We start from the raw sequence: 258,436 nt of genomic DNA, 5'->3' as shown, positions 1-258,436 counted from the left end.
ATCATTGGCATTATAGATGAGAGTAGCGAAGATGGCAGGATCCCGAAACAACAGTGGAAGTGGATCGAGGTCGCGCTCGCTACGGTGGCCGTCAAGGCTAAAAAAGACAACCCTGTTCCACCGCCATCTTACAACGATGCAGGGTGGTTCCAGGGCAATGTCAAGTTAATTGCTTGTGACGACGCCAGGTCGGTAAACCTCTATAGAGCCGCCGTAACGCTGATAGGGGAGATATCCGGGCGCGCGCCTCAAGGTAGTGGATGCGCGTGATATCCCCTCACGACCAAGGGCTAGAGCCTGGGTTTCTGTGCCGCCAACGGACCCAGCTGACATGCTGGAGCTGCTCCAGGAGTACAACCCGGGTCCAAGAACTGGAAGGTGGTCAACGCGGAGAAATCTGAACGGGCCACGATGCAGATAGTCCTGTTGCTCGACAGCGCTGAAAAAGCAGGACTTCAAAGTAAGCTACGGCTTCAAAAATATGAGCCTTAAGGTTTATAAGGCTGATGTCGAAGCCTTGGTCTCGCACGGAGATGGTTGAACTCCCCCCCCCCCCCCCCCCCCCCCTCCGATAAAGACGAGATTGAGGTAGACGAGGGCCAGGAAGGTGGTGGCTACGCTTCGTCAGGCTCGAGTGGAAGCTTGGCTCTCAGGAGGTTGTACTCTGAAGGTCAGCTTCTTGGGGATGGCGACTCGGATGCGACGCTCATGGAGGAGAGCGCAAACATTCTATGATCAGGGTTCTCCAAATTAACCTGCATCATTGCAAAGCAGCATCAGCTGCACTCCTACTGCACCTGTCATCAGGTGCGGTAGACATCGTACGTATAAGCTCTATAGCGCTCATGAAAAGGGTAAGCCTCGCACATGTATATTGGCTAAGTCTACTCTTAATGTTTTTCTTCTACCCAATTTTAGCGACGGGGATCTGAAAGCGGTTAGCGTCAAGGTGCTAGGGAGGAGCTTCAAGCTGGCTTCCTTCTACCTAGAACACGGTCACCAAAGCTCACTACCACCGGATAATTTCAAGGAGTTCGTGAGAGAAGGAAATCCACGAAATGATTTCATCCTACTCGGAGGCGATGCCAATGCTCACAATGCCCAGTGGAACAGCAGTGATACAAATGACCGAGGTGAGTTTATTTAACTATCTTTTAGGCACTTATCTAAGTATATGTAGTAGGGGTAATGACCCCACCTTCATTACGAGGAACCGCGAAGAGGTCCTTGACATAACCCTGGTCACAGACTCTTTCAGTGACCTGATCGTTTCACGGAGAGTTCTAAAGGAGCAGTCCTTTTCTGACCATAGATATATAAGCTTTTCTATATCGAAGGCGCACACAAGTTCTAAGTACATACAAAATAGTAGAAGAACGAACTGGGGCTACTATAAGAAGATAATAGGTAAAAAGCTATCTGAAGAGGTGCGAGCCCCAGAGAGCGAGGAGGAGCTGGACGTGCTTGCAAATAATTTCAGTCAAAAATGTAGGAATGCTTTAGATAGGGCTGGCCGACTAAAAAGGTTATGGAAACTCACAAACCACGGTGGTGGTCGTCCGATCTTGATAAGCTTAGGAAGTCATGTAGGGCGGCCTTTAATAAAGCCAAGCATGACGGACATGAATCCTAATGGGCTGCTTATAAAACGAAAATAAATATATACTAAAAAGCAATCCGAAATGAAAAGCGATCCTCCTGGGGGGATTTCTGCGGCAGGATTGAATCCACATCTGCGGCCTCCCGCTTAAGGAAGGTGCTATCGAAATCTCCAACTCAACTAAGTTACGTCCAAAAGCCGGATGGGCACTGGACGGACTCCAGCGCTGAAAGCATAAACTTGCTTATGGATACACACTTCCCAGCAAGCGCGGGCGTGTCTTCAAATATTGTTAGCGGAGGGTCACCTAATGATCAGCTAATAAGCGAAATCACAGATGATAAAAGGATTGATTGGGTTTTGCAGACCTTCAAGCCCTATAAATCGCCGTGGCCGTATGGAATTTTTCCGGCTCAGCTGCAGTATACTGCCAAACTTATAAGGCCCTGGATAAAAGGGATGTTTATAGGTTGTCTTAGGCTCAATTACGTAACAGCATCGTGGAGAGAAGTCAACGTGGTATTTATCCCCAAGGCAGGGAAAGCCTTCCACTCTAAACCACTCGAAAGACTCCTAGAGGACTACATCAGGAGGAGGATTGAGCCATCGCTTCTTTCGCAAGCTTAACATGCCTACACTAAGGGCAGGTCAACTGACACGGCCTTGCACTCACTGGTATCCGTTATCGAAAGGTCACTTGACCTCAAGGAATACACACTGGTGGCATTTCTAGATATAGCGGGTGCCTTCAACAACGTTCTCCCGGAGGCCATCATCTCGGCGCTGGCCGATTTGGGGGTTGACGCGTGCCTGGTGGAGTTTATATACAATCTGCTTACGCGTAGGCAGATTAAAACTGAGCTAGGTGAATGCATGATCCGCAGACTGGTCGGCAGAGGCACTCCGCAGGGCGGCGTTCTCTCCGCTACTTTGGGTGGTTACCGTCAACCAACTACTACGCCTCATGGAGGCAGAAGGTCACCAAGTGATCGCGTATGCAGATGACATCTGCGTCACCATGCGGAGGAAATTTCCGCAAACTCTTTGCAACCTAATGGAAGGGGCACTATCCAAAATTTCGCACTGGACCACAGCCACAGGTTTGGAAGTCAACCCGGATAAAACCGAGCTTGTCCTCTTCACTAGGAGGTACAAAGTACCAAATCTAACACCGCCAAGAAATGGGGGTACGTTTTTAGCGTTTAGCGATCAAGTAACGTATTTGGGAGTCATTCTGGATAGGAAGCTATTATGGAGTGACCATATAGTGGAGCGATCCAAGAAGGCAGCAGCAGCGCTGTTCACCTGCAAGAGGGCAATTGCCACCTCCTGGGGATTCTCCCCTAAGGTGGCCTACTGGATTTGCACAGCCATTGTGCGCCCGATTCATCTTTATGGTGTCTTGGTCTGGTGGCCTGCACTAGCTAAAAGTACCTATCTTAAAATGCTTCAAAAGGTGCAACGGAGTTCGGAGCTCTGCTTTACCGGGGCTCTCGGCTCCATCCCGTCTGAAGCACTCAACACAATGCTATACCTTCCACCTCTTGACCTGGTGGCGAAGGAAATAGCGGTCATCGCCGCTCTACGCATAGGGGAAACAGGTCTCTGCTCAAATGGATCTAGTGGACACGCAACAATCCTGAGCACGAGCGCCCCAGTCCCAATACTGGCACGCACTGACTACTGCACGCCAAAGAACGTCTTCGTTAAATACTATAGTATAAATATACCATCGCGACAAGACTGGAATACCAGACAACATACGGTACCGGGTGCCATCAACATATTCACGGATGGTTCTAAGCTTGACGGGAACGTGGGAGCAGGCCTCTTTTCATCGGATCTGGGTCTAGAGGTCTCTTTTCGCCTACCAGATCACTGTAGTGTTTACCAAGCGGAAATGCTGGAAATACACAGGGCTGTGAATCATCTCGGATCTATGCCTAAGGATGGTAAACGGGTGTTTATTTTCTCAGACAGACAGGCCACACTAAAGGCCCTGGACTCATTCGTCGACAACGCAAAGTCGGTCACTGAATGCCGCAGATCTCTTAACGAGATAGCTCAGCAATTCAGTATCAGCCTTATATGGGTACCTAGGCACAGAGATATTGAAGGCAACTGCAGAGCAGACGAGCTGGCCAGAAGAGGCACCACCGACCATATCCTTCCGGGAAATGATTCGGTAGGTATAGCCATGGCCACTTTCAGGCTTCTTGTGAATACAAGCACTATAAGAATTGCAAATGGACTATGGTCAGCCACATCATCGTGTGAGACATCCAGGCTAACCTGGCCCTCATATGACAAGGGACGAACAAGAGTGCTTCTGATTTTAAACAAATCAGTTCTATCATTCCTGATAAGGGTTCTAACAGGGCATTGTTTAATAGGCACGCATAGTGCTAGAATGGGGTTAACGACCTTCGACTATTGTCGCAGCTGCAGATGTATAGAAGAGGAGGAGAGTGTTCAGCACCTTCTCTGTCATTGTCCAGCGCTTAGTAGGCGTAGGTTGGCCATCCTTGGTAAACCTTTTCTACATGACCTTGCTGAGGTCTCTAGCTATGGAGTCAAGGCTCTAGCAAAATACATAAATTCCACGAAGTGGTTTGACCCGCTTTAGGCAGGGTAGGGGTTCTCTTTGAGACCGTATAGGGTATTACAATGGGCCCATCGGTGACCTAAGTAGTGAGCTGTTAACATAGTGTCCAGCTCAGTCCTCGCAACCTAACCTAACCTACCATATAATGTTGGTCGAGATGGTAATGCTATTCCCCCAAGTTCCCATCAACAATCCAAAAATAATCTCGATATAATCCTAAAACGATCTCGAAAAGTCCCCAAAAACAATATTTAAATAAACTGAAATGCACCATAATAAGTGGCAAAATAAGAACAAAAACAACTAGTTTCAAAATGGTTCTGAAATAGTTGCGAAAGGACCGCTAAAATAAGCTTGATAACAATACCGAGTTCTTCCCAAATAGACCCGATAAGATCCTCAAAAATCCCGAAATTGACCCAGGTAAGGCTTCTACGAAATATAGGCGTTATTGGTAGGTACACACGCCCACTATTTATATCTCAAATATTTCCCATAAATATAATTCTCGATTTTTCAGTACCCTATGAAGCTTTTCCTCTCAAATTTGACACTTACTACTGTCAATATAAAGTTTACTCAATCCGCATTAAAAAAAATATATATATATTTGGAAAAAATAACGTGATTCGGTTTATGGCCTCCCCTATTTTCTACTAACATATGAAACTACAACCCTAAAAATTTAAGGAAAAAATATCGTAAAAACGACTAAACAGTTGTTGATTTGACTTTTAATGACCTCCAAACTTCCCCGGAAGGATCCAGAAAGAATCCCCAAAGGTACTCCCAAGTGATGCCCGAATGATCTTCAAATGTCCCGGGAGGACCCCGAGAGTCCAGACTCATCCCGAAATGTCCCCGAGAGTCCCCAAAATCGTCTGAAATAACACCCTAATGATTTCGGGAAGACCCCAAGATCATCCCGAAGTGCCCGCAACTGACCACGTGAGACCCTCAATTGATCCCGAAATATCAGTCAATAGCATAATAGCTATCACATTTTCATGCTATGGCTCTTGTCTTGGATCAAGCGGCTTGCTATATAAACGCGCAAGTTATATTTTCATCCTCGCTGAGCGGATTGTGCGCTGGCCTTGGGACCCGCCACGTCAAACCACACATATAAGGCCTGATCGGCGACTTTAACGCCAGGGTGGGCACAGGTCAATGAACCCTCTCCTAATTGACGTAAGGTTGATCGACTACGCCGGTCCTCGAACATGGTTATATATGGCACGAGGTACTTGCATAAAAATATACATCAAGCTTTCTGGCTGTCTAATGGCCGAAATACACGTAATCAGATCGACCACGTTGTGATAAAGTGTGCGTCGAATGCCTCAAGTGTTTAAGATGTGCGCTCGATCCGAGGACCTAACATCGACTCGGATGATTATATCGTCGCAGCCAAATACGCGCCCGCCTCTACGCGGCTAAAACCAAGAAACAAAAACACAAGGAAAGCTATACGTTGAAAGGTGCAAACGCAACAGACTGCAAATGATTTCGTAACTCGACTCTCACACCTTCTCTCTGGGAGCACAAGTCAACCCGGCGGAAAGCAGGAACAGTGGGAGCATATCTCTAAAGCACTTCGTACCGCCGCCGAAGAGAAAATTGGTTACCGACGACCGAAAGAAAACACGCTCAGGGCTACGTTAAAAACGAGCGCAACGCGACCGCGAGTTGAAACGGATAGCGAGGCGTTCTTTACCCGACGAAATAAGCAGAGGCAGAAAGGCGTGAGTGCGAGGGGCTTGAGCTGCTAGCCACCAGGAATACGCCCGCAAATTTCCCAAAGCACCATCAGCTCAGTGAGAATTGGGAAGGACCTCTACGAGTCGTTCGAAACTAAACGAGGTTTCAGACATGGTGACCCCCAATCGTGCGATTTCTTTAATTCGATGCTGAAAAAAATTATACAAGCTGTAGAATCGCTATGGAACAATTATCTATAAAAGAATGAAATTACTGGGGTATGCTGAAGCTATTGCTATTGTGGCGAATATTAGCAGTTCTATACATCACTATGCTGTTAGTAAATAAATGCACAGCAACAGCAAAGTAAGCAACCACACATGTGCACTTGTAGTTAGCCGCTAAGAGCAGAAGTTGTTACTCACGCATACACACGCATATAACTAGAAGAGAAACGTAAATATCAGATACAAAAATAAGCACCTGCTCGCGAAAAGTCTAGACCTTAGGAGAAATGGGTGAACGAGGTGTCCGAGAGTATAAAAACAACGCAAGGTGAGGAATAAGGAATGAGTTTGATTCAAACAGGCTATTAGTGAAGTACGCGATAGTTGTAATTGTGAAGTACTACTCCCAAAGTTGTTGTAAATAAAGACAATTTTGCAATACTGAATATCGGAGTTATTTATTCGACAGTTCAGCGATTCGAACGTTAACAGGTCTGAACACCCGCGCGTTGAAAAAGAAGGGGAAAAAATGGGTTTGATGGTGCGTGAGGACAAAACGAAGTGCCTGCTGTCATCGAGCATACAGTCAGAGTGGAAATAGTAAAAGAACGTACAATAATAAAGCTATCACTTAATTAAGAGTATTTTGTGTAAAAATTGTACTACAGAAATGTGTTTTTCATACAGATGCCTTTAACTAAATCTTATGCATGATGAGTAAATTGCACGTATTTTTATGGAGAGCGGCAGATCGATCGACACTGGCGCCATCTGGCATGAAAAAGTAGCCAACTTCCAACTTTTGTTTCAAGCAAAGCATAAAAAGAAGTATGCGCAATTGCTTTGGCTAAGGGTGCTTTCACACTTTGCAAATGCAATTATTTTTACCACTCCTTGAACTAATTAAATATTTAATTCAATGAAATTAAACTATTTTTGAGTGCTAAACGACTTTCGACACTGTAAAGAAAATGAAACAACACCTTTTGGTCGTTTAAATTTTTTTGTTTTTATTTTTACAAGACAACTTTTTTTTCAAACTGTCTTGTAAAAATAAAAACAAAAAAATTTATACGACTTAAAGGTATTGTTTCATTTTCTTTACAGACTCGTTGGACCTTTGCTAACTTTTTTTTTCAAACTGTAATTTAACAACTGAATAGGACACAGAATATGTCAGCAAATATTTCTCTGTTACAGTGAGAGTGTTTATAATAGTAATTCGTGAAATTTTGTATATGAATGGGCAAAATATACTCCAATTACTAAATCCGAAGTTCCTTAATATTTGCAAACGCAACATATTGCGTGACTGTGGTGATGTTACTGGCGTGCAAAAGATTGCGTTAACGCATATTATGAAAAACTTCATTGCGGCTCGGCCATAAGTACTGCCCTCAGTCTCGAATTAATGCAGAACATGGCAACAGAAGTACGGAACAAAATTAAAATCATTTCTTTTCCGGTGAGAAACTCGTGGTCATTGCCAAAAATGCAAGACCGCATACATATGTATATGTAAAATATTCAAACTAAACGTGTGACAACTAAAATGCCCTCTTTAAAAAATATATATGGGATATTCCATTCCATTTCGACCAATTTTGAACCCGACCCCTTTAGAATTGGCTGAAAGTTTTTCTTCTTTTTCTAGCTTACGAAAGACGTTTTTCAGAAGTTTTTCAAATTTTTTCATCCGTTTGGGATCTTTTTTTTTTTTAATTTGTTTTTAAATGTACATTTCGGAAAAAATTCAAAAAGTTTTTAAAGTTTTTTTTTTGTAATTTTTCAGTTTTTCGAGATTTTTCGAATTTCGCCCTTTTTTTTTTTTTTCTCATAAAAAACTTCAATCAATTCTGCAATCATCCCCACTAATCCCGGAGAGGGCCGAGAATTTTTTTTTTTTTTATTTAATTGAAAAAAAAAAAATTAAAATTGTTTTTGTATTTTTTCCGAAAAGTACATTTAAAAACATATTTAAAAAAAATGATCCCAAACGGTAAATTTTTGAAAATGTTATAGCATTTTGAAAAAAACACCGTTTTCCAACTCAAAATAAGTTTTAAATATTTTGAAAAAAACCGTATATAACTTTTTCAAAAATTGAACGTTTGGGATCATTTTTTTTTAATATGTTTTTAAATGTACTTTTCGGAAAAAATACAAAAAAAATTTTAAAGTTTTTTTTTCAATTAAATAAAAAAAAAAAAAAAAATTCTTGGCCCACTTCGGGATTAGTGGGGATGATTGCAGAATTGATTAAAGTTTTTTATGAGAAAAAAAGGGCGAATTCGAAAAATCTCGAAAAACTGAAAAATTACAAAAAAAAAAAACTTTAAAAATTTTTTTGAATTTTTTCCGAAAAGTACATTTAAAAACAAATTTAAAAAAAAAAAGATACCAAACGGTCAATTTTTGAAAAAGTTATAGCATTTTGAAAACAAAAACGGTGTTTTTTTAAAAATTCGAAAAAAAAATTTGAAAAACTTCTGAAAAACGTCTTTCGTAAGCTAGAAAAAGAAGAAAAACTTTCAGCCAATTCTAAAGGGGTCGGGTTCAAAATTGGTCGAAATGGGATGGAATACCCCATATGCATGTGTCTATATTTTTATAGTATACAATTTTACGCTCGAATGTAGTGGTATGTGCCCAAATCTCGCCAGATGCATTCATGACTATAAATATGTTGCTTATTAGATAAATGCGGTCGCACGAGGCTTCGCCAAGCACCTCAATCAAAACAAGTAAGGAAGGCTAAGTTCGGGTGTAACCGAACATTACACACTCAGCTGAGAGCTTTTGAGACAAAATAAGGGAAAATAACTATGTAGGGAAATGAACCTAGGGTAACTCTGGAATGTGTTTGTATGACATGGGTATCAAATGAAAGGTGTTAATGAGTATTTTAAAAGGGAGTGGTTCTATAGGTGGACGCCTTTTCGAGATATCGCCATAAAGGTGGACCAGGGTGACCCAGAACATCACCTGTCGGGTACCGCTAATTTATTTGTATATGTTATTCCACGAACAGTATTCCTGCCAAAATTTCATGGGCTTTTGATTTCACCCTGCAGAACTTCTTCATTTTCTTCTACTTAATATTGTAGGTGTCATGCCCATTTTACAAAGCTTTTTCTAAAGTTATATTTTGCGTCAATAAACGAATTCAATTACAATCCAATTACCACGTTCCATCCTTTTTTTCATATTTGGTATAGAAGAATTCTGGAATTTTTTTCATTTTTCGTAATTTTCGATATCGAAAAAGTGGGCGTGGTCATAGTAAAATTTTAAAATTAAATTTTTGTTCGACTTATGGCATTAAAAGTATTCTAGACAAATTAAATGAAAAAGGGCGGAGCCACGCCCATTTTGAAATTTTCTTTTATTTTTGTATTTTGTTGCCCCATATCATTACTGGAGTTGAATGTTAACATAATTTACATATATACTGTAAAGATATTAAATTTTTTGTTAAAATTTGACTTAAAATTTTTCTTTTTAAAAAGTGGGTGTGTTCGTCATCCGATTTTGCTAATTTTTATTTAGCACACATATAGTAATAGGAGTAACGTTCCTGCCAAATTTCATCATGATATCTTCAACGACTGCCACATTACAGCTTGCAAAACTTTTAAATTACCTTCTTTTAAAAGTGGGCGGTGCCACGCCCATTGTCGAAATTTTACTAATTTTCTATTTTGCGTCATAAGGTCAACCCACCTACCAAGTTGCATCGCTTTAGCCGCTTTGGTAATCAATTATCGCACTTTCGGTTTTTCGAAATTTTCGATATCGAAAAAGTGGGCGTGGTTATAGTCCGATTTCGTTCATTTTAAATAGCGATCTGAGATGAGTGGCTTTTTGATGCAGTTAGGTGAGAAGTAAAATCATGTCGCGCACCTAAATCAGACAGCAAATTAACGAAGGGCAAGGAAAGGTCAGGAAAGGTTTGTGTATTTTTAATTGTGTGACAAGGTGTATTATGAATTTGTTATCGAAGTGTACAAAATTTGCCGTCACTTTTTTTGAAGTTATCGAATTTTTTACAAAAAGTTAAAGATATCCTATCGAAAATCATCGATTTTTTATCGAAGTTATCGGTACGTTATAAAATAGATATCCATCTATTATCGAAAAGTTATCGATGTTATCAACAAGTTATCGATACGCTATGTTGTAAAGTTATAGGTTTGTATCAAAATACTATCAATTTGTTGTCGTTTATAGGAGTGCTGCCAATGTGTTATCGGCGAGCCATCGATTTCTTATCGACGTTTTATCGGCTATGAAACATATACCGATAAAACTTCAATATAAAATCGATGACACTTCTGTAAAGCGTCGATAAAAAGCCGATAAAAAATAACTAAGAAGCCGATGACTGGACGATATCAAATTGATAACATGACGATAGTAATTCGCTATCGATAATAAAACAATTACTTGTCGGTATCCGTTTTAGCCGATACGAAACCGACGCAACAGCTGCGTCATAAAGCACATTATTTCATGTTGCACGAGACGAGGATACAAATAAAAAGATATACACATACATGCGTAGACCATATGTATTTCTCATCAACAGGAAAGTATGTATCTGTTTTGAATTGTAGATATTTTTATACTCAGCTGTGCCTAGCACACAGAGTAACGGTGTAAATAAATCATGATACATATGTATGTGCATATATCGTCGACTTAGAGAGCAAGGCGAAAAACTATCTACTTGAATTTTTCGTTGAAAGCAAATGAAGTGATCTCATCATAAAGTTACTTTACTTTTTGTGTAACCAATATTTGATGTTACTGTTATGCCAGGTTTAAGGGCCAATTAATGGTGACTTATAACCACATAACCATAACAAGATAAAACTGCTGATCGAACCTACCTTATGGAAATCAATGTAATCGATTAATGATGCCATACCATAACGCTATCGCCGTAGCCATACCATAGCCAACCAATTGGTTTTTGGTTTCTCGCCATATTCATAACCGAAAAATATATGAGTTGGTGAATTTAATAACTTGTTGTATATTTTATTCATTGTTTTGCATACGTTATGATTAAGAGACTTATTTTTTGTGGAATATGTTTGTAATTTTTTGCGTTTTCTTCATTTTTATGAAATTTTTACGATTCTTAGGTTAAGGCACCATTAATCGATCACATTGGAGATGGTTATGGATATGGGTATGGTTACGACTATGGCGTCAAGGTTTAGGAAGTTTGATTAGCCCTTTATGCATTACCTCCTGCTCCATCAAACTGCAACAAAGTCACTTTTTGGAAAAATGGTGCTTAGCAGGTCTGCACTTTAAGCCGACGATATGTTTCTTAACACGATTTGGGTAATTGGGGTGATTTCGCTTTTTAAAATTGAGGAAAATCATTTTTTAGTAGAATATATATTAGCAATAAGGAAATAAGGGTTCAGTTCTTCATTAAAAGCTTCAAATGTTGAAAATACTCACCGCCCACTTTTGAGTAATGCAATTTAACAAATATTATTAATCAAGGTTCAAGCCCCGTTTATTCTTTCATAAATGAATTCGGTGTATGGATCACTTTTATATTCGTGAGAAGTATCTCCAATTAAATTGTATTTTACTTCCTAAGTGCAATAAATCCGAAAAAAGTAGCTTTTTTTTTTAAATGGGCGCACAGCTGAGTATACTATGTTCGGTTACAAGCGAACTTAGATTTCTTTGCTTGTTTATGATGAGTTCAAACTCATACATATGTATGTACATGTATATTGTAGTTTTTTTTTATACTCAGCTGAGCAGAGCTCACAGAGTATATTAATTTTGTTCGCATAACGGTACCCCGTAATAATACTGTTTTCACACAGAAACTTAATGATCTCATTTCACCTTCTAATGAAATCGTAAATTTTTTGCTTTCACACAGAAGTAACTGCTCGATTAGTATGAAGGATGAAATGTCAAGCGAATAAAATGATAATGCTATATGACAGACAATCATGGCGGAACGATACAAGGTGGCAGCATGGTGACATACCTACATACATAAATAAGAATTCCATGTACTTTGTTTTTGTAAATTCGACGGACAAATGTCAAAATCGTACTGCGCCGGAAGTTGATGTATCAAATCAAATAAAAAAGGTTATAACCAGCTGTTCGATGCGGCCACCTTGTATCGTTCCGCCATGCAGACAATGACATTTACTTTGACAAATGACATTTTTAAGCACTGAACACACCAAAAACTAAGAAACTGAACGCTCCCAACATAGTTGCATTGTGCTTTTGATTGACTTCATTAGGCATTCGATTAGCTACTAATGAAATAATTATAGATTCGAATTTTGTAGGGAAGATTGAGCTCAATAAGCGTCTTAATGTACAAAACTGCCTTTATTATTCAATAAGCCGTCTGTGTGAAAACAGTATTACGGCATAAACTAATCAAGATAGATATAGATTTCGATATCGAAAATTTCGAAAAACCGAAAGTGCGATAATTCACTACCAAAGACGGATAAAGTGATGAAACTTGGTAGGTGGGTTGACCTTATGACGCAGAAAATAAAATTTTTAAAATTTTGGACAATGGGCGTTGCACCGCCCACTTTTAAAAGAAGGTAATTTAAAAGTTTTGCAAGCTGTAATTTGGCAGTCGTTGAAGATATCGTGATGAAATTTGGCAGGAACGTTACTCCTATAACTATATGTGTGCCAAATAAAACTTAGCAAAATCGGATGGCGAACACGCCCACTTAAAAAAAAAAAATTTTTAAGTCAAATTTTAACAAAAAATTGAATATCTTTACAGTATATAAGCAACAATATACAAAAATAAAAGAAAATTTCAAAATGGGCGTGGCTCTGGCCTTTTTCATTTAATTTGTCAAGAATACTTTTAATGCCATAAGTCGAACAAAAATTTACCAATCCATGTGAAATTTGGTAAGAGCATTGCTTCTATGATGATAACTGTTTTCTGTGAAAATGGGCGAAATTGGTTGAAGCCATGCCCAGTCTTTATACACAGTCGACCGGCTGTCCTTCCGCTCGGCCGTTAACACGATAACTTGAACAAAAATCGATATATCTTTACTAAACTTAGTTCACGTACTTATCTGAACTCACTTTATCTTGGCATTAAAAATGGACGATATCCGACTATGACCACGCCCACTTTTTCGATATCGAAAATTTCGAAAAATGAAAAAAAAAAATTGGATTGGTTGTTTGACGAAAAGTATACATAACTTTGGAAAACACTTTGTAAAATGAGTGTGACACTAGGGTGGTTACAAGGTATATGGTGAATTTAAATTTTTGTTCTATCTTTCGGGGCACCCTCCTAAAATATGCTAATAGATCAGAAAATGATTATTGCAAAGTTTCAGGCCAATCCGATAATGTTAAAAGGTGCCTCATTGGGGTCAAAGTTAGGAAAAACAGCGATTTTTCAGAAAAAATGTTAGTGCTTCGTCAGTAAAAGTGAAACCATTTATGCCAGGAACTTGACTCGTATACCATTGAATATTGTAATGTCCATAGACGTTTGCATGGAAATTAAAAATTAGGGATATCCACTATGACCTGATCTGATAAATGCTAAATACTGCTAAAAATATTATTAAGATCAAAGTCGATACAAATAAAATTACCTATCGAATGGTGTACAAGTCAAGTTCCTGGCATAAATGGTGTCACTTATACTGACGACACACTAAAAATTTTTCTGAAAAATCGCTGTTTTTCCTAACTTTGACCTCAATGAGGCACGTGTTAACATTATCGGATTGGCCTGAAACTTTGTATGTATCATTTTTATACTCAGTTGAGCACAGCTCACAAAGTATATTAACTTTGACTGGATAACGGTTGGTTGTACAGGTATAAAGGAATCGAGATAGATATAGACTTCCATATGTCAAAATCATCAGTATCGAAAAAAAATTTGATTGAGCCATGTTCGTCCGTCCGTCCACACGATAACTTGAGTAAATTTTGAGGTATCTTGATGAAATTTGGTATGTAGGTTGCTGGGCACTCATCTCAGATCGCTATTTAAAATGAACGAAATCGGACTATAACCACGCCCGCTTTTTCGATATCGAAAATTTCGAAAAATCGAAAAAGTGCGATAATTCATTACCAAAGACGGATAAAGCGATGAAACTTGGTAGGTGAGTTGAACTTATGACGCAGAATAGAAAATTAGTAAAATTGTGGACAATGAGCGCGGCACCGCCCACTTTTAAAAGAAGGTAATTTAGTTTTGCAAGTTGTAATTTGGCAGTCGTTGAAGATATCATGATGAATTTGGCAGGAGCATTACTCCTATTACTATATGTATGCCTAATTAAAATTAGCGAAATCGGAGAACGACCACGCCCACTTTAAAAAAAAAAAATTTTTTTAATTCAAATTTTAAAACAAAAGTTAATATCTTTACAGTATATAAGTAAATTATGTCAACATTCAACTCCAGTAATGATATGGTGCAACAAAATACAAAAATAAAAGAAAATTTCAAAATGGGCGTGGCTCCGCCCTTTTTCATTAAATTTGTCTTGGATACTTTTAATTCCATAAGTCGAACAAAAATTTACCAATCCTTGTGAAATTTGGTAGAGGCTTAGATTCTAGGACGATGACTGTTTTTTGTGAAAAAGGGCGAAATCGGCTGAAGCCACACCCAGTTTTTATACACAGTCGACCGTCTGTCCTTCCGTTCGGCCGTTAACACGATAACTTGAGCAAAAATCGATATATCTTTACTAAACTCAGTTCACGTACTTATCTGAACGCACTTTGTATTGGTGTAAAAAATGGCCGAAATCCGACTATGACCACGCCCACTTTTTCGATATCGAAAATTACGAAAAATGAAAAAATGCCATAATCATATACCAAATATGAAAAAAGGGATGAAACATGGTAATTGGTTAGTTTATTGACGCAAAATATAGCTTTAGAAAAAAACTTTGTAAAATGGGTGTGACACCTACCATATTAAGTAGAAGAAAATGAAAAAGTTCTGCAGGGCGAAATCAAAAGCCCTTGGAATCTTGGCAGGAATACTGTTCGTGGTATTACATATATAAATAAATTAGCGGTACCCGACAGATGATGTTCTGGGTCACCCTGGTCCACATTTTGGTCGATATCTCGAAAACGCCTTCACATTTACAACTACCACCACTCCCTTTTAAAACCCTCAAACACATTATAGAGTCACCCCTGGCCCACATTTATGGCGATATCTCGAAAAGGCGCCCACCCATAGAACTAAGGCCCACTCCCTTTTAAAATACTCATTAACACCTTTCATTTGATACCCATATCGCACAAACAAATTCTAGAGTCACCCCTGGTCCACCTTTATGGCGATATCTCCAAAAGGCGTCCACCTATAGAACTAAGGCCCACTCCCTTTTAAAATGGTCATTAACACCTTTCATTTGATACCCATATCGTACATACAAATTCTAGAGTCACCCCTGGTCAACCTTAATGGCGATATCTCGAAAAGGCGTCCACCCATAGAACTAAGGTCCACTCCCTTTTAAAATACTCATTAACACCTTTCATTTGATACCCATATCGTACAAACAAATTCTAGAGTCAGCCCTGGTCCACCTTTATGGCGGTATCCCTAAATGGCGGCCACCTATAGAACTATGGCCCACTCCCTCTTAAAATACTCTTTAATACCTCCCATTTGATACACATGTAATACAAACACATTCCAGGGTTACCCTAGGTTCATTTTCCGACATGGTGATTTTCCCTTATTTTGTCTCCATATCTCTCAACTGAGTATGTAATGTTCGGTTACACCCGAAACTTAGCCTTCCTTACTTGTCTAATCTATTGGCATATTTTATGGGGGTGCCCCAGCGGAAAATCTAAAATTGATTTCTGGTGGCCACCCTAGTGTGACACCTACCATATTAAATAGAAGAAAATTAAAAAGTTCTATAGGGCGAAACCAAAAGCCCTTGGAATCATGGCAGGAATACTGTTCGTGGTATTACATATATAAATAAATTAACGGTACCCGACGGATGATGTTCTGGGTCACGCTGGTCCACATTTTGGTCGATATCTCGAAAACGCCTTCACATATACGACTAGGGTCCACTCCCTTTTAAAACCCTCATTAATACCTTGAATTTGATACCCATGTCATACAAACACATTCCAGGGTTACCCTACGTTCATTTTCCTACATGGTGATTTTCCCTTATTTTGTCTCCATAGCTCTCAACTGAGTATGTAATGTTCGGTTACACCCGAACTTAACCTTCCTTCTTGTTTTGTAGCAAGCTTTGTAGAAACGCATCGACCAAGATGTGCGCCTACAAAGGCCGTTGGCGACTGGTGCATGTTGTTGTCGCCTCGAACTTGAACTTGATAAATGAAATTATCTTCCTATTTTCAGATTGCAAGTGTGCATATATGAATATGTAGTATGTATGTAATTGGTTTACACGCAAAAGATATTTGGTTGTTTTAATTAATATGTGCATCTGGGCCAGCAATCTATTATAGGTCTGTGGCATACGGTGGTGTATATCTAAATAAAGCATCTTTTTTACGAGTTGATTTTCTACTCGATTTATTTACATTTATTTGTGGTAGCTCATTTCGGGACTATCTCCGGTTTGCTTCTGGGCTTTTTTGGACGGATTCGGGACTTTTCAGATAATATTTTCGAGAACATTTCCGGATCATATGGGCGGGACGGTTTCGGAATAATTTCGAAACGAGCTTTGTGACCATTTGGAGCTAAATTAGTGATTATTCTCGGAATCATTTTCGGGTTATTTAGGGCTCATTTCTCTATTTCAGGACTATCAACGGATCAGTTTTGGACATTTTACTGTGATCATTTGGGCTATTTCGGGATCATATAGGGATAAGTTCGAGAAAACTATAAGGATTACTCTGGGGCTAGTTTGGTATTGCTTTCGGCATAATAACGGGACCGTTTCGGAACCATTTTAGTATTGTGTTCGGGATCATTTTGGGACTAGTATATCGAATTAAATGTAAGATTATTCCGTGATTGTTGTCGTTCGAGACTAATTTTGGAACACTTCGAGATTTAGAGATAATTACGGAATCCGCAATACTTTCAAAACCATTACAGAATTATATTCAAGATCATTTCGGAACCCGTTTCGGCATAATTTTTGGACTACTTCGATAATAACTTCGAAACTAATTCGGGATAACCTTGGAATTGTTTTCGGAACAGTTTCGAAACTAAGGTCAGTGTCACGCTCATTCACGGATGCAAGCGACTAATCATCACTATTTGTCACGCAGGGGGGAGGGGGGCCGAAAAGCAGCTAAATGAGTATTACGTAATATGTATGGCCCCTAAAGTCCACTGTATCAATATATATATTAATCATATTGTTTCGTAAATACTACATAGAGAACGACCGAACATCGATTCTTTAAAGCCGAGCCGAAACATTTTGTCAGAGGCCAAACAAAGCCCAGGGGATAAACCAAATTAGAACATTTATAAGGAAAAAAGCCAAAGAGATCAGGCTTATTGTAGTTGCCCAGAGAGGCAGCAACGACATGACCTATTGGTCCCGAGCCGTTCCTGCCAGTAGGCTCGCAGGAAATTAGTGGGCATCTATTAGTAGGAGAAAGGGAAAAGAGAGAAGAACACTGGCGCAATATTCCAGGCCTTAGACAATCTAAGTTACTGTTAGAGGTTACAACTCGATATAGGGCATTAATAGGCGTCTCGAAAGATAACCTAAGAATCCTAACGGCTATTCTTACAGGACACTGTAGACTGAACAGTCACATGCAAAAGGTGGGTATAAAATCGAACAACACATGCCTATTTTGTGATCGATCAGCGGAGACGGCGGACCACATCCTCCTGGAGTGTGACGCAATCCCAAGACGTACGGCTGAGTTTATGGGCTCACCATGGCCAGAGCATTCTCACATCAAATCCTCCAAGCCAGGTGAGCTGCTAGGGTTCATCAGAGATGTCGGCTTGAATGAGGTTCTGTGAAGTAGCTGAGGGCACAATAGACCAATGGTCGCAGTGCGATCCTCAATTAATTATCTATCTATTGTAGTTGTATGCTTAAGAGGTACTGTCTCTGAATCAAAAACTTGTGTCCTAACAAGGCCGAACCGAACAAGTCAATTTTGGTCGTTCTCGCCTACATACAGATAAAGGAAACCAAAGTATAGAAATACAATTATTTCTATCGCATGTTACCGGATAATAATCTGAGTATTGTGCAAATCTTCATTATATAGAAACAACATATTTACAGAAACCCAAAAATTTGAGTATTTATTATGTATATGTAATACATTTATCATTTATGTTTTGCAAATTACAATCGAATCAATTAATTTCAAAATATCAATTTATTCAAATACAAAGGAAATTGTGCACTCAAATTTTAAAAGAGATATGTTGTTATTCACATGGCTATATGCGATTACTTGATCCGCATACTGCATGTACGTCATAGAAATATGTGACCCAAAAAAATAAATTATGTTTAATAAATTATAATAGGAACATATTAAAACGCAAACAAATAAGAAAAACAAACGAATCTAATAGAAACGGAAATAATCCATTATAAAAAAAAAAAAACAGGTAAAAAGAGGGTAAGTATCACACACCCGTGCGACGAGGCCAGGACAAAAATATATTATATTCGTTGTTTTGAGGATATGCTCAAATCGTTCAAGCTCAAGCAAATTGGTTATCTTGGACCTACATTTCAACAATTCTGAACTATATTATATATATATCAATACGTTTGATAAAGTATTACTGAAGTTCTTAAGGTTTATCTGAGCGAAGCGATTTGAAAATGTGTCCAACAATTTAAATTTGCTCTGATCTCGCCAGATGAATGTGTTTATAAAAGGAAGAGAACATAAATTTAAAAGTATCAAATAAATATAAGCGCTTAAAGCAATTTTGTAAAGTACACAAACTTATTACGGTGTTATTTTCTCATTCATTTGCGCGATTCTTTGGGCATCGGAATTATTGAAGTGCACTTTCATGTTATGCTGAATATGGTCCATTATAGTTTTAAATGGAATCTTGCATGTGTGACAAATAATCGATTTGTTCGGTGTGCGATGTACGCCAGTATGTGCAGTTGATTTTTTTACTGATCTTGCCGAAGGTGGCGCCATTTCTGATGGCAGTAAACTATCAACTGCAGCAACTGCAGTTTTTGCTATCATCGTAATTTCGGCAAGTGCTGGAAACGACAATCACATATTTAAATAGATTTTAACAATATTATTGTTTTTATTTGAACTTACCCCTCTTATCGTTCATAGAATCTTGTGAGCTTACCGAAACACTACTCAAATCTGAAGATGAACGATGTTGCAATGCATTTACAGTAAGGCCTTGTTGATGTGGATTTGCCTTTGTCTGTGTAGAATATCCATGAAAAACTGCAGGCAACTGCGCCTTTTCAACGTGATCCATTTCATGAAATGTTAATTTGCGTTTTTCTTTCGGTGGTATTTTTGGACAATTTTGCAATAGGTGAATGTGTAATGCACGTACAAGTGCAAATTTCTTATCGCAATATTTACATTTATTTGCAACATTTGTTTGTGATACAGTTGATGCAGCAGTCGAAGAAGTTGCTAGTGTAGATTTCTTGACAAAGGCCGGTGGTCCATCACCTTCATGTGAACGTTTATGTGCATCTAACAAGGATTTAATACCGTATTTGCTACCACATACACTACACACAAATGATGTACTCGTTTTCGCACCTGCTACACTTTGGCGTATTTTTGAATTTAATGCTGGTAATATTCTGTTGACGCTTGCAGGCTTTTGCAATTCATTGACAGCTTTATCATTTGGGTATATAGATTTTCGATTTGATGGTATTGATTTACTTGATGCTATTGTTGTTGTCGTTTGTTTAACAGTAGTGTTTACAGGTTTTGTTATATTCGTAGCTTGGTTAGTTATAGTTGTCGTTGGTTTAGTTGTAGCTGTCGTTGTATTGGTTACAGTTTGGACCTTTGTTTCAATTGGTGGAGCAAGCCCGATTGCCGATTGTGGTGTTTTGCCAAGTGGCAACATGCTTTTACGATTGGATTTAGACGGTAAATTGTTTGCTCCTAAACTTTTCCAATTTTGCTGTCCAACAATTGCGCAGGAACGTCTAGCTATTTTACGTGCAGGACTATTTAATGTGGTTTTCACTAATACTGACATACGTTGGGTATATGCAAAAGGACGTTTCTCTGCCTGCGACAGTGCAGTAGAAGGTAACATTGAAGTTCGTCCTTTTGTGGCATACGATGTAGGTTTATGTTGATCGAATACAACTGCATTTTTTGTCTTGTCGATCACTACAGTAGTGGATTCGGCTATTTTTAAAACTTTGTTCATCAATTTTGGTATTTCTGTAGATATCTGTTTCTCGAGATTTGTTTTCATGATAAAATCATTAACTGACAAACGTTTATTTGTATTTGTAGCAATTCTCGATGGGCGATTGGTTAGGAGATCAGGCTCACAAATAGGTCTTTTAGGAATGGAAGTACGTTTATTTTTCACTATAGCGGAATCTTTATGTGACAAAATTAAAAAAATAAACGTTACTATTAGAATATAAATAAGTATTTTACTATTGCAGTTAGTTGGCTTTTCCTAAGTAACTTTCAAAACGTATTTTCCCTTCAAGCAGATTTTTAAGAGCAAAGAAGTTTTAAAAATTATAGGAGAATAGCGCACTAACAACATTTTATATGTATTAACTGAGATATGTCACCTTTTTTTACAGGGTTTTTTGCTGCTGCTGCCGCCAGATTGTCCTTAACTTTGGACGGTTCAGTATCAATGTAATTTTTATTTCCAACATCTTTTTTCTCTCTTATCGTAGACACTAAAAACAAAATATGTTTATTAATCTATAAATCCTAAAAAATAAAGTCGATAAATATCATTGTACGCCTATCACCTCACACAGAATGCTCCGATTTTAAAACGGGTTTTTGCATTTGAAAGCTTAGCTACGTGAGATTGACATTTTAAATATGATTTGATATGTTTGCTTAAAAATTTCAATCTACCTCTACCGATGAGATACATACATATCGTCGGCTTACTATGTAAACCTGCTTAATACCATCTTGGTCAAAAATGGCTTTTTGATGCAGTTAAGAGAACAGTAACATCATGTCGCGCACCTAAATCAGACAGCAAATTAACGCAGGGCAAGGAAGATTCAGGAAAGGTTTGTGTATTTTTAATTGTGTGACGAGGTACAGACGTGTTATGGATTTGTTATCGCAGTGTACTAAATTTGCCATCGCTTTTTCTATCGAAAATCATCCATTGTTTATCGAAGTTATCTGTACGTTATAAAATAGTTATTCAATAGATGTTCAATAGAAAGTTATCGATGTTATAAACAAGTTATCGATACGCTATGTTGTTAAGTTATAGGTTTGTATAAAAATTATCGATTTATTGTCGAAAAGATATCAATTTTTTATCGGAGTGCTGCCAATGTGTTATCGGCGAGCCATCCATTTCTTTTCGGCTATGAAACAGATACCGATAAAATCTCAATATCAAATCGATGACACTTCTGTAAAGCGTCGATAACAAGCCGATAAAAAATAAAAAAAGCCGATGACTAGACGATAACAAATCAATAACACGACGACGGGTTTTTGATTGATTTTATCACAAGTGGGCGGTGCCACGCCCATTTAAACAATTTTTTATCAGGAGTCTCAATATCAGTCAACATGTCAAATTTCAACATTCTACTACCAACTAAATAGTCAGGTTTTTTGTGTTTTCCAAAATGTTATATCGTTATGTGAAAATGTGATGTCAACTTTTACGAATTTTACAGGAGACGAAAAAAAATGAATAATTTTTGAAATAACCTTTTTTTTTCAAAACTGTGAATGATTATTGTGAAATATGCTAAGTCAACTTTTACGAATTTTACAGGAGACGAAAAAAAATAAATAATTTTTGAAATAACCTTTTTTTTCAAAACTGTGAATGAGGATACCTTAGTTGCAATACTTTTGAGTGTAGAAGCTTTGAAAAAGATAAATAAAAATCATGTATGCTAACCCAGCAGCTATTTTATGACAGCACAATTTCGGCACTCAAAACAAATTTTTTCTCCTGACTTAGCACTTTTTACTCAATATGTTTCCCCATCACTCCTTTTAATGATTGAAATATAACACTAAAACTATATATTTCACAAAAAATGCTATTTATTTGTCAAACTATTTCTAACGGTTCTAATGTGGACTCTTTTGCCGGATGGTGCGCAGACAATAATTTATTTTTAAATTCAAACAAATGCTGTGTTGTGTCTTATTCCATAAAGAAAACTGATACACACTTTATCTACAAACTAAATGCTAAATCTCTTAATAGTGATCAAGAGAGTAAAGACTTGGGTGTAATTTTTGACACCAAACTCTCTTTTTCTAGTCACATTGACTTCGTTGTTTCAAAATTTGTTGCAATGGTTGGGTTCAGTAGACGTAACACCAGTGACTTTAAGGACCCTATGACTTGAATATTCCTCAATATGGAATCCTTTCTATGAATCTAACTCCTATAAAATTGAGAAAGTTCAACAAATTTTTACAAAAATTGCTTTACATATGCTTCACTGGCCAGACGGCCTCCCATCATATACCAGCAGGCACAAACTGCTTGGTCTTCAGGCTTTGCATGACAGAAGAACTTTTATCTCACTCATGCTTGCCTATAATGTAATAAACTTTAGCACGAATTGCTCTGATTTATCTAATTTGTTCATTCCATATATTCCACTGCGTGGTCTTCGGCATAATAGATTATTTATCGAAATAACTCATAAATCGAATTATGCTATGAATGAACCTACATATAACTAGGACTATACATCTAGCAAATCGATTCAGTAGTGTTATTAATTTTAATATAAGTTTGAATTGTTTTCTATTTTTAACTAGTCTGTAAGAAAGCATGTAGTTATCGAAATGTAAGAATTAAAGTAGATTATGGTCAGCGCAAATCATTTATCAAAGACCAAAGGCATGACTCAATTGCGTGAATCCAATTTCAAGGGGCTGTGTTGCGCAGCCTTCTCAAGGGGTTGCCTGCGCAATATATAGTTTCTCCAACCCAATTGTCAACCTCACCTACCCGTGGAGAGTCCTGTTTCAATGACAGCCGAGGCTCTGGCGACCCCAATTCCTCTTGGAACTAGGGGGTGGGGAGGGCGGGATGGCATAGAAGGTTTAATGTGGTCATATAAATCGTTCCCGAGATGGTCGGGCTAGTACCTTAATAGTGCTTTGTTGCCGGAACGGACCGGATTTATATCCGGCAAGGACCATCACCATCGGTAACACTCCCCAAAGCCTTCGGGGAGTGTCTTCATCGTTAATACAACAACAACAACAACAAAACCTGTATTTTTAGACTGAATGAATTAAATAAATAAATAAAATGCGCGCACAAAGAAATGACTAGTAATTCAGATTGATATTATTGACAGGTTGACTCAGCAAATTCTTTTTAACATCTGACGACTTAGCACATTTACACATCATTGCCCACAGCACGTAAAAATGAAAAATTAAAATATTTTTTTTTGTGATCGATGTATTTTGAATTCAGTTTTAAAACTGCATTGAAATAAAATTTTTCAAAAAAGTGACACACATTTTCACATTAAGCTAACGATATATATAACGGTTGGTTGTACATGTATAAAGGAATCGAAATAGATTTAGACTTCCATATATCAAAATCATCAGTATCGAAAAACAAGTAAGGAAGGCTAAGTTCGGGTGTAACCGAACATTACATACTCAGTTGAGAGCTATGGAGACAAAATAAGGGAAAATCACCATGTAGGAAAATGAACCTAGGGTAACCCTGGAATGTGTTGTTTGTACGATATGGGTATCAAATGAAAGGTGTTAATGAATATTTTAAAAGGGCGTGGGCCTTAGTTCTATAGGTGGACGCCTTTTCGAGATATCACCATAAAGGTGGACCAGGGGTGACTCTAGAATTTGTTTGTACGATATGGGTATGAAAAGAAAGGTGTTAATGAATATCTTAAAAGGGCGTGGGCCTTAGTTCTATAGGTGGACGCCTTTTCGAGATATCACCATAAAGGTGGACCAGTGACTCTAGAATTTGTTTGTACGATATGGATATGAAAAGAAAGGTGTTAATGAGTTTTTTAAAAGGGCGTGGACCTTAGTTCTATAGGTGGACGCCTTTTCGAGATATCGCCATAAAGGTGGACTAGGGGTGACTCTAAAATTTGTTTGTACGATATGGGTATCAAATGAAAGGTGTTAATGAGTATTTTAAAAGGGAGTGGGCCTTAGTTCTATAGGTGGACGCCTTTTCGAGATATCGCCATAAAGGTGGGCCAGGGGTCACACTAGAATTTGTTTGTACGATATGGGTATCAAATGAAAGGTGTTAATGAGTATTTTAAAAGGAAGTGGGCCTTAGTTCTATAGGTGGACGCATTTTCGATATATCGCCATAAAGGTGGACCAGGGGTGACTCTAGAATTTGTTTGTACGACATGGGTATCAAATGAAAGGTGTTAATGAGTATTTTAAAAGGGAATGGGCCTTAGTTCTATAGGTGGACGCCTTTTCGATATATCGACACAAAGGTGGACCAGGGGTGACTCTAGAATTTGTTTGTACGATATGGGTATGAAAAGAAAGGTGTTAATGAATATTTTAAAAGGGCGTGGGCCTTAGTTCTATAGGTGGACGCCTTTTCGAGATATCACCATAAAGGTGGACCAGTGACTCTAGAATTTGTTTGTACGATATGGGTATGAAAAGAAAGGTGTTAATGAGTTTTTTAAAAGGGCGTGGGCCTTAGTTCTATAGGTGGACGCCTTTTCGAGATATCGCCATAAAGGTGGACCAGGGGTGACTCTAGAATTTGTTTGTACGATATGGGTATCAAATGAAAGGTGTTAATAAGTATTTTAAAAGGGAGTGGGCCTTAGTTCTATAGGTGGACGCCTTTTCGAGATACCGCCATAAAGGTGAGCCAGGGGTCACACTAGAATTTGTTTGTACGATATGGGTATCAAATGAAAGGTGTTAATGAGTATTTTAAAAGGAAGTGGGCCTTAGTTCTATAGGTGGACGCATTTTCGATATATCGCCATAAAGGTGGACCAGGGGTGACTCTAGAATTTGTTTGTACGACATGGGTATCAAATGAAAGGTGTTAATGAGTATTTTAAAAGGGAGTGGGCCTTAGTTCTATAGGTGGATGCCTTTTCGATATATCGCCATAAAGGTGGACCAGGGGTGACTCTATAATGTGTTTGTACAATATGGGCGTCAAATTAAAGGTATTAATAAGAATTTTAAAAGGGAGTTGTGGTAGTTGTATATGTGAAGGCGTTTTAGAGATTTCGACCAAAATGTGAACCAGGGTGATCCAGAACATCATGTCGGGTACCGCTAATTTATTTATATATGTAATACCACGAACAGTTCCTGCCATGATTCCAAGGGCTTTCGATTTCGCCCTCCATAACTTTTTCATTTTCTTCTACTTAATATGGTAGGTGTCACACCCATTTTACAAAGTTTTTTTCTAAAGTTATATTTTGCGTCAATAAACCAATGCAATTACCATGTTTCATCCCTTTTTTCGTATTTGGTATAGAATTATGGCATTTTTTTCATTTTTCGTAATTTTCGAAATCGAAAAAGTGGGCGTGGTCATAATCGGATTTCGGCCATTTTTTATACGAATACAAAGTGTGTTCAGATAATTACGTGAACTGAGTTTAGTAAAGATATATCGATTTTTGCTCAAGTTATCGTGTTAACGGCCGAGCGGAAGGACAGAGGATCTACTGTGTATAAAAACTGGGCGTGGCTTCAACCGATTTCGCCCTTTTTCACAGAAAACCGTTATCGTCCTAGAATCTAGGCGCCTACCAAATTCACAAGGATTGGTAAATATTTGTTCGACTTATGGCATTAAATGTATCCTAGACAAATCAAATGAAAAAAGGCGGAGCCACGCCCATTTTGAAATTTTCTTTTGTTTTTGTATTTTGTTGCACCATATCATTACTGGAGTTGAATGTTGACATAATTTACTTATATACTGTAAAGATATTAAATTTTTTGTAAAAAAGTTTTTTTTTAAAGTGGGCGTGGTCGTTCTCCGATTTTGCTAATTTTTATTAAGCATACATATAGTAATACAAGCAACGTTCCTGCCAAATTTCATCTTGATATCTTCAACGACTGCCAAATTACTTGCAAAACTTCTAAATTACCTTCTTTTAAAAGTGGGCGGTGCCACGCCCATTGTACAAAATTTTACTTATTTTCTATTCTGCGTCATAAGTTCAACCCACCTACCAACTTTCATCGCTTTATCCGTCTTTGGTAATGAATTATCGCACTTTTTCGATTTTTCGAAATTTTCGATAGCGAAAAAGTGGGCGTGGTTATAGTCCGATATCGTTCATTTTAAATAGCGATCTGAGATGAGTGCCCAGGAACCTATATACTAAATTTTGTCAAGATACCCCAAAATTTACTCAAGTTATCGTGTTAACGGACGGACGGACGGACGTACATGGCTCAATCAAATTTTTTTTCGATGATTTTGAATTCTAAACGAAAATTCCGTGCGAGTTTTCTCCCTTCTCCCATTCCTCGTATTCTAAATAAAAATTCCTTGTGAGTTTTTTCACTTCTCCCTTTCCTCCTATTCTGAACAATGTTCGAAAAAGCGGAAACCGGTTATGGGAGAAAAGTAGGTATTATGAATGTGAGGGAGAGGGAGATTTCTCTGCCATTTCATAGGAGTTTTTTTCACTTGTTAAATTAAAGGGAATGCATCAAAATAGTTAAAGGAAATTGGTTATTTTAAGAAAGAACACTTATTTGTACAAATTTGTGCTAAAAGATGTATTTATATTCTACCACAATATTCTCACTTCTAATACAACAACAACTACAACCACAAGATTCTTTATTTTAAGTTGAAAAGTATATCATAAGCAACGGTAGAGCTCTTGGTATACAAATTTGATGCAGCCATTCAGAAATTGCGCAAGGATTTTTTAATAAGGCTTAAATAGATTTTGGCATATGATGAAGGACGAATTCAACTCAACTTGGCCGCCAGAAAATTTCTTTGCTGAATGAAAGCAGGCAACTCCGGCAGATTTGTGTTATGCGACCGTCTTCTTCTTATGTTCCGCTGTTGATGTTGCTGTGGCACCAATTCATTACTCATTTCAGTGAATACCACATGAAATGCAATAAATACTGTGCAATGTTTATATTTTATTTCTTAATTTCCAACAAATTTGCAACAATAATTAAACTTTTCAATTTTTTAAACAAAATAAGAAATGTGCAACGAAATTTCAATTGACAAAACAGCTGACTTCGAAAATTCGAAATTCCTATTCCCCAATTATTGTTCTCCCTAGGAGAACAGAATTGGAGGAATTTTTCCGCGGGAATAAAAAAATCCGCGAGAACAAAATTCCGCGAGAATATTTAGAATTGGTCTGTATATCTATCTCGATTCCTTTATACCTGTAAAACCAACCGTTATCCAATCAAAGTTAATATACTCTGTGAGCTCTGCTCAATAAAAATTTGATTGAGCCATATCCGTCCCTCTGTCCGTTAACACGATGACTTGAGTAAATATTGAGATATCTTCATCAAATTTGGGACACGAGCTTATCTGGACACAATAGATTGGTACTGAAAATGAGCGAAATCGGATGATAACCACGCCCACTTTTTATATATATAACATTTTGGAAAACACAAACAACCTGATTATTTAGTAAATAATACACCTAGAATGTTGAAATTTGACATGTGAACCGCCCACTTGTGATAAAATCAATTTTACAAATATTATGAATCATAAATCAAAAATGGTTAAACCTATCGTAACAAAATTCGGCAGAGGGGTTTCATTTACTATAAAAAATGCTTCGAAAAAAAATTAACGAAATCGGTTAAGGACCACGCCCACTTTTATATAAAAGATTTTTAAAAAGGTCGTGGACGAATAAAATAAACTATATCTTTGCAAAAAAAAGCTTTATATCAATGGTATTTCATTTCGCAAGTGGATTTATAACAAGAAATAGGAATAACATCAAATTTAAAAAAATGGGCGTGGCACCGCCCCTTATATGAATAAGAAATTTTCTATGTTTCGGGAGCCATAACTCGGAGATTGACCGATCGTAATAAAATTGGGTACACAAATTTTCCCTATAGCAGGAAATATTTTTAGAAAAAAGTGACGAGATCGGTTAAAGACCACGCCCACTTTTATATAAAAGATTTTTAAAAAGGTCGTAGACGAAAATAATAAGCTATACCTTAGTGAAAAAGAGCTTTGAATCAATAGAATTTTACTTACTAAATTGAATTTTAACATTAAATTGGAAAACACTAAAATTTTTGAAAATGGGTGTGGCACCGCCCCTTTTATGAATAAGCAATTTTCTATGTTTCGTTAGTCATAACTGGAAGAAAAATTAACGGATCGTAATGAAATTGTATACACATATTTTCCTTATAGCAGAAAATATTTCTAGTAAAAATGGACGGGATCGGTTAAAGACCACGACAACTTAGATATAAAACAAATTTAAAAGGGTCGTAGACTAGAATAATAAGCTATAACTTTGCAAAAAATAGTTTTGAATCAATGATACATATATCATTTATCAAGTTTTATTGTAAGAGGAAATGGGGAGACATTTTTTTTTAAACGGGCGGTGCCACGTGTTATGTAGAAAAGTTGAAATATACAATGGAAGCTCACGCTGAGTATATAATGTTCGGTTACTATAGAAAATAATAATTTTCTATATAATTTTGAATAATTTATTTAAACTTTATTTTTAAAAGCTATTTTTGATGACTGAAAATATTTTAATTTTTTGATAATAAACAATAAACAATCTAATAATAAAAAAATTTAAATATAACAAAGTATATTTATTACAAGTACATAAATAACCCTACATCCCATTATAGTTTAATAAACTATATATTTTTAAAATTTTATTTATTATTTATTTAAATTTTTTCATATTAATATTGATATTTAAAATTTATAAATACACCGACACTAAAATTTTCTTTTTGAAATAATATTCAAAAATAAAGTAATTCAAAAAATAAAATACAATAATAAAGTATATTTAAATAAAGTATATAACTCTACATTTACTCCCCCTTCAGTGAAACGAACAATTTATTTTTTAATGTTAGTTTACAGAGTATATTAAGTACTATACGAATTTTGTGTTATAGTCTGAAAAGCATTTGAATTATGTGTTAATTACGTTAAAAGTTTATGTTAGTATTGATGTAAGTACCCAATCTTTTGATGATTTGATGTACTTGATAGCTTATTTTTAGTTGTTGTTGTTGTTTACTTATTGTATTAATATTTTATGTATACGTATTCATATTTGGTTGTGTTATTGCTATGTTGTTTGCGAAATATTGTTATTTATCATGATGAGATTGAAGAATCTAGAACTAGGTTGAGTAATAGTAGATGGATGAAATCCAGCGTAGAATCAGTCTTGCCAATAAATGCTACTTTGGACTAGGTAGGCAATTGAAAAGTAAAGTCCTCTCTCGGCGAACGACCATCATACTCTACAAGTCACTTATCGTACCCGTCCTGCTATATGGGGCAGAAGCATGGACCATGACAACAGCAGATGAAGCGGCTTTGGGAGTGTTCGAGAGAAAAGTTCTTCGAAAGATTTATGGACATCTACGCGTTGGCGATGGCGAGTACCGAAGAAGATTTAATGATGAGCTGTACGAGCTATACGCAGACATCAACATAGTCCAGCGAATTAAAACGCAGCGGCTGCGCTGGCTAGGCCATGTTATGCGAATGAAAGATGATGCTCCGGCCAAGAAAGTGTTTCTATCGGAACCCGCCTATGGAAGCAGAGGTAGAGGGCGGCCCCCACTGCGTTGGAAGGACCAGGTGGAAAACGATTTAAACTCCCTTGGTGTGACCAATTGGCGCCGGTTGGCGGAGCGAAGGAGCGACTGGCGCGCCTTGTTGGACGGCCATAACCGTTTAGACGGTTAAGCGCCAATTAAGTAAGTAAGTAAGTAATAGTAGATGGCAACTTTGTGTGCACAATTACTCAAAAATTAAAAACTTGTATTATGCAGAATATATGTTCAATATATAATTGTACTCTGCATAACGTATGTCCAAGTGGTTGATAAGGAATGAAAAGTTGATTCCTTTATTCGTTTGAGTGTGATATGAAATTGTCATTGATTCGTGTCATGTTAATGATTTTAATATTGGGTTTTCAATATGATTTTAATTTCAATATGAAAGAATTTATATTTGGGAAAATATGTCATTAAAAATTATTTTAAAAAATCTTTAGAGATTTTTTTAAAATTGTAGAAATTTGTTTGATTTTTAAAAATCAAAGTTATTTCTTTTTTTTTGTAGTGGGTTGTGTTATTTTCTAATTGAATATGAATTAATTTGCATTGCGGAGTTTGTATGTCTGTTGTTGTAAAATATTTTATATGTGTAGATGATATATATTCTTGAATATAAACTGGAGAAGAAGTGCGTAATCTAATATATATATATATCTAATCTAATATCTAATCTAATCTAATATATATTATAAATGGGAAAGTTTGGATGTTAAGATGTTTGGATGTTTGGATGTTTGTCCAGACGTTTGTCTTTGTGACTCAATAACGCAAGAACGGCTGGACCGATTTGTATGAAATTTTGCACACATATAGCCAATAGTCTAGAAGGATCTACTAGCTATATATTTTTCAAAAGGGGCGTGGTCCCCGCCCCCTAGGAACAGTTATAATTTAATAATTATATTTTTTCGTCTTTGCGACTGAATCACGCCAGAATGGCTACACGGATTTTGATGAAATTTGGGACACAGACAGTAGTCTACTAGCGAAATTTTTTTCGAACATGGAAAGAGGGGTGGGGGTCCCACGACCCCTTCGAGAAATTATTTTTAATAATTTTTACACATTATAACTTTACGTATACTGGCCTTCACCAATATCACAGACTCAAGGGGTCAAATAAGTCGAGGGCTTACAAAGTAAGCAGTGACACCCTCCGCCCGCCCCTTTATCTCCCCCTCTGGTGTAAAATCCATAAATTGTTATAACTCAATCTAAATTTTCTCCTAAATCAATAGTTTTTGGTATCTGGTACATACAGAACGAGATCTAGACAATTTTGGAGGAACGATCAGTGGTCCTCTCCTCTACTCTCGCCATCCGCCCTCCACCTATTGTTTTTATTAGCACGCTTTTATTAGCTTTACCTGTATGTTTCTATCTAACTTTTTATTCGCTCCAATGCGCCTGCTGCCTTATTAACATGGTTTTATAATTAGCTTCACCTTATTTGTAATCCCGTAAGGGTCATATCGAGACCCTTCCGGGATCATTTCTGGATGGTTTTCGGGATCGGTCCGGGATTACGCCGGGGTAATTTCGGGACTTTTTCGGGACTATTTCGGGATCATTTTGGGACCCTTCCGGGATCATTTCTGTATAGTTTACGGGATCCGTCCGGGATCCCGTCGGGGTTATTTTGGAACATTTTCGGGACTATTCCGGAATCATTTCGGGACTATTTCGCGATCATTTGGTGACCCTTCCGGCATCATTTCTGGATGGTTTTCGGGATCCGTGCGGGATCTCCTCGGGGTCATATGGGGACTTTTTCGGGATCATTTGGGGGCTCTTCCGGCATCATTTCTGGATGATTTTCGGGATCCGTCCGGGATATCGTCGGGGTCATTTGGGGACTTTTTCGGGATCATTTGGGGGCTCTTCCGGCATCATTTCTGGATGGTTTTCGGGATCCGTCCGGGATCTCGTCGGGGTCATTTGGGGACTTTTTCGGAATCATTTTGGGGCTCATCCGGCATCATTTCTGGATGGTTTTCGGGATCCGTCCGGGATCCCGTCGGGGTCATTTCGGGACTTTTTCGCGACTAATACGGGATCATTTGGGAACCCTTTCGGCATCATTTCTGGATGGTTTTCGGGATCCGTCCGGGATCCCGTCGGGGTCATTTCGGAACTTTTTCGCGACTAATACGGGATCATTTGGGAACCCTTTCGGCATCATTTCTGGATGGTTTTCGGGATCCGTCCGGGATCCCATTAGGGTAATTTCGGGACTATTAGGGGATCATTTGGGAACCTTTCCGGCATCATTTCTGGATAATTTTCGGGATCCGTCCGGGATGCCGACGAGGTCATTTCGGGACTATTTCGGGATCATTTGGGATACCTACCGGCATCATTTCTGGATGGTTTTTGGGATTCGTCCGGGATCCCGTCGTGGTCCTTTCGGGACTTTTTTTCGACTAATACGGGATCATTTGCGGACCCTTTCGGCATCATTTCTGGATAGTTGTCGGGATCCCGTCACGGTCATTTCGGGAGTATTAGGGGATCATTTGAGGACCTTTCCGGCATCATTCCTGTATTGTTTTCGGGATCCCGTCAGGGTCATTTTGGGACCATTTTGGGATCATTTGGGGACCCTTCCGAGATCATTTCTGGATCCGTCCGGGATGCCGTAGGAGCCATTTCTGGATTTTTTGTTACTTTTCCGGGATAGTTTTTGGACCCTTCCGGGATCATTTCTGGATCTGTGCGGGATCCCATCTGGGTCATTTCCGGACTATTTCGGGATCATTTTGGGATCCTTCCGGAATCATTTCTGTATGGTTTTCGCGATCCGTCGTTGATTCCCTCGGAGCCATTTCGGAACCTTTTCTGGAGTATGTCGGGGTCATTTGGGGACTTTTTCGGGATCATTTGGGGCTCTTCCGGCATCATTTCTGGATGGTTTTCGGGATCCGTGCGGGATCTCGTCGGGGTCATTTGGGGACTTTTTCGGGATCATTTGGGGGCTCTTCCGCCATCATTTCTGGATGGTTTTCGGGATCCGTCCGGGATATCGTCGGGGTCATTTGGGGACTTTTTCGGGATCATTTGGGGGCTCTTCCGGCATCATTTCTGGATGGTTTTCGGGATCCGTCCGGGATCCCATCAGGGTAATTTCGGGACTATTAGGGGATCATTTGTGGACCTTTCCGGCATCATTTCTGGATAATTTTCGGTATCCGTCCGGGATGCCGACGAGGTCATTTCGGGATTATTTCGGGATCATTTGGGATACCTACCGGCATCATTTCTGGATGGTTTTTGGGATTCGTCCGGGATCCCGTCGGGGTCATTTCGGGACTTTTTCTCGACTAATACGGGATCATTTGCGGACCCTTTCGGCATAATTTCTGGATAGTTGTCGGGATCAGTTCGGGATCTCGTCACGGTCATTTCGGAACTATTAGGGCATCATTTGAGGACCTTTCCGGCATCATTTCTGGATAGTTTTTGGAATCCTTTCGGGATCCCGTCAGGGTCATTTCGGGGCTTTTTCGGGATCATTTAAGGATGGCTTTCAGGATTCGTTCGGGAACGCGTCAGGGTAATTTCTGGACTTTTCCGAGACTATTTCGGGATCATTTTGGGACCTTCCCAAGATCATTTCTGGATGGATTTCGGGATTTGTCCGGGATGCCCTCAGGGTCATTTTGAGACTATTAGGTGAGCATTTGAGGACCGTTCCGTCATCACTTCTGGATGGTTTTCGGTATCCGTTCAGATTCCCGTCGGAATAATTGCGGGACTTTTTCGGGATCATTGGGGTCCCTTCCGACATCATTTCTGGATGGTTTTTGGGATTCGTCCGGCATCCCGTCGGGGTCATTTCGGGACTTTTTCTCGACTAATACGGGATCATTTGCGGGCCCTTTCGGTATCATTTCTGGATAGTTGTCGGGATCCGTTCGGGATCCCGTCAGGGTCTTTTCGGAACTATTAGGTGAGCATTTGAGGACCGTTCCGTCATCACTTCTGGATGGTTTTCGGTATCCGTTCAGATTCCCGTCGGAATAATTGCGGGACTTTTTCGGGATCATTGGGGTCCCTTCCGACATCATTTCTGGTTGGTTTTTGGGATTCGTCCGGCATCCCGTCGGGGTCATTTCGGGACTTTTTCTCGACTAATACGGGATCATTTGAGGACCTTTCCGGCATCATTTCTGGTTAGTTTTCGGGATCCTTTCCGGGTCCCATCAGGGTCATTTCGGGACTTTTTCGGCATCATTTAAGATTGGTTTTCAGGATTCGTCCGGGATCCGTCAGGGTAATTTCTGGACTTTTCCCAGACTATTTCGGGATAATTTTGGGACCCTCCCAAGATCATTTCTGGATGGATTTCGGGATCTGTCCGGGATGCCGTCAGGGTCATTTTGGGACTATTAGGTGATCATTTGAGGACCTTTTCGGCATCACTTCTGGATGGTTTTCGGTATCCGCTCAGGATCCCGTCGGAATTATTGCGGGACTTTTTCGGGATCATTTGGTGTCCCTTCCGGCATCATTTCTGGATGGTTTTTGGGATTCGTCCGGCATCCCGTCGGGTTCATTTCGGGACTTTTTCTCGACTAATACGGGATCATTTGCGGGCCCTTTCGGCATCATTTCTAGATAGTTGTCGGGATCCGTTCGGGATCCCGTCAGGGTCTTTTCGGAACTATTAGGTGATCATTTGAGGACATTTCCGGCATCATTTCTGGATAGTTTTCGGGATCCTTTCGGGGTCCAGTCAGGGTCATTTCGGGACTTTTTCGGGATCATTTAGAGATGGCTTTCAGGATTCGTCCGGGAACCCGTCAGGGTAATTTCTGAACTTTTCCGAGACTATTTCGGGATAATTTTGGGACCTTCCCAAGATTATTTCTGGATGGATTTTGGGATCAGTCCGGGATGCCGTCAGGGTCATTTTGGTATTAGGTGATCATTTGAGGACCTTTCCGGCATCACTTCTGGATGGTTTTCGGTATCCGATCAGGATCCCCTCGGAATCATTGCGGGACTTTTTCGGGATCATTTGGGGTCCCTCCCAAGATCATTTCTGGATGGATTTCGGGATCTTTCCGGGATCCCGTCAGGGTCATTTAGGGGTGCGTTCGAGATCCCGTCAGGGTCATTTCGGGACTTCTTCGGGACTATATCGGGATCATTTCTGGATGGTTTGTGGGATCCGTCCATGACCCCTTAAGGGTCATTTCGGGACTATTAGGTGATCATTTGAGGACCTTTCCGGCATCACTTCTGGATGATTTTCGGTATCCGTTCGGGATCCCGTCGGAATCAATGCGGGACTTTTACGGAATCATTTGGGATTCCTTCCGGCATCATTTCTGGATGGTTTTCGGGATTTGTCCGGGATCCCGTCGGGGTTATTTCGGGACCTTTTCGGGCTAATACGGGATCATTTGGGGATCCTCTAGGGGTCGTTTCGTGACTTTTTCTGTATTATTTCGGGATCATTTTGGGACCCTTTCGGCATAATTTCTTGATGGTTTGCCGGATCCATCAGGGTCATTTCGGGACCATTTTGGGATCATTTGGGGACCCTTCCGAGATCATTTCTGGATCCGTCCGGGATGCCGTAGGAGCCATTTCGGGATTTTTTGTTACTTTTCCGGGATAGTTTTTGCACCCTTCCGGGATCATTTCTGGATCTGTGCGGGATCCCATCTGGGTCAATTCCGGACTATTTCGGGATCATTTTGGAATCCTTCCGGAATCATTTCTGTATGGTTTTCGCGATCCATCGTGGATCCCCTCGGAGCCATTTCGGAACTTTTTCTGGAGTTAGTCGGGATAATTTAGGGACCCTTCCTGGATATTTTCTGGATGGTTTTTGAGATCCGCCCGGGAGCCCGTCAGGGTCATTTCGGAACCTTTTCGGGATCATTTTGGAACACCTTCATGGATCATTTCTGTGTGGTTCTCTACATACGTCTAGAATCGTGTCGCTCTCATTTCGGGTTTTTTTGGGACTATTCGGGGAACTTTTGGAGACCCTTTCGGGGCATTTCTGGATGGTTTTCGGGATCCGTCCGCGATAGCGTTGGGGTCATTTCGTAGCTTTTTCTGGATAATTTCGGGATCATTTGGGATCCTATCAGGTTATCAGCTCATTTAGTTCTTTTTTTTTACTCAATTACAAAAATAAAATGCATTAGACAGAAAACAAAATTGTAAACAGATAATAAGCAGGCTAACGCGAATAGCGCATATATTTAAAATTTTCCTTGCGGACGGGGCCGCGGGTAAAAGCTAGTATATATTAGATAAATGGCAAAGTTTGGATGTTTAGATGTTTGGATGTTTGGATGTTTGTCCAGACGTTTGTCTTTGTGACTCAATCACGCAAGAACGGCTGGACGGATTTGTATGAAATTTCGCATGCATATAGCCAATAGTCTAGAAGGATCTACTAGCTATATATTTTTCAAAAGGGGCGTGGTCTCCGCCCCCTAGGAACAGTTAAAATTTAATTATTATATTTTTTTGTCTTTGCGACTGAATCACGCCAGAACGGCTTCACGGATTTTGATGAAATTTGGGACAGAGATAATAGGCTACTGGCGAAATTTTTTTCGAACATGGAAAGGGGGAAGGGGGTCCCACGACCCCTTCGAATAATTACTTTTTAACAATTTTTACACATTATAACTTTACGTATACTGACCTTCACCAATATTACAAACTCAATGGGTGAAATAAGTCAAGGGCTTACAAAGTGAGCAGTGATACACCCCCCCCCCCCCCTCCTCTCACCTTCTGGAGCAAAATCTATAAATTGTTATAACTCAATGTAAATTTTGTCCTAAAATCAATAATTTTTGGTATCTGGCTCATACAGATCGAGATCTAAACAATTTTGGAAAAACGATCAGTGGTACTCTCCTCCTCCCGCCATCCGCCCTCCTTCAATTGTTTTTATTAGCACGCTTTTATTAGCTTTACCTGTATGTTTCTTTGTAACTCTTCATTCGCTCCAACGCGCCTGTTGCCTTATTGGTTTTATAATTATCTTCACCCTATATGTAATCCCGTTTGGGTCATATCGAGACCCTTCCGGGATCATTTCTGAATGGTTTTCGGGATCCGTCCGCGATCCCGCCGGGGTCATTTCAGGACTTTTTCGGGACTATTCCGGGATTATTTTGGGACCCTTCCGGGATCATTTGTGTATAGTTTTCGGGATCCGTCCGGGATTCCGTCGGGATTATTTTGGGACATTTTCGGTACTATTCCGGGATCATTTTGGGACTATTTCGCGATCATTTGGGGACCCTTCCTGCATCATTTCTGGACGGTTTTCGGGATCCGTCCGGGATCCCGCCGGGGTTATTTCAGAACTTTTTCTCGACTAAGACGGGATCATTTGGGGACCCTTTCGGCATCATTTCTGGATGGTTTTCGGGATCCGTCCGGGTCCCGTCGGGGTCATTTCTGGACTTTTTCTCAACTGATACGGGATCATTAGAGGACCCTTTCGGCATCATTTCTGGATGGTTTCCGGGTTCCGTTCGGATCCCGTCAGGGTCATTTCGGGGCCCTTTCTCGACTAATACGGGATCATTTGGGGGCCCTTTCGGCATCATTTCTCGATGGTTTTCGGGATCCGTCCGGGATCCCGTCGGGGTCATTTCGGGACTTTTTCTCGACTAATACGGGATCATTTGGGGACCTTTTCGGCATCATTTCTGTATGGTTTTCGGGATCCGTTCGGGATCCCTTCAGGGTCATTTTGGGACTTTTTCTCGACTAATACGAGTTCATTTGAGGTACCTTCCGGTATCATTTCTAGATGGGTTTCGGGATCCATCAGGGATCCCGTCGGAGTCATTTCTGGACTTTTTCTCGACTAATACGGGATCATTTGGGGTAGCTTCCGGCATCATTGCTAGATGGTTTTCGGGATCCGTCCAGGATCCCGTTGGGGTGATTTCGGGACTTTTTATCGACTAATACCAGATCATTTGGGGACCTTTTCGGCATCATTTCTGTATGGTTTGCGGGATCCGTTCGGGATCCCTTCAGGGTCATTTTGGGACTTTTTCTCGACTAATACGGGTTCATTTGAGGTACCTTCCGGCATCATTGCTAGATGGTTTTCGGGATCCATCCGGGATCCAATCAGGGTCATTTCGGGATCATTTGGGGTACCTTCCGGCTTCATTTCTAGACGGTTTTCTGGATCCGTCCGGGATCCCGTCGGGGTAATTTCGGGACTTTTTCTCGACTAATACGGGATCATTTGGGGTAGCTTCCGGCATCATTGCTAGATGGTTTCGGGATCCGTCCGGGATCCCGCCAGGGTCATTTCGGTACTATTTCGGGATCATTTGGGGTACCTTCCGGCTTCATTTCTAGATGGTTTTCTGGATCCGTCCGGGATTCCGTCGTGGTAATTTCGGGACTTTTTCTCGACTAATACAGGATCATTTGGGTACCCTTTCGACATCATATCTGGATGCTTTTCGGGATCCGTCCGGGAACCCGTCGGGGTCATTTCGGAACTTTTTCTCGACACCCATTTTACAAAGTTTTTTCTAAAGTTATATTTTGCGTCAATAAACCAATGCAATTACCATGTTTCATCCCTTTTTATAAGCTTTTATTTAGTTTCACTTTTGTTGTCTGTAATGGAATCTTGCAAGTTAAATTTGATACACTTCCCGGTGTCCGATTGAGCTGAAATTTTGCACACATGTATAACTCCGGTGACAATGCAATATTACTTTGTTAGAATTCGATAAATTAATCGATAACACAGTTATCGGTAAAGATTTGTATTTACTTTGGCATAACAGCCTAAGTCCCATACAAACCCGCCGGTACCTATCCGTGGATTGTGATATTTGGACGTGGTGAATCACGCGTGTCACGCGTGGTGAATTTCAACGCTTGCGATAAGCGGAGACACAACCCTCTGTTGTATTTCTGTGTATAACCAACATAGCTGAATTTTTAAGGCTGTTTAACTCTGTAATCTTTTCTGTAATTTATTTTGCTTTTGGAAAAATTACCTATTTGAAAAAAACTGGCAGAAAAATATTGGCATAACAGCTTAAGTTAAATCAAGAATGGAAAAACTTGGAAAATTTGAGCAGATGTGGCAATTACGCGTGCCCGTTGAACGAAATATTGACAATCTATTGATAATCGCTAGGAAATTAGCGACATTCCATCAACTTAGCAGCACTTTAGCAATACTACTGTTATTATTTGGCCGCTCAAACACACCCATATTAATTGTGCATTAAATTTAAAATATACAACTCAAAAATGACTCCGGTTGTTATGTCCGCAGCATTTATTTGGTGCAAATACAACATAATAATTTACACGGCCAAAGCCATAATAATTTGCACGGGTCATCAATTCTTTCTCTGATTCAAAAGCTGAACTACCAGCGCTACCGCCATCAGCTCAGTGTCATCATTGCCAGTAGCGCCAATAACACCAAACTCGTGCCTGACACACAAAAGTCGTTTCACTCAATAGCGCAAGTGAAATGTACTACGCACTAACTACTAAGTAACGTCAAATATTCGATTGGAGTCATTTCGTCAATGAGCTACCATTGAGCTGGCACCGCATTGGCGCTGGCGCCATACAATTTACATCACTAAAATTGCACGAATGTCCAGGCTCATGACTTTGTTAATCCAGATGGTGAAAACGAAGACTCAAAGGAATGCAACCTTGCAAACAACAGCCGCCATTTTCAAAGTGTAAAAATTCTGTGATACAACGTACGCTAACGCCGTTAGGCTGTTATCGGTAAGTGTTGCATACTTTTCTGCGCACTTGATTTTGTTTTACAGATTTTTGGCGATGGAATTTTAGCTAAGCGAAAGTAGAATTTTATTTTAAAACAGATTTAACCCACAGATGAGAGATCTGCAATAAGTAGTTGTAAACTGAACGCGGCATAGACAGAGTTAAGTTATTTAATACTGTTTGACATAATTTTATATGTGCTCTATGTCAAAAATGCTTCAACTAACTTAGTCACATTTTATTTCGATTATGAATATGCCCCAATATATTCGGATTATGATATAATAAAATTAAAGAAAAAAATAAAATTAAAGAAAAAAAACTTTTTTAAAAATAAGCTTTTATTATTGGCTAATAAAATTAACTAAAAAGTAAGTTGGTGCATTAAAAGAAATGGATAGAATGAGAAACGTTACAAATAACTAAGTAAAGATTACGTAACTAATTTAAACAATATTTTACCCTACTAAAAATTTAAAAAAATTCCTATTTAAATTAAATTTAAGAAAAAGGCTTTTCTAAGAACAAGCTTCTATTACTTGTTAATAAAACGAACTAAAAAGTAAAAAATAAAATTAAAGAAAAAAAAACTTTTTTAAAAATAAGCTTTTATTATTGGTTAATAAAATTAACTAAAAAGTAAACAATAAATTGACTAAAGAAATATAACACTTTATAAGTTCATTGTAAGCTTTAACGATAATTAGGCTTTTTCGTCTGCGACAAAAGAATTCTATATTGTACATAATTATATATTTTTAACATTAAAACTTTACACCTAAATTATTAAACCTTACAGTTTATATCACAGTCCTAATTGTTCTAATAAAAGCGTGTTACATTGCGATAGCAAGAAAAGGAGATCCTAAATGTTCTTAATTATACCATCAAAATTCAACACGTTTTTTATTAGAACAATGAGAACTGTGATATAAACTGTAAGGTTTAATAATTTAGGTGTAAAGTTTTAATGTTAAAAATATATAATTATGTACAATATAGAATTCTTTTGTCGCAGACGAAAAAGCCTAATTATCGTTAAAGCTTACAATGAACTTATAAAGTGTTATATTTCTTTAGAGTCAATTTATTGTTTACTTCTTAGTTAATTTTATTAACCAATAATAAAAGCTTATTTTTAAAAAAGTTTTTTTTCTTTAATTTTATTTCGTATTTGGTATAGAATTATGGCATTTTTTTCATTTTTCGTAATTTTCGAAATCGAAAAAGTGGGCGTGGTCATAGTCGGATTTCGGCCATTTTTTATACGAATACAAAGTGTGTTCAGATAATTACGTGAACTGAGTTTAGTAAAGATATATCGATTTTTGCTCAAGTTATCGTGTTAACGGCCGAGCGGAAGGACAGAGGATCTACTGTGTATAAAAACTGGGCGTGGCTTCAACCGATTTCGCTCTTTTTCACAGAAAACAGTTATCGTCCTAGAATCTAAGCGCCTACCAAATTTCACAAGGATTGGTAAATATTTGTTCGACTTATGGCATTAAATGTATCCTAGACAAATCAAATGAAAAAGGGCGGAGCCACGCCCAATTGAAATTTTCTTTTGTTTTTGTATTTTGTTGCACCATATCATTACTGGAGTTGAATGTTGACATAATTTACTTATATACTGTAAAGATATTAAATTTTTTGTAAACAAATTTTTTTTTAAAGTGGGCGTGGTCGTTCTGCGATTTTGCTAATTTTTATTAAGCATACATATAGTAATACAAGTAACGTTCCTGCCAAATTTCATCTTGATATCTTCACCGACTGCCAAATTACAGCTTGCAAAACTTCTAAATTACCTTCTTTTAAAAGTGGGCGGTGCCACGCCCATTGTCAAAATTTTACTTATTTTCTATTCTGCGTCATAAGTTCAACCCACCTACCAACTTTCATCGCTTTATCCGTCTTTGGTAATGAATTATCGCACTTTTTCGATTTTTCGAAATTTTCGATAGCGAAAAAGTGGGCGTGGTTATAGTCCGATATCGTTCATTTTAAATAGCGATCTGAGATGAGTGCCCAGGAACCTACATACCAAATTTTGTCAAGATACCTCAAAATTTACTCAAGTTATCGTGTTAACGGACGGACGGACGGACGGACGTACATGGCTCAATCAAATTTTTTTTCGATACTGATGATTTTGATATATGGAAGTCTATATCTATCTCGATTCCTTTATACCTGTACAACCAACCGTTATCCAATCAAAGTTAATATACTCTGTGAGCTCTGCTCAATAAAAATTTGATTGAGCCATGTCCGTCCCTCTGTCCGTTAACACGATGACTTGAGTAAATATTGAGATATCTTCATCAAGTTTGGTACACGAGCTTATCTGGACACAATAGATTGGTACTGAAAATGAGCGAAATCGGATGATAACCACGCCCACTTTTTATATATATAACATGTTGGAAAACACAAACAACCTGATTATTTAGTAAATAATACACCTAGAATGTTGAAATTTGACATGTGGACCGCCCACTTGTGATAAAATCAATTTTACAAATATTATTAATCATAAATCAAAAATGGTTAAAGCTATCGTAACAAAATTCGGCAGAGGGATTTCCTTTACCATAAAAAATGCCTCGAAAAAAAATTAACGAAATCGGTTAAGGACCACGCCCACTTTTATATAAAAGATTTTTAAAAAGGTCGTGGATGAATAAAATAAACTATATCTTTGCAAAAAAAAGCTTTATATCAATGGTATTTCATTTCCCAAGTGGATTTATAACAAGAAATAGGAATAACATCAAATTTAAAAAAATGGGCGTGGCACCGCCCCTTTTATGACTAAGAAATTTTCTATGTTTCGGGAGCCATAACTCGGAGAAAAATTGACCGATCGTAATAAAATTGGGAACACAAATTTTCCCTATAGTAGGAAATATTTTTAGAAAAAATTGACGAGATCGGTTAAAGACCACGCCCACTTTTATATAAAAGATTTTTAAAAGGGTCGTAGACGAAAATAATAAGCTATACCTTAGTGAAAAAGAGCTTTGAATCAATAGAATTTTACTTACTAAATTGAATTATAACATTAAATTGGAAAACACTAAAATTTTTGAAAATGGGTGTGGCACCGCCCCTTTTATGACTAAGCAATTTTCTATGTTTCGTTAGTCATAACTGGAAGAAAAATTAACGGATCGTAATGAAATTGTGTACACATATTTTACTTATAGCAGAAAATATTTCTAGTAAAAATGGACGGGATCGGTTAAAGACCACGACAACTTAGATATAAAACAAATTTAAAAGGGTCAAAGACTAGAATAATAAGCTATAACTTTGCAAAAAATAGTTTTGAATCAATGATATATCACTTATCAAGTTTTATTGTAAGAGGAAATGGGGAGACATTTTTTTTTTAAACGGGCGGTGCCATGTGTTATGTAGAAAAGTTGAAATATACAATGGAAGCTCACGCTGAGTATATAATGTTCGGTTACTATAGAAAATAATAATTTTCTATATAATTTTGAATAATTTATTTAAACTTTATTTTTAAAAGCTATTTTTGATGACTGAAAATATTTTAATTTTGTGATAATAAACAATAAACAATCTAATAATAAAAAAATTTAAATATAACAAAGTATATTTATTACAAGTACATAAATAACCCTACATCCCATTATAGTTTAATAAACTATATATTTTTAAAATTTTATTTATTATTTATTTAAATTTGTTCATATTAATATTGATATTTAAAATTTATAAATACACCGACACTAAAATTTTCTTTTTGAAATAATATTCAAAAATAAAGTAATTCAAAAAATAAAATACAATAATAAAGTATATTTAAATAAAGTATATAACTCTACATTTACTCCCCCTTCAGTGAAACGAACAATTTATTTTTTAATGTTAGTTTACAGAGTATATGAAGTACTGTACGAATTTTGTGTTATAGTTTGAAAAACATTTGAATTATGTGTTAATTACGTTAAAAGTTTATGTTAGTATTGATGTAAGTACCCAATCTTTTGATGATTTGATGTACTTGATAGCTTATTTTTAGTTGTTGTTATTGTTTACTTATTGTATTAATATTGTAACGAATGTTAGTAGCACTGAGCAATGCTATCGTCTCTAAGCCGATGCTAACCAGCGACACGTGAATGCACATCAATAATTCAATCATTATGTATCTACATAAACGAATAAATAATTGCGTCTACACATATGTACGTATACGAACATCGGAGCGGCAATGCACAAATACATGCATATATCTTATCTGAGTTGTCACAAGAGAGAGCAATAATTTGTGCATGTAGTTGTGGCTGGCGATTTTGTAACCGAAACTAACTAGTAACTTCTGGAAATAGAAGAGCCTAGATGTATGCAGCGTAAACTATAAAAGTGGCGCAGGCGAGTAAGAAGTAATTCAGTTTGATTTGAGTTGTCAAGCAGTTTGATTAAGACGATATCTAGCGAGCAATAGCAGTGTTATTTTGAATAGTAGAGTTCATTGAGCTATCAATCAGTGTGGTTATTAAGCAAGCTATTCGTTGCACAGTTTGTTATTGTGAAGTACTTTAATAAAGGCCATTTTACATTATTACAAATTGGAGTTATTTATTCAACAGTTTAGTGATTCGAACTTAGCAGAGGATTGCAAATAAGTGGATTTACAAGCAAATTCGTTACAATTGGTGTCAGAAGAGGAATTGTTGAATAAATTCCGAAGATTGGGAATACAACTTGGACATGGCAAAGTTCAGTGAATTGAAGATCCAGCAACTGAAAAAGGAGTTGGAGAACCGTGGATTAAATACAACCGGCAATAAGATCGAACTTCAAGCACGGCTACGAGAGGTAATGGAGTCGCAAGGAATTGATGTGGACGAGTTTGTCTTTTATCCTGATGGGGACGAAACAACAACAAAAATTGAAGAGAAAAACGAAACATCGCAGACAGTTACGAGCACAGACTTGAACATGATATTGGCTGCAATATCTGCACAAACATCGACAGTAGCATCAATGTCGTCGCAATTGGCATCCCAACTGGATGCGCAAGAGGCACGTATAACAGAAATGTCATCACAAATAGAAAGAAAACGTATATGTCATTACAATTGGAATCGCAGGAGACACGTATAACATCCAAGATGGAAGCACAGGAGACACGTATATCCGAAATGTCGTCGCAAATGTCATCTCAACTGGAAGAGCAGAAGACATATATGGCATCCCAGCTGGAATCACATGAGACACGTATTTCAGAAATGTCGACACAGATTACATCAAAGATGGAAACACAACTGAACGAGCAAGAGGCACGTATATCATCAAAACTCAAAGCGCGTATGGACGAGAAAATAACGCAGTTTGAAGAAAAATTCGAGGCAGAGGTGGATGCTTTGAGAGGTCGTATACAGGAATTGCAACTAATCCGCCCAGTTGTTTCAGCAAGCAATACGAAGGTAAAAACTCCAACTTTTGACGGCTCTGTTCCTTTCCAGGTGTTTAAGATTCAGTTTGAGAAGACCGCAGCAGTGAACAACTGGAGTGCGGAAGATAAAGTTGCTGCACTATTCGTGGCATTGAAAGGATCTGCTGCTGAAATCCTACAGACTATTCCCGAGGGAGAGCGGAACAACTACGAAACATTGATGAACGCTCTAGAGAGGCGATACGGAAGCGAACACAGGAAGCAGATACACCAAATAGAGTTGCAAAACCGCTACCAAAAAGCTAATGAGACTTTGCAGGAGCTTGCGTCAGATGTCAAAAGGCTTGCACATTTGGCGAATGCCGACGCACCCGTGGAATACACCGAAAGAGTAAAAATTCAGAGCTTTATAAATGGCATACGGGACGTCGAAACGAAGCGAGCCACATACGCAAACCCAAAGCCAACATTTGCAGAGACGGTATCACATGCATTGACTCAGGAAACCGCCTCACTATTGAGTAAACCAGCATACAAAGCTCATCGTGTGGAAGTAGAAAGGCCAGAGTGGGTAGACACAATTTTGGAAGCACTGAAGGGACCTCAACAGAAGAATGCCAGACTTATTAAATGTTTTAAGTGCGGCAACCCAGGTCACATTGCACGTCATTGCGATCTTGGTCCTAATAGTTCCAACAATGTGGGTGGCCGTAAACGCAAAGCTGGCGGAAATGAGCAAGAGCGTGTCGAATGTAAAGAACGAAAACTTGCCCCGGCTATTGAATGTCCCGTGATATCTGTGTCGCAAATGGGAAGGAAATCAAGCAGTCTTACCGTCAGAGGGAATGTGGATGGTAAAGAACGTGTACTGACTGTAGATACGGGCGCATCTCATTCCTTGATCCGATCTGACTTGGTCAACAGGAGAGTAAAACCGTTACCTGGAGCAAAGTTGCGTACGGTCACTGGCGAGTATAACCAAGTTCAGGGAGAAGTGATATGTGAAGTATTGATTGGGAAGGTCATGGTTCTACACAAATTTGTTGTGGCGGAGATTGTTGATGAAGTTATATTGGGAGTGGATTTCTTGGTTGACCATGACATCAAGATCGATATGCAGAGAAGGGTGATGCGTTATGAGAACCAAGATGTGCCACTTAACTTTAGTTTGGAAAAAGGGTTCAGCAGTAATCGGGTACTGGTGGAGAAGACTCGACGAAGGCCACGAAATTCAAAGGTAAAGGTTGATGGAACAAATGGGCCAAACAAATCAAAGCCGAAGGTACCTGTGAGCGAAACACTGGCATTGAAAAGCCCTAACGGACGTACTAAAACGAAGAAAGAATGCAAGGATGGTTTCAAGCCAAGGCACACTACTGTTGTGAAGCGTCGGAACGATACTGATTATGCAAAGCAAATCCGTCCAGCGCAAGCTCTGCGAAGTAGTTCTTCCTTGGCCGAGCAACAGAGTGCGAGGGAACGATCCAGAATAATGAGTAGTAAGATGAAACACAGGTACGACAAGGAAAATATACCGCAAGGTTTCCGGGAGGGAAATTTGGTACTGTTATACAACCCTCACCGGCGGAAAGGTGTTCCATCCAAATGTCGGTGCAGTTGGGAAGGCCCGTACAAGGTTGTGAAGAAGATAAGTGATATCATCTACCGCATACAAGCAATTGGGAAATCACGAAATAGAAGAGTGGTACATTTGGCGATGCTAGCAGCGTTTAGATTGAGAGATTTGTCTGATCGGGACGATCAGACTTACACCCCTATTATGAACTCGTACGATACACGATAAACGCTTGCAATCTGTTCTACCGTATTATGAAATAAATTCTAGCGTGTGAAACTCGATCGTTAGCGTTTATCGTTTATCGTGGTATTGCCATACGCTAACTATCGCATACGCTGTTCAATTTTCTACGCTAGCTATCGCTGATAAATTTTTCCACGATACGTTGGGAACTATTTAAATAAAAGTAAATATACAATTATTACATAATCCAAAATAATCCAACTACAGCCTCATTCCCAACACTCTGTTGCAACACCCTGGGCAAGAAGCCTTAAAGTGGCACAAACCTTCAAAATATTTGGGATGGATGGCCTATTTTTACGGGCGCGCAAACTGCCTTCTATTTCTGTTAAGACATAATCTGACATCAATTTTGTTTATTAAACTTTTTTTACTTTTAGTATGTCAAGTACTTACAGTGTAGAGTTCATTTCAAGAAGATTGGAATGATCTCTGAATTTTCTTCTTTCGGTGGAATCTATGCAAGTTCCGTCAATTTGTTCATTTGAGTTTATATAAAAGGTAACAGAGGTTGCATAAAACATTTTATTATAATAGCTTTTAAAAACTTTTGCCACTTTTACGTACAAGACAAATGAATTGTTAGTATTTACGTTTTGTTTTGCTATCTGTTTCGTATAGATTCACAAAAATTTGTAAACAAAACTCTGCTGTCATTCACAATAGTACATCTATCGGGCGTGTGGAAATCGCAATATGAAAGCTGATTTTTTACAATACGCTAGGAAGCGTTTATCGTCTATCGTATGAAAATTCATAATAGGGGTGTTAGGTGGAGGGCAGTGTAACGAATGTTAGTAGCACTGAGCAATGCTATCGTCTCTAAGCCGATGCTAACCAGCGACGTGAATGCACATCAATAATTCAATCATTATGTATCTACATAAACGAATAAATAATTGCGTCTACACATATGTACGTATACGAACATCGGAGCGGCAATGCACAAATACATGCATATATCTTATCTGAGTTGTCACAAGAGAGAGCAATAATTTGTGCATGTAGTTGTGGCTGGCGATTTTGTAGCCGAAACTAACTAGTAACTTCTGGAAATAGAAGAGCCTAGATGTATGCAGCGTAAACTATAAAAGTGGCGCAGGCGAGTAAGAAGTAATTCAGTTTGATTTGAGTTGTCAAGCAGTTTGATTAAGACGATATCTAGCGAGCAATAGCAGTGTTATTTTGAATAGTAGAGTTCATTGAGCTATCAATCAGTGTGGTTATTAAGCAAGCTATTCGTTGCACAGTTTGTTATTGTGAAGTACTTTAATAAAGGCCATTTTACATTATTACAAATTGGAGTTATTTATTCAACAGTTTAGTGATTCGAACTTAGCAGAGGATTGCAAATAAGAGGATTTACAAGCAAATTCGTTACAATATTTTATGTATATGTATTAATATTTGGTTGTGTTATTGCTATGTTGTTTGCGAAATATTGTTATTTATCATGATGAGATTGAAGAATCTAGAACTAGGTTGAGTAATAGTAGATGGCAACTTTGTGTGCACAATTACTCAAAAATTAAAAACGTGTATTATGCAGAATATATGTTCAATATATAATTGTACTCTGCATAACGTATGTCCAAGTGATTGATAAGGAATGAAAAGTTGATTCCTTTATTCGTTTGAGGGTGATATGAAATTGTCATTGATTCGTGTTATGTTAATGATTTTAATATTGGGTTTTCAATATGATTTTAATTTCAATATGAAAGAATTTATATTTGGGAAAATATGTCATTAAAAATTATTTTAAGAAATCTTTAGAGATTTTTTTAAAATTGTAGAAATTTGTTTGATTTTTAAAAATCAAAGTTATTTCTTTTTTTTGTAGTGGGTTGTGTTATTTTCTAATTGAATATGAATTAATTTGCATTGCGGAGTTTGTATGTCTGTTGTTGTAAAATATTTTATATGTGTAGATGATATATATTCTTGAATATAAACTGGAGAAGAAGTGCGTAATCTAATATATATATATCTAATCTAATATCTAATCTAATCTAATATCTAATCTAATATATATTATAAATGGGAAAGTTTGGATGTTAAGATGTTTGGATGTTTGGATGTTTGGATGTTTGGATGTTTGGATGTTTGTCCAGACGTTTGTCTTTGTGACTCAATAACGCAAGAACGGCTGGACCGATTTGTATGAAATTTTGCACACATATAGCCAATAGTCTAGAAGGATCTACTAGCTATATATTTTTCAAAAGGGGCGTGGTCCCCGCCCCCTAGGAACAGTTATAATTTAATTATTATATTTTTTCGTCTTTGCGACTGAATCACGCCAGAATGGCTACACGGATTTAGATGGAATTTGGGACACAGACAGTAGTCTACTAGCGAAATTTTTTTCGAACATGGAAAGAGGGGTGGGGGTCCCACAACCCCTTCGAGAAATTATTTTTCATAATTTTTACACATTATAACTTTACGTATACTGGCCTTCACTAATATCACAGACTCAAAGGGTCAAATAAGTCGAGGGCTTACAAAGTAAGCAGTGACACCCTCCGCCCGCCCCCCTTTATCAACCCTCTGGTGTAAAATCCATAAATTGTTATAACTCAATCTAAATTTTCTCCTAAATCAATAGTTTTTGGTATCTGGTACATACAGAACGAGATCTAGACAATTTTGGAGGAACGATCAGTGGTCCTCTCCTCTACTCCCGCCATCCGCCCTCCATCAATTGTTTTTATTAGCACGCTTTTATTAGCTTTACCTGTATGTTTCTATCTAACTTTTTATTCGCTCCAATGCGCCTGCTGCCTTATTAACATGGTTTTATAATTAGCTTCACCTTATTTGTAATCCCGTAAGGGTCATAAGGAGACCCTTCCGGGATCATTTCCGGATGGTTTTCGGGATCGGTCCGGGATTACGCCGGGGTAATTTCGGGACTTTTTCGGGACTATTTCGGGATAATTTTGGGACCCTTCCGGGATCATTTCTGTATAGTTTACGGGATCCGTCCGGGATCCCGTCGGGGTTATTTTGGAACATTTTCGGGACTATTCCGGAATCATTTCGGGACTATTTCGCGATCATTTGGGGACCCTTCCGGCATCATTTCTGGATGGTTTTCGGGATCCGTGCGGGATCTCGTCGGGGTCATATGGGGAATTTTTCGGGATCATTTGGGGGCTCTTCCGGCATCATTTCTGGATGATTTTCGGGATCCGTCCGGGATATCGTCGGGTTCATTTGGGGACTTTTTCGGGATCATTTGGGGGCTCTTCCGGCATCATTTCTGGATGGTTTTCGGGATCCGTCCGAGATCTCGTCGCGGTCATTTGGGGACTTTTTCGGGATCATTTTGGGGCTCATCCGGCATCATTTCTGGATGGTTTTCGGGATCCGTCCGGGATCCCGTCGGGGTCATTTCGGGACTTTTTCGCGACTAATACGGGATCATTTGGGAACCCTTTCGGCATCATTTCTGGATGGTTTTCGGGATCCGTCCGGGATCCCGTCGGGGTCATTTCGGGACTTTTTCGCGACTAATACGGGATCATTTGGGAACCCTTTCGGCATAATTTCTGGATGGTTTTCGGGATCCGTTCGGGATCCCATTAGGGTAATTTCGGGACTATTAGGGGATCATTTGGGAACCATTCCGGCATCATTTCTGGATAATTTTCGGGATCCGTCCGGGATGCCGACGAGGTCATTTCGGGACTATTTCGGGATCATTTGGGATACCTACCGGCATCATTTCTGGATGGTTTTTGGGATTCGTCCGGGATCCCGTCGTGGTCCTTTCGGGACTTTTTTTCGACTAATACGGGATCATTTGCGGACCCTTTCGGCATCATTTCTGGATAGTTGTCGGGATCCCGTCACGGTCATTTCGGGACTATTGGTGGATCATTTGAGGACCTTTCCGGCATCATTTCTGTATTGTTTTCGGAATCCTTTCGGGATCCCGTCAGGGTCATTTTGGGACTTTTTCGGGGCTAATACGGGATCATTTGGGGATCCTCTAGGGGTCGTTTCGTGACTTTTTCTGTTTTATTTCGGGATCATTTGCGGACCCTTCAGGCATAATTTCTTGATGGTTTTCCGGATCCATCAGGGTCATTTCGGGACCATGTTGGGATCATTTGGGGACCCTTCCGAGATCATTTCTGGATCCGTCCGGGATGCCGTAGGAGCCATTTCGGGATTTTTTGTTACTTTTCCGGGATAGTTTTTGGACCCTTCCGGGATCATTTCTGGATCTGTGCGGGATCCCATCTGGGTCATTTCCGGACTATTTCGGGATCATTTTGGGATCCTTCCGGAATCATTTCTGTATGGTTTTCGCGATCCGTCGTTGATTCCCTCGGAGCCATTTCGGAACCTTTTCTGTAGTATGTCGGGGTCATTTGGGGACTTTTTCGGGATCATTTGGGGCTCTTCCGGTATCATTTCTGGATGGTTTTCGGGATCCGTGCGGGATCTCGTCGGGGTCATTTGGGGACTTTTTCGGGATCATTTGGGGGCTCTTCCGGCATCATTTCTGGATGGTTTTCGGAATCCGTCAGGGATATCGTCGGGGTCATTTGGGGACTTTTTCGGGATAATTTGGGGGCTCTTCCGGCATCATTTCTGGATGGTTTTCGGGATCCGTCCGGGATCCCATCAGGGTAATTTCGGGACTATTAGGGGATCATTTGTGGACCTTTCCGGCATCATTTCTGGATAATTTTCGGTATCCGCCCGGGATGCCGACGAGGTCATTTCGGGATTATTTCGGGATCATTTAGGATACCTACCGGCATCAATTGTGGATGGTTTTTGGGATTCGACCGGGATCCCGTCGGGGTCATTTCGGGACTTTTTCTCGACTAATACGGGATCATTTGCGGACCCTTTCGGCATAATTTCTGGATAGTTGTCGGGATCCGTTCGGGATCCCGTCACGGTCATTTCGGAACTATTAGGGGATCATTTGAGGACCTTTCCGGCATCATTTCTGGATAGTTTGTGGAATCCTTTCGGGATCCCGTCAGGGTCATTTCGGGGCTTTTTCGGGATCATTTAAGGATGGCTTTCAGAATTCGTCCGGGATCCCGTCAGGGTAATTTCTGGACTTTTCCGAGACTATTTCGGGATCATTTTGGGACCTTCCCAAGATCATTTCTGGATGGATTTCGGGATTTGTCCGGGATACCCTCAGGGTCATTTTGAGACTATTAGGTGAGCATTTGAGGACCGTTCCGGCATCACTTCTGGATGGTTTTCGGTATCCGTTCAGATTCCCGTCGGAATAATTGCGGGAATTTTTCGGGATCATTGGGGTCCCTTCCGACATCATTTCTGGATGGTTTTTGGGATTCGTCCGGCATCCCGTCGGGGTCATTTCGGGACTTTTTCTCTACTAATACGGGATCATTTGCGGGCCCTTTCGGTATCCCGTCGGGATCCCGTTCGGGATCCCGTCAGGGTCTTTTCGGAACTATTGGGAGATCATTTGAGGACCTTTCCGGCATCATTTCTGGTTAGTTTTCGGGATCCTTTCCGGGTCCCATCAGGGTCATTTCGGGACTTTTTCGGCATCATTTAAGATTGGTTTTCAGGATTCGTCCGCGATCCGTCAGGGTAATTTCTGGACTTTTCCCAGACTATTTCGGGATAATTTTGGGACCCCCCCAAGATCATTTCTGGATGGATTTCGGGATCTGTCGGAGATGCCGTCAGGGTCATTTTGGGACTATTAGGTGATCATTTGAGGACCTTTTCGGCATCACTTCTGGATGGTTTTCGGTATCCGCTCAGGATCCCGTCGGAATTATTGCGGGACTTTTTCGGGATCATTTGGTGTCCCTTCCGGCATCATTTCTGGATGGTTTTTGGGATTCGTCCGGCATCCCGTCGGGTTAATTTCGGGACTTTTTCTCGACTAATACGTGATCATTTGCGGGCCCTTTCGGCATCATTTCTAGATAGTTGTCGGGATCCGTTCGGGATCCCGTCAGGGTCTTTTCGGAACTATTAGGTGATCATTTGAGGACATTTCCGGCATCCTTTCTGGATAGTTTTCGGGATCCTTTCGGGGTCCAGTCAGGGTCATTTCGGGACTTTTTCGGGATCATTTAGAGATGGCTTTCAGGATTCGTCCGGGAACCCGTCAGGGTAATTTCTGAACTTTTCCGAGACTATTTCGGGATAATTTTGGGACCTTCCCAAGATCATTTCTGGATGGATTTTGGGATCAGTCCGAGATGCCGTCAGGGTCATTTTGGTATTAGGTGATCATTTGAGGACCTTTCCGGCATCACTTCTGGATGGTTTTCGGTATCCGATCAGGATCCCCTCGGAATCATTGCGGGACTTTTTCGGGATCATTTGGGGTCCCTCCCAAGATCATTTCTGGATGGTTTATGGGATCCGTCCATGACCCCTTAAGGGTCATTTCGGGACTATTAGGTGATCATTTGAGGATCTTTCCGGCATCACTTCTGGATGATTTTCGGTATCCGTTCGGGATCCCGTCGGAATCAATGCGGGACTTTTACGGAATCATTTGGGATTCCTTCCGGCATCATTTCTGGATGGTTTTCGGGATTTGTCCGGCATTCCGTCGGGGTTATTTCGGGACCTTTTCGGGGCTAATACGGGATCATTTGGGGATCCTCTAGGGGTCGTTTCGTGACTTTTTCTGTATTATTTCGGGATCATTTTGGGACCCTTTCGGCATAATTTCTTGATGGTTTGCCGGATCCATCAGGGTCACTTCGGGACCATTTTGGGATCATTTGGGGACCCTTCCGAGATCATTTCTGGATCCGTCCGGGATGCCGTAGGAGCCATTTCGGGATTTTTTTTACTTTTCCGGGATAGTTTTTGCACCCTTCCGGGATCATTTCTGGATCTGTGCGGGATCCCATCTGGGTCAATTCCGGACTATTTCGGGATCATTTTGAAATCCTTCCGGAATCATTTCTGTATGGTTTTAGCGATCCATCGTGGATCCCCTCGGAGCCATTTCGGAACTTTTTCTGGAGTTAGTCGGGATAATTTAGGGACCCTTCCTGGATATTTTCTGGATGGTTTTTGAGATCCGCCCGGGAGCCCGTCAGGGTCATTTCGGAACCTTTTCGGGATCATTTTGGAATACCTTCAGGGATCATTTCTGTGTGGTTCTCTACATACGTCTAGAATCGTGTCGCTCTCATTTCGGGTTTTTTTGGAACTATTCGGGGAACTTTTGGAGACCCTTTCGGGGCATTTCTGGATGGTTTTCGGGATCCGTCCGCGATAGCGTTGGGGTCATTTCGTAGCTTTTTCTGGATAATTTCGGGATCATTTGGGATCCTATCAGGTTATCAGCTCATTTAGTTCTTTTTTTTACTCAATTACAAAAATAAAATGCATTAGACAGAAAACAAAATTTTAAACAGATAATAAGCAGGCTAACGCGAATAGCCCATATATTTAAAATTTTCCTTGCGGACGGGGCCGCGGGTAAAGGCTAGTATATATTATAAATGGCAAAGTTTGGATGTTAAGATGTTTGGATGTTTGGATGTTTGGATGTTTGTCCAGACGTTTGTCTTTGTGACTCAATCACGCAAGAACGGCTGGACGGATTTGTATGAAATTTGGCATACATATAGCCAATAGTCTAGAAGGATCTACTAGCTATATATTTTTCAAAAGGGGCGTGGTCTCCGCCCCCTAGGAACAGTTATAATTTAATTATTATATTTTTTTGTCTTTGCGACTGAATCACGCCAGAACGGCTTCACGGATTTTGATGAAATTTGGGAGATAGATAATAGGCTACTGGCGAAATTTTTTTCGAACATGGAAAGGGGGAAGGGGGTCCCACGACCCCTTCGAATAATTACTTTTTAACAATTTTTACACATTATAACTTTACGTATACTGACCTTCACCAATATTACAAACTCAATGGGTGAAATAAGTCGAGGGCTTACAAAGTGAGCAGTGACACACCCCCCCCCCCCCCCCCCTTTCCTCTCTCGTACAAAATCTATAAATTGTTATAACTCAATGTAAATTTTGTCCTAAAATCAATAATTTTTGGTATCTGGCTCATACAGATCGAGATCTAAACAATTTTGGAAAAACGATCAGTGGTACTCTCCTCCTCCCGCCATCCGCCCTCCTTCAATTGCTTTTATTAGCACGCTTTTATTAGCTTTACCTGTATGTTTCTTTGTAACTCTTCATTCGCTCCAACGCGCCTGTTGCCTTATTAACATGGTTTTATAATTATCTTCACCCTATTTGTAATCCCGCTTGGGTCATCTCGAGACCCTTCAGGGATCATTTCTGGATGGTTTTCGGGATCCGTCCGCGATCCCGCCGGGGTCATTTCTGGACTTTTTCGGGACTATTCCGGGATTATTTTGGGACCCTTCCGGGATCATTTGTGTATAGTTTTCGGGATCCGTCCGGGATTCCGTCGGGATTATTTTGGGACATTTTCGGGACTATTCCGGGATCATTTCGGGACTATTTCGCGATCATTTGGGGACCCTTCCGGCATCATTTCTGGACGGTTTTCGGGATCCGTCCGGGATCCCGTCGGGGTCATTTCGGAACTTTTTCTCGACTAAGACGGGATCATTTGGGGAGCCTTTCGGCATCATTTCTGGATGGTTTTCGGGATCCGTCCGGGTCCCGTCGGGGTCATTTCTGGACTTTTTCTCGACTGATACGGGATCATTTGAGGACCCTTTCGGCATCATTTCTGGATGGTTTCCGAGTTCCGTCCGGATCCCGTCAGGGTCATTTCGGGGCCCTTTCTCGACTAATACGGGATCATTTGGGGACCCTTTCGGCATCATTTCTAAATGGTTTTCGGGATCCGTCCGGGATCCCGCCGGGGTCATTTCTGGACTTTTTCGGGACTATTCCGGGATTATTTTGGGACCCTTCCGGGATCATTTGTGTATAGTTTTCGGGATCCGTTCGGGATCCCTTCAGGGTCATTTTGGGACTTTTTCTCGACTAATACGGGTTCCTTTGAAGTACCTTGCGGCATCATTTCTAGATGGTTTTCGGGATTCATCAGGGATCCCGTCGGGGTCATTTCGGGACTATTTCGGGATCATTTGGGGTACCTTCCGGCATCATTTCTAGATGGTTTTCGGGATCCGTCCGGGATCCCGTCGGGGTCATTTCGGGACTTTTTCTCGACTAATACGGGATCATTTGGGGACTCTTTCGGCATTATTTCTGGATGGTTTTCGGGATCCGTCCGGGATCCCGTCTTGGTCATTTCGGGACTTTTTCTCGACTAATACGGGATCATTTGGGGACGCTTTCGGCATCATTTCTGGATGGTTTTCGGGATCCCGTCGGGGTCATTTCGGGATCATTTGGGGTACCTTCTGGCATCATTTCTAGATGGTTTTCGGGATCCGTCCGGGATCCCGTCGGGGTCATTTCTGGACATTTTCGGGACTATTCCGGGATCATTTCGGGACTATTTCGCGATCATTTGGGGACCCTTCCGGCATCATTTCTGGATGGTTTTCGGGATCCGTCCGCGATCCCGCCGGGGTCATTGCTGGACTTTTTCGGGACTATTCCGGGATTATTTTGGGACCCTTCCGGGATCATTTGTGTATAGTTTTCGGGATCCGTTCGGGATCCCTTCAGGGTCATTTTGGGACTTTTTCTCGACTAATACGGGTTCCTTTGAGGTACCTTGCGGCATCATTTCTAGATGGTTTTCGGGATCCTTCAGGGATCCCGTCGGGGTCATTTTTGGACTTTTTCTCGACTAATACGGGATCATTTGGGGTAGCTTCCGGCATCATTGCTAGATGGTTTTAGGGATCCGTCCGGTATCCCGTCTTGGTCATTTCGGGACTTTTTCTCGACTTATACGGGATCATTTGGGGACCCTTTCGGCATCATTTCTCGATGGTTTTCGGGATCCGTCCGGAACCCGCTGGGGTCAGTTCGGGACTTTTTCTCGACTAATACGGGATCATTTGGGGACGCTTTCGGCATCATTTCTGGATGGTTTTCGGGATCCGTCCGGGATCCCGTCGGGGTCATTTCGGGACTATTTCGGGATCATTTGGGGTACCTTCCGGCATCATTTCTAGATGGTTTTCGGGATCCGTCCGGGATCCCGTCGGGGTCATTTCGGGACTTTTTCTCGGCTAATACGGGATCATTTGGGGACGCTTTCGGCATCATTTCTGGATGGTTTTCGGGATCCGTCCGGGATCCCGTCTTGGTCATTTCGGGACTTTTTCTCGACTTATACGGGATCATTTGGGGACCTTTTCGGCATCATTTCTGTATGGTTTTCGGGATCCGTTCGGGATCCCTTCAGGGTAATTTTGGGACTTTTTCTCGACTAATACGGGTTCATTTGAGGTACCTTCCGGCATCATTGCTAGATGGTTTTCGGGATCCGTCCAGGATCCAATCAGGGTCATTTCGGGACTATTTTGGGATCATTTGGGTTACCTTCCGGCACCATTTCTATATGATTTTGAGGATCCGTCCGGGATCCCGTCGGGGTTATTTCGGGATTTTTTCTCGACTAATACGGGATCATTTGGCGACCCTTTCGGCATCATATCTGGATGCTTTTCGGGATCCGTCCGGGAACCCGTTGGGGTCATTTCGGGACTTTTTCTCGACTAATACGGGATCATTTGGGGACGCTTTCGGCATCATTTCTGGATGGTTTTCGGGATCCGTCCGGGATCCCGTCTTGGTCATTTCGGGACTTTTTCTCGACTTATACGGGATCATTTGGGGACCCTTTCGGCATCATATCTGGATGCTTTTCGGGATCCGTCCGGGAACCAGTCGGGTTCATTTCGGGACTTTTTCTCGACTAATACGGGATCATTTGGGGACGCTTTCGGCATCATTTCTGTATGGTGTTCGGGATCCGTCCGGGATCCCGTCGGGGTCATTTCGAGACTATTTCGGGATCCTTTGGGGTACCTTCCGGCATCATTTCTAGATGGTTTTCGGGATCCGTCCGGGATCCCGTCAGGTTCATTACGGAACTATTTCGGGATCCTTTGGGGTACCTTCCGGCATCATTTCTATATGATTTTGAGGATCCGTCCGGCATCCCGTCGGGGTTATTTCGGGAATTTTTATCGACTGGTATCGGATCATTAGGGGACCCTTTCGGCATAATTTCTGGATGGTTTTCGGGATCCGTCCGGGATCCCTTCTGGGTCATTTCGGAACTTTTTTGGGACTATTTGGGGATCATTTGGGGTATTTTCCGGCATCATTTCTGTATGGTATTCGGAATAATTTGGGGTCCCTTCCGGCATAATTTCTGGATGGTTTTCGGTCATTTCGGGACTATTAGGGGATCTTTTGAGGACATTCCGGCATCATTTCTGGATAGTTTTTGGGATCCGTGAGGGATCCCGTCGGAGCAATTTCTGGACTTTTCAGATATTGTTTCGGGATTATTTTGGGTTTCCAAGATCATTTCTGGATGGATTTCGAGATCTGTCCGGGATCCCGTCAGGGTCATTTAGGAGTCCGTTCGAGATCCCGTCAGGGTCATTTCGGGACTATTAGGGGATCATTTGAGGACCTTTCCGGCATCATTTCTGGATAGTTTTCGGAATCCGTCTGGGATCCCGTCGGGGTCATTTCAGGACTTTTTCGGGACTAATACGGGATCATTTTGGGACCCTTCCGGAATCATTTCTGTATGGTTTTCGCGATCCGTCGTGGATCCCCTAAGGACCCTTCCTAGATATTTTCTGGATGGTGGCATCATTTCTTTGTGGTTCTCTGGATAAGTCTAGAATCGTGTCGTTGTCATTTCGGGTTTTTTGGGACTATTCCGGGAACTTTTGGAGACCCTTCAGTGGCATTTCTAAATGGTTTTCGGGATCTGTCCGCGATAGCGTCGGGGTCATTTCGTGGATTTTTCTGGATAATTTCGGGATCATTTGGGGATCCTGTCAGGTTATCAGCTCATTTAGTTCTTTTTTTACTCAATTACAAAAATAAAATGTATTGGACAGAAACATCTTTTTAAACAGATAACTTGATAAGCAGGCTAACGTGAATATCCCATATATTTAATTTTCTCCTTGCGGACGGGGCCGCGGGTAAAGGCTAGTATATTATAAATGGCAAAGTTTGGATGTTAAGATGTTTGGATGTTTGGATGTTTGGATGTTTGGATGTTTGTCCAGACGTTTGTCTTTGTGACTCAATCACGCAAGAACGGCTGGACGGATTTGTATGAAATTTGGCATACATATAGCCAATAGTCTAGAAGGATCTACTAGCTATATATTTTTCAAAAGGGGCGTGGTCTCCGCCCCCTAGGAACAGTTATAATTTAATTATTATATTTTTTTGTCTTTGCGACTGAATCACGCCAGAACGGCTTCACGGATTTTGATGAAATTTGGGAGATAGATAATAGGCTACTGGCGAAATTTTTTTCGAACATGGAAAGGGGGAAGGGGGTCCCACGACCCCTTCGAATAATTACTTTTTAACAATTTTTACACATTATAACTTTACGTATACTGACCTTCACCAATATTACAAACTCAATGGGTGAAATAAGTCGAGGGCTTACAAAGTGAGCAGTGACACACCCCCCCCCCCCCCCTTTCCTATCTCGTACAAAATCTATAAATTGTTATAACTCAATGTAAATTTTGTCCTAAAATCAATAATTTTTGGTATCTGGCTCATACAGATCGAGATCTAAACAATTTTGGAAAAACGATCAGTGGTACTCTCCTCCTCCCGCCATCCGCCCTCCTTCAATTGCTTTTATTAGCACGCTTTTATTAGCTTTACCTGTATGTTTCTTTGTAACTCTTCATTCGCTCCAACGCGCCTGTTGCCTTATTAACATGGTTTTATAATTATCTTCACCCTATTTGTAATCCCGCTTGGGTCATCTCGAGACCCTTCAGGGATCATTTCTGAATGGTTTTCGGGATCCGTCCGGGATCCCGCCGGGGTCATTTCTGGACTTTTTCGGGACTATTCCGGGATTATTTTGGGACCCTTCCGGGATCATTTGTGTATAGTTTTCGGGATCCGTTCGGGATCCCTTCAGGGTCATTTTGGGACTTTTTCTCGACTAATACGGGTTTCTTTGAAGTACCTTGCGGCATCATTTCTAGATGGTTTTCGGGATTCATCAGGGATCCCGTCGGGGTCATTTCGGGACTATTTCGGGATCATTTGGGGTACCTTCCGGCATCATTTCTAGATGGTTTTCGGGATCCGTCCGGGATCCCGTCGGGGTCATTTCGGGACTTTTTCTCGACTAATACGGGATCATTTGGGGACGCTTTCGGCATCATTTCTGGATGGTTTTCGGGATCCGTCCGGGATCCCGTCTTGGTCATTTCGGGACTTATTCTCGACTAATACGGGATCATTTGGGGACGCTTTCGGCATCATTTCTGGATGGTTTTCGGGATCCGTCCGGGATCCCGTCGGGGTCATTTCGGGACTATTTCGGGATCATTTGGGGTACCTTCCGGCATCATTTCTAGATGGTTTTCGGGATCCGTCCGGGATCCAGTCGGGGTCATTTCTGGACATTTTCGGGACTATTCCGGGATCATTTCGGGACTATTTCGCGATCATTTGGGGACCCTTCCGGCATCATTTCTGGATGGTTTTCGGGATCCGTCCGCGATCCCGCCGGGGTCATTTCTGGACTTTTTCGGGACTATTCCGGGATTATTTTGGGACCCTTCCGGGATCATTTGTGTATAGTTTTCGGGATCCGTTCGGGATCCCTTCAGGGTCATTTTGGGACTTTTTCTCGACTAATACGGGTTCCTTTGAGGTACCTTGCGGCATCATTTCTAGATGGTTTTCGGGATCCTTCAGGGATCCCGTCGGGGTCATTTTTGGACTTTTTCTCGACTAATACGGGATCATTTGGGGTAGCTTCCGGCATCATTGCTAGATGGTTTTAGGGATCCGTCCGGTATCCCGTCTTGGTCATTTCGGGACTTTTTCTCGACTTATACGGGATCATTTGGGGACCCTTTCGGCATCATTTCTCGATGGTTTTCGGGATCCGTCCGGAACCCGTCGGGGTCAGTTCGGGACTTTTTCTCGACTAATACGGGATCATTTGGGGACGCTTTCGGCATCATTTCTGGATGGTTTCCGGGATCCGTCCGGGATCCCGTCGGGGTCATTTCGGGACTATTTCGGGATCATTTGGGGTACCTTCCGGCATCATTTCTAGATGGTTTTCGGGATCCGTCCGGGATCCCATCGGGGTCATTTCGGGACTTTTTCTCGACTAATACGGGATCATTTGCGGGCCCTTTCGACATCATTTCTAGATAGTTGTCGGGATCCGTTCGGGATCCCGTCAGGGTCTTTTCGGAACTATTAGGAGATCATTTGAGGACATTTCCGGCATCATTTCTGGAAAGTTTTCGGGATCCTTTCGGGGTCCAGTCAGGGTCATTTCGGGACTTTTTCGGGATAATTTAGAGATGGTTTTCAGGATCCGGTCGGGGTCATTTAGGGGTGCGTTCGAGATCCCGTCAGGGTCATTTCGGGACTTCTTCGGGACTATATCGGGATCATTTCTGGATGGTTTATGGGATCCGTCCATGACCCCTTAAGGGTAATTTCGGGACTATTAGGTGATCATTTGAGGACCTTTCTGGCATCACTTCTGGATGATTTTCGGTATCCGTTCGGGATCCCGTCGGAATCAATGCGGGACTTTTTCGGAATCATTTGGGATTTCTTCCGGCATCATTTCTGGATGGTTTTCGGGATTTGTCCGGGATCCCGTCGGGGTTATTTCGGGACCTTTTCGGGGCTAATACGGGATCATTTGGGGATCCTGTAGGGGTCGTTTCGTGACTTTTTCTGTATTATTTCGGGATCATTTTGGGACCCTTTCGGCATAATTTCTTGATGGTTTGACGGATCGATCAGGGTCATTTCGGGACCATTTTGGGAACATTTGGGGAACTTTCGAGATCATTTCTGGATCCGTCCGGGATGCCGTAGGAGCCATTTCCGGATTTTTTGTTACTTTTCCGGGATAGTTTTTGCACCCTTACGGGATCATTTCTGGATCTGTGCAGGATCCCATCTGGGTCATTTCCGGACTATTTCGGGACCATTTTGGGATCCTTCCGGAATCATTTCTGTATGGTTTTCGCGATCCGTCGTGGATCCCTGGGAGCCATTTCGGAACTTTTTCTGGAGTATGTCGGGATAATTTAGGGACCCTTCCTGGATATTTTCTGGATGGTTTTTGAGATCCGCCCGGGAGCCCGTCAGGGTCATTTCGGAACCTTTTCGGCATCATTTTGGAACACCTTCAGGGATCATTTCTGTGTGGTTCTCTGGATACGTCTAGAATCGTGTCGCTGTCATTTCGGGTTTTTTTGGGATTATTCGGGGAACTTTTGGAGACCCTTTCGGGGCATTTCTGGATGGTTTTCGGGATCCGTCCGCGATAGCGTGGGGGTAATTTCATAGCTTTTTCTGGATAATTTCGGGATCATTTGGGATCCTATCAGGTTATCAGCTCATTTAGTTATTTTTTTTACTCAATTACAAAAATAAAATGCATTAGACAGAAAACAAAATTTTAAACAGATAATAAGCAGGCTAACGCGAATAGCCCATATATTTAAATTTCTCCTTGCGGACGGGGCCGCGGGTAAAGGCTAGTATCTAATATATATTATAAATGGCAAAGTTTGGATGTGAAGATGTTTGGATGTTTGGATGTTTAGATGTTTGGATGTTTGGATGTTTGGATGTTTGGATGTTTGGATGTTTGGATGTTTGTCCAGACGTTTGTCTTTGTGACTCAATCACGCAAGAACTGCTGGACCGATTTGGATGAAATTTTGCACACATATAGCCAATAGTCTAGAAGGATCTACTAGCTATATATTTTTCAAAAGGGGCGTGGCCTCCGCCCCCTAGGAACAGTTATAATTTAATTATTATATTTTTTCGTCTTTGCGACTAAATCACGCCAGAATGGCTACACGGATTTTGATGAAATTTGGGACACAGACAGTAGTCTACTAGCGAAATTTTGTTCGAACATGGAAAGAGGGGTGGGGGCCCACGACCCCTTCGAGAAATTATTTTTCAAAAATTTTTACACATTATAACTTTACGTATACTGGCCTTCACCAATATCACAGACTCAAGGGGTCAAATAAGTCGAGGGCTTACAAAGTAAGCAGTGACACCCTCCGCCCGCCCTCTTTATCTCCCCCTCTGGTGTAAAATCTATAAATTGTTATAACTCAATATAAATTTTCTCCTAAATCAATAGTTTTTGATATCTGGTACATACAGAACGAGATCTAGACAATTTTGGAGGAACGATCAGTGGTCCTCTCCTCTTCTCCCGCCATCCGCCCTCCATCAATTGTTTTTATTAGCACGCTTTTATTAGCTTTACCTGTATGTTTCTATGTAACTTTTTATTCGCTCCAATGCGCCTGCTGCCTTATTAACATGGTTTTATAATTAGCTTCACCTTATTTGTAATCCCGTAAGGGTCATATCGAGACCCTTCCGGGATGATTTCTGTATGGTTTTCGGGATCGGTCCGGGATTACGCCGGGGTAATTTCGGGACTTTTTCGGGACTATTTAGGGATCATTTTGGGACCCTTCCGGGATCATTTCTGTATAGTTTTCGGGATCCGTCCGGGATCCCGTCGGGGTTATTTTGGGACATTTTCGGGACTATTCCGGAATCATTTCGGGACTATTTCGCGATCATTTGGGGACCCTTCCGGCATCATTTCTGGATGGTTTTCGGGATCCGTCGGGGATCCCGTCGGTGTACTTTCGGGATCATTTGCGTAACTTCGAGAGATAAATTCTTGATGGTTTCCGGGATCATTACGGGACTTTTTCAGGTTTATTTTGGGTCCCTTTAGGCATCATTTCTGGATGGTCCTCGGGATTCGTCCGGCATCCCGTCGGGGTCATTTCGGGACTTTTTCGCGACTAATACGGGATCATTCGGCATCATTTCTGGATGGTTTTCGGGATCCGTCCGGGATCTCGTCGGGGTCATTTGGGGACTTTTTCGGGATCATTTGGGGGCTCTTCCGGCACCATTTCTGGATGGTTTTCGGGATCCGTCCGGGATCTCGTCGGGGTCATTTGGGGACTTTTTCGGGATCATTTGGGGGCTCTTCCGGCATCATTTCTGGATGGTTTTCGGAATCCGTCCAGGATCTCGTCGGGTCATTTGGGGACTTTTTCGGGATCATTTGGGGCTCTTCCGGCATCATTTCTGGATGGTTTTCGGGATCCGTCCGGGATCTCGCCGGGGTCATTTGGGGACTTTTTCGTGATCATTTTGGGGCTCTTCCGGCATCATTTCTGGATGGTTTTCGGGATCCGTCCGGGATCTCGTCGGGGTCATTTGGGGACTTTTTCGGGATCATTTGGGGGCTCTTCCGGCATCATTTCTGGATGGTTTTCGGGATCCGTCCAGGATCTCGTCGGGTCATTTGGGGACTTTTTCGGGATCATTTGGGGGCTCTTCCGGCATCATTTCTGGATGGTTTTCGGGATCCGTCCGGGATCTCGCCGGGGTCATTTGGGGACTTTTTCGGGATCATTTGGGGGCTCTTCCGGCACCATTTCTGGATGGTTTTCGGGATCCGTTCGGGATCTCGTCGGGGTCATTTGGGGACTTTTTCGGGATCATTTGGGTGCTCTTCCGGCATCATTTCTGGATGGTTTTCGGGATCCGTCCAGGATCTCGTCGGGTCATTTGGGGACTTTTTCGGGCTCATTTGGGGGCTCTTCCGGCATCATTTCTGGATGGTTTTCGGGATCCGTCCGGGATCTCGCCTTGGTCATTTGGGCTCGCCTTGGTCATTTGGGGACTTTTTTCGGGATCATTTTGGGGCTCCTCCGGCATCATTTCTGGATGGTTTTCGGGATCCGTACGGGATCCCGTCGGGGTCATTTCGGGGACTTTTTCGCGACTAATACGGGATCATTTGGGAACCCTTTCGGCATCATTCTGGATGTTTTCGGGATACGTCCGGGATCCCGTCGGGGTCATTTCGGGACTTTTTCGCGACTAATACGGGATCATTTGGGAACCCTTTCGGCATCATTTCTGATGGTTTTCGTGATCCGTCCGGATCCCATCAGGGTAATTTCGGGACTATTAGGGGATCATTTGGGAACCTTTCGGCATCATTTCTGGATAATTTTTCGGATCCGTCCGGATCCCGACGAGGTCATTTCGGGACTATTTCGGGGCTAATACGGGATCATTTGAGGATCCTCTAAGGGTCGTTCGTGACTTTTTCTGTTTTATTTCGGGATCATTTGGGGACCCTTCCGGCATAATTTCTTGATGGTTTGCCGGATGTTGTTGTTGTTGTTGGTTGTTGAAGAGATTACAAGGTTTGCCGGATCCATCAGGGTCATTTCGGGACATTTTGGATCATTTGGGGACTCTTCCGAGATCATTTCTGGATCCGTCCGGGATGCCGTAGGAGCCATTTCGATTTTTTGTTACTTTTCCGGGATAGTTTTTGGATCCTTCCGGAATCATTTCTGTATGGTTTTCGCGATCCGTCGTTGATTCCCTCGGAGCCATTTCGGAACTTTTCTGGAGTATGTCGGGGTCATTTGGGGACCTTTTCGGGATCATTTGGGGACTCTTCCGGCATCATTTCTGTATTATTTTCGGATCCTTCCGGGATCCCGTCGGGGTCATTTCGGGACTTTTTCTCGACTAATACGGGATCATTTGGGGACCTTTCGACATCATTTCTGGATAGTTTTCGGTATCCGTCAGGGATCCGGACGGGGTCATTTCGGGACTATTTCGGGATCATTTGGGGTACCTACCGGCATAATTTCTGGATGATTTTCGGTATCCGTCCGGGATCTCGTCGGGGTCATTTGGGGACCTTTTCGGGACATTTTGGGTCTTCCGGCATCATTTCTGGGTGGCTTTCGGATCCGTCAGGATGCCGTCGGGGTCATTTCGGGACTTTTTCGCGACTAATACGGGATCATTTGGAACCCTTTCGGGTTCATTTCTGGATGGTTTTCGGGATCCGTCCGGGATCCCATCAGGGTAATTTCGGGACTATTAGGGGATCATTTGTGGACCTTTCCGGCATCATTTCTGGATAATTTTCATTATCCGTCCGGGATTCCAACGAGGTCATTTCGGGATTATTTTGGGATTCATTTGGGATACCTACCGGCATCATTTCTGGATGGTTATTGAGATTCGTCCGGGATCCCGTCGGGTTATTTCGGAACTTTTTCTCGACTAATACGAGATCATTTTGCGGGACCCTTTCGGCATCATTTCTGGATAGTTGTCGAGATCCCGTCACGGTCATTTCGGGACTATTAGGGGATCATTTGAGGACCTTTCCGGCATCATTTCTGGATAGTTTTTGGAATCCTTTCGGGATCCCGTCAGGGTCATTTCGGGGCTTTTTCGGGATCATTTAAGGATGGATTTCGGGATTTGTCCGGGATGCGTTAGGGTCATTTTGGGACTATTAAGTGAGCATTTGAAGACCTTTCCGGCATCAATTCCTAATGGTTTTCGGTATCCGTTCAGGATCCCGTCGGAATAATTGCGGGACTTTTTCGGGATCATTGTGGTCCCTTCCGTCATCATTTCTGGATGGTTTTTGGGATTCGTCCGGCATCCCGTCTGGGTCATTTCGGGACTTTTTCTCAACTAATACGGGATCATTGCGGGCCCTTTCGGTATCATTTCTGGATAGTTGTCGGGATCCGTTCGGGATCCCGTCAGGGTATTTTCGGAACTATTGGGAGATCAATTTGAGGACCTTTCCGGCATCATTTCTGGTTAGTTTTCGGGATCCTTTCGGGTCCCATCAGGGTCATTTCGGGACTTTTTCGACATCATTTAAGACTGGTTTTCAGGATTCGTCTGGGATCCCGTCAGGGTAATTTCTGGACTTTTCCGAGACTATTTCGGGATAGTTTTGGGACCCTGCCAAGATCATTTCTAGATGGATTTCGGGATCTGTCCAGGATGCCGTCAGGGTAATTTTGGGACTATTAGGTGATCATTTGAGGACCTTTCCGGCATCACTCTGGATGGTTTTCGGTATCATTTCTGGATGGTTTTTGGTATTCGTCCGCATCCCGTCGGGGTCATTTCGGGACTTTTTCTCGACTAATACGGGATCATTTGCGGGCTCTTTCGGCATCATTTCTAGATAGTTGTCGGGATCCGTTCGGGATCCCATCAGGGTCTTTTCGGGAACTATTAGGAGATCATTTGAGGACCTTTCCGGCATCATTTCTGGATAGTTTTCGGGATCTTTTCGGGGTCCAGTCAGGGTCATTCGGGACTTTTTCGGGAATCATTTAGAGATGGCTTTCAGGATTCGTCCGGGAACCCGTCAGGGTAATTTCTGAACTTTTCCGAGACTATTTCGGGATAATTTTGGGACCTTCCCAAGATCATTTATGGATGGATTTCGGGATTTGTCCGGGATCTCGTCGGGGTTATTCGGGAGCTTTTCGGGGCTAATACGTGATCATTTGGGGATCCTTCCGGAATCATTTCTGTATGGTTTTCGAGATCCGTCGTGGATCCCTCGGAGTCATTTCGGAACTTTTTCTGGAGTATGTCGGATAATTTAGGGACCCTTCCTGGATATTTTCTGGATGGTTTTTGAGATCCGCCCGTGAGCCCGTCAGGGTCATTCGGAACGTTTCGGGATCATTTTGGAACACCTTCAGGGATCATTTCTGTGTCGTTCTCTGTATACGTCTAGAATCGTGTCGCTGTCATTTGAGTTTTTTTTGGACTATTCGGGGAACTTTTGGAGACCCTTTCGGGCATTTCTGGATGGTTTTCGGGATCCGTCCGCGATAGCGTGGGGGTCATTTCGTTGCTTTTCTGGATAATTTCGGGATCATTTGGGATCCTATCAGGTTATCAGCTCATTTAGTTCTTTTTTTTACTCAATTACAAAAATAAAATGCATTAGGACAGAAACAAAATTTTAAACAGATAATAAGCAGGTTAACGCGAATAGCCCATATATTTAAAATTTCTCCTTGCGGACGGGGCCGCGGGTAAAGGCTAGTATATTATAAATGGGAAAGTTTTGGATGTTAAGATGTTTGGATGTTTGTCCAGACGTTTGTCTTGTGACTCAATAACGCAAGAACGGCTGGACCCATTTGGATGAAATTTTGCACACATATAGCCAATAGTCTAGAAGGATCTACTAGCTATATATTTTTCAAAAGGGGCGTGGTCTCCGCCCCCTAGGAACAGTTATAATTTAATTATTATATTTTTTCGTCTTTGCGACCGAATCACGCCAGAATGGCTACACGGATTTTGATGAAATTTGGGACACAGACAGTAGTCTACTAGCGAAATTTTTTTCGAACATGGAAAGAGGGGTGAGGTCCCACGACCCCCTTCGAGAAATTATTTTTCATAATTTTTACACATTATAACTTTACGTATACTGGCCTTCACCAATATCACAGACTCAAGGGGTCAAATAAGTCGAGGGCTTACAAAGTAGCAGTGACATCCTCCGCCCGCCCTCCCTTTATATCCCCCTCTGGTGTAAAATCCATAAATTGTTATAACTCAATCTAAATTTTTCTCCTAAATCAATAGTTTTTGGTATCTGGTACATACAGAACGAGATCTAGACAATTTTGGAGGAACGATCAGTGGTCCTCTCCTCTACTCCCGCCATCCGCCCTCCATCAATTGTTTTTATTAGCACGCTTTTATTATCTTTACCTGTAGTTTCTATCTAACTTTTTATTTCTGGACAAACATCCAAACATCCAAACATCCAAACATCTTAACATCCAAACTTTGCCATTTATAATATATATTAGACTAGCCTTTACCCGCGGCCCCCGTCCGCAAGGAGAAAATTAAATATATGGGATATTCACGTTAGCCTGCTTATCAAGTTATCTGTTTAAAAAGATGTTTCTGTCCAATACATTTTATTTTTGTAATTGAGTAAAAAAAGAACTAAATGAGCTGATAACCTGACAGGATCCCCAAATAATCCCGAAATTATCCAGAAAAATCCACGAAATGACCCCGACGCTATCGCGACAGATCCCGAAAACCATTTAGAAATGCACGGAAGGGTCTCCAAAAGTTCCCGGAATAGTCCCAAAAAACCCGAAATGACAACGACACGATTCTAGACTTATCCAGAGAAACACAAAGAAATGATGCCACCATCCAGAAAATATCTAGGAAGGGTCCCTTAGGGGATCCACGACGGATCGCGAAAACCATACAGAAATGTTTCCGGAAGGGTCCCAAAATGATCCCGTATTAGTCCCGAAAAAGTCCTGAAATGACCCCGACGGGATCCCAGACGGATTCCGAAAACTATCCAGAAATGATGCCGGAAAGGTCCTCAAATGATCCCCTAATAGTCCCGAAATGACCCTGACGGGATCTCGAACGGCTGACGGGATCCCGGACAGATCTCGAAATCCATCCAGAAATGATCTTGGAAACCCAAAATAATCCCGAAACAATATCTGAAAAGTCCAGAAATTACTCCGACGGGATCCCTCACGGATCCCAAAAACTATCCAGAAATGATGCCGGAATGTCCTCAAAATATCCCCTAATAGTCCCGAAATGACCGAAAACCATCCAGAAATTATGCCGGAAGGGACCCCAAATTATCCCGAATACCATACAGAAATGATGCCGGAAAATACCCCAAATGATCCCCAAATAGTCCCAAAAAAGTTCCGAAATGACCCGGAAGGGATCCCGGACGGATCCCGAAAACCATCCAGAAATTATGCCGAAAGGGTCCCCTAATGATCCGATACCAGTCGATAAAAATTCCCGAAATAACCCCGACGGGATGCCGGACGGATCCTCAAAATCATATAGAAATGATGCCGGAAGGTACCCCAAAGGATCCCGAAATAGTTCCGTAATGAACCTGACGGGATCCCGGACGGATCCCGAAAACCATCTAGAAATGATGCCGGAAGGTACCCCAAATGATCCCGAAATAGTCTCGAAATGACCCCGACGGGATCCCGGACGGATCCCGAACACCATACAGAAATGATGCCGAAAGCGTCCCCAAATGATCCCGTATTAGCCGAGAAAAAGTCCCGAAATGACCCCGACGGGATCCCGGACGGATCCCGAAAACCATCTAGAAATGATGCCGGAAGGTACCTCAATGAACCCGTATTAGTCGAGAAAAAGTCCCAAAATTACCCTGAAGGGATCCCGAACGGATCCCGAAAACCATACAGAAATGATGCCGAAAAGGTCCCCAAATGATCCCGTATAAGTCGAGAAAAAGTCCCGAAATGACCAAGACGGGATCCCGGACGGATCCCGAAAACCATCCAGAAATGATGCCGAAAGCGTCCCCAAATGATTCCGTATTAGTCGAGAAAAAGTCCCGAACTGACCCCGGCGGGTTCCGGACGGATCCCGAAAACCATCGAGAAATGATGCCGAAAGGGTCCCCAAATGATCCCGTATAAGTCGAGAAAAAGTCCCGAAATGACCAAGACGGGATACCGGACGGATCCCTAAAACCATCTAGCAATGATGCCGGAAGCTACCCCAAATGATCCCGTATTAGTCGAGAAAAAGTCCAAAAATGACCCCGACGGGATCCCTGAAGGATCCCGAAAACCATCTAGAAATGATGCCGCAAGGTACCTCAAAGGAACCCGTATTAGTCGAGAAAAAGTCCCAAAATGACCCTGAAGGGATCCCGAACGGATCCCGAAAACTATACACAAATGATCCTGGAAGGGTCCCAAAATAATCCCGGAATAGTCCCGAAAAAGTCCAGAAATGACCCCGGCGGGATCGCGGACGGATCCCGAAAACCATCCAGAAATGATGCCAGAAGGGTCCCCAAATGATCGCGAAATAGTCCCGAAATGATCCCGGAATAGTCCCGAAAATGTCCAGAAATAACCCCGACGGGATCCCGAAAACCATCTAGAAATGATGCCGGAAGGTACCCCAAATGATCCCGAAATAGTCCCGAAATGACCCCGACGGGATCCCGGACGGATCCCGAAAACCATCCAGAAATGATGCCGAAAGCGTCCCCAAATGATCCCGTATTAGTCGAGAAAAAGTCCCGAAATGACCAAGACGGGATCCCGGACGGATCCCGAAAACCATCCAGAAATGATGCCGAAAGCGTCCCCAAATGATCCCGTATTAGTCGAGAAAAAGTCCCGAAATGACCCCGACGGGATCCCGGACGGATCCCGACAACCATCTAGAAATGATGCCGGAAGGTACCCCAAATGATCCCGAAATAGTCCCGAAATGACCCCGACGGGATCCCTGATGAATCCCGAAAACCATCTAGAAATGATGCCGCAAGGTACTTCAAAGGAACCCGTATTAGTCGAGAAAAAGTCCCAAAATGACCCTGAAGGGATCCCGAACGGATCCCGAAAACTATACACAAATGATCCCGGAAGGGTCCCAAAATAATCCCGGAATAGTCCCGAAAAAAGTCCAGAAATGACCCCGGCGGGATCCCGGACGGATCCCGAAAACCATTTAGAAATGATGCCGAAAGGGTCCCCAAATGATCCCGTATTAGTCGAGAAAGGGCCCCGAAATGACCCTGACGGGATCCGGACGGAACTCGGAAACCATCTAGAAATGATGCCGAAAGGGTCCTCAAATGATCCCGTATCAGTCGAGAAAAAGTCCAGAAATGACCCCGACGGGACCCGGACGGATCCCGAAAACCATCCAGAAATGATGCCGAAAGGCTCCCCAAATGATCCCGTCTTAGTCGAGAAAAAAGTTCCGAAATGACCCCGACGGGATCCCGGACGGATCCCGAAAACCGTCCAGAAATGATGCCGGAAGGGTCCCCAAATGATCGCGAAATAGTCCCGAAATGATCCCGGAATAGTCCCGAAAATGTCCCAAAATAATCCCGACGGAATCCCGGACGGATCCCGAAAAACTATACACAAATGATCCCGGAAGGGTCCCAAAATAATCCCGGAATAGTCCCGAAAAAGTCCAGAAATGACCCCGGCGGGATCGCGGACGGATCCCGAAAACCATCCAGAAATGATCCCTGAAGGGTCTCGAGATGACCCAAGCGGGATTACAAATAGGGTGAAGATAATTATAAAACCATGTTAATAAGGCAACAGGCGCGTTGGAGCGAATGAAGAGTTACAAAGAAACATACAGGTAAAGCTAATAAAAGCGTGCTAATAAAAGCAATTGAAGGAGGGCGGATGGCGGGAGGAGGAGAGTACCACTGATCGTTTTTCCAAAATTGTTTAGATCTCGATCTGTATGAGCCAGATACCAAAAATTATTGATTTTAGGACAAAATTTACATTGAGTTATAACAATTCATAGATTTTGTACGAGATGGGAAAGGGGGGGGGGGGGGGGGGGGGGGGGGGGGGGGGTGTGTCACTGCTCACTTTGTAAGCCCTCGACTTATTTCACCCATTGAGTTTGTAATATTGGTGAAGGTCAGTATACGTAAAGTTATAATGTGTAAAAATTGTTAAAAAGTAATTATTCGAAGGGGTCGTGGGACCCCCTTCCCCCTTTCCATGTTCGAAAAAAATTTCGCCAGTAGCCTATTATCTATCTCCCAAATTTCATCAAAATCCGTGAAGCCGTTCTGGCGTGATTCAGTCGCAAAGACAAAAAAATATAATAATTAAATTATAACTGTTCCTAGGGGGCGGAGACCACGCCCCTTTTGAAAAATATATAGCTAGTAGATCCTTCTAGACTATTGGCTATATGTATGCCAAATTTCATACAAATCCGTCCAGCCGTTCTTGCGTGATTGAGTCACAAAGACAAACGTCTGGACAAACATCCAAACATCCAAACATCCAAACATCCAAACATCTTAACATCCAAACTTTGCCATTTATAATATATATTAGATATTAGATATATATATATATATTAGATTAGATTAGATTTGGTATAAATGAAATTGCCGATGATGTCGATGATAAAGAATTGAAAAGATGTTGTTTTTCGATAGAGGCACACGCACGTTCACGTAATGTTCATAGAATACGCGTATTATGGATTTAATCGGATTGCCGTCGATTAACTAAATGTGCCAAGGAGGTCATTGACAATGGTAGATTAGTTATTGAATTATTTGTAAAATCAAGTTTTATTAGATTTTTTAACAGCGAAATTTCATCCGGGATTTTCGTAATTTTGTTATCGCGTAAATCGAGAAATATATGTATAGGTCAGAAGGATCGTTGGTAGGATCGCCAGATATAGAAAATAATAATTTTCTATATAATTTTGAATAATTTATTTGAACTTTATTTTTAAAAGATATTTTTGATGACTGAAAATATTTTTTTGATAATAAACAATAAACAATCTAATAATAAAAAAATTAAAATATAACAAAGTATATTTATTACAAGTACATAAATAACCCCACAGTTACACCCGAACTTAGACACCGTTACTTGTTATTTTTATTTTTTTAAACGATTCATCAATTCGCCGTTTTAGGCCACTCGCATAAATCTTCGCTACCGTATCTACACAACAATCAGGGCTGTCATGGAATCCAAGTCGGTTTTGCGTTTTGTCGGAATTACAAACCAATATTGATTTAAATTGGTGTCATAAAACCGTATTGGTTTTGCTCTTTTCGAATGTAAATAAAAGCGATGTTCGAATCAGCTGTTTTGCGATGCACCGGCGATTTTGATGCTAATTGTTTTGGCAAAATTTTATAAAATAGTTGTTTTGTGCATTTAATCAGAAATAAACTAATTCATTGATATCAAAATGGCATCAGCAGTTGTAGCATTTATATTATTGGAAGAAGTTGCGAGAGGTCAAAAGGAAAATTTTGCGAGATCGCAGCAATCCATTTAAGTTGCCAGAGACAGCGTAATTAAAAATATTTCTTATAGTGAGTTTCTAAATATGTATAGTGCATTTGCAGTTACATTGCATACTATCGCATAAACAAAGAGGCTATCCGAATGGTATTGGACACCATTGAAGGACGCTTAACTGGCTCGAAAGTTCTGCCACGGCTGCAACTAGCAGCTACCAGCTACGTTACGATTTTTAGCTGAATGATCCCAACAAAGATCAGTTGGCAGGGATTCTAGCATGAGTGTAGGTAGGAGCATGGTGTCAACGATTTTAGATGATGTGCTTCGTGAAGCCCTTCGCAATATCTGGATGTTTCTCCACAAATTCAGTCAAAATACTGTTTTGCATTGAATTTTTATGTTTTGCCCTATTATGAATGAAAATATATGTAAATTTACTTTTATTCTTATAAAATAAACCTTTATTTACTTACATTTTTAGAAAATACTCAACTGCAAGAGAAATACAACTAGGAAAAAATGAAATCCAACAGCATTTAACTGATTGGATTGTTTCCGATAGCAAAATCGATATTATCGGATTCTGTGACACCTAAAACCGACACTAATTCCAATTCGAACATTAAACCGATAACATCGGATTTCGTGACACCAAAGTAATTATTTTGTCGTTTTTAAATCCGATTCCGACAACAATTGGATTCCATGACAGCCCTGAATACCTTCTTTTCTCCCATAACCGGTTTCCGCTTTTTCGAACATTGTTCAGAATAGGAGGAAAGAGAGAAGTGAAAAAAACTCACAAGGAATTTTTATTTAGAATACGAGGAATGGGAGAAGGGAAAAAACTCGCACGGAATTTTGGTTTAGAATTGGGCTGTTGGAAAAAATTGGTTTTGAAAAAAAAATTTAATTCATTTTATTACAGTAACAAAATTTTGTTTACATATTGTCACGGATATTAACATCACTAAGTTATACCATCAATAAGGCGATGCTAAGGCCACGATAAGCAGTATTTACGTCAATAATCAAATCATGTATACACATATATAAGGCAGCCGAAAGATGTCACACACAGATGCATTTACTTATACGCCTATGTATGCGCGAGAGACTGTAAACTACAAACATTCACATAAATAATTCAATCATTATGTATCTACATAAACGAATAAATAATTGCATCTACACATATGTACGTATACGAGCAGCAGAGCGGCAATGCACAAACACATGCATATATCTTATCTGAGTTGTCACAAGAGAGAGCAATAATTTTTGCACGTAGTTGTGGCTGGCGATTTTGTAGCCGAACTAACTTGTAACTTCTGGAAATCGAAGAGCCTAGAAGTATGCAGCGTAAACTATAAAAGCGGGGCAGGCGAGTAAGAAGTAATTCAGTTTGAGTTGAGCAATCAATGAGTTATTGATTAAGCACGCGATCTGGCGGCCAATAGTAGAGTTTAATTTGAGTTATCAATCAGTTTGGTTATTAAGCCAGCGAGTAGCAAAGTATAAGTGTTATTGTGAAGTACATTAATAAAGGCCATTTTTCCATTATTCAATATTGGAGTTATTTATTCAACAGTTTAGTGGTTCGAACTGAGCAGAGGATTGCAAATAAGAGGATTTGCAGAAAATTCGTTACAATTGGTGTCAGAAGAGGAATTGTTGAATAAATTCTAGAGGACAACAAGGACATGGCAAAGTTAAGTGAATTGAAGATCCCGCAACTGAAGAAGGAGTTGGAGAGCCGTGGATTGAATACAAGCGGCGTTAAACTCGAACTTCAGGCACGGCTACGAGAGGCAATGGAAGCAGAAGGAATTGATGTGGAAGAGCATGTCTTTCATCTTGATGGCGAGGAGACAACAAAAATTGATGAGAAGAACGGAAGTCCGAGTCCAGTTGCAAGAGGCGATAATAATGCGATATTGGCTTTGTTATCACAGATATCGGCAAAAATGGAAACCCAGGAAACACGCATAGCAGAAATGTCATCACAAATATCCACAAATATGGCACCCAACTAGAATCCCAGGAGAACCGTATAACATCCAAGATGGAAAAACAGAAGACACGTATTGCAGAAATGTCATCTGAAATAACAGCGAAGATTGAAGCACAAGAGGCACGAATATCCGAAATGTCGGCACAAATTTCAGCACAGATATCATCGCAGATCTCTGCTCAACTGGAAGAGCAATAAGAACGTATTTCCTCGAAGTTGGAGGCGCAAGATACAAAAATTTTACAGTTTGAAGAAAAAATCGAGGCCGAGGTGGATGCTTTGAGAGGACGTATCGAGCAGTTGCAACTAAATCGCCCAGCAGTTTCAACGAGTAATCCAAAGGTAAAAACACCATCCTTTGACGGTTCTGTTCCTTTCCAGGTCTTTAAGCTACAATTTGAGAAGACCGCAACAGTGAACAATTGGAATGCTGAAGATAAAGTTGCTGCATTGTTCGTAGCTTTAAAAGGACCAGCTGCGGAAATCTTACAGACCATCCCAGAGTACGAGCGGAACCACTACGAAACATTGATGAGCGCTTTAGAGAGACGTTACGGAAGCGAGCATAGGAAACAGATATTCGAAATTGAGTTGCAAAACCGCTACCAAAAAGCAAATGAGACATTGCAGGAGTTTGCTTCAGATATTGAAAGATTGGCTCATCTTGCAAATGCGGACGCACCCGTGGAATACACTGAAAGGGTAAAAATCCAGAGCTTCATAAATGGCATACGAGATGTGGAAACGAAGCGGGCTACATATGCGAATCCAAAACTAACGTTTGCTGAAACGGTATCGCATGCACTGACTCAGGAAACAGCCTCACTTTTGAGTAAGCCAGCGTACAAAGCTCATCGAGTGGAAATGGAAAAGCCAGACTGGGTAGACGCAATTTTGGAAGCATTGAAGGGTATGCAGCAGAAGAATAATGATGCAGTCAAATGCTTTAAGTGTGGAAAGCCAGGGCATATTGCGCGTTATTGCAACACCAACCCTAACAGTTCCAACAATGTGGGTGGTCGTAAACGCAGAGCAGAAGGAGATGAGCAAATTTCCGAGACAAATCAATCGTTAACCTAAAGCGAGTCAGCAGCAAGGGGCGACAGCTGACTCTCTCAATTGAATGCCCCATAATCTCTATCTCACAAATTGGAAGAAGGTCGAGCAATCTTACTGTCGGAGGACATGTGGATGGAAAGGAACGTTTACTGACTGTAGATACGGGTGCATCTCATTCCATCATTCGAGCGGATTTAGTCAACAAGAAGATAAGACCATTGCATGGAGCAATATTGCGTACAGCCACTGGAGAAGACACCCAGGTAATTGGAGAAGTAGAATGTGAAGTAGCAATTGGGAACGACACGGTACTACACAATTTTATAGTGGCAGGTATTGTTGATGAAATCATAATTGGAGTGGACTTCTTAATCAACCAAGGCATCAAAATCGATATGCAAAGCAAGACGATGCGATATAAGAACATGGATGTGCCACTTAATTTCGGCTACGAGAGAGGTTACAGCAGTAAACGAGTGCTGGTGGAAGAGAGTCACCAAATACCACCAAAATCAGAAGCAGTCATCTGGGCAAAGGTTGATGGAGATTGTGGGACAAACAAATTGTGGGTTGTCGAAGCAGCAAACAAATCAGCACTAAACATACTTGTAGGAAAAACCCTGGCTATGACAAAACAAGATGGACGTATTCCAGTAAGAGTACTCAACGAGTTCAAGTCACCACTCAAACTGACTAAAGGAGCTATTTTGGGAAGATGCCAAGAGGCTGAAGTAGTTATTAACTGTGAACAGCTCCAGGAACACGTTTCAGCTAGTAATACTGATCTTTCAAATGACATCACGGCATGGATGCAGGGGCTAGAGGAAGCATATCAGAGTAAGGCAAAACAACTGCTCCTAAAGTACGCGAACATATTTGACCAGGATGATTCTAAACCAGGCCGCACCAACGTTGTGAAACATCAAATTGACACTGGAGATGCGAGGCCGATCCGTCAAGCTCCACGTAGTGTTCCACTGGCGAAGCGGGAAGTTGTGAGTCAAATCATTCAAGAAATGAGCGACAGCGGCGTCATCGAACCATCAGCTAGTCCATGGAGCTCACCGGTAGTACTTGTAAAAAAGAAGGATGGAAAAATGAGGTTTTGCGTGGACTACCGGAAGTTGAATGACGTAACGAAAAAGGATAGCTACCCATTGCCAAGAATTGACGACACTCTGGACTCGCTATCTGGTACGAAATGGTTTTCCACGCTGGACTTGAAAAGCGGCTACTGGCAAGTGGAGGTGAAGGAGGAAGATAAAGAGAAAACAGCCTTCAGTGTCGGTGATGGTCTTTGGCAATTTACAGTGATGCCTTTTGGACTTTGTAATGCACCAGCTACTTTTGAGAGACTCATGGACCAGGTACTGAAAGGACTACATTGGAAAACATGCTTGGTGTACCTGGACGACATCATCGTATTGGGCAAGAACTTTGATGAACATCTTAAGAATTTGGAGGAAGTTTTCCAGAGAATAGCTGGCGCTGGTCTGAAGTTAAGTCCCAAAAAGTGTGCGCTGTTTAAAAAGGAAGTCAATTATTTGGGTCACAAGGTAACGACAGAGGGCATCTGCACTGCGAACGAAAAAATAGAGGCTGTAAAGGATTGGCCAAGACTACAGAACCTACATGAATTGCGAAGTTTTCTTGAGCTGTGCACATATTACCGCCGATTTGTACCAAATTTTGCTAGCGTAGCCCATAGCCTCCATGAGCTTACAAGAAAAAACAAAGCTTTTGAATGGAAGAAGGAGCAAGAAGTGGCTTTTCAAACATTGAAGGAGCGTTTGTGCACTGCCCCAATGTTAGCATATCCAATTCCAGGAGTAACATTTATTCTAGATACAGATGCGAGTGGATATGCTATAGGAGGCGTTTTATCACAACTGGTCGATGGACAGGAGAAGGTAGTTGCATATTACAGCCGTTCGATTGGAAAACCAGAGAGGAACTACTGTGTTACGCGGAGAGAGCTGTTGGCATTGGTAGAGTGCATTAAACATTTTCATAAATACCTCTACGGCCAGCGATTCCGTGTCAGGACAGATCACGCAGCGTTGAAATGGCTTCTGCAGTTCCGTAATCCGGAAGGACAATTGGCACGGTGGATCGAGCGACTACAAAGCTACGACTTTTCCATTGAGCATCGAAAAGGTAGTACCCATGGAAATGCTGATGCAATGTCACGAAGACCATGTAGTCTGGAATGCAAGCACTGCTCAAAGGCCGAGGCTAAAGAAGACATTATAGATGTCCGGCTAATGACTATAACGTGTACGGATGAATGGGACAAGGAACAACTAAGAAAGTGTCAACTAGAAGATACAGATCTGTCACATGTTATGCAAGGGCTCAAACGAAACGAAAGACCAAGTAGAGAGGAGATGTCAGCAGAGAGTCCCATTGCGAAGTCATATTGGGCACAGTGGAACAGTTTAGAATTGATATCCGGTTGCTTGCATCGAGTATGGGAGAGTGAGGATGGTCAATGCAAGAAGAAACTCATAGTTGTTCCCAGGAAGAGGATTCCTGACGTGCTCAGCGAGCTGCACAATGGTCCAAGTGGAGGTCATCTTGGAATCACGAAGACACTCGAAAAAATTAAGCAGAGATTCTATTGGGTTGGTTGCCGTCAGTCGGTCACCGAGTGGATTGCCAACTGCGAGGTATGCAACAGAGCGAAAGGGCCCAAAACCCGAAGTCATGGCCAGATGAAGCAGTATATTTCAGGTGCACCATTTGAAAGGATCGCCATGGATGTCGCAGGTCCATTTCATACTAGCAACCGCGGAAACAAATACGTACTGGTGGTTATGGATTATTTCAGTAAATGGCCAGAGGTATACCCAATCCCAAACCAAGAAGCAGAAACAGTAGCAGAAGTGGTTAAACACGAATGGGTTGCAAGGTATGGTGTACCAATGGAGTTACATTCTGACCAAGGCAGGAATTTTGAATCAGCTGTGTTCCAAGAAATGTGCAAGAAGTTGGGCATTCGAAAAACACGGACAACTGCATTGCATCCTCAGTCCGATGGTATGGTGGAACGCTTCAATAGAACATTGGAGGAGCATTTAAGGAAAGTTGTAGACAAGTACCATAAGGACTGGGATACACACATATCATTATTCTTGATGGCCTACCGATCGGCAGTACATGATACAACGGGCCAAACTCCCGCAAAGGTAATTTTTGGCAATGACCTTCGACTGCCAGCTGATTTGAAGTATGGGATAGATGCCGATGCGGAGAGGAATGTCAAGAAATCCACTGGTGTTTTGGAAGAAGAGCTGAGAGAGATACACGAACTGGTAAGACAACGAGCAAAGATTATGAGTGACAAGATGAAAGCGAGGTACGATAAAGCAATTAATTCGGAAGGGTTTCAGGAAGGAGATTTGGTGCTACTATACAACCCACAACGAAAAAAAGGTTTGTCCCCGAAATTGCAGTGTAACTGGGAAGGCCCATACAAAGTTGTAAAACGGATCAACGATGTAGTGTACCGCATACAAACCACTAACAAACCACGAACCAAAATGACAGTGGTTCATTTGGAGAGATTAGCACCGTTTAGATCGAGAGATTTGTCCGACCGGGACGATCAGACTTAGGTGGAGGGCAGTGTCACGGATATTAACATCACTAAGTTATACCATCACTAAGGCGATGCCAAGGCCACGATAAGCAGTATTTACGTCAATAATCAAATCATGTATACACATATACATATAAGGCAGCCGAAAGATGTCACACACAGATGCATTTACTTATACGCCTATGTATGCGCGAGAGACTGTAAACTACAAACATTCACATAAATAATTCAATCATTATGTATCTACATAAACGAATAAATAATTGCATCTACACATATGTACGTATACGAGCAGCAGAGCGGCAATGCACAAACACATGCATATATCTTATCTGAGTTGTCACAAGAGAGAGCAATAATTTGTGCACGTAGTTGTGGCTGGCGATTTTGTAGCCGAACTAGTAACTTCTGGAAATCGAAGAGCCTAGAAGTATGCAGCGTAAACTATAAAAGCGGGGCAGGCGAGTAAGGTCAGTTTGAGTTGAGCAATTTAGTTATTGATTAAGCACGCGATCTGGCGGCCAATAGCAGAGTTTAATTTGAGTTATCAATCAGTTTGGTTATTAAGCCAGCGAGTAGCAAAGTATAAGTGTTATTGTGAAGTACATTAATAAAGGCCATTTTTCCATTATTCAATATTGGAGTTATTTATTCAACAGTTTAGTGGTTCGAACTGAGCAGAGGATTGCAAATAAGAGGATTTGCAGAAAATTCGTTACAATATTATTTTTATAAAGTAGTTATACAAATGAACCCAATAAACTTGTTTGTGGTGATTCCCAAAACATTCTAAACACATGAATGGCCCTTGGACAATCCGGGCAATACGTGTATACTATTTTAGCCTTCTTTATGGCGATCTCCCTTCCTCCCATTTGTTTCATTCTGGAATAACATAAAGTAGATGTTCGACGTACTTTTGTAATACTTGCACTTAGTTTGATTTTTAAAATATGAATATTGCCTGATTGTGGCTTCATATGTTTTTCTCGCATCTGCAAATTTAGAAGTGATGAACAGACCAATTCTAAATATTCTCGCGGAATTTTGTTCTCGCGGATTTTTTATTCCCACGGAAAAATTCCTCCAATTCTTTTCTCCTAGGGAGAAGAATAATTGGGGAATAGGAATTTCGAATTTTCGAAGTTAGCTGTTTTGTCAATTGAAATTTCGTTGCGCATTTCTTATTTTGTTTAAAAAATGGTAAAGTTTAATTATTGTTGGCAATTTGTTTGAAATTAAGAAATAAGGTATAAACAATGCATATTATTGCATTTCATGTGGTATTCACTGAAATGAGTAATGAATTGGTGCCACAGCAACATCAACAGAGGAGCATAAGAAGAAGACCGGCGGGATAACACAAATCCGCCCCGGAGTTGCCTGCATTCATTCTGCAAAGCAATTTTCTGGCGGCCAAGTCGAGTTGAGTTCGCCTTTCGCCATATGCCTAAATCTATTTAAGCCTTCTTAACAAATCCTTGCGCAATTTCTGGATGGCTGCATCAAATATGCGAAGAGCTCTTCCGTTGCTTATGATATATTTTTCGACTTAAAATAAAGAATATTGTTGTTGTTGTTGTATTAACAGTGAGAATATAGTGGTAGAATGTAATTACATATTTTAACATAAATTTGTACAAATAAGTGTTCTTTCTTAAAATAACCATTTTCCTTTAACTATTTTGATACATTCCCTTTAATTTAAATAGTGAAAAAGCTCCTATGAAATGGCAGAGAAATCTCCCTCACATTCATAATTAGCCCAATTCTAGACGAAAATTCCGTGCGAGTTTTTTCCCTTCTCCCATTCCTCGTATTCTAAATAAAAATTCCTTGTGAGTTTTTTCACCTCTCCCTTTCCTCCTATTCTGAACAATGTTCGAAAAAGCGGAAACCCACAATATTCTTTATTTTAAGTCGAAAAGTATATCATAAGCAACGGTAGAGCTCTTGGTATACATATTTGATGCAGCCATCCAGAAATTGCGCAAGGATTTTTTAATAAGGCTTAAATAGATTTTGGCATATGACGAAGGACGAATTCAGCTCAACTTGGCCGCCAGAAAATTGCTTTGCTGAATGAAAGCAGGCAACTCCGGCAGATTTGTGTTATGCGGCCGTCTTCTTCTTATGTTCCGCTGTTGATGTTGCTGTGGCACCAATTCATTACTCATTTCAGTGAATACCACATGAAATGCAATAAATACTGTGCATTGTTTATATTTTATTTCTTAATTTCCAACAAATTTGCAACAGTAATTAAACTTCTCAATTTTTTAAACAAAAACAGATCAGTTGGCAACCCTGGTGTGTGAAATAAAGTAATTTGTGCTCCTCTTTAAATTTTCAAATTCATTGATTATTGTGAGTCTTAATTCTTACAACCTGTGTCTAAACATTTATCTGTGGAAAATAAGATATTCTGTCCAGGTGATCTCCAATTCAACTTTACTAACTTGGCAGTATATTGCGATTGGTGCTCCTGTTTGTTGTTGTCAGTCAACTTGTTTTTTTGACACCTCCTTCATCAACTATGTATCTTCCCGCCAAAAGTTTTATAGTCACTGAAGTTTGTGCTTCAAGCTTTATTTTGTGGTTTGCGTCTGTGCCAATGCCAAAACAAGAATTCTGTTAAATTCCTCTGCCACGCACCAGAATTCTGTTAAATTCCTCTGCCATGCACCAGAATTCTGTTAAATTCCTCGGCCACGCACCAGAATTCTGTTCATTCCTCTGCCAAACACAAGAATTCTGTTATTCCTCTGGAAAACCATACAAGTTTGAATGGCACTGTAAACCAGAAAAATCAAACTGCAAATCTGTTAAATTCCTCTGCCACGCACCAGAATTCTGTTAAATTCCTCTGCCATGCACCAGAATTCTGTTAAATTCCTCTGCCACGCACCAGAATTCTGTTAAATTCCTCTGCCAAACACAAGAATTCTGCTATTCCCCAATGAATGTTATTGTCAATACTAGAAAATTAATAGAACCGAGAGAAGAATCCGATAATGAAAGCTTTTTTTATTTATTTCATATTTCTTTGGCAACGCATTAGTACAATGCAATATTGTATAGTATAGTACAACAAAAGTAATAATTACATAAAGATCATTTAAAAATATACTATATAAAGCGAAAAACATATACAAAAGAATAAAAAAGTAGATGAAGTAAACAATTTCGTATTTATTCACTGTTGAATAAAGATAACGATTTTACTTGCAATTCCCCTTATTTGCAATCTTCTGCAGTTCGAATCACTAAACTGATGAATAAATAACTCCAATACTTAATAATGCAAAATGGCCTTTATTAAAGTACTTCACAATAACACTCAAACTTTGCAACCAAACTGGATTGATAGCTCAAATGAAACTCCTCTTCGCCTCCCTCTACTGTCCCGCCTTTTATACTTTTTGATTTCTCATTGCATACTTGGTTGCGTCATAATAATCTAAGCTGCGCTTAGCAGCCACCCAGTTCTTCGAGCATTATTTTTGGCCCGTTTTTTTTCGAACACCATGGATCAAGTCTCAATGGTAAGCGTCGTTGTGACGACCTTAATAACGAGGATGATAGCGCCAAAAAGGTGCAACGGATCAGCGGCTTCTCTCCTAGTTTAATGCAAAGCATGGATCAGCGATTTGCTAAGTTCAAAGATCTGATTGCTAAGCAAATTTTGGACTCGGAAAAAAGGCTCATTGAATTCGTATGCAAAAAACTAGAAGACAAATTTGTGGTGCTGAAGAAAGGAGTTACTCAGCTGGAGAGCGTGTTCGAGCGCGTTGGTTATCTCGAAGAGGATGTAAAAACACTCAAAAACAAGTAAGGAAGGTTAAGTTCGGTGACCCTAGAATTTGTTTGTACAATATGGGTATCAAAAGAAAGGTGTTAATGAGTATTTTAAAAGGGAGTAATCCTTAGTTCCATAGGTGGACGCCGTTTCGAGATATCGCCATAAAGGTGGACCAGGGGTGACCCTAGAATTTGTTTGTACAATATGGGCATCAAACGAAAGGTGTTAATGAGTATTTTAAAAGGGAGTGGGCCTTAGTTCTATAGGTGGACGCCGTTTCGAAATATCGCCACAAAGGTGGACCAGGGGTGACTCTAGAATGTGTTTGTACGATATGGGTATCAAATTAAAGGTATTAATGAGGGTTTTAAAAGGGAGTGGTGGTTGTTGTATAGGTGGTCGCATTTTCGAGATATCGCCATAAAGGTGGACCAGGGGTGACCCTAGAATTTGTTTGTACAATATGGGTATCAAAAGAAAGGTGTTAATGAGTATTTTTAAAAGGGAGTGGGCCTTCGTTCTATAGGTGTTCGTCTTTTCGAGATATCGCCATAAAGGTGGACCAGGGCTGACTTTAGAATATGTTTGTACGATATGGGTATCAAATGAAAGGTGTTAATGAGTATTTTAAAAGGGCGTGGGCTTAGTTCTATAGGTGGACGCCTTTTCGAGATATCGCCATAAAGGTGGACCAGGGGTGACTCTAGAATGAGTTTGTACGATATGGGTATCAAATTAAAGGCATTAATGACAGTTTTAAAAGGGAGTGGTGGTAGTTGTATATGTGAAGACGTTTTCCAGATATCGACCAAAATGTGGACCAGGGTGACCCAGAACATTATCTGTTGGATACCGCTAATTTATTTATATATGTAATACCTGCCAAGATTTTAAGGGTTTTTTATTTCGCCCTGCAGAACTTTTTCATTTTCTTCTACATAATATGGTAGGTGTCACAACCATTTTATAAAGTTTTTTCTAAAGTTATATTTCGCGTCAATAAAACAATCCAATTACCTTACCATCTTTCATCCCTTTTTTCGTATTTGGTATAGAATTATGGCATTTTTTTCATTTTTCGTAATTTTCGATATCGAAAAAGTGGGGGTGGCCATAGTCGGATTTCGTTCATTTTTCATACCAAGATAAAGTGAGTTCAAGTAAGCACGTGAACTAAGTTCATTAAAGATATGCCGATTTTTGCTCAAGTTACCGTGTTAACGGCCATGCGGAAGGACAGACGGACGACTGTGTATAAAAACTGGGCGTGGCATCAACCGATTCCGCCCATTTTCACAGAAAACAGTTAACGTCATAAAATCTATGCCCCTACCAAATTTCAAAAGGATTGGTTAATTTTTGTTCGACTTATGGCGTTAAAAGTATCCTAGACAAATTAAATGAAAAAGGGCGGAGCCACGCCCATTTTGAAATTTTCTTTTATTTTTGTATTTTGTTGCACCACATCATTACTGGAGTTGAATGTTGACATAATTTACTTATATACTGTAAAGATATTACATTTTTTGTTAAAATTTTACTTTTACATATAGTAATAGGAGTAACGTTCCTGCCAAATTTCATCATGATATCTTCAACGACTGCCAAATTACAGCTTGCAAACGTTTTAAATTACCTTCTTTTAAAAGTGGGCGGTGCCACGCCCATTGTCCAAAATTTTACTAATTTTCTATTCTGCGTCATAAGTTCAACTCATCTACCAAGTTTCGTCGCTTTATCTGTCTTTTGTTATGAATTATCGCACTTTTTCGGTTTTTCGAAATTTTCGACATCGAAAAAGTGGGCGTGGTTATAGTCCGATATCGTTCATTTTAAATAGCGATCTGAGATGAGTGCTCAGGAACCTACATACCAAATTTCATCAAGATACCTCAAAATTTACTCAAGTTATCGTGTTAACGGACGGACGGACGGACGGACATGGCTCAATCAAATTTTTTTGCGATCGTGATTATTTTGATATATGGAAGTCTATATCTATTTCGATTCCTTTATATATGTACAACCAACCGTTATCCAATCAAACTTAATATACTCTGTGAGCTCTGCTCAACTGAGTATAACGACGCGTCAAAGCAAGAGAGCCATATTGCCGCAAGTGAAGTCCGTGTACACGGAATTCCCTTTAAGGAAGGAGAAAACTTAACAAGTGTCTTTCATCACCTCTGTTCCACTCTTGGATTGCTACCAATTCCTATAATGAGCATTTTGCGGCTACGGAAACTAGACAACAGCGTGACAGATCCGGCCGTAATAATCAAATTTCAGTCGCCGACAGACAGAAACAAATTGCTAAAAAGTATAGGCACCTTTAGGCGCCAAAACAATCCAAACATCAAGGGTCTGCAATTAGTTCATGTGGGCATAAATTCAAATGCTCCGATTTATGTAAATGCTTCGCTGTCCAGGCAAAACTATGCGATCTTCAAGGCAGCGATCCGTTTAAAGAAGAAAAGGAAGGTAGTAGCGGGTTTTTCTAAGAAGGGTCTGGTACATATCAGACGAACAGCCAACGCCAGCCCTGAAGCAATACATAGCTTGGATTTTCTAGAGCGTCTTGAGAATACCGGCGAAGAAAGCGCAAGATCCTTTCGAGTTGATGATGCGCCAACGAATAATGATCAATAAATTAATTTCTATGTATGGTATATTACTTAAGTTCTTGAGTCTCTTCGTTTCCGTTTTTATCTCTCCCTATCAAACTTGTAAACAATCATTTATGTTGCCTTTATTGTTACGCATCGCAGAGCATTCTTTATATCCCATAGATAGTGATGTTCCTAGACTATAGATTGTCTAGTTCCAAAGACTGCTTACATACACTGTTGCGCGTATTCAGCAAACGTACTAAAGGGCTCAAAGTCATCCATCTCAATGCGCAAAGCCTATATAAAAAGCATTGGGGTACCCGGATGATTTGGGTTTGCGACCTGGCAACATGGCGCGATGAAACCCGTCGAGGGGTTGCCGTCACGGAGACCAGAACATCTAGGAAAGTGGCACCACCCAAGGCAGGAGCTGCATTGAGCGGATGTCGCAAACCTATTCTGTGCTGGCAGACGGTGCAAACGGAGGTAGGGACTAATAGTCTGTTTCCCTGACCTGCACGATTGCTGCCAGAAAAGAGGGGGGAGGGGGAGGGGGGGGGGGGGGGGGGAGAAGAAGACGGGGGCAGGGGCTGATGCTCAGCATTGCTACCAGCTCTACTACGAAGGTAGTAGTTATGAGTGGTATCAGCTGTTTGAGTTGTTGGCGCCGTGGGGCGCGAGCAGCAGCGGGTACTTGTTGTGGCTTGCTGAGCAGCGAGGCTGCTGGAAGGTAGTGGAGGGGCGCTTAGGCGTAGACTACGGGACGCCCTTGGGCGTGAGCAGCAAGGAGCCACAAAAGATTTATAAAAGTTACGTGGACGTCGGGTTTTGGGATCAATCCCAGAACAACCTGTCCGATGCAACCATCCCTTGCACGAGACACACTGAACAGAGTATGACCGTCCTAAAAAGATTCTTTTCTGGCAAATGCAGCAAAACCATTTCTCAGGACCGGGGTCAGGAGACGGACCCGGATTGGGTTCGATACCTTCCCGGAGTAAGAGAATATGTAGCAGTCCTGCTGCAAGGAGCTGCTGGGAGGATGACAATTTGTGGGAGGGACGAAACAAATTAAATGGGGTCACACTGAAATGACAGTCCTTGCTCGGGAAAAATCCCGAGTCGCTCCGGTACATAGAACCGACTGCCTAGGGAAGCAAATTTTCTCCAGTCGTCTAGATCTGTTCTCCTTACCCACTTCAGACATCGTATGCTAATATCTGATCGCCAGTTCTTCATTACTTCCATACGTCTTTGGAACTCGCTCCCTTCTAGACTTAGGCTTATAAGCAATGCTCTGCTCTTCAATAAAGAATTAACAAGTTTCTATAATAGCCTAGACAATTTAAATACTAATTTCTTCTAAGCAAATGTACTCTATCATTCGTTCATTTTATTTATTTACTCTTTATTAAATATAATATTTATTGTAACCTTTTCTTAGCCATAGTCTTTAAGTTTCAAGTTTAAATTGTTCCTATTTTATGCCTTTTACCGACTAGCACTATAAAATAATTTTTGTCAAATTGTTGTGCTGGGATGAATTGCCTAATAAATACAAATACATATACAAAATAAGAAATGTGCAACGAAACGTCTTGGAGTAGGGCAGGATTGAGAACACGTCCTTCCAACCTCCCAATGATATGACTCCAAGACACGCCCGTTGGGACCACCAGTTCCCGTGCTGATCGGAATCTCATGCATTCCGACACCCCAAACGTTAGAAATCTTATTATTATTAAAATGTATTTAAAAATTTGTAATAACCTAAGTTTTAGGCTTAAAACGCCGTAATAATAAATAAATAATAATAATAATAAAAAATTTCAATTGACAAAACAGCTGACTTCGAAAATTCGAAATTCCTATTCCCCAATTATTGTTCTCCCTAGGAGAACAGAATTGGAGGAATTTTTTCGCGGGAATAAAAAAATCCGCGAGAACAAAATTCCGCGAGAATATTTAGAATTGGTCTGAATACCTACTTTTCTCCCATAACCGGTTTCCGCTTTTTCGAACATTGTTCAGAATAGGAGGAAAGGGAGAAGTGAAAAAACTCACAAGGAAATTTTATGTAGAATGCGAGGAATGGGAGAAGGGAAAAAACTCGCACGGAATTTTCGTTTAGAATTGGGCTGGAAGTAATTTGTTCTCTAAACCACCGTATTTTTGCATCATTTTTTTTCGTAGATTTCTTGTACACTACAAAAGCATTTACTACTGATAATCCACGCAGATATTCTATACCCAGTTTGCGGTACCACTTTACGACCTTCAAAGTAGAGCTTGTATGACATGTATTTTTATGTTTAGCCAATGTTTTTGTCGTGCATATATGTCCGCCATAGCCCTGAAATAAAAAAAGTCGGTAGGCGCCACGTCGAACATATGTGTGTGACAAACTAATTAGTTACAAACTGCCTTTTCTAAGCAGAAAATATTACCAGCACTACCCGAAATTCCAATTTTGATGTCTCTGATAAGATTCAAAAACAAAATGCTGTGGGCCCAGCATCTTATTTGCTGAAAGTCCCTAGGCAGTCAATGTGTTAAAGCTCTCAGCAACAGCTTCCATTTGATATCCCTATTACACACACATTCTAGGCGTATCCGGGTCCAGGTTTTGGCATATATCTTGAGACCCTAGTCACCCAGCGGTATAAAAATTACTCTGTACTAAAGCACTCATCAACAGCTTCAATTTGATAACCATAATGTAAAAACACATCCTAGTGTTACCGTGATCCACGTTTTGGCCTATATCTCGAGACCTTTCAGAAATAGGTATGAAAACTACCCTGTACTAAAGCACTCATCAACAGCTTTCATTTATTATCCATATTGTATAAACACTTTCTAGGGATAACCGGGTCCACGTTTTGGCCTCAATCTCGAGGCCCTAGTCACCAATAGGTATGAAAACTACCCTGTACTAAAGCACTCATCAACAGCTTTCATTTGTTATCCATATTCTATAAACACATTAGAGGGGTACCCGCGTCCACGCTTTCGCTTATATCTCGAGACCTTAGTTACCCGCTGGTACGAAAGCGACTTTGTTTTATACTATGTAGTGGTGTACATCCATACATACCTATAAACGTACGCCCGAAGTTAAATAACGCAGCAAATGCTACATATGTACGTATGTATGTGTCGCATCATGCCTCTCTCAAAAGCAATTAGCGCGCACAGTTCACAGCGAACAACCACACAAACACATTTTCAGGTAAAAATGTTACTTTTGTTTAAACAATTTGGCTGATATAAGAAATGAATCCAGTATTTTTTTTGATGCATATCGAAGATAAATATTTCAAAGTTTTACTGAAAACTAGAATTTTTTTAAATCCATCCATTCTTTTATGAGTTATAGCTGTGTAAACAAAAATTTTATGATTTTTTACTATATTTTGGTAATTTGCCACGCTCCTATAATATATATCTTGAAATTATATTAACTGTTAATTAAATTGGCGGCCACCGTGGTGTGATGGTAGCGTGCTCCGCCTACCACACCGTATGCCCTGGGTTCACACCCCGGGCAAAGCAACACCAAAATTTTAGAAATAAGGTTTTTTAATTAGAAGAAAATTTTTCTAAGCGGGGTCGCCCCTCGGCAGTGTTTGGCAAGCGCTCCGGGTGTATTTCTGCCATGAAAAGCTCTCAGTGAAAACTCACCTGCCTTCCAGATGCCGTTCGGAGTTGGCACAAAACATGTAGGTCCCGTCCGGCCAATTTGTAGGGAAAAGCAAGAGGAGCACGACGCAAATTGGAATAGAAGCTCGGCCTTAGATCTCTTTGGAGGTTATCGCGCCTTACATTTTTTATTTTATAAGATTTATAGATAGTAGATACTAGTAAGTGAAATTGAATAAAAAAAGTTAAAAAAGGAAAGCGAGCAGATAATTGAAGTGCTATTTAAATGGCATGAAGAGAAAGCTTCCTCATCCGTACCTCAAACCAACGCTGAGCTCAACCTTTAAGTACGGTTTTAATTTATTATAATAGAAAAAGCCTTTGAAATATGTCCATTCTTAATACATAAGATTATAACCAAATAAACGTATTCGATATAATGAAACAATGAAAATTTCGCTGATTTTAAATAATTGAACTTGATTGCGCATCACTTCAAAATTCTCATTAGAAATTGACGTTAGAATTCGATTAGAATTCTAATCCTTTTCTCGATATCGAGAACGTAGCCCCTTTTTTGTCGAGAATGCTATAATTCGCGACAGTTTCGCAAATCGCCATCTAACCTTCTACCTTAGAGAAATTCATTAGAATTCGATTCGTCTTCTAATCGTTTTCTAACCTAAATGTTTGTTGGGAAACTGGTACAGCTCAAGTAACAGTTGAATCGATTGAATCGTGTGCTTTAATTTCTATAATCTTGTTGTAGCTGTTACCTCACTCATTACTCCAAATGCAATTAAAAATGTTATGAGACAACCAACTCATGCTTCAATTGAAAAAATCAGTTTCGTTGCCACTGAACTCTAGTTAACATTTTTTGTCGAGTGAATAGATCGTTTGCCCTACTGAGTCAATACTAACCATCGGCAATAACACCAAATCACAGTGTTTGCATGAAAAAGAGAATTTATGTTTGCAGAAATTTTAATACCCACCGTACTAATTTGTTCGATTTCTTTTAATAATTAAAATGTGATGAATTCTTTCAGCGATTAAAATAAGACTCGAAAATGACGCCCTCTTGAATTTACAAATTGAATTATGGAAAATACATGACAAAATTAACAAGAAAAAGGAATTATAAGGGGCTCGTCAAGACGAGTCACGCGTAACATACCACCGATCTATGAAAGTCTTTTATGATCGAAAAGTGCACGCATCTATGACTATTTTAACCGCGCAGGGGAATTTATAAATATTCAAAATAATATAAAATGGTATGTGGGTTAATCTATATCTGTGTTATTTTACCTTTATTTTCTGAAACTTTTATAATTGCTCCTGCATTTTCACTGCAAATTTGTTTTTCGTCATTAACAAAGTTTTTGTTCCCAGCATCTTTTTGGTTTGTGTTACTGAAATCTTAAAAGAAAAGTTAACAATTGAAAATAAAATATTAACACTAATATTTGTTAGCATTACCTTCGTTTTCTGTAATTGTGCAAAGCACCTTTCCATTGTGTTTAGATATAGAACTAACACCGTTCTCGGAATTCAGATTTGCTATTTTCTTATGGTTGATAATAACAGGTGCTTTAATAAGAAAGAAGAATTATAAATCCAAGTCTCAGAAGCAATAATGAAGAATGAAGTCAGTGGATATTTGCTCATGATGATTCCGTACTTGTACGGTTTGGGATGGAGCGGAAAATTTGCATGTGCAAATATACACATAATAATTAAAAACCATAAATTTTGGTGATCTTACCCTGGAATAGTGCTTCGGTAATCCTTTTGTTTTCAACATTTTTAAATTTTTCAATGGATGGTGTTTCTTCAACATTATTTTCATTTACAATGATAGAGTCTGTAAATAATTTTAACAGAAATAACATGTTTAAACCTTTGTATTAAGTATTAAGCATTAATTTACCTTTATTTTGTTTGAAACTTCCCAGGACATTTCCATCTTGTTTAGTTGTAAGTTGTATCTCACTTTCAGCGCTAGTATTTCCAACACCTTTGTAATTCATAGAATTCCCGCTTATTTCTAAATTCTTTTCTTGTATTACTCTTAATGGTGGAACTTGTTTACCAAATGCCAGAGCTACCTCAGTTAGAGGTAATGCATTTTCTTTGTCTTTATCTTCCATATCCAAGAAAGCACGCCTCAGATCTACACACCGCTCAGCACTAGAACCACGAACGACTTCTACGCTGCGCAACAGCTGTTCCTTTGTTGGTGTTGAGCTAACTACATTAAATTTCTGGAGCACTCTGGATGGCAGAGCACTCGGTTGCTGTTGAGTGGACTTTCCATTCGTCGAGTCAAGGTAATCAACGTGAGAATCTAATGCTTCTAAAGTACTGTCTTGATTTAGGCCTTGTGAGTTTTCAGGTGTTACATCTTCATAGTCCATATTAGAAACCATTAAGTGTTCATTTGTTGATGTTTCCATCGTTTTGTATTCCACACTAGACATACTCGAATCGAATGATAAGTACATGGATGCACCGGTGTTGTTGGCGTCATATTGCGCTTGCCTGGATGCATCCATTATGGCGGCTGCAATTGTTTTCGTAATGTGAATGTTTTGAGCCTCACTACACTATAAGACCGGACCACGATTCTTTATTTCTTCAATTCTCTTCGTTTTTGTGAAATTCTTTTTATTTTTTGTTCAAATTCAAAGCCCGGTACGAATGCACACAATAAATTTTCTATTAGCTCTTGTCAAAACGTTACTTTTTGAAAGCCGTTTATGTGTCAAACATTTCCAAAGTTCCTTTGCTGAATATTTTTGAAGGGTTGCTATTAAGAACCTAACCACACCACGATTGGTGTGGTAGCTTTGAAGTGGTCACTTTTTTACTCCACATTTATGAAATCGTCCTTTCTTAGCGTTTTATAATAGCTGTGTTTTTTTTACATCTATAAACGTTTACGCTTAAACTGTATATGGATCGCTAAGCGTTAAACTTTATCTACTCTTCTTTGCTGCGCAGAAAATTAGTACTCCGAAATTTCAATACGCGTTATACTCAGATGCAACTGAAATATGTGTCTATGTTTCACCTCTACACTAATTCTATGTATTTTTCTTTTTTTTTTGGTTTTAGGAATTGAATCATTCAATTCCAAAAGATGGCAAGAGGACCCTTAATTTGCCCCTTAAGTCAAACGTATAAGGGTAATATACTTGCAACATTTAGACGTGCCTAAGCAACTAACACATGTCACAAAATAAAAACCCGTAGCACAAAGATGTTTTCTTGTAAATGTTAAGTTTTAATATATGGCTTGTTGCCATGTGCTTTTTCAAGATTTGTAATTCCTCGTGAAATATATTTTTGTGTCAGTATTACTGTGTTTGCTCTGTTCATGAATTTTTGTATACATTTATATAGTAGCTTTAAGTTACAGCTTACTATTTTCTCTCCCATCCAGCTATTGCAATATGTAGTGATTCTTTATTATATTTATAGATTGTAAACAATCTATTACAAAGAATTACGTCAATTATGATTTCACCATGTGAATAATCCATGTGTATGTCACCATGATTACAATGTGTATAGCATCTCTTATTTGTGGTTACTCATTTACTCATATATCCAAAAATTATGTTGAAATAGATTTATATTTAGTCAAGTTTTGTAGCTCCTTTATGTCATGCCACCATATGTGTTAATTAATTCAATTAGTTCCAAATGCGATGATTTGTTTTATTTATGTAAATTTCTAATGTTCATTTCCTACAATAAAAAACATGCCAAGTGGTACCCCAACATGCTCAAGCCATTAGCAGTAGACATCCTCCAATTGTTATAGAAATATTAATGTGACAAATTGTTGTGCTAAATCATCCAGCTAGTGCAATTTCTGGTAACATGTTTATTTATGTAGATTTTTAAAAATGGAAGCCTTAAAGTCCTCCCGATATTGGTGTCTTGTTTTCCCATTTAATATTTTTTCCATGTGTGTGTCTATTCCAATCTTTTTTGCCAATATTTACATAATTTTTAGGTTAATTAATCTTAGTAAGAACGTTTTCGTCGTATTAGGTTTATATAGTGTAGCAATTTTATGTAAACAATGAATATATGTACATGACCGTACATTTAAGTATGTATTAGGTGAATTTCTATCCAGTTACATATATTTCCCGTTAGACTTCTGTGATATTATGTATTATTTTATCAAAAACTGTATAAAGGTATATAAAATGATAATTTTATGTAAGTTTAATTTCACACCATTGCTTTAAATTTATATTTTTAACGCTGTATTCTTTTTTTTTTTTAAATTAATAAGTCCATTTAATTAGACAACAAATTTATTTTAATTGAACTAAAACCAAAATTTTTAAGCTACAGGAAAACTTATATCTTTACAAAACATTTTGTACTGTACTACATTTAAACGATAATGTAAGTATTATACCGACATTTTAAAAAGAACGATCCTGTTACTTCGACGAACTGTTGCAGAGTTGTAATTCTATGTATTACCCCTACAAATTGTTTGTGTCCACTATTCACCGGAACCGATTCAGCTATAAAGGGCGAATTAATGGTGACTTATAACCATAAAGCCATAACCAGATAAAACAGCTGATCGAACCTACTTATGGAAAGGAATGTAATCGATTAATGGTGCCATACCATAACGCTAACGCCATAGACAATCAATTGGTTTTTGGTTTCTCGCCATATCCATAACCTAAAAATATTTGAGTTGGTGAATTTAATAACTTTTTTTAGATTTTCTTCATTGTTTTGGATACGTTATGACTAAGATACTTGTTTTTTGTGGAATATGTTTGTAATTTTTTGCGTTTTCATCATTTTTATGAAATTTTCACGATTTTTAGGTTAACGCGCCATTAATCGATCACATTGAGATGGTTATGGATATGGGTATGGTTACGACTATGGCGTTAGGGTTAAGGAAGTTTAATACAACAGAGGTTTAGCTAGTTGTCGCTAGATGGGTATCCTAAGCATTATCTTAGTGAAGCTAAGCTCTTTTTTACGGGCAAACGTAGACGTATATACATGTAAAAAAAACACGGCTGATGTGTAAATTTGGGCTTACAGCTGATTTTAGTAAGCCGTCTCTATTCACTAAAGGCCACGGCACATATAATTTTTCATATAGATGCGTTTAACACAAGCTTGTGTTATTCCAGGAACTTCAAACTTGGCAGTTGAAGTTTATTTCGCCTTGCCCATTCACATACAAAGTTTCGCGAAGCACGGTTAGAAACATTCTCCTATACAGCAAAAATGCCTACTAATATATTTTGTGTCGTATGCATTTGTTATATTGCAGTTTTTAATTACGAAAAATGTTAGAAAAGTTACCGAGTGGAAAAACAATTTCACTTGCAAATTGTGCCAGCACCCTTAACCAAACAAATGTCAAATTCTTGTTGTTGTTGTAGCGATAAGGGCACTCCCCGAAGGCCTTGGCGAGTGTCATAGATGTTGATGGTCCTTTCCCGGATACAGATCCGGAACGTTCCGGTACTAGGTTAGGTTAAAGTGGCAGCCTCCGCTGTCCGAGCGAAAGAAAGTTTAGAACCCAGTGAGGCTAAACCAGCGCGTTTGCCTGATAAAACGCAAGATGTTGTTTGTGTTTGTAGATTCAAGCTCAGCAAGGCACGCAAAGGAGTGTCTGTGGAGGCATTGGTACCTGGTTTTTGACAGTGCGGGACAGTGGCACATATAGTTCTCTATCTGCTCCTCGTCCCTATAGCTGCGGCAGAAATCGTTTGTCTGTAGGCCCATATAGGCACCATGAGTGCCCATGAGACAGTGACCTGTGAGAAGGCCCACTAGTGGGCTTATAGAGTTACGGTATAACAATATCACCGACTGCGATCTCTTTTCATCCAGCTTAGGCCAGATTTGCTTGGATATACTACATGTAGGTTCTTTGGCTCATCTGGCGTTTGCTTGATCCGTGAAAAGAGATCGTAGGCAGTGTTTAGAGGAGGGCTGGCCGAACCAGCGGAGGTTATTGTTTGCAGGTTGGTGCCTTCCCTAGCTAGTTCATCCGCGGCGCAGTTTCCTGAGATGTCACAATGACCAGGAACCCATGTTATGCTTAGGTTGCAATGTTCAGCTAGTTTGTTGAGGGTTTCTTTGCACTTCAATGCTACTTAAGAGTTGGCTACTTTTCCATGTCAGATGGCGCCAGTGTCGCTCAATCTACCGTTCTTCATAAAAATACGTGCAATGTACTCATAATGCATAAAATTGAGTAAAACTAATCTATATGAAAAACTGCTTATGTTATGGGGCTTTAAAAGAACAATTTGGGGTGAAAATCTATTTTGACACAATTTGCTGTTCTTTAACCTGTCTCGTGTCTCTAATCTCACAAAAGCGATCACTAATTTGCAAAAAACACTTTAAGAAATATTTTATATTTTCTAAAATTTAAAATAAGCAAAAAAAAGGGTAATAGTCTAGTTGAGGGGTCGACTACTAATACGGAAAATAAATATTTTAACGCGTTCAAAAGATATTAACGAAAAACCGAAAAAAATCCCGCGGGTACCTCCGAAACCGGGGGTCGGCTACCGCCACGGTGATGCACAATTTTTTTTGGGGGTAAAAACACAACAACAACCACATGGAAATCGCTAACTTCAACTGCAAATATCTCCGGACAGAGATAAAATTTTTCTTTTCCGCCATCGGATTATTGTTCTCGAGATTAATACGCGTCGTTTGACACCTCTCTCGATATTTTTGGTAGCGTATTAGCAGTCGACCCCTCAACTAGACTATTACCAAAAAAAGGATTAGATCTATTTAAAAAAAATAGAATTTTTGATCCACTGAGATTTGTACCTACGCACTTTGGGATTTTCCAAACATAAATAAGGCTAATTACAATCAATACGGTGCCAACAGACCGCAAGCAGAATAAAGCAAAACTTGGCAAAAACCGTACCCAAGCCGCAAACATAGAAAGCTTTCAAATTTTAATATTTAAAAAGGGGACTCACCCTAAAGTAAAAGAATGACTGGAATAATTGTTTTCCATGCTGCCATCTCTCGGTCAAAATTCTGTCAAAAATTCACCACAAGTTTCCAACACTTTGCAGTACGCGGTCATGCTTGCTTTCTTTTGGATTCTTGAAGTGAAGTAGCCAGCATGGGTTTCGCAAATCTTTGGTATTCTCATCCACGTAAATACGGCCAAGGCTCAAGATGCTGGTAATTATTTTGTAATATCTGTAAGAACCATAATCAAAAGTGCAAGGATTTCATCAAATTGGCTGGAATTTTAAGTATACATGTTTGAGGTTATGTGACCAGGTGACGATTTTGCCATGAATGCGCTCATGGCGATTTGCCTTCAGTACATTGAAAAAGCAGAGGGATTTGATGAAATTCGCACAAATTATATGCCCCCGGTTGAGTACGGAAGTTGCGTAAAATTTATTTGGGATTTCCTTAATTGAGGGTGGCGAAAGAAATATGCTTGCTAAACGATCTTTCTGCTTATTTGTTCCAATGCAAAAGTAGAATTGGTACAGTAAGCAACATTGCCACACACTAATATGTTTGCTTTTTAATATATTCCTTTGCTTTGATTTTGCAGCCGTTCATGTTCCAACCGTCATGGTTTGATCCGCAAATATGGTCTGAATATTTGCCGTCAGTGCTTCAGAGAATATGCCAATGATATTGGTTTCAAGAAGGTAGACTCAATTAAACCAAATGATTCTAAATTTATACTAATTTCCTCTTTATCTTTATTAACAGCTTGATTAAATTGAGATAAATCTCATTAGATGTACTCAACTCGTATTCGAGAAGTGTCATCAAAACCTTTTCACATATTAATTCAAGCAGCTTGTTAAGGCACCATAGGTAGGCAAACTACGTGAATTAATATGTGGGCAACAGCAACAGCAACAACAACACCATCATCTGAAAGTTTGAATAGGAGGTATTGAAGTAAAGGAACCCAATTGTTTGTAAGGGGCAGCCGCTTATGTTCAAATAAAGATAACTGATAAGTGAAATATCTTATTGAAGCTTTCCGATGAAAATAAACTATAACAAGATTTAAAATTCGTTAGTTTTTATATTGAAATCTGGGTAATTCTATACGACAGCATGACTGCTAATACGCGTCCAGAAAAATCGAAAGAGGTGTCAAAAGACGCGTATTAATCTCGACAGCAATAATCCGTGGTAATAGTGTAGTTGAGGGGTCGACTGCTAATACGCTACAAAAAATATCGAGAGAGGTGTCAAACGACGCGTATTAATCTCGAGAACAATAATCCGATGGCGGAAAAGAAAAATTTTATCTCTGTTCTGCAGTTAAAGTTGGCGATTTCCATGTGGTTGTTGTTGTACCCCCAAAAAAAATTGTGCATCACCGTGGCGGTAGCCCAGGAGCCGTGGATCAGTGGCAATAGGATCTGTGGCGGAAATGGAGGCGGCCTCGCGTTTATCATACACCACTCTGTGCAATATTATATATTTGATCCTGGCATCGACCGCAGGGACAATGTCTTAGGACGTCAAGGCCTATCTGTCCGGTCAGGCGATGCAAACCTAGAAATCAACAACATCTACATCCCTCCTGCCACCTGTTGCCCCAGTGGATACCGCCCTAATATCAGAGCCTTACTCACTGGCAACAATCGCATTATCTTAGGCGATTTCAATGCCCATCACGATCTATGGCACTCAAACTTGCGCGCGGACAGTAGGGGTGAGACGTTGGCGGATCAAATAAAAGAAACGACGTTCTTCACAATAAACGGAGACGCCCCCACACGTATGGTAGGAAGCTGTCAAAGTTCGCCAGATATCTCAATCGTGAGCGCAGAACTCGTAAACTGCGTCTACTGGCAGCCGATGGTAACATTGGCATCCGACCACCTGCCTATACTTATTTCGCTCGAGCGTACCGCCGACTTCATCGTCACCGAAAAACGCACTATCATAAACTTCAAAAAAGGAAAGTGGGAAGAATATAAATCTTTTACAGACATCCGATTTGCTGCCCTCCCTATCCCGACTGATGCCCACCAAGGGGGGCGTGCCTTCCGTAAGGTCATTGAATCCGCCTCGACACGTTTCATTCCCACCGGGAGAATTCCCGAAATCCGGCCCCACTTCCCGGCGGAGGCCGCAAACTTAGCGAGAGAACGTGACCTTATAAGATAGCTTGATCCAGGCGACCCCCAAATAAGGTATATAAACCAACGCATCAGATAGCTTGTGGACGAACACAAGCGTGCGAAATGAGAGGAGCACCTAAGAGGTTGTAACCTCTCTACTGGTGTGGGTAAACTTTGGTCCACCGTAAAGTCCCTATCGAATCCGACTAAGCACAAAGACAAAGTTTCCACCGCCTTTGCCGACAAAGTGCTGTCGGATGCGAAAAAATGCGCGAGCGCTTTCTGCCGACAATATATAATGCATCCTACGGTCGACAAAGATAGACGGAGAGCCAATAGACACGCACATAAACACAAATTCAGCGCGTCACCAATCACCATCACCGCTAAAGAGGTTGAGGACGCCATTGGTCGCGATAAACCATCCAAAGCAGTGGGCCCAGGCGGCATAGCCATGCCGATGCTCAAAAGCCTAGGGAAAGAGTGTTTCAAATATTTAGCGCATGTCTTCAATCTGTCTCTTTCCACCTTTGTCATACCCGAGAAATGGAAAATGGCCAAGGTGGTCCCGCTACTAAAGCCTGGGAAACCAGCTAACATAGGAGAGTCGTATCGTCCGATATCTCTCCTATCGCCAGTAGCAAAGACGCTTGAAACCATTTTGCTCCCTTATTTCGAAGCAAATTTGCAGCTAGCCTCTCATCAGCATGGCTTCAGAAAACTCCATAGCACTACCACCGCGCTAAATGCCATTGGCACCCAGATAAAATGCGGTTTAAATCAATACCCCCACCATAGAACAATACTCGTAGCGCTAGACCTATCAAAAGCTTTTTATACGGTCAACCATGGCTCGTTACTGCAAGACCTGGAAGGGTCTACCCTTCCCCATGTCTTAAAAGGTGGACCGCAAATTATCTGGGTGGTCGGCAGGCATCGGTGCAATTTAGAAACGAAACATCAAAACCAAGGAGAATTAAACAAGGGGTGCCACAGGGTGGTGTCCTATCCCCACTTTTGTTTTATTTCTACATATCTAAGCTACCTTCACCACCGGAAGGAGTCACAATCGTTTCCTACGCCGATGACTGCACAATAATGGCCACAGGCCCAGGCCCAAAGATCGATGCGCTATGCGATAAAATAAACGGCTACCTCCCTGATCTCTCCAGTTTTTTCGCTTCGCGAAACCTGGCATTATCACCGACTAAATCTTCCGCGACCTTATTTACAACATGGACGTCCCAAATGTCGACCATTTTGAACATCCACGTCGATGGCACTACGCTACCGACTGTCCTACACCCCAAAATCTTGGGTGTGACGTTTGATCAGGATCTACATTTTGGTGAGCACGCAGCCGCAATTGTTCCGAGAATTCAGAGCCGTAACAAAATCCTCAAATCCCTTGCTGGCAGTACTTGGGGAAAAGATAAAGAAACGCTCATGACTACATAAAAAGCAATTAGCCAGCCGATTAAGTGCTACGCGTCACCCATATGGTCGCCAAGCCTAAAAATCATCCACTGGAAGAAACTACAGGCCTGCCAAAATACTGCTCTCAAAATCGCCACGGGCTGTCTTCTTATGTCCCCAGAACACCATCTGCATAATGAGGCGAGAATACTCCCCATCAGGGAGAGAATTGAGATGCTGACCAAACAGTTCCTGTTGAATACCCAGAAACCTGGGAATCCCAACAGACATCTGATTGATGAACCAGCACCGCCTAGGGACTTAAGGAGTCATCTCCGTAAGCATTTTGAGGAAATACGGCACCTGAGAACCCAGCCGTATGAAGTGAAAAAACACAAGCAGGTCCTTGGTGAACTCCATAAACAGGCGTCGGACCTTTATGCCGGGAATTGCCCGGTGAATCCAGTACTTAACGAAAATTATCCAAAACTCGCGGAAGAGGAACGCATACTCCCCATGGAAACGCGTGTCACTCTTGCTCAACTTCGTTCTGGATACTGTAACAGGTTAAACTCTTACCTATCCAGAATCCACCCCGACATACAAAATGTATGCCCCGCTTATTGAAGATGATTATGAAATAGCAACTGAATTAAACCGTTACTTTAATGAGAGCATAATCGGAATCAGAGATAGCATTGAGATCTTCGAAGCAGGTGGAAATCAAATGGAGATAAGCAGAAGCGTGTTTAAATTGAAGGAAATAGATGTTGAAGAAATTATGAGAGTTACAACGAAATTAAAAAACAAGTACGGAGGAAAAAAATTAGTAACGGAAGGTGTATTAAAAGACAGCATGGAGTACTTAGGATATACCTACACATGTGTAATTAATGAAAGTTTCCAATTTGGTGTATTTCCAGACTGCTGGAAGACCTCAGTAATTGTACCTGTGGAAAAAGTAAAGGGAACAATTAAACCAGAGGAGATACGACCCAATACCTTACCTAGCGATGAGAAAATAATAGACACTGTAGTTAAGAGCCAATTGCTGGATTACTTAAATAAAAACGAAATTATTATAAAGGAGCAGTCGGGGTTTAGATCAAAACACTCGTGTGAAACTGCACTTAACCTGGTAATTGCAGAATGGAAAGAAAGTAGAACGAAGAAACAATTTACAATTTCAGTTTTCCTCGACCTAAAAAGAGCTTTCGAAACAGTAGACAGAGATATTCTTATAAGAAAACTGTATAAAATTGGCATAAGAAACATAGCGCTTAACTGGTTCAAAAGTTACCTTAGTGGAAGAAAGCAGAAAACTGTAATAAGAAATAAGATTTCCCCCGAAGTGGACATTGAAATAGGATTGCCACAGGAATCGGTGCTTGCAGCAATTCTTTTTATAATTTACATAAATGATATTAAAAACTGTATCAAATACTGCAAAATAAGATTATTCGCTGATGATGCACTTTTGACTATAAGCGGTAACACAATTGATGAGGCAGCCTCAAAAATACAATCGGACCTACAGGCAATATATAAGTGGTTGTGCCAAAATATGCTTAAAATAAACAGAAAAGACAAAATGGATGATAATGGGGTCTAGAGTGACTCAAGATGATGTATCGCTAAAAATAGCAAATACCCCTATAGAAAGAGTAACCCGAATAAAATACCTGGGAATAATTATAGATGACAAATTAAAATTTGATGAACATCTTAAATACATCGAAGGGAAAATTTCCAAAAAAATAGGGTTCATGTTTCGATCATGCAGGCATATTAGTATGCAATACAAAATAATGGTCTATAAATCCATTATCGAGCCGCATTTTATTTACTGTCCTACAATCCTATTCGCATTAGCTGATTCGCAAAAATCCAGGCTACAAATTAAACAAAACAAAGTTATGCGTTTCATATTAAGAAAACGGTATGATACCCCAATTAAGGATTTACTAGACAGCTTAAACTGCTTAGTGTAAAACAGAACATCACTTACTACACATTGAAGTTTATACACAACATAAAGTTGGGAAACTTGCCGAAATTACCTAAGTGAACGTGTCAGACTAAACAGAGAGGTCCATAGCTATCAAACAAGACACAATAACAACTTTTACTTGCCGGTAGTGAGATCTGAATTCGATAAAAAAAGTATATACTACGAAGGAATTAGAGAATATAATGATCTGCCAAATGATATTAAAAACTGTAATAATACCAAAAAATTCAGAAAGTTATTATACAGCTACTGTAAAGCGCTACCTGTAAAGTAGTTAAATTTATTTAGTAAATAATTCTATAGATTATTATATAGTTGAAGTCAAAGAAATTCAATGAATTGAAACAAATATGTAAACATTAAAAATACTTTGTACCTTATTAAATTATATAGATCTTCAAGATCGTAAATAAATAAATAAATTATACCACGATGGTTTGCAATGTGTCCCCACATGACACCAACCATCTCTTCAATTGTAATGTGGAACCAACGCCTCTAACACCCCTTTCCTTATGGTCCACCCCTGTTGAAACGGCAAGTTTCCTTGGACTCCCGTTAGAGGATATTGATGACAATTTGTGATCGGTCGCGGCTATTAGGTGGGGCGAGCATTGCTACAACAACAACAACAACACCATATCCTTCCGGGAAATGATTCGGTAGTTATACCCATGGCCACTTTCAGGCTTCGTGTGAACACAAGCACTATAAGAATTGGAAATGGACTATGGTCAGCCATATCATCGTGTGAGACATTAGGCTAACCTGGCCCTCATATGTCAAGGGGCGCACAAGAGCTCTTCTGATTTTAAACAAATCGGTTCTATCGTCCCTGATAAGGGTTCTAACAGGGCATTGTTTAAAAGGCACGCATGGTGCTAGAATGGGAGTTAACGACCTTCCACTATTGTCGCAGCTGCAGATGTACAGAAGAGGACGAGTGTTCAGCACCTTCTATGTCATTGTCCAGCGCTTAGTAGACGTAGGATGGCCATCCTTGGTAAACCTTTTCTACATGACCTTCCTGAGGTCTCTAGCTATGGAGTCAAGGCTCTAGCAAAATACATAAATTCCACGAAGTGGTTTGACCCGCTTTATGCAGAGTGGGGGTCCTCTTTGAGACCGTATAGGGTATTGCAATGGGCCCATCGGTGGCCTAAGTAGTGAGCTGTTACCATAGTGTCCAGCTCAGCCCTCGCAACCTAACCTAACCTATTCCAAAGGAAAGTTCTCCGAAAGATATATGGTTCAGTGCATGTAGCCAGCGATGTATATTTTTTTTTTTTAGCTTATTTATTTCATATTGTCTTTTAACATAGGCTAGGTTTGGTTGAACTGACAGGTTCGTGGGGACGTTATTTAGACTGAATGAGTCCATAGTGTTACTGGAAGCTTTTTTAAAGTCAAAAGCCCCTATACAAAAAAGAGGACATATGTTATGAGCTATCTGTCAAAAAAACTGAAACTAAATTTAAAACCTATTTTATTTTGACTATGATTATTTATTTATTATGTGCCACAGAATTTTTATTTATACGCAGAAGGACATCGCCGTGGCGGTAGCCACGGTTATACCACACACCCGGACTTGGCATGGCGTAGCCCAGGGTTATTTTTTATAAGCGCGGCCGAAGGCCGCCTATGCAGAAATGTGTTCTACGCAGAATTATCGTTGGAATCAACATACAAATCTCTATAAAGTCCAATTTTTTATTTTTTTTTGACAAATGTATGTATTCTGCACTTGTTCCAATTAAGTACATTAATTTCAAATTATTCAAAGAATTACAAAACAAAATACATTGATAGTGTATGTTTGTTTGCATTTATGTCGACGTGTCACCACCTTATAATCTTCTACCAAGTTAAAAAGATATTGTTGTGGAGCTGGCAACCCTATTCACCACCTTCATTTGTTTTCGTTTGTTTAAATCATGGTACAATTACCAGGTAAAAGCATCAGAGTTGCATTTTACATGTTTTTTCATTCGAAGGTGGTCATAAAATGTCAAACTTTGTTTATGTTTACATTTTTCGTTTATTTACTTTTGATGTGAAAATTTCTTAATACGCAGTGGTTTTTAAATGTTTTGCAAATTTTTGTAAAGAAAGAAAACAGAATTTACTTGTGTTTTGTGCATATTTAAATATGGGAAAGTGTTGTTTGTGCAATATTAGAAGGGAGAAAGCGGGTGTGAAGCTTTTCACAGTCCCGCAAGATTCAAGGAAGAGAAAAAATTGGGAAAAGGCTTGTGGCGTTAAGTTTCCGCAAAACGGCTTCATTTGCTCGCTCCATTTTCAAGCCTCTGACCTAATTGTGGGAGCGCAAAGAGTAAATTTGATGCCCAACTCCACTCCGTCGCTATATTTACCGGCTTTTATGTAAGTATTCAGTTTCCCGATTCGTGCAAGATAAAAAATGAAATATAATTTTATTTATGACTTAGGAGTACTAATCAAGAGTTTGTTAAAAACGAAAGTTGTCTCGTCGTCCCCAACCGTAATTCCTACGGTGATCTACCAAAATTTCGGACAATACTTTCGCCGCTACAAAGTGAACCTTTCATCTCTAATATGAAAGAAAAGTAAGATAATATATGCAAGTTATTTGATAAAGTCCCTTCTACATGTTTGGTTTTTTTTGTTTAAGTGACACGTTTGGAGCGAAAAGCCAATACTTGGCACGGAAAAACTGCAGCACACAAACGGATATACATGATGTTCAACAAATAAGCTGTGAAACCCAGACGCAGTAAGTTCCCGTAGTTTATTCACTTTACATTTTAGTCTTTCTAATACCTCATATAAATTTAATTTATTTAGTGAAATATTACTCCAGTGTGCAATGGAATCAGAAATTACCCGCTTGAGGGTGGAAAATCTTAAGCTACGTGAGGAGAATGAAAAATTGAAAGGAAATATTGCCAACACGGCCATCGTAATGTCTGCCGTGGAGTCTGTTTTTACAGAAGGACAGATGCAGAAGATGTTGCTACGTGGTAAGTGTTTTCCGTTACCTTGTATTGTATATATACTAATTGGCATGCGTAGAACTTAGGAGTAAAGTACCATAGCTTTTATTTGTGCATAGAACTTGGGATTGGGCTTAAAACCATTTATGTATTCAACATTACAAATTAAAACAAAATAGTTCCCACCCAGTATTTATTGAAAGTTTTGATCAAAAAATATTTAAATATCATACCCCAAGATGATTAAAAACGTTCAAATTTAAAAGCATTTTCTGTTCGAAAATTAACGTATCGTCTAGAGAAAAATGTACCATAAATGTGGTTATTCTTGAATAATCATTTATGATTCCTATTTCGAAACGCTTTTTATTCATATTTGATATCATTGTAAAATTGAGCTTTAATAATTTTAGAGTAATATTTGACTGCTTTTCACAGTCATTTTCTGATCATATTCGTGAATATATTTCAATCGTTTTGGTTGAGATTTTTGAATCATTTTGGAATGCCATTATAATGCATTTATTCTTCATATCTCATTCAAAATAGGATACTACATAATAATCTTATTTCATCAGGGGAAGAAAGCATGCAAAAGTGAGCTATTCGAACCACAGCTAACTCGCAAACAAACTTGACCGATATACACCTGCGACTGCGGGATGTTGAAGCCGTATCCAGGTATGTCAAGATAGTTTCACTTAACTGGGGTTCAAATAGCTCACAACCTATGTATTGTCCAATCATTATGTATTTTCTGGGAAGCTGAAGGAGAGAAATGGTTGGGGAAATCTTCGTTCACAAGCAGCATTACATTATTTTTGTCTTGAATAATGAATATCTTCTGCATAAATAATACAATTTTTATATATTTTTTTAGCTTCATGAAAAAATATGTGTATGCGAAAAAAAAGATTTTTAATGAAAAGTAAAATTTCAACAAGTATAAAATTCATTATTCAGTCAACATACATATTCATACAAGATTCAGAAAGCAGAATGAAAAATTATTATAAATTTTTGATCACCTAAAGTAAACACATTTGATTCAAATATGATTCCAAAATGTGATTGAAAAACTATATATACGAAAAACGGCCCTTATCAGGGCTACCACTAACCACCAAAGAGAAAAAATTGCGAATCAATTATACCTACGCAAAACGGCCCTTATCAGGGCCACCAAGAGAAAAATTTGATAGACAATTATGTTTTACATATTACTAGCAGACCCGGCAGACGTTTTTCTGCCCTAAATTTGGCCTATCTGCATACATTTTAATAAGCTTTTTCCGTCTAACTCTGCCCTACCCCTCTACACTTTTTCCTAATCTTTTTATTCACTCCTCCCTCCGTCTTTTTCGCTTTATCTCCATCTTCGACTCATTCTACCTCTTTCTCAGTCTCCTCTCTTTTCTCTTTTCTCAAGTTTTTCTCCTTCTTCTTCATCTCTTATTGCCAGTCCCAGAGGGTGGTATGTATTTTGTTCCAGTTCCATTCCGAGTCTCAGTCCCAGTCCCACTCCGAGTCTCAGTCTCAGTCCCAGTCCTAGTCCTAATCCCAGTCCCAGTCCGTCTCTGGTATACTTCCCGGAAAAAAGCATCGTAAATACTAATATAGGCAAATTTATATACGAAATTTCAGGCAAATAGAATAGAACGTATGTAAATAGGTATGTGGGTATTATTAATTCTTGTCTTTATTTCGGCTTCGCATGCATATTTATCAGTTCTGCTAGGTTGATGCGACTCCGAATATAACATTGAACTTTAGAGCTCTCAGCAACAGCTTTCATTTGATATCCATAATACACACACATTTTAGGGGTACCCGGGTCCACGTTTTGGCCTATATCTCGAAAGCCTAGTCACCCAGGGGTATGAAAATTATCCTGTACTATAGCACTCATCAACAGCTTTCATTTGATATCCATATTGTATAAACACATTCTAGGGGTACCCGGGTCCACGTTTTGTTCTCAAGACCCTAGGCACGTAGCGAAAAAAAGGTAGACGTTGGCCGATTCTCAGACCTACCCAATACGATCACAAAATTCCATGAGAATCGGTTCAGCCGTTTCGGAGGAGTTAAGCCTCTAAAACCGTAACAGAAGAATTTTATATATTAGATAAATTTACTTTTGAATTATTTATATCCTTATTATTATATTATTAAAATTATGGTTATTTTCAGGGCAATACATAGAAAAAAGGGAATGACAAGAAACCAAAACCGGAGTATAACCGATACGGAAACACTCAAAACCGAACTTTTGCCATAGCAGGTAACGATACCAGATCCGGCCTAAAACCTAAATTGATACAAAAGCCTCCTGGTTGTTAGAGCAAAGACGAATTTAATTTGTTGTGAAAATTTCATATTTCGCAGTTTTTTCAAACACTTTACGAATTAATACATTAAAAATTCTTTCTGTGAAATGAAATTGTGATATTTTAAATTTATTGTGAAATCAAAAAGTATGTAAACATATTAATAACAAATATCAATCTAATGTTTACACTCAGAAAAACAGTTTGTGAGGAAGCTTCGAATTAATTACACAAACAAAAAATAATTGAAAGAAAAACATGCCCTACTACATAGTAAGCTTGCATTTTCATTAATTTTCATACTAGGTACAATTTCATGTTTTCCATCGCATCAGCAATTTTATGGCTTTACACCAGCATTATAATTCCTTTCGTCATGAGCGGTAGGCGTTTCAGTAGTGTTGTCCTCAATTTGCTTTTCCAAATTTGTCATTTCACTGCTTGTATTAGTTGCATTTGGAACTTCTTCAGCCATCTTCACGTTAACCAAAGAACGTTTGGTAGTAGTGCAGTTTGGGGGCCCCACCCTAAAGTTGGGCCAAGATTTTTGAGTGCGGTATCAAAAGACGCGTATTAATCTCGAGAACAATAATCCGAAGGCGGAAAAGAGCCCAGCGGGTCAGGGGGTTAGAATATACCCGCGGTAGGTATGCCTGTCGTAAGAGGCGACTAAAATACCGGATTTGCCTGAAGGTTTAATGTGGCCATATAAATCGTTCCCGAGATGGTCGGGCCAGCACCTTAATGATGCTGTGTTACCGGAGCGTACCGGATCTGTAAACGGCAAAGGACCATCACATCGATCACTCCCTAAACCTTCGGGGAGCAACCGTATCGCTACAACAACAACAACAAGGCGGAAAAGAAAAATTGTATCTCTGTCCGGAGATATTTGCAGTTGAAGTTGGCGATTTGCATATGGTTGTTGTTCTGTTGTACCCACAAAAAAAATTGTGCATCACCGTGGCGGTTTTTCGTTATTATCTTTTGAACGGGTAAAAAAAGTTAACTTCCGCTTTCAGGGTATTGATCTAGACGTGAATACGCGTCTTTTGATACCTCACTCAAAAAAAAGGACAAATTTTAGGGTGGGGCCTCTAAACTGCACAATTACCTAACGTTTTTTATTATCTTTTTTCCACTATCTTCCTCAACGCGATTTCGCAACCTTTTTAGGGGTTTTCTTTTACGTTCATGAACTGATTTTGTCTTACTGACGTCCGTTATAGTGGAATGCTCCTGTAAAACCAAAATGAATATTATCTTTTTTTATTATTTATGCAATTTTGTGTTACAACTCACTTTAAAAGGTCTTTCTTCTTTTGTTTTGCCACCAATTTCACCAGCGCATTTAACAGCACCACATAAACAAACTTTTATCTCATTACCCAACAGATCATCCCAATGATAATTGAAGGTAAGCTCTGTGTCCTACAAAATAAATTTTAAACAATAACTTTTAACACTCTTAATATATATTTGAAGCTAGAGATAAGCGCTCTTACCGCTGGTATATCTTTTATAGCAAAAAGTCCAATGCGATTTAATCCATTTACGGACTACTTTTGTGTCTCACAATTTCGCACAAGTAATTTCTCAATAGGACTTATAAACTTTTTACTTGCTACAGCTAATGTAGTCGGTGAAGGCGATACTGCCTGGTTACGTGTACGTCTCGTAGTCGTTGCATCAGTCAAAAGCTCACTATCGCTACCGCCTATATCTGGACTTGTAGTATATATAAGCAATTCGCGGCGCCGTGTACTTCTTTTTTGAAGTCCCCCATCACTTTCGCTACCGTTATATGCAGAACCAGTTCCTGTTGGCGGTGTTGTAAATCCAATATATTTTGGGCTTAAATCCGAATACAATTCGGCCAGTAGGTCACGTTTTCCTTAAAAACCAAAACAAATATCAGAAAGATAACTACAAATTGTTAAGGCAAATAGCCTACATGCAGCACCAAATCAGTACAGGTACATTACCACTACGTATACCACGCTCTTGTCCAGATCCACTCTGTATATAAAGTGCCCAAACACCCTTTGTACCATATAATTTATGGCCAAATATTGACATTAAATCAATGTTAATTGTATTAATTGGAATTTTGCCAACTGCGTGTGCTGCGTCGGTGTGAAAGAATATATTTCGTGAGCGGCAAATATTCATCTATGGGCACAAAACCAACATTTACCAGCATTGTAAATTTTACCAAGTAGCGCAACTAACAGCTGATCGGTGAAAATTCGCACAATCACACGAACAGTTCTCGACTCAGTTTCAAAACAAAACTTTAGATTATTTAACTCAAATTTTAAAGTGGGATAATCTTTACGAGTTTATGTACATAGAATATATAAGGCGTTTTCGTTGTTATTAAAACAGTAGTTTTATTTTTATTAAAGCTTTTATCAATTTTTTTTTTTAATTTTGAAAAAACTCCGAACACCATTCCTTCATTTTATGACATTCGACTGCCTAGTCCACTGCCTTCCACTCTATTCGCAACATAACCTCTGTTTAAGTTGCCAAACTATATAGTAAACAATGTTTACCAGTTAATTTTCTGTTTTAGTTTTCGGTTTGTTGACAAAAATTACAAATGACATTTCTTCTTCCATCACTTTTGACAACAAAAATTGAAAGACCGATTGACAGTTTATGTTCCAGCGGCAACAACAAAATACACGGGAGGGTTGCATTTTTGCTAATGCTTCTACCTGGTAATTGTACCATGGTTTAAATGCAACAACGAAAAAAGCGACAATAGTACCGACGGGTTTTCCGCGAATAACTTTTAAACGAGATAAAAAATGTAGTTTCTGCTTTCGGATTCTGAATCTTGAAGCAAATACGCGTCTTTTGATATCGCTATCGACATGTGCGACCCAAATTTTAAGTGCAGGACTTAAGTTGAAATTTAATTAAATTTGGAAATTAAAAGGTTTATATTTCATAAACTAAGAGTTTCCTAGAGTTGCGGATGATAATTCTGTGATTTTTAGGACCCCCTCTACCCCTACAAATCAGCAAAAGTTTGAAAATCGTGGCACCTTATACTAAATATTCCCCCATAAAATTTCCCTGCAAAAATTGTTGGATTACGTGGTCCATTTTCTTCATGTTGGAGTACTCTAACCATTGTAAATTTAACCAAGTAGTCCAACTAACAGCTGATCGGTGAAAATTCGCACATTCACACGCACAGTTCTCGACTCAGTTTCAAAAAAAAACTTTAGATTATTTAATTCAAACTTTAAAGTGAGATAATCATTGCCAATTAATGTATACAGAAGATCTATGGCGTTTTTGTTGTTATTAAAACAATAGTTTTATTTATATTAAAGCTTTTAACATTTTTTTTTTAACTTTGAAAAAACTCCGAACACCATTCCTTCATTATATGACATTCGACTGCCTAGTCCACTGCCTTCCACTCTATTCGCAACATAACCTCTACTTAAGCTGCCAAACTATATAGTAAACAATGACTCTAACAATACTCCTTTGCAATGCGCTTGCGGACCACCATCAGCCGATCATTGCTCGTTTTTTAACGACAGTGATCACGACACGATGACGATCGAACAGAGTTGCCAAAAGTAAAATATTGCATGCAAATAACTAATAATAAAATTTTACTTTGGCACCTCTGATAAAATGCAACAGCGCACTGGTTTTATGTATACATATTATATTAGTTTCTTTATTCACGCAAATGTTAAATAACATAAGAATATTCGTAGTATAAAATATAAAAGTTGTATTGCCCCTCTTCATTTACTTTCATTTTAAATTAAATTCACTTCGATAATTCTTTCCGACACAATTCCTCTTTAGTACTTTGGCATATGATCCTCTGTGGGTGCTCCATGGAGTACTACAGTAAAAGTACTTTGGAAAGTACTCTTACGTATGTACTCTATGGAATACTCACAAACAAAGCGAGAGTGGGATGACCTACTCCTCTCCTAGGACATCGCAGTGTTAATTGGAGCACATTTTTTGTATGAATACAGATTAGATTTGGAGCAGTCCTACACTCCCAAAGGAGTATTCCTTACAGTATTTATAGAGTACTCGCGTGTTTGAAGGGTTAGCAGGTTCTGTATTTGTAAGAAAATTTTGCCAATGTGTTGGTTTCATTTTAAGTTTGCCATCTGTTTGACAATCCCATCGACCATGCAATGAAATAAATAAAATCAGCTGATGAGATGAGCCCATGATACAAAAAAGAAGGTAGTTCCACTCAAAATTTTTTCTAGGTTTTTGGAGATTTTTGAAGTTTCATAATGTTTGCCCTACAAGACGGAGGTAACTAGTTCACCCACACATTCAAAGCTTTTTTCGCTCTCCACTAACACATCGACGTTTCTTGCTGTCATCGAAATGACAGCGTCATCTTAATACGAAAATTTATTAATTATTCCGGGAAACATTTTAAAACGATGAAAAACTATAATTGTAATTAAACTAAAAAACTAAAAAAGTGCTTGTGCTACGGGCTTTTAGGTGTGACGTGTGTTAGCTGTTTAGGCACTTCTAAATTAACCTGGCGCATTAACTAGAGGCAGCCAAGTCCTCTTGCCACCAATTGGAATTGGAAGATTCGATTTCCAAAACCAAAAAAGGTAACGTTTTCAAGACAGTGCACAACCTAAACAAAGGTGGTATCAAAAGACGCGTGTCGAGATCCGTTTTTGGAATCTGAAAGTTGTATAGAATCGACGGGATGGCCTAGAAGGTTTCAGGTGGTCATACTAAATCGCTCCCGGGGAGTGTCCTTATCGCTACAACCAAAGCAACATTATTTACTCTCTGCTTTTCATTCATACGTATGTGTATTTTTAAATAATAAAAAAAATGTTATATTATTCTAATATATATCATCTCTGCCGGGATGCGATTCAGCTCAGGATATGACAAAACAACAAGAAACCTACAATTAAATGCAGATTCACGTGTCATTTGCCAAGGATTTACCGGTAAACAAGGTACTTTCCACAACCAACATGCTTTGGAATACGGTACAAAATTGGTTGGATGTATTTTCCCAAAAAAGGGTGGAACTACGCATCTTGGTTTGCCAGTATTTGCTTCGGTAATTTATATTGATTTGTATTGATTAAAAATTGCAATAGTAGATAATGTAATGTGAATTAAAATTGAATAGGTAGCCGAAGCAAAAAATGCAACTGATCCGCATGCAACTGTTGTTTATGTGCCGCTACCGGGAGGGAGCTGCTGCTGCTATCACAGCAGTATTACAAGCACGACATTTCTTTGATTGGTTGCATATTCGAAATTGTGCCCTAACATGATATGGTTCGCGTTTAGCACGCTATGTTAAAGCAAAATAAATCTCGTCTAGTCAGGCCCGATTGTCCAGGATCATCGCACCAGAAAGGGTAAGTAAATTGCCTACCATATTAAAAATATAAACAACATGTATGAATTTGTTAGTGATAATTTGTCATGCTTTTGTTGATAATCAATTGAAGAAGGCAAATATCAAAGAGTTCGAAGTTCATGTAACTACCAATTGATTTCTTTAAATAGCGCTTGGAGAACAAAACCTATATGTATGTATGCATACATTTATTTTGAAAGTGGCATAAGTCATTTCATGTCGTTTAGGTTCAGTGGTAATTTGTTTGTATCTCTCCTCGCCTCCAGTTTTTTCGAGTCCAATATCCAAAAGATGCAATTCTTATTATTATTTTATAATTGTAGAACCATCTATATATGCATTCGTTCAAAAATAACAATGCATTTAAGACCATGAGTTGGAAATGACTTATGCCACTTTCAAAATAAACGGCTCAATTAATTATGATCAGTAGATTTATAGGATTTTTTTTATTTTCCCTGCGTCGCCGTTGCCATTACATTGCGTTAAGAGAGGACATCAACACCTTACCCACAACCAGTTAAAATTTTAGTAAATTTTGCTCTTTTCATTACTGATTCAAAACGTGGGAAGTTATATATGTAGCATTCCATGGAGAAAGGTAAATTTTAGCAGACTTTCGCATTGTGGTCATTATTAATATTCAATCCCTAGAAGGTTCAATGTAGTCATATCAATAGGTCCGGAGATGGTTGGGTTAGTACCTCAATGGTGCTTGTTACCGGAACGTAGATAGATAATTTATTGAGGATTGCACAGTGACTTGCACATCTCCTTCACAGCACCTCATCGTAGCCGACTTCTTTGATGAACCCTAGCAGAGTTCTTGGCTTGAGGGATTAAATGTGGGAATGCACTGGCCATGGTGAGCCCATAAACTTAGCCCTACGTTTTGAGATTGCTTCGTATTCCTGGAGGATATGGTCCGCCGTCTGCTGATCGATCACAAAATCGGCATATGTTACATGTTGGGAGTACTATAGTGCTGAAAATCTTTTAACTTTGCTACGAACATGCGATTTCAGCTTTATGTCAATTTCCGGAGTAGAAACTAAAACTAAAGCCCTGAACGAAGTTTTAACTGAGGCTATGCAAGCACTGACTTATATAAAGAGGACCCAAATACAGATAAGAAATAAGTGGTACGACCGAGAATTAACAAACCTGCATAAAAGAAAAATAGAATCTTATAAAACTGCTCGAAATACTGGATTTTGGGACGAATATAACGTCATTAAGAAAATATATAAAAGAACCATAATTTATAAAAAAAGATATACATGAAAGATAGAGTAAGTCATAACAATGGCGATATGAAACGTATGTGGAAGTGTCTAAAAGACCTCGTCGAGCTTAATGATGTTAAAAAACATATCACTAAAATTGTAATTAACGGTGAATGCCTGGAAAACGAATATGATATAGCTAATGCCCTAAATAACTTTTTTATACAAAGTATTGTTGAAATTAATGATAGCATCGAAGAAATTGTAAATGGGGATGAAATAAGCGCAAATCATAGTAATCCATTTGAAACATTTAAATTTACTGACATTGTAGTGGACGATATTATTATTATCACAAAATCACTTAAAAACAAATATGGCGGCGACAAGCTTTTATCGGAGGGTGTCGTTAAAGATGCCATGACATATACTGCTAATTTCTACAAAGACATAATTAACGAATCCTTAAACAGCGGTATTGTACCTAGTTACTGGAAAATTTCAACAATAATACCTGTTGAAAAAGTAAAAAATACAATGAAACCTGAGGAACTACGTCCTATTAACACGTTACCTACAGATGAAAAAATTATGGAGACAGTGGTGAAGGATCAACTTGTGGCATACTTAGAGAAGCACAATGTGATTATCCCAGAACAATCGGGATTCAGGAAAAGCCATTCTTGTGAAACAGCGTTGAATATGGTAATTGCAGATTGGAAAGAAGACATGGCGGACAAAAAATGTACGGTGTCTGTCTTCTTGGATTTAAAACGGGCTTTTGAAACTGTTGATAGATTTGAGCTATTGGACGTTATGTTTAAAATTGGTATAAGAGGAAAGGCGTTGGAATGGTTCCGGAGTTATTTGGGTGACAGAAAACAGAGAACGATAATTGCAAAGGAGGTTTCATCAGTGGTGGATGTTAACATTGGTTTACCACAAGGCTCGGTCTTGGCGCCAATATTGTTTACATTGTATATCAATGATATCAAAAGATGCTTAAAATATTGTAAAATACGTCTATTTGCGGATGATGCATTGCTTATCATAAGTGAAAAATATGCAGAATGTGCCATGCTGAAAGTACAAGAAGACCTGGACTCGCTATACAAATGGTTATGCCTTAGAAAACTGAAATTATATGTCGAAAAAACTAAGTTCATGATATTTTGTAAAAACACTAATATCATAAGTAACAATTGTTTAAATAATATTACGCTGAAGGTAAAAAATATGGAAATCCAAAGAGTAGACAAGATTAAGTATTTAGGAGTTTTGATTGATGATAATCTAAATTTTGGAGAGCATGTAACTTATCTGGAAAGGAAAATTGCACAGAAAATAGGCTTAATGTATAGAACATGTAAACATATCAGTCAAAGTCATAAAATATTGGTATATCGTTCAATTATTGAACCACACCTTATACTATTCTGCTATTAAGTAATGATATGTATATTAAGAAACTTCAAATACAGCAAAACAAGGCAATGCGATTTATTTTACAATGTCCTCCAAGAACGCCAAAAATTGTAATGCTCAATATATTAAACTGGCTTAGTATTAAACAGTCAGTTAGTTATTTCACATTGAAATTTATACACCAACTTAGGTTAGGAATGTTACCGAATTACCTGAGTAGTAAAATACATTATAATCATGAAATCCACAATTATGGAACTAGAAATTGCAATAATATAAGACTGCCTAGAATAAGAACTGAGTTCGCCAAAAGGTCTCTTGAATATTTAGGGTATAAAATGTATAATGAGTTACCTTCTGATTTGAAAGACTGTGAAAATATTAGTAAGTTCAAAGAAAAATTGTTTTTATATTTTACGTCACTAAATGTGACATAAGTATTTATGTTTAATCTCTTATTTTAACCTAAACTAGGTCTTAAAGACCGTAATAATAAATAAACAAAAAAAATAAAAATAAAATAGATAGTATGCCCACATTCTGCATACGGCTGCTCAGTCTATAATGCCCTGTAAGAAAGCTCTTTGGATTCTTCGGTTATCTTTCGATAGGTCTCTTATTGCCCTGTAGCGACTTGTGCTATAACTTCCTAACAGTAACTCAGATTGTCTCAAACCTGGCGTATTGCTCCAGTGTTCTTCTCACCCCCCCCCCCCCCCCCCCCCCCAACTGACAGGAACGGCTCGGGATCGATGGGTCATGCAGTTCCTGCCTCTCTTTCCGGGTTGTCCGCCTGCTCTTGTTGTAGCAGTGCTTCGCCCCATCCAATAGGTGCGACAGATCACAAATTGTCATCATGCGTTTCATTCATATAAAAAGCGAACTGACAGAAGGTAACCGGTACGGGTAACCGATAGGCCAGTTACCCGTGTTGTTGTTGTTGCATATGTTTTGGTTAGCGATAACGAAAACATACCTAATGAAGTAACTTAAAAATGTAAATAACATCGCGCGAGAAGGAACGTCGAAAACACAATAGGTAAGAGCGAGAAAGCGAGCCACACGTACACTATTTTGAGAGAGCGCATGCGTTACATTTTTCACGACAGCAATGTAAAAGTCATCAAGACGATAATTGGTGACCAAGTTATTGGTAACGATTAAGTAATCGATAGGTAACGGGTACCTGGCTTGTAGGGTGTTGTTTTGCCAGAAGCGTTGCCATACCATTACTGTTTAGGGCGAAATTGTGGGTTTTCTAGATGAAATTTCCTTTAGGATGAAAACGAAATGACCATCTGAGACAATAATAATATGCTTTATCACGATTTATGTGCATATATATCGATTGAGAATACAGTAAAACATGCAATTTTATTGAAAAATAGTAGATAATGACTCATACGTTGGTTAATGACTCATATCTATATGGCAGCTTGACCCCTAGACAGAAAAAAAATACACGATAAATCCTGTTCTAGCATGGCCCTATTATCGTGCCCCCACAGTGGATATTTCTCAAGGCATGTTGAGAAAAAGTGTTCCTCCAAAGTCTGCACATCTATGTGAAGGCTAAAAGGGCACAGAATGTGTAGAGGGGGGGCTGCCCCCAGGTGACCCCTGGTACAACGGGCAAAAACACTCTCATAACTAGTGGCTAACCTGCAGAGCTACAGGGTAATGTCCTCCCTAAAAAATGGTTTAACAATTCCTTCCTAAAGCGCAGCGCTTGAATTATGAAATAAATGAAAAAATTAAAAATGTGGACTTGTAGCCAATTTGTCAAGAAATTGCGGTCTCGGTTTATAAGGACTTCCTTTGAGCAAGCAATTGACAAATTGTTCTGAGCAAACGTACGTACACTTAAGAAGGCCATATTTCCTTGCTTTGCATACTTCGATCCAAGTTTTTTCCACCAAAACAATTTTCGGGAGCTCGAAAAACTTATTAAAAACCTTTTATAGGCTGATATTTCGTATTAAAATATTTCGAAGGCATGGGGCTCATTTTTTTTTCTTTTTTATTTAAAATAACTATGAAAGTAATTTAGTCGTATTCGTTCATACGAAATCCATCAAAATTAGAAAAATTCGCAACATTTTTTCAATCTGGTAGCTTGTTTTTAGTGAAATTGCCATTGTCCCCGCAAAATTCAAGTGGTTAACGTCACACGAAATCATGGTTCAACTATATACAGGTTGGCTCATCTGTAAAGCAACAAAATATGTCTGTTCAAATTGTCAAAATCTGTGTATTGGTGTTGGTGCGAATGGTATGGAATGGAAACATAAAACTTAGCAGTTTTTGTATGTGTAAGTAAAATGTTGCCAATGTGTTGGTTTCATTTTGAGTTTGCCATCTCCTTTTGACAATCCCTTCGACCATGCAATGACATAAATAAAATCAGCTGATGAGATGAGCCAACCTGTACATAATTGAACCATGCACGAAATGGAACTACCTCCATTTTTTGTATCATGATTGAGCCATGATTTATATTTGTAGGTATGTCACCATGCTGCCACCTTGTATCATTCCGCCATGGGTGATACCAACCGGCATCAGTTATAGCTTCGACAAAAAGTTTCTAGTTAAATGGTAGTTAATGTTGATGATTTCAGTCATTTAATCCTTGATTAATGTGATAAGTTGCGAGCAATCCAGAAGGAAAAAAATTATGCTGGCAGCACTGTTTCGTTGACCCGCTGTTTTACAACAGCTGTTACAACCGCAAACATCATTTGCTCTATTTTGTTTACATTTCAAAATTAAAAAATTTACAATTACAAAATAGCGGCAGGAAGATGGATACAGATATGGACGAGATTTTTATAAATTTTTGCGAGTTGCATAGATTATATAAATCATATAAAAACTTGAAAAGTCGTAGGGAGAAAGTAGTACCGAAAAAAAAATTAAATCGGCCCACATTTGGCATGGGTGCAGATCAAATGTTTCAACATACAAGGATGACGCACCCCACTTTCAACAAGTTACTGCAATTAGTTAGCAGACCGTTGCGTAAACCAAAACAGAAAATTTATCCAGAGGAAAGACTCTCAGTAACCTTGCAGTAAATATAGATACATAATTTATCAATATTTTATGAACTCCTAAACTTTTGTTGTATAACTATCACATTTTTTAGATATTTAGCACAAGGCTCATCCATGCAAACTATTGCAGCAAAGTATAATTTTGAAAAGAAAACAGTACGGCTAATTGTGCTGGAAACATGCGAAGTAATTTGGCGTATACTCTCAACAAAATATGTTGCCCAGCCAACAGAAAAAGATTACCAATCCATTGCTAATGATTTTATGGATATGTGGAATATTCCGAATTGTGTAGGTGCAATTGATGGAAAACGTATTGCTATTAAGTTTCCATCCGATCCAGATGAAATGATAAGAAAACAGTTCTTTAGCATTTATTTGATAGCCGCATGTGATGCTAAACATATTTTCACTGCTGTCAGTGTTGGGGAATATAGTAATCTCAGTGATGGTGGTTAGGAAAACTAAACAATCATAAGCCTACAAATGTAGTAATGAAAAATGTCTATTTAAATTTATTTTTCAGATGCTTTTCAACATTCCTCATTTGGGCAAGCCTTTATACAAAATACACTGCCATTGCCACCGCCTGTGCCACTGTCCAATGCAACGTCGAAACCGTTTCCTCATTATTTTGTAGGCAATTCTGCGTTTCCGTTGAGAAAAATTTTAATGCGCCCATATCACGGTGAAGAAATTACAAAAACCAAACAAATTTATAATTATCGTCTTTCACATGCACACAAAGCTATAGAAAATAGCTTAGGCGTGTTGATTGCCCGTTGGAGGGTATTGAATACAGAGATTGAAGGTAATCCTAAAAATTGTGAAACAATCGTATTGGCTTGTATTGCTTTACACAATTTTATAATGAGGAACGATCCGTATGGTTTGTATTGTCCAAAGAATTATGTTGACCGTGTGGAAAAGGGTAAAATCATTACTATTGGTAATTGGAGGCGTGAGTTAAATAATACACGGTCACTACCTTCTGTGCGTTCAGTAGTATGTAGAGATGCATTTCAGCTGAGAGAAACCCTGGCTAATTACTTTATAAATGAAGGAGCACTGCCATATCAGGATAAATGGATGATATAAGAAAACACTTGCAAAAAGTTTTTAAAATAGATATATTTATGTTGCATTTATACTCAATCCTACCCACTCAGCATTTATATGATTAAATTTTCTCTACATATAAATATAATTTGATTACTCTTTCTGACTAAATAATGAATTGTCATAAAATTGAACAAAAGAAATATTCAAATATGAATACTTTTGATGATCAAAAACTGAAAAGCATTTTTCGATCACTTTATGCAATCATTTTTGAAGTCCTTTGATGATTTTTTTTTATTTTTTTTTTTCGATGATTAAATTTTAATATTTCATAAAAACCAACAAAAAGAGTAATCAAATATGCTTACCTTTGATGATCAAAAACTGAATATAGTTTTTGAATCACATTTTGGAATCATATTTGAATGAAATGTGTTTACTTTAGGTGATCAAAAATTTATAATCATTTTTAATTCAGCTTTCTGAATCTTTTCTGACTATGTTTGTTGACTGAATAATGAATTTTATACTTGCTAAAATTTTACTTTTCATTGAAAATCTTATTTTTTTCACATACACATAAATCACGAAGTTCGGAAAAATATGTATATAAAAATTCTATTATTAAGATATTCTATATAATATATGCAAATGCTGCTCGTGACCGAAGATTTCCCCAGCCATTTATCCACCTTCGGCTTCCCAGAAAATACATAATAGTTAGGCAATACAATGGTTGTGAGCTATTTGAATCCCAGCTAAGTGAAACTCTCTTGACATATTTATGTACTTGGATATGGCTTCAACATCCCGTACCGTATCGTATTTTAAGATATTGACGATCATACCTGATGCTGGATGTTGTAGTCGCAGGTGTATATCGGTCAAGTCTGTTTGCGAATGACCTGTGGTTCAAATAGCTCACTTCCGCATGCTTTCTTCCCCTGATGATATAAGATTATTATCAGTATCTTATTTTGAATGAGATATGAAGAATAAATGCATGATAATCGCATTCAAAAATCTCAGCCAAAACGATTGAGATATGTGCACGAATATGATAAGAAAATGACTGTGAAAAGCAGTCAAATATTACTCTAAAACAATTAAAGCTCAATTTTACAATGATATCAAATATGAATAAAAAACGGTGCGAAATAGGAATCATAAATCATTATTCAAGAATAATCACATTTAAGGAACATTTTTCTCCCGACGATACCTTAATTTTCAGACAGAAAATGCTTTTAAATTTGAACGTTTTTAATCATCTTGGGTATGATATTTAAAATTTTTTTTATCAAAATTTTCAAAAAATGCTGGCTGGGTACCCCTATTTTTAATACTCATGGTTGAATATTTTACATATTTATCTATTTTTTATATGACGAAGTTATAGCGTTACATAATTATACATTAAGTTCGAAATAAGAAAATAGAAATAATAAATAATGATATAAAATGCTAATGCATTTGAGTAAGACCAGAATCTAAATATCCTTTCGAATCAGTGAATACCACATTTGATCTTTTTTATTCATTATCATCATTAGGCTGCGCTGAATCGTTTGATGGTTTTGCCCCTTGTGTACCAGGTCACAAGTCACAGTCATCCCTGCTTCGCAAAACTGGCAACAATTGAGACCGCTAAGGAAGACGTAAGTCTTCCTTCATATGTTCCTCCCAATTCAGTACAAGTCTCTCCCTTCATGATTGAAGCTCACAGCACATCATTAAACGAAAAGGATCAAGTCCTTTGTCTCCAATACTCTAACCTGTAGGATGAGAGAGCTATAGAGCTTATTTGCACTGATTAGGCCTAGTTCAATTATGCTTCCTTTTGAACAAGGTCCGATCAACGCATCCTCCGAATTCACCACACACGCAATCCATACGTTGGTGTTGTTGTTGTAGAGATAAGGTTACTCCCCGAAGGCTTTGGGAGTGTTATCGATGTGATGGTCCTTTGCTGGATACAGATCCGGTACGCTCCGGTAACACAGCACCATTAAGGTGCTAGCCCGACCATCTCGGGAACGATGTATATGGCCACATTAAACCTTCAGGCCACCCCTCCCTCTCCACCCCCAAGTTCCATGAGGAGCTTGGGGTCGCCAGGGCCTCGCCTGTTAGTGAAACAGGATTCGCCACGGATAGGGGAGGTTGACAATTGGGTTCGGAGAAGCTATATATTTCGCTGGCAACCTGAAAGGGTTGCGCTACACAGCCCCTTGAATCTGGTATTTTAGTCGCCTCTTACGACAGGCATACCTACCGCGGGTATATTCTGACCCCCTAACCCGCTGGGGTTCCTTTCTCTTTGGCATCGTTGGGACCTGCGCCTTACCCACCACCCCGAATAGTGCGCTCGCACCTTGCCTTTTGAAGTTTGAAAAAACTGTATAGCCTTCTCAAGATGGCGCTATTATTGCACCGTATTACCTTAACGTTATTGTACCATTCAGTTTTATTTGAATTATTGCACCTTATTACCTTAACGTTATTGTACTATTCCGTTTTATCGGAACATGGAAGCGGCTCATTCGGTTCGTGCATTCCTACAGATCTTCACCTTTTGTTAAGCATACAAAAGTATTTCTTCGAACATACATCCTCTCAGGGACAAACGGCTTCACATCGCGACTAAATTTTGGTCTTCCGAGAGTGCCGTAATCTTGGTACTATCTCCCATTGGCTCTTTCGGACTGGGTCTTTTCGGACTATTAAAAACAGGTCGACCTCCTTCAGTTGAATGCTGCCTCTTCATTCCATTTAATTCTTCTCATTACCGATGCAGTATCGGGGCTCCCTCGCGACAAAGCCCTTATCAGCGAACTGTCTTCAGCTCTTTAGAGCTCCAAGGCGCTGCAGAATTCTTGTTCTATAAGTGGGTTCTGTTACTCTGCCTGTTTCGTGCCTTTCTTCACCCTTCTGGGTTCGGATTCTACCATAGTGCGCTCGTACCTTACAGGTTGAAGTTTGTAAAAACTTCCTAGTCATATGAAGGCGGCGTTATTACCTTAACTTTATTGTACCATTCAGCAGAAACTATGGCTGGAATCGGTTTAATCAGTTCGTCCCAGCATTACCTCCTTTTGGCTTCTCTGAAAGAGCCGCAGTCTTGATGCTACTTCCCCTTGGCGGCGACTGGTCCTTATCCGCCTCTTAATAAAGGGTTGACCTCCTTCATTTGAATGACGTCTCTATATTTCGTTTCCTTTTCCTCATAAGCGAGGTTTTCTCACGGCAAAACTCTTTTCAGCAAACTTTCTCGGCTTCTCACTGTAGCCTGTCGCTCTATCACCAAGCTCATTGACTTACCGCTAACCGCTGTCGACGTCTGACTCATCGCTTTTACCGATATAATTTTCCCCAGCATCCGACCCTACTATCACTCTACCCGCATCTCCATTTCGTTAAAAACTTCTGATGTAGTTATGTTGATCTATGATATGCGAGCTTAGCAATCTATTATTATATATGGGAAAGAAAAACCGCCAATAGGCAAGCTCCGCTTAACACCGATGGTGAGGAGTTCTTGGCAGTCGGTTCTATGTACCGGAGCGACTCGGGATTTTTCCCGACCAAGGACTGTCATTTCAGTGTGACCCCATCTAATTTGTTTCGTCCCTCCCACAAATTGTCATCCTCCCAGCAGCTCTTTGCAGCAGGATTGCTCCATATTCTCTTACTCCGGGAAGGCATCGAATCCAATCCGGGTCCGTCTCCTGACCCCGGTCCTGAGAAATGGTTTTGCTGCATCTGCCGGAAAAGAATCTTTTTAGGACGGTCATACTCTGTTCAGTGTGTCTCGTGGTTGCATCGGACAGGTTGTTCTGGGCTTGATCCCAAAACCCAACGTCCACGTAGGTAGGTTGAACTGGCCGGTCCATGAGGACCTCACATAGACTGATTGAGTCCGTAGTGTTACCAGAAGTTTGTTTTAACGACCAAACTGAAAAACCCTATCAAAAACCAGGACCTATGTTATAAAATAACTCCGTCCTCTTGGCAAATACTAGAAGCTTCCTAGGACTTAAGCCACTTGCTGCTTCTAGATCTGACAGCTGTATCACTCCTAATAGCTGGAGTCTTAGCCTGGCAAGTGCAGGGCACGAGCACAGAATGTGCTCGATCGTTTCCTCCTCCAACCCGCACTTCCTACACCTGCTATCACTGACCAAGCCTAATTTAAAGGCATGTGACGCCAGAAGGCAGTGTCCAGTCAGAATACCCGTCATGAGTCTACAGTCCTCTCTTTTTAATGATAGAAGCAACTGTGTTAGTCTAAGGTTGTAAGACCTACACATAATCTTCGACACTTTACAGCCCCGCGCTTGAACCCACGCCTTTTCTGCTTGGTGGATCATGTGCACCTCTCGCCTTCGCTTAATCTCGCCCAATCTAATTGGGACGTCTACGGAGCAAGCTTCAAGGGATGCGCCCTTTTTAGCTAATTCATCCGCTTTTTCATTCCCATCTATTCCCATATGCCCTGGGACCCAATATAGATGTATGCTTCTCCCTGTCCCGATTCTCTCCAGAGACTGCTTACACTCTAACACGCATTTAGATGCTGTGCTATGCGAGATTATTGCCTTAATTGCTGCTTGACTGTCAATATAAAAGTTAACACGGTTGCAGCTTAAGCTATTCTCTTCCAGGGTTTCTACTGCTTTGGTTACGGCTAATATTTCCGCTTGGAAAACGCTACAGTAATCCGGCAGCCTGTAGGATCTGCTTAATTCCGGATCAGCGCAGTATACCGCAGACCCTACTCCTTCCACTATTTTGGAACCATCGGTGTACACATGTATCGCCTCGTCCGCCATTTGCGCACCCTTGCGCCAACCGTCCACCTCTATTGTGGCCTTGAGATCTCCCTCAAAGTGCAGGTAGGGAATCATGTAGTCTGTTCGTCTTGTGACTGAGGACGCTATACTACTATGGCCATATGATCGGCGCTCAAGCTGCCCCGAAGCATCGAGCCTGGTTGCGGTCGTTAACGCTTTGTTCTTTGCTACCAGGTCTACAGGTGGAATGTGCAGAATGGCATACAGTGCAGCCTTCCGGGTTGTTTTCAGGGCTCCCGTAATGCAAAGCATCGATAGTCTACATACCCCCTCTAATTTTTTGAGGTATGTTGTTTTTTGTGTGGCTTTCCACCAAACAAGAACTCCATAGTATAGAATAGGGCTTACAATCGCTGTAAAAACCCAATGAGAAAGAGAGGGCGATAGGCCCCACGTACACCCCAGCATTCTTTTACATGCATAGAGTGCCGTTGAGGCCTTCTTGACCCTCTCCTCCACGTTGAGCTTCCATGACGTCCACGTAACTTTTATAAATCTTTTGTGGCTCCTTGCTGTTTGTTGTTGTTGTTGTAGCAATTCTCGCCCCACCTAATAGCCGCGACCGATTACAAATTGTCATCAATATCCTCTAACGGGAGTCCAAGGAAACTTGCCGTTTCAACAGGGGTGGACCATAAGGAAAGGGGTGTTAGAGGCGTTGGTTCCACATTGCAATTAAAGAGATGGTTGGTGTCATGTGGGGACACATTGCAAGCGGGGCATACATTTTGTATGTCGGGGTTGATTCTGGATAGGTAAGAGTTTAACCTCCTTGCTGTTCACGCCCAAGGGCGTCCCGTAGTTGCTCCCTTATTTCCAAGCAAATTTGCAGCTAGCCCCTCATCAGCATGACTTCAGAAAACTCCATAGCACTACCACCGCGCTAAATGCCATTAGCACCCAGATAAATTGCGGTTTAAATCAATACCCCCACCATAGAACAGTACTCGTAGCGCTAGACCTATCAAAAGCTTTTGATACGGTCAACCATGGCTCGTTACTGCAAGACCTGGAAGGGTCTACCCTTCCCCCATGTCTAAAAAGGTGGACCGCAAATTATCTGGGTGGTCGGCAGGCATCGGTGCAATTTAGAAACGAAACATCAAAACCAAGGAGAATTAAACGAGGGGTGCCACAGGGTGGTGTCCTATCCCCACTTTTGTTTAATTTCTACATATCTAAGCTACCTTCACCACCGGAAGGAGTCGCAATCGTTTCCTACGCCGATGACTGCACAATAATGGCCACAGGCCCAGGCCCAAAGATCGAAGCGCTATGCAATAAAATAAACGGCTACCTCCCTGATCTCTCCAGTTTTTTCGCCTCGCGAAACCTGGCATTATCACCGACTAAATCTTCCGCGACCTTATTTACAACATGGACGTCCCAAATGTCGACCATTTTGAACATCCACGTCGATGGCACTACGCTACCGACTGTCCTTGGGTGTGACGTTTGATCAGGATCTACATTTTGGTGAGCACGCAGCCGCAATTGTTCCGAGAATTCAGAGCCGTAACAAAATCCTCAAATCCTTCGCTGGCAGTACTTGGGGAAAAGATAAAGAAACGCTCATGACTACATACAAAGCAATTAGCCAGCCGATTACGTTCTACGCGTCACCCATATGGTCGCCAAGCCTAAAAATCACCCACTGGAAGAAACTACAGGCCTGCCAAAATACTGCTCTCAGAATCGCCACGGGCTATCTTCTTATGTCCCCAGAACACCATCTGCATAATGAGGCGAGAATATGAGATGCTGACCAAACAGTTCCTGTTGAATACCCAGAAACCTGGGCATCCCAACAGACATCTGATTGATGAACCAGCACCGCCTAGGGGCTTAATGAGTCATCTCCGTAAGCATTTTGAGGAAATACGGCACCTGAGAACCCAGCCGTATGAAGTGAAAAAACACAGGCAGGTCCTTGGTGAACTCCATAAACAGGTGTCGGACCTTTATGCCGGGAATTGCCCGGTGAATCCAGTACTTAACGAAAATTATCCAAAACTCGCGGAAGAGGAACGCATACTCCCCAGGGAAACGCGTGTCACTCTTGCTCAACTTCGTTCTGGATACTGTAACAGGTTAAACTCTAACCTATCCAGAATCAACCCCGACATACAAAATGTATGCTCCGCTTGCAATGTGTCCCCACATGACACCAACCATCTCTTCAATTGTAATGTGGAACCAACGCCTCTAACACCCCTTTCCTTATGGTCCACCCCTGTTTCCTTGGATTCCCGTTAGAGGATATTGATGACAATTTGTGATTGATCGCGGCTATTAGGTGGGGCGAGCATTGCTACAACAACAACAACAACACTTTCCAATTAGACCACTCACATATTGGGACACTTTAGAGTTCGGATAAGCACTTGCAATAATGCAGGCATGCTTAACGAACGAAACGATATCATTTCGTTACGATAATCAACGCTAATAAACGAAACGAAGTCACTTCGTTTCGTTTATTAACGTTAAGATCGTCAAATTAACGTTAATTTGTCGTTCTTAACGTTAATAAACGAAACGAAATGACTTCGTTTCGTTTATTAACGTTGATTATCGTAACGAAATGATATCGTTTCGTTCGTTAAACATGCCTGCAATAATGACGAGCCCCCAATGGCATTTAGTGTTGTGAAAATTTTGTCCCATACTGGCTGACCTACCCTAATACTGATCAAAACCGGTCCGCGCAAACATTGACATTTAGCTATTGCAATTTTTATTATTATTATTTTTTTAATTTATTATAAACAAAATAAAACCAGTTTTCAAAACCAAACGTATTTATCACAATTTACCATTCTTCCTTCCGCACCATTGATGTACCGGTGAAATGCTTTGAGTACTCAGCGGCTCACTTGGAAGGTGTTCGGCGAATAGCCCATGCACCGGCTTCATGGCGATTTTCCATAAGCCAAACAATTTTTGTAGTTAGTTAAATCAAATTTAGTTTATAGTTTCAGTTGCAAAAGAGCCGCGTTAACGGAAAAACGAATGTTGCGCATGCGCAGTTGAACTAGAAGGGTTGTTAAAATGTTCGATATATAAATGGCTATGTTTATGTATGTACATATATTACAGTTTTAAATAATTTTAATAGTGTTTGAAGGTGTTTAAAGATTTTTTTTTTACAAATAATCAAAATTTAAATAAAAGTGTATGGATGTATGTGTGAACTTGTTAAAGGTTCAACAGGATATAGGAAGTGAATGCAAAGTGCAGATTAATTGATACTTTTTTAAACGTTTATGTGTGATATTTAACCGTTAAGTTACTACTTTTTTTATACCCAGCTGTGATGGAACTGAGTTATCTTCACCAAATTTGGTACACGACTCTTTTTACACTCAGCAGATTGGTATCGAAAATGTTCAAAATCGGATAATAAGCACGCCCTGTTGTTGGATATCGAAAACTTCAAAAAATGGAAGAAATGTGATAATTCGTAAATTATAGCGTAAAAAAAGGTAAAATTTTTCGATGTCCAAAAATTTGAAAAACAGGATAATTCATTAACGTATGTTGTTCGACTTATGAAACTCGGCTAATGAATAAACCTGTTGAAAAAGTTGAGCAGCTACTCAAATTATTCCAAATTGGAAATTTCGAAAAATGGAAAAAATCGGGAATTCATTAAAAAATACCTATAGACTAATGAAAATAGGTAAATGGATTGACTTTTTGACGTCAGCTACAAAGTGAATTAAATTTTTCGATGTCGAAAATTTTGAAAATTAAAAAAAAATTTGATAATTTATTTACGAAAGCAGATAAACTGATGAAACTCGGCTAATGAATAAATTAAGAAAATATTCGATATCGATATTGAAAAGGAATAGCTCAGTGAAACTTTGCTAATTGATTTATCTTATGACGCAAGTTAAGAAATTATTAAAATTTTGCGATATCAAGACTTTGAAAAAGGAAATAGTAGCATAATTCATTAATTGAATATAATAGAGTAATGGAACTTGGTTAATGAATTAACATTTTGGCGAAGATACAAATTGAAAACGATATCGTAAATTTCGAAAAATTGGGTAATTCATTTAGGAATGTTGATAAGCTGCTCAAGCTTGGCTAATGACTCAAGTAAAAAAAAAAATTGTAAAATTTGATGAGATTGAAAATTTTTTAAAATGAAAAAAATTGGATACTTAGTTTACGAATACTGCCGGAATAACGAAACTGGGCTAATATATTGGCTTTATGATGCAAGTCGTAATGTTATTGGATATCGATATCAAAATTTTTCTATGTATGTATCGAAAAATGAAAAAAAAAAAACAATCGAATGCTGTTAACTGATCAAACTTGGCTCATAACTGAAGTAAAATTGTTAGTAAAACTTTTCGATTTAAAAAATTTCGAAAAATTTTATATAGAATATAAATTTTTTTCGAAATTTGCGAATACTGCTAGAATATGGAAACTTGGCTGACTGATAAAACTTTGCGAATTCACTTCTATTATAATGTATGTAAGCTGAAATGTTTGGGAAATTATTCGATATCGAAATTTTGAAAAATGGAAATGTGATATAAGTTATGATTGCTGAAGCCAAAAAAAAATTGGTTTTCGACATCAAAAATGTGAAAAATGAAACAAAAAAATGGACAATTAACGAGTGCTGATTAACTGATGAAACTTAGTATTTTCCGAGTGATATGAAAACTGGGAAACTTTACTTTTTTCCAGCGGAATAAAAAAAAAAAAATAACTTCTAAATTATTAAAAAACTAATTTTATAATAAAATTTGTATGTAACTGATTATTTAATTAACAAACTGCAGTGTTTTTATTGAAAATCTACATCTGGGTATATAAATGATCGGTTACATCCGAGCATAGATTTCCTTGCTTGTTTATTATTTTTTTTTATTAATGATCTGTGGCCAATTGCATTTGAGGTCGATGTGACCTTTATAGTTGGGCTTTCAGGCTCCAGATACGAATGTGAAGAAAATCAGAGAAAAAACAGTTAAAAATAAAAGAAATACAAAAAACATTTTTTTAAATACTCACATACGGCTGACATAAACAAAAAACAATTGCAACAAAAATAACCAAACTACTGTTTTACCAACAATCACACCGCAGCGAATGAAAAAATGAAAGTAGTGCAAGCGTTGCAGCCACATTGGCTCTCTTACATCTATTTCATAGCCATTGTTGTTAATGGTGTTGTTGTTGATTATGCAAGCGCGTTGCAAGAGCAAGAGCAACCGCCAAAACAACTCCAGCACACGGAAGTGAACTATACCGAGAGTGAATCGCCAAGACTTGGTGCGGAGATTGTTGTCTATCCTGTTGCAAAATTGAATAACAATCATAGCAAAAGCAACAACAACAGTACTGTCGACCATGCGACGCCTCAACAACAACAGCGGCACCTTGTCGAAAACAAAAAACAACAGCAACAAGAGGAAGACCTGAAACCGCAACAGCAACAATATGAAAAACTACTCCAGCAACAACAAGAACACCTACTGCAACAGCAGCAACAACAAGGGCGACAGCATGAGCCACAAACACATTTACAGCAACCCCAAATCCCAGTAGTTGTCCAAGCAATCGACTCATCGAATATTCGATCATCCATGAGGGTCGCCAGACGTCTTGATGCACCCCCAGCTTCAAGCGCGCAACTTGTTGTTCCACAACAATATGACGCGCCGCTGGTAAAGAAGAACAGCGCTATCAATATATCTACAACAAACACGTCCTCCACGGATTTTCCAGCAGCGATTCCCACAGTATTTCCACAACAAAGACGGCGCTCGGCAAGCTCACGATCAAACACAGGCGATAGCAGAAAATCAGCTGTTGGAACAACAGCAACACAACCAACCCGTCAACGTTCCCATTCTTTTGGTTCAAAAGCGCAACAAAGTGCACTACAGCAAACACCAGCTCGCACACAAAATTCGAATTCAACAAATGCGATCAAATCACAAAGGCGGCGTGATGACGAACGACGGGGGAAAGCTCAGTTGCAGCAATCAGAGTCGCCAGCAATTGGTACAAACTCCAGTACGCGACGGAATATGAATAAATCGCGACAAGATATAAGTTCCACAAATAAATCGGTCAGTGCAACAGTGAAGACAAAGCCGCAAAATGCCGCAGTGACGTTCACTTCGACATCGACGCCATCGACATCAACGACAGGTAAGTCTTAGATCTGTGTAAGTTTATTGTTGACTTAATTGGCTTCCCACATGAATTAAGAGCTGAGAAAGTGCATACAATTTATGTGGAATTTGAATTTTGAAAATATGATGGTAGATTATTTTATTGCAATGCTTGTCTGAACAATGAGCAATTACCTACTACAATTACCTGTACAGGGTTCAGTTGTTTCAAATTATATATATGTACATATGAAAAACGAGGTTCGATCAATAAGACTCGGTTCTTCTCTTTGAGTAATAGAGTAAAGCGGATCACTATAATATATATTACACATTTGACTCCAGCAGACCGAATGATGTAGACAATTTTCATTATTTTTCCTTAAAAGTGGCGTGGTACTTCCACTCCACTTCTCCACTTTTTCAATATGTAATACTAATAATAAACCCTTAATAATGAAAAGTCCCTAAAATAATCCCGAAACAGCCCCCAAATAGTCCTGAAGTAATCTAGAAATAGTTCCTGAACGATTCCGAGCACGATCCTGGAGTAATTTAGAGATAGTTCCGAAATTATTCCGAGCATAGTCACAGGCTGGCCCAAATAGTCCAAGTTTGACCCATAAATCATTCCGAAATAGTCCCGAAATGGTCCTTAAATAGCCATTCATATAAGTAGTAAAGATTTTCATACAACTAGAAAGTTTCAAATAAGAACAAAATTTTATAAATGTAAAAATAAACTATCAAAACTATTGAAAAACACCAACCCATATAAAAAAATTATAAAAGTTCATACATCCTGTTTAGCTGTTTGGCGGAAAAAAACACAGAAATACTTTTAGTTTCATATAAGTAGTAAATAGTTTCATACAAGTACAAAGTTGCAGACAAGTTCAAGAATAAAATTTCATACAAGTATCAAATTAATTTCAAAGGCCAAGTTTTTGAAAAAAAACCATCAACTGGAATAAAATCACAGCAACCTTTTCAGGGGTACAAAACGGTATTCAAGTCCAAGCTAAGAAGGCGATGTACAATCTAGTGGCAGAATGCCAACTCATTGCATTGGAATGCCCCCCATAGTATATATTGAGGCGGGTCAATTTAAAAATCGCTCATTGCTATGTGAAAATCGTATTCTAGGGATCAAAATAAGAAACTTTGCCGAAGGAACCATACCTCTAAAACGAATTCTGATGTCGCCCCTTTGGGTCGAACTTTTGGGTAGGGGCAATTTCAATTCTACCTGCTGTGTCTTGTGGTGGCTTAAAAAAAACAACACAAGCAATTTTACGAACTGCAATTGTCTCACAGTGATACCTTCATTTTTTAAAACGGTTGAATAAAAAACCCACACAACTATGTTTACGACATGCAAATGCATCACAGTGATGCCTTGGTTTTAAAAGGGGGTTGTAAAAACGCTAATTTCTAATAATTTTTTTAAATTTATTTTCTATTACTAAGTTAAATTAATTTTTTCATTTACATATGTTCTGACTAAATAAATTTCTAAAGAGAAAAATGAACTTCAAAAAGAAAAAACATAGGCATTTCAAAGTGGGATTTTTCAAAATTTGCCCCTACGACCCAAAGGGGGGACATCAGAATTCGTTTTAGAGGTATGGTTCCTTCGGCAAAGTTTCTTATTTTGATCCCTAGAATATGATTTTCACAGAGCAATGGGCGATTTTTTTGCCTCCCCACAAATCGACCCGGCCTAGTATATATGTTTATGTAAGTGATATAATTGTAAATCGTCAACAAGTCCTTGAAGAATGGATCCAAAAATGACGAGTTTCTTATCTTTTGTATGCCTGCAACCTTCAACAGGTTTTTGGTTTTGCAAAACGGTCACAATCCCAGAAAAGTGTTCTATGAGTTGTTACGAGTTACTGTGGGCTGGTTTTATTTCAAAATGTTTAAATTTTTTAAATTTCCATGAGTTCGTCACGAGATGGTAACGAGACAAAAGCGATTTGATATACCTCAAAGAAACTGGCCTACACTTTTACCCCATCTACATGGAATCTTTTCAATATGCCTACAAAGTGGTTATGTTCATTCCTAACGCAGGGATACTTAAATCACTCGAAAGACAAGGGCTACACGCCAATAACCCTCTCCTCGATGTATATTGGAACGACTTTCCGTCATCCCTTGTCAAATTAGGTTTGCAGACAAACCAGAAAAAAATGTCACTCGACCCCAAAACCAAGTTTGACAAGGTATGACGGAAAATCGTTCCAATATACATCAATTATCCACCCTGGCGGAAAATTAACAAACAAAAAAGCAACAAGAATCAAGCTTCTACTTCTTTATCCTTAAAACACTGGAGAGACTTATTGACCTAAGAGACAACGCAAACTTCTGCAAGAAGAACGCAGCTCAGCACGCATACCGGAAAGGTAAATAAGTTGAAACCGCCCTTTCCGACGTAGTCATCGTCAACCACTGAACGGCCAAATATACACTTTGGCAGCCTACCTCGACATTGAGGGTGCCTTCAACAACTTTCAAATGGCGGTCTTCTGCAGTGCACTTTTTACGTCATGGAAAACAAGACATACGACATGGAAAAGTTACATGGATCCATTCTATGCTCAGATGTAGATCTAGCTCAGCGGAAAGAACGAGGGTGGCAATTTCACGGAAACAGCACTTTGTGGCATTTCACGATAGGCAGAGCAAAACGGGCTGGGGATGAATACAACGAAAGCGTCCTATCCATAAGAAAAACTGCAACTTACCGAAGCTAAAGGCGCAACGATAAATCTATTTTCTGAAGCCAAATGGCATGATTCTCGTCTTCAAATAAGCTGAAAGAGAAACGTTGAAGTAAGCTTCAAAAAATCTCTACTATTACTACATATGCAATCAACATAGGAATCCGAAGGTGTAAGGCTAGCATGTCTGGGAATGTCAAGCGTAGTATGCAGCAGACTTCAGCGACGTAAATAAACGTAAAACTTCACTTGACGTCTCTACAAGTGTTCGTGAAGGGCTTGGAAGCGAACGGAGCCCTACGACTAAGAGAATTCAGCATGTGAACTTCCACCAAAGCCGGGAACGTGCCGATATTATATGACATGGCAAGTGGACGATTAAGCGGAATTATAAATAACCTAACGTTCGTCACCGACCATATCACGAAGGTCATTGACTGCCAGGTTCAGAATGTAAGCAATGGGAAGAAGGCCTGTAGAGTGGTAGCGACATTACAATATATACAGACAGCTCAAAAATGGAAAGAGGAACCGGAGCCGGAATATACTCAAAGCATCTGCAGGTAAATTAATCGTACCGACTTCCTGACCTATGCAGTGTCTTGCAGGCAAAGGTCTATGTTATAGAGAGCAGTCAGACGGCGCTAGGAGAGTGCGGTCCCAGACACCAATGTAAGAATCGGTGTGGACAGCCAGGCAACGTTGTTGTTATTGTTGTTGTTTTTGTAGCAGTGCTTCGCCCCATCCAATAGGTGGGACCAATCACAAATTTTTATCAATGTCCTGTAACGGGAGTCCAAGGAAACTTGCTGTTTCAACAGGGGTGGACCATAATGAGAGGGGTGTTAGAGGCGTTGGTTCCACAATACAGTTGAAGAGACGGTTGGTGTCATGTGGGGACACATTGCAAGCAGGAAATACATTGTGTATGTCGGGGTTGATTCTGGATAGGTAAGAGTTTAACCTATTACAGCACCCAGATCGAAGTTGAACCAGAGTGACACGTGTTTCCTTAGGGAGAGTGCGTTCCTCCTCTGCTAGTTATGCGTATTGTTCTTTAAGTACTGGATTCGCCGGGCAATTCCTGGCAATCTAAAAGCATTAGAATCCACTGTGATAAAGTCCGATATGGTGCGGAGGTGTCGAGCTTTGCTTGCGTCCATATGGCATATCAATGTCCCTCAGTATGACCAGGAAAGGTTCCGAAATGGACATAAGGGAGGCGGAGAGCTGCCATACCAATTGCAAGCTTAATTTGACGTTATTAACAGCAAAACATCAGTTTTCTCATAACTGGTTCCTTGAAAATACAAAGCAAAAAAGAATTAAAGGGGTTACGCCTACATTAGAGAACATTACTTAACATTGTGCGAAAATAAATCTCATACTGCAAGACAAATTGGCAACAGCGCCCACTTACGTATTAGGTAATTGTGCAAAAATCTTTAACCGCCATACTCGTGCTATGCTTAGAAGACATTCGCAGCGCAGCGCAGCTAAAAATCTGTGTTTATGACTGCAATTAAGTAAGGTGCAGCTACTAGTTGAGGCTGGATATTAAGCTACGGCAGGGCCGGATCTACCATATACGCGGACTACGAGACCGCCTAGGGCAACAAGTTCTTGATAAACACTTGTACTAAAAATCCTTTTTACAAAAAAAAAAAAAAGATATTTTGTAGGGACCCTATATTTAGTTTCATTAAAAAAAATTAATTTTCACCTTAGTTATATTTTGCAACACAACTTGTCTGGTCTCATGCCCAAATTAGTATTTTGTTGACGATACCAATGTCGGTTGCGATTCGCAAGCGTAGCTTTTCGAAACTGAAATTAATCAAAACGTACTTCCGTTCGGCCATGACTCAAGAAAGGCTTGTCGGTTTAGAATTGCTATCAATAGAGCAGAAAATTGCGGAAAAAGTAGATTTAAGTAAAATTATATCAACTTTCTCTGAGTTTAAGGCGGGGAAAATGAAGTTTTAGTAAACTCTAAGATAATTAAAAATACTTTTGTGTGTTATATTTTCGTTATTTTGTTGAAAAAAATATACATATTTAATATGCAAAAGAAATTTTTTTCTTTTATTGACACTAAGTTTGAATTAAATATTTCTGATCTCCAATTTCTTTCTATAAATACGGGAGAAAGGGGCCGCAAATAATAACTCGCCTAGGGCCCCAAATTCTCTTGACCCGGCCCTGAGCTACGGGCTATACGTATTTAGTATGTGAGTAGTGACAAGTTATTGAGTGTGCTAAGCAGCGTTCTTAAATAACTCTAAACAAGTGGAAAAGCTCTCATAACAAGAATTATATTGAAAGAGTTATAAATTTAAGTCAGCAAATAACGCTTTATTTTTTATAAAATACTAGCATACCCGGCAGACGTTGTTCTGCCCTAAATTTGTTCTATCTGCATACATTTTAATAAGCTTTTTCCGTCTAACTCTGCCCTCACCCTCTTCACTTTTTCCTAATCCCCTTATGCACTCCACCCTCCGTCTTTTTCGCTTCATCTATTTCTATCTTCGTCTCATTTTATCTCTTTCTCAGTCTCCTTCTTTCTTTTCTCTTCTCTCCAGTTCTTCTCATTCTTCTTCATCCCTTATTGCCGGTCCCAGAGGTGGAGGGATGTATTTTGTTCCAATCCCATTCCGAGTCCTGGTCCCAGCCCCACTCCGAGTCTCAGTCCCAGTCCTAGTCCCAATCCCAGTCCCAGTCCGTCACTGGTCTACTTCCTGAAAAAAAAGGATCGTAAATACTAATATAGGCAAATTTATAAACCAAATTTCAGGCAACTCAAATAGGACATATGTAAATAGGTATGTGGGTATTATTAATTCATATCTTAATTTTGGCTTCGCATGCATATTTATCAGTTTTGCTAGGTTGATGCGACTAAATCGAATATCACAATAAAAATCACTTTAAAGCTCTCAGAAAAAACTTTCATTTGATACACATATTACACACATATTCTAGGGGTATCCGGGCCCACGTTTTGGCCTATATCTCGTGACCCTAGTCACCCAGTGGAATGAAAATTACCCTCCACTAAATCACTCATTAACAGCTTTCATTTGTTATCCATAGTCTATAAACACATCTAGGGGTACCCGGGTCCACGTTTTGGCCTACATATATCTATGTGCAAACCACCGCGTGAGGTATACGAAACTTATGTGAAAGTTTGAACAAAATCGACCGGCTCATCTCTTCAAACACCGGCTACCAACTAACACACATTTTAGGCTTTCTTTTTATATATAGGATTTTTCGGTTTCTTACATTGTGAAATGTTTACTTCTGCAAAATAATAAAACTTCCTCGAAATAATGATCGCTACATACGCCCAATGTGATTCTTAAAACAATCCCGAAATATTCCAGATAACAATACAAACATATTTAGGAAAACATATTGAAATAGTCTCCAGAAAATGCCGTAATATTATTAAAATTATAATCCCGAAATTATCCATAGATGATCCGAAAGAGCCAATATTTTCCCCGAAAACAATTTATACATAATGTATACAAGCTCTTTGATGGAGCGGGCACATCAGGAGTTACATACATGCCGGATTGAGCGCCAACGCGGAGAGGACCAATATGGTCTTGTTTACTCGGAGGCACAATGTCCCGAATCGGATTAGGCCTCTAAGCTAGAAGGGGTTATCCTATAAAAGGCGCGATATATCCCCGAAGAGATTAAGGCTATGCTTCTCCTACGACTAGCGTCGTGCTCCGTTTTAATTTTTTCTACAAATTAGCGGGACGGGACCCACTTGTTTTACGCCGGCTCCGATGGGCGTCTACTAGAAAGATAAGTTTTCGCTGCGAAACTTTTCAGGCAGAAAAACACTCAGAGTGTTTGCCATATCACTGCCGAGGGGCGAACCCTCTTAGAAAAACTTTCTTCTAATTGAAAAAACTTATTTCTTAAATTTTGATGTTGCTTTGTCCGGGTATTTTAACCCAGCATATTTGGTTTGGAAGGCGGTGCATGCTACCACCACACCACGGCCGTCGCCTCCTGTAGAAGAAATCTTGAACAAAATATCTAGGAATCATTCTAGACACTAAGTTTTCGTGGTAGCTCAACGTAGAGAAGAGAATGAAGCAGGTCTCGCCGGCACTTTATGCTTGTAAGAGAATCCTGGGTTGTATGTATGGTCTATCGCTCTTTCTCGCTTATGATATTTACAGCGATTGTAAAGCCTATCCCGTACTATGGAGTAATATTTTGGTGTACGGTCTTCATAAAAAATTAGAGGAGGTATGCAGGCTATTATTGCTAAGCATAACGCGAGCACAGAAAGCAACACCGACGGCTGCGCTGTATGCCATTCTGCACATTCCACCTGTAGACTTGGTGTCGAAGAACATAGTGTGAACAACTGCAACGAGACTCAATGCCTCAGTGCAGCTGGGCGCAGACCATACGGCCATATTAGTATAACGTCACCAAATATTAGACAAACGGACTACCTATTTTCCTACCTGCACTTCGATCGGGGTTTAAGAGCCACACAAGAGGTGGAAGGTTGGCGCAAGGACGCTCAAATTGCAAACATGTACACCGATGGTTCCAAAGTAAAGGAAAGAGTAGAGTCTGCGGTACACTGCGTTGATCCGGAAATGAACACATCCTGCAAGCTGCCAAATCACTGTAGTGATGTTCGGGCGCAATTAGTTGCCGTGACTAAAGCTGTAGAAACACTAGATGAAAATACTTAGCTTATACTACAGCCGCGTAAATTTTTACATTGGCAGCTAAGCAGAAACTGAGGCAATAATATCTCATAGCACAACATCTAAAAGTGTGTTCAAGGGTAAGCAATCCCTGCAAAGAATGGGGGTAAGGAGAAATATACATCTACATTGGGTCGCTGGTATATGGGAATAGATGGAATTGAAAAAGCTACCTAAAGAGCGTTCATCCCTTGAAGTTTTTACCATGACAATCAGATTGAGGGAGATTAAAAGAAGGTAGGAGTTGCATATAATCAACCAAGCAGGAAAGGCGTGGAACCAAGCGTGGCGCTGCAAAGTGCGAAGATCATGTGTTAGAACCTTAGACTAACAAAGATATTCTTATCATTGAAAAGAGGGGACTGTAGACTCATCATGGATATTCTGACTGCATACTAACTTTTGACGTCACATGCTTTTAAATTAGGCCTTGTCAGCTATAGCAGATGTACGGGTTGGAGGAGAAAACGATCGAGTACGTTTTGTGCTAGTGACCTTATGAATCTTCTCCAAATAATTACCAAATGACCCTGAAAGAATTTCGGAAGTTATTTCTAAATAGACCCAAAAGATCCAAAAATAGTAGTAACAAGTAAGAGAGTCTAAGTACGGGTGAAACCGAACATTACATACCCAGCTGTACACTTGAAATGCTGTTGTTGTTTGTTTTGTGTGCTTAATAGTGTTACAAGGCTGCGCAAAAATACATATACATACATATGGTTCTGTTCTGAACTAAATTTTCTTCGAGTTATGGCTCCCGAAACATAGAAAATTGCTTAGTCGTAAAAGGGGCGTTGACAGGTTTTCCTATTTATTGTTATAAATCCACTTGGGAAATGAAATACCATTTATATAAAGCTCTTTTTTGCAAAGATGTAGCTTATTTTATCCATCCACGACCCTTTGAAAAATTTTTATATGAAAGTGGGCGTGATCCTTAACCGATTTCGTTAATTTTTCTTCAAAGCATTCCTTATAGTAAAGGCAACCTCTCTGCCGAATTTTGTTACGATAGGTTTAACGATTTTTGATCTATGAATAATAATATTTGTAAAATTGATTTTTTCACAAGTGGGCGGTGCCACGCCCATTTAAATTTTATTTTTTTTTATTTTTGTCAGGAGCCTCAGTATCAGTCCACACGTCAAATTTCAACATTCTAGGTGTATTATTTACTAAATTATCAAGTTTTTTGTGTTTTCCAAAATTTTATATACATATATAAAAAGTGGGCGTGGTTATCATCCGATTTCGCTAATTTTCAATACCAATCTATTCTGGGTTTAGATAAGATAGTATTCCAAATTTGGTGAAGATATCTCAATATTTACTCAAGTTATCGTGCTAACGGACTAGAGGTTTACGCCGATCACTTTATCGGCGGCGGCGGCGTAGGCTCTAGTATATACCGGCGTACGCTGGTGTTCTTGCTTTAAAAACCTTGATTTTTCTATTTAAAAAAATAATATTTAGGAAAGGTTTTGTTTGTATGTATTTAAGGAAATCAACGTTTTGGCCATTTCGGAAAGATCCGAAATCTACGCCTACTGACCCTCAACCATATGCCAGCACAGAAACTATAGGACTGCGACTTCGAACTCATACGTAACTTCGTCGAAGTCACTTTCCAAGAAGCTCTAGGTGTAGCTGCCAAGATTTTCTAACGGATGTTTTTGTCGCGTTATGCTGCCGAGCTACACCAGAGAAACACCTTGAAACGCTAGGGAGTGACTATTCGGCCAAGGATGCCGCCCTCGAAATCATAACAGTCTAAGTGGATGTCATTGCGTAATGGGTGAAAATGGTATAATCCTCGGCGCATCTAAATAATTAAAATTTTACAAGGACCCTGGATAAAATTTTTAATATGTAGACCAAAGTTTGCAGACGTTTGTGTTCACAACATTGATTTCAATAGTCTTCGTTAAATCAAAACGATATTTTAGAATGAGAGTCGACCGATTTTAAGTTGAAAATGTTTACTGCTGTTTTCCGGCCTTATGATATAAGAGCTCATTATGGATGACCGCGTAGCTCCAGTTTTCAGACTAGTTCGACTGTCCACTACTTTAGAGTAGTAGCACACACAGTCATTCTTGGAAAAGCTTTTGCTTCACCACTTTGAGTGTTCTTGCCTCACCTGGTAAATATATGTGCCTACGTGTAGGTGATATTTAAACTTCGTTGATAGGCTATAATCAATGTGATTCACTCCAAGGGACTAGTTAGGAAATGTCAAACCGGGAGACTTGGGTGTTGAAGGATGAAGTGTGAAAATCAAAATTAACATTTCAGACGTTATTGTATAGTTTCGCAAATAAACAATAGATGTTTGAATATAAGCTCAAGTGATTTTTCAAACTCTTCTCATATGTACATATATCCTCAACTTAAGTATGAGGTAAGAATCATTTCCAACGAGTGTTTATGCCCCTAGAAACTATTAAGGGATTTTGCATCTCTGATTTCGCTTATTCTTTCAGCCAATCGCAATATACATTTTTTTTTTAAATCGGCATCGTTTTTGGGTAATTTGTTTTTTGACCAACTTGAGGACAATTTGAAAACATGTTCGCCTTGGGTAGTTTTATTTGAATTCATTGCTCATTATTATTTTTTTAAATATGCTAAGTGAGCATATAAATTTATTATATAACTTTTCTTTTAGTGTTTTGTTTTAATAACTTGGTGAATTGGGTGATGCGAAGTCCGTGTTAAAGTGACATCGAAAGCGTTTGTTTTTTTAAATAACTTTTGAACAGTTAGAAAGAGTTAAATTTCGCAATTAGTTTCTTATAACTGGCAGTGATGCGCATCCGTTGATACCACTTTCGAACATATCCGACCAATTTTCGACATGAACAATAAATAGCCTATACAGTCTTAACTTACTTACTTAATTGGCGCTTAACCGTCTAAACGGTTATGGCCGTCCAACAAGGCGCGCCAGTCGCTCCTTCAATCCGCCAACCGACACCAATTGGTCACACCAAGGGAGTTTAAATCGTTTTCCACCTGGTCCTTCCAACGGAGTGGTGGCCGCCCTCTACCTCTGCTTTCGTAGGTGGGTTCCGATAGAAACACTTTCTTGGCCGGAGCATCATCTTTCATTCGCATAACACGGCCTAGCCAGCGCAGCCGCTGCGTTTTAATTCGCTGGACTATGTTGATGTCTGCGTATAGCTCGTACAGCTCATGATTCAATCTTCTTCGGTACTCACCATCGCCAACGCATAGAGGTCCATAAATCTTTCGAAGAACTTTTCTCTCGCACACTCCCAAAGCCGCTTCTTCTGCTATTGTCATGGTCCATGCTTCTGCCCCATATAGCAGGACGGGTACGATAAGTGACTTGTAGAGTATGATTTTCGTTCGCCGAGAGAGGACTTTACGTTTCAATTGCCTACCTAGTCCAAGGTAGCATTTATTGGCAAGATTGATTCTTTGCTGGATTTCAGTGCTGATGTTGTTGCTAATGTTGATGCTGGTTCCCAAAACAGTCTTAAACGAGTAGAGAATATAGTAACGCGCCGGACGCCGCCGCCGCCGCGCCGATATTTTTTTCATTCGGCGGCGGCGTTTATCGGCGGCGCATATCTCTATAAGGGACATATGGACGGACGGACGGACATGGCTCAATCAAATTTTTTTTCGATATTGATGATTTTGGATATATTGAAATCTATATCTATCTCTATTCCTTTATACCTGTACAACCAACCGTTATCCAATCAAAGTTATAATATCCTGCGTACAAGTACAGTTGAGTATAAAAAAGTACCGAAAACAAACCTGGAAATGCCCGGAGTTGGTTCTAAAAACACTACTCAAATAGGCTTAAGAGAACCATCTACTTTTCTAAAATCGCTTAGACCTTTATTTTCATTAAAAGATTCGGAGTTACAGCGATTTATAAAACCGTGCAGGGGAAAGAAAGGGAGGGAGTGGACGGACGCTTCTTTCACTTTTCCAGAATTGCTTAGACTTGATCTATGCGAGACAGATACCAAATAAAATGGGCCTACGACAAAGAGTCTTAAAGTTATATTATTTGATGGTGCTGTTTCAAAGGGGGGAGGTAGGGAGCAATGATCTATTTTCCGAAATTGTTAGTCCCGTTTTATATGACTTAAAGGCTTAATATCATTGGTCAAGGTTGTTAAAATGTAACTATTTACAGGGACGTCGGACCCCTGTTTAAAAAAAAAATGTATGTCATACGAATCGGTTCAGCCGTTCTGGCGTAATTGATTCACAAAAACCGTTTAATAAATAACTCTTCTTAATCAGTCTGGGTGAGAAGCATTCAATTGCTATAATTAAAGTTTTTTCTCGCTGAAGATTAACTTAAAATTATTAAAAAGAAAATTTTCTCATCATAAGAACCCGAAATGTTTTTCTTCGCTTAATTCTTAGTTTGGGGCCCTGCTGCTAAACGAACGTCATTGCAAAGATACACGCACACTAGCGAATGACACTGACCTAGCTCAAAATGCTAAAATTGGTCTGAAAGATTTAATTTGACGCTATTGATGCAATTTTTTTCTGTTCTTTTTTTTTTTACAGCGTTGCTCTTATTTTTTTTTTGAAACAAAACAAACATGATTTACGCAGCATTTGAATTTTTTCTAGCACACTTATGAATGCATGTGTGGATGTAGACAAACTTTTAGTTTTTTTGGATTATATAAGATCAACGCTGACCATAAGCGTTAAGAGCTGTACGATTTAGCGATAAAGAGACGAATGTAGCTTAAATATAAAATATCATTAAACGCGTTATTATACATCTACATTAGACGGATGTAGATAACAAAGTTAATTTTTTTTTCCAAAAGGTCCAAAAATTGCTATCCATTGCGACATGGGTACCCAGGAAGAAAAAAAAAACTAACCACAAGCTAACTATAAGTTGGTTTCCAATAAACTAATGCGCACTATTATCTGCTTATTTTCTTAGAAAAAAGCTTACTACTTTTTTATAGCAATAGCCAAAAAAAAAAAAAAATTCATACGTTGCCATTTTCTCACTACTTGTCAACTAACTAGTAGTAAAATAAGTTTAGCTGTTATAATAAAATATTCGCTCTCTGCGATGCATTCAAATTCAACTAAAGGCCATCAAAAGATAGCACATATTAACAATGTGATTTCCTTATGCCTACTATAAAAACTTTAAATTTTTAGTTCAAACAATTAGTTTCAAGCAACGGTAATTCGAATCGCATTTATTTTGATGTGCAAACTTTCGAAAAAGATGGTTCGTGTTTTTATGAAAAGTGAAGAATATTCACTTCATTATTTTCTACAATAAATTATTTTAAAATTTCTGCTACATAAGTATTTACAGGGATGCCAAAAAGTAGATCGAACCATTTTGACTGTTAGTAACTGTAATCCACAAATGTATTATCTGGTGCTGCGTGTTCAGTCTCAAACGTTTGAATGCAATGTTTATTCCATTATTATTTGCCATGGTTACTGTTTTAGTTTGATTTATTTCTATTTTCTACTGTAGCTATACCGACTTGTCATATTTGATATTTCTATGTAAACCGATATGTTAACTCGTTCAATTTTCATTACAACGACACTGCACTAGATTTATAAACCAAAAAAAGTAAGGAAGGCTAAGTTCGGGTGTAACCGAACATTACATACTCAGCTGAGAGCTTTGGAAACAAAATAAGCAAAATGAACCTAGGGTAACCCTGGAATGTGTTTGTATGACATGGGTTTCAAATGGAAGGTATTAAAGAGTATTTTAAAAGGGAATGCAATTTCAGGATATTGCCATAAAGGTGGACCAGGGGTGAATATGTGTACGTACGATATGGGTATCAAATGAAAGGTGTTAATGATTAATTAAAACGTAGTGGGCCTTACTTCTATAGGTGGACGCCTTTTCGAGATATCGCAATAAGGGTGGACCAAGGGTGACTCTAGAATGTGTTTGTACGATATGGGTATCAAATTAAATGTATTAATGAGGGTTTTAAAAGGGAGTGGCCCTTAGTTGTATATGTGGAGGCGAGATATAGACCAAAATGTGGACCATGGTGACCCAGAACATCATCTGTGGGGCACCGCTAATTTATTTATATATGTAATACCACGAACAGTATTCCTGCCAAGATTCTAAGGGCTTTTGATTTCGCCCTGCAGAAATTTTTCATTTTCTTCTACTTAATATAGTGGGTGTCACACCCATTTTACAAAGTTTCTTCTAAAGTTATATTTTGCTTCAATTAACCAATCCAATTACCATGTTTGATCTCTTTTTTCATATTTGGTACAGAATTATGGCATTTTTTTAATTTTTCGTAATTTTCGATATCGAAAAAACTGGCGTCGTCATAGTCGGATTTCAGCCATTTTTTATACCAAGATAAAGTGAGCTCAGATAAGTACGTGAACTAAGTTTAGTAAAGATATATCGATTTTTGCTCAAGTTATCGTGTTAACGGCCGAGCGGAAGGACAGACGGTCGACTGTGTATAAAAACTGGGCGTGGCTTCAACCGATTTCGCCCATTTTCACAGGAAACAGTTATCGTCGTAGAAGCTATGCACCTACCAAATTTCACAAGGATTGGTAAATTTTTGTTCGACTTATGGCCTTAAAGGTATTCTAGACGAATTAAATGAAAAAGGGCTGAGCCACGCCCATTTTGAAATTTTCTTTTATTTTTGGTATTTTGTTGCACCATATCATTACTGGAGTTGAATGTTGACATAATTTACTTATATACTGTAAAGATACTAAATTTTTTGTTAAAATTTGACTTAAAAAAAAATTTTTTTTAAAGTGGGCGTGTTCGTCATCCGATTTTGCTAATTTTTATTCAGCACACATATATTAATAGGAGTAACGTGCCTGCCAAATTTTATCATGTTATCTTCAACGACTGCGAAATTACAGCTTTCAAAACTTTTAAATAACCTTCTTTTAAAAGTGGGCGGTGCCACGCCCATTGTCCAAAATTTAACTAATTTTCTATCTTGCGTCATAAGGTCAACGCACCTACCAAGTTTCATCGCTTTATCCGTCTTTGGTAATGAATTATCGCACTTTTTCGGTTTTTCGAAATATTCGATATCGAAAAAGTGGGCGTGGTTGTAGTCCGATTTCGTTCATTTTAAATAGCGATCTGAGATGAGCGCCCAGGAACCTACATACGAAATTTCATCAAGATACCTCAAAATTTACTCAAGTTATCGTGTTTACGGACGGACGGACGGACGGACATGGCTAAATGAATTTCTTTTCGCCCAGATCATTTTGATATATAGAAGTCTATATCTATCTCGATTAGTTTATGCCGTTACGGATTACCGTTATGCGAACAAAGTTAATATACTCTGTGAGCTCTGCTCAGCTGAGTATCATGAAAGGTGTTTTGTAGGCAATTGTGCAGGCGCATGAGTCCCAATTAATTATTATCTCCAGGATTGCAACATGTTCCATGTTTTTTTTAAATATATTCCTCATTTTTTTAAACCAAACAGAACGTGAAGTTGCCTATTTTCGTTATCGAAATTCGCTTTTGTTTTCATCAATGCAATCGTCAATGGATAGACAGTTTTTGTTTTTATTATTTATTCGTAAAAATATGTTGGTATGTGGTCTTGTTGCGAAAAGTGAGTGGATAAAACAGCTTCGAAAAGTGTTGATAATTGTTTGTAGAAATTTATTGCAGCTTTGGAACATAATTGGTGGAAAATATTAATGGATTTGTATTTTATATGTAAGCATTACACTGGTCGACACAGGTTCTGTTGCATGTGATTTTTTCCTAGCAGCTCTATTTCCGAAATATGTATTTAATAATTATTATAAATTTTTTTTTTTATAAAAATACTTTTTTTAATAAATAAACTTTATTCTTATCAACTACAGTGAGTTAATTTTTTTTAAAGCTATTGGCGCATAGTCATAGTCAAAATAAAATAGGTTTTTAATTTAGTTGCAGCTTTTTGACATAATTTTCTATGAGCTATCTGCCAAAAAAGCTGCAACTTAATTTAAAACCTATTTTATTTGGACTATGACTATGCGCCATTTTCTTTTATGAGTTGATTCAGGAAAACTAATCGGCATGCTCCAGCAGTGATCAGCTAACACATGCGCGTTCTAGTGTCCTGTTCACTAGTTCCATAATGACACAGTTCACAATAGCACATTTCCTTCAGCTCTCAAATAAAATAAAATAAAATAAAATAAAATAAAATAAAATTAAAAAATAAATGTAAGGCGCGATAACCTCCGAAGAGATCTAAGGCCGAGCTTCTCTTCCAATTTGCGTCGTGCTCCTCTTGATTCTTCCCTACAAATTGGCCGGACGGGACCTACATGTTTTATGCCGACTCCGAACGGCATCTGCAAGGCAGATGAGTTTTCACTGAGAGCTTTTCATGGCAGAAATACAATCGGAGCGCTTGCCAGACACTGCCGAGGGGCGACCCCGCTTAGAAAAGTTTTCTTCTAATTGAAAAATCTTATTTCTAAAATTTTGATGTTGCTTTGCCCGGGAGTTGAACCCAGGGCATACGGTGTGATAGGCGGAGCATGCTACCATCACACCACGGTGGCCGCCAACACAAATAAAATAAGTAAACAAAAAATATGCGCAAATTCCATTGCAGAACCCTTAGCTCATCTCTTTCAAAATTGCTTGAACAGCGGAATTTTTTTGGACTTGTGGAAATTATGCTCCAAAAATTCCATATTTAAGTCTGGTAATCGCAATGACCAATTGGCGCCGGTTGGCGGAGCGAAGGAGTGACTGGCGCGTCTTGTTGGACGGCCATAACCGTTTAGACGGTTAAGCGCCAATTAAGTAAGTAAGTAAGTAAGTAATCGCAATGACATTTGCAACTACAGACCGATTCACAGTGTTTCGTGTAGAACAAGCTAGCTGGACCAAAACAAAGTTCTTATTCCAAGAAAGGTGTAATGAGAAATGAAAGAAAACAAACAAAATAACGGGATTTTTGCTTTTTTTTGATATTTTTGCTCATATATATTGAGTAATTGAAGTAAGAAGGCAGGAGAGGCCGTAAAATGCATTGATTAATTTGCAAAATTCTTGTTGAATATTAAGCTTCATATTTCTTTTAAGTGAACACTTTTATATACTTTTTTTGATGGATTCTAAGCTCTAAGGTAAGTAAATTTTTTTAATAGTAATTATTTCGCAATTAGAGTATTTTAAATATATTTAACATTCCGTTATTAAGAAGAAACGGTATTTTTTCTCAATATTTTTAACTTTAGGGACAAAAAAGTTACATACATCCGCGGACATCCGGGCTAAATTTTACATATGTTATAGTCGCAAGTATTCTCTAATAGTCGAAAGAAAAAACCATTGCGAATTCTTTGCACATCTATTTTTAATTTTTTTTTGTAGATTTATTTATCTCTACATATAATTTAGGATGTATGTACGTACCAGCTCCGACGAGATATTTGAACCTTTAAAGCTGATCTACAAACGGCAAAACTAATTCCCAGGTACAGGGAACAAACACGTAGCCATAAAACACACAAAAATAAACGCGCAAGGTCAACAAGGGCACACCAAAAGCAAAAAGGCGAAGATCACTGACTTCAACTTGCCACAACCTACCGCACCAGTCACCAAGGCATAAAAACAGGTACATACAAAGCAATCCTAATGCAGGTATAACCACACAGGAACGCTACACAAAACAACCCCATTTGGTAGCATCTGCGCCAATACCTGAATGTAATATAAATACTGCAAAACTTGGATTGATAGTAGATAAACCAAAACCAGGTTTCGGCAATACTAATGACGGCAACACTGCTCGTAGTTTTTTGAAAATTCTGAGGCTGGTGCTGAGATTACGGGACTGGATGTTACGCTCATTAAAAGATTCGACACACTCCTTCGCGTATTAGCATCTGGGTACAATATAAATATCCAAAGATTTGAAAAATTTGCGGTCGGGACTAAAAAACTATACATAGATCTCTATCCATGGTTTAATATACCTGTTACAGTTCATAAAATATTAGTGCATAGTACTGATATTATAAAATCAGCAATTTTACCTATTGGTCAACTTTCTGAGGAAGCACAGGAAGCCCGTAACAAAGATTTGAGACGATTCAGGGATGATAACATACAAAAGCAGTCGCGTGAAGCCACGAATAGAGATCTTATGAATATGTTGCTTATAACATCGGATCCTTTAGTTAACAGTTTTAGGGAGATACCTAAGAAAAAATTTAAAAGTCTGACTTCAGAAGTCTTAAACTTACTGTCCCCCGATAATGTTGAGGAGTCAATAAATACCCAAGTTGTTTCAAGCTTTCACAGTAGTGTTGCTGATGCTCATGACAATTCCACAAGTGACTCATCGAATGAAAGTGATGATAGCGAATAATAACATAATTATAAAAGATAACCTACTCTATAACTTTTTGTTGGATCAGGTTTTATTTAATTTAAATCTATTGTTTTTGTACTTTGTATGATACTTTACTTTTAAGTTTTTTTAATAAGTAATTTTCACATAATTAATTTTATTATTTACATTGTTATTATTATTATTGTAATTCACTTTTACATTCCTGACTGGTACTATAAAATAATTTTGTAAAAATTGTAGTGCCAGGATAAATACTCAAATAAATACAAAATATGTATGTACATATGTACAGTCACTCACATAAATAAGTAGACACCCTTTTTGCACAATTCTTACAATTTTCGCTTTCCCAAATTTATTTTAACTAATTCCCATAAGAAAATTTGTCACGATGTATAACAAAAACTAAATTATATTTAAACAAGTAAGGAAGGCTAAGTTCGGGTGTAACCGAACATTACATACTCAGTTGAGAGCTATGGAGACAAAATAAGGAAAATCACCATGTAGGAAAATGAACCTAGGGTAACCCTGGAATGTGGTTGTATGACATGGGTATCAAATGAAAGGTGGTAATGAGTATTTTAAAAGGGAATGGGCTTTAGTTCTATAGGTGAACGCCTTTTCGAGAAATCGCCATAAAGGTGGACCAGGGGTGACTCTAGAATATGTTTGTACGATATGGGTATCAAATGAAAGCTGTTAATGAGTATTTTGAAAAGGAGTGATCCTTAGTTCCATAGGTGAACGCCGTTTCGAGATATCGCCATAAAGGTGGACCAGGGGTGTCTCTAGAATGTGTTTGTACGATATGGGAATCAAATGAAAGGTGTTACTGAGCATTTTGTGAGGGAGTGGACATTAGGTCTATAGGTGGACGCCTTTTCGAGATATCGCCATTAGGGTGGGCCAGGGGTGACTCTAGAATGTTTGTATGATATGAGTATCAAACGAAAGGTGTTACTGAGAATTTTAAGAGGGGGTGGGCATTAGGTCTATAGGTGGACGCCTTTTCGAGATATCGCCATTAGGGTGGGCCAGGGGTGACTCTAGAATGTGATTGTACGATATGGATATCAAATTAAAGGTATTAATGAGGGTTTTAAAAGCGAGTGGCCCTTAGATGTATATGTGAAGGCGTTCTCGCAATATCGACCAAAATGTGGACCAGGTGATCCAGAAAATCATCTGTCGGGTACTGCTAATTTATTTATATATGCAATACCACTAACAGTATTCCTGCCAAGATTCCAAGGGCTGTTGATTTCGCCTTGTAGAACTTTTTCATTTTCTTCTACTGTATGGTAGGTGTCACACCCATTTTACAAAGTTTTTTCCAAAGTTATATTTTGCGTCAATAAACCAATCCAGTTACCATGTTTCATCCCTTTTTTCGTATTTGGTATAGAATTATGGCACTTTTTTCATAATTTTCGATATCGATAAAGTGGGCGTGGTTATGGTCGGATTTCGGCCATTTTTTATACCAAGATAAAGTGAGTTCAGATAAGTACGTGGGCTAAGTTTAGTAAAGATATATCCGTTTTTGCTCAAGTTATTGTGTTAACGGCCGATCGGAAGGACAGACGGTGGACTGTGTATAAAAACTGAGCGTGGCTTCCACCGATTTCGCCCATTTTCACAGAGAACAGATACCGTCATAGAATCTATGCCCCTACCAAATTTGAGAAAGATTGGTAAATTTTTGTTCGACTTATGGCATTAAAAGTATTCTAGACAAACTAAATGAAAATGGGCGGAGCCACGCCCATTTTGAAATTTTCTTTTATTGTTGTATTTTGTTGCATCCTATCATTACTGGAGTTGAATTTTGACTTAATTTACTTATATACAGTAAAGATATTAAATTTTTTGTTAAAATTTGAATTAAAAAAATTTTTTTTTAAAAAGTGCGCGTGTTCTTCATCCAATTTTGCAAATTTTTATTTAGCACATATATAGTAATAGTAGTAACGTTCCTGCCAAATTTCATCATGATATCTTCAACGACTGCCAAATTACAGCTTGAAAAACTTTTAAATTACCTTCTTGTAAAAGTGGGCGGTGCCACGCCCATTGTCCAAAATCTTACTAATTTTCTATTCTGCGTCATAACGTCAATCCATCATCAAGTTTCATCGCTTTAACCGCCTTTGGCAATGAATTATCGCATTTTTTCGGTTTTTCGAAATTTTCGATATCGAAAAAGTGGGCGTGGTTAGAGTCCGATATCGTTCATTTTAAATAGCGATCTGAGAGGAGTGCCCAGGAATCTACATACCAAATTTCATCACGATACCTCAAAATTTACTCAAGTTATCGTGTTAAAAGGCAGACGGACGGACGGACGGACGGACATGGCTCAATCAAATTTGTTTGCGATACTGATGATTTTGATATATGGAAGTCTATATCTATCTCGATTCCTTTATACCTGTACAACCAACCGTTATCCAATCAAAGTTAATATACTCTGTGAGCTCTGCTCAACTGAGTATAAAAATGCTTGAAAAATTCGACGAATTTTCATAAAAAGTTTTAATTTTTTTTCCGAATTTTTAGAATTTTTTAGAGTATTGAGATTTGTAGTCCATTCAATTTAAGTACAATAAAGTAATATTCTCAAGTCCTTTAAATTTTTTTGGATCTATGTCACTTATTCACATGAGTTACTGTATAAGAAATAAGCAAATGTATACATATGAAGTAAAATTTTGTAAAAAAATAAAAAAAAGAACATATGGCTGAAAAAAATGACGTAGTTGTAATAAATGACTGCATATGAAACGGAAAATCTCATAAAATAATTTTATCCAGCTAGCTTGTTCTACACGAAACACTGTGCGATTGTTAAACAGAGTACTCTGCCAAAAATGTTCGACCACGTACTTCAACGTTAATTGTTCGATTACGTAGGCAAGGCTACAGTGGAGTGCCAGCGTGGATTTTTTCCAGGTAGGTCTACTTCCACAAATTTAGCTTAATTAATAATCAAATTGTGGGTGCTTTAGAGAACTCTGAACAATTCGACGTCATATACACTGACTTCTCGAAAGCATCTGACAAGGTTGATCATACTATTTTAGTACGCAAGTTAGCCAAGTATGCAATCAATGGAAACTTGTTGAAATTCTTCACGCGTTTTCTATCGGACAGAAAGCTTTATGTGGCAATTGGAGCCGACAAGTCATCTCTACATATTAACGCCTGGTCAGGTATTCCGCAGGGTACCCATTGTGGCCCTCTATTATTCTTAATTTTCATAAATGATTTGCCCCAGCAATTCAAATTCGCAAAATGTTTGATGTTTGCGGACGATGTGAAACTATTTCTGACGATCCGTAATAGCTCAGACTGCACTAACTTGCAATCTGGTCTGAACTCTTTTGCCGGTTGGTGCGCAGACAATAATTTATTATACTCAGTTGAGCAGAGCTCACAGAGTATATTAACTTTGATTGGATAACGGTTGGTTGTACAGGTATAAAGGAATCGAGATAGATATAGACTTCCATATATCAAAATCATCAGTATCGAAAAAAAATTCGATTGAGCCATGTCCGTCCGTCCGTCCGTCTGTCCGTTAACACGATAACTTGAGTAAATTTTGAGGTATCTTGATGAAATTTGGTATGTAGGTTCCTGGGCACTCATCTCAGATCGCTATTTAAAATGAACGATATCGGACTATAACCACGCCCACTTTTTCGATATCGAAAATTTCGAAAAATCGAAAAAGTGCGATAATTCATTACCAAATACGGATTAAGCGATGAAACTTGGTACATGAGTTGAACTTATGACGCAGAATAGAAAACTAGTAAAATTATGGACAACGGGCATGGCACCGCCCACTTTTAAAAGAAGGTAATTTAGAAGTTTTGCAAGCTGTAATTTGGCAGTCGTTGAAGATATCATGATGAAATTTGGCAGGAACGTTACTCTTATTACTATATGTCTGCTTAATAAAAATTTGCAAAGTCGGAGAACGACCACGCCCACTTTTTAAAAAAATTTTTTTTTAAATTCAAATTTTAAAAGAAAAGTTAATCAGACCAATTCTAAATTTTCTCGCGGAATTTTGTTCTCACGGATTTTTTTATTCCCGCGGAAAAATTCCTCCAATTCTTTTCTCCTAGGGAGAAGAATAATTGGGGAATAGGAATTTCGAATTTTCGAAGTCAGCTGTTTTGTCAATTGAAATTTCGTTGTGCATTTCTTATTTTGTTTAAAAAATTGAAAAGTTTAATTATTGTTGCCAATTTGTTTGAAATTAAGAAATAAGGTATAAACAATGCACATTATTGCATTTCATGTGGTATTCACTGAAATGAGTAATGAATTGGTGCCACAGCAACATCAACAGAGGAGCATAAGAAGAAGACCGGCGGGATAACACAAATCCGCCGGAGTTGCCTGCATTCATTCTGCAAAGCAATTTTCTGGCGGCCAAGTCGAGTTGAGTTCGCCTTTCGCCATATGCCAAATTGTGATTGTTGTTGTTGTTGTATTAACAGTGAGAATATTGTGGTAGAACGTAAATACATATTTTAGCACAAATTTGTACAAATAAGTGTTCTTTCTTAAAATAACCAATTTCCTTTAACTATTTTGATGCATTCCCTTTAATTTAACTAGTGAAAAAACTTCTATGAAATGGCAAAGAATTCTCCCTCTCCCTCACATTCATAATACCTACTTTACTCCCATAACCGGTTTCCGCTTTTTCGAACATTGTTCAGAATAGGAGGAAAGGGAGAAGTGAAAAAATTCACAAGGAATTTTTATTTAGAATACGAGGAATGGGAGAAGGGAAAAAACTCGCACGGAATTTTCGTTTAGAATTGGGCTGAAAATCTTTACAGTATATAAGTAAATTATGTCAACATTAAACCACAGTAATGATATGTTGCAACAAAATACAAAAGTAAAAGAAAATTTCAAAATGGGCGTTGCTCCGCCCTTTTTCATTTAATTTGTCTAGGATACTTTTAATGCCATAAGTCGAACAAAAATTTACCAATCCTTGTGAAATTTGGTAGAGGCTTAGACTCTAGGACGATAACTGTTTTCTGTGAAAAAGGGCGAAATCGGTTGAAGCCGCGCCCAGTTTTTATACACAGTCGACCGTCTGTCCTTCCGCTCGGCCGTTAACACGATAACTTGAGCAAAAATCGATATATCTTTACTAAACTCAGTTCACGTACTTATCTGAACTCACTTTGTATTGGTGTAAAAAATGGCCGAAATCCGACTATGACCACGCCCACTTTTTTGATATCGAAAATTACGTAAAATGAAAAAAATGCCATAATTATATACCAAATACGAAAAAAGGGATGAAACATGGTAATTGTATTCGCCTATTGACGCAAAATATAACTTTAGAAAAAAACTTGGTAAAATGGATGTGACACCTACCATATTAAGTAGAAGAAAATGAAAAAGTTTTGCAGGGCGAAATCAAAAGCCCTTGGAATCTTGGAAGGAATACTGTTCGTGGTATTACATATATATATAAATTAGCGGTACCCGACAGATGGTGTTCTGGATCATTCTGGTCCACATTTTGGTCGATATCTCGAAAACGCCTTCACATATACAACTAAGGGCCACTCCCTTTTAAAACCCTCATTAATACCTTTAATTTGATACCAATATCGTACAAACACATTCTAGAGTCACCACTGGTCCACGTTTATGGTGATATCTCGAAAAGGCATCCACCTATAGAACTAAGGCCCACTCCCTTTTAAAATACTCATTAACACCTTTCATTTGATACCCATATCGTACAAACAAATTATAGAGTCACCCCTGGTCCACCTTTATGGCGATATCTTGAAAAGGCGTCCACCTATAGAACTAAGGCCCACGCCCTTTTATAATACTAATTAACGCCTTTCATTTGGTACCCATATCGTACAAACAAATTCTAGAGTCACCCCTGGTCCACCTTTATGGCGATATCTCGAAAAGGCGTCCACCTATAGAACTAAGGCCCACGCTCTTTTAAAATACTCATTAACACCTTTCATTTGATACCCATATTGTACAAACGCGTTCTAGAGTCACCCCTGGTCCACGTTTATGGCGATATCCCGAAAAGGCGTCCACCCATAGAACCAAGGCCCACTCCCTTTTAAAACACTTATTAACACCTTTCGTTTGATACCCATATCGTACAAAAGCATTCTAGAGTCAACCCTGGTCCACTTTTATAACGATATTCCGAAAAGGCGTCCACCTATAGAACTAAGGTCCACTCCCTTTTAAAATACTCATTAACACCTTTCATTTGATACCCATATAGTACAAACAATTTCTAGAGTCCCCCCTGGTCCATCTTTATGGCGATATCTCGAAAAGGCGTCCATCTATAGAACTTAGGCCCACGCTCTTTTAAAACCCTCATTAATACCTTTCATTTGATACCCATATCGTACAAACAAATTCTAGAGTCAGGCCTGGTCCACCTTTATATAAAATAAATAAAAATAACTTAAAAATAAATAATAAATATGAGTGAAAATAAGTTTGAATATCTTTCTGCAGCAGCTGTTGCAGGGTAAGCGAACATTTTCATTTCTAGGTAAGTGAACATTTTGGTTTCTTTGGTCATAGGCTTTCTTACGAAGATAGGGAAGCATATTATCGGAATTTGATTGATGCTGACACTGAGGCGGACGATGAAATGTTTGAGGATGACGATGGTGAAATCGATGTACATATCAGACCAAATTTAGACTCAGATATGGAAGTTGAATAGTATGAAGTAGAGATAAATGATGATACAGATAGCGATGAGGATGATGCCTATAATGAAGAACCATTATCTGCTTCTAATAATGACGGTTTTTTCTCTTCTAAAGATGGTACGAAGTGGTACAAGCACCCTCCTCGAAATAACCGCCAAACAGCTTATAATATAATAAGAGATACATCCCTTATGGGGCCTAGTCCCATTACAAAAAGCCTTTCAAAAATTGATATATTCAAACTTATATTTAGTGAACCTATAAAGGACCTTATATTCAGATATTCCAACAAAAAGGCTGAGTATGTATACGCCCAATGGAACGAGGTAAATTCTGAAAAGCCATCGCGATCATGGAAACCCATAACGGATGACGAACTACTAGCCTTTGTTGGAATTTTGCTTTTCACTGGTTGCCATATTTCGAGTAAAGAACCAGTAACTGAACTCTGAAAAAAAAAAAACGCTTACCCTCTATATCGCGCGACAATGTCTCGCAATAGGTTTACAGAAATATTACGATTCATCCGTTTTGACTGGCATACTTCTAGACTATCTCGTCAAGAAACTGACAAAGCTGCAGCTATAAGGGACGTTTTTGAGATGGTTAACTCAAATTTGGGCACTTACTACCGACCACACGAATCTATTACTGTTAATGAACAATTAATTGCATATCGAGGACGAACTAGATTCACCCAGTACATGCCATCTAAGCCTGCTAAGTACGGAATCAAAATCTGGTGGGCTTGTGATTCTTATAGCTACTACCCACTTCGGGGACAATTGTATACAGGAAAAGAAGGTAATGTGCGGGAAAAAACCAAAGCGAGCGAGTTGTGAAAGACTTGGTAGCTCCATACAAAGGATCCGGGAGAAATATCACAATAGACAACTTTTTTACTACACTTTCATTGGCTAACGAACTAAGAATTTGGAAATTGTCTATGGTGGGTACAGTAAAAAAATATAAAACATATATTCCAAACGAATTCAAGCCGTCTCGAAATCGGGAGGAGCATTCCAGCTTGTTTGGATTTAACGAAACTACTACAATGTGCTTATATGTCCCAGCCAAGAATAAAGCTGTAGTTATGCTCTCAACTATGCACGCAGATGGAGGTATTACTGGGCCAAAAAATAAGCCTGATATAATTATGTTCTACAACAAAACCAAGGGCGGAGTTGACACGATGGACAGAATGGTATCGCAGTATTCCACAAAGAGAGGAACGTTTCGCTGGCTTTTGGCAATATTTTTTAATATTCTCGATGTAGCAGCTCTTGCTGCATATATAATATACGAAGAGAACCAATCCAATCGTGTGAACCGAATTAAAAGAAGGCGTTTCCTAGAGGATTTAGGTGAGGAGCTCTGCAGACCACATATATTGTTGAGATCTACAAATCGAAATATTACTGGAAGGTTCCATATAAAATCTGCAATAGAATGCATTTTAGGTACTTTTTATAGATATTGCTTCGAAAAGTATCTCTAGTGTTTATTTTTGTAGGAGTCCCAGCCTCCGAACCCCACGATGATGAGCAGTTTGAGCCAAATGAAGCCCTGGAAAGGGATGCAACTGGATGAATAAAGGTCAAAGGCAAATGTTACAAATGCCTTGTCGAAAAGAAAAAGAGAAACACTCGCAAAATCTGTATAAAGTGCAAAAAACCCATTTGCGTATAGCATAGTGTAAGTCAAACGAAATGTGAAAACTGTCACGCGGGCCCTTCAACAAATCGTTCCGTACGGAAATAGTGTACATATTTTTTTAGTTTAAGTTCAATGCAGTAAAGAAACATATTCCTGTGCAAATATTTCAATTATATTCATGAATAAATCGTTTGCAACAACAGTATATATCTTCATGTATATGGTGGTCACCAGGGTGGGTATCGGTAAACGACGTATATAAAATGAAAAAAGTTCAAAAAAATACATATTCCGAATTGTAAAGTCAATTTAATTTTCGATTTTCTGAAAGAACTCAAAATTTTGATCAGTGAGTAAAAAGCATTTTTAGATTGAGTCAATGGTTGTCGAATAATCAATTAATGAAATTCCAAAAGGTCACCCGGGTGGGTATTGGTAAACCTAAGGTTAAAAAAAAACTTTGAAATTTTATTTGCGGTAAAAAACTTTCAGCTTATGAAAAAGTATTTAGCTTTATGAAAAAGTAAAGTTTTGCATTATAAAAAGGGTCTGGATGGACTAAGCCACTATGGATAGTGTCTGGCAATGCGGATAGTGCTTTCTTATATCGCATTCCAGTAACATCGCCACAATGAACGGAGATGTTGCGTTTGTAAATATAAAGAAATATAAAGGAATTTCAGACTTGGAAATTGAAGTATATTTTCTCACTAAACAAGAAAAATACTTGCTAACATATTTTGTATTCTATGTATTTGTTAAATTGCAGCTTTGAATTGTGAAACATTTTAGAAAAGTGCCAACAAGTGGGACAAATAATAATAATAATTCACTTGCAAAGTGTGAAAGCACTCTTAGCCAAATCAAATGTCAAATTCTTCTTCTAATGCTTTGCTTGCAACAAAAGTTGGAAGGTGGCTACTTTTTCATGACAGATGGCACTAGTGTCGCTTAATCAGCCGCTCTCCATAAAAATACGTGCAATCTACTCATAATACATAAGATCGTGTTAAACGCATCAATATGAAAAACTGCTTATGTGACGGGGCTTTTACTGTGAACAAGGCGGTGATTGTTAGTTTCCACATAATTATACATTGCAACATTTTTAACAACGTACTCTGCCGCTATGTATAGAGTTGGGATTCTACCGGGTATTTTTATTATTTATTAAATAAAAAAAATTTCGTTTTGATTTTAAACAAACAACCCAGCAAACAGTCTTATACAGGTCTCTTTGAGATATCATGTATGAGCCTTATTGGCGTCATATACTGCTAATTTTTAGTCTTTTAATGACATTACTTCAGGGCATTTAGGAAGAATTTTTGACATATATCCGAAGCGAAAATTATAAGGGAGAAAATTGTTGTGATAAAACTCCCATGAGGATAAGATAAAAAAGAAATAAGTATTAGTTGAATTATTTATTTATTTAGAATAAATTGTCGCAGAAAAATTTCTGAATTTTTATTCCGGAGCTGCCTAGTTTACCGATTTTAATATTTTTCGTTTGTTCATAATTTCATCAAATTGGAGTCATAAAAGGCTCTAAGGTGATAGCATTTTTGAAGCTGATATTTTTCAGACCCATATTGAACTCCAGAACTGTAAGATAATGTTTATAGGGTACACATATTTACGCAAACAAAGCTATCCCTCAAACATGCTCACGGCGCTCAAAATTTAAGAATCCGAAACGAATCCAAAATAAGTGGGCAATGTAGGAATCAGAAAAGTGTCGAAACGCGTAGGAGGGTAAAAGAAAATTATATTTTTTCCTTTTATTTAACGGCCTAAAAGCTCCTAACCTAGCATGCAAAAATTATCATTTATCAACTATATATGTTCATCACAGCGAGTTTGGAGCAAATTTTGAAACTTTGTTACGACAATTTTTCATTTTAATACAAAATGAATTACATTTGTATATTATAGTTACCCTTGCGATTCTTTTTTTGTATAAGCATCGACGTTTTTTCGCTCATGGACGCTTCTTGACATCTTTAATGTGACCGCAAAGCTGCCACGCTCTGTCCTGGTGTGTCGAACCATATATGACCCCAATAAGCGCTGACGATGCCTAATAAATAGGCCATATAGGTCTCACATAATCAGAGTTTATTAGAGTTAAAAATGACGTCGGAGAGTTCCAGTAGAGTATAATATGAGCTGTTTAGACGCCTTTTAAGACTTACTTATGACTTATAGGAAATACATTGGTTACGGCATCCCAAATGAGCACATACCGACTGTAAACGTTCCAATTTAGATATTCTTCCGACACTTGTTTGACTTAAAATGTTTACTGGGTAAACTTAAGTTTTTGCAACGGATGTATTATTGGCTAAATATTTTTGAAAAACGCTGGATTACAGATTAAAATTAAATCAACCGATAGCGTAATGGCTAACTAGCCACCAATATAGGACAAATTGGGTACATTTTGGATTGAATTTGTGTGTTTGTTTCCCATATTTTCCAAAAGATTATTTTTACCCTTCTTTTGGGTAAATATTTGGGTATTTACCCATTTTTACCATATATACCCAATTTACCGGGTATTTACCATTTGGGCATTTCCCATCTCTAGCTATGTAATGGCCGCTATATAGCGACACCGCCTTCGAGGAAACCAAGCCTTACAATGGAATGCATAGACAGCTGGCATTTAAAACCCATTCTAGGAAACGGTTTGAAAGAGCATGCATGTTCCATACCTATTCATCTGTGGTTTTTCTTTTCATTTGTCAAGATCAAGACCAAATAGTCATTTGTGATTATGATAAAATCTAGATTAGCATGAAATGTAATTTTCCTAACTTTGTATACTTACACAGCTTGGTTCTTTGTCGATGTTTATAATTTCCTATATTTTTTGTTTGATAAGTGAAAATATTCGAATAATCTTTTATAATGGAAGTTTTTACTTAAATCAATTAAGATACACAGATAACCATAAAACCTGTTTAAAACTCTTTTGAAAATTATCTACCTATTTATTTATATATGAATTCATTCGACTTCTATATTCACTCACGTCTAGTTTAAAGAATTAAATTTAACATAACAATACATTTATTTATAGTCTTTAATGGCCTAGAAGACATACTAATAATTACTAACTATTCAAAGAGAATCAAGTCCAAAGACTAATATCCATAAATACAAGAACTTAAGAACTGTATATTTGCATATTATATAAATACTACTTAAATGTGATATATCTAATTGATAGTATTTATGCATAACAACCGCAGTTCCAAAATAATTGTTGATGCGTACCATTCAATTTTGCATAAACACAGTGCAAATATTATGGTTTTGAACATGACTTTTGTTCTGTCAATGAAGAATGCAATAAAATTTACTTTTCCAATTATGATGTCTTATACTTTTGTAAATCATAATGTACTTAAACTTAATTATAGACAAATAGGAATAAACCATGTGAGCGTATGTGTACATTAGGGTGGTTCATAAAAATAAAATAAAAAATTTAAAATTATTTCGAACTATTCTTTTGGCCGCAGTAGTCATATATTTTCAGGTATAATCAACTAATCAACAGTATTATTAAAATTAGTTTTTTTGCAATTTACGTTTTATTAGAAATAATGGTGAACTACAAACGATATCTGCTAAGGCAGATCCATTTTTGTCGAGCAACTTTTTATAGCAGAAATAAACTCAGAGGTTTTGCTAAAACATTTCCTAAAGTGTTTTTTGTGTTAGCGTCTGTTTAGGACCTATGTAATTTGCCTATCCGTCAGAAAAATACACGGATACGACTATTCATAGCCTCACGAAATGGAAAAGTATTTAGAGTCTAGAAATAAAGCCCTCAGCGTCGTTATTATTAACATTTTTAGGGAGTTTCGATAACATGGCACATCAAGCCGTGGAAATCCCGTATTGCAACTACGTAATGCAATATCCCCTATGCTAAGAATCTCATACAATTTCGAGGTGTCCATTGTAGACAGAACACTTTGGGAACAGGGAATTTATATACTGACCCTGACTCAGAGGTCTGGTTCTCGGATGGATAAAAATTTGATGACGGAAAAACGCTAGATGGTATTTATGGGCTGAACATCAAGAAATCGTTACCAATGGGATTCTACAGGCAAAAATCTGTGCAATAGAAATATGCAGCAGAGAATGCCTACGGAGAGGCTTATCCGCGAGTAAAACTTCTCAGATGTAGTGTATGAATGCATTGGTGTCCTAAATGATCTGGGAGTCAAAAACAATGTTTTGTTCCCGGGTGTCCAAAGTAACTGGGAATCAAAGTAGGTAAGACAATATTGGGTTGACTGCGCAGGACAAAGACTGGTCAAATTCTCTGTTAATGCGTCGCTCTGGCAAGGCAGATACTATCCCATCTAAGTGACGTGAATCTTAGTCCCCTCGTGATACGGAGTAAAAAGCCTACCCCTTCAGGCTACCTAAAATACTTAAATACAATACTGAAAGATCAAGCGCCATAAATTAATAATAATACTAATATCGATGTTTGTTCTTCGAATGGGAACTTCACTTTTCAGTAGTCTACTAAGTTCAAAATAGCACTTGATGGCACGGCAACAACGTCCATAAAAAATATAAAAAACAGCCTTCGCGGAGTTACTAAAAATAAAATAGTTCCACCTTAAAGTATTGTGACGAATACTAGCAACACTACGGGGTAATATCATCTCTAAGCCGATACTAAGCAGTGACTCCTATGCACATCAACAAATCAATCATTATGTCTACCCATATGTCCATACGAGCAGCGGAGAAGAGATGCACAAACACATGCATATATCTTATCTGAGATGGTCCCAAAAGAAGGCAATTATCGGTGGAAGTGTCACTCAAATATATACGCGCATATGAGAGGCTATACACGTGCATCTGTAGTTATAATTTTATAGCAGTAACTAAGTAAATTCTGGAAGCGCCTAGAAGTATGCGAACGAGAAATCATAGAGTATAAAAGGCAGCAACAGTAGAGGCACGACAATCAGTTTGATTTAAGACGCTATCTGGCGAGCAATATAAGTGTTATTTTGAAAGTAGTCTAATAAAGCCCATTTTGCATTATTGAATAGTGGAGTTATTTATTCAACAGTTTAGTGATTCGAACGTTAGCAGAAGGTTGCAAATAAGAGGAATTGCACTAAATTCGTTACAATTGGTGTCAGAAGAGGAATTGTTGAATAAATTCCGAAGATTTTGAATACAACATGGACATGACAAAGTTGAGTGATTTAAGGATCCAGCAATTGAAAAAGGAGTTGGAGAACCGTGGGTTGAGTACAACCGGCAATAAGATCGAACTTCAAGCACGGCTATGAGACGCTATGGAGACGGAAGTAATTAATGTTGAACAGCACGTCTTTGATATTGATATCGACGAGACAACAACAAAAATTTAAGAGAAAATCGAAACATGCAGACAGTTACCAGCACAGACTTGAACATGATGTTGGCTGCAATATCTGCACAAACTTCGACAGTAACATCAATGCCGTCGCAAATATCATCCCAACTGGAATCACAGGAGGTACGCATTTCAGAAATGGCGTCGCAAGTGTCATCTGAACTGGAAGAACAAAAGACTAATATAACATCACAATTGGAAGAACAGAAGATATATTTGGCATCTCAACTGGAAGCGCAAATGTCGGCACGAATTTCAGCGCAGATATCATCTTAGATCTCTATACAGCTTGAAGAGCAGGAAGTTCGTATATCATCAAAGCTGGAAGCACAGGATACAAAAATCGCCCAATTTCAGGCAGAAGTTGAGGATTTAAAAGGACGTATGGAGCAGTTGCAACTAAATCGCCCAGCAGTTTCTGCGAGTAATCCAAAGGTAAAAACACTATCCTTTGACGGTTCTGTTCCTTTCCAGGTCTTTAGGTTAAAGTTTGAGAAGACCGCAACAGTGAACAACTGGAATGCTGAAGATAAAGTTGCTGCATTGTTCGCAGCTTTGAAAGGACCAGCTGCGGAAATCTTACAGACCATCCCAGAGTACGAGCGGAACAACTACGAAACATTGATGAGCGCTCTAGAGAGACGTTACGGAAGCGAGCATAGGAAACAGATCTACCAAATAGAATTGCAAAACCGCTACCAAAAATCCAACGAGACTATGCAGGAGTTTGCTTCAGACATTGAAAGATTGGCTCATCTTGCAAATGCGAACGCACCTGTGGAATACGCTGAAAGGGTAAAGATTCAGAGTTTTATAAATGGCATACGGGGCGTCGAAACAAAGCGAGCTACATACGCAAGCCCAAAGCAAACATTTGCTGAAACAGTATCCCATGCACTAACTCAGGAAACTGCCTCACTTTTGAGTAAGCCAGCGTACAAAGCTCATTGCGTGGAAGAGGAAAGGCCAGACTGGGTAGGCACAATTTTAGAAGCATTAAAAGGAACGCAGTAGAAAAACGATGGTGCCGTCAAATGCTTTAAGTGTGGAAAGCCAGGGCACATTGCACGTTTTTGCAGTACCAATCCCAATAGTTCCAACAATGTGGGTGGCCGTAAACGCAGAGCTGAAGGAGATGAGGAAATCTCCAAATCTACTCAGTCGTTAAACTAAAGCGAGTCAGCCGCAAGGGGCGACAGCTGGCTCCCTCAATTGAATGCTCCATAATCTCTATCTCGCAATTTGGAAGAAGGTCAAACAATCTTACTGTCGGAGGACATGTGGATGGAAAGGAACGTTTACTGATTGTAGATACGGGTCCATCTCATTCCATCATTCGAGCGGATTTAGTCAACAAGAAGATAAGACCATTGCATGGAGCAAGATTGCGTACAGCAACTGGAGAAGAAAGCACGGTTCTAGGAGAAGTAGCATGTGAAGTCGCAATTGGGAACGTCACGGTAGTACACAATTTTATAGTGGCAGAGATTGTTGATGAAATCATAATTGGAGTGGACTTCTTAATCGACCAGGGCATCAAGATCGACATGCAAAGCAAGACGATGCGATATAAGAACATGGATGTACCACTTAGTTTCGGCTACGAGAGAGTCTACAGCAGTAAACGAGTGCTGGTGGAAGAGAGTCAGCAAATACTACCAAAATCAGAAGTAGTCATCTGGGCAAAGGTTGATGGAGATTGCGGGACAAACAAATTGTGGGTTGTCGAAGTAGCAAACAAATAAGCACCGAACATACTTGTAGGAAAAACCCTGGCTACGACAAAACAAGATGGACGTATTCCGGTAAGAGTACTCAATGAGTTCAAGCCACCACTCAAACTGACCAAAGGAGCTATTTTGGGAAGATGCCAAGAGGCTGAAGTAGTTATTAACTGTGAACAGCTCCAGGAACATGTTTCATTTAGTAATATTGATCTTTCAAATGACATCATGGCATGGACGGAGGGGCTAGAGGAAGATTATCAGAGTAAGGCAAAGCAACTGCTCCTAAAGTACGCAAACATATATGACCAGGATGGTTCCAAACCAGGCCGCACCAATGTTGTGAAACATCAAATTAACACTGGAGACGAAAGGCCGATACGTCAAACTCCTCGTAGTGTTCCACTGGCGAAACGGGAAGTTGTGAGTCAAATCGTACAAGAAATGAGCGACAGCGGCATCATCGAACCATCAGCTCGTCCATGGAGCTCACCTGCGGTACTTGTGAAGAAGAAGGATGGGAGAATGAGATTTTGCTCGGACTACCGCAAGTTGAACGACGTCACGAAAAAGGATAGCTACCATTGCCAAGAATTGACGACACTCTGGAATCGCTCTCTGGTACGAAATGGTTTTCCACACTGGACTTGAAAAATGGCTACTGGCAAGTGGAGGTGAAGGAGGAAGACAAAGAGAAAACAGCCTTCAGCGTCGGAGATGGTCTTTGGCAATTTGCAGTAATGCCCTTTGGATTATGTAATGCACCAGCTACTTTCGAGAGACTCATGGATCAGGTATTGAAAGGACTACATTGGAAAACATGCTTGGTGTACCTGGATGACATCATCGTATTGGGTAAGAACTTTGATCAACATCTTAAAAACTTGGAAGTTTTCCAGAGAATAGCTGGTGCTGGTCTGAAGCTAAGTCCCAAAAAGTGTGCGCTGTTTAAAAAGGAAGTAAATTATTTGGGTCACAAGGTAACGACAGAGCAGGCATCTGCACTGCGAACGAAAAGATAGAGGCAGTAAAGGATTGGCCAAGACCACAGAACCTACATGAATTAAGAAGTTGCCTTGGGCTAGCACATATTACCGCCGATTTGTACCAAATTTTGCTAGCGTAGCCCAAAGCCTCCACGAGCTTACAAGAAAAAATAAAGCTTTCGAATGGAAGAAGGAGCAAGAAGTGGCTTTCCAAACATTGAAAGAGCGTTTGTGCACTGCCCCATTGTTGGCATATCCGAGTCCAGGAGCAACATTTATTCTAGATACAGATGCGAGTGGATATGCTATAGGAGGCGTTTTATCACAACTGGTCGATGGACAGGATAAGGTAGTTGCATATTACAGCCGTTCGATTGGAAAACCAGAGAGGAACTATTGCGTTACACGGAGAGAACTGTTGGCATTGGTAGAGTGCATTAAACATTTTCACAAATACCTCTACAGCCAGCGATTCCGCGTCAGGACCGATCACGCAACATTGAAATGGCTTCTGTAGTTCCGTAATCCGGAAGGACAATTGGCACGGTGGATCGAGCGACTACAAAGCTATGGCTTTTCCATTGAGCATCGAAAAGGTAGTACACATGGAAATGCCGATGCAATGTCACGAAGACCATGTAGTTTGGAATGCAAGTACTGTTCAAAGGCCGAGGCTAAAGAAGACATTATAGATGTCAGGCTAATGACTATAACATGTATGGGACAAGGAACAACTAAGGAAGTGTCAGCTAGAAGATATTGATCTGTCACATGTTATGCAATGGCTCGAACGAAACGAAAGACAAAATAGAGAGTAGATGTCAGCAGAGAGTCCCATTGCGAAATCATATTGGGCACAGTGGAACAGTTTAGAGTTGATATCCGGTTGCTTGCATCGAGTATGGGAGAGTGAGGATGATCAAAGTAAGAGGATACTGATAGTTGTTTCAAGGAAAAGGATTCCCGACGTTCTCAGTGAACTACATAACGGTCTAAGTGGAGGTCATCGTGGAATCACGAAGACGCTCGAGAAAATTAAGCAGAGATTCTACTGGGTTGGTTGCCGTCAGTCGGTCACCGAGTGGATTACCAATTGCGAGGTTTGCAACAGATCGGAAGGCCCCCAAAACACGAAGTCATGGCCAGATGAAGCAGTATATTTCAGGTGCACCATTTGAAAGGATCGCGATGGATGTCGCAGGTCTATTTCCTACTAGCAACCGCGGAAACAAATACATACTGGTGGTTATGGATTATTTCAGTAAATGGCCAGAGGTATACACAATCCTACACCAAGAAGCGGAAACAGTAGCAGAAGTGGTTACAAACGATTGGGTGCAAGGTATGGTGCACCAATGGGGTTACATTCTGACCAAGGCAGGAATTTTGAATCAGCTGTGTTCCAAGAAATGCGAAAGAAGTTGGGCATTCGAAAAACACGGACAACTGCATTGCATCCTCAGTCCGATGTCATGGTGAAACGTTTCAATTGGAGGAGCATTTAAGGAAAGTAGTAGACAAGTACCATAAGGAGTGGGATACACAAATATCATTATTCTTGATGGCTTACCGATCGGCAGTGCATGAGACAACGGGCCAAACTCATTCAGAGGTAATTTTTGGCAACGACCTTCGACTGCCAGCTGATTTGAAGTTTGGGATAGATGTCGAGGCGGAGAGAAATGTCAAGAAATCCACTGGTGTCTTGGAAGAAGAGCTGAGAGAGATACACGATCTTGTAAGCAAAGATTATGAGTGACAAGATGAAAGCCAGATACGATAAAGCAATTAATTCGGAAGGTTTTCAGGAAGGAGATTTGGTGCTGTTATACAACCCACAACGGAAAAATGGTTTGTCCCCGAAATTGCAGTGTAACTGGGAAGGCCCATACAAAGTTGTAAAACGAATCAACGATGTAGTTTACCGCATACAAACCATTGGTAAACCACGAACCAAAATGAAGGTGGTTCATCTGGAAAGGCTGGCGGCGATATCTGGCGAGCAATATAAGTGTTATTTTGAAAGTAGTCTAATAAAGGCCATTTTGCATTATTGAATAGTGGAGTTATTTATTCAACAATTAAGTGATTCGAACGTTAGCAGAAGGTTGCAAATAAAAAGAATTGCACTAAATTCGTTACAGTATTTTGCTGCTGAAGAACAACAAATCCCTCACACATAAATACAAATATATGGGTTACAATACTTACTTAAAAATCTTTCCTGATATAGCCAAACAACAACAAAAGCACAAAATTTACAAAACAAAATAAAACAAGTAAGGAAGGCTAAGTTCGGGTGTAACCGAACATTACATACTCAGCTGAGAGCTATGGAGACAAAATAAGGGGAAATCAATATAGTGTTAACTACTTTGTACTCTTTACTTTAATTTTTAAAATAATTTTAATTGAGTTTTCGTGTTAACTTAAAATTTTGAATAACTTCAAAAAAAGAAAATTCTAATTAGTTAGAAAATATCTAAACTCAAAAATAAACAAAAATAAATTTTTAAAAATAAAAAAAAAAAAACAGTGGAATTTGCAGTGTTTTCTGTTCCAACGACAGTGACTATACATGCTTGCCACTAACGGAATACGGAATAAATTTTAAAATCACTAATGTACTACGAAAAACTGAACATGATTTAAGACATTTACAAGATATTTTAAGTTATTATTTATGTACAATAAACCTTATTAACAACAACATCATAAAAGAAATAAATAAAAATATTAAATCCAAATACAGATTAAGACAAATTAATTAATAATAATCCGAAAATGGAACCCAAATTTTACCAGATTTATGAACAAAAATTGAAAATAATCAAAAGCAATTAACTTTTCTACATTCACTTATTCGTATGTGTATGTATACACATTTATTTATTTATGTAATATTCTGTGCGTACGACATTTATTCCACGCACATATCATCGAAACGAAAATTTATAAAAGTTGACCAAGTATTTTCTCTTATAACAAAGAGATTTTTGTGTGAACTTTGTGTATAATAAATTATTTAATTGAGTATACACTACGTCAACTTTTCAGCGCACAAATCATATTGTATGCCATTTTTTGGAATCATTCGTAACCTGTCCTCTTCACTAATTACAAAGCCATTTCATAACAAAGCCATTGCATAACAAAACCATTGCATAAACATCAACAACGATGTATGTAATGATTATCACGTCAAAAAAACGCAATTAATTCGCTTAAAATCTTTACAATCATCAATCAACTATTTATTAATTTTAATATTTTTTTATTAAATTTAATTTTATGTAAGTACAATTTTTATTTTAATATTAAATTAAAAATTTTGCAAATATAATATAAATTAAAATTTTATAATTTTAAACCTTTTAGATTTTCAAATTTATTTTAAAATTATTTTTATATTTTAACAATTTTATATAAATTATTTAAATCTACTTTTTTTTTATATAAAAATAAATATTTTATTTAAATTGTTAACTCCCTTTCCAAAAAAATTCTTAAATATTTTCTAATTTTCAAATTTTTCATTTAATTTTTTTTTTTTTTCATATGGTTCTACGTTCACCAATACGAACCCGTAATATATCAACCATACAAATAACATCATGACTCACAATACAACTCAAAATTCTAACATTAATACAACACAAAACAACATCTCTAAAACAACACAAAATACTTCAACACAAGATAACTTTACAAATTTTCCTTCTACTAAATCTATTAAATTACCACAATTTTGGCAAGATTGTCCTGATGCCTGGTTTTTGCTTGTTGAAGGACAATTTGAAATTAACAATATCAATGATGACAATTTAAAATTTCAAAATGTTCTAATTACTCTTCAACGAGATACTATATCTAAAATTTTAGATGTTATTAACCCTCCTCCTCTTTTTAATAAATATGATACAATCAAAAAAGTTCTATGTGAAAGATTTTCTCTTAGCGAAGAAAAACGATTAGAACAATTATTTTCAAAAACTGAACTTGGTGATCGTTCACCATCTGAATTATTCAGATTTATGAAATCACTTATAGGTTCTGACTCCATAGTTAGTCAAGAATTACTCTTTAAATTGTGGATTCGTAAATTACCACAAGAAATACAAATTCATTTGACTTCCAATAATAATCAAAACAGAGATGAAATTATTATTTTAGCTGACAAACTTTTTGATTTAATCAATAAACCTCATTCTTCCAAATCTCCTGTAGTCTCAAGTATAAATAATAATATTTTAGAACAATGCGTTAAAAATTTAACTGAATTAACTACGACTATTTATCAAAATTTAAATAAAATTTCTAATGATATTAATCAATTACAAATCCGTTCAAGATCTAAAGATAGAAATAGATCTAAATCTCGAAATTTTTCAGAATCAAGAAATTTTTCAAACAATCGTAATTTTAATTCACAAACAACTATTTGTTGGTATCACAAAAAATTTAAGAATAACGCTCTCAAATGTATACCCACATGCAATTTTAATCAAAATCATAATTCAAATTCCGAACAAAATTTAAACTGAAACGATCCATTATGACGGTGACGGATAATGGAACTATTATTAAACCTACTCGTCGCCTATTCATATTTGATAAATTCAATAAACTTAATTTTCTTATCGATACAGGTGCAGTTGTATCAGTTATTCCTTTTTCTAAATTTAAAATTTATAAAAGAAATTCGGATCTTACTTTGACTGCAGCAAACGGTTCTTCAATTGAAACTTTCGGTACAAAACTACTTAAAATTGATTTAGGTTTAAGAAGAGATTTTGAATTTCCATTCATTATTGCGAATATTGATACACCAATTTTAGGAGCAAACTTTTTAGAAAAATTCGGAATTATTGTCAATATTAAAAATAAAGAAATAATGGATTCTACTACAAAAATTAAAGTTACTGGATCTTCTGGATTTTCTGATATTTTCTCACTCAAAATTCCTATTGTCGAAAATAAGTTTTCAAAATTACTTAATGAATTTCCATCTATTACCTGTGAACCAGATTATACTAAAAAAGTTAAACACCATACGGTTCACAGGATAGAAACAAAAGGTATTTTGCCATTTTCGAAACCAAGACGTCTTGATCCAATCAAACTTAAAATTGCTAAAGCTGAATTTGAATTTTTAGTTAAAACGGGTATATGCAGACCCTCAAATTCTCCTATTGCATCTCCACTTCATCTCGTTCCTAAAAAAGAACCAAATGATTGGAGACCTTGCGGAGACTATCGAAGACTTAATTTTATTACTACACCAGATCGGTATCCCTTACCACATATTCACGATTTAACAATTGATTTAAAAAACAAACAATATTTTTCCAAAATTGATCTTGTACGTGCTTACCACCAAATTCCAATGGCAGAAGAAGACATTCATAAAACTGCAATAACTACCCCTTTTGGAATGTTTGAATTCGTAAGAATGCCTTTCGGTTTACGAAACAGTGCTCAAACTTTATTAATGAAGTATTTTCTGATTTCGATTTTGTATTTACATACATTGATGACATTCTTATTGCCAGTGATAATGAAGATCAACATATAAATCATTTAAAATCAGTTTTCAAAAGACTTAAGAATATAATTTAAATATCAAACCTTCAAAATGTACTCTCGGTGTAAATAAATTAAATTTTTTAAGTTACGAAATTTCAGGCGAAGGTATTAAACCATCTTTAGATAGAATTGAAATCATAACAAATTTTGAAAAACCAATTTCTATAAATAAATTACAAAAATTTTTAGGTATGATAAATTACTATCACAGATATATTAAAATGTTAGCAACAGAACTTAGTCCTCTGCATGAAATATTAACACATGCAATTAAAAACAAACTCAAACAATTAAATTGGACAAATGAAACCACAACAGCTTTCGAAAATGTTAAAAAACTTTTTGCTAAAAATACTTTACTTACACATTTCGACAAAAATGGTACTTTATCATTAGCAGTAGATGCATCAAATGTTGCTATTGGAGCAGTTCTTCAACAAACTAGCAATAATATACTAGAACCCTTAGCTTATTTTTCAAGAAAACTAACTACAACAGAAACTAAATATTCAACATTTGATCGTGAACTTTTGGCAATTTATAATTCAATTAAACATTTTAAACATTTTCTTGAAGGTAGAACTTTTACAATTTATACTGATCATAAACCTTTAATTCATGTTCTAAATTCTAAAGTAGATAGATCTCCTCGTCAACTACGTCATCTTGAATATATTGCTCAATTTACAAATGATATTCAATATATACGTGGAAAAGACAACATAGTTGCCGACACACTTTCCCGTATTCCAGAAATAAATGCAATTTCAACTCAAGATATAAATTTAGAAACTTTATATAAAGAACAGCAAACTGATACATTTTTACAAAAAACCATTTCTGATCCAAATTCTAAAATAATTTAAAAGAAATTCATATTCCAATTATTAATTTAAACATATGGTGTGATGTTTCTCTACAACCTTTTCGACCTTATGTTCCACATTCTATGAGAAGAATTATATTTGACAAAATTCACTCATTATCTCATCCAAGTATAAGAACAACTAGAAAATTAATTCAAAATAAATATTATTGGCCTAACATGCGTAAAGAGATTAACGATTGGACTTCATCTTGCATCAATTGTCAAAAATCCAAAATTTCAAGACATACTAAATCTCCTATCCAAAAAATTCAAATACCATCAGACCGTTTTGAACATATTCATATGGATATTGTTGGACCTCTTCCAGTTTCAAATGGAAATTGTTATATTTTAACAATTATTGACAGATTTTCACGTTGGCCTGAAGCTTATCCACTTAAAGATATTTCAACAAATACTATAGTAAAAACTTTTATTCAAAATTATATACCACGATTTGGTATACCATTGAATATTACAGTAGATCAAGGTTCACAATTCACCTCAAAATTTTTTACGGAATTAACTAAACTTTTAGGTTCTCATAAAATTCATACATCTCCTTACCATCCCCAAGCAAATGGCATGATAGAGAGATTTCATCGAACTTTAAAAGCAGCAATTATAGCATCAAACGACTCGGTTCATTGGTCTGACATTTTACCATTCATTCTACTTGGTTTACGAACTTCTATTAAAGAAGATTTAAAATGTTCATCTGCTGAACTTGTTTATGGCCAAACACTTAGAATACCTGGTGAATTAATTATTTCAAATAGTAATAAAGAACATGATTTTTCTAATGACGCTCTTCATAAAATAAGAGAATATTTTTCGCTTGTTCGTTCTAAAGTGTTTCATCATAATAAAGAAAATTTTTTCGTTCCTAAACAATTAGAAAATTGTGAGTATGTTTTTGTTAAAGTTCTTCGTAAATCTAATTTAGAATCACCTTATGAAGGACCTTTTAAAGTTATCTCTAAGAAGAATAAAACATTTACAATTCAATACAAAAATACTATTAAAAATATTTCAATTGATTTACTTAAACCAGCAAACATACTTATTAACACTAATTTAAATACAAATACATCAAACAACAAAAAACAAAAAAAGGTTACTTTTAATATTAATTAATAATTTGTTTGTTTCAAATTTTCTTGGAGGGGGAGTAAATATAGTGTTAACTACTTTGTACTCTTTACTTTAATTTTTAAAATAATTTTAATTGAGTTTTCGTGTTAACTTAAAATTTTGAATAACTTCAAAAAAAGAAAATTCTAATTAGTTAGAAAATATCTAAACTCAAAAATAAACAAAAATAAATTTTTAAAAATAAAATAAATATTTGGTTTATTACCAAATATAATCACCATGTAGGAAAATTAACATAAGGTAACCCTGGCATGTGTTTGTATGACATGTGTATCAAATGGAAGGTATTAAAGAGTATTTTAAGAGGGAGTGGGCCATAGTTCTATAGGTGGACGCCATTTAGGGATATCGCCATAAAGGTAGACCAGGGCTGACTCTAGAATTTATTTGTAAGATATGGGTATCAAATGAAAGGTGTTAATGAGTATTTTAAAAGGGCGTGGGATTAGTTCTATAGGTGGACGCCTTTTCGAGATATCGCCATAAAGGTGGACCAGGGGTGACTCTATAATGTGTTTGTACGAAATGGGTATTAAGTTAAAGGTATTAATGAGGGTTTTAAAAGGGAGTGGTGGTAGTTGTATATGGGAAGGCGTTTTCGATTTATCGACCAAAATGTGGACCAGGGTGACTCAGAACATCATCTGTCGGGTACCGATAATTTATTTATATGTGTAATACCACGAATAGTATTCCTGCCCAGATTCCAAGGGATTTTGATTTCGCCCTGCAGAAATTTTTCATTTTCTTCTACTTAATATGGTAGGTGTCACACCCACTTTACAAAGTTTTTTTCTAAAGTTATATTTTGCGTCAATAAGCCAATCGAATTACCACGTGTCATCCCTTTTTTCGTATTTGATATAAAATTATGGCATTTTTTCATTTTTCGTAATTTTCGATATCGAAAAAGTGGGCGTGGTCATAGTCGGATTTCGGCCATTTTTTATAACAATACAAAGTGAGTTTAGATAAGTACGTGTACTTAGTTTAGTAAAGATATATCGATTTTTGCTCAAGTTATCGTGTTAACGGTCGAGCGGAAGGACAAACGGTTGACTGTGTACAAAAACTGGGCGTGGCTTCAACCGATTTCCCCCTTTTCCACAGAAAACAATTATCGTCCTAGAATCTAAGCCCCTACCAAATTTCACAAGGATTGGTAAATTTTTGTTCGACTTATGGCATTAAAAGTATCCTAGACAAATTAAATGAAAAAGGGCGGAGCCACGCCCATTTTGAAATTTTCTTTTATTTTTGTATTTTGTTGCACCATATGATTACTGGAGTTGAATGTTGACATAATTTACTTATATACTGTAAAGATATTAAATTTTTTGTTAAAATTTGACTTACAATTTTTTTTTTTAAGTCGTTCTCCGATTTTGCTAATTTTTTTTAAGCATACATATAGTAATAGGAGTAACGTTCCTGCCAAATTTCATCATGATATCTTCAACGACTGCCAAATTACAGCTAGCAAAACTTTTAAATTACCATTTTTTAAAAGTGGGCGGTGTCACGCCCATTGTCCAAAATTTTACTAATTTTCTATTCTGCGTCATAAGTTCAACTCAGCTACCAAGCTTCATCGCTTTATCCGTCTTTGGTAATGAATTATCGCACTTTTTCGGTTTTTCGAAATTTTCGATATCGAAAAAGTGGGCGTGGTTATAGTCCGATATCGTTCATTTTAAATAGCGATCTGTAATGAGTGCCCAGGAACCTACATACCATATTTCATCAAGATACCGCAAAATTTACTCAAGTTATCGTGTTAACGGACGGACGGACGGACATGTCCCAATCAAAATTTTTTTCGATAATGATTATTCTGATATATGGAAGTCTATATCTATCTTAATTCCTTTATACCTGTACAACCAATCGTTATCCAATCAAAGTTAATATACTCTGTGAGCTCTGCTCAACTGAATATAAAATGAAAATCGATTTGTTTGTTGTTAGGAGCCAAACGGAGCTAAATTTGTTGTGTGTCATAAGAGATCAAACCTATCTAATACTTTCTCTTCATTTCATTGCAGTTCGCCCCCAGGAAAGCTTCAACTTCATACCAAGCAACCCGTTCAGTTTCTTCTCACCTTCACTTTGGGCTCTCTCAAGACCACCGAAGCCAGCGTCTACTAAAAAACCACCAAAAAAATATACACCAACACCAGGTGCAGCAACAACGACACCGGCTAAGATAAAGAAAAGTAGTAATCGAAAAAACAAAGTAACTACAACTACAACAACAACACCAAAAACAAAACCAACAACATCAAAACCGACAACAACAAGGACAACGCCAATAATACCTAAACACACATCATCAACAACAACAACACAAACACCCAACAAGGTAACCACTGAGGGTCCATTCCGTATTGCTTTGCCAACTTTTAATTTTTTTGGCGCTCAAGCGCCGAAATCAGCTGAATCCGGAAGTGAGAAAGATAAACGTAATACGGCAGTACAAAATCTACGCAGCCAATATGATTGTCCACGCGAAAATGAGGTACGTTTTCAACTTTTTCCCAAAATATGTAAAACTGATGGAGATTGCACCGTTTGGAATCGTAATGAGCTATGCTGTGAAATATTTGGTGCCAAAAGTTGCGTTTCTGGTGTGATCAAACCACTCGAAGAGACATCACACTCACGTGAGTAGTAACAAGAAAACGTATATAATTTTCAGCTTATCTGCAATTATTAAATTCTATTTGATTTCAGCTATTTTGGGATTGATACCACGAAAATGTCCGACGCGCCCATTAGCCGAGCTGTGGTGGCAAGTTGAGCAGTGTGAAACGGACTCGGATTGTTGGCCTCGAGTTTGCTGTCCGGATGGAAATAAACGTTACTGTAGAACTTCTCAACCAGAATTGGAGACCGTGCCAGTGCCGGTTAAACGTTCCTTCAATTATCGTGAGTCTTATGTTTCGCTAGTAAAATAATACACAAGGTGCCGTAAAAAAAAGCACACCAGTTTCTTCCGTTGGATCCGAATCAGATTAGACACTTGAAGTCTACGCTAGCCCATCGTTAAGAATGATACTCTTTAAGAAGACAGGCATACTCCTTGGGCTTAGAGTATGGAATGATTGGGTTGCATAAGTTAAATAGACCATTTAAAGTGGCCATAAGACCAATTGATATTATGGCCATTTGAGGTGATCATAACTTCAATTGATTTTTTGGGTGTTACCCCACCAAGTTAAATTATACATATTTGGATTCTAGTGCAGTATTATTTCTCACGGGCGCTGTGTAAAGTGTCCCTTGGCTCTTGGAACATAATTTGAGCCTCGTAACTCCAAGAACACGCGTATTTTTGGTGCAGATAACTCCCACTTCACTCACCCTTAAATGATGTGTAAGGGATGCATATTGCACATAAATAAGCCGAAGCTGGTAAGCCGAGAGTCAATATCTTGGATGTTTATCGCATCACCGGGGGGTTAAACAGTTTTCCCGATGATATTTATGCCGAAGTGTTTGTTGTACGTAAGTTTCGAGTAAGCCATCAGCTGCTGGCTTTCAAGCTTTTTAGTAGTACTTGCAATACCTGGAGCATTTAAATGGACCTATACCCACGGAAGAGTTTCGTCTTTACCACCGTTTCATGATTTTGGAAAGACCACTTAAGAACTCACCTAGCTAAAAGAAAGTGCCTTGTTATAAGTACCCCACAAGACTTTTGTGAATTACCGCCGGACCCCATTATAATCCCTAGTTCTCTCCGCCTCGCTTCATCTGGATCTGTCTTGCATTCTTCTTATTGTAGCGATAGACACTGCCTAAAGGTTTTGGGGAGTATTATCGACAATGATGGTCCTTTGCCGCATATAAAAAAATAAATCAAATACAAGGTGCGATACCTCCGAAGGGACTTAGATCGAGTTTCTATTCTAATATGCAACGTGCTCCTTTTAATTTTTTCTACGAATTGGTGAAATGAGACCTGTATGTTTTACGCCGACTCCGAACTGCATCTGCAAGGCAAATGAATTTTCACTGAGGAGCTTTTCATAGCAGAAATGCACTGGAGTGTTTTTAAAATCACTGCCAAAGGGCGACCCCGCTTAGGAAACATTTTTTTCTAATTGAAAAAACTTGTTTCTAAATTTTTTGATGCTGCTTATCCCGGGACTTGAAATCAGAATCTTCTGTGTTTTAGCCGGAGTACGCTACCACCGCACCACGATCACCGCCGTTCCGAAAATTAGCGTCATAAAGGTATTAGCCCGACCATATCGGGAACTATATGATGTGGCCATATCAAGCATTCTGGGTCTGGTGGATTTTAGCCACCTCCTATGACAGGCATGCCCACCGCGGGAATGTCTTAAGCTTCCTAGCTCGGCCGAAGTGAGAAGGTGGGTGATTGATAATAGCAAGTGGCGCCACCGATACATGATGAGTCATGTAAGGCGAGGTCGGTCAGTCCCAGTTTGCTGAGATTATACTGAAGAAATACTTTAATCTGTTTTTTTATTAACACACAGACTCTTGGTCGTCCTGCACCAACAGATTGTATCCATCCCCGACTGGGATTAAGGGGTTCACAAGCGCAATTCACATCTTCCGCAATACAATTGTCAACCTCACCCACGCGGGACGGATCCTGTTACAAATATGAAAGTATCATACACATATTTAGCAGGTGAAGCTCTGGCGACCCCAAGTTCCTCATGGTCATATTAAATGGTTCCCGAGATGGTCGGGCTAGTTTATTGGTGCTCTTTACCGGAACGTACCGTATCTATATCGGGGAAAGAGCCATTAACATCGATAACCCTCCCCAAAATCTGGTACAATTGCGGCTGCATGCTCACCACAATGTAGATCCTGATCAAACGTCACACCCAAGATTTTGGGGTGTAAGACAGTTGGTAGCGTAGTGCCATTGACGTTCAAAATGGTCGACATCTGGGACGTCCATGTTATAAATAAGGTCGCCGATGATTTAGTCGGTGATAATGTCAGGTTTCGCGAGGCGAAAGAACTGAAGAGATTAGGTAGGTAGCTGTTTATTTTGTTGCAAAGCTCATCGATCTGTGGGCCTGTGGCCATTATTCTGCAGTCATCGGCGTAGGAAACGATAGTGACTCCTTCTGGTGGCGAAGGTAGCTTTGATATTTAGAAATTAATCAAAAGTGGGGATAGGACACCACCCTGTGGCACTCCTTGTTTAATTCTTCTTGGTTTGGATGTTGCGTTCCGAAATTGCACCGTTGCCTGCCGACCACCCAGATAATTTGCGGTCCACCTTTTAAGACTTGAGGGAAGGGTAGATCCTTCCAGGTCTTGCAGTAACTTGCCATGGTTGACCGTATCAAAAGCTTTTGATAGGTCTAGCGCTACGAGTACTGTTCTATGCTGGGGGTTTTGATTTAAACCGCAATTTATCTGGGTGCTAATGGCATTTAGCGCGGTGGTTGTGCTATGTAGTTCTCTAAGGCCATGCTGATGATAGGCTAGTAGCAAATTTGCTTTAAATTAGGGAGGTATCGAGTATGTGGCCAAAGTATCGAGGTATCGATGACTTGAGTCAAATGAGACCTCCTGTATTTTTGCCCAGGTCTGAAGCCACACTGATAAGGTCCAATCATTTCGTTGACTTTGGCGTCCAGTCTTTCTCGTCAAGAAAATTAGATTTCAATAAAATTTTATTTTACGTTCACCATAATCCAATGGTTTTATAAAATGGCATCTCACGAACGTTCGCAAGTCCCTCGTAAAGCTCGTAAGCCGTGTAAGCCTAGCAAACTCATTTGAAAAGTCGTTTCCTTTGCAAGGTTTTCATGGTAATGAGGCAATCGCGAGTTTGATAGTGCAAATATCTCAGTGTAATTATCGTAACAGTTAAAAAATTTATAATAAAAAACACTTTTTAATAATTATTATTTTTTTATACTCAGTTGAGCAGAGCTCACAGAGTATATTAAGTTTGATTGGATAACGGTTGGTTGTACATATATAAAGGAATCGAGATAGATATAGACTTCCATATATCAAAATAATCAGGATCGAAAAAAAATTTGATTGAGCCATGTCCGTCCGTCCGTCCGTCCGTCCGTCCGTCCGTCCGTTAACACGATAACTTGAGTAAATTTTGAGGTATCTTGATGAAATTTGGTACGTAGGTTCCCGAGCACTCATCTCAGATCGCTATTTAAAATGAACGATATCGGACTATAACCACGCCCACTTTTTCGATATCGAAAATTTCGAAAAACCGAAAAAATGCGATAATTCATTGCCAAAGGCGGTTAAAGCGATGAAACTTGGTAGATGGGTTGACGTGATGACGCAGAATAGAAAACTAGTAAGATTTTGGACAATGGGCGTGGCACCGCCCACTTTTACAAGAAGGTAATTTAAAAGTTTTGCAAGCTGTAATTTGGCAGTCGTTGAAGATATCATGATGAAATTTGGCAGGAACGTTACTACTATTACTATATATGTGCTAAATAAAAATTAGCAAAATTGGATGAAGAACACGCCCACTTTTTAAAAAAATTTTTTTTTAAATTCAAATTTTAACAAAAAAGTTAATATCTTTACTGTATATAAGTAAATTAAGTCAAAATTCAACTCCAGTAATGATATGATGCAACAAAATCCAAAAATAAAAGAAAATTTCAAAATGGGCGTGGCTCCGCCCATTTTCATTTAGTTTGTCTAGAATACTTTTAATGCCATAAGTCGAACAAAAATTTACCAATCCTTCTCAAATTTGGTAGGAGCATAGATTCTGTGACGGTAACTGTTGTCTGTGAAAATGGGCGAAATCGGTGGAAGCCACGCCCAGTTTTTATACACAGTCCACCGTCTGTCCTTCCGCTCGGCCGTTAACACAATAACTTGAGCAAAAACCGATATATCTTTACTAAACTTAGCCCACGTACTTATCTGAACTCACTTTATCTTGGTATAAAAAATGGCCGAAATCCGACCATAACCACGCCCACTTTATCGATATCGAAAATTACGAAAAATGAAAAAAATGCCATAATTCTATACCAACTACGAAAAAAGGGATGAAACATGGTAACTGGATTGGTTTATTGACGCAAAATATAACTTTGGAAAAAACTTTGTAAAATGGGTGTGACACCTACCATATTAAGTAGAAGAAAATGAAAAAGTTCTACAAGGCGAAATCAACAGCCCTTGGAATCTTGGCAGGAATACTGTTAAAGGTATTGCATATATAAATAAATTAGCAGTACCCGACAGATGATTTTCTGTATCACCTGGTCCACATTTTGGTCGATATCGCGAGAACGCCTTCACATATACATCTAAGGGCCACTCGCTTTTAAAACCCTCATTAATACTTTTAATTTGATATCCATATCGTACAAACACATTCTAGAATCACCCTGGCCCACCCTAATGGCGATATCTCGAAAAGGCGTCCACCTATAGACCTAATGCCCACTCCCTCTTAAAATGCTCAGTAACACCTTTCGTTTGATACCCATATCGTACAAACATTCTAGAGTCACCCCTGGCCCACCCTAATGGCGATATCTCGAAAAGGCGACCACCTATATACCTAATGTCAACTCCCTCTTAAAATGCTCAGTAGCACCTTTCGTTTGATACCCATATCGTACAAACATTCTAGAGTCACCCCTGGCCCACCCTAATGGCGATATCTCGAAAAGGCGTCCACCTATAGACCTAATGCCCACTCCCTCTTAAAATGCTCAGTAACACCTTTCGTATGATACCCATATCGTACAAACATTCTAGAGTCACCCCTGGCCCACCCTAATGGCGATATCTCGAAAAGGCGTGCACATATAGACCTAATGCCCACTCCCTCTTAAAATGCTCAGTAACACCTTTCGTTTGATATCCATATCGTACAAACATTGTAGAGTCACCCTTGGTCCACCTTTATGGCGATATCTCGAAAAGGCGTCCACCTATAGAACTAAGGATTACTCCCTTTTAAAATACTCATTACCACCTTTCATTTGATACCCATATCGTACAAACACATTCTAGAGTCACCCTGGCCCACCCTAATGGCGATATCTCGAAAAGGCGTCCACCTATAGGCCTAATGCCCACTCCCTCTTAAAATGCTCAGTAACACCTTTCGTTTGATACCCATATCGTACAAACATTCTAGAGTCACCCCTGGCCCACCCTAATGGCGATATCTCGAAAAGGCGTCCACCTATAGACCTAATGCCCACTCCCTCTTAAAATGCTCAGTAACACCTTTCGTTTGATATCCATATCGTACAAACATTCTAGAGTCACCCTTGGTCCACGTTTATGGCGATATCTCGAAAAGGCGTCCACCTATAGAACTAAGGATTACTCCCTTTTAAAATACTCATTACCACCTTTCATTTGATACCCATATCGTACAAAAACATTCTAGAGTCACCCCTTTCCCACCCTAATGGCGATATCTCGAAAAGGCGTCCACCTATAGACCTAATGCCCACTCCCTCTTAAAATGCTCAGTAACACCTTTCGTTTGATACCCATATCGTACAAACATTCTAGAGTCACCCCTGGCTCACCCTAATGGCGATATCTCGAAAAGGCGTCCACCTATAGACCTAATGCCCACTCCATCTTAAAATGATCAGTAACACCTTTCGTTTGATACCCATATCGTACAAACACATTCTAGAGTCACCCCTGGCCCACCCTAATGACGATACCTCGAAAAGGCGTCCACCTATAGACCTCATGCCCACTTCCTCTTAAAATGCTCAGTAGCACCTTTCGTTTGATACCCATATCGTACAAACATTCTAGAGTCACCATTGGTCCACCTTTATGGCGATATCTCGAAAAGGCGTCCACCTATAGAACTAAGGATTACTCCCTTTTAAAATACTCATTACCATCTTTCATTTGATACCCATATCATACAAACACATTCTAGAGTCACCCCTGGCCCACCCTAATGGCGACATTTCGAAAAGGCGTGCACCTATAGACCTAATGCCCACTCCCTCTTAAAATGCTCAGTAACACCTTTCATTTGATTCCCATATCGTACAACTAGAGACACCCCTGGTCCACCTTTATGGCGATATCTCGAAACGGCGTCCACCTATGGAACTAAGGATCACTGCTTTTCAAAATATTCATTAACAGCTTTCATTTGATACCCATATCGTACAAACATATTCTAGAGTCACCCCTGGTCCACCTTTATGGCGATTTCTCGAAAAGGCGTTCACCTATAGAACTAAAGCCCATTCCCTTTTAAAGTACTCATTATCACCTTTCATTTGATACCCATATCGTACACACACATTCTAGAGTCAGCCCTGGTCCACCTTTATGGCGATATCCCTAAATGGCGTCCATCCATAGAACTATGGCCTACTCTCTCTTAAAATACTTTTTAATACCTTCCATTTGATACACATGTCATACAACCACATTCCAGGGTTACCCTAGGTTCATTTTCCTACATGGTGATTTTCCTTATTTTGTCTCCATAGCTCTCAACTGAGTATGTAATGTTCGGTTACACCCGAACTTAGCCTTCCTTACTTGTTTTTTTTGGGTTTATCATTTCTTATTCTTACGTTTACTTCCAGTATCAGAATATCTTGAATGCACACCAGCACCGCCGCCTATATTCGATTTACATCCGAAAACATGCGAATCCACGTTGGATTGCTTCCCGAATGTTTGCTGCCAGGAGGCGGGTCTGCGTCATTGCCGCCCACCTAAAAAGTCTTTACTCACATGGATGGCAAATATTTTGAATGTTGATTTTGTTAAAAGGCTTGCACAAAATATTGTTATTAAGTGATTTCAAAATTTGCTTAATATTTCTTTTAAGTGTTTTGTTATTTATTTACCTTTGCTCAATACTTAACTATTAATTGGTATTTGTTTTTTTTACATATATTTTTAATGTTTTTAATCAAGTGATATGTATATACATACAAATAAACATATAGTGATTACAATGTAATATTTGTAATGTAATATGTATGGCTGATATTACAGTCTTTACATCGAAAGAAAAAAGCTGGTGAAATCAACCGAGTTACGGATGAATTCAAGATAAATCTCTGTAAATTTTTATCCATCGCAAATGGCTGTTGAGTGAACTTCGCACAAATTGTTGATTCTGAATTGACCGTTTCAATAGTCAGATTGAGAAAGAAATGTTCATCATACATAGTTCTGTCACCTTAACAGTTGTTACCGTCACTCCAAGACCAACTTGCAGAACGACAAGTTAATTTTACAACTCAGAGTAAACCTGAAATGAGCGGTTAAACTCGTACATTTTTGGAAATTTTTTTCAAATAACTCTGTGCTAAAAAATAACCTGCCGCTCTGCAAGTAGGCCTAAGAATAACAATTAGAACTGTTTGAATAACTGTAAAGGCTCTTGATATGACAGAGATTTCTATGATACCATCGTCATAAGAACAAACTAGTGAGTATGGTGAGTGTAAGCTTCTCTACATAATATTGACAGTTAGGTTAGGTTGAACTGGTCGGTAAATAAAGACCTCACATAGACTGAATGTGTCCATAGTGTTACCAGAATTTGTTTGACGACCAAACGGAAGAACCCCTATCACGTAACAGGACTTATGTTATAGAATAACTTCCTCCTCTTGGCAAATACTAGAAGTTTTCTAAGACCTAGCTTAATTGCTGCCTCGAGATCTGGCGACTCTGCCGCCCCTAATAACTGGAGCCTTGACCTGGCGAGCGCATGACACGAACACAGTTCGACAGTCATTCGCTGTTGAAACTACCAACGAATTCAGTTCTTTTAACAGAAAAAAGAGTTAAATTGACTGAAATCTATTATGTCTACAGAATATCGTTAACTTGAGAACAATATTTTCGTTTCTATTGAAATGACTAAACAAATTTGGTTTCTTAACAAAAACCTCGGTTATCTGAGAGAATGAAAAACCCGATTTGTTGAATTTAGTGCCGTAATTTCTTTCGGTGTATAACATTGATTTGAGTTGAAATGGAAACCGCATAAAAAAGTTACGTTAATTAATACTTGAACAAGTAATCACAGGCTTAGAGTCGGGCACACAGACTTCATCCGTTTGTGAAACCCAATATTTTTGCAAATTGAACTAATTTAACCAATTTTGAAACTTCATAGTAACATACAAAATAATTCGAGTTCCTTGCATAATACTTATTTTTAGAGCAGAGGATTTAGCAATAACATTCCTATACAAACATCTGATGGTCCTTACTGTATTCAGAATACGATTTATTATAATGTTGTTAGAATATTGGTAACTTCTCAAGTTTAAGCTAGCAATAAGCATACAATACATACAATATAAATGAAAATGACGGTAATTCCTATGCTTATGACTCAAGAAAGCCTGGACCGGTTTCGATGATTCGCAATAATTCCGTCTAGAAAAAGCGAATACATAAGAAAATTCTTGAAAAATTCCAAAACAAGATTACAAAGAAAATCTATTTCCCTTACTTTTGTATGTAGCGATTTTATGACGTCAGAAAAAGCAATTGTTATATAAAATTTTGGCAGTACGGGCCACGCCCCCAGGCAATGTCAATGTAATTTTGTTTAAATTTCGTATCTGTTTGGCCAAACTATTGATATTTGAGTATATATATATACTAGACTGGGTCGATTTATTAACTGATATCGCGCCATCGATTTTTCGATAGGATTTGGGCTCAGGAAAAAAAGTTCCACTGCGCATACCCAAAAAAATAATTTTCGAGCCTGCGAAAAAAAAAGGCGAAAGGATCAATTTTTCGACGAAAACACTCCCCAAAACCCAAAAAATATTTTTTTTTCAAAAAACTGTTATCGGCAACGTTTTTACAACAGTTTTTTGAAAAAAAAAAAATATTTTTTGGGTTTTCGATGGCGCGATATCGGTTAACTTTCGTCCATACAAATCGACCCAGGTTAATATATACTCTATTATTGAATTTTGGATAACTTTGGATTTTTGGTCGAGGTGCTCTTCCAATTTGCGTCGTGCTCCTTTTAATTTTTCCTATAAATTGGAGGGACGGGACCTTCATTTTTTACTCCGACTCCGGTATAAAGATTACAGATTTGAGCAAATCGTGGTGGGAGTGGTAGAGGGAGTGGCAGCGGGATGGGGTTGGGTGTATATACTCTACATTGTAATCTGTAGAATGTTGGAAAAGCGGGCAGTAACACGCCCCCACTAGAAAAAATAACATTAATAAGGCAAGCAAGAAAATATTTAGACAAATACCACTGGAAATACAAGCAGATTTAGTTTTGGCCACTGGAAGCATACTTGAAACGTTCAAAGCATGAGGAAACCGAATTGAAAGAATGACGTAAAAATTGGTCATCTCCAACCGAATCCTGTTTAAAATCTTAGCTACATCTCGCTCAGAAAGTGTCTTGAACTCAAACAGCTGACGAGCGGCGTCAATAGGGTATAGGGAAATCGTAAAACAGGTGGGGCACAATGAGAGTTGGCACAGCTGATAGAGACATAGATAAGGACATTGTGATTCAGGAAAAAACCTGGGTTGTTACTTGCTAGGCAGAATGGGATAAAATATTCTTACGAAGAATTTACGATTTTCAAGCTTAACTGTTAAAGTTGCACTTTTGAGTGTACATCATGCTTCATTTCCTTATGACATTCTGGATTACTCTGTTAAATCGGAATATGAATATGTCCTACGCTCATGCGTTCTTACCGGTACATGAACACTGAAAGCATTTGAATCATTTGTGCTTATATCATGTTCCTTCACCCGGGTAAATTTCTGTAGGGATGTTAACGACGACTTGGTAACCGAAGTAAAGAGCGTGCTCAAGCTATGGTGAAAACATTTCACCTCATTGTAGGAAAGCGAGAGAGATGACGACACCGATACTTCAATCCTTAACCACATACATCGACAAAGTGACCTCGAATCGTGTGATTTCTATAGACCGATGCTAGATAATTTGATTATTCATATCCAAACCGCTATTGTACAATATATTATAAGGGAGTACAAATAGAGGCGTTCCCCAGCGGGTTAGGGGGTCAGAAAATACCATATTCAAGGGGCTGTGTAGCGCAACTCTTCGGGTTGCCAGCGCAATATATAGCTTCTCCAAACCCAATTGTCAACCTCACCTATCCGCGGCGAATCCTGTTTCACTAACAAACGAGGCTCTGGCGACCCCAAGCTCCTCATGGAACTTGGGGGTGGGGAGGGATGGATGGCCCGAAGGTTTAATGTGGCCATATAAATCGTTCCCGAGATGGTCGGGCTAGCACTTTACTGGTGCTGTGTTACCGGAGCGTACCGTATCTGTATCCGGCAAAGGACCATCACATTGATAACACTCCCCAAAGCCTTCGGTGAGTAACCTTATCGCTAAAACAACAACAACTACAGTGGCGTATGCTTTGGTCTTCTCTAGACGACATGCACTGTATCCTCGTCAATGGAAGCTGATTGCAGCTAAGTCGCGAAAACTTTCAAAAATGGGCATTGTGGCAAAAACAAAGTTTAAAATAAATAAAAAACAAGTAAGGAAGGCTAAGTTCGGGTGTAACCGAACATTACATACTCAGTGGAGAGCTGTGGAGACAAAGTAAGGGAAATCACCATATTGTAAAAGGAACCTAGGGTAACCCTGGAATGTGTTTGTATGACATGTGTATCAAATGGAAGGTATTAAAGAGTATTTTAAGAGGAAGTAGGCCACAGATCTATAGATGGACGCCATTTAGGGATATCGCCATAAAGGTGGACCAGGCCTGACTCGAGAATTTGTTTGTACGATATGGGTATCAAATGAAATGTGTTAATGATAATTTTAAAAGGGAGTGGGCCTAAGTTCTATAGGTGGACGTCTTTTCGAGATATCGCCATAAAGGTGAACCAGAGGTGACTCTAGAATTTATTTTGTACGATATGGGTATCAAATGAAAGGTATTAGTGAGTATTTTAAAAGAGCGTGGGTCTAAGTTCTATAGATGTACGCCTTTTCGAGATATCGCCATAAAGATGGACCAGGGGTGACTCTAGAATTTGTTTGTACGGTATGAGTATCAAATGAAAGGTGTTAATGAGTATTTTAAGAGGGCGTGGGCCTTAGTTCTATATGTGGACGCCTTTTCGAGATATCGCCATAAACGTGGACCAGGGGTGACTATAGAATTTGTTGGTACTATATGGGTATCAAATGAAAGGTGTTAATGAGTATTTTAAAAGGGAGTGGGCCTAAGTTCTATAGGTGGACGCATTTCGGAATATCGTTATAAAAGTGGACCTGGGTTGACTCTAGAATGCGTTTGTACAATATGGGTGTCAAACGAAAAGTGTAATAAGTGTTTTAAAAGGGAGTGGGCCTTTGTTCTATGGGTGGACGCCTTTTCGGGATATCGCCATAAACGTGGACCAGGGGTGACTCTAGAATGCGTTTGTACAATATGGGTATAAATGAAAGGTGCTAATGAGTATTTTAAAAGGGTGTGGGCCTTAGTTCTATAGGTTGACGCCTTTTCGAGATATCGCCATAAAGGTGGACCAGGGGTTACTCTAGAATTTGTTTGTACGATATGGGTATCAAATGAAAGGTGTTAATGAGCATTTTAAAAGGGCGTGGGTCTTAGTTCTATAGGTGGACGCCTTTTCGAGATATCTCCATAAAGGTAGACCGGGGTGACTCTAGATTTTGTTTGTACGATATGGGTATCAAATGAAAGGTGTTAATGAGTATTTTAAAAGGGTGTGGGCCTTAGTTCTATAGGTGGACACCGTTTCGAGATATTGCCATAAAGGTGGACCAGGGGTGAATCTAGAATTTGTTTGTACGATATGGGTATCAAATGAAAGGTGTTAATGAGTATTTTAAAAGGGCCTGGGCCTTAGTTCTATAGGTGGACGCCTTTTCGAGATATCGACATAAAGGTGGACCAGGGGTGACTCTAGAATTTGTTTATACGATATGGGTATCAAATGAAAGGTGTTAATGAGTATTTTAAAAGGAAGTGGGCCTTAGTTCTATAGGTGGATGCCTTTTCGAGATATCGCCATAAAGGTGGGCCAGGGGTGACTCTAGAATGTTTTTGTACGATATGGGTATCAAATGAAAGGTGTTAATGAGTATTTTAAAAAGGCGTGGGCCTTAGTTCTATAGGTGGACGCCTTTTCGAGATATCGACATGAAGGTGGACCAGGGGTGACTCTAGAATTTGTTTGTACGATATGGGTATCAAATGAAAGGTGTTAATGAGTATTTTAAAAAGGAGTTGGCCTTAGTTCTATATGTGGACGCCTTTTCGAGATATCGCCATAAACGTGGACCAGGGGTGACTCTAGAATGTGTTTGTACGATATGGGTATCAAATTAAAGGTATTAATGAGGGTTTTAAAAGGGAGTGGCCCTTAGTTGTATATATGAAGGCGTTTTCGAGATATCTACCTAAATGTGGACCAGGGTGATCCAGAACATCATCTGTCGGGTACCGCTAATTTATTTATATATGTAATACCACGTACAGTATTCCTTCCAAGATTCCAAGGGCTTTTGATTTCGCCCTGCAAAACTTTTTCATTTTCTTCTACTTAATATGGTAGGTGTCACACCCATTTTACCAAGTTTTTTTCTAAAGTTATATTTTGCGTCAATAGACCAATAAAATTACCATGTTTCATTGCTTTTTTTGTATTTGGTATATAATTATGGCATTTTTTTCATTTTTCGTAATTTTCGATATCGAAAAAGTGGGCGTGGTTATTGTCCGATATCGTCCATTTTAAATAGCGATCTGAGATGAGTGCCCAGGAACCTACATACCAAATTTCATTAAGATACCTCAAAATTTACTCAAGTTATCGTGTTAACGGACAGACGGACGGACGGACGGACATGGCTCAATCGAATTTTTTTTCGATACTGATAATTTTGATATATGGAAGTCTATATCTATCTCGATTCCTTTATACCTGTACAACCAACCGTTATTCAATCAAAGTTAATATACTCTGTGAGCTCTGCTCAACTGAGTATAATAATTTATAATCGACTGCAATTATAGAACAAAGAGGATTTTCTTCAAAAATACACTTACGGTTCAGCAGCTGTGATGAGTGCGTTCCGCTATAAAGATTTGAAAACATCTTTTTTGTTTATATTAAATATTTATTAAATATTGATTCTACATAATAACTAAAGAATGTCGTTAGTATCATTTTAATATTTAATAATTTGTAATTTTCTTATACGCAGGGATTCGAAATAATGTATCTATAGGATACAAACATTAATTACTCCACTATGTTATTTGATATGGATTCGATAGTTTGTTTATATTTTTGGCCCCAGAGCCTAGATAATTAGAACAGTTGTCCAAAGGGTTGATTCATCCTTTTATTTGTCGCAGCAGCCTTTGTCACATTGACAAGTTCCACCGCCGGAACCGCAACCACAATTTCCTTGGCCTTGTGTGCCACATTTGCAACCTGAATAACGAAAATATTTTTAGTTTATAATTTATTTAATAATTTGGGAAAAATTTAAACAACGTGACATCAGGACGGACAAGGCGACAGCTGTTTCGATTATACCTTGTAAATCTCTTCAAAGCCTTTTCTCCCGGGAGTGGGAGTCGAACTCGCACTCCTACGATAGTTGAAATGGTTATAAACGCATTCAGCTACGTCATGCCTTAGTTGTTGTAAAGTTTTTCCCAATTGCCTTCTTTTTTTGCATATTTTAATCTTTTACACATTGCATGCTTCGTATGCAATTATGTGTTAAAGCTGTGCTTGGTACTTTGGTTTTGTTGCTGTTTTTGTTCTATTTATAGAACTACAACGAATTAACCAATTTTGTCTGTTTGTATGATTTTAATAATTGGGGATTACCCATATTGCTTTTTTTTTAAATGTATGAAAACATTTATTTGAAGCAATTTTTTAATTTTATAATTTATTTAATAATTTGGGAAAAATTTAAACAACGTGACATCAGGACGGACAAGGCGACAGCTGTTTCGATTATACCTTGTAAATCTCTTCAAAGCCTTTTCTCCCGGGAGTGTTTAGTTTAATTCTTGAGTCAGCGAAAACATTTGGTAAAAATAATTTGGTACTTCTTCTATACAAATTTTTATTTAATTTTCTACGCGGAATAAAATTTAATTTTTTAAAGAACAAGTTCTATTTAAAAAAATGAGCACTCGAGCAATGGATGAAACTGTATGGTTAATTTAATATCCAGTTTACATTCCAAAACACGATATCGATATAAGTTTCGAGGAACGAAACCAGAACACGTCAGAAAATTTAAACCGTTTCGGTTTCGCTCCTTAGTTTTCTGCCCAGTTATAAACTTCCTTTTAAAACAATTGTGCAACAAAACTTACCAGTTCCACAAGGGCACGGCATTTCTCTCAGATTATTTTTGTTGTTATTTGGAATTCTACTGCTAAAAATTTGCAATGCACAATTTCTTTCTGCCGTGCGTGATCTAATGCCAAAACTCACTGATCATCAAAATTTGATTGAGTTGTGCTTTTATATTTAGCCTCTCTCATAACTACATAACTACCTGAATCCCATCTCGTCAGTAACAATTTCTCGTTCTTGTGACTCTGTAGTGCTGTGTGCAACAGTGTAGGATTAATTCTCTATGTTTGTTTTTATGTGCAAATATGTAGACCGATTGACTTTCTTTCTTGTTGTAGGTTTGTGATGTCGCTATTAATTGAAATAAGTTTGAGTACAAACCAGTATTTTCTCTAATTTAAGGCCAGAGCTTCTCAAATAATTCTTTCAGAACATCTGCGTCACAAAATAACAAGGCAACAATGTGAAGAGCCATTAAAAACCTCAAATGAAACAGTTTGGAATGTATTTTAAATAGACGTTTCACCGTATCCAGTAGCAGAAGAAAGGGCGAGGAACTTGGTTTCATGTGGAGCTTGTTTGTTAAAAACGAGATACAAAGACCCTTCTAAAAATATGTTTACCAGATTTACATTAGATACGATACACGATATTTAGAGAATTTGTATTCTTTATGTCATAAAACCTATACATAGGGACGTCGTTTTTCAAATTTGTATACATGACGAAAACAATCCTTTCCTCCTCATAGCTCCAAACTTTTTGTTTGCAGTTGGGTTTTTAGAAAAACGTTTAATTTTTCGATTTTCCGGCATCTCTTGTCAAATTCGGTTTCCAGACAAAATTTTTCGTTATAGCTTGATCAATATAAGGCAAAAGCTTGACTCCCTTGATAAGTGTTAACCGACTAGTTTGTGAAGCACTGCTTGACTTACGACAAACTCTCTTATACATAAGGTGTATCCGTAAGACCGTATGATCGTTGCCATTGTGATCAGAAAATTGTAGATCCATCTCTACATCTGTCCATAGCTATAGCCAATACATTTATATAAGTATGTATCATCAATATTACTAAATTTATTTTCAACTTATAAAAAGATATGTTTGTATGTACTTCCGGTGCAGTGAAATAACGCCCATGAGCTTTATTTTCCTTAAGAAATTAGATTTTCAGGAACTTAATATGAAGCGGCGGCGGCGTGGTGTGGTGGTAGCATGCTCCGCCTACCACACCGAGGATCCTGGATTCACGCCCCGGGAAAAGCAACATCAAAATTTTACAAATAAGTTTTTTCATTTATTCAAGGTTCGATTCGAGCTCAAGACCAGAACAATAACAACAATTATCATTAGAAAAAAATTATTGTTCTGGCCTTGAGCTCGAATCGAACTTTGAATCATTTATCAATAGTCCGATAAAAACAAGAACAATTGTTTTTTCAATTAGAAAAAAGCTTTTTTAAGCCGGGTCGCTCCCCGAAAGTGATTTAGCAAGCACTTTGAGTTTATTTTTGCCATTTGGAAAAATTAAAAAGGAGCACGAAGCAAATTAGAAGAATCTCAGCCTAAAATCTCTCCCGAAGCTATCGCGCCTTGCAAGTATTTATTTTATTTTTTCATATCAACACTTTCATGTATAAAATGTATTAAAGAAAAAAGTATATAACTCTAAGAAAATAGCAAAAACAGAAAAAAAAATTTATCAATTAAAATTAAAAAATATTAAATTGAATTAATTAATGTAAAATCAACTTTATTTTATTATTCAGATGTATTTATAGCATTACCTTATTCAATTTAATTTCGTTCTATTCCTTTTTATTTATTTATTTTTTTTTCTTTTATATTATTTCATTTTACTCTATTTTTATACTCAGCGTGCTTTGCACACAGAGTATATTAACTTTGATTGGATAACGGTTGGTTGTACAGGTATAAAGGAATCGAGATAGATATATACTTCCATATATCAAAATTATCAGTATCGAAAAGAAATTTGATTGAGCCATGTCCGTCCGCCCGTTAGCACGATAACTTGAGTAAATATTGAGATATCTTCACCAAATTTGGTACACTATCTTATCTAAACCCAGAATAGATTGGTATTGAAAATTAGCGAAATCGGATGATAACCACGCCCACTTTTTATATATGTATATATAATTTTGGAAAACACAAAAAACTTGATAATTTAGTAAATAATACACCTAGAATGTTGAAATTTGACATGTGCACTGATATTGAGACTCCTGATAAAAATTTCGAAAATTTTTTTAAAACGGGCGTGGCACCGCCCACTTGTGATAAAATCAATTTTACAAATATTATTAATCATAAATCAAAAATCGTTAAACCTATCGTAACAAAATTCGGCAGAGACGTTGCCTTTACTATATGGAATGGTTTGAAGAAAAATCAACGAAATCGGCTAAGGACCACGCCCACTTTTATATAAAAGATTTTTAAAAGGGTCGTGAACGAATAAAATAAGCTATATCTTTGAAAAAAAGAGCTTTATATCAATGGTGTTTCACTTCCCAACTGGATTTATAACAAAAAATAGGAAAAGCATCAAATTAAAAAAAATGGGCGTGGCACCGGCCCTTTTATGACTAAGCAATTTTCTATGTTTCAGAAGCCTAACTCGAAGAAAAATTAACGGATCGTAATAAAATTGGGTACACAAATTTTCCCTATAGCAGGAAATATTTCTAGAAAAAATGGACGAGATCGGTTAAAGACCACACCCACTTTTATATAAAAGATTTTTAAAAGGGTCGTGACGAAAATAATAAGCTATATCTTAGCGAAAAAGAGCTTTGTATCAATAGAATTTTACTTTCTAAATTGAATTATAACATTAAATTTGAAAACCAAAAATTTTTGAAAATGGGAGTGGCACCACCCCTTTTACGACTAAGCAATTTTCTATGTTTCGGGAGCCATAACTCCAAGAAAAATTAACATATCTTAATGAAATTGTGTACACATATTTTCCTATAGCAGAAAATATTTCTAGTAAAAATGGACGGGATCGGTTAAAGGCCACGGCAACTTAGATATAAAACAAGTTTAAAAGGGTCGTAGACTAGAATAATAAGCTATAACTTAGCAAAAAATAGTTTTGATTTAATGATATTTCACTTATCAAGTTTTATTGTAAGAGGAAATGTGGAGACATTTTTTTTTTTAAACGGGCGATGCCACGTGTTATGTAGAAAAGTAATTTATCTGAAATTAAATGTACAATTGAAGCTCACGCTGAGTATATAATGTTCGGTTACACCCGAACTTCTTTTATTTTTTTGTTGTTATTTTGGTTTATTAAATATAATTTAATTTATGTATGTTTGTTTAATGGTGCGTTCAGTTTATACTTATATTTAAGAATTCATGAGCTTAACACCGGCTTATAATAATTGAATTTCATATTGCGATGGACCCATTTCGAAAACCGCCAACGTAATCATCATCAGGCAATTTTGTAATGTTATCAAAGGTTTCACCGGGATTCGAACCGTGAATCACATGGTGAAACTGCAGTAGCCTTTAACCACTAGGCCATCCTGCTTTGTTTTCATGCTTAATTCAGTTTTTCTCATTTCTACACTAACAACACAATTGAGGCATTTTATCTCTATATTAATTTGTGTGCCATGTAGATTTGTTTTTGTAAAGTTGTCGTTGCGAATGAGAAGCTTTGTAAACTCGGGCTCAGTTGTACATATTTATGTATGTTTGTTTAATGGTGTGACTTTCTATGTTAGCTTGCGCCAATTTCTCCCAAATTGCTAAATAAATTAAAATTAAAAGTGCCTTAAAAATGGTTTCATACATTAAAAAGGAAAGCGGGAAATGCCTGCTTGATTGATAATAATTTAATTTAATTTGGTTTGGTTTAAATGAATTGAATTGAAATTAATTTAATTTAAGTTTACTTAATTTTATTTTATTTCTTTTTATTTTATTTTATTTTATTAATTTAATTTCTTTTTTCAATGGGCAAGAAAAACAATTTTTCCGGGCAACAACACCTGAATCTACATATATTTATTTGAGTTTTTTGGCGACGTGTAATACTTTGTTAACTCAGCCTGATGTGGCAAATTATATTAAGTGTATGAATCGAAAAAAAAAATACCCCGGTCTCTCACATGCATTTCATGTAAAAAAGTACTTGTAGGGGTTTTTTTTTTAAGTGGGATGAAACCAAAACCTCTGGCCACACTGACCATATCATTGATTTATGTCCCACTATCACTCATTTATAAACAAAGTTCGTTAAGTCATAAAAGCTTAAGAGAAAGATTAACAATAGCAATACAATGGAGCACAACAATGGCGTATATAGATATATGTATATGAATACACATTAGGGTGTTCGATTAGTTGACCTATCCAGCAAAATTGGGTTTTGAGTAAAACTTGCAATATTTTTTGGAAATTTTCAGTTTAACATTATCTTCAACACCCGGGGTTTGACCAGACGGCCTATAAATCGATTTGCATACCAATCGAGCTATTAAGGGTATATTGGAATTTCTATAATATATACAGGGTGTACATAAATGTATGACTACCCATAAACAAGTGATGGCCGGATGTAAGTATATTCTATAAAACGAAAGAAAAGAGGGTCGGTAAACTGTCCATGGTTTTAAAAATTTTAAAAATTCTCTACCTTTAGTTTATACATGTTGGCGGTAGAAACGAGATTTATAGCTTTGCACCACCATAACTTAAGAGAGAGCAGCAAAATTAACACATAAATTGAGCATGTCGCTCTGCAGCCAAGATTTAATTGAAATTTTATTTTTATACATTTTTTATTAGAGATCAACAAAGTTTATTTCTTTTAATTTGTATATACATATTTACACAGTCAAAAGATTAGTTAACATACACAATCCACTTCCATTTACTTATAAATAAGTTATGCCATTTAAAAAATTTATTCATTATTAAATAATTAAGTTCAGTTTTTAGTTGGTGTTGTTTTATTTGTCGTCTTTTTTAGTACCACATTTGCAAGAGCAACCGCAAGCACAGCAACCGTTTTGATGTTGGGTGGCACATTTGCAGCCTACAGTTTGGGAGAATCATAAAGTTATTGTTTAGGATTTGGATACACACACCTAGATCAAAATAGTGATCAACTCAAAAATTCACTATGTTTTGGAAAGCCAAAAAAATAATTAATTTCATATGCGCCAATGCAATTTTTAGTATTTACCAAGTCCTCCCTGGGTAGTAAGGTTAGAACTATAAATTGAATATTACAGGACCAACTTAAAACATTTTCAAGGTTACTTTGGGATTATTTTAGGTATCGCTTTTGGACAACTTCAGGATCATTTCGAGGTTGTTTCGAAACGATTTCGGAAGAGTTACCGGATCATTTCAGGTTTGTGTGGGACTATTTTCGGAACTATATCGAGACTAAAACAATTTGGAACGATTTCAGGATAATTTTGAAATTATAAAATTATTTCGGTGCAATTCTGGGAAAATTTTTGATTATTTTTTGATTCGAGACTATTTCAAGACGAGCTTGAAACAGTTTCAAGATTACTTCGGGTTTATTTTGGGTTTCATTCCACCCTGAACTTGCTTAAGTGCCAATATAGTATAATTTTTTTTTTTATTTTGAAACGATTCTGATGCTTTTCTGAAATATCTAAAATAAACCCGAAGCGATCTTCAACTCGTTGCAAATTGGCCCCGAAATATTCTCGAAATTATTCCGGAAACAGACTCAAAATGGTTAAATGGTTTCGAAATAGTAACGAAATGACCAAGAAGTTCTCGTGGAATACCAAAAGTAGTCCCGAAGTGATGATCCTGTAACAGTCGTAAAATAGTTTCAAAAAAGTGTCGAAATTACTTCAAAAATATTCCCGAAGTGAACCCGAAATGATGCCAAAGCTTTCCCAAAACAGTCTGGAAATATGTAGTCTCAAAATGATTCAGAGGTTGTTCTGAATTGATACTTAAAATAATTATGAAATGATCCTGAAGCTGTCTCAAAGTGATACATAAAATAAACCCGAATGTATACGGAAATCGTTCCAAACTGGCCTCGAAATAGTCTCAAAGGGATTCTGAAACTAATTCAGAAGTGATTCCGAAATTTCACCGAAATAGTTTCGAAATAATTCTTAAAATAATCCTGAAGGGTTCCGGAAGTCATCCCGATATGTTTACGGAACAGTCCCAAAATGGTCCAAGAACATATGCACGATATCATTCCATCCCCTTCAAAATTCAATCCGTTACGCATGGGCAAATATTATTTGACATGCACACGCATCCCCCCTTTACTAAATGTCATGATGATTCCATCTCTAATTGAATGAATTGATATGTCCACTTTTGATGGGAAAACAACGATAAATCTCTGTTTCATAGTATAATTCGATATGTCCTACTTAGTTCTAAACAATATAAAAGACAAGTCCAATTTTTACTGCCCCTTTTTTCTTTGACCGCACTTTTACGGATATGTTTATAAGATTTGCTGTTATTCACTCTTAATATTAATACCGTTCTCACCGCAGACCAATCAAATAAAATCTATAACTGAAGTTAAGTCATATTTAACTTTTTCTTCTGAAATCGGCTTTTAAAGTTACTCATACGCCCCGTAGCGTTACAAATTATTTAAAATAGTTCTATGTAGCTTTTCTATTATACAGTTAAATAGCATATTTAATTGTAATACATATGTACATACCAACAATTTACCAAATGAAGTAGCAGTTCTCCCCTTAATTTCTGACAGTTATTTTTCCCCAAGGTTTTTTAAAAATTGTTTGCAAAGCAAAATTTTCATATACGATTATAAAGCACCTGAAAATGATTGCTTTCGGGAAAATTTCTATAGCTATGTAATTATCCATACAGTCGCACATGGATATGTACATGGATCTTAAGACGTCTACTCTTTGAAAATTTATCAAAACATCGTTTTTATCAATTGAGTCTACTTTTTATACCAGAATTCATACAAAAATTCAACTTCTACGCTTACCACTTCCACAAGGGCAATTCATGTTTGAAATTAAAACTTGAAAGTATTTTTTGGTGAATACTGCTTTTGATTTATTTGAAGCTTTGCTACGTATGACTAGCACATTTGATTCAATGCCAAATACTAAAATAAAGTTGCAAAGCCCTTGTTAAAGAATAACAAGAACAAGACAAAGCATAATTGTGTATAGTAAAATAGTAAACGATTTGTTTATTTGATTGCTTTTTTTTTGAAGAATTGTTTACGAGTGCATTTATAAACGCAATTGCTTATCTGAAATCAAAGCAGTGAATCAAAACACTTTGAATCACACCAATGCACAGTGGTCGGTCTTATATGGAGTTGGTGGCCAAAAATACTTCCGGTAGAGATATCAAGGTGAAACATCGGTCACAGCTTTACAAATATGTGATAATTATTTTTTCATAATATTGGTGCGGGTGACACCTTTATACCGACCCACCACCACCCACTTTCACCGCATGCATACAAAAAGTAAGTAGATGTGGGGGCAAAAGTGGTAAGATGTGTCTATCGCAAATACAATGTTTAATAGGATTAAATAAATAAATTAAAGTTATTAAAAGATCTTGCATACATAACAATAAAAAAAACCAAAAACACACACAAAATTTTACATTTGCATATCGTCGACTGGATAAAATAATGTCGTATGTTACATCTGAGTACATATGACATACGACAATAATTTATCAGATTGACGCTATGAGAAAACTGTCGCAAAACATAGTTAGTGGCAGAAAATGGCAGCTGATATTAACACTTTAGAATCTTAAAAGTATGGCTAATAATAGGATATAAGTCCCAATGTGAGGACCGGTGAGGAACCCAACTAAAACTTTAGCTGAATTTGAAATATTTGTGTAAAAAACACTAATAAAGGCACTGGTGAAATTTTAAATAACAAAAAAGAACACAACAATCTAAAGACACTAAAAATGTTTCGAAATGAAGTAAATACCTTTGGCTTCAATATTCATTTTTACTTATTTCAATACAATGATACTTTATGTATTTTTAAATAACTTAAACTTGCACTTTATTTTTAACATGCTCACAATGCAAACACCAACTAATACCATAACCTCACTTTTGAAGCTATTCTTAAAGAGTACAGTTCGAATACAACAAAAACAAATATACCTTTTAAAAGGCTGTTTTAATAAGAGATACTAACGATACATTTGGTGACAAACTTTTCACTTAGATTTTTTTATTTTTGGCCTGTGGAACCGACCACTTGTGCAATGAGATTTTAGTGATGCAATTATAACTTGGACCGATATACCGCCTAGGAGACTAAAATCGAGATACCCTTTTTCCTACAAATTGGCGGGACTAACATGTTATATGCCGGCTCCGAACGGCAACCTCAAGGCAGATAAATTTTTGCTGAGAAATTTTTCTTAAGTATTGTGATGCTACTTTTTTTCGGAATTAAATGTGGCATTGTTGGCATGATAGGTTTGCACACTTCCTCCATACCAGACGGTCTTAATTTAATAATGATAATAGCAATAATATTGATAGCCCCAGCAAAAACTCGCTGGACCTTTTTAAGTAAAAAAGTAGTATATACTTGTAATGGCTTGCAACAAGTTTTTCTGTGGCCTACTAAAAAACCCAAATCCATTCCCATGATAAAGTGATGCCAACGATGTTTTGTATGGTTAAAGAACGTTTTATTTCATTATACTATAGACCGCTTGCGAATCTTCTGGACCCGCTTTTGTGAGCCGGAAGTGAGTGGATGTTATTACATGATACGAGTTTGGTTTAACTTGGGTGAAAGTGACTGTTTGCGTTTAAAGACTGGATTCTGCTGTACCGACTCTTCTATTTTATAAAACATCAAACTCGTATCAAAGTGGATCGATATAAAACTAGTCCGAAAGGGACAAATCAGAAAATTCCGACCAAATTTGAGTTAAAATTGGGTTTCGGTACCAACCCATGACCTCTCATATGCCGGAGTATTTTATCTATTTTATTTACGATATTTGAACTTGGATTTTTTTGGTGAATTTTGAACTGGCTTACGACTGATATATTCCTATTAGAAACCTCAAATATCGTTGGACATGTCCATCTTAAAAGTACCAGCTGTTTACATGTAAAAATGGCAGTTGACTGACTGCCCTGTAGAAACAATGGAAGGCAGTCAAGCAAAGTAATAGTTCCACACTACAGACTCTGCATTCTCTAAGTGTGAGTTTTGAAGTTATTCAAAATAAAAGTGTACAAAACTCACTCTGCTAAATGGATACACAGCGTGACAGGATCAAAACTTGTACCGACAGCGACAAAGTCTCAGCTTTATATATATGTAAATTAATATATCAAAGGCAGATACCATCTACGAGTGAGACAGTTAAGAAAGCGATATAAGATTATGCGGCGGGCTAGGAGGCTAAGAATATACCCGTGGTAGGCATACCTGTCGGGGGAAGCTACTAAAATCCACAGATCCAAAGTTTCTGGGGGTCAAAAAATCATTTCTGAGCCAGTCGAGTAAGTACCAGAAGGTGTTAGTATCGGGGCGAACCGGCTTTTATCCGGCAAAGAAGTGACCACATTCGCATAACTCCCCCAATACTTTGGGAGTGGTCTTGCTATTGCAACAACAACAAAAAAGTTTAAAATTGGCATTAGATTGCGAGCTGGTACGGAATCTTAGTGTATCTGTTGCGACCAAGCGCGATTATTTGCAGGCTAGTTGGCTTGAAATTCATATTAGCTTTTAGGTAGTTTACAACTAGTTGATTTCTCTGCAGGATAGTACCCATTAAATAAATAAATAAATGTAAGACGCGATAACCTCCGAAGATATATTAGGCCGAGCTTCGCTTGCAATTTACGCAGTGCTCCTTTTTAATTTTTATTACAAATCGGCGGGACGGGATCTACTTGTTTTAGGCAGGCCTACTCTGAACGGCATCTGCGAGGCAGATGAGTTTTCACTGAGCGCTTTTCATGGCAGATACACTCGGAGTGTTTGCCAAACACTGCCGAAGAGCGACCCCGTTAGAAAAAATTTCTTCTAATTGAAAAACTTTTTTTCTAAAATTTTGATATTGCTTTGCCCGTTGCGTGAACCCAGGATCTTCGGTGTGGTAGGCGAAGCACGCTACCATCAAACTATGGCGGCCGACGTGTATGCATTGCTTGGAAGAAAATAACGTATAAGTGCCCTGCAGAAAAAACGGGAGAGATAGTTTGTAATGGGTTTACTGACTACTTCCGCGCTGGTGCTAATCGAATGCACTGATTTATACGTTAGGTCTGTAAAGGGGGAAATTTCCATTTCGTAGGATATCTCAATGTTAAAAATGTCTGTTGAAAGCACTGCGCGATAGTATGAGAACTAGTACCGTCTCTTATTGCCATAGTTATGCATTAGTTCGGAACTAGTGTGATTCGCTGCAGGGTGAGTATAATGATAGCCGCGAGAGACTTATTATCTTATTTTTCTTGTTGTTTAACTGATAAAGAAATGCGACAAGCACAACTTTGTATTAAAGTGTTTATGTATATTGTTTTTATTTATTTTTCAAAAGTGGCATGTGTGTGTATGTATGTAGTTGTGTATAAAATTATACACTTACATTTTTAGAAATAAATTATTGATTACTTAATACTAGTAAAGTACGATTACTTCCACAAATGTAATTTGAACGTTGACTTTTATTGACCACATTTACAGTTGGAACCGCAACCGCAACTGCTGCTTTGTGTTCCTGAGCCGCATTTGCAAACTAAAAAAAAAGTAAACAAGAATGCAAAATAATAGTAAATAAATATGAACATGTAGGCAATTGCTTTTTAAACAATTTCTAAACCCGCATTATTTCACCTACCACTGCCGCAGGGACAGCATTTGCACGCTGAGCCACAACCGCAGGTACCACTTTTAGGCTCCGAGCCGCATTTGCAACCTAAAATAATACTTATAAAAAAAATTAAATTTTTTATTGAAATGGTTTGTAGAAAACACTATGAAACAGAATAAAACACTATCAGGCCAGTTTTAATAATCTTTTCCGTGTAGACTTTCCTCACTATCATAAAAAAATGTTTGGACAAGAGGAAAATCTTCCCGGAAAATTTATTAAGAAAAATATTCATAAGTCTTAAACATATTTATTTCCATTTCACGTTTTCTTAATATCAACTTACCGCTTCCACATGGGCAAGGCATTTTTGTTGTTTATTAATATAACTTTTCTTTACACTTGAAAAAATAATTTTGCTTGGAAGCAATGAAAACTTTTTGTATCACTTTTTAAGTTTAGCTTATTGAACACCAAATGTTGCTACACTGATCTGTTCGTTGTTACTCCTCTCGATTTTATACACAACAAAAATACTTGATTAGGGTTCGGTGCTTGGAGTTATCTGGCGTGTCGTGTGCAAAGAGTTGGCCGAAGTCTTTGGAAGCTGAAGTGCGGTGTGCAACATGTTTACTTACAATTTCGTTATTTTGTATGCTCATAAGTTAGTAGATATGTATGTATATCTGTTTGGTTATTAACTTTACTTGGCGGTGTGCACAAACAGTAGAGCAATGCTATCACTTTTTAAAAGTCAAGTATGAGACGCAGTAGGAATGTTTAGTTATAACAACGTCCATTAATTTTTTGTATTGCTTAATTGAATAATATGAATATATATTATAAAATATTATTTTTATAAATAATTTTATATATATTTACCTTATTTTGGCTATTTTATTTTGTGAGTCAAATGTGACTCCTGAACTTACCAAACACAATTTTGTTTACCACGTTCAATGAGTCACATGTGAACATATAGGACCATAAGAAATAATTTAAGTTTTCGAATCACAATAACGTTAATTGATATATATATGTCAAAAGCGTGTATTAGTGTGCTTTTTTGTTTAATTGAAGTTAGAAGTATATATAAAAATTGAAGAAAATGAGAAAAAGGTATCAGAAAAACAATTTCGAAATTTTCTTTCATTTTCCTAAAGCTTAGGTCTTTTGATATACGCTCACATAGAATTCAAAAAAATATATAACGACACGCTCATACCAACAAAGCGTCTTTAAGTTGTATAAAGAAATTAGTCACATGTGACTCATGAACTTATTTCAATAATCATTGGACAGGGAAGTTGACAAAATATATTTAATTACTTTGAAGAATATAAAATATGACCATATTCGAATTTTACGGAAGTTCACTACACAGTTATGCATGTTTGGTTACATAATTTCAAATCGGGTTCAGTATTGAGGTCGTCTGTGAAGGTTCACACAAAACGTAAAATATCCAAAACTTAAAAAAATGACCTTATAATATGTTCTATCGAAATTTTAAATCGGGAATGTAAGCAATGCAACCAAACCGTCGTTAAAATTAGCTGTGTTTTTTTACATGTGTATACATGTGCACATAAAATTTATATGGTCTACTTAGTGGGTAACTTTATCTACACTTATGAAATTGTTGCGCAGCAAAATATTACTGCTGAATTTCAGTACGCATTATACTCAAATGCAAATGAAATGTGTCTCTCCATTTTATGTCTACACTATTCTCCACTTCTGTGACCGAAAAGTGTATGAGTCTACTATTTATCGCAAACGAATCAGCTATAAGGGCCAATTAATGGGGACTTATCCATAACCAGATAAAACAGCTTATCGAACCAACCTTATGGAAATCAATGAAATCAATTAATGGTGCCATACCATAACTCTAAAGCCATACCCATATCATAGCCAACCAATTGGTTTTTGGTTTTTCGCCATATTCATAACCTAAAAATATTTGAGTTGGTGAATTTATTAACTTTTTGTATATTTTATTTATTGTTGTGGATACGTTTTGACTAAGAGACTTATTTTTTGTGGAATATGTTTGTAATTTTTTGCGTTTTCCCCATTTTTATGAAAATGTCAGCTGTTTAAGGTTATGGCATCATTAATCGATCACAGTGGAGATGTTTAAGGATATGGGTATGGTTACGACTATGGGGTTATAGTTAAGGAAGTTTAATTGGCCCTATAGGTTATACACTATGATCAACAGAGGTGGACAACCTATTTTTTAGCGAGCTATTAAAACACTGCCGCGAGTCTTCAATAATTGCCGCTAGATGGGTATCCGTTACATTATCTAAGTGGTGATAAGCCTTCTTTTAACCGCGAATGCAGTGGTATATACATGTGTTTAGAAAAATAATCGATTATCAATAAAAGAATAGTTGTTCGATTAGTAACAGATTCGACCATTCGAATAATTTCTTTTTGTAACTTTTAAAGAGTTCTGGGATTCGAAAAGACGGTGTGGAATTATTTTAAGCCCTCTGCTGCACACATATTTTGCCCTTTGCTTGTTTTACTTTCAGCCATTTAAGGGTGTCTGAATTTAAGGTAAGAGGTTGGAAACGTGCATGCTTCGTTATTTTGACATTCTGTTCATGAAATTAAAAGTCACACTAAGTAGCATGTGCGAGCCTTGATATGTGCAAGGTCAGGTATACGTTCAGTCTCGGTTTTGCTTACAGTTTCGGCTTTGATTCCGGTTTTGATTCCTAGCTGGGCTCTATTCCGGTTTTCATCTCTTACACTTTTTTCGCTTCCTTTCCTCTCTCTTCCTTGCCTCTTTTAACTTTGTTTCTTTCCGTAATCGTAACCACAACACCAAGTATAGTTATCATAGTTATTCTTCTTGGCTTCTTTTCCCCTTTGACTTCTTTACGTTTATTTTTCTTTCCCCTTTTTTATATGTTCTACTTTTCTCCGTTTTGGTTTTTCTCATTCGTTCATCCCCTTAACTAATTTCACGTTAACTCAACCAATTACATTTAGATAAGTTTTAAGTGGGGATTACTCTTATTGCTTTAAATGTATGAAAAGATTTATTTGAAGCAATTTTTTAATTTATAATTTATTTAATAATTTGGGAAAATGTTTAAACAACGTGACATCCGGACGGACAAGGCGACAGCTGTTTCGATTATACCTTGTAAATCTCTTCAAAGCCTTTTCTCCCGGGAGTGGGATTTGAACCCGCACTCCTACGATGGTTGAAGTGTTACAAACGCATTCAGCCACGTCATTTCTTAGTTGTTGTAAATCTTATCAAAATTGCCTTCTTTGCATATTTTCTTTCATTAACAGTCCATACTTCGTATGGCATCATGTGGTAAAGTTATGCGTTGGTAAGGCGATTTCAAAGAAACTTGGTGTTGTTGCTTTTGTTCTATTTATAGAACTACAACGAATTAACCAATGTTGTCTATTTATATTATTAAATAAATTACGTTAAATAAATTACATTAGAATTTGCAGGATTCCTCCATATCGGGAATAACGATGTTTACCGATCGAGACGTTTCTGATGCAGACTAAAAATTAAACCGTGTGCCCATTACTAATTTTGACTTGAGCTTAAATTGTTTAAATATTTTCTTTAAATTTGAGTGTTCCCTGTTGTTCTTGCAGTCGCAAGAAACCCAATTCGACAAGTACTTTCTATTGCCATGTCCATTAGTTATCAAGTCTGTTAGTTGGATATTTCTCAAGGCATTTGGCTTGCAATTGGGGGATGTTGACAAAAAATGTACCCTAAAGTCTCTAGTGTGGGAGAGGAGGCCCTTGTTGCAAAGGTAAGGGTGTGATATTTATCATGGCCTTTGCCGCTGCTACAATGAGTATGAGGGGTGTCATGCCTAGCGGCAGACCTGCAGAACTACAGGGTTACTCTAGCCGTACCCAGCCATTCGCAGAAGAAATTATATAGGTTATTCACTTCGGCTTAAATTGGTTATCTTCTCATTTTAAATTTTTTATGATAACAGAGAATAGTAGGAAATAATCTTGCGGGGGATATGTCATGAACTTTCTACGCTATTCACAACTTCTATTATACCTGAAAGTTTAAAACGATGCCTCAGTAAAAAACCGCTGTACTTTAGGCCTATAGCCCTATTCAGGTTGGGTTGCGTTGTAGTAACAAACAATTTGTTTGTTAGCCTCTATGGTCGTCTTTGATTCCAGGCTACAAGAAACTGTATGTCTAGTCATAAATATTAATTATACGAAATTTCTTACTGGGTCAGTTAAAAGAAAAAGCTTACGTGAGTTAACAAATGCTTAATCGCTAATAACACACACACATACACAAATAGATATTATCAGTGAGGCCTACGCTTACTCGGGTCAAGCCGTGTGAAAATCCCCCAGTTAAAACTTTGCACACCACCCTAAAATTTTTTCCTGATATCTACAATCAGAGCATTTGCACACACCACCAACAAAAATTGAGTGAAACCAATAAAACGTTATTTCGTGCTAATAAATGTTGGAAGGCCATTTCTTTCGTTATAAAAACAGTAACTTGGATTAACCGCAATAACAGTTACCGATTTAAGGTTAAAGTGATCGTATTCAGTGTTAAAACTTACAACAAAAACTATAAATAAACTACAAATATGCCTTGTCCATGTGGAAGCGGTAAGCACATACATAAATAATTTAAATACCTATACTACTATACTCTATAACATAAAGGTATAATCAGATAAACTTAAGCTGGAGACATTGGTGCCTTATCGGTAACCGTATCGGTAACCTTTTAACAGCTGATTCGACCAACCTTATGAGAATCAATGCAATCGATTATTGGTGCCACTAAGGTCGTAACCGTATCGTAGCCAACCAACTGGGTTTTGGTTTACCGTCGTAACGATAAACAGCTGATTACGTTAGGGATACGGATACAGCGATACGACATACGGCACCAATGACTCCGGCTTTAGAAAGGATCCGGAATCAACCTACACAATTATATAATAATTATCAATTATGAATGTTATTACTTATAATCATTAAGTTACAACTTTATTTAATTGTTTTTGTATTTTAACATTTTTAGGTTGCAAATGCGCGACTGAGCCATCAAAGAAAGGTGGCTGCCCTTGCGGCTCAGGTTGCAAGTGCTGCCCATGCGGAAGCGGTAAGTTTTCTAATAACTCTTTAAAATATAACGAAAATAAAAAATAGTCTAGAAAACGTTGAAAATGTATGCGAACGCTTCAATGCAATGCCTTCTCATTCATATTTTTTGTTTATTTACTTTCAGATTGCAAATGCGGCGCACAAGGTCCAAGCAGCAGCTGCGGTTGCGGTTCCGGTTGCAAATGTGGCCAGTAAACTAATTTGATTTGCTGACAGTAACATTAACTTTTTGCTTTCTGTAATATAATACAACAAATAAATAAGCAATAATAACAAGTATATCAATTGAAAGGGTTTTTTTGTATTTCTACGATTTGTAACAAAGCCCATCGGTTGAAAATGGCCTGAAACAAAGGCTTCATTGCATTTAGCCCGGGAAACTTTACCCCAGCGGCTTAAGGGGCTTGGAATATACCAGCGGAAGGCATATCTGTCTAAAGAAGCGACTAACACCCACAGATCTGAAGGTTCGAGCGGTAAAAAAATCGTTCCTGAGGTAGACGGTGCTAGTAACGGAGCGTGCCGGAATAATGTCTTCTGCATCACCCTCTTTGCCTTTGGGGAGCTTTTTTTGTGGATACAACAATGTAATATAAATTATATTTATCCGAATCAGAAAGAGTTCCTGAGTGCATTTCATTATTTCTTTCTCCCTTCATTCTCTCCATTTGCATTTACATAGCGCTTTTCCTTCTACTCCAATTTCTATCTCGACTCTAACTCTACATCTTCATCTACTTTTACCTCAAACTCCACCTTTTCCGATACTTTTATGGCGATACTTTTTGGAATCGGCAATTTCCCCGCTCTATCGTATCGAATTTTCGTTAAAAGGTAGCGGCATTTATGCAAGGAAAGACCTAATCGACTAAATATACAGATCTGTATGTTTGTATCAAACTAATTTGTTTCGCGAGTTAAAACAAATTTTAAAGTTAATTTAATTAGAAAACGCAGACAACTTCACAATCAAAGTTGCCATTGATCATTCCTGTGCCGATTTTATATTGAACGCTTTGACAGATGAGTTAAGTGTACAGTTTAGGTGCGGTCCTACCTACTACAAAAATCGCGAGTCCTCTGTCGAAATTAAAGTTCTTGTCATAGCGTGCTTTGTAAACCCGGCGTTATTGCAACATAAATTTTACACACCCAAAAATGTATTGAGGCCTCATTTCACTATCGATATTTTAAGTATAGAGTCTTTTGATTCGATACTATATTGTGTGCCCGATACTTGATAAGAGTACAGTATCGATAGTTTGCATTCTATATCAGGTCCTTACCTGAATTTCTGATAGCAGAACCAGAATCCATCGTTTCAGACATAAATCCCGTATGAATAGAAAGCTTCACCATAAACGAAGTATGTTCATCCTACTTCGTAGGAACAACCCTCTAAACTTTTTCCTAATCTTTCTATTCACTCCTCCGTCCGTCTTTTTCGCTTCATCTCCATCTTCGTCTCATTCTATCTCTTTCTCAATCTCCTTCTCTCTTTTCTCTTCTCTAAGTTTTTCTCCTTCTTCTTCATCTCTTACTGCCAGTCCCAGAGGTGGTATGTATTTTGTTCCAGTCCCATTCCGAGCCTCAGTCCCAGTCCCACTCCGAGTCTCAGTCTCAGTCCCAGTCCTAGTCCTAATCCCAGTCCCAGTCCATCTCTGGTATACTTCCCGGAAAAAAGCATAGTAAATACTAATATAGGCACATTTATATACGAAATTTCAGGCAAATCGAATAGGACGTATGTAAATAGGTATGTGGGTATTATTAATTCTTGTCTTTATTTCGGCTTCGCATGCATATTTATCAGTTTTGCCAGGTTGATGCGACTAAATCGAATATCCCAATGAACTTTAGGGGTATCCGTGTCCATGTTTTGGCCTATATCTCGAGACTCTAGTCACTCAGCGGTGTAAAACTTACTCTGTGTTATAGCACACATCAACAGCTTCAATTTGATACCCATAATGAAAAAAATATTCTAGGTGTATCTGGGTCCACGTTTTGGGTTATATCTCGAAACCCTAGCCTCACAGTTGTATGAAAATTATCCTGTATTGCATATTGTATAAACACATTCTAGGGGTATCCGGGTCCACGTTTTGATCTCAAGACCCTAGGCACGTAGCGAAAAACAAGGTGGACGTTGGCCGATTCTCAGACCTACCCAATATGCTCACAAAATTTCATGAGAATCGGTGTAGCCGTTTCGGAGGAGTTATGCCTCTAACACCGTGACAGAAGAATTTTATATATTAGATTTATATATTGTACTAGCAGACCCGGCATACGTTGTTCTGGCCTAAATTTGGTCTATCTACATACATTTTTATAAGCTTTTTCCGCCTAACTCAGCGCTCGCCCCTCTACACAAGATAAGTTCAAAGTTCAAAGTTTATAAATAAATTTTTACATGTGAGACTATTATTGTCTCTTAACGTACATCAATATTTGGATATTTAATTTTTAATTTCTTAATTTATTTTTAATATACATTATGTTAAATAAATAGGTTATGAAAACTAATTAAATCAAAACACTATCAACTATTCGAGGTATGTATATTTGTATAAATGCTCAAAAAGGTATTTGAATAGTTTAGTAAAAAGAAAGAAAATAAAAGAAATATAAAAGAATGAATCTGATTCAAACAACAAAAAAAAAATATAAAAATTAAGAAACGGTATTATGCTTGTCCATTTTGCAGAAATTCAAATAATGCCAATTTAAAGCGCCTGGTATTGCGTTCATTTTTAATGCTATTTGGTAGTGAGTTCCATAATTTGATAGCACTGACAAAGAATGTTGTGGAAGATGTAAGATACTTATATCGTGGAACAATAAGGTTGCCAGTTCTGCCTGATTTCGAAAAACATAAATTGCTAAAGAGGTGTTCCGGTTCCCTTTTATGTATTAAATCGTGTAGGAAACCTAAATTGCGATAATTCAGAAAGCTAACAAGACTGCAGTTAAGTATCTTGGAGGAAAACGCCGATATATGATCAAATTTACGCATAGAAAATATATATCGAGCGCAGCTGTCTAAAGCCAGCTGCAACTTTTTCTGTGACTCACTGTCAATATTCTCGAAAATGATCCCCCCAAAGGATATCAGTGGAACGATAAGAGTTCTCACTAATTTCATTTTCACATTAATTGGAACTAAATCTGCTGTCTGCCACAACTTCTTTAGTACGAAGTCTATTTTGCTTAAAGTATAGTTTGCATGGTCCTTGCATCCAAGGTATGAGTTCAACTTAAATTCAAGGCTAGTAAATACAGACTCATAACTAATAGCAATGCCTTGCAAGAATAAAGTGAGCAAAGTCGTAACTACCTGTCGGGAATACGCCAAACACATAGCCTTGGTCTTAGAAGCGTTTAGATTTAATTTATTGTCATTTGCCCATGAAGATATGCGCTGGAGGTCTTCATTCATTCTGCACACCAGATCCTCTGATAGGCCCATCGGGCGAGAAAGATATACTTGAGCATCATCAGCATAAAAATGTATCGATACGCTCTTGGAAATATTTGTCATATCATTAATAAAAACAGAAAATAGAATTGGACCGAGAATGGATCCCTGTGGCACCCCCGAATCTACACGTTTCATCTCCGAGCAATTAGTTCCAACCACTACTTTCTGCGAGCGACCTCTAAGGTAATTTTCAAGCAATCTTACGGAACTATCAGAGAATCCGTAGTATTTATTTAATTTTAGTAAAAGAATAGAGTGATCCACTGTGTCGAAAGCTTTAGAAAAATCCAAAAGCGCCAGCACAGTTAATTCACCTCTGTCATAGGCTGGGCGGATATCTTCAATAATTTTGAGCATGGCAGTATTACAACTATGGAAGGCTCTGTAACCAGACCGAAATCTGTTGAGACAACAGCCGACGGTTTTTTAGCAATAGGAATAACTTTTGCTATTTTCCAAGCATCGGGAAAGGTTGACGTTGTAATTGAAAAATTAATAATGTGAGTCAGAGTTGGCACTATGTACTGTATTATCAGTTTCAAAAACCTAAGACTAACACCATCCTCACCAAATGCATTCGATTTAATTGCAATCATACTTTCCATGACATCGACCTCTGTTACTGTATTGAACTGAAATTCCTTTTCTGGTGTACGAAGTAAATTTTCATCAATGTTGAAGTTCCCGTAATTTTTTGTTTTGCATGACTGTAGAAAGAAACTGTTCATATCATCTGGATTTAAATCGCATTCTAAATTAATTTTTGCCCCTATACTTAGCGATCTTAAATTTTGCCACAGATTTTTAACCGGCAAATCAGTATCAAGCTGCGTTTCATAAAATTCTCTTTTAGAATTCTTAATTAGCAGTGTAGCATTATTTCTGGCTTGGCGATAAAACTCACAGGCTGTTTCCGTAGGGTCTCGCTTCCAACGACTATATAACCTATTGCGTGCTCTAATAACCGACTACACTTTTTCCTATTCTTTGTATTCACTGCTCCCTCCGTATCTTTTGCTTCATCTATCTCCATCTTCATCTCATTCTATCTCTTTCTCAATCTCCTTCTCTCTTTTCTCTTCTCTCAAGTTTTTCTCATTGTTCTTCATACCTTATTGCCAGTCCCCGAGGGTGGTTTGTATTTTGTTCCAGTCCCATTCCGAATCTCAGTCCCAGTCCCACTCCGAGTCTCAGTCTCAGTCCCGGTCCTAGTACTAATCCCAGTCCCAGTCCGTCTCTGGTCTACTTCCCGGAAAAAGCATCGAAAATACTAATATAGACAAATTTATATACCAAATTTCAGGCAAATCGAATAGGACGTATGTAAATAGGTATGTGGGTATTATTAACTCATGTCTTTATATCGGCTTCGCATGCATATTACATTAAAACTGTCAGCAACTGCTTTCATTTGATATCCATAATACACACACATTCTAGGGGTATCCGGGTCCATGTTTTGGCCTATATCTCGAGACCCTAGTCACTCAGCGGTGTAAAACTTACTCTGTACTAAAGCACACATCAAGAGCTTCAATTTGATATCCATAATGTGAAAACACATCTTAGTGTTACCCTGATCCACGTTTTGGCCTATATCTCGAGACCCTAGTCACCAATAGGTATGAAAACTACTACCCTGTACTAAAGCACTCATCAATCGCTTCAATTTGATACCGATAATGTAAAAACACTAGGCGTTCACGGGTCCACGTTTTGGCCTATATCCCGAGACCCTAGTCACCCAGGGGTATGAAAATTACCCCCTACTAAAGCACTCACCAGCAGCTTTCATTTGTTATCCATATTCTATAAACACATTCTAGGGGTAACCGTGCCCACGTTTTGGCCTATATTTCGAGACCCTAGTTACCCAGGGGTATGAAAATTACCCTCTACTAAAGCACTCATCAACAGCTTTCATTTGATATTTATATCCTATAAACACATTCTGGGGTACCCGGGTCCACGTCTTGGCCTATATCTCGAGACCCTAGTCACCTAGGGGTATGAAAATTACCCTCTACTAAAGCACTCATCGACAGCTTTCATTTGTTATCCAATATCTTATAAACACATTCTAGGTGTATCCGGGTCCATGTTTTGGCCTATATTTCGAGACCCTAGTACCCAGCGGTGTAAAACTTACTCTGTACTAAAGCATACATCAACAGCTTCAATTTGATATCCATAATGTAAAAACACATTCTAGTGTTACCCTGATCCACGTTTTGGCCTATATCTCGAGACCCTAGTCACCAATAGGTATGAAAACTACTACCCTGTCCTAAAGCACTCATCAACCGCTTCAATTTGATACCGACAATGTAAAAACACTATCTAGGCGTTCACGGGTCCACGTTTTGGCCTATATCTCGAGACACAGTCACCCAGGAGTATGAAAATTACCCTCTACTAAAGCACTAACCAGCAGCTTTCATTTGTTATCCCTATTCTATAAACACATTCTGGGGGTACCCGGGTCCACGTTTTGGCCTATATCTCGAGATCCTAGTCACCCAGGGGTATGAAAATTACCCTCTAATAAAGCACTAACCAGCAGCTTTCATTTGTTATCCCTATTCTATAAACACATTCCAGGGGTACCCGGGTCCACGTTTTGGCCTATATATCGAGACCCTCTACGTCGATCCTTAATTTCTTTGCTATAAACCTCCCTGAGTCCGAGACCTTTCCAACGAATGCAAAACCGTGGAAATCGGTTGGTGCGTTCTGGAGTTATGGCGTCAGGACGGAAACCCGACTTATTTTTATATTATAGATATATAAATAATTTATTAATTTGATTCATTTGTTAGGCCTTTTTTTCAAAGCTGGAAAAATTTCAAAATAAGAAATTTCAAATCGCGTACACACTTTTTCTTAAATAAAATTTTAAGTCTATTTTAATTTTCAAAATCATATTTTGTTTTATTACTTGGTGCAAAATTGTTCCACAAATGCAGTGTGAACTTGTAAATAACTGCATTAAACGCAAGCTGGGTAGCTAATAATGGTTTGTGTATTGGAAAAGTTGCGCGCCACCTAATGGCGACAATTGCTCGTTTCGCCAACAAACCGGAGAACACAGTGAAGGCGAATTGTAGAGAAATCTAAAGCGTAAAAAGTAATTATTTCTTTGGAATAGTTGCATGTTTGCCTTGGCGAGCTTGAGGATGTTGGCAGCTTGAGTACAAGGGAAATAAAAGCAAAATGTTGGAGTTAACTTTGCTCCGATAGGGCATGATTCAAGCTTCTTAAATTTTTGATGTCCAAATTATTGTTTTATTTAAATTGCATGTATTGGTTAAACGTATCGGTTTGGCGGGAGAAACATTGAAACTGCGCTTCTAGTGGTTTACATAAAATCTCATCATATGAATCTAAATGTGAAAATTTGGACGTTTGTCTTTTGGCTGAGCCGTAGCTGCTCAACGGATTGTGGGTTCAGATAGCGTAGTTTTAAGACCATTCAGGCTCTATTCCAGCGAGCTTTTTGAGACCACATCGTAACTATTTAGAGGTTATTATGCACCTCATTTGGTATTAATTCGGGATAATACCGAAATAGTTTTCGGGATAATTTTGTACTATTGCGAAAGCATTTTGGGACTTTATCTTGGTCCTCACAAAACCATACGAAGACCACTTAGGGGTTGTTTTCCCAATCAATTCAGACTATAGCGGGATAATTTTGGAATTGTTTTCGAAACCATTCCGGCGGCATTGCGTACAATCTCTTTATAATTTCGGAATCATTTCGATGCTATTTCAAGATTATTTCGAGATTATTTTGCTATAAGTCTGGGCCAAATTGGGGATCGTTTTCGGAATGAAGAGATAGTCCCGGCGATTGACTTCGTGATATTTTCGAAATTATTTTCGGTATAAATTTTGGGGTTATTTTCAAATAAAATCGGTATCAATGGGGGACATTACGTATTTGTCATAGGGACTATTGGGGATTAATTTCGCGGATATTACCAGAAGATATCGATTCTACATGCGGGATAACTTCATGATAATTTTTGAGACTATTAAGAGTCATTTGATTTCCGGAATAATTTCGGTATTGTTTTCATTTCGAGAATATCTTTGGATAATTTTCGGACTCTCCTCGCACATCTATCTTCCTATGGGTTATTTCGGGATTGTTTTTGAATAATTTTAGGATATTTTCATTTCAGAATCTTTCCGCGCTCATTTCTCGATTATCTTCGGATCGATTTCGGAGCATTTCGAGATTACAAAAAAAAAAAAAAAAAAAAATAAATGTAAGGCGCGATAACCTCCGAAGAGATCTAAGGCCGAGCTTCTCTTCCAATTTGCGTCGTGCTCCTCTTGATTTTTCCCTACAAATTGGCCGGACGGGACCTACATGTTTTATGCCGACTCCGAACGGCATCTGCAAGGCAGATGAGTTTTCACTGAGAGCTTTTCATGGCAGAAATACAATCGGAGCGCTTGCCAGACACTGCCGAGGGGCGACCCCGCTTAGAAAAATTTTCTTCTAATTGAAAAATCTTATTTCTAAAATTTTGATGTTGCTTTGCCCGGGAGTTGAACCCAGGGCATACGGTGTGATAGGCGGAGCACGCTACCATCACACCACGGTGGCCGCATTTCGAGATTGTTTTCGTATAATTTCGGGACTATTTGGGGATCATTAAGCAACTAATTAGGTACTCAAAACGAATCATATCGGAACTGTTTTTGGGAGCATCCCAAACCCAGATTGTTTTGGAGAACATTTGGTACCATTTTTGGGTTATGTTCGAGAAAGGTTTGAAATTGTTTTTGGGATAAAAAAGAGACTAGTTCGGACCATTTCAAGATCATATCGGACAAATTTCCGGATAACTTCGGGATTGTTATCAATATGGAGCTGTTTAGGACCATTTCGAGATTGTTTACTGGATAATTTTGATATTATTTTCGGAACTATTTGCGAAGCGTTTTGCGACTATCTCTGCAACATATGGGGACAGTTTTCGAGATCGATTCGCTTACATTTCGAGAATATCTTGTTACGGTCTGCTGTTATGGTCTACGGTTACGGTCCACTTGGAAGCGTTTTCGTGCGAACATACCTAGTGACTAGTGATAGGACCAAAAAGTTGCGATGCAAAGGTATCGAAAACAGGAAAGAAAAGATCTGCGATCACTAGCGAAAATTTGCCATGCGTTTCCGGGCTTGAAAACGAAGAAGGTGAAAAATTTGGGAAGCAGAAAGATAGAGCAGATACATATTTCTTTGCTCAACGACAACGTAGACAAAGAAACCTTAAATTATATATAAAGAGAAAAGCTACATTCACCGAAAAAGAAAAGAAGCGACACATAAAGCCGACAGCAGTGGAAAACCACCAATGCTGACTTGTAAAAGTGCTCCTATTAATTGCACACTGCTTGCCGTTTAACTGAGTCCCACATACTTATCGACCAACTACCCGGTCAGCACATTGGCAAAATAATTTATGTGAATATTTCTACGCTTTCTAATTGTGGCGAAGCTTTTAACTAGTATCGAACAGTTTGGAATCTTCCGTTTTTGCGATTTCCTGCGGACCAAAAAAGACATTTAAGAAACATTTAACGAATCTTGCTGATACGACAGCATCGACAAGTCCGAATTCAGATAACAATTTTTTAATAGTACCAGCACAAGCGAAATCGCTAGGTGATCAAGTAGGAAGCCAACTAACTAGATCAGCTGTTATGTCGAATATCTGTTTTTGCCATCGACCACTGCTTTCCTCAACAGGAGACTATTAAACCAACACCTCCGCCTCCAGGGCCAGCAGTACGCTGCAGCGTAATACAATGAACGCCAAAATTAGCACCAAGTCATCCAGATCGTTAAAGTCAACACGAAGTTTTATTGCCACCAGGCTCACTCGATCACCTCGGACCCGAGACAACAACCACAAACAGTACCAACACCGCGCGCCCAAGACCGCGCGCCATAACCAACAACAGAGACAACTTCACCATCAAAAACAACATCACCAGTGACCACGCTGGCAGAGGCCCACGGTGCGTACTCTGACGGCTATGTAAGTACCAGCCATGCATAAACTTAGATATTAAAGAAGCTTCTAAGTAAGCCTTAGAGATTTTCATAAAAGCGGTCAAAATATTTGAAAACGGGTCGATTTTTTTTGAGAGTGTTTTAAGAAAGTTTCGAAGTTTTACGTGGGTTTCCAGACTCGTTTCTTTGACCATCGAGTTTTGTTGGATGTGGGGGAATCACTGCTCGTTTCGAAATACTTCCAAGTAAAACGGCAATAGTTCCGTAAACATTTCTGAGCAGTAGTTTGTTTTTTTTTCAAAATGGGTTTCGGAAAATTTCGAGATTTAGAAGATTTGTGAACACTTTGACTGCGAAAGTTTTCGAAAATGTCCTTGAAGCTTCACTGTAAAAGATCCGGTCGAACTTTAAAGAACCCCGAGAAGCTATATTAGCAGAACTCGACTAGTTCATGACCCTTCCAAATAAAACTGCGAAACTTTCATAAACATTTTTCCAACATTGGAGTTTATTTCTCTTCAATAACGGTTCCGAAATCGTTTTGGAGAGTTTTGAGATGTTAATGAAGAATGTTGAACACTTTTGAGCTTTCGAACGAAATAAATGAAGGGAGATGATAGCTGAAAATAATTGCTAGTAATCTTCAAAATAGCATTGCTGTAGGTAATTCAACATTCTTCCTTTCTCTCTTGTTTTTTTTTTATTTTAAAGGCTATTGAATTGCATTGGCAACAAATGAATTGCTTTTAGCCAGACCCTATCAAGAAACTGGTAAACCAATTATTATACTGAATAAAAATGTATACGAACATTGTGAACAACCAATAAAAACTCAAGCTCCAATGCTTTTGACATTGTATGTACATGATATATTTGTAATACGTATGTAGCGAGCAACCGCTTATGTAAACTATTAATGACATAAATTGACACTAATCAATTAATTATGAATACCCTAAAATAAGTCACACTTAGAAAAAGAAACTCGAACATATTGTTAAACGTTACGATAATAAGCTAGGGCTATATGGATTATATTTTAGTATAACGTTTAGAAGCGCAAAGTGGTAGGTTCGGAAGTCGAAAGGAAGGATTGAGAATGTTATGTGAGGTTAGCAAGTTTAAGCTAGCGGGATAGTAGCGAAGTCAAGTATGACATATAAGATATAGAAAGTAGTTTTGGTTTATATCTGGTTATATTTATGCATAAATATTCCAAGTTGATTAAATTCTTAGCTGTAGATAAATAACTTTAGGCGTGTGAAAATCTATTTCACATTCAATTAATTTGAAAACCCTGCTCACTAGGAAGAAGGTGATAAGAATTTTTTTTTTACACCTAGGGAAAAGGGGGAATTGCATAAAAATGGAAGCAATGTTAAACTAATTAAAATTTAATTAAAATAAAGTTACCGTAAAAGAAATACATCCAACGAATAAATGTACAAATCGGTAAATACAATAAATGAATAAACAATTAATAAGGCAAAAAGTACTACAACGGAATAAAATGTGTAGCTACAACAACTACAACAAATAAATTATAATAAAGATTCTGCACATAGATGAAACTTCACATCTTTTCGCGACTTGTTAGTAGGTCATCTGGAAAATTTAAAAATAACAATATTTCTTTTAGAAACTAAGAACATTAAAAGGTATACTCCCTAAATTTATAAAAACCTCAACCCCTCATCAAATCCTTTTGTCAATAAACACTTTTTTACTTGTCTGTTGGGCATATTATATAACAATTGCGCTTAATTATAAGTTACTTGCATAATGAATTTTAAATAAATATTGTTACGAATATTAGCAAAACTAAGGAGTGCTGCCAGCTCTAAGCCGATCTAAGCAGTGACGTGAATGCACATCAATAATTCAATCATTATGTATCTACATAAACGAATCAATACTTGCGTCTACACATATGTACACATTCCGACGAGCAACATTTACATACAAGGCAGCGAAAGATGAGATGTCACACACCGATGAATTTACTTATACGCTTATGTGTGTGCGGGAGACTGTAAACTACAAACACATGCATATACCTTATCTGAGTTGTCACAAGAGAGAGCAATAATTTGTGCACGCAGTTGTGGCTGGCGATTTTGTAGCCGAAACAACTAGTAACTTCTGGAAATCGAAGAGCCTAGAAGTATGCAGCGTAAACTATAAAAGCGGCGCCAGCGAGTAAGAAGTAATTCAGTTTGATTTGAATTGTCAAGCAGTTACGAGTAAGACGATATCTAGCGAGCAATAGCACTATTATTTTGAAAGTCAGTTTCCTTTAAGATATCAGTTTGGTTATTAAGCTATTCGTTGCACAGTTTGAGTGTTATTGTGAAGTACTTAATAAAGGCCATTTTTCCATCATTCAATATTGGAGTTATTTATTCAACAGTTTAGTGATTCGAACTTAGCAGAGGATTGCAAGTAAGAGGAATTGCAAGTAAAATTCGTTACAATTGGTGTCAGAAGAGGAATTGTTGAATAAATTCCAGAGGACAACAAGGACATGGCAAAGTTCAGTGAATTGAAGATCCAGCAACTAAAGAAGGAGTTGGAAGCCCGTGGGATGAATACAAGCGGCGTTAAACTCGAACTTCAGGCACGGCTACGAGAGGCAATGGAAGCAGAAGGAATTGATGTGGACGAGTATGTTTTTTATCCTGATGAGGACGAGACAACAACAAAAATTGAAGAGAAAAATGAAACACCGCAGACAATGGCGAACACAGACCTGAACATGATATTGGTTGCAATATCGGCACAAATGTCCGAAACGTCATCACAAATATCTACCAACATGTCATCACAATTGGAAGAACAGAAAACGTATATGTCATCACAGATGGAATCCCAAGAGACACGAATAACATCGAAGATTGAAGCACAAGAAACGCGAATGTCAGAAATGTCGACACAGATTACATCCAAGATGGAGACACAATTGGAAGAACAGAAGACATATTTGGCATCTCAACTGGAAGCGCAAGAGGCACGTATATCTGAAATGTCGGCACAAATTTCGGAACAGGTATCAGCGCAGCTCTTTGTGAAACTGGAAGAGCAGGATGCAAAAATTTTACAACTCGAGGACAAAATTGATGCCGAAATAGAAGCGTTAAAAGGTCGTATGGAGCAGTTACAACTAAACCGCCCAGCTGTTTCAGCGAGTAATCCAAAGGTAAAGACACCATCCTTTGACGGTTCTGTTCCTTTTCAGGTCTTTAAGCTACAGTTTGAGAAGACCGCAGCAGTGAACCAATGGAATGCTGAAGATAAAGTTGCAGCTCTGTTCGTGGCACTGAAAGGGCCTGCCGCGGAAATCTTACAGACCATCCCAGAGTACGAGCGGAACCACTACGAAACATTGATGAGCGCTTTAGAGAGACGTTACGGAAGCGAGCATAGGAAACAGATATTCCAAATTGAGTTGCAAAACCGCTACCAAAAAGCAAATGAAACATTGCAGGAGTTTGCTTCAGATATTGAAAGATTGGCTCATCTTGCAAATGCGGACGCACCCGTGGAATACACTGAAAGGGTAAAAATCCAGAGTTTCATAAATGGCATACGGGACGTGGAAACGAAGCGAGCTACATACGCAAACCCAAAGCTGACATTTTCTGAAACGGTATCACATGCATTGACTCAGGAAACGGCCTCACTATTGAGTAAACCAGCATACAAAGCTCATCGTGTAGAAGTGGAAAGACCAGATTGGGTAGACACTATTTTGGAAGCACTGAAGGGATCACAACAGAAAAATGCCGGAGTTATTAAATGTTTCAAGTGCGGCAACCCAGGTCATATTGCACGACAATGCAGCAGCGGTCCCAATAGCTCCAACAATGTGGGTGGTCGTAAACGCAGAGCAGAAGGTGATGAGCAAATATCCAAGACCACTCAATCGTTAAACTAAATCGAGTCAGCCGCAAGGGGCGACAGCTGGCTCCCGCAATTGAATGCCCCATAATCTCTATCTCGCAGATTGGAAGAAGATCGAGCAACCTTACTGTTGGAGGACATGTGGACGGAAAGGAACGGTTATTGACTGTAGATACGGGTGCATCTCATTCCATCATTCGAGCGGATTTAGTCAACAAAAAGATAAGACCATTGCTTGGAGCAAGATTACGTACAGCCACGGGAGAGGACACCCAGGTAATTGGAGAAGTAGAATGTGAAGTCGCAATTGGGAACGTCATGGTAGTACACAATTTTATAGTGGCAGAAATTGTTGATGAAATCATAATTGGAGTGGACTTCTTAATCGACCAGGGCATCAAGATCGACATGCAAAGCAAGACGATGCGATATAAAAACATGGATGTACCACTTAATTTCGGCTACGAGAGAGGCTACAGCAGTAAACGAGTGCTGGTGGAAGAGAGTCAGCAAATACCACCAAAATCCGAAGCAGTCATCTGGGCAAAGGTTGATGGAGATTGTGGGACAAACAAATTGTGGGTTGTCGAAGCAGCAAACAAATCAGCACTAAACATACTTGTAGGAAAAACCCTGGCTATGACAAAACAAGATGGACGTATTCCGGTAAGAGTACTCAATGAGTTCAAGTCACCACTCAAACTGACTAAAGGAGCTATTTTGGGAAGATGCCAAGAGGCTGAAGTGGTTATTAACTGTGAACAGCTCCAGGAACACGTTTCAGCTAGTAATACTGATCTTTCAAATGACATCACGGCATGGATGCAGGGACTAGAGGAAGCATATCAGAGTAAGGCAAAACAACTGCTCCTAAAGTACGCGAACATATTTGACCAGGATGATTCTAAACCAGGCCGCACCAACGTTGTGAAACATCAAATTGACACTGGAGATGCGAGACCGATCCGTCAAGCTCCACGTAGTGTTCCACTGGCGAAGCGGGAAGTTGTGAGTCAAATCATTCAAGAAATGAACGACAGCGGCGTCATCGAACCATCAGCTAGTCCATGGAGCTCACCGGTAGTACTTGTAAAAAAAAAGGATGGAAAAATGAGGTTTTGCGTGGACTACCGGAAGTTGAATGACGTAACGAAAAAGGATAGCTACCCATTGCCAAGAATTGACGACACTCTGGACTCGCTATCTGGTACGAAATGGTTTTCCACGCTGGACTTGAAAAGCGGCTACTGGCAAGTGGAGGTGAAGGAGGAAGATAAAGAGAAAACAGCCTTCAGTGTCGGTGATGGTCTTTGGCAATTTACAGTGATGCCTTTTGGACTTTGTAATGCACCAGCTACTTTTGAGAGACTCATGGACCAGGTACTGAAAGGACTACATTGGAAAACATGCTTGGTGTACCTGGACGACATCATCGTATTGGGCAAGAACTTTGATGAACATCTTAAGAACTTGGAGGAAGTTTTCCAGAGAATAGCTGGCGCTGGTCTGAAGTTAAGTCCCAAAAAGTGTGCGCTGTTTAAAAAGGAAGTCAATTATTTGGGTCACAAGGTAACGACAGAGGGCATCTGCACTGCGAACGAAAAAATAGAGGCTGTACAGGATTGGCCAAGACCACAGAATCTACATGAATTAAGAAGTTTTCTTGGGCTGTGCACATATTACCGCCGATTTGTACCAAATTTTTCCAGCGTAGCCCATAGCCTCCATGAGCTTACAAGAAAAAACAAAGCTTTTGAATGGAAGAAGGAGCAAGAAGTGGCTTTCCAAACATTGAAGGAGCGTTTGTGCACTGCCCCAATGTTAGCATATCCGATTCCAGGAGCAACATTTATTCTAGATACAGATGCAAGTGGATATGCTATAGGAGGCGTTTTATCACAACTGGTCGATGGACAGGAGAAGGTAGTTGCATATTACAGCCGTTCGATTGGGAAACCAGAGAGGAACTACTGTGTTACGCGGAGAGAGCTGTTGGCATTGGTAGAGTGCATTAAACATTTTCACAAATACCTCTACGGCCAGCGATTCCATGTCAGGACAGATCACGCAGCATTGAAATGGCTTCTGCAGTTCCGTAATCCGGAAGGACAATTGGCACGGTGGATCGAGCGACTTCAAAGCTATGACTTTTCCATTGAGCATCGAAAAGGTAGTACCCATGGAAATGCCGATGCAATGTCACGAAGGCCATGTAGTTTGGAATGCAAGCACTGTTCAAAGGCCGAGGCTAAAGAAGACAGTATAGATGTCCGGCTAATGACTATAACGTGTACGGATGAATGGGACAAGGAACAACTAAGAAAGTGTCAGCTAGAAGATACAGATCTGTCACATGTTATGCAAGGGCTCGAACGAAACGAAAGACCAAGCAGAGAGGATATGTCAGCAGAGAGTCCCATTGCGAAGTCATATTGGGCACAGTGGAACAGTTTGGAATTGATATCCGGTTGCTTGCATCGAGTATGGGAGAGTGAGGATGGTCAGTGCAAGAAGAAACTTATAGTTGTTCCCAGAAAGAGGATTCCTGACGTGCTCAGCGAGTTGCACAATGGTCCAAGTGGAGGCCATCTTGGAATCACGAAGACACTCGAGAAAATTAAGCAGAGATTCTATTGGGTTGGTTGCCGTCAGTCGGTCACCGAGTGGATTGCCAATTGCGAGGTATGCAACAGAGCGAAAGGGCCCAAAACCCGAAGTCGTGGCCAGATGAAGCAGTATATTTCAGGTGCACCATTTGAAAGGATCGCCATGGATGTCGCAGGTCCATTTCCTACTAGCAACCGCGGAAACAAATACGTACTGGTGGTTATGGATTATTTCAGTAAATGGCCAGAGGTATACCCAATCCCAAACCAAGAAGCAGAAACAGTAGCAGAAGTGGTTAAAAACGAATGGGTCGCAAGGTATGGTGTACCAATGGAGTTACATTCTGACCAAGGCAGGAATTTTGAATCAGCTGTGTTCCAAGAACTGTGCAAGAAGTTGGGCATTCGAAAAACACGGACAACTGCATTGCATCCTCAGTCCGATGGTATGGTGGAACGTTTCAATAGAACATTGGAGGAGCATTTAAGGAAAGTAGTCGACAAGTACCATAAGGACTGGGATACACACATATCATTATTCTTGATGGCCTACCGATCGGCAGTACATGACACAACGGGCCAAACTCCCGCAAAGGTAATTTTTGGCAATGACCTTCGACTGCCAGCTGATTTGAAGTATGGGATAGATGCCGATGCGGAGAGGAATGTCAAGAAATCCACTGATGTCTTAGAAGAAGAGCTGAGAGAGATACACGATCTGGTAAGGCAACGAGCAAAGATTATGAGTGACAAGATGAAAGCGAGGTACGATAAAGCAATTAATTCGGAAGGGTTTCAGGAAGGAGATTTGGTGCTGCTATACAACCCACAACGAAAAAAAGGTTTGTCCCCGAAATTGCAGTGTAACTGGGAAGGCCCATACAAAGTTGTAAAACGGATCAACGATGTAGTGTACCGCATACAAACCACTACCAAACCACGAACCAAAATGAAAGTGGTTCATTTGGAGAGATTAGCAGCGTTTAGATCGAGAGATTTGTCTGATCGGGACGATCAGACTTAGGTGGAGGGCAGTGTTACGAATATTAGCAAAACTAAGGAGTGCTGCCAGCTCTAAGCCGATCTAAGCAGTGACGTGAATGCACATCAATAATTCAATCATTATGTATCTACATAAACGAATCAATACTTGCGTCTACACATATGTACACATTCCGACGAGCAACATTTACATACAAGGCAGCGAAAGATGAGATGTCACACACCGATGAATTTACTTATACGCTTATGTGTGTGCGGGAGACTGTAAACTACAAACACATGCATATACCTTATCTGAGTTGTCACAAGAGAGAGCAATAATTTGTGCACGCAGTTGTGGCTGGCGATTTTGTAGCCGAAACAACTAGTAACTTCTGGAAATCGAAGAGCCTAGAAGTATGCAGCGTAAACTATAAAAGCGGCGCCAGCGAGTAAGAAGTAATTCAGTTTGATTTGAATTGTCAAGCAGTTACGAGTAAGACGATATCTAGCGAGCAATAGCACTATTATTTTGAAAGTCAGTTTCCTTTAAGATATCAGTTTGGTTATTAAGCTATTCGTTGCACAGTTTGAGTGTTATTGTGAAGTACTTAATAAAGGCCATTTTTCCATCATTCAATATTGGAGTTATTTATTCAACAGTTTAGTGATTCGAACTTAGCAGAGGATTGCAAGTAAGAGGAATTGCAAGTAAAATTCGTTACAATATTGTATTATAAAATGGGAATGCTGACTTTCTCAGTTATTTAGAAGGCATGTAGGTATACAGGTAAGGGGCCACCGAAATTTAGGTGCGTCGGTGGCTATGGTTTTTGAGGGTGGGACAAAAACACCGGGCGTCGCAACAACACCCGCGGCGCCCCCAAGATATATTCGGCCCTGTTATTTGTATTTTTATTTTTCAGCAGTTTTTTTTTTTTTGATTTTTGATTTTAGAGTTAGTAACCGGTCATGTCCGGTTCGGTAATTTCCGTTGCGTTTAGTTTTTTTTGAATTTCTATTTGAATTTAAATTTTGGAATGTTAACAGTCTGTCCGTGGCATCCGGTTCGACCGGATGTTGTTTTAATTTGAATTATAAGCGTTTTGAGCATTTCTCGACTTTGTTTGGATCAAATAGAAATCACTTGTAAACTGTTTCGATGCAATTTAGGAATGATTTTTGGATAAATTCGGGATCTTCGGGGGATCATATCTGGACTATATTCAGAGAATGTTTTGGTGCATTTTCGGGGACGTTTGCGCATCATTTAGGAACTATTTAGGGACTAAGAGTGAACCATATGGAAACTCTTTTGGAGTGTTCCGTATTATGTTTGGGAACATTTTGGTACTGTTATAGGATTATGTCCAAAATTGATTTTGGGATCAATAAGGGACTATTTTGGACCATTTCAAGACTTTTTCGGAATTATTTTGAGATGATTTCGGTACATTTTTCGCTAATTTCTTGATTTTTCTCATATGATTTTGATAGTACTTTGGGATTACTTCGGTATTATTATCGGTTGAATTTGGGATTTGTTAAGAGATAATATGTAGCCTGTTTCAGAACTATTTTGACACTCTATCTGGATCGTTTCGGGACTATCTCTGGAACATTTGGGGAACGTTCGGTTTTCGTTATCGTGTTGCGACAATTTCGGGGTCGTTAACACACTCCACCTTTACTATAGAACAGAGTCAAATAAAGTATGTCCATGGGAACATTTTGTTACTATTTCAAGGATTATATTCAAAATTGATTTTGGGATCGTCTATTATTGATGATATTTTGAACGATTTTGAGAACTTTTCAGAATTATCTTTAGATGATTTCGGAATATATTTCGCTAATTTCCTTATTTTTCTCAGATGAATTTGATAGTACTTTGGGACTGTTTCGGGATTACTGTCGGTTGGTTTTGAGATTGGTTAAGCCTATTTCGGGAGAATCTCTGGAAAATTTGGGGAACTTTTGGTTTTCTTTGTAGTATTGCGACAATTTAGGGCTTATTTTTGGGACCATTTCGGGGTCATTTACACACTCCACCTTTAATATAGAGGATAGTCAAATATTGGCTGTCCATTTAAACTATCCAAACTAAGAGATAGCCATGCCAAAATATGTCGCTTATCTTGTTTATATTACGTTCTTTTTATAATTTCAAGCCAAGAAGAAAGTATAAGCCTCAAAAAGCACCTGCTGATGTTCTAATTTTTGTATTAAGACGTTTTGACATCTTAAAGAAACCTAAAATGTCAAACGTTTGTGCTAAGCAAATAAATTTTCAATTGTGTTTACTGACTGAATTTTTTAAGTGATACTATAAGGGGTATGTTGGTTATTTTTTTAAAGAAGTCCTTTGCAACCAAGTAAAAAATGATAATGCGCTTATATAGTTGAATAGCCTTAATGCTTATATAATAGCGTATATAATCAGTAGAAAAAAATATTCCTTCCAAACTCACACACAAACACGCATAAACATTTACAAATTTGTGGTTGCACTTTCAATTTAGGTGGTGCCATCTTAATTCATTCATGTCTTGAGCAACACCTTTTCAGATATTTTTTTGGTTGATATTTGCTGTTCATTATGTTTGTTGCTTTTGTTTTTGCCTGTTTACTACCATTTATTTGGTAACTGCATTTTGTGTTTTTGTAGTGGCTAAAGAAGGTTTTACTGTTTCGCTGTTTCACCTTGTTAATGAAGTTGTTATCATTCATGCAGGATCAACACCTTTACCGCTCGTCCTCTATCAATGTTGTTGCTTAAGAAAACATTTTTCGTTATTTTAATTTAGTTTTAACATTTATAATGAACATATGTGACAGCAGCATTGGTGCGAATGATAAATTTTGATAAATTGATTTGTGAAAGAATTAATTAATTCAGTTTTTTTTTTGTATTCATCAGGGTGAGTGAAAACATGAGCTGATCCCGTTTATCCATTTACCTACTTGGTATTTACATACAAATGGGCATTAATTAAAATAAGCGGAAAACATGCCAACCTCGTTTTGACAGTAATACTAATTTTAAATGAGGGATTATAACGAAGACTTTTGTGGTTTCTTAATTGCTTTTGATTGTTGTGCGTGGCTCATGAGGGAGGTGATAAAAATGCGAAAGTTATTGTTTCTTTGGCTCTGAATAGTTTTGGGGCGTACTTTGTAGTCCTAGTTTACGTTATTCTACATTTTTGTTTTGCTGCAATCCACAGTTTCTGCTGTTTTCAAACTCCAGCCGCCAAAACAAACGGTGTTTTCGGAAAATGCTTATTTATGGGAGGCTTTCACTTTACGGCTTAAGACGGCCGTCTTCCAACGAAATAATGACGAAAGTCATTGCGATATAAAGCAGCGAACAACAAAGTTGCAGTAGCAATTTTTATTAAACTTCGTCTATTAAATTCTTCTGTTAATTTTTCTATTAAAAAAAAATTCTATGAATTTAGTTACTGAAACTAAGCAAACGTATCTCAAAAGCGTTTTCATATTAAATTCGAAAATTCGAGAGTATTCTACGCATATTTCGAGCTTTTTAATTGGAGTGCTTTGGATTTGATTACAAGTTACACACCTCGCAGAATTCGCATTGACTTTTGACTATTTCAGATTTTCCCCTTAGGGGTAAAAAGGTGTCAAAAATTAGTGTTGGGAACTATCGAATGAATTCAACTATCGATAGTTAGTTAGTGAATGATTTTAACTATCCAATGAATTTTTTCATTCATTAATTCATTCATATGTTCTGCTCTTTAGCTATCCCGAGGTCAGCACTGATGTTTTTTGTAGTGCATTTACCTTACAAAAGAACAATTTCTGGATTGATTTCGTTACCACCGGGGCAACTAAAGAACAAACCTATATGAGACAATATGTTGAATATGACTCAAATGGGGTAAATTTTGCTTCAAGTAAATAGTGAAAATATTCCATTTAAATGCCTTTGTTACATTTTATGCAAAGCGCATGCATGATATGCAAAAGGTTTTTGTTCGCAACCCATCAGTGAGCTGCAATTATTCATATCTTAAGGTTATTAGTGGACTAACCAAAAAATTAGTATTAGTGCGTATGCAAACAAAGAATATCAAGCACTTATATCCAGTAACACACATTTACATAGTCATGCTTCGTAAAATGAATAACCGCTCATAAGCCACGAAGCAGTTCAGTACTCAATTGACTTATTGAGCAAGAATGTCAACTTTGTTATACGAAAACACTAATTGGAACAAGTAAGAATACCGTGCAATAAAATGAATAAAGTCGTATCAGTCTTCTGACGCTAGCAACACAACGATGTACACGAAACTAAACTGAATACAGCGCCAAAGTAAAACCGATGATAAACGAAGTATACAGTGTATTACACACGCAATCAAAGTGCTACTGAGTTAAAGCGACTATGACATCAGTTTATACTCAACAATGTCATATATGTATAAAGCCGGAGTCATTGGTGCCGTATGTCGTATCGCTGTATCCGTATCCCTAACATAATCAGCTGTTTATCGTTACGACGGTAAACCAAAACCCAATTGGTTGGCTACGATACGGTTACGACCTTAGCGGCACCAATAATCGTTTGCATTGATTCTCATAAGGTTGGTCGAATCAGCTGTTATAAGGTTACCGATAAAGCACCAATGTCTCCAGCTTAAGACATATGTGTTACGGGACACTCGTATGCATTGTTTAAGCTGGAGACATTGGTACTTTATCGGTAACCGTATCGGTAACCTTATAACAGCTGATTCGACCAACCTTATGAGAATCAATGCAATCGATTATTGGTGCCGCTAAGGTCGTAACCATTGTTTACTATATAGTTTGGCAGCTTAAGTAGAGGTTATGTTACGAATAGAGTGGAAGGCAGTGGACTAGGCAGTCAAATGTCATATAATGAAGGAATGGTGTTCGGAGATTTTTCAAAGTTAAAAAAAAAAATTATAAAAGCTTTAATAAAAATAAAACTATTGTTTTAATAACAACAAAAACGCCATATATATTCTGTATACATAAATTTGTAAGGATTATCTCACTTTAAAATTTGAATTAAATAATCTAAAGTTTTGTTTTGAAACTGAGTCGAGAACTGTGCGTGTGAATGTGCGAATTTTCACCGATCAGCTGTTAGTTGCGCTACTTGGTAAAATTTACAATGGTCGTAACCGTATCGTAGCCAACCAATTGGGTTTTGGTTTCCGTCGTAACGATAAACAGCTGATTACGTTAGGGATACGACTACAGCGATACGACAAACGGCACCAATGACTCCAGCTTTACTATATAGTTTGGCAGCTTAAATAGAGCTTATGTTGCGAATAGAGTGGAAGGCAGTGGACTAGGCAGTCCAATGTCATATAATGAAGGAATTGATGTTCGGTGTTTTTTCAAAATTTGCCCGAAATCCTGAATCCCAAAAGGGAGTGTACTTAAGTACGAAAATGAAAAAATGTAGTTAGGTTTTGCTCCTTTTTTAGCAGGATATTTTCATTTTAAAAATGTAATGTACAAACCAATGTTCATTCTATTCCTTTTTTAGCAGGAGATTTTCATTTTAAAAATTTAATATATAAACCAATGTTCCTTCTATTACTCATTTTATCTATGGAGCTTCACATGCACTTTATAAAAACGTGCTTTTTATTTGTACGAACTTATTCCTCAATGAAAACAAATGAAACACGTATTAATGTAAGCATTAATCATGTTTCTTACTTCTTATTTGTTCTTCTTAAATATTATAAATGTGTTAAAAGTAGCAGGACTAAAATAATATTGACAAATCTGATATGTCAAACTAATTTTATATAATAAAAATGATTTCATAAATTGCATGCATTTTATACATATGCATTATATTTTAAATTTTCTCTAACTATTCGTTTTGTGCTGAAAAATTTTTGCTTGTGCATAACTTTCTTTGGCTATATAAGCTAACAATTCCAGGGGCCGTTTTCACCATCTTCGGTGAACGCTAACAAACACTTTGTTTGAAAGAAATCGTTCAGTGATTCGTCAAATAAGGGTTACTTTAAAATAGCGGACGTTAAAATTTCCCTTTTCACATGAGGAAAAATGGAATACAACTATTTTTATAACATGAGGATAGATAGAAAATTTATTAGGGATTGCAATGCGACCGTTGATCTATTGTGTTCTCATCAGATTGCGTCGCGTTCCAGGAGGATATGTTCCACCATCTCTCCTGATCGATCACGAAATCGACATGAATACAAAATTATGTTTTTTATTTAGTTGAACGGCGATAGAAAATCGGTTTTTTTTTCTAAAATGCAAGAAACTTCAAGAAGAACGTAAGTTTTTAATTATTTGTGTGTTGCTTTGACGTTGACGTTGCGTTGCTTATGGATTGAAGCAATTAAAGCACGTGTGTTCAAAGTCACATGTAGATGCAACGCAAGTGGCAAAACGATGTAAAGGTCACCTTAAGCGTATTTGCTTTAGGTGTTATTTATCAATATTAACTAAAAATATTAGATCTCCTAATGTAATAGATTGAATTATTTGAAATGTAAACTAGATGGCAACCTTAAGTTACCAAATGCATACTTCACCACAAATGCATCTCTGTTTAGTTTTCCTTTGCTCACCCCATTTCTTTCTTCTTTGTTCCGTCATTCGCATATTCCGTTACGTTGAGCGGTAAAAATTGATCCACAAAATTCCGTCATTGGAAAATTACCACCATTGTTTACTATATAGTTTGGCAGCTTAAGTAGAGGTTATGTTGCGAATAGAGTGGAAGGCAGTGGACTAGGCAGCCGAATGTCATATAATGAAGGAATGGTGCTCGGAGTTTTTTCAAAGTTAAAAAAAAAAAATGATAAAAGCTTTAATAAAAATAAAACTATTGTTTTAATAACAACAAAAACGCCTTATATATTCTACGTACATAAATTGGTAAGGATTATCTCACTTTAAAATTTGAGTTAAATAATCTAAAGTTTTTGTTTGAAACTGAGTCGAGAACTGTGCGTGTGAATGTGCGAATTTTCACCGATCAGCTGTTAGTTGCGCTACTTGATAAAATTTACAATGATTACCACGCGTAGCGAACGGACGGAGAAAGATACTGGGGTAAGTAATGTGTCTAATTTATTGTCAACTTGAATGTTACATAACCTTTTTTTGCACAGAAATAAACTTGAATATGCTTGAATAAGCTGGAATAAGCTTGAATATACGAACTTGAACATAGTTTCAATCTTCTGGCAATTCATGTTCATCCCAAATCCGAATTATTTGCTACGCGACACCTAAAAAGTTTAACTTAGGCAAGATACACAAGAGGCGTAGCTTCGTATACGCCTGCAAAATATGGCATGCAGCTAAGATCTCTCTACACCTCAAGATTGCTTATGCTGTGCCTAATACGCGTCTATGAAGCTACGCCTCGTGTCCATCTTCTCTTAGATTATATTTCAAAGACATTTTTTTAGCTTTAAACTTTGTTCATAATATTCATGTACATGGCTACTACTATGGCAGTCGCTTGCATAAATAATAGTATTTCATTATTTAAAAAAATTAAGATCGTAAAAATGCAACCTTACCACATGCATTCTCAAACACGGTTGCCACACCATGCTTTCATTTGGGACCAAAATTTATCGAAAAAAGGACCATACCTCAAAAAAAAGGACCAAATTTTAGTTATATTTTATTGGTATACAAACAATTCGGCAAGTTTCTAGAGTATCGTATTTTTTGTAAAAAGCGAAAATTGTAGGATGTTTCAGGGATGTCCTATATAAAATTTAAAAAAAGGAGACACTTGGCTTTAGTTCAAACTGCACAAACAAAAATAAAGTGTACCTTTAGGTATCCCATTTTCAAATTTTTAGGATAACACTATGTCTTTCACCAATCTAACGTTGTGAACCTAGTTTTGCTTGATTGCAATGAAATAAAATGTATAGCGCAGTTAGGTTTTAGTAAGGAACAGTTAAAAAATTCGCGTTGTGGCAAACTCAATAAATCGTAAATGAAACTAAGCAATTGTGTTAATGCTATTTATACTCAGTTGAGCAGAGCTCACAGAGTATATTAACTTTGATTGCATAACGGTTGGTTGTAGAGGTATAAAGGAATCGAGATAGATATAGACTTCCATATATCAAAATCATCAATATCGAAAAAAAATTCGATTGAGCCATGTCCGTCCGTCCGTCCGTCTGTCCGTTAACACGATAACTTGAGTAAATTTTGAGGTATCTTGATGAAATTTGGTATGTAGGTTCCTGGGCACTCATCTCAGATTGCAAAAATTAACCAATCCTTGTGAAATTTGGTAGAGGCTTAGCTCCTAGGACGGTAACTGTTTTCTGTGAAAAAGGGCGAAATCGGTTGAAGCCACGCCCAGTTTTTATACACAGTCGACCGTCTGTCCTTCCGCTCGGCCGTTAACACGATAACTTGAGCAAAAATCGATATATCTTTATTAAACTCAGTTCACGTACTTATCTGACCTCACTTTGTATTGGTATAAACAATGGCCGAAATCCGACTATGACCACGCCCACTTTTTCGATATCGAAAATTACGAAAAATGAAAAGAATGCCATAATTATATACCAAATACGAAAAAAGGAATGAAACATGGTAATTGTATTGGTCTATTGACGCAAAATATAACTTTAGAAAAAAACTTGGTAAAATGGGTGTGACACCTACCATATTAAGTAGAAGCAAATGAAAATGTTTTGCAGGGCGAAATCAAAAGCCCTTGGAATCTTGGAAGGAATACTGTACGTGGTATTACATATATAAATAAATTAGCGGTACCCGAGAGATGATGTTCTGGATCACCCTGGTCCACATTTTGGTAGATATCTCGAAAACGCCTTCACATATACAACTAAGGGCCACTCCCTTTTAAAACCCTCATTAATACCTTTATTTTGATACCCATATCGTACAAACACATTCTAGAGTCACCCCTGGTCCACGTTTATGGTGATATCTCGAAAAGGCGTCCACATATAGAACTAAGGCCCACTCCTTTTTAAAATACTCATTAACACCTTTCATTTGATACCCATATCGTACAAACAAATTCTAGAGTCACCCCTGGTCCACCTTCATGTCGATATCTCGAAAAGGCGTCCACCTATAGAACTAAGGCCCACGCCTTTTTAAAATACTCATTAACACCTTTCATTTGATACTCATATCGTACAAAAAAATTCCAGAGTCAGCCCTGGCCCACGTTTATGGCGATATCTCGAAAAGGCATCCACCTATAGAACTAAGGCCCACTCCCTTTTAAAATACTCATTAACACCTTTCATTTTATACCCATATCGTATAAACTAATTCTAGAGTCACCCCTGGTCCACCTTTATGTCGATATCTCGAAAAGGCGTCCACCTATAGAATTAAGACCCACGCCCTTTTAAAATACTCATTAACACCTTTCATTTGATACCCATATCGTACAAACAAATTCTAGAGTCACCCCTGGACCACCTTTATGGCGATATCTCGAAAAGACGTCCACCTATAGAACTAAGGCCCACACCCTTTTAAAATACTCATTAACAACTTTCATTTGATACCCATATCGTACACAAAAATTCTAGAGTCACCCCTGGACCACCTTTATGGCGATATCTCGAAAGGGCATCCACCTATAGAACTAAGGTCCACTCCCTTTTAAAATATCATTAACACCTTTCATTTGATACCCATATCGTACAAACAAATTCTAGAGTCACCCCTGGTCTACCTTTATGGATATATCTCGAAAAGGCGTCCACCTATAGAACTAAGACCCACGCCCTTTTAAAATACTCATTAACACCTTTCATTTGATACCCATATCGTACAAACAAATTCTAGTGTCACCCCTGGTCCACCTTTATGGCGATATCTCGAAAAGGTGTCCACCTATAGAACTAAGGCCCAAACCCTTTTAAAAGACTTATTACACTTTTCGTTTGACACCCATATTGTACAAACGCATTCTAGAGTCAACCCAGGTCCACTTTTATGGCGATATTCCGAAATGCGTCCACCTATAGAACTTAGGCCCACTCCCTTTTAAAATACTCATTAACACCTTTCATTTTATACCCATATCGTATAAACTAATTCTAGAGTCACCCCTGGTCCACCTTTATGGCGATATCTCGAAAAGGCGTCCACCTATAGAACTAAGGCCCACACCCTTTTAAAATACTCATTAACAACTTTCATTTGATACCCATATCGTACACAAAAATTCTAGAGTCACCCCTGGACCACCTTTATGGCGATATCTCGAAAGGGCATCCACCTATAGAACTAAGGCCCACTCCCTTTTAAAATATCATTAACACCTTTCATTTGATACCCATATCGTACAAACAAATTCTAGAGTCACCCCTGGTCTACCTTTATGGATATATCTCGAAAAGGCGTCCACCTATAGAACTAAGACCCACGCCCTTTTAAAATACTCATTAACACCTTTCATTTGATACCCATATCGTACAAACAAATTCTAGTGTCACCCCTGGTCCACCTTTATGGCGATATCTCGAAAAGGTGTCCACCTATAGAACTAAGGCCCAAACCCTTTTAAAAGACTTATTACACTTTTCGTTTGACACCCATATTGTACAAACGCATTCTAGAGTCAACCCAGGTCCACTTTTATGGCGATATTCCGAAATGCGTCCACCTATAGAACTTAGGCCCACTCCCTTTTAAAATACTCATTAACACCTTTCATTTGATACTCATATCGTAAAAAATAAATTCTAGAGTCACCCCTGGTCCACCTTTATGGCGATATCTCGAAAAGACGTCCACCTATAGAACTTAGGCCCACTCCCTTTTAAAATTATCATTAACACATTTCATTTTCATTTTCATTTTCATGGGTATCAACCCATATCGTACAAACAAATTCTCGAATCAGGCCTGGTCCACCTTTATGGCGATATCCCTAAATGGCGTCCATCTATAGATCTATGGCCCACTTCCTCTTAAAATACTCTTTAATACCTTCCATTTGATACACATGTCATACAAACACATTCCAGGGTTACCCTAGGTTCCTTTTACAACATGGTGATTTCCCTTACATTTTCTCCACAGCTCTCAACTGAGTATGTAATGTTCGGTTACACCCGAACTTAGCCTTCCTTACTTGTTTTATACTCAGTTGAGCAGAGCTCACAGAGTATATTAACTTTGATTGAATAACGGTTGGTTGTACAGGTATAAAGGAATCGAGATAGATATAGACTTCCATATATCAAAATCATCAGTATCGAAAAAAAAATTTGATTGAGCCATGTCCGTCCGTCCGTCTGTCCGTTAACACGATAACTTGAGTAAATTTTGAGGTATCTTGATGAAATTTGGTATGTACATTCCTGGGCACTCACCTCAGATCGCTATTTAAAATGAACGATATCGGACTATAACCCCGCCCACTTCTTCGATATCGAAAATTTCGAAAAACCGAAAAAGTGCGATAATTCATTACAAAAGACAGCTAAAGCGACGAAACTTGGTAGGTGAGTTGAACTTATGACGCAGAATAGAAAATTAGTAAGATTTTGGACAATGGGCGTGGCACCGCCCACTTTTACAAGAAGGTAATTAAAAAGTTTTGCAAGCTGTAATTTGGCAGTCGTTGACGATATCATGATGAAATTTGACAGGAGCGTTACTACTATTACTATATATGTGCTAAATAAAAATTAGCAAAATTGGATGAAGAACACGTCCACTTTTAAAAAAAATTTTTTTAAAATTCAAATTTTAACAAAAAATTTAATATCTTTACTGTATATAAGTAAATTAAGTCAAAATTCAACTCCAGTAATGATATGATGCAACAAAATACAAAAATAAAAGAAAATTTCAAAATGGGCGTGGCTCCGCCCATTTTCATTTAGTTTGTCTAGAATACTTTTAATGCCATAATTCGAACAAAAATTTACCAATCCTTCTCAAATTTGGTAGGGGCATAGATTCTATGACGGTAACTGTTCTCTGTGAAAATGGACGAAATCGGTGAAAGCCACGCCCATTTTTTATACACAGACCACCGTCTGTATCTTTACTAAACTTAGCCCACGTACTTATCTGAACTCACTTTATCTTGGTATAAAAAATGGCCGAAATCCGACCATAACCACGCCCACTTTATCGATATCGAAAATTACGAAAAATGAAAAAAATGCCATAATTCTATACCAAATACGAAAAAGGGGATGAAACATGGTAACTGGATTGGTTTATTGACGCAAAATATAACTTTGGAAAAAACTTTGTAAAATGGGTGTGACACCTACCATATTAAGTAGAAGAAAATGAAAAAGTTCTACAAGGCGAAATCAACAGCCATTGGAATCTTGGCAGGAATACTGTTAGTGGTATTGCATATATAAATAAATTAGCAGTACCCGACAGATGATTTTCTGGATCACCTGGTCCACATTTTGGTCGATATCGCGAGAACGCCTTCACATATACATCTAAGGGCCACTCGCTTTAATACCTTTAATTTGATATCCATACCGTATCATTCTAGAGTCACCCCTGGCCCACCCTAATGGCGATATCTCGAAAAGGCGTCCACCTATAGACCTAATGCCCACTCCCTCTTAAAATGCTCAGTAACACCTTTCGTTTGATACCCTTATCGTACAAACATTCTAGAGTCACCCCTGGCCCACCCTAATGGCGATATCTCGAAAAGGCGTCCACCTATAGACCTAATGTCCACTCCCTCTTAAAATGCTCAGTAACACCTTTCGTCTGATACCCATATCGTACAAACATTCTAGAGTCACCCCTGGCCCACCCTAATGGCGATATCTCGAAAAGGCGTCCACCTATAGACCTAATGCCCACTCCCTCTTAAGATGCTCAGTAACACCTTTCGTTGGATACCCATATCGTGAATTTTGAACTCAGACTAAAAACAAGAGGGAGTGGGCCTTAGGTCTATCGGTGGACGCCGTTTCGAGATATCGCCATAAAGGTGGACCAGGGGTGACTCTAGAATGTGTTTGTACGATATGGGAATCAAATGAAAGGTGTTACTGAGCATTTTAAGAGGGAGTGGGCATTAGGTCTATAGGTGGACGCCTTTTCGAGATATCGCCATTAGGGTGGGCCAGGGGTGACTCTAGAATGTGTTTGTACGATATGGGTATAAAACGAAAGGTGTTACTGAGCATTTTAAGAGGGAGTGGACATTAGGTCTATAGGTGGACGCCTTTTCGAGATATCGCCATTAGGGTGGGCCAGGGGTGACTCTAGAATGTTTGTACGATAAGGGTATCAAACGAAACGTGTTACTGAGCATTTTAAGAGGGAGTGGGCATTAGGTCTATAGGTGGACGCCTTTTCGAGATATCGCCATTAAGGTGGGCCAGGGGTGACTCTAGAATGTGTTTGTACGATATGGGTATAAAACGAAAGGTGTTACTTAGCATTTTAATAGGAAGTGGGCATTAGGTCTATAGGTGCACGCCTTTTCGAGATATCGCCATTAGGGTGGGCCAGGGGTGATTCTAGAATGTTTGTACGATATGGGTATCAAACGAAAGGTGTTACTGAGCATTTTAAGAGGGAGTGGGCATTAGGTCTATAGGTGGACGCCTTTTCGAGATATCGCCATTAGTGTGGGCCAGGGGTGACTCTAGAATGTGTTTGTACGATATGGATATCAAATTAAAGGTATTAATGAGGGTTTTAAAAGCGAGTGGCCCTTAGATGTATATGTGAAGGCGTTTTCGCGATATCGACCAAAATGTGGACCAGGGTGATCCAGAAAATCATCTGTCGGGTACTGCTAATTTATTTATATATGCAATACCACGGACAGTATTCCTGCCAAGATTCCAAGGGCTGTTGATTTCGCCTTGTAGAACTTTTTCATTTTTTTCTACTTAATATGGTAGGTGTCAAACCCATTTTACAAAGTTTTTTCTAAAGTTATATTTTGCGTCAATAAACCAATCCAATTACCATGTTTCATCCCTTTTTTCTTATTTGGTATAGAATTATGGCATTTTTTTCATTTTTCGTAATTTTCGATATCGATAAAGTGGGCGTGGGACTTAATTTACCTATATACAGTAAATATATTAAATTTTTTGTTAAAATTTGACTTTAAAAAATTTTTTTTTTAAAAAGTGGGCGTGTTCTTCATCCGATTTCGCTAATTTTTATTTAGCACATATACAGTAATAGTAGTAACGTTCCTGCCAAATTTCATCATGATATCTTCAACGACTGCCAAATTACAGCTTGCAAAACTTTTAAATTACCTTCTTGTAAGAGTGGGCGGTGCCACGCCCATTGTCCAAAATCTTACTAATTTTCTATTCTGCGTCATAACGTCAACCCATCTACCAAGTTTCATCGCTTTATCCGCCTTTGGCAATGAATTATCGCATTTTTTCGGTTTTTCGAAATTTTCGATATCGAAAAAGTGGGCGTGGTTATAGTCCGATATCGTTCATTTTAAATAGCGATCTGAGATGGGTGCTCAGGAACCTACATACCAAATGTCATCAAGATACCTCAAAATTTACTCAAGTTATCGTGTTAACGGACGGACGGATGGACGGACGGACGGACATGGCTCAATCAAATTTTTTTTCGATCCTGATGATTTTGATATATGGAAGTCTATATCTATCTCGATTCCTTTATACCTGTACAACCAACCGTTATCCAATCAAAGTTAATATACTCTGTGAGCTCTGCTCAACTGAGTATAATGAAGCACCTTAAAAGTTTCAACTGTATAATAATTGAATACCGATCGAAATATCTAATCACTAAAACAAGTCTTTTTCTGATAAGTGCGTTGTTTCATCAAAAATTAATGACAATGTGTTTGTCCGAACATTCAACACTTCATTTTTAATGCCTCGCCTAAATTATCTCCCAAGTGAAATGTCATTGTTCTGCTACATTTTATTGATAGAGCAATTTTCGTGGTAAGAATTCCATTGGAGTAAATTGAAAATTATATGTGGGTAATAGATTTGCGGCAATTTTTTTAGCAGTGTTTTGATTACTTGTTTCAGTGAAAAAGAAATAAAAGTACCAAACCCGTTGTGCAAAAGAACCAAAATTGAGAAAAAGGACCAGCGGACCATATAGGGGGGAAGGGAATGGACTGAAGTGGCAACCGTGTTCTCAAATGCAAGCTTCCACATCAAATACATATACATATAAGTACTTTGACATTACGAAATACATTGTCGCGTTGTGAGGCTAAGTATTATTGCATAAAAGCTTTTTGACCACCACAATGCCACAGATTAAGTATAAAATTTCACAAAAATTATACATTTTTTCGAAAAATCACACAGAATATCCGCAGTCATTGTTTACGAATTTAGAAATAATGAGAATGGCAAATACAAACTAGTGATGGAACGATATTTCGCTATTGGCGATTGCATCGCCGTTATTGACAAATCGCTAATAGCTATAGCTAGTCCAATCCCAATATATCAGTGATTGGCGATTTTCCTTCATTCGATTCTTTTGAATGACAATCACCTTTGGCAGAATATCGCCAAAAGCGATTATAGCGAATGGCGATTTTCCTTCACCGTGAAATTCTAATACTAATAGTGATAGCGGCGATGCAATCATCGATAGTGAAATATCGTTCATTACTACTCATCTGTGTGATTTACTTTACGACTGAGTAAAAAAGTTTATTGGATACAAAAAGGAACAATTTTCTCGAAAATTGGAAAAAAAATATAGGTAACGTTTTACAAGACGGTGCACCACCAAATTTTTATCGAAAATTATCAAAGGTGGTATCAAAAGACGCGTCTCGACCTCCGTTTTAAGAATCGGAAATCAAAAATTTTATTTCTGTCGAAAGTTATTTACAAAAAACCGTAAAATGACCCCTAGAGGTTCCGAAATATAGAACACCTTTCTGCGTTGGCGGCCTGCGGCCGCGCTTATAAAAAATTACCCTGGGTGGATCCGACACCAGTTTCGGGGTCAAAACTGAATGCGCGCAGAACACCTTTCTGCATTAGTGTGTGTGTGTGTGTACATCAAATGTGGCAAAAAACTACAACCACATGGAAATTTGAACCGATTTTTGCATATATCTTTTGACAGAAATAAAAATTGAATTTTCGCTTTCGGATTCTTAAAACGGAGGTCGAGACGCGTCTTTTGATACGACCTTTGTTAAATTTCGATAAAAATTAGGTGGTGCACCGTCTTGTAAAACGTTACCGAAACTAATGCATGTGTTACTCATAAGTTAATACTTCTAGGCTGTAGCCGTTAACAGTTTTATAAAATTTGTGTTTTTGATGGAAAAATAAAAGAATTATAGAAACATATATCACTCGTCTTATTGTAAACAGATTAACTCAAAATTTAAGTTTTTTGGGAGAATGCAATTCAAGAGTGTTAAATGGTTTGTATATGGTTGAATTCTCCGGTTAATTTCTAGGGCACTGAAGTGGGTGGCTAATTTTCTGCTAAAGAATATTTTTATAATAGTTTGAAGAATTTGCTATATTTTTTCTCTGTATTTTTCATTAAAACTTTATTCACTTTACTATTCAAATATTATGCAGCCAAATACAACTTTCAGAATAAATTCATACGGAGTATTCCTGAATACATCGGTGTAGTATAATATAGTAAATAAATCATATTTATTTCGGGTTGATTCATCTTAAAAATTAAACCATTTTCAATTAGCAAAATTTATAAAACAAAGATGCATAGACATCTATTTCAGCTAGTTTCATCTCATTGAGTGTAATACGAGTCTGAACATATTGTCGTCAGCCAGTTAATAATATATATCATAACATCTCAGAAAATTAGAATTTCACATTACATCAATTTACAATTAAAGTACATATTTTTTTCTTTTTATTCCAATTTTGGTTCATATATTCTGTATACTAAATTAAATGAATGTATAACATTCAATCTACTCCGGTAAACAAACTTAAAGTTCATTTTTTTTTATCCAAGTATAAAAATAATTTCAGATTCGTTTATTAAAGATAAGTTAAAGCGATCGCCATAGCTATAAAAAATAGCCATACCTATATTCACTGATAGCTCAAGATCGCTATATCGCCCATCATATCTTCTGTATATAATCGCTTGTTAAAATAAAGCGATCGCTATAGCTATAAAAAAGAGCCGCGATTCAAAAATAGCCAAATCTATTTTCACTGATAGCTCAAAATCGCCATATCGTCCATCACTAATACAAACGTGTATGAAATGTAATGTCAAAACGTATATGCACATGGTTGTATTTATATGCACGAAAATGCTTTAAAATCGCATGAAATTGTTAAAATAAAGTTCAAAAATAAATGATAAAAACTTTAATATAAATAAAAAGATTCTTTTAATAACAACAAAAACGCCTTATATATTCTCCATATATATAAATTGGTAAGGATTATCTCACTTTAAAATTTAAGCTAAATAATCTAAAGTTTTTTTTTTTGAAACTGAGTCGAGAACTGTGCCTGTGAATGTGCGAATTTCACCGATCAGTTGTTAGTTGCGCTACTTGGTAAAATTTACTATGCTCGTATGCATTGTGAATGATAACTAAGTGTGATATCTTCTGCATAAACTTCAAAATTCGAAAGGGATTGGATCACCTGATTTGTAATTGACTATCGCTGTCTCATTCTGTATCTCTTTCTATCACCCCCTGAAGATAGGCGGCGCCATATTGAACACCATGTCAAAACGCTAAAAAGTAGTCATATTGAACATCCTGTCAGTGGGTTGCCATTGTTGTTTCGGTTGAAAACAGCCAATTAGGGTTCTGTGCAGAGACGTAAAAGATTGAAACAGGGTTTATGTGGTCACAAAAGTGTTGCTTCTGTTGCACAGCATTTTTATATCATGGCGAAAAGTGTTCAGTTGAGAGTTATTGATTTTCATTAAAAGTTTAATTCATTACGGAGGGTTACTCCTTTAAGTGTAAAAAGCAGAGAAAACGTAGAATTTTTCAAATTATTGTGAAAATCTTTTAATTTAAATTTCTGTACCCAAGTTCACTATATTTGTGTAACACAAGAATCTGGAGGTCAATTCTTTAACTATGAGAAACTGAAAAATGTACACTTATTGAAAACTCATTTGCACACACAATTTATACTTTGAATTTAGTTTTGTTTTTATGCTAAACATTTTGAAACTGAAAAGAAAATTTTCATTTGTCAGAAAAAATAAAGAAAACACGGCCTAATGTCAAAAAACCCTATCGAAATACAAACTGGCTTGGTTGTTTTGAATGAACTACGTTGTATTTTTCTTGTATTTCGTTAGTTTTTTTTTAAATATAGTTCACACACACCAGTACTGAAACCTTATTGGCTCCCTCGACAAAAAATATAAGAGAAGAAAAACAATGAAACGCCGTACGTTATCTTTGCTTTGAAGCGACCAAAGCGTTTATATAATTTTGCCTTATGCATTTGTGTAAACAGCCTTAGAAGTGAAATTTTTCCATGTAACACATGTAGCGCTTTATATTTTGACTCTAAATAAATTTTGGTTTCCGTATGTTTCCGCATTGTTGCAGGCTACAAATCTTCTAGTATTCTTATTTCCGCGGAAATATATTCAACTATTTCATCTGTAAATACTACAAAGTTTTATTAAACTATCAAATGCAACTCAGCTTAAAGTACTCTTACGTACCAAAAATGCAACTCTAGACCTGAGATTTGCATCAGGTGAGCGAGGCTGTTTGTAGTTTTGACGTTTATCGCTTAGTCGACATACTTGTATAGGTACACAATGATTTAAACACAATTTTTTGGCTCATGACTAAATGCACTAATTGTATTAGTACTCAACATAGATGAATGGATTTGCAACTCTTTGTTTCGAGAGAGCGCTGTCAAAATGCACATTTTTTATAACTTTTGTCAGTGATGCCACTCCAAACAAAAATTAATATATCTGAATATGGGGATTTTTGACATACATTTCGGCGATTATAGTTTCAATCATTTAAAAAAATGATAGTCGTAAAATATTCATTTCTTTAAACTCATTTTACAATAATACTACTTGTTGGAGTCAAATATAAACAAATCTAAGTAAAATTTACATTTTGATTAAAGTAATTAGTCAAATATTGTAACGCATTTAACTCACAGTGAAAACCATATATTCTTTTGAAATTTCAGTAAATCCGACCTATGATATAATAGTTAACATCATTCAATGGTAGGACCTATCCTACATGTCTGACTTTCCAGGTTCTGTGATCAAAATGGACTGGTTGTATCGGGACTTCATATTTACAAAACCTGTTTTAGCGATAACTTTTGATCGGGAAATAATATTTACCCTCCGCCTTCGAACTAATAATATTTACATTAAAACAAGTATTTTTATCCCTTTTCCCATAATTTTTGAACGCTATTCTACAGTTGTAGGTCAAACTAAAGTTTACCAAAATTTTTGGCACGTTTTTCGTTTTGGCTGGCACACTTTTTGTTCTGGCACCCGCTTCAGCTGGCGCGAGGGATTTATCTGTGATTGCTGCCAGCATCAACTAGAAGATAAATCCCTCGTGAGAGCGAAAATAAGAGAGCGTAAACAAAAGATTCGTATCAATCTAATCTATGGTACTCAAAGCAGATTTCTGCAACCCACTGAGTTTTTTGGCCTTACCATTTCATATGGCCAATATGTCAGTACTCCTCCAAACCTTTGGAACCTTTGGGGAGATTTTATACCGCTACAACAACAACAACAACAGGACAAAATATTAGTGAAAATGAATTTGAATCTGTATTGTTCAACAACATAATTTTGTCCTTCTCAAACATCAACTATTGCAAATGTCTTCGACAAGTACTGTTAAGGAACTGCTCGCTACTGAAGCAGTTGACGAAAGAGAAGTAGAAGTACGTTCCCCTTCAGAAATTACAGGCGCTTTTTTTCCTGAAGTTACATTCCTTTGTTCTGAGGAAGACGGATGCTTACGGCGTAGGTGGTCATTTAAATTTGATGTGTTTCCAGAAAATTTTAAATATTTTTGTATACATGGCATTTAACTTCACTGCCATTTTTGATGAAAAACTCCCAAACTCTTCAATCCAAGCCGCATTATACATAAATATCTCTACACAATTTAAATAGTTAAAAGCACTTCTTCAGATAACAATTTTTAAACAATTACCACGCTTAAAACGTTTGTCGATTAGGTTGAAGTATGCTAAGCTTTAAAACTAATTTTAATAACATGAAAAATTTAAATAGAATGAAAAACTCGAAAATGTAGTAATAAACGAATCATTCATATCAAAAACTATTAATTAGAAAAATTAGTAATGAACGAATTTCAAATGATATCGAATGAATGAAAATGAGTGAACTATCGAATACCTCGAACTATCGAATAAATCGATAGTTTTAATTCGTAAACAATGACACCAGCTAGTATTTAACAAATCAAAATGATATTAGTAATCCAAACATGAGCTGATATACATATGGACACATGCACATGCATTATAATTATTAAAAAAAAAAAAATTAAATTAATATGTGACTACATAACCTAAAATTACCAAACTTAAAATCTATGATACTACGTAAATCAAAGGAAAAATTAAGATCTAACTAAATTTTGGAGTTACTGAGAATAATGGAAAGTGAAACAAAAATATTGACACAGCAACATGACGTATGAATACCAAATTTATTTCAACTTCCCAGGTTTTGCATGAAGCTAAATAGATAATTAAAAGACTATATCTATGAAAAATATAAACAAATTAAATTGAACACAAATACAAATAAACATAAAATTTCTATGATCATAATTGTATGATAAAATGAAGAGACAATGCGGTAAAATTATCATAAGTTTATGATATAATGGAATTACAAAACTGTAAAATGAAAATTATCGGAATGGACATAAATTTACGAAAATACGACACCTGATATCACGAATATACATTTACAAAAATAAGTCTATAATTGAAATTACAATGAAAAAATTAATAATCTACATAAAGAAAACAAGTGATCACTGGGAATTACCCAAAAGAAATGATAATACAGACATAAAAATATATCACGAAGAATTGCAAATCTTGAAAAAACACATGGCAACAAGCCATATATTCATCAATTACAAGGAAAAAATTTGTGATACGGGTTTTTATTTTGCGACATATGTTAGCTGCTTATGCACATCTAAATTTTGCAAGTATAGTACCCTTATACGTTTGTTAACCTGGCGATTTAAGAGGCAATTTAATGGTACTCTTGCCATTTACTGGAATTGAAAGATTCAATTCCCAAAACAGGAAACAAAAGAACATAGACATGGAAACGTGCGTGCTCAAAGTCAGCTGTTGGCGCAGCTTAAACGCCAAAACAACGCAAAAGTCAATTGTGTTTGGGTCTTTAGAGATTTGTTTGCATAGTTTCAATTACAAAACCCATAGAAGTTTTTTATTAAATTATTAAAATGAAAATGAAAAAATTAAATGAAGAAATTTGATAAAAATTCCGACTGATATCTTTCTGTTCTCTGGTGTATGCATAATTAAAAACGTTCAAATTTAAGATTTAGGTTCAACTTTTAACTATGTACTAATCGTTTGAGGAAAATCAGAATTGACATTATTAGGGCAACGAACTGGCTTTGCACCAACCAGGAATATTGTCCAGTTTCAGGGCCCATTTGGCTATGTTTGGGTAGAAAAAGAATCAGTTGCAATCAGCTCCCTGCAGATATAGCACTTATTGGCGTCGTAAAAGTTTACTGTGCCGTCACACAGAAATTTCCGCTATAATCTAATGTAAGATTCTTCTGCAGAAGCGGTCAGAATAAGGAGAAAGAAGGGTAAATTCATCATTTCCTCTTCCAATGTAAAGAACTACCTACAGACAGGGCGATTGTGAATTCTTTGCGTACAGTTTTACGACAGTCTGGCGGGGATAAGGAAGCTTATAATTAAGTTCATATGAGCATCAGTTCATGGACGATTAATTAGGAAATATCTGGTCGCCGCCACGTCGCACTGACAATGGACAGAAGTACCTCGGAGTGGAAAATTGACGAGGTCAAATGAAGCACCTTTAAACCTAATCAACATTAAGATTAACACCCCTATTATGAATTTTCATACGATAGACGATAAACGCTTCCTAGCGTATCGTAAAAAATCAGCTTTCATATTGCGATTTCCACACGCCCGATAGATGTACTATTGTGAATGACAGCAGAGTTTTGTTTACAAATTTTTGTGAATCTATACGAAACAGATAGCAAAACAAAACGTAAATACTAACAATTCATTTGTCTTGTACGTAAAAGTGGCAAAAGTTTTTAAAAGCTGTTATAATAAAATGTTTTATGCAACCTCTGTTACCTTTTATATAAACTCAAATGAACAAATTGACGGAACTTGCATAGATTCCACAGAAAGAAGAAAATTGAGAGATCATTCCAATCTTCTTGAAATGAACTCTACACTGTAAGTACTTGACATACTAAAAGTAAAAAAAGTTTAATAAACAAAATTGATGTCAGAGTATGTCTTAACAGAAATAGAAAGCAGTTTGCGCGCCCGTAAAAATAGGCAATCCATTCCAAATATTTTGAAGGTTTGTGTCACTTTAAGGCTTCTTGCCCAGGGTGTTGCAACAGAGTGTTGGGAATGAGGCTGTAGTTGGATTATTTTGGATTATGTAATAATTGTATATTTACTTTTATTTAAATAGTTCCCAACGTATCGTGGAAAAATTTATCAGCGATAGCTAGCGTAGAAAATTGAATAGCGTGTGCGATAGTTAGCGTATGGCAATACCACGATAAACGATAAACGCTAACGATCGAGTTTCACACGGTAGAATTTATTTCATAATACGGTAGAACAGATTGCAAGCGTTTATCGTGTATCGTACGAGTTCATAATAGGGGTGTAAATTTTGACTTCTATTTTGTGCCTTGCATTGATTTTTCCGACACCAACGAGTTCCTATCATTGCGAATGATGACTAAGTGTGATATCTTATCTGTCAAATGCCTGACAGGATGTTCAATATGGCTACTTTTTAGCGTTTTGACAGGGTGTTCAATATGGCGGCGCCTATCTTCAGCGGGTGATAGAAAGAGATACAGAATGAGACAGCGATAGTCAATTACAAATCACTTGATCTAATCACTTTGGAATTTTGACGTCTATGCAGAAGATTTCACACTTAGTTATCATTCACAATGGTTCCTATACCGCAGTCCATATTGAGAAACTTTTGTCGAGTTATCGATTTGTTATCGGCGAATTATTGCTGAATCATCGGTTTATTATTGGTTTCGTATCGGCTTTTTATCGAATGGTTACATATCGCACGCCTAGAACCTATCGAACTGTATACTTACTTTACTAATACCTACATTAATCAGCGAGAAAATACTTTGTAATAGAAATTGCAAGGCCACATATGGGGAGGCAGTCAGTTTTTGCGTGTTCTGAACATTGCAATTTTTTAGTTGATTGCTGTTTTGATCTAGGTGTTTGATGTAGGTATGAGATCGGTCGATAAATTATCGGTAACTAATCGATAGAAACGCGATAAAATCTTGGTACCACTCTGATAGCTTTTCGATGACAAATCAATAACACGCCGATAGCAAATTGGTAACACCCGATAACAATCGATAACCTTTTCTATAAAAATAACTTTTTAATAACATATCGATAACTCTTCGATCAATAATTAAACATTTTTAGATATTAAATTGTTCACTTTTCGATAACAAACTGACAAATCTTCGATAAAAAATTGATAACTCATCGATAGCCTTTGTTGTCGAAGTTTATAACAATTCGATAACAAATCGTTAATTCATCAGACACCTTGCATTAAGGACAAACATCATTGGGAGATGTAAAATGGGTAGCCTTTTCCCATTGAAAGCTCTTCCGCTTGTAGGACCAAGGCAAACTTCTTGATCACTTTGGTTTTAAATGTCTGCGACACGGGAAACGTCCACATGCATTTTCTAGCTAATCAGCGAAGGAGTCTCTGGTCTCATCCTCTTTCGAATTCGTTGATGTGTAGGCCAAGATGAAAAATATTGTCTTTCGTCCCCAATAACTTTTAGAAAATTTTTTAATGGGCTACGGGTTTTAGAATATTCCCGAAGTTTGCATGTCTGTTTTAAGAGGCAACTAAAATCTACAGACCCGAATGTTTAAAGAGTAAAAAAAATCATTCGCAGGGTAGGAGTCATTCCGATGACGGACTGTCCGTGACCGTAATACTCCCTAAACCTTCGGGGAGTGTTTTTAAGTGAAAAACAAGTAAGGACGAGATAAGAAATATATAGTGAACAGATGTACATACGTAAACGATTTTTAAGATAAATATAAAATAAAAAATGGCAAAAAACCCCCTTATCTGAACGATCGGTTGTATGGGATATATATTATATATAGCTCCGATCGAAATGATTTTTACAGGAAATCTTCTATGATAGACTAGCAGACCCGGCAGACGTTGTTCTGCCCCAAATTTGTATATCTGCATACATTTTAATAAGCTTTTTCCGTCTAACTCTCCCTCGCCCCTCTACACTTTTTCTTAATATTTGTATTCACTCCTCCCTCCGTATTTTTCTCTTCATCTATCTCCATCTTCGTCTCATTCTATCTCTTTCTCAGTCTCCTTCTCTCATTTCTCTTCTCTCAAGTTTTTCTCATTCTTCTTCATATCTTATTGCCAGTCCCAGAGGGTGGTATGTATTTTGTTCCAGTCCCATTCCGAGTCTCAGTCCCAGTCCCACTCCGAGTATCAGTCTCAGTCCCAGTCCTAATCCCAGTCCCAGTCCGTCTCTGGTCTACTTCCCGGAAAAAAGCATCGGAAATCGGAAATCAGGCAAATCGAATAGGAGGTATGTAAATAGGTATGTGGGTATTATTAATTCATGTCTTTATTTCGGCTTCGCATGCATATTTATCAGTTTTGCCATGTTGATGCGACTAAATCGAATATCACAATGAAAATTACTTAAAAGCTCTCAGCAACAGCTTTCATTTGATATCCAAAATACACACGCATTCTAGGGGTGCCCGGGTCCACGTTTTGGCCTATATCTCGAGACCCTAGTCACCAATAGGTATGAAAACTACCCTGTACTAAAGCACTCATCAACAGCTTTCATTTGATAACCATATTGTATAAACACAATCTAGAGGTGCCCCGGTCCACGTTCTGGCCTATATCTCGAGACCCTAGTCACCGATAGGTATGAAAACTACCCTGTACTAAAGCACTCATCAACAGCTTTCATTTGATATCCATAACACACACACATTGTAGGGGTATCCGGGTCCAAGTTTTGGCTTATATCTCGAGACCCTAGTCACCCGGTATCAAAGTACTCATTATACAAACCTTCCCCGAGGAAAAATACATATATATACCAATTTTCATAATAATCCGTCGAGTAGTTTTTGAGTTTATCGATGACATACATACAAACATTAATTTTTATATATATAGGCTTATTCCATTTCAAGACACCCGGTCTGCGCAGGACATGATTTTTGATATCGATGAAATTTTAATATGTTGTTCTTTGGTCAAAATAACGAAACACGTGTATTTCTTTTTTGCCTCAAAAAAGTTTTTTTCGGATTTATCGGCAATTGAATTCCATAAAATGCAGTCGGTATTTTATTCACCTATTTTTTCAACTGTCAATAACTTTGTCGAAAACTAACCGATTCTCATGATTTTTTCTTTGAAATATTCGTTACTACTTTTAATTTAATATAAATTTATTTAATATAAACAATTGCATATAGTTACAAAAAAATTATTTTTTTAGTATTTAGTTAAAATGTATGACTTTTTTTCAAAAATTAATATTTCAAATAACGGTTATTGTTTTTTGTTTAAACTTTTTTTATATCGAGTAAGCAGTTTAAACTTGGGTAAATATCAATTGGCCAACGCTGGTTGTTTTCGAAATATGAATTTTTGAATATTAATCTTTTTTTTTCTCCATATATTGATGCATTACATATCAGCATACAAGGCGATCAATGCCAAATGCTTCAAATTAATTAAAATATCCCATTTATCATTGAAAACATTCATTTGTTGTTATTTTTCAGAATTACAGTGATTTTGTAACAAGACATGGCAAAGGCTCTTGGGGCGGTATTGGAGGTTTAGAGAAATATTTTGCCATTTGCGAATGTCTAATATAATACAAAACTAAATCCTTGTGCCAAATTTCATTGAGATATCTCAAAATTTGAGGGATTAGTTTGCGTTCAAACAGACAGACGGACGGACAGCCGGACGGACAGACGGACAGACGGACATGGCTATATCAACTCAGTTTGTCGCGCTGATCAATTCGGTATACTTAATGGTGAGTCTATCTTCTATATTTCTCAACGTTACAAACATCGGACCAAAGTTAATATACCATTTCATGTTCATGAAAGGTATAAAAACGTCGTAATACTCGGTGGATTGATGCAGTCTATCGTATTTCTTGCAAGGCGGCAGTGTTTTGTCTCATACGATCCTTTGTGGTTTTTGGTTTCGTTAAACGCCTAGCAAATTTCCAAGACAACCTACTAAAGCTGCCTGCATTCCTGTTGTGACCCAAGCTTTTAGGTGTGTGCCTAACAGAGTCTTGTTTCTCACATTGCCCAGAGAATGCAGCTATGCAATCACAGAAGCTTTATATTCTACGATCTTTAAAGTGTTCGAACAAATTGAAACGTTATTTCATAGGGTCGATTATGGTTCGCATTCAAGGGGTTGTGTAAGCGCAATACGAAACTTTATAGCTACTCAGCTTCTACAACTTAATTGTTAAACTAATCCAGACCAAGCGAATTCTGTTTCAAAATTGCATAAATTGCAGATGAGGGCTAGCGATCCCATATTCGACACAGAACTTTAGAGGTAGTCGGGCTAGTACTTCAATAGTAACGTAATGGTTTTAAATTCGGCAAAGGACTATCAACATTGATACCAATTGCCAAACCCGGCTGGAGGTAACTTTCTCGGTAATACAAGAACAATAATAACAGCTATTTTAATGGGATTATGTGCTTAGCTAACTGAGAATAAGTTGTGGTGTTGGCACTTTTTTCAATCTTCCATTCCCGCCTCATTTTTCGCACTAAATTGCGATAGCAGCGCCGTCTCAGCCGAAACATACGAAGATGAATTTTAATTAGGGGAACGTTTGTTACTCGCGATCATATACGTAGATAAGACAACCTCATTGCACTGAAGACAATTCAATCAACTAAAAAAATTGTGTTGTTGCCGATGCAGCGGTTTCCTATAAGCGCTGATCTGTGATGTGTCGCTGAATGCTGTGTATATTTTTTTTTTCTGTCTTTTTTCTTCCTTCGGTGCAATTGCTGAGGACGTTTTTACCCTTTTGCAACCAGCATTCCGGTATGTAGTACTTACGTAGTCAGTGAAACGCGTTTAACATCTTGCTGACAGCATTTGCCCGCAAAGATGATTTATTGCGACGCGTGATAAAGTCAAATCCGTGCACCACAAATACGGCAATTACGGTCATCCAGATTCGAGATGGGTTAGGTATGTGGTTGGTAAGTGAAGCAAGGACTAAAGAAGACACAATGGGAGGGAGGATCAAAGGCGGAGTTGTCAAAGAGCCAGAGGCCGAAATAGACGATACGACCACGCTGCAGTAAACAGCAGCATGAGAGTCCTCTGCGCACATATGTATGCCGCTACTCATTCAACTAAATCGCAAGCCTCATCTCATGCTGCACGCTTATCTGTAGAATACATCACCGCTTACAAAATTGTATCTTGTTAATTATCAATCAGTCGCTAATTACCGATAGTAACGCGATTGTTGTCGCACCGTTTTACAGAATCTTGCAGCGTTGACTTTGTATTTAGCCAGTATTTATTTAAAAATAATACGAATTAAAGAACGGCGACAAAACGTTACAAGCGGAAACAAAAACATCGTTGACAGATTTGCAGAGAGGATGGCGGAGAAATAAGGATAAGAGGAAGATGTAGGCAAGAACTACGAATGTTTACAGAGTGCTGGGAACTACTCTGCAAAACAAGCACAAAGTAATAAACCTAAATTCCGGTTGACTTTCGTTTTATATACCCAGTAGAGCGAAATTTGAAATTAAGTTTTTTTTAAATGAAATTATAATACCTTTCGATACCTGGCGAAAGAAAAAAGTGGGCAAAATGGCTCATTTGCTACTTCAATTCATGGTGTATATCATTTTATTAAAGTACGTTTTTACTTCTTCGTATTTATTAGGTTTTTTCGTCACAGGCGCTGCGCTGTGAAATTTATGTTTCGTTTCCACTAGGCCGAATTTGCCGCCAGACGCCATTTGAATCAATACCGGCTATAATATGACATGAAACGCGTTTGCCGACCGTTTTGACCACGAAGCAGTGATGCAATTTGCTCCTTGGAGTAATGAATTCATTTATTGAGTCGATGAATATCAAAGTTACCTAAGTCCATTGTAAGCAAATATTTGGAAATTTAAAGTATTTATTTCCGAACTGCGGTGTCAACTGGAATACACACTTCTTTGCCAGAGTGTCTGCGTCCATACAGATAGCATGACCCAGGAACATAAGTCTTCCCGGTCTTCGCGCTGTCAGAGGCTGTTTTGGGGTCGACAAAAAGATAGTGAGGACCGATTCTCTTCAGATAAGGTCCAATCAGTTCGCGGTTATTAGCGAGGTTCTTTTATGTGGATTCGGCAGATAATACTAAAATTCCAATCTGGAGGCATCCGCTCATCCGACCATATTTACCACGTCGAAATTTAATTTCTGCAGGATAATGCGCCGGTTTTGAAACCTTCCGTCACACTCCGGTGTATTAGAGAAGCATTCTTATCAGCCTGTCGTCCATTCCATCTAAATAGGCGTCTCTCTTTCTTCTTCACCTCACGATAACGTTCTAATATACCGCGCATCGACGCGCCTGTACCCAGCGTAGCCTTATAGGCAGTGTCCTTTTTTTTTCAAAGCAGCGCAACACTTCTCATTATACTAGTTGTTTTTTTGGGCCTCACTGCTCGGCCAAATAGCCCACTCAACGTTTGTTGTGAAAGTCATTGGAAAAAAGAATTCTCCTGCCAGGCTTGTTCATATTTTTCATTGGAAAGAGTTTTTACTTCACAGGTGCTAGAGCACAACCCAGGAGCAGGAATTGGATTCTAGTCGTCTTTTATATTGGCCGCAGCACGGCACCGTATAATTTTCTTGAGACCACTCAAGACCATTCTATGGGTATGAGGTAGTAAAGAGCAGCTACAGGTGCACTATGGTACGACATCGGAAGTTTCTGCGCACACCATTCGTTGATAAATCTAGAATACCCAGGTGGTGTGTGCTTAAAATTTGAATTTTTCTGTCTTATCTGCTTGCAAAATTAAATTTTCGGGGAAATTCAGTTCAAAGTTTAATTTTTCCATAAAAACGAATATACCTACTAAAAACAGTATACCGAACAAAAATTAAAATCATTTCCACCAATTATTCCAATTTTCTAAATGAAAGTCTTGATGAAAGTCGGATCTTTAACTACTCTGCGTGGAATGAAAAGCCGGCCACTTTGCTTATACAGACTTCACCCCACCATTTATTCTCTCGCAAAAGTGACAAAAGATGTATGTACATTAGGGTGGCTCGATTTGTATGGACGAAAGTTAACCGATATCGCGCCATCGATTTTTCGAGAGGATTTGGGCTCAGGAAAAATAGTTCCACTACGCATACCCAAACAAATAATTTTCGAGCCTGCGAAATTTCATTTTTTTGACTTTTTTTCGACTTTGATTTTTAAGGTTTTTTTCATGACCTACTAAAAAATTTTAATTTGATTGTAAAATTTTCCGACCCAAAAAAGTCCCCTAAAAACGTTGTCGATAACAGTTTTTGAAAGAAATGAAAATGATAATTTTTCAATCAAATGAAAATTTTTTAGTAGGTCATGAAAAAAAGCTTAAAAATCAAAGTCGAAAAAAAGGCAAAAAAAATGAAATTTCGCAGGCTCGAAAATTATTTTTTTGGGTATGCGTAGTGGAACTTTTTTTCCTAAGCCCAAATCCTATCGAAAAATCGATGGCCCGATATCGGTTAATAAATCGACCCAGTCTAATGTACATCCTACTTATGTTCGGGTTTAGTCGAAAGATCGAAAGTATTTAAACCAGTGAGTAGCTTTATGGGTAATTGTCGCTTGCAAAAGTCAAGTAAGTTCACCTCAACGACCAGCGATCAGTGACAACGACAAATGGGATCAACTTACCCACCTATGAAGAGTACGTAGCCAACTTGTACCACAAGGAATCACATGTAACCTGTGGAAACAAAAGCAAATAACACTGTGATGTACAATTACACAAGGGTTCTGAGCGCATTCCCTTTCGCATCTCCTAGTATTTATTTTTGTCACCGCCGACATTGTCTTCCTTCGAAGTTCGAACATCCTGCCTACACACATCACAGCGTCTGAGCATAAATATATTCGCACTACTCGGTGGCGATAAATAATGAGCTCGTATTTTGCAATACAAACAATTAAAACAAAAAATTATTTAAACATAAAAAAAAAATTAAAAAAAATATTTACATTAAAGAAGATTACAAAAGCAACAAAACCCATCCAAATGCAGAAATCAGCTGTTGTAACATTTTTAGATGCCCTCCGAACATGGCAGGCTTTTAGTAAGCACCAATGCAATGCCACCAGGTTACATTGTAAATGAGCCTTTTTTTGTTCATTTCTTACCAACAACCAACTTACTTATTCGATGTCCACGCTGTCATTGGGCTTAAAGGCGTACATTTCTACCATCACCAGCCGATATTTCTTTGTTTGAGCATGCGCGCAGTTCAAAATAATTAGCGTCCTATTCAAGTCGTTCTTAATTAACCTGATGAGCGCCATATCGCTTTGCTATGTGGTGGATTGGTTTATGTGGCATTAGTCGGCCAGTTGTGGGTTGTATTATTGTTGGGATGAACGATAAGGAATTTGTGGGTATTTTAAATTAATTGTGTGAACATATTCAGGTAAATATTTTGATTCGATTGGCTTAAAATTGTTGTATGTAAAAAGGAGATTTAAGTAAACCGCAATTTAGAAAAGAAGTAACCTGGATCTGGATCCAAGTTAATCTAATCTTAAAGTAGTTCTATGCAATCGCAAGCGAGGTCTGATACTCTAAGACCATCATCTATCGCACAATAGCTGGACTCAGGGCTTTAATAGCTGTATCGCTTACCGAGTATTCATATATCCAACTCTAAATGTAGTAGCACTGGATAGCATCCCATCCGCTGGGTCCCCTCGGAAGACGCTGCAGTGATCAAGTAGTTTTAAATTGTAGCTTACATCGCGCTGCTGACAGAAAACCCTCACCAACCTTTCTTTTCTACATCTACCCTTACGCGAACTAGTTAACTAGCACTGATTTAGATGAGTTCTACACCCCAGACCTCCGTCCAGGGCATGAAGGAAGTGAAAGTTGTACTGGGTGCAGTTACCTGCACACAATAGTCTGTCTTGATTAAGTCGTTAAGTCGAATTCGATAAGAGCTCCTCCATTCTGTTGTACATACGACCAATAATGATGACAGGATAACTCCATCGATGGGCCGCCAACAGTTTTTCCGCTGCCCATCCATGAGTGGCTGCCACATGTATCAGATGCTTCCACGTAACGAACAAGCTCTGATTGTAGGGAGTGGTTAGTCTGCAATCAGCGAGACCATAGGAGATAACCTAGCTCGTCTTAGAGAGAGAGCCATTGAACTCTGCATTTAGCGACGTTTATCACGGGCTTCCTCTACCTTGGCGACTCTCAAGTTATGTGTCGAGTGACCTGAGTTTTAGTATCACAACAACTCGAGAATCTTCTCAAAACCAGGTAACTACACTGGAGTAGTCGGTCGGCAGGGGAACATCCATACGATCCACAACCTCGATTTTAGCACCTTGCGTTCAGAAAGATGATTATCCCTAAAATACTAACCGACTGGTAATCAGCACACTTAAGCAGACTGAAGCCATTGTAATACCCCGTGTATTCAAAGCAGGATTGCGATACTGGGCTCTCCAAAATGACGGTAGTACAGGCAACTCACAGCCACTTCTGCTACTGATGGCACCAGCCTCCTGCCTGCTTCTGTCAAAAGCTTCCAGGGTGATGAAGCCATCACGATTAACGATTTCGCTGCGAAATTTTGAGGAACAGGTTTTAAGCAAAACGTTTCAAAATCAAAAAATAGAAACTTGTAGAGACTTTTGGTTTCAAACCCAAATCAAAAAGTGAGCGTATGGATGAAAACTGTGAAATGAAAATGTTTTCTTTTTTTATATAAAAGTATAGACTTCTTTTATCTGATTTTTTTAAAGAGTGTGGCAATGCTTTTCATCAGCTTTCCCTAGCGATATCTTCAGGACGATTAAAGGTACACTGATGAAATTTGGTCTGCGACTTCCTTACTCAATGTTGATCGGTAGCCTCTACTGAATTTTTTTCGGTATGCATGAGCTCCTTCACCACGAGGAAAATTACTGTCTAGCTCCATTCTCATGGATCTAAAGTTGCAGGACCAACATTTGAAAAAAGGAAAAGATTTGTTCAAAAGCAGTCCTATTTACATTGCATAAGTTGGAAAGAGATCTTAGTGAGTACTACCAGTTTTTTATTTTTTTATATAAAATCCAGCTGCCTTTTAGGAAGATTACAATTTGACGATGATAAGCCAAATAATTTAAGTAGATTTTCAAAGAAATGAATAAAAAAAAGGGCAAACCCCAATCATATTTAAATTTCTTATAAAATCAAAAGTAGAAAGTTCTTAATTAAAATAATTCCGTTAGTAAGTAAATATGTACTATGTCATATGCTACTTGTAATCCACACTCCTTTCCGGTCCTTTTCTATGCACCTACAACCAAATTCAATGGACAAAAGAAAAGTAACCCAACCCATTCAACAATCACACACATATACAAACTCACCAAAAGATAAATCGCTAGATGAAGGATAATGATATAATTAATGCCGTGTTCATGTACTGTTGCACATTGCAAGCTCCATTGCACATTAAATAGTAAGAAGCTCCAAGTTCCACGCTCTACCTTGCACACTGTAAGTGTGCTTCCTTTTACTGCTGTGTGCATTTGCTGTTGTAAATGCAATGTTGTAGGAGCTAAAAACTTCAAAGAGTTATATAAATGCCGACATGTAAGGGAGGGCTGAAGCAAACAGCACAAACAATGCGGCTACTGTGTGTTAGCCTGGACTCGACTGGAGTACTAGTGCCACAATGCACAACAAGTAGCAGTTGTTGTCCAGTAAAATGATGATCGAGCGGGATAAGTTTGGAGACAAACGCAACTGCAATTTTATAACTGGCACAAGTGACTAACCGACCAACAATGTGCAATATAGAACCAACAACAATTAATAAGTTCCGCAGCTCATGAAACTGTGGCTACTGTGACCAAAAATAAATATATATTTGAATTGAAAAAGAAGAAGGAGCGAACATCAACAGCGAACAAAAGCTCAAAAATTATCTGATTAAACGCGGTTAAGGGTTTTGTGTTCCAGTTCGTTATGCACCATGAATACTCATATCAGTAGTTAGTAGTATGAGTAGTAGAATTCACCGCATGAGCCCATTCTATATCCCCTGTTGTTTTCCCTGCGCATGCGCACCGAACGGATTAATCTCGCAAGGCAATTTAAGCACCCGGCAAAAGCAGCTTGACAAGCAAAGCAACTTAAGTACGCTTATGCGGCTTCTGATTTGATGCTGTTGAAGCTCACTGTGCTGCAGATAACTAAGTCAAATCACAATAACAACTATAGTAACTCAAACAATAATATTTGGTTCACAGTTTCTTGGACGTACTTGCTGCTATTCCGCTT

At 38.3% G+C, this 258,436-nt stretch overlaps 6 protein-coding genes and 5 long non-coding RNA genes across 24 annotated transcripts; 6 read left to right on the top strand and 5 right to left on the bottom strand.

The window, feature by feature from the left end:
- Positions 1-18,434: 18,434 nt before the first annotated feature.
- Positions 18,435-93,932, bottom strand: LOC137237249 (uncharacterized). Its single transcript, XM_067760661.1, has 7 exons — positions 92,799-93,932; positions 92,634-92,732; positions 92,348-92,458; positions 92,177-92,287; positions 20,944-21,057; positions 19,463-20,740; positions 18,435-19,398 (listed from the first exon to the last, which is right to left on the bottom strand). Exons 1-7 carry the CDS (start codon positions 93,421-93,423, stop codon positions 19,127-19,129), a joined length of 2,610 nt encoding a protein of 869 aa, XP_067616762.1. The 5' UTR covers positions 93,424-93,932; the 3' UTR covers positions 18,435-19,126.
- Positions 93,933-97,948: 4,016 nt separating this feature from the next.
- On the top strand, positions 97,949-98,962 carry RpS29 (ribosomal protein S29). The gene is made up of 3 exons (XM_067769995.1): positions 97,949-98,098; positions 98,487-98,586; positions 98,651-98,962. Exons 1-3 carry the CDS (start codon positions 98,037-98,039, stop codon positions 98,657-98,659), a joined length of 171 nt encoding a protein of 56 aa, XP_067626096.1. The 5' UTR covers positions 97,949-98,036; the 3' UTR covers positions 98,660-98,962.
- Positions 98,963-105,411: 6,449 nt separating this feature from the next.
- Positions 105,412-109,029, top strand: LOC137242709 (uncharacterized). 2 transcript variants are annotated; one of them, XM_067769963.1, is made up of 6 exons: positions 105,412-105,838; positions 105,904-106,041; positions 106,107-106,208; positions 106,280-106,455; positions 106,978-107,109; positions 108,622-109,029. In XM_067769963.1, exons 1-5 carry the CDS (start codon positions 105,606-105,608, stop codon positions 107,064-107,066), a joined length of 738 nt encoding a protein of 245 aa, XP_067626064.1. In that variant the 5' UTR covers positions 105,412-105,605; the 3' UTR covers positions 107,067-107,109; positions 108,622-109,029. The 2 variants fall into 2 exon arrangements, with proteins under 2 accessions (XP_067626064.1, XP_067626074.1); XM_067769973.1 differs by lacking the exon at positions 106,978-107,109.
- LOC137242725 (uncharacterized) lies at positions 108,853-110,950 on the bottom strand. Of its 2 annotated transcripts, none has more exons than XR_010950352.1 (4): positions 110,713-110,932; positions 110,264-110,652; positions 110,061-110,189; positions 108,853-109,997 (listed from the first exon to the last, which is right to left on the bottom strand). XR_010950352.1 is itself a non-coding variant. In XM_067769982.1 (4 exons), exons 1-2 carry the CDS (start codon positions 110,928-110,930, stop codon positions 110,318-110,320), a joined length of 522 nt encoding a protein of 173 aa, XP_067626083.1. In that variant the 5' UTR covers positions 110,931-110,950; the 3' UTR covers positions 108,853-109,997; positions 110,061-110,189; positions 110,264-110,317. The 2 variants fall into 2 exon arrangements, 1 of the variants encoding a protein (XP_067626083.1); XM_067769982.1 differs by having other exon boundaries at positions 110,744-110,950.
- A 2,267-nt stretch (positions 110,951-113,217) lies between these two features.
- Positions 113,218-114,613, top strand: LOC137237248 (uncharacterized). Its single transcript, XR_010948878.1, has 4 exons — positions 113,218-113,596; positions 113,673-113,862; positions 113,935-114,169; positions 114,225-114,613. It is a non-coding gene; the product is annotated as an uncharacterized lncRNA (long non-coding RNA).
- A 4,754-nt stretch (positions 114,614-119,367) lies between these two features.
- LOC137237246 (putative nuclease HARBI1) lies at positions 119,368-122,421 on the top strand. Of its 2 annotated transcripts, none has more exons than XM_067760660.1 (3): positions 119,368-119,895; positions 119,971-120,329; positions 120,405-122,421. In XM_067760660.1, the coding sequence occupies exons 1-3, from the start codon at positions 119,627-119,629 to the stop codon at positions 120,974-120,976; spliced, it is 1,200 nt and encodes a 399-aa protein (XP_067616761.1). In that variant the 5' UTR covers positions 119,368-119,626; the 3' UTR covers positions 120,977-122,421. The 2 variants fall into 2 exon arrangements, with proteins under 2 accessions (XP_067616761.1, XP_067616760.1); XM_067760659.1 differs by having other exon boundaries at positions 119,372-119,895; positions 119,971-120,332.
- Positions 122,422-128,702: 6,281 nt separating this feature from the next.
- Positions 128,703-196,259, top strand: LOC137237244 (probable basic-leucine zipper transcription factor Q). Of its 11 annotated transcripts, none has more exons than XR_010948876.1 (6): positions 128,703-129,278; positions 129,973-131,982; positions 176,047-176,664; positions 176,735-176,929; positions 195,829-195,980; positions 196,065-196,259. XR_010948876.1 is itself a non-coding variant. In XM_067760650.1 (6 exons), exons 3-6 carry the CDS (start codon positions 130,923-130,925, stop codon positions 183,810-183,812), a joined length of 2,091 nt encoding a protein of 696 aa, XP_067616751.1. In that variant the 5' UTR covers positions 128,706-128,873; positions 129,105-129,278; positions 129,973-130,922; the 3' UTR covers positions 183,813-183,967. The 11 variants fall into 11 exon arrangements, 10 of the variants coding, with proteins under 10 accessions (XP_067616751.1, XP_067616759.1, XP_067616758.1 ...); XM_067760650.1 differs by lacking the exons at positions 195,829-195,980; positions 196,065-196,259 and adding an exon at positions 183,595-183,967 and having other exon boundaries at positions 128,706-128,873; positions 129,105-129,278; XM_067760658.1 differs by lacking the exons at positions 195,829-195,980; positions 196,065-196,259 and adding an exon at positions 183,595-183,967 and having other exon boundaries at positions 128,706-128,873; positions 130,753-131,982.
- LOC137242703 (uncharacterized) lies at positions 190,146-192,363 on the bottom strand. The gene is made up of 2 exons (XR_010950346.1): positions 191,392-192,363; positions 190,146-190,486 (listed from the first exon to the last, which is right to left on the bottom strand). It is a non-coding gene; the product is annotated as an uncharacterized lncRNA (long non-coding RNA).
- Positions 196,185-228,695, bottom strand: LOC137237245 (uncharacterized). Its single transcript, XR_010948877.1, has 2 exons — positions 228,482-228,695; positions 196,185-196,460 (listed from the first exon to the last, which is right to left on the bottom strand). It is a non-coding gene; the product is annotated as an uncharacterized lncRNA (long non-coding RNA).
- LOC137242695 (uncharacterized) lies at positions 202,110-202,762 on the bottom strand. The gene is made up of 3 exons (XR_010950345.1): positions 202,605-202,762; positions 202,286-202,374; positions 202,110-202,183 (listed from the first exon to the last, which is right to left on the bottom strand). It is a non-coding gene; the product is annotated as an uncharacterized lncRNA (long non-coding RNA).
- Positions 206,757-207,709, top strand: LOC137242686 (uncharacterized). The gene is made up of 3 exons (XR_010950336.1): positions 206,757-206,914; positions 207,336-207,416; positions 207,543-207,709. It is a non-coding gene; the product is annotated as an uncharacterized lncRNA (long non-coding RNA).
- Positions 228,696-258,436: the final 29,741 nt, after the last annotated feature.

Source organism: Eurosta solidaginis, chromosome 1 (assembly GCF_040869045.1).
Source record: "Eurosta solidaginis isolate ZX-2024a chromosome 1, ASM4086904v1, whole genome shotgun sequence".
NCBI classification, from domain to species: Eukaryota; Metazoa; Arthropoda; class Insecta; order Diptera; family Tephritidae; genus Eurosta; species Eurosta solidaginis.
The sequence above is the reverse complement of the archived record's forward strand: the minus strand, read 5'-3'. Positions and strand labels throughout refer to the sequence as shown.

Excerpts from the sequence above, each read along its gene's own strand:
- LOC137237244 (XM_067760658.1), top strand. The coding sequence starts at position 130,923 with ATGAAAGTAGTGCAAGCGTTGCAGCCACATTGGCTCTCTTACATCTAT. Across the intron at positions 131,983-176,046 it reads GCCATCGACATCAACGACAG|TTCGCCCCCAGGAAAGCTTC; the intron begins GTAAGTCTTAGA and ends ATTTCATTGCAG. Across the intron at positions 176,665-176,734 it reads CGAAGAGACATCACACTCAC|CTATTTTGGGATTGATACCA; the intron begins GTGAGTAGTAAC and ends ATTTGATTTCAG.
- LOC137242725 (XM_067769982.1), bottom strand. The coding sequence starts at position 110,930 with ATGAATATTTGCCGCTCACGAAATATATTCTTTCACACCGACGCAGCA. Across the intron at positions 110,653-110,743 it reads AGAGCGTGGTATACGTAGTG|GAAAACGTGACCTACTGGCC; the intron begins GTAATGTACCTG and ends TTGGTTTTTAAG.
- LOC137237249 (XM_067760661.1), bottom strand. The coding sequence starts at position 93,423 with ATGGATGCATCCAGGCAAGCGCAATATGACGCCAACAACACCGGTGCA. Across the intron at positions 92,733-92,798 it reads AAGTTTCAAACAAAATAAAG|ACTCTATCATTGTAAATGAA; the intron begins GTAAATTAATGC and ends AATTATTTACAG. Across the intron at positions 19,399-19,462 it reads TTCTATGAACGATAAGAGGG|CACTTGCCGAAATTACGATG; the intron begins GTAAGTTCAAAT and ends TGTCGTTTCCAG.
- LOC137242709 (XM_067769963.1), top strand. The coding sequence starts at position 105,606 with ATGGGAAAGTGTTGTTTGTGCAATATTAGAAGGGAGAAAGCGGGTGTG. Across the intron at positions 105,839-105,903 it reads CTATATTTACCGGCTTTTAT|GAGTACTAATCAAGAGTTTG; the intron begins GTAAGTATTCAG and ends TTTATGACTTAG. Across the intron at positions 106,456-106,977 it reads GCAGAAGATGTTGCTACGTG|GATACTACATAATAATCTTA; the intron begins GTAAGTGTTTTC and ends CATTCAAAATAG.
- LOC137237246 (XM_067760659.1), top strand. The coding sequence starts at position 119,627 with ATGGATACAGATATGGACGAGATTTTTATAAATTTTTGCGAGTTGCAT. Across the intron at positions 119,896-119,970 it reads AGACTCTCAGTAACCTTGCA|ATATTTAGCACAAGGCTCAT; the intron begins GTAAATATAGAT and ends CACATTTTTTAG. Across the intron at positions 120,333-120,404 it reads TAGTAATCTCAGTGATGGTG|ATGCTTTTCAACATTCCTCA; the intron begins GTTAGGAAAACT and ends TTTATTTTTCAG.
- RpS29 (XM_067769995.1), top strand. The coding sequence starts at position 98,037 with ATGGGTTTCGCAAATCTTTGGTATTCTCATCCACGTAAATACGGCCAA. Across the intron at positions 98,099-98,486 it reads GGCCAAGGCTCAAGATGCTG|CCGTTCATGTTCCAACCGTC; the intron begins GTAATTATTTTG and ends TTGATTTTGCAG.